Source organism: Sminthopsis crassicaudata, chromosome 1 (genome assembly GCF_048593235.1).
Source record: "Sminthopsis crassicaudata isolate SCR6 chromosome 1, ASM4859323v1, whole genome shotgun sequence".
NCBI classification, from domain to species: domain Eukaryota; kingdom Metazoa; phylum Chordata; class Mammalia; order Dasyuromorphia; family Dasyuridae; genus Sminthopsis; species Sminthopsis crassicaudata.
Window position 1 is genome coordinate 596,876,628 of NC_133617.1, and position 288,358 is coordinate 597,164,985.

Sequence of the window (288,358 nt, forward strand, 5' to 3'; positions counted from 1 at the left end):
GGCAATCCTTTTGGTGAGGAATCAGGTCATTTCCTTGGGTGGTTGTATGTCCCAGGTTTTCTTCTACCACTTCCTGGGCAGTACTGAGTGTCTCCTCTATACTGTCATGGCCTATGACCGATTTGCTGCCATCTGCCACCCATTGCGTTACACCATCATCATGAACCGCCGTGTTTGTGCTGTACTGGCAGCTGGGACCTGGTTCACCAGCTCCTTTCATGCCACTATTCTCACCACATTAACCTTCCAGCTGCCCTACTGTGATTCTAATGTGGTAGACTACTTTTTCTGTGACATCTTTCCTGTAGTCAAGTTGGCTTGTGGTAATACCCTCATCATTGAGACAGTGAGCTTTACTAATATTGGTCTTGTGCCCATGACCTGCTTCCTCCTTATCTTGGCCTCTTACATCCGCATTGTCATCGCTATTCTTAAGATGAATTCGGCTGAGGGACGGCGCAAGGCAGCATCTACCTGTGTGTCTCACATCTCCGTTGTCACTCTGTTTTTTGGGCCCTGTGCTCTCGTTTATACCCAGCCATCTCTGAGTGAAGTTCTAGTGACTGCTGTTCAGATTTTTGGCTATGTTGCCACTCCCATGCTTAATCCCACTATCTATACTCTAAGGAACAAAGATGTCAAGGGAGCCCTTAAGAAGCTGACTGGGAGAAAAGTCACATCAGAGGGAGGTCACTAGTTGATGTAAATTTTTCCTCCCCTAATGGTTTAAAATTGAAATTAAATCAAATGTAGCTATATTAAATATTGGAGAGACTTCTATATCAAAGATAGTTAAGCTATTTCTTATGACACTGTTTTGATACCTTCCAACTTCTCCTTAAAAGATATAGTGGATCTGAGAACCCCCCCCCATTTCCAGTGTTGGCAATTGCTAACAGCAATGCTTATTAATAATAAACCAACATTTTTCCTTAGTGCTTTAAAGTTTGAAAAACATGTTTATATAAATTATCTTTTGATACAAAAATTTGAATTAGGCTAAATGGAAGAGGGAGATGTTCTAAGTATAAGTGGTATTTAGGCAGTATAGCAATACTAAGGAGTATGTAGGCAAATAGAAATAGAACAGATTTTTTTTGGATGTCATAGAAACCAAGATTTAAAGCCATTTCATTCAGTACATACCTGATTGTATTTAACAATTACCATTTCCATTAAAAACCTTCGGTGAGAGGAACTCTTGTTTGAGAAAGCCCATTTCATTTCTGGGTAATTCTAGAAAATGAGAAAATTCTCCTTATATTGAGGTAAAAATTGGCTTCTGAGACTTCTACACTTTAGTCCTCAGATCATCCTAATTGAGCTTCATAAAAAGCCTCCCTATCATGGATTGAAAGCCTCATTAATTTTGCAAAAGGCAGTATATAATGTTGGTAGATAGCACCTTTTCTATATATATATGGCATCAAGAACAATCCATCACCTTACTCTCAAGTTTCAGAATTCAACCTCAAATTCCTTCTCTTAGGGACTGTCCAGCAATAAGTCCACAATAAGCTAGTGTTTGCTATATTCCAAGCACTGTGCTAAGATCTAGAAATGCAAAAAAAAATTATGCTATTCAGGAGCCAATTTTAATGGTGAAAATAAAATGCAGATTGCTTGTACATAGAGTTATACATAAATGTATAGATATAACTATATTTATATATCTTGTATGTACATAAAGATAATCTCAGTAAAAAGGTACTAACAGTGGAGGGGACTAGAATAGATAGATCTTTCACATATAGGAAGGTTTAAGCTGAGTCTTGAAAGAAGACACAATCTCAGATGCACAGATGAAAAGTAATCCAGAAATAGGGAAACAATTAATAAGAAGACATGGAGCTGGTAAATTATGTGTTCTAAGGTAGAAACAGCAAGGAGGTCAGTATAACTAAATCATAGAGTGTATGACAGGAAGGAAAGTATAAGAGTACTAAAAAGGTAGGGAAAAAGTCCAGATCACAAAGTGTTTTACATCTCAGATAACATTTAGAGGTAATATAGAGGCACTAGAATTTGAGCAAGAGGTAATATAGTCAGACTTGCCTTTTAGCAGCTGAGAAGACACATTGGAATGCAGGAAAACTTGAGATAGAGAGAGACCACTTATTGCAATATTCCTAACATGTGATGAGGAAAGCTTGGCTAGGGTGGGAGTCATGCATGGACTGTCATATGTCAGAGAAGTGAGACAAAATAAGATCAATGATTTGAAAGTAGATGGAAAGTTGATGGAAGATTGGATATGTGAGGAACCTAACATGGCACTGGGATTGAGAGCCTGGGTGACTAAAAGAATAGTTATGGAATAAAGGAGAATTTAAGAGGAAAAAATAATAAGATGTTTTGGTCATATTTGAGGTGTCTGTGGGAAAACCAGTTTAGGATATTGAGTGATGTGGGACTTGTGGTGAGGAATCAGGTCCAATCATTACTCCAATTAATTAGGCTAAGTAACACTAAGGTCCTTTTAACTTTAACTAATGAAAGTGGGGAAAACATTACCCCTTACACTTGGAAAGAACATAATTGCTGGTGATTCTCAGAGAACGTAGACACTCCCTTTAAAAGTATCAAAGAATCTCAGAAAAGGCGTAAAAATCAGACCTATATTACCTTCCAGGAAGTAAAGGCCATGAGGTTTCTGTTACACTAGGGCCTCTGGTCATTCCCGGTCTCTTTCTTTCCAAGGTTCCTGAGTTGTCTTTCTGTTAAGTTCTCCCATTTACTACAGAGTAGGAGTAAATGTATATTGATAGATAGCTACGAAAATTGTTATTGCCTGATCCATCCAGGTACTAAAAAAAAAAAAAAAAAAAAAAAAAAAAAAAGACCAGTAAAAATGTCTACAAAGGAAACATGGAGAGTGTAACTTTAGGGTTGTATATCATTAAACTTTGGTGTATCTAAATGTGTCCACTCATAATTTAGTCTGCTTGCATAGAATCCATGCCATTTATGAAAGTGTCAAAGTGCTCTCAAATGAAATACTACTAGTTTCCAGTGAACCACAGAGAAAAGACGACTCTCTGGACATATGCCTCAAGCATCTGAAGACTCAAAAAGTGAGAGCACAAGAAAATATGAGAGCACAAGAAAATTCCTGTCCTTGTTGATAACATAATTCCTAAATTTGCCCATCATGAACTTTGAAGAGATAAGGTTTCTGAAGGTCCCCATACAATTCCATAGGGAACACCCTAAGCAAAGATAAGAATTTGAGGATGAGAGGGGATCAACCAAAAGATTCTTTCCTTCCTATATTTTTGCAGCTTAGTACAGACTGAGAAGACAAGTATAAGGATGAAAATAGAGAGGTAGGGAAAATAGAGTAAGATATAAGGTCTTTCCTGAGATTTTAGCCATTTTTAATAGCTTTTTTAAAAAAAATAATAGTTTTTATTTACCAGATATTTGCATGGGTAATTTTACAACATTGACAATTGCCAAAATTTTTTTTCCCAATTTTTCCCCTCCTTCCCCCCCCCACAGATGGCAGGTTGACCAATACATATCTTAATATCTTAAATATCTTAGAGTATAAATTAAATACAATATATGCATTCACGACCAAACAGTTGTTTTGCTGAACAGAAAGAATCGGACTTTGAAATAGTGTACATTTAGCCTGTGAAGGAAATCTAAAATGCAGGCAGACAAATTTAGAGGGATTGGAAATTCTATGCAGTGCTTCATAGTCATCTCCCAGAGTTCTTTTGCTGGGTGTATCTGGTTTAGTTCATTACTGCTCTATTGGAAATGATTTGCTTCATCTCATTGCTGGAGAGGGCCACCTCCATCAGAATTAATCATCATACAGTATTGTTGTTGAAGTATATAATGATCTCCTGGTCCTGCTCATTTCACTCAGCATCAGTTCATGTAAGTCTCTCCAGGACTTTCTGAAATCATCCTGTTGGTCATTTCTTACAGAACAATAATATTCCATAATATTCATATACCACAATTTATTCAGCCAATCTCCAATTGATGGACATCCACATAGTTTCCAGTTTCTGGCCACTACAAAGAGGGCTGCCACAAACATTCTTGCACATACAGGTCCCTTTCCCTTCTTTAAGATCTCTTTGGGATACAAACCCAGTAGCAACACTGCTGGGTCAAAGAATATGCACAGTTTGATAACTTTTTGAGCATAGTTCCAAATTGCTCTCCAGAATGGCTGGATATATTCACAGTTCTACCAACAATGTATCAGTGTACCTGTTTTCCCACATCCCCTCCAATATTCTGCATTACCTTTCCCTGTCATTCTAGCCAATCTGACAGGTGTGTAGTGGTATCTCAGAGTTGTCTTAATTTTCATTTCTCTGATTAATAATAATTGGGAGCATCTTTTCATATGACTAGACATAGTTTCAATTCCTTTATCCGAGAATTGTCTGTTCATATCCTTTGACCATTTATCAATTGAAGATTGGCTTGATTTCTTATATATTAGAGTCAATTCTCTATATAGTTTGGAAATGAGGCCTTTATCTGAACCTTTGACTGTAAAAATGTTTTCCCAGTTTATTATTTCCCTTCTAATCTTATCTGCATTGATTTTGTTTGTACAAAAACTTTTCAATTTGATATAATCAAAGTTTTCTCCTTTGTGATCAATAATGATCTCTAGTTCTTCTTTGGACACAAATTCATTCCTCTTCCACAGGTCTGAGAGGTAAACTATCCTATGTTCCTCTAATTTATTTGTAATCTCATTCTTTATTCCTAGATCATGAATCCATTTTAACCTGATCTTGGTGTATGGTGTTAAGTGTGGATCAATGCCTAATTTCTGCCATATTAATTTCCAATTTTCCCAGCAATTTTTGTCAAACATTGAGTTCTTATCCCAAAGGCTGGGGTCCTTGGGTTTGTCAAACACTAGGTTATTAGAGTTATTGATTATTTTGTCCTTTGGAACTAACCTATTCCATTGATCAACTAGTCTGTTTCTTAGCCAATACCAATGGTTTTGGTAACCATTGCTTTATAATATAATTTTAGATCTGGTACAGCTAGATTACCTTCATTTTTTTTTTCATTAATTCCCTTGAAATTCTTGACCTTTTGTTTTTCTACATGAACTTTGTTGTTATTTTTTCTAGGTCATTAAAATAGTTTTTTGGGAATGTGATTGGTAAAGCATTAAATAAATAGATTAGTTTAAGAAGTATTGTCATCTTTATTATATTTGCTTGCCCTATCCAATAATATTTAATATTTTTCTAATTGATTAGGTCAGACTTAATTTTTGTGGAAAGTGTTTCATAGTTTTGCTCATATAGTTTCTGATTTTCCCTTGGCAGATAGATTCCTAAATATTTTATACTATTGGTAGTTACTTTAAATGGAATTTCTCTCTGTAACTCTGTTGGATTTTGTTAGTGACATATAAGAATGCTGATGATTTATGTGGATTTATTTTGTATCCTGCAACTTTGCTAAAGGTGTGGATTATTTGTAATAGCTTTTTAGTTGAATCTTTGGAGTTCTCTATGTATACCATCATATCATCAGCAAAGAGTGATAATTTGGTTTCCTCATTACCTACTTTAATTCCTTTAATCTCTTTCTCCACTCTTATTGCCAAAGCTAGCATTTCTAATACAATATTGAATAGTAATGGTGATAGTGGGCAACCTTGTTTCACTCCTGATCTTACTGGGAAAGGTTCCAGTCTATTGCCATTACATATGATGTGTACTGACTGTTTTAAATATATGCTCCTGATTACTTTAAGGAAAAGTCCATTTATTCCTATACTCTCAAGTGTTTTGAATAGAAATGGATGTTGGATTTTATCAAATGCTTTTTCTGCATCTATTGAGATAATCACATGATTTTTGTTAATTTGATTATTAATATGGCCAATTATACTGATAGTTTTCCTAATATTGAACCAGCCCTGCATTCCTACTTGATCATGATGTATTATCCTGGGGATGATTTTCTGGAGTCTTTTTGCTAATATCTTATTTAAGATTTTAGCATCAATATTCATTAGGGAGATTGGTCTATAGTTTTCTTTCTCTGTTTTCAACCTACCTGGTTTGGGTATTAGTACCATGTCTGTGTCATAAAAGGAATTTGGTAGGACTCATTCATTTCCTATTTTTTCAAATAGTTTATATAACATTGGAGCTAATTGTTCTTTGAATGTTTGGTAGAATTCACCTATGAATCCATCTGGTCCTGTAGATTTTTTTTTAGGGAGTTGATTAATAGCTTGCTCTATGTCTTTTTCTGAGATGGGACTATTTAAGCAATTTACTTCCTCCTCTGTTAATCTGGGAAGCCTATATTTTTGTAGGGTAGTCCCATTTATTGGCATAAAGTTGGGCAAAGTAACTCATTATTTATCTAATTTCCTCCTCATTGGTGGAGAGTTCCCCGTTTTCATTTTGAACACTAACAATTTGATTTTCCTCTCTCCTTTTTCTAATCAGGTTTACCAAAGGTTTATCTATTTTATTGGTTTTTGCATAAAACCAACTCTTAGTTTTATTTATTAGTTCAATAGTATTTTTACTTTCAATATTATTAATTTCTCCTTTTAAATTTAGAATTTCAAGTTTACTATTTGATTGGGGGTTTTTAGTTTGGTCTTTTCCTAGCTTTTTAAATTGTAAGCCCAATTCATTGATCTTCTCTTTCTCTACTTTCTTTAAGTAAGCCTCCAAAGATATAAAATTTCCCCTTATTACTGCTTTAGCTGCATCCCACAAATTTTGGTATGATGTCTCATCATTGTCATTATCTTGAGTGAAATTATTAATTGTGTCTATAATTTGCTGTTTCACCCAATTATTCTTTAAGATGAGATTATTTAGTTTCCAATTACTTTTTGATGTATTTACCCATAACTTTTTGTTAAATGTAGTTTTTATTGCATCATGATCTGAAAAGTAAATCTTTACTATTTCTGCCTTCTTGCATTTAATTTTGAGATCTTTATGTCTTAATATATGGTCAATTTTTGTATAGGTTCCATGAACTGCTGAGAAGAAAGTATATCCCTTTCTGTCACCATTCAGTTTTCTCCAAAGATCTTATCATACCTAATTTTCCTAATATTCTATTTACCTCTTTAATTTCTTTCTTATTTGTTTTGTGGTTTGATTTATCTAATTCTGAGAGTGCAAGGTTGAGATCTCCCACTATTATAGTTTTGGTGTCTATTTCTTCTTGCAACTCTCTTAACTTCTCCTTTAGGAAGTTAGATGCTATACCACTTGGCACATATATGTTTAGTATTGATATGGCTTGATTGTCTATGCTACCCTTTAGCAAGATATAGTTTTCTTTTGATTAGATCAATTTTTGCTTTTGCTTGATGTGAGATAAAGATGGCTACCCCTGCTTTTTTGACTTCACTTGAAGCATAATAGATTCTGCTCCAGCCTTTTACCTTTACTCTATATGTATCTCCCTGCTTTAAATGTGTTTCCTGTAAACAATATATTGTAGGGTTCTGACTTTTGATCCAGGCTGCTATCCATCTCCGTTTAATGGGAGAGTTCATCCCTTTCACATTTACAGTTAAAATGACTAATTCTGTATTTTCTGCCATCATAATATCCCCTGATTATGTTTTTCCCCTTACCCCCCCAAACCCTTTTCCCAGTTTAAACTTATGAGCCCCACTTGCATCACATAGCCCTCCCTCTTTAATATCCCTCCCTCCTCCCTTTAAATCCCTTTCCCTTTCTTATTCCCTTTCCCTTTTCCTTTCCCTCTTTTTAATGAGGTGAGAAAGAATTTTTTGTAAAACAAATATGTTAATTATTTTCTCTTTGAGCCAATTCTGATGGGAGTAATGTTCACCCAATGTTCCTTCCCCTCTCTAACTTCCCTCAGATATGATAGGTTTTCTTTGCCTCTTTGTGGGATGCAGTTTCCCTCTTTTTATCTCCCCTTTCCCCTTTTTCTTACACTATCCCTTTTCCATTTCTACTTCCCCCTTTTTTTTTTGGTTATATCCTTAAAATCAAATTATACATGTAGTCTTAATGTATATCCACAATAGAAATACAGTTCTCAAGAGTTCATTTTACCTTTTTCTGCTTCTCTTGAGTCCTATGACTGGAGATCAGTTTTTTTCTTTATATCTGTTTTTTTTCCTTAGAAACATATGAAATTCATCTGTTTTATTAAATGTCCATCTTCTTCCATGGAAAAAAATGTTCAGCTTAGTTGGGTGGTTTATTCTGGGCTGCATTCCAAGTTATTTTGCCTTTCAGAATATCAGATTCCAGGCCCTTCAGTTCTTTAATGTAGAGGCAGCCAGATCTTGAGTAACCCTTATTGTGGCACCTTGGTATTTGAATTATTTTTTTCCTGGCTGCTTGTAATATTTTTCCCTTAGTCTGTTAGTTCTGAAATTTGGCCACATTGTTTTTTTAAGGGTCTTTTTCAGAAGGTGTTCAATGAATTCTTTCAATGTCTATTTTACCTCCTGGTTCTATTATTTCTGGGCAATTTTCTTTGATGATTTCCTGTAAAATAGTATCTAGGCTCTTTTTTTCATCATAATTTTTGGGAAGTCCAATAATCCTCAGATTGTCTCTCCTAGATCTATTTTCCAGGTCTGTCATTTTGGCAAGTAGATAGCTGATATTTTCTCCAGATTTTCGTTTTTTTTGGCTTTGCTTGACTGATTCTTGGTGTCTTAGTGAATTATTCATTTCTATTTGTTCAGATCTGATTTTTAATGAGTTATTTTCTTCATTAGCTTCTTTTTGTATGTGTCCAATTGAGTTTTTAAATGAGTTGTTTTGCTCTATGTAATTTTTTTCCATTTCACTAAATTTGTTTTTTAGTGAGTTATTTTCTTTTTCCAATTCACAAATCCTACTTTCCTGGGAATTCTTTATCTTTTCCAAATAAGAGATCCTATTTTCCTGTGATTTCTTTACCTTTTCCAACTCCTTAATTCTGTTTCCCTTCACTTCCTGTGAATTCTTTACCTTTTCAAATTCACATTTCAGGAAGTTGTTTACCTTTTCTAATTCACATTTTAGGACACTGTTATTCTCTATCATAGCTTCTCTTTCCTTTCCTCATTTTTCTTCTAATTCTCTCTTCAGATTTTTAGTAGTTTCTTCTAGGAGAGCTGTTATTTGGGGTATTGTCTGGAGGCTGTCTGCTATTAGCCTCCTCAGGTTTGGAAGCCAGTTCTTTTTCTGCATAGAAGCTTTCAATCATTTTCTTCATTTTTTTTTTTGCTCATTTTTTTTAAAGCCTTCAGGATCTTCCCTCAGGGCAAGGAGATTACCAGCTTCCTCTGCAGAGTGAGAATGGGTTTGTGGGCAGTATTTGCCCTCTCAATGGACTTCAAGGAACAGCTGAGCTGTGGGAGAGCTCTGGGAAGAGCTCCACTCGGAAGTGACTAGGCCTGGGTATCATAAGCTGGGCTATGTAAGTGCCCTGCCAGGAGCCCTACTGTGCGGATTAGTGATCGCCTTGGGGCTAGAGGTCAAGGAGCAAAGGCATCACTGTTGGTTTTGTTCATTTTGTATTGCTTGCTTAATGGCCTTTAATAAAATTCTAGCCACAAGCACTGGGTAAGGCTTTGTTCTGATTGTGCTGGGAGGTTTACCCACCCTATCACACTGTCTCCTTGATGAAGGACTGCTGTGGGTGCCTCTTGTGTAGCAAAAACTGATATTTCCAAGGGTTTTTGAGTGATTCTTTCAACCACATTGGATAAAGCCAGTTCACCTTGTCTCAAAGCCTCTTAAGCTTCTTTTGTGAGCAGATGTGGTGAATTTAAAGCACTGTCTCCCCTTAAAATGTCATATAATGGTTGCAATTGACAGGTAGTCAAGCCTAGCACCGGATGCATCCATTGGATATCTCCTATCAATTTCTGGACGTCATTTAAGGTGTTTAGCTTCTCTGTTCTTAAGGATAGTTTCTGTACTGTAAGCACCTTAGGAATGTAGTAATTATGCAAAGACATTTTCATAATTATCATTTTGTAAAAGGAGACTCAAAAGAGAAAAGTAAAAGAAAATGAAAAAATAACATACTTCAGTTAATATCTATTCAGAAAATATCTATTCTTTCTCTGGATGATACATACAGAATAAAGGTAAAAGGCTGCAGCAGAATCTACTATGCTTAAGGTGAAGTCAAAAAAGCAGGGGTAGCCATCCTAATCTCAGATCAAGCAAAAGCAAAAATTGATCTAATTAAAAGAGATAAAGAAGGAACCTATATCTTGCTAAAGGGCAGCCTAGATAATGAAGCAATATCAATACTAAAAATATATGCACCAAGTGGTATAGCATCTAAATTCCTAAAGGAGAAGTTAAGAGACCTGCAAGAAGAAATAGACAGCAAAACTATAATAATGGGAGATCACAGCTTTGAATTCTCAGAACTAGATAAATCAAACCACAAAATAAATAAGAAAGAAGTTAAAGAGATAGGTATGATAAAAGTTAGGTATGATAGGTCTTCAGAGAAAACTGAATGGAGACAGAAAGGAGTACACTTTCTTATCTGGAGTTAATGGAATTTATACAAAAATTGACCATATATTACACATAAAGACCTCAAATTCAAATGCAGGAAGGCAGAAATAGTCAGTGCATCCTTTTCAGATCATAGTGTAATAAAAACTACATTCAGTAAAAAGTCAGGGGAAAATAGACCAAAAAGTAATTGGAAACTAAATAATCTCATCCTAAAGAATGAATGGGTGAAACAGCATATCAAAGCCACAATTAATAATTTCACCCAAGAGAATGACAATAATGAGATGACATACCAAAATTTAGACATACCAAAGTGGTAATAAGGGGAAATTTTATATCTCTAGAGGCTTACTTGCATAAAATAGAGAAAGAGAAGATCAATGAATTAGGCTTGCATTTAAAAAAGCTAGGAAAAGAGCAGATTAAAACCCCCCAATCAAACACTAAACTTGACATTCTAAAAATAGAGATTAATAAAATTGAAAGTTAAAAAAACACTTGAATTAACAAATAAAACTAAGAGTTAGTTTATGAAAAAAAACAACAAAATGGATTGCTTAGAAAAAGGAAAGATGAAAATCAAATTGTCAGTCTTAAAAATGAAAAGGGAGAACTTTACACTAATGCAGAAAAAATAGAGCAATAATTAGGGATTACTTTACCCAACTTTATGCCAACAAATTTGATAACCTAAGTGAAATGGATGAATACTTTCAAATATATAAGTTGCCCAGATTAACAGAGGAAGAAATAAATTACTTAAACAGTCCCATTTTAGAAAAAGAAATAGGACAAGCTATTAATCAACTCCATAAGAAAAAGATCCCCAGGATCAGATGGATTTATATGTGAATTCTACCAAACATTTAAAGAATGATTAACTCCAATATATATAAATAATTTGAAAAAAATAGGGAAAGACGTATTCCTACCAAATTCTTTTTATGACACAGATATGGTACTGATACCTAAACCAGGTAGAATGAAAACAGAAGAAAGAAAATTAAAGACCAATCTCCCTAATGAATATTGATATAAAAATTTTGAATAAAATATTAGCAAAAAGATTACAGAAAATAATCCTCAGGATAATACACCATGACCAAGTAGGATTTATACCAGGAATGCAAGGCTACTTCAATATTAGGAAAACTATTAGCATAATTGACTATATCAATAACCAAATTAAGAAAAAACATATGATCCTCTCAATAGATGCAGAAAAAGCATTTGATGAAATCCAACACCCATTCCTATAAAAAACACTAGAGAATATGGGAATAGATAGACTTTTCTTTAAAATAATCAGTAGCATCTATTTAAAACCATCAGTAAGCATCATATATAATGAGGATAAATTGGAACCATTCCCAATAAGATCACGAGTGAAACAAGGTTGCCCACTATCACTGTTACTATCCAATATTGTATTAGAAATGCTAGCTTTGGCAATAAGAGATGAAAAAGAGATTAAAGGAATTAGAGCAGGTAATAAGGAAACCAAATTATCACGCTTTGCAGATGATATGATGGTATACTTAGAGAACCCCAAGGAATCTACTAAAAAGCTATTAGAAATAATCCACAACTTTAACAAAGTTGCAGGATACAAAATAAATCCACATAAGTCATCAGCATTTTTATACCTCACTAACAAAATTCAACAGCAAGAGATACAAAGAGAAATTCCATTTAAAATAACATTGATAGTATAAAATATTTGAGAATCTATCTGCCAAGGTTAAGTCAAGAACAATATGAGCAAAACTCAAAACACTTTACACACAAATAAAGTAAGATCTAAACAATTGGAAAAATATTAAGTGCTCTTGGATAGGTCAAGCAAATATAATAATGATGACAATACTACCTAAACTAAGGTATTTATTTAGTGCTAAACCAATCAAACTCCCAAGAAACTATCTTACTGACCTAGAAAAAAATAACAACAAAATTCATCTGAAAGAACAAAAGGTCAAGAATTTCAAGGGAACAAATGAAAAAAAAAATCAAATGAAGATCCCCTAGCTATATCTGATTTAAAACTGTATTATAAATCAGCAGTCAACAGAACCATTTGGTATTGGCTAAGAAATAGACTAGTTGATCAGTGGAATAGGTTAGGTACACAGGAAAAATAGTCAATAACTATAACAATCGAATGTTTGAGAAACCCAAAGATCCCAGCTCTTGTGATAAGAATTCACCATTTAACAAAAACTACTGGGAAAATTGGAAACTAGTATGGCAGAAACAAGGAATTGACTTACACTTAACACCATACACCAAGATAAGGTCAAAATGGTCTAGATATAAAGGATGAAATTATAAATAAATTAGAGCATAGGGTAGTTTACCTCTCAGACCTAGGAAGGAGGAAGGAATTTGTGATGAAAGAAGAACTAAAGATCAGTATTGATCACAAAATAGAAAATTTTCATTCTATTAAGTTAAAAAGTTTTTGTACAAACAAAACTAATGCAGACAAGATTAGAAGGGAAGCAATAAATTGGGAAAACATTTTTACCGTCAAAGGTTCTGGTAAAGGCCTCATTTCCAAAATATATAGAGAATTGACTCAAATTTATAAGAAATCAAGCCATTCTACAATTGATATGTGGTCAAAGGACAATTTTCAGATGAAGAAATTGGAACTATTTCTAGTCATATGAAAAAGTGCTCCAAATCATTATTGATCAAAGAAATGCAAATTAAGACAACTCTGAGATACCACTACACACCTCTCAGATTGGCTAAGATGACAGGAAAAGATAATGCTGAATGTTGGAGGGAATGTAGGAAAACTGGGACACTGATACATTGTTGTGGAATTGTGAACGGATCCAATCATTCTGGAGAACAATTTGGAACTATGCTCAAAAAGTTATCAAACTGTGCATTCCCTTTGATCCAGCTGTGTTACTACTGGGCTTACATCTCAAAGAGATCTTAAGGAAGAGAAAGGGACCCAGAATGTGAAAAAATATTTGTGGCAGCCCTTTTTGTAGTGGCTAGAAACTGGAAATTGAATGGATGCCCATCAATTGGAGAATAGCTGAATAAATTGTAATTTTAAATAATGAAATAAATAGACAAGCAAATAAATAAATAGATGGATGAATGAATGAAGAAATAAATGAGCAGAACCAGGAGATCATTATACACTTCAACAACAATACTATATGATGATCAGTTCTGATGGACATGGCTTTCTTCAACAATGAGATGATCCAAACCAGTTCCAGCTGTTCAGTAATGAAGAGGATGAGCTACACATAGAGAGAGAACTATGGGAAATAAGTGTGGGCCACATCATAGCATTTCTACTCTGTTTGCTTGCATTTTTGTTTTCTTTCTCAGGTTTTTTTTTAATCTCTTTCTAGATCCTATCTTTCTTGTGAAGCAAGATAACTGTATAAATATGTATACATATATTGTATTTAACATATACTTTAAGATATTTAACATGTATTGGGCTATCTGCTCTTTAGGGCAGGGTGTGGGGGGAAAGAGGGGAAAAGTTGGAAAAGATTGTTTTGCAAGGGTCAGTGTTGAAAAATTACCCATGCATATGTTTTGTAAATAAAAAGCTATAATTAAAAAGGAGTGATAGTTTTTTTAATTATCTATTTTAATTCATTTAATTTCTTTTTCTTCCTTTATTGTTATAGATAACATTACTAGTACAATATTAAATAATAGAGATGAAAATGGGCATCATTGCTTCACCCCTGATTATATTCTTACTTATCCATCTTATAGATAATGTTTGCTCATGGTTCTGGACAAATATTATTTATAATTCTAAGGTAAGATTCATTTATTCTTACATTTTCTTGTGGTTTTAATAGAAATGGTCAAAGACCTTTTTCTGCATCTCTTGAGATAATCACATGATTTCTATTGGTTTTGTTCTTGATATGGTCAATTACGTGACCATTATCAATTTCTATTTTTCCTAATATTGAACCAACCCTGAATTTTTGGTATAAATTTCATCTGGGCAAAGTGTATGCTCCTAATGATATATGACTGTGCTCTCTTTTATTTAAAAATTTTTTAATTTTAAAAATTATTTTATTTAAAAATTTTGCACCAATATACATTGGGGATATTGGTCCATAATTTTCTTTTCCTGTTTTGGCTCTTCCTGATTTAAGTTTCAATATGATATTTGTGTCATAAAAGGAATTTGGATGAATTCTTTCTTCAACTATTTTTCCAAATAATTTATATAGTGATGACATGAATTATTCTTTAAATATTTGGTAGAATTCACTTGTAAATTTATCTGTTCCTGGAGATTCTTTTTTTCCTTTGGAATTTTATTGATGACTTATTCAGTTTCTTTTTCTAAGACTGGGGATATTTAGGTACTATTTTTCTTTGTATATTTTTGCAGATGTTCATTTATTTCATTTAGATCAATACATTTCTTAGCATATAATTGGGCAAAATAGCTTCTAATAATTGTCTTAATTTTTTCTCTTAATTTGTGTGAATTCCCTCTTTCATTTTTGATACTAGTAATTTGGCTTTCTACTTTCCTTTCTTAAATCAAATTAACCAAGGGTTTATTTTATTAGTTTTTGTATACAGTTTCTAGTTTTATTTATTCAATTTTTTAAACTTTTGCTTTTATTAATTTCTCCTTTTACTTGTAGAATTTCTAGTTTGGTGCTTAATTGAGGATATTTTATATGTTCTTTTCCTAGTTTCTTTTTTTAGCTCTACACCCAATGTATTGATATACTCTTTATGTTTTATTGATATAATATATTAGAGTTATAAAATTTCTGCTAAGTACTGCTTTGAATCCCATAAATTTAGATATGTTGTCTCATTGTTATAATTTTCTTTAATGAAATGATTGATTACTTTTATTATTTGTTTTCCAACTAATGTTCTCCAATTATAATACATTTTCCTATCTACTTCTTTTTTATGGTTGAGTTCCTCAAACAACAACAGGAAATTATGGAAATTTGGACAATCTATACATGTCCAATATCATGAGACTTGTCCAGCAATACATATTCATATATTAAGTATATCTGTATGAAGTTATAGGGACATATTGTTTTAAGCACAAGGAATTAAGAATAAAATTATATGTGGCAGTCACATCAAAAGAATTTTCTTTTAAACCATTACAAATATTTTTCTTTCTTTCTGTCTTTCATCAAAGTCCATTGTAACAAATTTTCCAACTTTCTTCAATTGGTAATTCGGAAGGCAATATTTCACTTTGGGGGAAATTAAGAGTTAGAGAAGGGAATAGATTTTTATCAGGGTCAAGGAGGAATACAGAGAGGCTTGGAGAGACTTACATCAACTGATGCTGAGTGAAAGAGCAGAACTAAGGGATCATTATACACTTCAACAATGATACTGTACGAGGATGTATGCTGATGAAAGTGGATATCTTCAACATAGAGAAGAGCTAATCCAATTCCAGTTGATCAATGATGGACAGAATCAGCTACATCCAGAAAAGGAACACTGGGAAATGAGTGTAAACTGTTATTTTTACCTTCTGAATCCAACTCTTCCTGTGCAACAAGAAATTCGGTTCTACACACATATATTGTATCTAGAATATATTGTAATATATTTAACATGTATAAGACTGCCTGCCATCTGGGGGGTGGGGGGGGAAGGGAAAAAATCTGAACAGAAGTAAGTGCAAGGGATAATGCTGTAAAAAAATTACCCATGCATATGTACTGTCAAAAAAAGTTATAATTATAAAATAAAATAAAAATTAAATAAAATAAAATTTAAAAAAATAAATATAGTCCATAGAGCTTTAATAAGTGAATATTAGATGGGGTAGGATCCATTAATTAAAGAGCAAACGTTCCTCAAATGCCAATGCATTTCTCTTCAAGAAAATATTTTTCTTCTTCTAGAGGACAAGAAGTAGATATTTTCATGACTTTGGGAAGCCAGTATTGATATAGTTTCTTCCATGTAGATTATAAACTTTTAATAAGAAAGACCAGTTTCTTTTCTGGTTTTTTTTTTTGGTTGTTATTGTTTTGTGTGTGTGTGTGTGTGTGTGTGTGTGTGTGTGTGTGTGTGTGTGTGTGTGTGTTGCTTCTTGCCTTGAATAGCTTTTTGTACAGGACAAGAATTTCATATGGCTTGAATGAAATGACTAGATTCAACTATTGGTGGAAAAGACATCAACCAAGAGTGAAAATATCACCTGACATTTCTTTGATTTTCAAGTGAAGATAGCCTAAGTGATACATAAAATTTCAAATGGAGGCCATGTGGTTCAGTGGAAAGAGAACTGACCCTAGATTCAGAGGACCTCAGGATAATTTCTATCTTATTATCTATGTATCTTGGGTAAAAAAAAAATACTTTCATTAGGCCTTAATTTCTTCATCTAAAAAACAAAAGAGTTCTTTGAGAGGGCCTTTCCTGCTGCAATTCTAAGAGTTTACTTCCCTTTCATTTGTCTGTATACCTATACCCTGAGCAGGATTCTGCAAAATGGTACTGAGAAAGAGTTTCATCATATTCAACATATTAACTTCTGGTGGAGTGTGATTTATAAACTCTACCACAGCAGGTACCTGATGCACTTTTTATGATTAGTATCACCTACCTGATTAGACAAAGCATGATGCAAGCATTGGGATCCTGGGTAAGTTTCAAGGGACCTAGTTTCTCAATAACAATGATACTATTTAGGCATCTGATGCAAACTCTCTGAAGGCTTTAGAGCCTCTAGAAGGATCTGAGGTTCCATGGGGCACAGTAAAAGTGTGAATATTAGTTGTTAGCTTCCTGATTGTCTTGTGATTATAGAAAAGACATTTTTCCAGTTTGAAGAGTTCCAAGAGTTAATCACTCAGGATCTCTTTCAAAGAGGTGACTCAGAAGATCATCTCCTTGAGCTACATCTAAGAAACAAATTTTTTACTTGATTGGGATTTATTGGACTTATACAAATGAAGGGCGTAAGCATCTAGTTTTTTTTTTTTTTTAATATTTGTTTTAGTTTTTCCTTGTTTTAATCTGTCCCTCTTTTCCTCTTCTCCTTTCTTTGTTAGGTTTCTTTCTTAGCTCCTTAACCAAATAATGATTTTTAGTCTCTGAAAAGAAGAAATTCACATGTCAACAAATTATCTGTCTGGCTCCAACTTTTCCTTTCTTATATTTTCTCCTCACATCCAATCCAAGTGGCATTGTAATTGTTCCTTCTATCTAATATTCCAAGCTCTGCTTCTGTGCCTTTGAAATGTGATCCCTCATGTTGGGAATATAATTCTTTCTTTGCTCTGGTACCTAGAGTTCTGAGCTTTCTTCCAATCATATCTCAGGGAACAACTTTTACATGAGACCTCTTCTATCTCTTTAATCATGAGCATTTTCTCCTTTTGGAAATGATTTCTTATAATAATTAATAGAATAATTTCTTATAATAACAAGAGTAATAAGACTTTTTGTTTACATTTAATCTCCCATCCCAGTACAATATAAGTTCCTTGAGCCCATCAACAATTTTTTTTATTATTTACAACTCTCTCCTATCTCACACTTAGCAAAATGTCTTCTACATGGTAGGTGTTTAATAAATGTTGAATTTATTTGGGTAAGGCTATCTTTTCAAAATTTTGCAAGATGAATCACTTTTTTTGTGATTAATAACCCAATCCATTGAGGAATAGAAAAATTAGAGAATTAATGTATTAAAAATACAAAGTATTTCAGATAAAAATATCATAAACTTTGTACCTAGGGCCACCTAACATAATTTCTGATTCTGCAATGACATTTTACCATGGTTAGGAACAGAGTGGGGACCTGGGAGTTCCCCAGAAGGAGCAACAAATTGGTGAGATAACAGGAAAGTAGTGAGTCCTGGGTCTAGGCATGTAAGTTTTAGCATCTAGAAGGGACCTTAGAGATCATATAATGTAACACTAGTATTTTACTGGAATCAGGGATGTGAAATAAATTATCCTAGTTTAAGTGGAAAATTAATGGAAGAACTTAAACTTGAATTTAAATTTGATCTCAGATTTAGGTCTTCTGACTCTAATCCAGTATTGTTTTCATTGTGAGACCATCTTTCCTTGTCCCACCATATTGTTGTTCAATTATTCAGTCATTTCTAAAACTTGACTTCATGGACCATACTGTCTATAGGATTTTCTTGGCAAAAATATTGGAGTCTCTTGCCATTTCCCTCTCCAAGGGATTAAGACAAATTGAAGTTAAGTGACAAATCCTAAACAACACAATCAATGAATTTTTGAGACAATTTCAATTCAGATCTTCCAGACTCCACTTTATCCCGAGTGACTTAGCTGCCTCCTAGAGAAATAGTGACTTGCCAAGATCACACACCTGTTAAGTGTCTGAGGAAAAGATTTGAACTCAGACCTTTCTGACTCCACCAGGCCTAGTATTCTATTTACTAACGTATCTAACTGTCTCTAGCATGCCAGCATCTTGAAACTTACTGAAAATCAAAATTATGTGATAATTTGATACTGTTTCTCAAGGCATGAAAAGCATGTAATGCTTTTTCCATTTGTTTCTTCATTCAGATTTTCATTGTCCTATTTAAGATCAATTTTAATGCTCTGCCCTAGGCAGGAGGCTGTTTACTTTTGCCACTTTGCAGGGACTGGAGCAGGGACAGGACTTGCAGGGACCCAGAGAATAGTAATAGAGGAATGTATAATTTATACAGCCTTGCTGTGTAATAAGTGATCAATAAATATTGTCATGGAGTCATGAAAACTAAATTATATTTTTATGTAGATTTTTCTAATTTTTGGAGGTATAAATGTTTTATAATTAAATAATGCTTTACTTCTTCCTCACTGCTGAAAAAAGGATGACTATATAATCATGTTTAAAGGAAATATTCATTAATGGCCTGTTCCCTTAAACTTATAACTCAATGATAATATCTTTGGGAGGTCTTATCCACAGAATTATGTGTGACTTATTAAGTTCAACTTATGAGCTAAAAATGTATGTAAACATTTACAACACTAGAACAAAATCAAAGAGGGTTTCCATAAGCTTCTACTAGAAGCTAGGGAGTGAACTGTATTCCAATAAGTGGCTAAATATTCACAAAAACTAAGTAAGTTGGCTACAAACTTAATACCTGTAGGTAGATTTTGTGGTTGGTAGAGAGAGTCAGATCCAGACAAAATGCTAGAGTTCATGAAAGGCAAGATTTTATGGCTTTTTTCTTTAGGAAATTGTCTGCTTTTATTATATAAAGAGAAGCTAGGTTTTATGTTTTTCTCTTCTGTCTGCTTTATGTATAGTAATGGCATATTTATTACCATATATGGTGTGAAAGGATAGGAGGGGCAGGGTTAAACTTTCTTTAGGGTTGGGTCTGTAATTAGAAGATAATTGTTCAGATATTATCACATTTGTACGTCTGATATGAAGACGGTTGTAAAAATCTTTTTTTTTTTTTAAAGGAATGCTTGAGATCTCCAGGTATTACAAATATTTTCATGAATGTTAGAACTAAAAGAAATCATATCTCCCAAACCTATTATTTTATAGGTGAAGAAAGTGAGGAGCAAAGCTAATAAATGGAAAAGCTAATATTCAAATCTGAATCCCTTGACTTCAAGTTCTGTGGAAACCATTGGACTACATATAAATATATATTATATGGAAGTACTAAATTTTAAATTTTCTTCAGTTGGCTAAAACTAGAGTTGTTTGAAAAGCTTTTCTATAACAAACCCTGAATAATAAATTCAAGAGTCCTAACCATTTCCAAACCAAAAACCTTACTTCTCTTCTATATTTGCATCTTTTCATTAAGGAAAATAGTTTCTGTGACTGTTGATGCAGTCCTTCAGCACAATTGAGTGCTATGTAGGCAGAATAAGACTTCTTTTTTTCCTATTGGGTGATTTTTTTCTCCATTTAAAAAAAATTAGGTTATACATGTCCATTCATTTTTTACCTATTTTCATATGAGTCATGTTGGAAGAGAAAACTAAGAATGAAAGGGGAAAATTGGAAGAAAAACAAAACAGAAGAAAAAAAGGTGAAAAATCAATGCTGATGGCATTTTCCATCCAAAATTTATTGGCATTGCCTATGGTACCTTTCAGTAAAATGTAGCTTCTTTCTTTATATCTTTTATTTAGATCTCTTCTTGTTTTTTCTTTGAGATCTGAGTTGCTATCCTAATTTTTTTTCCCTTCAGTGGAAGCATAATGTATTCTGCTCCAGCTTTTTACCTTTACCCTTTATGTATCTCTCTATTTCAAATGTGTTTCTTGTAAACAACATATTGTTGTATTCTGGTTTTTAATCCAATCTGCTATCTGCTTCCATTTTATGGGAGAGCAGAGCAAGACTTCTAAGTGGAATGGTATCATCCTGCTTTTGTAGCCCCATTTCTATTAAAGGAATCAAAAAGGAGAGTTGCAGCAGATTGAAACAGGGATAACTGTTTTTCCAAACTACCAGGTAAGGACTTGAATTTTATCTTCTGGGGACTTTTGAACTAACATAATCTACCACCAGATGGCTCTATTTGCAAAGTAGATTGGACAAATTCCATACTGCCATGCCAATAGTGAGTTTCTGGGTACTCAGGACACTTCTATTTCCTCATTCCTATACATAAGTATTTGAAGAAGTGTCAAAACTAAAAGTGACACGAGGCTCCTCCTTTATCTCTTTTCCTGAGATTAGGCTCAAAGCTTCTTCACCTCTGTGTAAGGTCAGTGGGCTATATCTTTTATTGTAAATTTTCTCCACACATCTCCTAAACTCTTCCAACCCAAATAATAGTAAGAATCCAGGAAGAGGTGACGAGAGAGGAAATTAAGTTTCTAGATTCATTTGTTTATTTTATATGTATTTTTATGTCCCTTCTAAAGGAACAAATCTGATGTCTATGGAGATAAGGAACCACACTGTTGTGACTGAGTTCATCTTGCTTGGCATTCCACATACAGAAGGTCAGGAACAAGTGCTCTTTGGTGTCTTCTTGATCTTCTACCTTTGTACTCTGCTGGGGAACCTTCTTATCCTTGTGGCTGTGATGTCTGATTCCCGCCTTCACACTCCTATGTATTTCTTCTTGTGCAACTTATCTGTGCTAGATATTGGTTTCTCCTCAGTCAGTACCCCCAAGATGCTGGCAATCCTTTTGGTGAGGAATCAGGTCATTTCCTTGGGTGGTTGTATGTCCCAGGTTTTCTTCTACCACTTCCTGGGCAGTACTGAGTGTCTCCTCTATACTGTCATGGCCTATGACCGATTTGCTGCCATCTGCCACCCATTGCGTTACACCATCATCATGAACCGCCGTGTTTGTGCTGTACTGGCAGCTGGGACCTGGTTCACCAGCTCCTTTCATGCCACTATTCTTACCACATTAACCTTCCAGCTGCCCTACTGTGGTTCTAATGTGGTAGACTACTTCTTCTGTGACATCTTTCCTGTAGTCAAGTTGGCTTGTGGCAATACCATCATCATTGAGACAGTGAGCTTTACTAATATTGGTCTTGTGCCCATGACCTGCTTCCTCCTTATCTTGGCCTCTTACATCCGCATTGTCATCGCTATTCTTAAGATGAATTCGGCTGAGGGACGGCGCAAGGCAGCATCTACCTGTGTGTCTCATCTCTCTGTTGTCACTCTGTTTTTTGGGCCCTGTGCTCTCATTTATACCCAGCCATCTCTGAGTGAAGTTCTAGTGACTCCTGTTCAGATTTTTGGCAATGTTGTCACTCCCATGCTTAATCCCACAATCTATACTCTAAGGAACAAGGATGTCAAAGGAGCCCTAAAGAAGCTGACTGGGGGACAAATTACATCAGAGGGGGGTCACTAGTTGACGTAAAATTTTCCTCCCCTAATGGTTTAAAATTAAAATTAAATCAAGTGTAGCTATATTAAATAATTGGAGAAGTTTCCATATCAAAGATAATTAAGAGCTATTCCTTATGACACTGTTTTGATACCTTCCAACTTCTCCTTAAAAGCTATAGTGGGTTTGACAACCCCCCCCACTTCCAGTGTTGGCAATTGCTAACAGCAATGCTTATTAATAATAAACCAACATTTTTCCTTAGTGCTTTAAAGTTTGAAAAATACTTTGTTTATATAAATTGTCTTTTGATTCAAATTTTTGAATTAGGCTAAATGGAAGAGGGAGATGTTCTAAGCATAAGTGATATTTAGTCTAGGCAGTATAGCAATACTAAGGAGTATGTAGGCAAATAGAAATAGGAAAGCTTTTCTTTTTTTTTTTTTTTTTTTGAATGTCATAGAAAGCAACCTTTAAAGCAATTTCATTCAGTAGATACCTGATTGTATTTAACAATAACCATCTCCATTAAAAACCTTCGGTGAGAGGAACTCTTGTTTGAGAAAGCCCATTTCATTTCTGGGTAATTCTAGAAGTTGAGAAAATTCTCCTTATATTGAGGTAAAAATTGGCTTCTGAAACTTCTACACATTAGTTCTCAGGTCATCCTAATTGAGCTTCATAAAAAGCCTCCCTGTCATGTATTGAAAGCCTAATAAATTTTGCAAAAGGCAATATATAATGTTGGTAAATAACACCTTTTCTCTCTATATATGGCATCAAGAATAATCCTTCAACTTGCTCTCAGGTTTCAGAATTCAACCTCAAATTCCTTCTCTTAGGGACTGTCCAGCAATAAGCCCATCAATAAGCTAGTGTTTGCTATATTCTAAGCACTGTGCTAAGATCTAGAAATGTAAAAAAAATTATGTTATTCAGGATCCAATTTTAATGGTGAAAATAAAATGTAGATCGCTTGTACATAGAGTTATACATAGATGTATAGATATAACTATATATATCTTATATGTATATAAAGATAATCTCAGTAAAAAGGTACTAACAGTGGAGGGGACTAGAATAGATCTTTCACATATAGAAAGGTTTAAGCTGAGTCTTGAAAGAAGACACAACTTCAGATGCACAGATGAAAAGTAATCCAGAAATAGGGAAACAATTAATAAGAAGACATGGAGCTGGTAAATTATGTGTTCTAAGGTAGAAACAGCAAGGAGGTCAGTATAACTGAATCATAGAGTGTATGACAGGAAGGAAAGTATAAAAGTACTAAAAAGGCAGGGAAAAAGTCCAAATCACAAAGTGTTTTATATCCCAGATAACATTTAGAGGTAATATAGAGGCACTAGAATTTGAGCAAGAGGTAACATAGTCAGACTTGCCCTTTAGCAGCTGAGAACACACATTGGAATGCAGAGAAACTTGAGATAGAGAGAGACCAAGAGAAATTTATTGCAGTATTCCTGACATGTGATGCTGAAAGTTTGCACTAGGCTGGTGACTGTGTGACTGGAGAGAAGGAAGACAAAATAGGATCAATGATTTGAAAGTAGATCAGATTTGATGGAAGATTGGATATGTGAGGAAAGTACAAGTGAGGAACCAAACATGGCACTAGGATTGAGAGCCTGGGTGACTAAAAGAATAGTTATACATAGTAATATTGAATTTTGGAAGAAAGGAGAATTTAAGAGGAAAAAGTAAGATTTTTTTTTGTCGCATTTACAATGTCTGTGGGACAAGCAGTTTAAGATGTTGAGTGATGTGGGGCTTTTGGTTAGGAATTAGGTCAAATCATTGCTCCTATTAATTAGGCTAAGTAACACTAAGGTCCCTTTAACTTTAACTAATGAAACTGGCGTTAACATCACTCCTTGGAGAGAACATAATTTCTGGAGGCTGGAATGATTCTCAGAGAACCTAGACACCCGCTTTAAAGGTACCAAACAATCCCAGAAAAAGTGTAAAAATCTGACGTACATTATCTTCCAGGAAGTAAAGGCCATGAGGTCTCTGTTACACTAGGAACTCTGGCCATTCCCCATCTCTTCCTTTCCAAGGTTCCTGAAATGCCTTTCTGTTAAGTTCTCCTATTTACTACAGAGTAGGAGTAAATATATATTGATAGATGGCTATGAAAATTGTTATTCCCTGATCTATGTACTAAAAAATACCAGTAAAAATACCTACAAGGGAAACATGGAGAGTGTAACTTTAGAGTTGTATATCATCAGACTTTGGTATATCTAAATATGTTCCCTCATAATTTAGTCTCCTTGTATAGAAATCATGCCATTTATGAAAGTTTCAAAGTGCTCTCAAATTAAAGTACTCTCAAATTAAAGATTACTAGTGTCAGTGAACCACAGAGAAGAGATGACTCTCTGGACACATGCCTCAAGCTCCTGAAGACTCAAAAAGTTTGGCATAAAACATGAGAGCACAAGACAATTCTTGTCCTTGTTGATAACATAACTCCAAAATTTGCCCATCATGAACTTTGAAGTGATGAGGTTTCTGAAGGCCCCCATACAATTTCATAGGGAACACATCTTAAACAAAATAAGAATTTAAGGATGAGAGGGAATCAATCAAAAAATTCTTTCCTTCCTACATTTTTGCAGCTTAGTATAGACTGAGAAGACAAATATAAGAACGAGAACAGAAAGGTAGGGAAAATAGAGTAAGCTATAAGGTCTTTCCTGAGATTTTAGCTATTAATAGGATTCAAGGAGTCTGTTTCTGTTGTCAGAGAGGGCAGATTTTCTTAGATTCTAGTCACTTGAAGCAGGGAAAAACCCTCAATAGAGACATCTATCCTAATACTTTTCAGAGATAACACTGGAAACCAAGGACTCAACTTGACTCTTAAATCTGAGACTCAAGTCCACATTTCTTGTTCTAGATTTCTGACCTTTAGGATTTGCTCTAAATACTCCAGTAAAAGAATTTAGCCACAATATCTTACATGTCAGGGCCTCCTAGGTCCCGGTGCTTGCAGATAAGTGAGGCCCATTCTGACTGGCAGAAACTCAAGGCCTAATAATGAAGAAATAGTGAGTAATGAAAAGACAGGGAGCAGAGGTGGTGCAAACTCTGTTTATTCCAGCTTCTACCAGCAGTCTTAAAGCTTTAGTTACATCAGCATAGCAAGAGCTCTCTAAGCCAATAATACTAAACACACCCATTTTACGCCCATCTCAGACATTCCAGTAGTCAACAGGAACCAGGCTCTTTCTGTTCAATGCCATCTTGTTGTCCACAGGGGTGGGACCCCAGCACCATCTTGTTCAATCCTTATAGCAACACCCTCAGTTTACCTGAATTGCGTTCCGTGTGGTTATCCAAAGTTACCTGAGGGTTGGCAATCTCTTTCAAATACTCCTTTTTTGTTTTTGAAGGCTATGTCTTTGAGCTCCAATGTGGCAAATGTGACAGAATCCCTAAGACTAGTCATAGTACATTTATTAATTTCTCTTTTTTTAAAAGAATTTAGATGCTGCACCACTTGGTACATATATGTTTAATATTGATATTGCTTCATTATCTATGCTACCCTTTATCAAGATATAGTGCCCTTATCTCTTTTAATTAGATCAATTTTTGCTTTTGCTTGATCTGAGATGAGGATGGCTACCCCTGCTTTTTTGGCTTCACCTGAAGCATAGTAGATTCTGCTCCAACCTTTTACCTTTATTCTGTATATAGCACCCTGTTTCAGGTGGGTTTCCTGTAAACAACATATCGTAGGATTCTGGCTTTTAATCCAGTCTGCTAACCGCTTCCTTTTTATTGGGAGTTTACCCCATTCACATTTATGGTTAAAATTACTAACTCTGTATTACTTGCCATCATGTTAACCCCTCTTTATGCTTTTCTCCTTTCCTTCCCCCCTTACCCCATTCCCCAGTATTAAACTTGTGAGCACCACTTGCTTCTCACAGCCCTCCCTTTTTAGTATCCTTCCCCCACTTTAGAATTCCTCCCCCTATTTTACCTTTTTTCCTCACAATTTCTGTATTCTCTTCTGCTTAGCTTACTTCTTCCCTTGTCACTTTTCCCCTCCCACTTTTCAATGAAGTGGAAGGAGTTTCACCATAAATCGAATATGTCTATATTTTTCTCTTTAAGCCAATTCTAAATAGAATATGATATACACTATGTTCATCCCCCTCCATTATTTCTCTCAGATATAATAGGTTACCTTTGCCTCTTTGTGAGATGTAGTACCACTACTTTACTCTTTTTTTCTGGTATAATTTCCTTTCTACCTTTAGTCTCTAGAACAAATTATACATGTTTTCTTTATATATTTTTATGGCAGAAATATAGTTCTCAAGATTTCTTTTTACCTTTTTAGAAATCTCTTGAGTTCTATATTTGGAGATGAAATGTTTTTTGTTTAGATCTAGTTTTTTCATCAAGAATAAATGGAATTCACTTATTTTGTTGAATGTCCATCTTATTCCCTGGAAAAAGATGCTCATTTTGGCTGTGTAAGTTATTCTTGGCTGCAAACCAAGTTCCTTAGCCTTTCAGAATATCATATTTCAGGCCCTTAGATCCTTTAATGTGGACACTGCTAGATCCTGGGTAATCCTTATTGTATCTCCTTCATATTCGAATTGATTTTTTTAGTAGCTTGCAGTATTTTTTCCTTCGTCTGATGGTTCTGGAATTTGGCCACTATATTTCTTGGCATTTTAATTTTAGGGTCTCTTTCAGTAGGTGATTGAAGAATTTTTTCAAGGTCTATTTTACCCTCTGTTTCTATAACATCTGGGCAGTTCTCTTTGATAATTTCCTGGAAAATAGTGTCCAGGCTCTTTTTTCATCATATTTTTCAGGAAATCCAATAATTCTCAGATTGTCTCTCCTGGATCTATTTTCCAAGTCTGTTGTCTTCCCAAGAAGGTACTTGACATTTTTTCCATTGTTTCATTTTTTTAGTTTTGCTTGACTGATTCTTGGTGTCTCCTCAAGTCATTCAATTCTATTTCTTCAATTCTGATTTTCAATGAATTATTTTCTTCACTCACTTTTTTTTATATCTTTTTCTAATTGTCCAAGTGAGTCTTTAAGTGAATTGTTTTGTTCTATGGAATTTTTTTTCCATTTCACCCATTTTATTTTTTAGAGAGCTACTTTCTTTTTCCAACTCATTAATTCTGCTTTTCAGGGTTTTGATTTCTTTATCCATTCTATCTTTAAATGAGTGGGATGACTTATCCAGATTCTCTTGCCAAGCTTCCCTTTCCTTTTCCCATTTTTCTTCTAGCTTTCTTATGAGAGCCTTTTTGATTTCTTCTATAAAGTCTTGTGCACTGAGGGCAAGATCATATCCCCGTTTGGGGATTCATCTGGAGACAGTCTGTTTTTAGTCTCCTCGGGGTTTAAAATCTGCTCTCTATCCATATAGAAGCTATTAGTGGTTAAAGTCCTTTTAAATTTTTACTCATTTTGTCAGAGCAGAATCAAAGAAAACAAACTAATAAGAAAAACAAATGGTCTGCTTTTTTTGGGGTGGGTGGGACTGGATGGTGTTACCAAGCTTGCTCTACAGACTGCAGGGGAAGCAGTGAGGCACTAGCAGGACAGCAATGGATGCACTGCATCTGTGCTCTGAGACTCTGAGGTTCTAAGAACACAGAGTCACTCCAAGTGAGGGTGGCCAGGTCCCAAGAGATGCTAGCTTTTTGGGGTTTTAGTCTTTGCCTCCTGTGTTTACAGCTTCTCTGCTGATCCTGGCTTGCTGGCAAGACAGAATATCAAAACTGTGGTAAAAGTCATTCCACAGAAATGGCAGACTTAGCACCACTCCCCACTCTGGTCTGCACAATGTGAGCTGCCTGCCTTGCTCTCGCTGCTTGCCCTTACCCTGCACCCGATCTGTTCGTCCCTGCCCCCGAAACAAAAAGAGACCTTTTCTGGCGAATTTCCAGGATGTCTTCTGTTGGTAATTATTTGTGTTTTTTTTTCTGGTCAAGAACTAATTCCAAGGCTTGTCATGAAATAAATTCTGAGAGAAAATGAGGATCTTAAGCAGATGTGTGCCTCCTCTCCACCATCTTGGCCGGAAGTCAGTCAGAGTAGATTTCAAAATTAACATAAAAGCAGTTATAACAACTAAACATCCAACAAGACTAGTTGCCATTAGAGTGAGTAAACTTTTCACAGTACCCCAAGGGTCTGCTTTGTGAAAGAAATTCAAGATTTCACCAGCTATCACATCAGGCTTTCAAATCAATATCAGATACCAATCACTAGATAAATTCAAAGTAACATTATCTGGAATGAGCCCATGTAACTGAGCTCTTATCAGTTCCTATTTCATTTGAGTTTCATTATTATTATTATTATTATTATTTGGTGTAAGACAAAAAGTATTATAATGATAGTCACATTGTAATTTTTGTAGTAATTCCAAATATGCCACATCCTCACCCAAAAATTGTGTGGCCTCCTATAAGGTATGAATAGGACCATAAATCTCCTTATCTACTTTCAACTGTATTCATAGTCATTCAGACACATGTTTCATGTGTTTGCCTGACTGAGTTTTGTGTATTAGATACAGCCATAGTTAATACTATGATTGACAGAATGGCTTCAATGAGCAATGTAATTCCCAGTACCACATATGAAATATATCTTTTTGTTCCAACCATTACTTGATCTATATGTTCTTCCAATCTATCAAATATCTCATCCCTAGGAGCTCAAAACCATCTTTTTTCTTTTACCACAGCCATAGTATATTTTGGCCTTGTTAAAAACTTACACAGTAATCTCAGTTCCTATACATTGCCAAACTTTACAATCTAAACAAGTAAAATTGAATATTCCAGTCCTATACACAATTAATTATGATTGGTTCCAAATGTGATACACTAAAAATACATGATCTTTCCCCAAACATGTAAGAGAAATATAATGAACATTTTCATATTCATAGGAATCAGTTACATTGTCTTGTCCCCCTACAGGTAGAATCAATTTATCCAAATCTTTTATTGCTACACCCTTATTGATAACATATAATTAACATGAAAAAGCACTTGGATGAATGAAGCATGGTATTATGACAGGATACAAGTGTTTCAGTGTATTCCTTATCTTTAAGCATAATATGATGATAGTGATGTGTATCACAATCCTGAAACATCAAAAACTCTGGATACTTATGATAAACAATTAGATTGTGTTTTAAACCTACCAAACATCATGAATGGTGTTGTATTTGGCTTGTATAACTAAGAGGGACATATATTCTTTCAAGTTTCCAAGTCCAAAGATGAATAAACGTCTTGTTCATGTTCATTGAAAACTATCTTTGTTGCCATGGTTAAACTGAAAATCTGCACCTTTTTTGAGGAATCATTGTCTTCTCTGTTAAGGAACCTGTGAAATCTTCACCGACATCCACGATCCTGATTTTCCTTATTAGGATACAGTGCCCCTCCATATCTGTGGATACACACACAACCCTTTCCCCAGTTTAACACAGTGTGTGGACTGTGCCATTCTTTATTCTCATACTGCCACATGATCTTTTGAGGGTCCATTATAGTTTCCAATTTATCATCATGATTGATAAGTTGTTTCATGATCTTATTTTTTCGGTCTTTTGTTTCAATTCTAACTTTCATGCCTGAAGACAGCCCTTTATCACCAAATTTCAAATAATTCAGAATATAAATTGCTCTTTGTAATTTATTATCAGGAGAAGTCATAAATTAAACTCCCTCTTTTTGTTTTGCAAATAAGTTTTCAAAGATCAATTAGTCCTTTCCATAATAGCTTGACCCATAGGATTGTGTGGAATTCTTGTAATATGTTTGACACCAAATTCAAAACAAAATTCCTGAAACTCTTTCAAAGTATACAAAGGGTCATTACCAGTTTACAAAATCCTAGGAACACCATCATGGCTAGCAAAGCAATATAACAAATGTGCTCTAACATCTTTTAAAGCCTTGCCATTCCTAGCTATTCCAATAATAAATCTTGAAAAGGTATCAACACATACATGAATATACCTCCGCCTCCCAAGAGTAGGAAAATGAGTGATATCCATTTGCCGGATATCATTAGTACTGTCATCTTTTGGATCATTGGCTTTACATGATGGAGGAGGCATAAAAGGTATACATTGACAACATCTTTTCACTATTCTCCTATCTTCCTGTCTACCTATATCATAAATATGTTTTAAATCTTTTTGATGTTTAACACCTGTTGGTAATCATTTATAATCTTTTGGTATCATATTAGGTGGTGAAAGGCCTGGCTGAAGAGCACCCACAGTGATCATAGATGCATTTACTGCTCTCAAATCTGTAAGCATTCTCCATTTTTCTGATTTTTTTTCTTTATAACATTTTTGGATGAATGAGGGTAAGAACCAGCTATGTATGTACCTGATCTTGGCTATAGTAGTTGCCCAGGTTCTTTTCACTTGCTGACTCATATTATACTTCCTCAAGTGGCCCTCTTTTCCTTCCTCATGCACCCTCTCTACACAGCTGACTCAGCTGTTCAAGGCTCAGAGGGAGGATTGGAGAGGACCAGGTTTCTATTCTTTGGAGATACAAGAAGCAAGAGGAGATAATTCATTGCTCTGGAACAAGAAGCTAGAAAGGTAGGAATGGAATCAGATCATGGAGGGCTTTAAAAGCCAAAGAATTTTATATATGATCTAAAAGTCAATAGAGAATTATTAGAGTTGATTGAATAGGAATATGGCATGATGTGCTTTAGGAAAATTTATATGACAAGTAAATGGAAGATGGAGTACAATGGGGAGAGACTTGAGCCATAACTACTAACCAAGAGATAACTGCATATTCAGTTATTAAATAATTCTTCATGCATCCTGGGGCAGATTTAATGATCTGTGATCTAAGCGGGGGATGGAATAAGGAACATTTGTAAGTACCTCCTACAATAGACATTCTGTATTGATAAGTTTCTCAAGAGTGTGTGTGTGTGTGTGTGTGTGTGTGTGTGTGTGTGTGTGTGTGTGTGTAACCACCATGGTCATGGTGGTTAGTCTATGAAAGCAATCTTAAAACTTTCAACTCAGTCCCATTATATTTGCCAATTTTTAAAAAATCATTTGGTCCCAGATCTAACTCTTTCTAGTCCATGTGGCTATGACACTTTAATGAAATCCCTAGGGATAAATTGTAAAAGGGTAATAGAAAGCATAGATTTGGAATATTGGATTATAGCATCATGTTTTAAGATCTGGGAAGGACATCAGATGTCAGCTAGTTTATTTTTTTTATTTTCAGGTAGGGAAACTGAGCTTCAGGGAGGTTAAGTGATTTGATTACAGTCACACAGGTAATAAGTGACAGCAAAGATTTGAATTCAGAACTTCTGCCACCAAATCTAGCACTCTTTGCATTATGCCATGTTATGGGCCAGAATTCTGTACTTGAAACAAGGATTCTTACAAGGTACTTTAGCTAAGTGGAATTTATAAGAGAATGGTTATCTAGGTTAGCATGGTGATTAATAGTTCTCTAGTTCAGTACATGTGCTTAGTACTTAATATAGTTCAATTAGATTCGCACCTATGATTATGTAATTATAATAGAGTATATAACAGCCAGGAGGAATGCAGAGACACTTTCATTCCATTGTCCACCTTTGTGGTGGCTGGAGGCTGAAGCACAAGCCCTCGGATTCAGAGCCAAATTCATTCATTTCATCTCACACCACTATGGTGGCAGGCTCTCCTCCTTTGCTTCTCCACTGAAACCTAGACTCTGGACTTCCATCTCCTATTCAATTGCTTAGAGAATGGCCTCTTTGGGTTATAGACATTAAGAATTGTTTCTATTCTATCTCTCTAGATAAGGAGGATATGAAAAGATTTGCCTTTTCAGTGCTCAGTATTGATTTAACTGAGCCCTATAAAAGATATGAATGGACAGTTTTGCCACAGGGAATCACAAATAGCCCTACTATGTGCCAAATGTAAGTTGTTGCTCTTCCTCCAGTAAGAAAGGCATTTCATGCAAATTAAGACAACTCTGAGATATCATTACACATCTGTCAGATTGGCTAAGATGACAGGAAAAAATAATGATGAATGTTGGAAGGGTTTTGGGAAAACTGGGATACTAATACATTGTTGGTGGAGTTGTGAAAGAATCCAGCCATTTTGGAGAGCAATCTGGAATTATGCCCCAAAAGTTGTCAAACTGTGCGTACCCTTTGATCCAGCAGTGCTACTACTGGGCTTATATCCCAAAGAGATCCTAAAGGAGGGAAAGGGACCTGTATGTGCCAAAACATTTGTAGCAGCTCTTTTCGTAGTGGCTAGAAACTGGAAGATGAATGGATGTCCATCAATTGGAGAATGGTTGGGTAAATTATGGTATATGAAGGCTATGGAATATTATTCTTCTGTAAGAAATGACCAGCAGAATGAATTCAGAAAGGCTTGGAGAGACTTGCATGAACTGATGCTGAGTGAAATGAGCAGAACCAGAAGATCACTATACACTTCAACAACAATACTGTATGAAGATGTATTCTGATGGAAGTGGATATCTTCAACATAAAGAAGATCCAACACACTTCCAGCCGATCAATGATGGACAGAAACAACTACACCCAGAGAAGGAACACTGGGAATTCAATGTAAAATACTAGCACTACTGTCTATCTACCCAGGTTACTTTTACCTTCAAAATCCAATTCTTAACGTGCAACAAGAAAATTGGATTTACACACATATATTATATCTAGGTTATACTGTAACACATGTAAAATGTATGAGATTGCCTGTCATCAAGAGGAGGGAGTAGAGGGATGGAGGGGAAAATCTGGAAAAATGAATACAAGGGATAATGTTATAAAAAAAATTACTCATGCAAATATACTGTCAAAAATGTATAATTATAAAATTAATAAAAAAAGAAAAGCATTTCAAAAAGTAATGTTGTTACATTATTTGGATGATATCATGGGGTGTGCACCTGAGGAGCAAATGTTAGAAGCATGTTTACAAAAGACCATAGAAACACTAAGGAACTACAAATTGCATATAGCTACAGAAAAAAAATTCAAAGGCATGCTCTTTTTCAATATTTAGTATATGAAATATACCCTAAGGTGCTTACAGTACAAAAGTTTTCTTTAAGAACAGAGAAGTTGAACATCTTAAATGACTTTCAAAAATTAATAGGAGCTATCCATTTGGTGCATCCAGTGTTAGGCTTAACTACCTATCAATTGCAACCATTATATGACATTTCCTTTATCTACTTGTGGTGCCCACATAACAGTGGTAGTAATGACCTTCATTCCTGCACTCTGGATCTATGCTTGGCCTTTTTGGACCCAATCCCAAGACAAGGGTATCTCAGTGCTACACATTGTGCAATTGCCTATGCTCAACCCCTTAGTATATATGTTGAGGAACAAGGAGATGCATGAAGTCATGAAGGGTAGTTTCATGAGGGCTGTCAACAACAGGGTCCAAGTTAGATATAATAGGTTTTCCTTGGATCTTTACTTCTTTTGGCTAGAACCCCAAATGTATTTTCCTCTCTCTATTACCCATCACTACATTGCACTGGTAGAATTGAAAGGAAATTGGTTACAGTAGAAATACTTTATTGTCTTACTAATGGGACAGACTGGAGAAGATGAAGCCACGATGATAGAGTAAGTCAAGACTTTGATCTAAACTCTCTCAAACTGACTTCGAAAAAACTACAAAATAGTATCATATGACATCTCAAGATGTATCATAAAATGACAATCATCAAAACAACCTGGCACTGGCTAAGAAAGAGTATGGCAGATGAGTGGTATAAATTAGGAAGATAGTACAGAGTAATAATACTACAGTAATCTATTGTTTGATAAACACAAAGACCCAAGCTTTGGGGGAAAACTGGAAAGCAGGATGCAGAAACTATATATCAATCAACATTCTTACCATAAACCAAGATAAGGTTAAAATGGGTACATGATTTATTTTTTTTAATTTTTTTTTTTACATATAGCTTTTTATTTACAAGATATATGCATGGGTAATTTTACAGCACTGACAATTGCCAAGCCTTTTGTTCCAATTTTTCCCCAGATGGCAGGTTGACCAATACATGTTACATATGTTAAAGTATAAATTAAATACAATATATGTATACATGTCCAAACTTATTTTGCCTTACAAAAAAAAAATAGGACTTTGAAATAGTGTACAATTAGCCTGTGAAGGAAATCAAAAATGCAGGCGGACAAAAATAGGGGTATTGGGAATTCTATGTAGTAGTTCATAGTCATCTCCCAGAGTTCTTTCACTGGGCATAGTTCATTACTGCTCTATTGGAACTTATTTGGTTCATGTCATATAGTATTGTTGTTGAAGAATATAATGATCTCCTGCTCATTTCACTCAGCATCAGTTTATGTAAGTCTCTCCAGCCCTTTGTGAAATCATCCTATTAATCATTTCTTACAGAACAATAATATTTCATAATATTCATATAATGATTTAGACATAAAAGGTAATACCATGAACAAATTAGGAGAGCAGGGAACAGTTTACTTGTAAATCTGTAGATGAGGGAAGAAATTTATAGCAAAACAAAATAAAGAGAATATTATAAGATATAAAATGGATAATTGCAATTATATCAAATTAGAAAGGTTTTACACAAATAAAACCAATTCAACCAAGATTAGAAGGAAAGCAAAAAGCTGGGAGGGAGTAAAGTTTTAAATTGTGTCTGGTAAAGATTTCATTTCTCAATTGATTCAAAATTGTAAGAATATAAATCATTCCCCAGTCGACAAATAGCTTATTCCTATAAAATACCTATAAAATTAATTAATATAGCAAAGGAAAATGATAAATGTTGGAAGGGATGTGGGGAAAATGTGACTCATGCATAGTTGGTAGAGTTACGATTGATTCACCCATTCTGGAGAGTAGTTTAGAACTATACCCAAAGGGATTTAAAAAAAAAAAAAACAAAAACAACTGCATATCTTTTAATCAGAATACCAATACTAAGTGTGTAATCAAAAAAGATTTTTTTTTTTTAAGGGAAAGGATCTATTTATTTAAAAAAAATTATAACAGTTCTTTTTGTGGCAGCTAGGAATTAGAAATTGAGGTGATACCCATAAATTGAGGAGAGGCTGAAAAAATAGAGATATGTAATTGCAAAGAAATAGTATTTTGCTGTAAGAAATGAGGATTTTTTAAAAACAAAAAAAACAAAAACTAGGAAAGCCATTGTAATGTAAAGTGAAGTGAACAGAACCTAGAGTAAATTGTGCATAAAAATAGCAATATCATATGATGATCAACTTTAAATAACTTAGCTATTTTCAGCAAAACAATGATCCAAGATAATTCCAAAGGACTCATGATGAAAAATACAGTTCACTTCCAGAGAAAGAACTGATGCAGTCTGAATGTTGAGTGAAGCATACTATTTTTTTTAATTTTTTGTTCTTTCTTTTCTTTCACAATGATTAATATGGAAATATATCTTGGATATTTGCACATATTTAATTTATGTCAAATTGTTTACCATTTCAGAAAGGGGAAAATAAGGAAAGGAGGGAGAAATTCGGCACTCAATTTAAAAAAATGAATAAAAAAAGGTGTTTTTATGTGCAATTTGAAAAAATAAAATATTTAATTTCAATAAAAAACTAAGTGGACAAATCTCTCTTTACAAAAATTTTCTATATATATATTAAACATTCTTGGCAGCCTCCTCTCCTACAACAGTGAGCCTATAGTACACAAAGGCTAAGGGGTTATTTGCTCTCAGTTGTGACCTTTTTCTCAACAGATGGCCTCTCACCTTCCTTTGGTAGGAGTATATAGAAACCACAATTTTTGTCATGTAGAAGATATAATAGAAAGGGGGGATAAATTGGGCAAAGCTCAAAAGAATCAGTAATAGATGAAAGCATTACATAACATTATTGGGAAGTTAACACAACTTTAAGACTTGGTCATGGGGTGAGATGAGCTCAGAAGATCCTGGCAGTTCATGTGAAGTGGGTAGGCTACTTCACCCCTTTTCTTTACAGTATAAAATTCTTAATTGATTTTGAACTAAATCTCTCAGTGTAGGAAATTAATTTGCTAGAAAAAAATATAATTTATTTTTTTCTTTCCTTTAATCTGCATAAAATTGCTATTGTCTTTATATTTAATATTATCCTCTAATGTTGCATTATCTTTCCTCCACCAAATTCTTAATACACTATAAGGCTAAGATATTGTTATGAGAAAAATAATAATTCTCTTTTTTGCCACCAAATCTAGAAGTTTCCCCTGGGATATGTGAACAAAGTAGCTAGGAAGAAGCTATTTAATTTCATTTGAATTCACATTGATTTCAAGGTGATGAGCTCCCCTTCTTGATATCATGACTTTTTTCGACTGTGCCATCATTCTCTCAGTCACTCTGAAATCTTCAATTTTCTTTCCTTCTTTAAATTCCTTTATTTCTCAATCTAATAGTCAAATTATCCTTCAGTGATGTCTTTTTTATTTTTTCCTTAAATCATAGATTTAGGTTTGAGATAGAAATTATGCTTCATCTTGTTCAAATCCATCATTTGACAATGAGGAAATTGAATTTAAGGGGCTTGCCCAAGATCACCCAGGTGGAAGATCTGGCTTAGGTCCTTTAACTACAAATCTAGTCCTTATTCTCCTCAACCTTGCTGCCTTCTCAAACTATAAAACACTACAGAAACTTGAACTATCTTCATGAATATCATAATAGATTCATAGGACATAAAATCTGGAAGATATCTCATCAGCCATATAGTTGAAGCCCAAAAGAATCCTCGCTATCATATACTGAGCAAATTGTTATTTTGACTCTTTGTGAGACCTTTTAGGAAGTGCAGGAAGAACTGACAATCTGTCAAATTATCCCATTACATTTTTGACAACTCTAATTTTTAGAAATATCCCTCCTAACATTAATCTTAAAGTTTGCTTCTATGCATTCATTTCTCTGAGTCTGAGACTTTTCTACTCAAAATCTTCAGTAGTTCACCTAATACCTTAGAATAGTACTAAATAACCTCTAGGATCTGACCATATAATATATAGTACAGACAGATAACTAAAAGGTATTTAAAACAGATGTGAAGATCTTTTCTTTTAGATAAACAGAGTAAATTACTGTAAAAGGACAGAAAAAAAATCCATTTCAGATGTAAAAAGGAGAAGTTACAACAACTGTTAAAGTCCATGATATATTGCCACAATAGAAGTAAAAAGTTTAATACTTAAAAATGGTATAATTACTATCTTTATTTGTATGTAACTATGCATATGTATTTTATTGCAGTTCTTTTAAAATCTAAAATTGGAAAGTAAAGTGATACCTACCAATTGGGGACTGAACAAATATTGGTATAGAGCTATGACTCTGCCATAAGAATTATGAAAGAAATGGTTTCAGAGAAACATGGTGAGTTTTGTAGTAACAAATGAAGAAAAACATGATAAGGATCAAGAAAATAATTTCATTTAAAAGCCCAACACTTCTGATAAATGCAATGATGGCCATGATTCCATAGGATCAATAATGAAACATATTGATCAGCTCCTTACAGAGAGATTATGTACTCAGGGTATTGAATAAGAAGAGTATTTTGAATCTGGTCAATGTTGGAATATGTACATTTGTCAGAAGGGCCTCTCCCCCCTCCTCCCTCCCCCTCCACCGCCCTCTCTCTCTCTCTCCCCCTCTCTCCCTCTTTCTCTCTGTCTCCCTATGTCTCTGTCTGTCTCTCTCCCTCTGTCTCTCTCTCTCCCTCTCTGTCTCTGTCTCTATCTCTTTGTGTGTATGTGTGTGTGTGTGTGTGTGTGTGTGTGTGTGTGTGTGTGTGTGTGTGTGTGTGTGTGTGTTTTAATGAGGAACAAGGAGAGAAAATCTAATTTAAATTTATGAAAAAAGAAGTAATACTTTCTAAATGCCATTTTAGGAATGTTTATGATTTGGCAGAGCTTGCAAAATCTATTTTCAAGAACATTTGCTCCTTTATTTCTTATATATGCTCAGTTTGTTAACCTATGATTGGGCATAATATACTTGGATTATTCTTTTATATTTCTTTTGATTTTATTGTTATTTCATTTTGCTTATTTCTATTTTATTTATTTTGTTTTTTGCCCTCTTTAATCAAAATCAGCTTTTAATTTTCTTTAATTTTCCGACATATTTTTCAACTTACCTATTTCTCTTCTAATTTTTATGTCTTCTATTTTAATTACTTAATATTGTTTGTTGGTCTTCTAATTTTTAAAATTCAGATTCATTTTGTGATTTCTCTCAACATTTCATTAATATATATATGGAAATGTGACTCAGTTTAACTTCCAGAGATGTTAATTTCATTTCATCATTATCCTTTTCTTTTGAATACTTATTACCTTTTTCTATGGTTCATTCATTGATCAACTCCTTATTTAAGATTTCATTGTTATGTCTACATTTAGATCTCTGTCATTTGTTTGTAGTTTCTGACCCAATGAATATTTTTATTGTTTCATAGTGTAAGGGATGCCTTAACTTTTTCTGGCTATTTTGAAAATGTAAAAATGAGCATCAATTGAAAGTCCCTTTCCCTCTAAATGGATTTACACTTCTAGGTGCTTCCCCATTCCATATTTGCCTGTCTTTTCCACCACCTGGGCTGGACAAGAAAATGTATGATGGACTATATGTGGCTAAGAGACAGTACTTAGGCAGCACAGATATCTGTTTATTTTCTTCTTTTTTTTGTCTGTGGCAACTTCTATTATTTTATTATTTTCCTTGAATTTTTTATTTCTTAGCAATATACTTACTGTTTGAAATTAGGCAGGAGTGACCATTATGCTGAAATGAAATGTTTTGCTTTGCAGTCATAATGAAAGTCTATTGGTCTGCTAAAAGAAGTGGATTTGTAGTTTTATGGGCAGGAAAGAGAAAGTATTTTATAAATGTTATAAAGAAGTTTGGAAGGAAGCTTTCTTACTCATTATATTTATTTTCTGAGATTACATAATCATAAAATTATGTAATGGGTCCTTACTTTAGTAGGAAATAATTTTTTACTTTTTCAAAATAATACCAATAAAAAGAAATGCTGAAAAACATGTATTCATTATTATAAATTCACTTCCTTATACACAGAACAGAGTAAAACAATTACTAAAAATTACCAACTGTTTTATTTCATTCCCTATGTGCTGAGGAATTGAGATAAGAGCCTTTTAAGCAGCATTTGCATATGAAAGCTTCACTTGGATAGAGGAGTGAGGAATTGAGGACTAATGTGAATGGGATATGTTTTGTTAAAGTATGTAGATAGTGGTGTCTAGGCAGTTTAATCACATATGAGTCCTGGGCAGCCAAGCTGCAAAGGCATGCAAAATCAAATGAGAAGAGGAACAGGACATGAAAATTACAGTTTCCTTTATGTCTATTTTCAAAAAAGAGGCCTTTTGCTGACATAGAATTGGGAAGGAAAATAGAAATTAGTGATAAATTTTAATTTTGTTGGTTACTGCTTCATTCAGGGAAATACCTCACCTTTTGTGACTTTTTTCAATGAGTCTTTCACATCCTTGTTCCTTAGACTGTAGATCAGGGGATTCAGCATTGGGATAACCATAGTATAAATCACTGAAGCCACCTTTTCTTGGATTACATTGTAACTAGAAGCTGGTTTATAATACATGAAAATAATAGACCCATAAAAGATGATAACACCTGCTAAATGGGAGCCACAGGTACTGAAGGCTTTAGATCTCCCCTTTGTAGTACGGATACTGAGGATGCTGGAAAAAATAAAAGCATAAGAGATAAAAATGGGTACTGTAGTCACCAATGAATGGAATCCAACCAGGAACATCAACAGAAATTCATTGATGTAAGTGCTAGAGCAGGAGAGCTTCAGGAGAGGAAGGATGTCACAGAAGTAATTGCTGATAACATTGTCCCCACAGAATAGCAGTCTGGCCAAGTAAGCTGTTTGAATCAGACCTGAAAAAGTGCCCATTGTATATACCCCTGACACCAACAGGAAGCAGACTCTTTGGGACATAGTGTTATAATAAAGCAGGGGGCTACAGATGGCAACATAACGATCATAGGCCATAGCTGTCAGCATGTAGCACTCAGAAACAGCAAAATAACAGTAGAAAAAGAACTGGGTTAAGCACCCTGAGTAGGAGATGATGTTTTTCTCTGATACAAAATTCACCAACATTTTGGGGGTAATGACAGAGGAGGAACAGAGATCTATAAAGGACAAGTTACTAAGAAAATAATACATGGGGGTATGCAGCTGAGAACTAATTCTGATTAATAAAATCAGTACTAAATTCCCAACCATGGAGACAATGTAGATTCCTAAGAACAAGATGAAGAGGGGAAGTTGGAGCTCTGGATGGTCACTTAATCCCGTGATAATAAACTCAGTCACTGTAGAATGATTCTCTGGAGTCATCATCCTTTGAGAGTTGGGGTGATTTTCTGTAGGAATGAAAAAAATATCTTATTATGCAAAATAGAAATTGACCCATATTTGCTGATTTAAGGACACTCTTAGGATTTCAGTCAAAATTTAATCTAGTAATATATGCTCTACTCTGATTTACAAATACTTTAGGGGTTTAAAACCTATATTACTTTCAGACCTAAGTCAAATTCTTCTAAAAGCTACAGAGAAAATGTGTATTCTTGGCAGAGTCATCTTATGAAGCCCATGTAGCCTAAAGTCAGTGTATAGCTCTGGCCTATACATTATAAAAATGTACATGTGTAACCTCTATCAGATTGCTTGCCCTTTCATGGAAGGTAGGCTAGAGGTAGGGAGGCATAGAATTTAGAATATGAAATTTTAGAATGTTAAAATTGTTTTAACATATAATTGAGGAAGAATAGTATTTTTAAAAGAAAAGGAAAATCCTCATATACCAAAATATTAATTGCAATTACAAAAATTACTTTTTGGGGTAACAAAGAACTGAATTGGATTGCTGATTTGTGGTACATAAGCGGGTGACCTAATAAGAAAAAAAATTAAGCTGAATAGAACTCAGATCACATACAAGTCTATAATGTGCATATGAAGCCACAGCATATTGCAAACAAGGAATTACAGAGCAGATTGAGTATAAAAGATACCATCAAATAAGTGTAGGACCAAGACAAAGAATGTTGTCCCTAGAGAGAGAATACAGAAAATGTAGTGATAGTCTATGTGCTGTTTCAGAAACTTGAGACCAAGACAAGTCAAGGAAAGAACCAGCATTTTAGGTGGACTCTTTCTGGTAGAATAATGGGTGGAAGTGAACAGCTGCACAGTTGAACAATCAGGGATGAGTTAAGATCTGCATTATTGCAAGAATTAATCACTTGTGTGAGAGGATATATCCATCCTTATATTACTTTTTAATTAATTTATTAACTAAATTAAAATAATTAAATCATATTAATGTACATTTTACATATAAAGATATACAAAAATCACTAAGTTTAGCTTGCATTTATCAGAGACATCAGGTATCCATTATTTTAAATCTTCATTATTGAGAATTTCAGCATGTAATCTTTTTTTTACTTGTCTACACCCAGACCATAGGTTCATAATGAATTGCATTAAAGGATTTCTACTATTACAAAGGTAACATTTGCATAATTTTCATACTGATTCATTTTTTAGAAATGTCATCCACTGAACTTAAGATCTGATTCCCAAAGCTTGGAACATATCTATATAAGTGTTGGCTATTAATTCTATTATCATTACATGATATCAACACATTCAAGCAGCTTTCTAGACTTTCCTAATTATTCTTATCAATCCTTCTTTTAAGATTTTCTGAGGGGAAAAATCAGATGCTTTTAAAATTATTGATGCCCTTCATCTTTATATTACAATTATTTCCTATCCATCCCCACCCATTTGAACTCCTATGTGACAAAAGAAAAAAAAATATTGAAGCAAAATCATCCAGTACAGAAAACTCATCTGACTCTGCATAAAAATACTCTGTCCTAGTAGTATTTTGCCTCTCTCCTACAAAAGTGATATATTAACTGGATTCTGCTTAGAATTCAATCCACTCAGTAATGGCATCACATTACTTTTTTTCCCCTTTTTTTATTATAGCTTTTTATTTATAAGATATATGCATGGGTAATTTTTCAGCACTGACAATTGCAAAAGCTTTTGTTCCAATTTTTCCCCTCCTTCCCCCCACCCCTTCCCCCAGATGGCAAGTTGACCAATACATGTTAAATATGTTAAAGTATAAATTAAATACAATATATATATATACATGTCAAGTTATTTTGCTATACAAAAAGAATCGAACTTTGAAATATTGTACAATCAGCCTGTCACATTACTTTTAATAAACTTTTCCCTTTGACTAGGAGATGGCTTTGAGCCTGCAAATTCTTTTTTTTTTAATCTAAAAATAAACTTTATTTTGAGAATTTTGTTTTCAAAGAACAGGAGATATGAGAGAAATCAGGTCACTATAAATTGCTTTTAATTTCTTCATCTCAGAATTACCTGTTAATATCCTTTGACCATTTATCAATTGAGGAATGACTTATACTCTTATACATTTTGACGTAATTCTTTTTTTTCCATTTGCTTAATTCTATTTTTTTTAAAATTAATTTTATAATTTTAACATTTTTTGACAATACATATTGACAATACATTTGACAATACATATAAGATAATTTTTCTTTTTAACAACATTATCCCTTGTACTCCCTTCTGTTCTGAATTTTTTCCCCTCCTTCCTTCCACCCCCTCCCCTAGACGGCAGCATTCCCATACATATTAAATATCTTATAGTATATGCTTGGTACAATATATATGTGCAGAATTGAATTTTGGTTGTTGCTGTTGTTGCAAAGGAAGAATTGTATTCAGAAGGTAAAAATAATCTGGGCACAAAAACAAAAAACAAAAAACAAAAACAAAACAAAAAAAAAATGCTCACAGTTTACACTCATTTCCCAGTGTTCTTTTTCTGGGTGTAGCTGATTCTGTCCATCATTGATCAATTGGAATTGGATTAGCTCTTCTCTATGTTGAAGATATCCACTTCCATCAGAATACATCCTCGTACAGTATCATTGTTGAAGTGTATAATGATCCCCTAGTTCTGCTCGTTTCACTCAGCATCAGTTGATGTAAGTCTCTCCAAGCCTCTCTGTATTCCTCCTGTTGGTCATTTCTTACAGAACAATAATATTCCATAACATTCATATACAATAATTTATCCAACCATTCTCCAATTAATGGACATCTGTTCATTTTCCAGTTTCTAGCCACTACAAAAAGGGCTGCCACAAACATTTGACACATACAGGTCCCTTTCCCTTCTTTAGTATTTCCTTGGGATATAAGTCCAGTAGTAGCACTTCTGGGTCAAATGGTATGCACATTTTGATAACTTTTTGGGCATAATTCCAGATTGCTCTCCAGAATGGTTGGATTCTTTCACAACTCCACCAACAATGCATCAGTGTCCCGTTTTTCCCACAGCCCCTCCAACATTCATCATTATTTGTTCCTGTCATTTTAGCCAATCTGACAAGTGTGTAATGATATCTCAGAGTTGTCTTAATTTGCATTTCTCTGATCACTATTCAGTGATTTGGAACACTCTTTCATATGAGTGGATATAGTTTTAATTTCATCATCTGAAAATTGTCTGTTCATATCCTTTGACCATTTTTCAATTGGAGAATGGCTTGATTCCTTATAAAGTAAAGTCAATTCTCTGTATATTTTGGGGATAAGGCCTTTATCAGAACCTTTACCTGTAAAAATGTTTTCCCAATTTGTTACTTCCCTTCCAATCTTGTTTGCATTAGTTTTGTTTGTGCAGAAATTTTTTAATTTGATGTAATCAAAATTTTCTATTTTGTGATCAATAATGATCTCTAGTTCTCCTTTGGACACAAATTCCTTCCTCCTCCACAAGTCTGAGAGGTAAAACTATCCTATGTTCCTCTAATTTATTTATGATCTTGTTCTTTATGCCTAAATCTTGGACCCATTTTGATCTTATCTTGGTAAATGGACTGGGGTTGTCCAGAATGGGAAATTCTTGCAACTTTCAGCAAAGTTACTAGGCAACCTTTGCCATCTTTTTTTTTTTTTACCTTTTTTTGGGATGGCAGAGAAGATGGAAGTGCTATAGGATGGCTTTTGGCAAAATTTCACAGCTTTTTGACAAAAAATGTGACAGTCCTCTTTCATGGTATTCTGTGTGTGTCTGTCTCTGTGTAGAATGTCTTTTCGTTCTATGAGCTAAATTTTTTTATTCTCAAAAGTTGTGAGAACCAAAAATCTTAGCAAATTCTCAAATTTTTGAAAGCAATGATCAAGAATTTTGGCAATTAAATTTTAAAATTGCAAAAAAACAAAAAACAAAAAAAACAAAACAAAACAAAAAAAAACCCTGAACCATCTCAGTTTAATAGGAGAAGCAAAACCATGGGGACCCCACACAACATTGCCCAGATACTCCCAAGCCAGCTTGGGGGAATGGGGATGGAATGGGGGTCAAGCTCCATGGTCAGCATTCTCTGAGCCCTGGAACCAGTCACCCCAGCTTTCAGCAAGTTCTGTCCAAGAACTGCCTGAGAAGAATTTGGATATCCTGGCAGCCCCCAGAATGCTAGTCAGCGTCTGTATTTGGTAAATCTCAATTATGGATATATATTAGCTATGAAATTTATGGAAAATTATTTTATCTCAGTCCAATTTGCCTATTTGTCAAATAATAGATTTTGTTGCAAAGTGCTTAGCATAAAATATGCTATATGAATGTTAACTGCTTTATTGGATATAATTGCTTCATATTAAATAACTATATTTTTTTATTCAATGATTTCTAAGCAATTTCAAAGGAAAGCACACTAAAGGGATCTATTTGCACTGATATGGTTAACAGAAGAGTTTTGCAACTTTAGGAAAAGAGAAAAGCAGTTTTCCACTACTTTAAAACTCTAGTTTCTAGAGTCAGATTTTTGAGGGCCCTGTCAGTTAAAAAACAAACAAACAAAACCTAAGATCTTTTCCTGGCTCATAAAATAGAAATGATTTTCATAAATTTGGAAATAGCCAAATTGCAATTCAGTTTGTCTATAGACTCATTAATTCATTAACTAAAGTTAAGTCAATGTTAAAATCTGTTCTATCTCAATTTTAAGAATTGTCTTGTTTTCTCCCTAAAACAAAAGGGTCATACGGCTAGGAAGTGTTAAGTGTCTGAGACCAGATTTAAACTCGGGTCCTCCTGAATTCAGGGCTGGTGCTCTATCTACTGTGCCACCTAGCTTCCCCCGGAATCTTATTTAAAAGAAAAGAAACTACAACTAAAAAACTTTTGGCTATTACTTAGGAAAATTCTAAAATCATTAATTAAGTTACTTGGAATTATTGTCATCATGTTAACCCTTATCAGTTTACCTGCAAGTATGAGGAGTAAATAGCACAGCCTACAAAAGCACTAAGAATACCCGAGATGGGCAAGTTAGCAAGCTCAGCCCTTCCCTGGTGTGTCAACCCCACTTAATTTGTTAGCTTGCCAGTTTTCTTAAAACCATCAGGACCAGGTCATCAGCCCAGAGAAATAAGCCTGTTTAGGATTAGGGTTTCTAAAGAAGCAATGTTTTTACTAAGAATCTATGAGCCTATATAATGATTGATACTTTGCACCAGGATAAGTTTTGACATGTAAAACATGTTAAACAAAATCTCTTATGGGTTGAAGTCCTGGTAAACTTAAAATAATAAGCTGTGATTTGTAGAATTTGCTATTAGAGATAAAATCACTTGGGACTATAATTGAGATTCTTTTGAGTTCTGAATTTAATTGCCTGATAATTAAATAAGTAGCCCACCCTTTGAGAGAAAAGGGATCACCTTTTAACCTACTCTAATTATGAAAGACCTAGGGAAGTTACCCAAATTGCTGAGAAGATTCTTGCCTTCTTTCAGGGCACCTTGAAGAGGCTTTAAAAAAAATAACACTTATCTGGACCTCAGTTCTCCAGAGAGGACCATTGTCCTCAGTATATGTTTTAATAATCAGTCTGCCCAGATATTGAGAGGAAGGTGCAGAAGTTAGCCTCGGGACCTCAAACTTCCCTAATCAGCTGTTAGAAATAGCTTTTGGATTCTTTAATAATAGGGATCAACTGCTGCAGAAGAGCAGACCAGAGGTCCAGACAAGAAACAAACAAACAGAAAAACAGGCTCAATTTTCAGCTGCTGTCATATCTGGGAACCATAGGAGCTCCTGCTTTAGATGTCACAATAGGATTACTGAGCTCACACCTATCCTTAGAGGAAACTCCCAGGCCCTTGTCCCAAGTGCAATCTGGAAGGGCAGTAGGAGGGGGTTTGCCCACAGGGGACAAGCTGCTCCCAATGCCCTGCCCTCCAGCAGGGGTTTAGGATTTGGTCAGCCCCCTCCCCCCTTACTCTATCATGATGGCTGAACCCAGGGTAACTTTGGATGTGTCAGGTAAGGCCATTGAATTCCCTTTTGATACAGGGCCTCATTTTCTGTCTGGCTCCAACACTTTGGTCTCTCCCCTTCTCCCTCCATGGAGTAATGGGTATTGAAGGGAAACTTAAGAACTGTTTTGAGACCTCTGCCCAGCCAGTTTGGTAGCCTGTTATTCAAACATTCATTTCTTATTATTCCCTCCTGTCCTGTTCCCTTGTTGGGATGTGATTAAATGGTAAAATAGAGGACCCAATTTTCCCTTCTCAGACCTCCAGAGAACTTTTTATAGTTCTCTCAAAGTCTTTCATATTCCCTCTGAAATGTAGGAGAAAATAAAGAATCCCTGGGCAAGCCACTCATGCTGTCCCAGCTTTAGTGGGCCTACAGGGTGCCAGCATGTTCCCTCTTAAAGACCAATACCAAAAAGCCAGAGTCTAGGAAGGGATTACAGCCATTGACTGAGAAATTTCTTAAGCACAAATTCTTAGTTCCCTAAATCTTCCTACAACTATCCCCTCAACAGATCTCAGGGGACACAATGGTTTTCCATTCTAGTTCTAAAAGATGCTTTCATTTGTATACCAAGGCACCCTTACTTCCCCAGCTGGGAAGAAAGTAGGAAACTACCATCTGGGTGGTTTCAAACTTCCTCAGGTCAGTTTCTAATCCCAGCCTAGCTCTTTGCAGAGTGAATAAAACCACTCCTCAAATAATTCAATAACTGACTGAGGCATTTAAGATTAGCTTTCTTTCTTTTTTGTTATTTATGCTTTTGCTCTTAGTATCTTCTCCAGCTCTCTCAAGTGTCACTACCCTGCCTTTGGGGAGATAATTCCTTAGTTTTTAAGTCAGTCTAGGGAACTCCTTGGGCAATGGGGACATTCAGGATTGTTGGGTGTGCCTTCAGTATCCTCAAGGCAGCCCACATAAGTGACCTGATGCATTATATTACATCTAACTCCTTTCCCAGATGTCACCATCCCCAACCCTGGATGTTGCCCTATTTGTACTAGCTATCCCGAAGGGGAATAACTTTAACCCAACTATTCTTTGTCTTCTTTCCAGAAAGATAATAATTGTAGGCTTGTTGTGCCACAGTTCTCTTTTAATGTCCTGACAAAGTTTCCCTAATTGTCCTATTCAGTTACTCTGCCTCAGTTTATAACTATTCCCTCTTAATGTTAGGATAAAGGTCTTATATTTTAGCCCTTAGGCTATAGTCATTCCTTCTTAATGTTTTATGGGATAAAGGTCTTTATCCATTTTAGACATCATTAGAATATCTGGAGCCTCTCCAGTATCTCCCTCCATTATGTCATCCTCACCCTGGGTTCCTCCCCCCATTAGGTCATTCCCATTCAGGTACCTCCCCCATTATGTCATTATTCTTGTTACCCTATAAAAGAATGCTATATCTGACATTCAGGGCTGGATTCTTTGAGACTATGGATCCATTTGGTCCCAGTAAATATTTCCATTTAATAAATTCTATATTGAATACTCTCTAATCTCTATCTTGCTCAGTTTCTCGGGCATTACATTTTAGAGGCCCCAAGTATTCAATTAAATGTAGAGACTTATTAGGACCAAAAAGATCCATGGTTGGTCCCAGGGCTGAACTATTGTCTCAAAGAATCCAGCCCTGAATATGGGATACAGCATTCTTTTATAGGGTATCCTATCCAAAAATGACTTCTCAGAGACCTCTCGAAGTAAAAAGCAGAAAATTTATTTATTTAACAAATTCTCATGAGAATGAGCAATTCTATCGTAAGGAGGGAAAGAAAGAAAGCTCACAGTGGAAGGGCTAAAGAACTAAGGGAAGATATACAGTTTTTATAGATTTAATTGCAAAAGGATTACATCATGATTTTGGGGAACATTAAGGGATAGGTGCCCCCCCTTTCCCCACCAGTTAATTGAATGTTATCATTCATGTCAAAAACAACATATTCTCCAGTTCAGGGAAGAACCATACATTAAACAATTAGTTGCTTAAAAATGGACAGCCTGGACAGACATAAATGTCATCATATATCTCAAAAACTAAACAATTAGTAGCCTAAACATCGGTAGCCTGGACAGACAAAAATATCATCAAAAAATCTAAGCAATTAACTTTGAACATACCTATGCAGGTCACAGAGACCTAGAGAAGATAGAATACAGAAAAGGAATTTAACATTGTGGTAAGTTCTTCACCATATCCTTACTTCATACTTGCTGTCCACAACAAGAACAATAACATAATGGGGGAGGTACCTGGATGGGGATGACCTAATGAGGGGAGGAACCCAGGATGAGGATGACATAATGGAGGCAGGCATAATGGAGGGAGATACTGGAGAGGCTCCAGATATTCTAATGATGTCTAAAATGGATAAAGACCTTTATCCCATAAAACATTAAGAAGGAAAGACTATAACCTAAAGGCTAAGATATAAGACCTTTATCCTAACATTAAGAGGGAATAGTTATAAATTGAGGCAGAGTAACTGAATAGGACAATTAGGGAAACTTTGTCAGGACATTAAAAGAGAACTGTGGCACAATAGGATATCCATTCCAAAATTAATCTGGCAAACTCACTCATATTTCTTCTCTACCACCTTCCTTGAATCTTCTTCATATTCACTGGGAGGAAAAAAAAATGCTCCCCACCCCTTCAAAGAAACAAAAGTGAGGTATTTATATTAGGAAAAGCTGTTTGGACTACCCCCCCCCCCGCCCCCTACCTTCCTCTGGGTGGGGTTCCTGGCTATTATCTCTACTAACTCCACTTTTAATTATTGTTTTTTCTCCTATTTGGCTTCTCCATTTTTAACCTACTTGTGAGATGTTTCCTCCACGCTCCAAGCTATGAACTTCCAACTATTTGTTCACTTCTGAATACCACTGACTAATTTTGACACTCAGCACTCCATTGAATGCTATTGTACTTGCCTCCTCTCTTCAGTCTGGACCCCCATTGGGCCCCTGTCCCTACAGGTCTCTTCCCCTTGTCAGCCTGAAGAAGCTCCATAAGATGAAACCTCTATCCCTTGGTCCCAAATGAATTTGGGGATGACTGCTTGAGGAAGGGGTGATGTAATGTGATTTTGGGGTCCCCTGACCTTAGGGCTTCTGTTCCAAAGAGTCTTTGGTCTTCTAACTTTGGAATTTACCTCAGGAAACTGAGCATATCCAATCTATCTGAAGACAGCCCTTAATTTATCTGGAGATTACTTCCTAGTCTTACCCTCCAGACATAGAATTAACATATCTATGACCAAAAGCTATATAAGTATCTCCTTGCTTAAGTCTCTTTATTGGATTCTACTTAGAATTCAGTCCACTCAGTAATGGCCTCACATTGCTTTTAATAAACTTTGCCCCTTGACTAGGAGATGGGTTTAAAAAAAAATAAAAAGAATGACATTTTTCCTTATCTCTTCTCAAAGACCTTGAATGATTTTTCAGTTACTTGGGGTTTAGCTTCCATTATATATTTTTTAATTACATTGCTATTATTATTTCATATAATGTTTTCATGGGCATGGTACAAAACCTGTCTTTCTCTGAATTTTTATATTTATAATTATTGTGAATTAATAATTACATCCACATATTAACTTTAAATCTATTCCAAAATTGGTAAGAACCTCATTATTACCAAAAAAGATTGTGAACATTTTGTCAGATATTCAATGTTTGTTTCTTTAATTTACTTCTCTGATCATTGGCCCAGTAGTGAGATTGCTAGAAGGATTAGCAGTTTAGTGATTTCCTCCTCACATCCCAATTTGAAATCAGAATGGTTGTACCATTTTATAAGTTTATTAATAATACATCAATGTGTTGATCTTCTCAGAGTCCAACATTGACCATTTTCACCTTTTTTCTTATCTTTCTCGATTTGCATGGAATGAGGTGAAACCTCAGAGGTTTTTGTTCTTTTTTCTTACTATTAGTCATTTTTAATTATATGTATTTATGCAGCCATTTATGATTATGATGTTGTTTTTTTTTTTTTTTAAACAATATACTTATGTCTGATCACTTACTTATTAGGGGACATCTTTTGGTGTAATATATTTATATCAATTCATTGAATATTTTGTATATCAGGCATATTTTGCAAATATTTTTCTAACACTTTTTCTAATTTTTTTCACTTATTTTATGATAATTTTTAAAATTTATATATTTAAAATGGTCTGTTTTTCTTTTATTATTTTTCTATCTTTTTTTTTTTTTAATAATTTCTTATTTCTCTGTTCACCATGTCTTTTAATTCATCATCATTCTCTCTCTCATGAGTAAGTTAAATGGAATAGATAGAGCACTTTGCCTGAAGCCCAGAAGAACTGAATTGAAATCCATTCTCAGACACTTACCAGCTCTATGAGATGACATTTATATAGTACTTGATTACATCCTCAAATAAATCTATTATACTATTAGCTCTATTTAGCACAAAGAAAATTTAGGGCTCACAAAAATGAAAAGACTTGTCCATGGTCACCCAACTATTTCAGGCAGTATTTAGATTTAGAACTTCTTGAGTCCAGATTTAATTGTATAAACACTAAGTAATTCAAGTGCTCTTAAAACATCTATAAGATAGAATCTCCACATAGTAGGGGCTATATAAATGTTAACCTATGATGATATTGATGATGATGATGAGGACGAGGAGGATGGAAGTAGAAAGCAGGAATCATGAAAGCAAAGAGTAACAGTAATTATCCCCCTTCAGTAAAATAGTTCTCTGGTGAAGAAGGGATGGAATTAAGGTATCAAACACATATATCACAGAATAATAAAATAATAGAATCAATCAATTATAAGAAATCTTAGAGGTCATCTCTTTTAATCATTCTCCTCTTCCTTCTTAACATCATGATTGTTTTCAGCTCCACATTCACACAATAAAATTATATTGAGCTTTCAACTTAATAAAACTCCTTATTCTTTACCACACAAATGTATGTCATTACTTTTCATTTGATTTCAAACCTCTTAGGTAAATCAGCAGAACTTTAATTACTTACCAGATATTTGTGGGCATAGTCTGATTGAAGTTTTATCATCCATTTTTTATACTTTAAGAATTATTCACATGGTAATTTCCACAGAATATGTTATTTTGTATTTTATTGGCCCCCCTTTTACAAAATGTGGTTCTTAGCTACATCTATATTAAAGACACTTGAGAATTTTGTTAACTAGCAAAAACATGAATAGCAACATTGTAAGCCATGAATTTCCCAGGATAAGTTAAAGAGGAGTTTTTATTTCTTCTTTCAGAGGTCTTTAGGTCCCAAGGAAATAAATGAAAAACAAATTTCCCTCAGGATCTCTTCATTTAAGAAAAAAATCAATACTTAAGGGGAAGAAGCTGTTAAACATGTGATTATATGAAGGATGATGCCACTAGTATCTCTTGTGATAAGAATAAGAGCCAAACTTTTCTTCCTTGGAGATTGGGATCAGGGATCATGCAAGGAAAGAAAAATAAAAATGCTTCCTTTTCATTAAAATCTCTGATGATGAAGGGATGGAATAAAAGTAACAAACATATACATGATAGAATAATAAATTGATAGAATATTAGAAACAAAGAAATAGAAGAAATATTAGAATCTTTCTAGACCAACCAATTCGTGGTTATGAATTTTATTTACAATATTGCCAAGATGTGATCATCTGGTCTCTACTTGAAGTGATTAAAAAAAAAATTCACAGTAGCAAATTTCACTTTGGATAGTTCTAATGGGAAAAAGTTTTTCTTTGTATTCATTTTTTTTTCTTTTGGTTACTATAAAATATATATATATATATATATATATATATATATATATATATATATATATATATATATATATATATTTTGTGTGTGTGTGTGTGTGTGTGTATGAATTTACCTCATTGAGTCCAAGGAAAGAGATCGATAGAAGAATGTGTAAAAATAACTTAATCAAGTTCTTTGCAACTGTCCATCTTGTTTTCCAAAAGAATTCAATAAATTCATAATCCCATCAACAGTGTATTAGTTTCCTAACTCAAGATAAATAACTTAAGATTCAGCCTGTACATTAAAGCATATTTCTTTTGCTTTATTTTTTAAAAAAAAAATCATGACTAATTGGAGGATTTTTTGCATGAATATATATATATTTTAGCCATCTTTTAAACCTTTTCAATAGCAGAGGAGGGAAGGAGGAACATAGGGAATTCAGAAGTCAAAATTAAGTAAAATTTGAATCTTAAAAAGTATATTAATGTTCCTACCTTTCTGAACCCCTTCAAAAATTAATGATTGTTTTTTAAAAACTTGTAGCAAATTTCAGAATATGAATAATTTTCATTCCTATTATTATTTTATACTTATAATATATAAATATAATCATTTACAATTTGTGATTATCTCTAATAATGTTGTTCATGTACTCTGAACATTGAATTAAATGTTATATATTTCCATAAGTTTTACATATACATAAATATATATCTTTTATTAGATATTCAATGCAATATTCTTATAGTTCAACAGTTTATCATCTATTCTACCATTATTGTTTAGGTTTATGTAAAAGCTTGGAGATCCAACCCAGAATGGATCTTCTCTTGTGAGAGAATGATACAAGGAGACTAAGATGCAGTCTTACCTCTGACCTCTCACCTCTTCCCTCTGCCTCCAATTTATCTTATTTCCATTCTGCAACATCTGTGTCAGCAAAGACTACCTTGCAACTCCTTCAGATGTTATGATCCACATCTATGGAGGCTCTAGGAGAATTGACCTGTCTCTTAAAAACACTTTACTTTTTCTAGAATGATATACAGTCTCTATCTGTATCTCTTTGAAGTTGTCATAATCTTGATCTAATCCATTGTACCATTTCACATATCTTTTCAGCACATGCTTCTATGATCATGCATTTGTACAGGCCACTCTTCCATTCTTGGATTCACCCATGATTCTTGGATTCCCTAGTTTTCTTCAAAGTTTAACTCATGTCACTTCTAATGAATAGATTTTACTGATCTTCTATAGTGATTAATGCTCCTTCCCATGGTGACAATTTGTGCACACACAAATACCTACATACACATTAAGGACAAGGATTTTTAAATTTTTGATTTTCAATTCTCACTTCCAAGCAATATGTTGGCACATAATAGGAACATACTAAATGTTTATTGATTAAACTTAATTGAATCCCTTACTCTTGTTTGACTAACCCCATTTTTTTTCCTAATCCATAAGCTTTTTAGGAAAACAAACAACTTTGTGCCACTTCTTGCATATGCCATCAACAGTTTATTTTCATTTGCTTCAAAAAAGGAAGAAGTAGCAATAATATGCAGAAGGTGCAAAGAAAAAGGGTTAGACTTAGTGTAAAGGTCCATTTTTATAGGATAATTGGATCATAGAAATAGCTTTGGAAGGAATAAGAGATTATCTTGTTCAATCTCTTCATGGTTTTATGAGTAAGAAAAACTAAGAGAAGCTTCATAAAGGATTTTTAAAAGATAATCAAAAGTGGCAAAAATCAGGAATCATGGTGTTCAGTAATATAAAAAGATGATGGATAACATACAATATGGGAACAGGTTGAAGATCAAGGAATGTTTAACATGGAAAAGAGAACTATGGTGGGCTATAATGACTGCCTTCAAAATTTTAAGGTTTTCATGGGGAACTAAAAGGGAATCTCCTAAGAGGTCATTATGTTCCTTACCCTCATTTTAGAAACCAGGAAAGCCAAGAGAAGCTTTGTAAAAGACCTCCTCATAGCCACACAGCTAATATGTAGCAGGCAGCACTTGAAATCTGAGGACACTGATTTTAAATCCAGGTTTTTAGAAAATAAAGACAAGTAGAGGACCATTCATTTTGGAATGGATTGTCACAGAAAATACCTTGGTTACTCCTTAGTGGGAATCTTCAAGTGGAAATGAGCTGATCACTTTGCTGTGTACAAAAATATAGATTTCTTGTTTTGATAAAATTGGTAGAGAACTAAATTACTTTCAAATTTATAATTTATAATTTTGTCATTTTGTGAGATATGTCTTTAATAAATCTTAATTTTCCTCTGCCTCTGAGGGCTGAGTCCCAGCTTATATGCTCTACATTGAGTATAAACCAATCATTATATCACTAGGAAACCATTATTTGTTGTAAGATTAAATCAATCATATTGAACCATGCTAAACTAGATAACCATGTCTCATCATTTCCACTTAGTATCTTGTTTCAAGTTCTGGCCCATAACAAAACACAACAAAAAGAGTGAGAATGCTATGTTTTGATCCACATTCAATTCCCACAGTCCTCTCTCTGAATATAGATGTCTCTCTTCATCACAAGGTCATTGGAAGTGCTCTTAATCATCTCATTGTTGAGAAATGCCACAACATAAGAATTGATCATTTTATAATCTTGCTTTTCCCAGGTACCATGATCTTCTGGTTCTGATCATCTCATTTAGCATCAGTCCTTGTAAGTCTCTCCAGGCCTCTCTATAATCATCCTGTTGATCATTTCTTATATGGGATACTATTGTATCCCATAATAACCATTCTCCAACTAATGGGCATCTACTCAGTTTCCAGTTTCTTGTCACTACAAAAAAGGCTGTAACAAAAATTTTTGTAGATGTGGGTCCCTTTCCCTCCTTTAAGATCTCTTTGGGATATAAGCCCAGTTAGAAATATTGCTAGATCAAAGGGTATGCACAGTTTGATAGTTCTTTGGGCATAGTTCCAAATTGCTCTCCAACATGGTTGAATTCATTCACAACTGCACGTATTAGTTGCATGTATTATTATTAAATGTAATGTATTAAATGCATGTATTAGTGTCCCAGTTTTCCCACATCCCACCAATATTCATCATTGTCTTTTCCTGTCATCTTAGACAATCTGATAGCTGTGTAGTGGTACCTCAGAGTTGTCTTAATTTGCATTTCTCTGTTCTTTAGGGCACCTTTTTACATGACAAGAATAGATTTTAATGGACTTATCTTTTGTGCTGATGAACTTGTGGTAACAAAAGATGGATAGAAAATAAATGCATTAATTTCTAGATGAACAGATGTGTTCAATTTCATGAAACTTACTGGTAACACATCACTGAAAAGTGGAACATGTGGGTAGGTTGAGCAATTTTTATTGATTCCTCACTTTACCTAGGGAAATTTTAATGAGTGCTTATTAATTTAACAGCATAACAAACAGGAAAACTGGTCATTAGACCAGAAAGACATCATTTTCAAACATAATCTGGCCAATTTAAAAGTAAAACTGAGATATTTTTTGTTGAAGGACTATTGCTAAGAATTACAAAGAAACAACCATGATTTTTTAAAAAAATTACCTGGAAGATTGAATTTCTGGATATAAAAAAGATATTTTGTAGTTGATATGATGAGTAGTCTCATTAGAAAAACTTATTTTAAATGATAGTCATTCCAGAAAAATCAAGAGAAAGAAAAATATGTGTATTTCTGAGACATAAGAAATAAAAAAATTATTTTTGATATCTCAGAAAAAAACAAAGAGGGAAAAGACACATTTTTATTTAAGGGAAACAACTTTCAGATTATTCTCATCTTTCCAAAATTGATCTATTTTATAATCTATTTATGTTTTCCAGAGTAAAGTTTTATTTTCTCCTCATCTGCCAGGTCACTTACTTGCTTACCTTTCATTCTTGTTCCTATAACCATTTCCTTTTTCCCCAAAATCTTCCCCTTTCTGGCAGCTTCCAAGAGATTAATGTATGATATCATGTCTTCCCATCTATGCAGTCATTATTTTGCATTTTCCTCCCTAAATTCTGTCCAAAAGGCAAAGTTAACACTTTCTGATCTCAGGTTTTTTTTTTTTTTTTTTTTTTTTTTGAACTTACTAAATCCATCTCATTCCCTTATCTAATATTAAGGAGATTGCCCTACTCCCCATCCTGCCTCATAGGTTGGATTCTTCCTGAGGATTACTACCCCAAGTTAAGGCACCCTGTGGGTTGTCACTCTTAAAGTCATGGCACAAGCCATTAGCAAAAGTCATTATTTGAAATTGTCTAGTTAGAACAAAAACAACACACATTTTTCCTATTACCAGGAATACATACCATGTTTTGGGGAAGAGTGAGACTACATATAGATTATACTATGAGAGTAATATTTACTTAGGGAACCCATATAGCCAAGATAACTTTTGTTTCTGATGCTACAGTCATAATTTCCTGTCTTTTTTCCAGTTGTCCTCACTGCTCTTCCCTCCCCTAGATTCTCTACTGTATGATACTCCCTGAGGGGGTATATCCTATTCCCTTTATGATGCCACAAACAATGCATGGTAAGAAGAGATAAAGCTCTTTCTTCATCAAGAAGTGAAGAGCAAGTTCATTTCAATGGGATATTTTTTCAACTACCAAGGCTCATGTTGTTCATCTTTGTCTCTTGTGTTCATTACATTTTTGAAAGTGTCTTAGTTTTTAAAGGACCACCAGGAGCATAGCCAATGTTTAGTTGCTCCCAAATTCCAACTTAATTTAAATGAAATGCTTCATAAGTGAAAAAAAAAGTGTACTTGTTTTAACACTTTTAACACTTAAACTAAACAGAGTAATTGAAAGAGTGCTTATCTTAAAATAAAGATCTGAATTTGAATCCAGGCTTAGACACTTACTAGCTATGGGACCCTAGGAAAGTTTTTTAGCCTCGGTCTGAATGAATTTACCCATCTATACAATGAGAATAATAATATCAACTTCATTGAGTAGTTTTGAAGCACAAATGAGATATTTTAAAGCCCTGAGCTCAATGCCCCGCATATCAGAGGGACTTAGTGAATGCTATTTTTTCCTTCTTGTTTCTTCCTTTTGTCCATTCTATAATGTAATTTTGGAAGGTAGGGAAGGGTGTGAAGAGGAAAATCATTCAGCAATTGTCTCCTGATTTATCCCCTTTTTGCAAGGACAGAAATCCCCATGGAGGATTAGAATACTTAGTTTCACTTACTTTTCTATCAGTAGAGAAGAAAGGAACTACAGTGAATATTATAAAGTGCGGTTGGTATTTGAATCACCAGACTAACAAACCAGATAACCAAAAAAATAAATAAATAAATAAACGTGATCAAAATAAATAAAAAGGGAAATTACACTATGCTGAAAAGTAGCACAGAAAATTAATTAGTTTCAATATTCAATATATATGAATCAAATGGCATTGCATTTATTTACTTAAATGTAAAGCCAGTTAACAAGAGAACACTTTCTTTACTAATCTTAATTCAATAAAATTATGTTCAAAGTTGTTTACTGAAGAAATGACTAAAACATTAAAAAAAGATTAAAAGATAAGTTTGGAAAACCATACTTTATAAATAAAAAACAAAGTTTGTAAAGCACTTTACAAATATTGTATCTGGCAATATTTGACATTATCTGTCAACATCACCCTGGGAGGTAGGTAAATAACATCCCATTTTCAGTTGAGCAAATTGATGCAAGTAGACAAGTAGGTGATTTGCTCAGGGTCACACAGCTAGTAAGTGTCTGAAGCAGGATTTGAACTTAGGTCTTCTTGATTTCCTGATTATATATCCAGCATTTTATTCACTATCCACTCACCTGTCACCAATTCTAGCTGAGAGAGTATTTGATCGGGCAGGTGGTAGGTGGAGAAGCTAATTTAGCAAAACATGCCCCCTGCCTTACATATAGAGATATTTTCCCATATTTTTATTTTCATTCTAGACATATTTGCCTCTTCTGTAATTCATGGTGTCACAAACAAAACAGTTCCAAATATTCATTTCATAATACACATGCATATATTTGAGTATGTCTTTGTAATTGTGATCCTGTGTGCATGCAGAACTCATGTACAGTGTACATGAGTTTATTGCCAGAAGGAAATCAATCAATTATCAATAGATATTTTTCAATATCTATCATATGCCAAGACTATGCTAAATGCTAGGGATACCAAAAAAGGGAGAGGAAATAGCTCATGCTCCAAAGTAGCTTATCATCCATTAAGGGAAACAACTATATACAGAATAAATAGGAAATAATTGGTAGAGGAAAGGCACTGAAATTAAGAGTTAGGAAAGGGTTCCTTCAGCTATTAATTTTCCCTCAAAGAGGAGGAGCTTTTCCAAGTTGGTATATTTCTTTTCATAATTCTAAACAGGGATTGAATTCTTTCACTTCAGCAGATTCTAGCATTCAGGTGATATCTATTCTATAACACATCAGGGTTTAACTGATAACATAAACAAACAAAAATCTATCCTCTGAATTATAATAATTACTCTGAGCTCTTATACTTTTATAGACTATACTTGGAGAAACAACTGGCATTTTTCCATTTAGAGAATATCTGCAATTTGGATTTGGCACAGAACCTCAGATTTGGAAAGCCATATCAGAAACAATTTTTCTTAACTCATTTACACCAGCCCAAAAACTCCTTTGTATAATACCTTTAAAATCACAAGCAAGAAGGGATCTAGTGACAGACTGAAAGGGAGGATGATATCAGTTCATTAACTCCTGAAACAATCCTTTGCACTTTTTGAAACCTCTAATTATTTGAATTTTTTTTCTTTGCATCAAGTCTAAATCAAATTCTCTGCAACTTCTCATTTCTGATTTTTGAAAGCAGGCAAGTTTACATATAATAAAACTTCACATCCTTGAAGAATGCTGTAAAGTCCCCATTGCATCTTCTCTCATGTCTAAAAATGTATTTGTTTCCTTTATATCAATTAGAAAATCCTTAATTCTCTAAATGACCAAGAATTCATCTAGGAAAGAGCAATGGTTACTTCCAAGGGCCTAGTTGAGAACTATTAAAAGGATCTTTTCATAGCATGGGTGAAAAGGTCAAAAATGAATTGATTTTATCTGCTTCTCAGAAAAAGTATAGTATGTACAGGAACTAGAAATACTGCTCTCATCTTTCATACAGTCTAGGACCTTTAATGAGTAGGAAAACTTACAGCAGAGAACATGTACCCAAAGAATCATTTCAAGATGACTATGCATTTCAATCTACCTCTTCACTGTTACGCAGAACTATTTCAAGTAGGGGGAAAGACACCCTTCAGTCCCTACCTATGTAACATAAGAAATAATTTCCTAACAAATAGAGGTATCTGAAACCACAATGGGCTACTTTAGGGACATGTTGTATTCCCTCTCACTGGCTATTTTTATGCAAAGTGTAAATGGTCACGTATAGAAGTATTTTTTTTCCATGTATAGGTAATATTAAATGGCTAAGTCCCCTTCCAACTTCAAAAGTCTAAGAATCTGTAGTAATGCATCCCACCCCTATCACCCGGGGAGAAGGGGTTGGCTCTGATTCTAATCAACAGAGATTCCAATAGAACCTCAAAATCTGAGAAGCAAAGACATGTAGGCTAATTTCCTCTTCCCTGGAGAGTGTGATCTATGTGAGGATTAAGAGATCCTATTTCCCCTTCAACTCCTTAGGACCTAAGTATTTGCAAATAACAAAAATCCATTTTCACTTGTGCTGAGTCGTTCAACTAGAGAGTCAAAATGAAAAAAAATAATGCAGAAAATCATCAAAATGCAGAGTTGGTAAAGGACTTTAGGATGATTTTCCTTGTTTCCCTCTCATAGGATGAAGGAAGTGAGGAAGATCTTGTTTACTAGTGTCCCTTCAGTACTCTCTAAGCTAGTCTGGGGATTTGTTAGTATTTGCTGAGGAAATAAATGTGTGATGTATTACTTGAAACAAGAGAAAACAAGCTAAGCAGCTATATTTTTTATCCTCAAAAATTCTTAGGTGATTGTCCAAATTGTGCATGTATTTTTTTCATATGATGTTTGAGATGAAATGTAATTGTAGAGTAATAATTATTGTAGAGTAATAATAACAAATCTATCTTCCCATATGAATGTCCCTCCCCTGTTAAGATATGACTGAGCTTTATGAAATTTAGTATGGAACTATTAATTCCATACTAGGTTAACCCTTTGTTCTTTTCCTTATGGTGCATATATTGAACATGGGGAAGTCTTCCTTCTGAGCATCTATAATTTTATTTCTCATAAGTCATATTCTCCCCTCACATAAAGCCAGCCTCTTATGCCACAATGAGTTTTAAACTCCTTTAAAGGTGCACTCACATTCTGTTTCTTTTCTGTAAATCCTTTTCTCTGTGAGCATGTTTCCTGGGAGGCTGAAGCCCTGCGTCTAGCTAAGCCCTGCCTAGAAGCCTAAGCTAGCCTGCCACCCTGCCTCTAGCTAAGCCCTGCCTCTAAATCAAAGCTAACCTGCCACCCTGCATTTAGCTAAGCCCTGCCTCTAAACCTAAGCAAGCCCACCACCCTGCCTCTAGCTAAGCTCTACCTATGAAATTAAGATATCCTGCCACCCTCTATCTAGCTAAGCCCTGCCTATAAAACTCAGCTAGCCTGAAGTCCTACATCTAGCTAAGCCCAGCCTCTAAACTTAAGATAGCCTGCCCCCCTGCGTCTAGCTAAGCCCTGCCTACAAACCTAAGCTAGCCTGAAGCCCTGCATCCAGCTAAGCCGTGCCTATAAAACTAAGCTAGCCTGCCACCCTGCTTCTAGCTAAGCACTGCCTCTAAACCTAAGATAGCTTGAAGCCCTATGTCTAGCTGACCCCTGCCTATAAAGCTAACCTAGCCCACCACCCTGCATCTAGCTAAAACCTGCTTATAAAGCAAAGATAGCCTGAAGCCCTATCTAGCTAAGACTTGCTTCTAAAACTAAGCTAGCCTGCCACCCTGCCTCTAGCTAAGTCCTGCCTCTAAACCTAAGCTAGCCTGCCACCCTGCCTCTAGCTAAGACCTGCCTACAAACCTAAGCTAGCCTGCCACCCTGCCTCTAGCTAAGACCTGCCTATAAACCTAAGCTAGCCTGCCACCCTGCCTCTAGCTAAGTCCTGCCTCTAAACCTAAGCTAGCCTGCCACCCTGCCTCTAGCTAAGACCTGCCTACAAACCTAAGCTGGCCTGAAGGCTTATGTCTAGCAAAGCCCTGCCTATAAACCTTAAGCTAGCCTGAAGCCTTATGTCTAGCAAAGCCCTGCCTATAAACCTAAGCTTGCCTGCCAACCTGCCCCTAGCTAAGTCCTGCCTATAAACCTAAGCTAGCCTGCCAACCTGTGTCTAGCTAAGACCAGCCTATAAACCTAAGCTGGCCTGAAGGCTTATGTCTAGCTAAGACCTGCCTATAAACCTAAGCTAGCCTGCCACCCTGTCTCTAGCTAAGACCTAAATTTTAATGATTACTGATTAAGACACAAATATTAATGATTATTTAAACCTCAATAGACTTGTGTTTATCCTCCCCCCCCTTCCCTTGCCAAGTCCAGATGCAAGGAGCAAGAAAAACACATTTTACTCCTGAGCACGAATGCAGATGTGCACACGTGTGTGTATAAGCATATGCATGTGTGAGTGTATGTGCGTGTGCGTATGCGCATATGCGTGTGTCTCTGTGCTCATATGCGTGTGTGGGTTTGTGTGTATGTGAGTGTCTGTGTGCGCATATGCATGTGTGCGTGTATTTTTGTGTATGTATGTGCATATGTGTGTGCGCACATGCGTGAATTAATAATTTATAATAATTCATAATAATTTATAGATTTTTTTTTACCGCTAAACCCCAATACTCCCCTTACTAAATTTTATCGCTTCCGGCAAACCCCAAAACCGGATGACAGGCCTCTAGTATTGTACAAAATACCATGGAGAAATAGGTTAAACCCATATATAATTGTAGCTACTTACCCTAAACCACTTAAACTACTATTAGATACTTCTAATATAAATTATTACAGAATATAACAGAGTATTACAGAATGTAAAAGCAACATAAAATATTAATAAGTACTACAAAATATGAATTTACTATTACAAATTTTATTTTACTACGCAAACTATATTAAATTGACAATATTTCGCTTTTAAAACAAAACTCTGGTTTCCTTTTTTTTAATGTAAAAAAATAATCAATACTGACATAGCATACAAATTTAAATTTTTATAAAAAAATTTTTTTTTCCTTTATTAGTTTGTGTAGCTTAACCAAAGCATAGCACTGAAAATGCTCAGATGGACTTAAATCAGTTCCACAAGCACAAAGGTTTGGTCCTGGCCTTACTGTTAATTTTTATTAGACCTACACATGCAAGTCTCCTAGAGAGCCTGTTCTATAATCGATAAACCCTGATACACCTCACCCCTTCTTGCCCAACAGTCTATATACCGCCATCGTCAGCTCACCCCAAAAGGGCTCAAAAGTGAGCAAAATGATGAAACCATAAAAATGTTAGGTCAAGGTGTAGCATATGGAGGGAGAAGCAATGGGCTACATTTTCTACTTTAGAACATAACAAAGTGTCTATTGAAATAAAGATATGAAGGAGGATTAGCAGTAAATTAAGAATAGAGAGCTTAATTGAAAATGGCAATAGGGTGCACACACACCGCCTGTCACCCTCCTCAACAAAGTAACCTACTTATACCTAATAAGAATACGTAAAGAAGAGGAGATAAGTCATAACATGGTAAGTATACTGGAAAGTGCACTTGGAATATCAAAATGTAGCTTAACTAAAGCATTTAGCCTACACCTAAAAGATTTCAGCTAATCCTGACCATTTTGAGTCAGACCTAGTCCTAACACACAATAAACCAAATTATCTTACTAAACCTTCAAAACATTAACTAATCCTAGTATAGGTGATAGAACAGATACTTATAGGCACAATAAGGAGAGTACTGTGAGGGAACTTTGAAAGATCCTTTAAATAACCTGAAAGCAATAAAAAGCAAAGATCACACCTTATACCTTTTGCATAATGATTTAGCTAGTCAAACCAGGACAAAAAGAATTTAAGCCCGACTTCCGGAAATTAAGTGAGCTATTGTAAAACAGCTGACAGAATGAACTCGTCTATGTGGCAAAATAGTGAGATGATTTTACAATAGAGGTGAAAAGCCTAATCGAACTTAATGATAGCTGGTTGTCCAAAAAACGAATTTAAGTTCAACTTTAAATTTAATTAAAGTACCTGTAAACCTAAATTAAATTTAAATGATAATCAAAAGGGGGACATCTCTTGACACATAAACAAACTTACTTAGCGGATAATGAAAATTTTACAAAAACATTGTAGGCCTAAAAGCAGCCATCAATTAAGAAAGCATTAAAGCTCAAATTAACATACCACTTAATCCCAAAAATTTATCAAAATCCCTAAAATGAATATTGGATAATTCTATAATTATATAGAAGATATAATGCTAATATCAGTAACATGAACAAATTCTCCTTGCATAAGCTTAATCTAGCCTGGAACAACCACTACTACCGTGTTTCCCCGATAATAAGACACTGTCTTATTATTTTTTTGGGACTAAAAAACACCAGAGGGCTTATTTTCAGGGGAGGGCTTATTTTATCCTCCATCATGCCCATTTTATCCTCCATCATGCCCCTTTTAGCCTCCATCATGCCCCCTGAGTGCTTATTTTATTCTCCATCGCTTACTGAACTTACCGAGTTTTTAGATGGTCCTGTCTCAGCTCTACTCCGCGGCGCTGCTCTCAGTAGCACCAGCAAGCAAATCACCAGGGAAGAAGAGGATGACGCGCTCACTGCTGCAGCTCTGATTGGATGCAGCTCAGAGCGCGACGTGTGTTTCACCCGGGAGGGGAGGGCGGCGCTGCTTACTGAAGGTACCGCTACGCAGCATATAGCGCAGGGGATCACCATGATGACCGTTTTCATAGTAAGTTGGATAGGGCTTATTTTCGGGGGAGGGCTTATTTTAGCGGAATATTAAAGAGTATGTGGGTGTCTTATTTTCAGGATAGGTCTTATTATCGGGGAAACACGGTACTTAAATAAATAGCTGCATTCACACACTAGCACTCTATTACAATTATTGTTAACCCAACTGAGGTATGCATTTAAGGTAAGATTAAAAGGAATAAAAGGAACTCAGCAAACACAAACCCCGCCTGTTTACCAAAAACATCACCTCTAGCATTTACCAGTATTAGAAGCACTGCCTGCCCGGTGAGTTTTTACTTTAACGGCCACGGTATCCTGACCCATGCAAAGGTAGCATAATCACTTGTCTTTTAAATAGGGACTAGTATGAATGGCATCACGAGGGTTTAACTGTCTCTTATTCCCAATCAGTGAAATTGACCTTCCCGTGCAGTGGCGGGAATACCAATACAAGACGAGAAGACCCTGTGGAGCTTAAGACACATAACTCAACGCATAGTCCTACCTAACCTACTGGAACAAAAATGTATAATGCCCTGAGTTGTAGTCTTTGGTTGGGGTGACCTCAGAGCACAAAACAACCTCTGAATGAAATAACCTAGATTAACCTATCTAAATGTATAAATACCAGTAATTGATCCATATTTTGATCAACGGAACACGTTAGCCCAGGGATAACAGCGCAATCCTATTTGAGAGCCCATATGGAAAATTAGGGTTTACGACCTCGATGCTGTATCAGGACATCCAAATGGTGCAGCAGCTGTTAATGGTTCGTTTGTTCAACGATCAAAGTCCTACGTGATCTGAGTTCAGACCGGAGAAATCCAGGTTGGTTTCTATCTGTAAGTAATTTCTCCCAGTACAAAAGGACAAGAGAAATGGGGCCCATGTCCCTAATGAGCCCTAGAACTAACTTATGAATTTATCTCAATATTCTATTTCAACTTTTCTCTTTCCCCAAGAACAAGGTTGTTAAGATGGCAGAGTTGGTAATTGCATCATGCTTAAGCCTTTAATCCCAGAGGTTCAAACCCTCTTCTTAATAAATGTTTATTTTAAACCTACTACTATATATTATCCCAATTCTCCTGGCCGTTGCCTTTCTCACTCTTATTGAACGTAAAGTGTTAGGCTACATACAGTTTCGAAAAGGACCAAACATCATAGGGCCTTATGGCCTTTTACAACCATTTGCAGATGCCGTGAAACTATTTACTAAAGAACCTTTACACCCCCTAACCTCCTCCATTTTAGTATTTATTCTTGCCCCTATTTTAGCCCTCTCCATTGCCCTAACAATCTGAACCCCACTACCCATGCCTAATACACTACTAGACCTGAACCTGGGACTTCTCTTTATTCTATCACTTTCAGGTCTTTCTGTGTACTCAATTTTATGATCTGGATGAGCATCAAATTCAAAACATGCCCTTATCGGAGCTCTACGAGCAGTTGCACAGACCATCTCATAGGAGGTACCTCTTGCTATTATTCTCCTATCCGTAATATTAATCAATGGATCTTTTACCCTAAAAACCCTTTCAACCACCCAAGAAAACTGATGATTAATTATTACGACATGACCTTTGGCTATAATATGGTATATTTCTACACTAGCAGAAACTAACCGAGCACCTTTTGATCTAACCGAAGGAGAATCCGAATTAGTCTCAGGCTTCAACGTAGAATACGCAGCCTGCCCTTTCGCCATATTCTTCCTAGCTGTGTATGCAAATATCATTGCGATAAACGCCATTACAACAACCCTATTTCTAGGATCTTCCATTACCACAAATCTAACTCACATTGACTCCATCACCTTTATATTAAAAACACTACTCCTTAATATAGCCTTCCTCTGAGTACGAGCCTCATACCCACGATTCCGCTATGATCAGCTCATGCACTTTCTATGAAAAAACTTGCTTCCACTAACACTAGCGCTCTGCCTATGATTCATTTCCCTACCTATTGCCTTATCATGTTTTCCCCCCACAACTATAAAAGCAGAAATACGTCTGACAAAAGAGTTATCTTGATAGGATAAAAAATAGAGGTGCAAGCCCTCTTATTTTTAGAATGATAGGATTCGAACCTATATTAAAGAACTCAAAACCCTTTGTGCTCCCATTACACCACATCCTAGTAAGGTCAGCTAAATAAGCTATCGGGCCCATACTCTAAAAATGTTGGTTCACACCCTTCCCATACTAATGTCCCCATATGTATTAATCATTTTATCCCTAAGCCTTTTGATTGGCACATGCCTCACCTTATTCAGCATTCACTGATTCACAGCTTGAATAGGCTTAGAAATCAACACACTAGCAATCATCCCCCTTATAACTCTACCCAATAACCCAATAACAGAAGCCGCAACAAAATATTTCCTTATACAGGCCACCGCTTCAATAGTGATAATGTTCGCTCTTGTGTATTATGCATGGATAACCAACCAATGAACATTATTCTAACTCTCCGATCAATGAGCCAGCACCTCTATAACTCTCACACTCTCTATAAAACTAGGGTTAGCTCCTTTCCACTTCTGAGTACCAGAAGTTACACAAGGAATTTCACTCCTATCGGGAATAATTCTTCTAACATGACAAAAAATTGCTCCTACAGCCATTATTTACCAAATTGCCCCTTGTCTTGACATAAACATTCTCATTACCTTTGCACTTCTATCAACCATTTTAGGAGGATGAGGAGGCCTAAACCAAACCCATATACGAAAAATCCTAGCCTACTCCTCTATCGCACATATAGGCTGAATAGTAGTTATTGTTCACATTAACCCCACAATAACAATCCTCAATCTAACTATCTACATTATTGCCACACTGACCACATTTTTAACCCTTAACATTACTAATACCACTAAAGTAAAATCACTTGGCGGCCTATGAAACAAATCTACCCCAACAACTATTATTATTCTCCTAACACTTTTAACCTTAGGAGGTCTTCCACCTCTCACCGGATTTATGCCCAAATGACTTATTCTTCCAAGAACTAATCTACAATGGAAATATCACCACCACCACTATCATAGCTCTTTCCACCCTACTTAATCTATTCTTTTATATACGAATTATTTACGTATCCAGCCTTACCATATTCCCATCCACTAATAACTCAAAAATACAGTGATTCAATCACTCAACAAAACCCACTACTATTATCCCTACAGCCGCCATCATCTCTTCATTATTACTCCCACTTACCCCCTATATTTATTACCCTAACGTAACTAAGAACTACAAGACTTTATCTTGCACTCAAACGCAAATCAAGCACTTTAATTAAACTAAGTTCTCACCCCTAGACCTTGGCAGCACTTAAGCTACTTTTTTGAATTTGCAATTCAACGTAATATATACTTCAAAGCCAACCTAAAGGCTTAGGTTCAAACTAGACCAAAGGCCTTCAAAGCCTTAAGCAGGTGTTAAATCACCTAGCCTTTGAATATAACCAGAGACTCCCTGACTCGTGGAAAAAAAGACAGGGAGTCCCCGGGGGTAGTCTCAATAATCACCCCTTCACCTCTAAACTGGAGGGTATCTGTCCCACTAACTCTTAGTTAACAGCTAAGCACCTGAACACTTGGCTTCAGTTTAATGGTAAAAAGAGATATTTAATCTCTGTCTTTGAATTTACAGTCCAATGCTTATACTCAGCCATTTCCTATGTTCATTACTCAATGACTATTCTCTACTAATCATAAAGATATTGGTACCCTCTATTTACCGTTTGGTGCTTGAGCAGGCATAATTGGCACAGCCCTAAGCCTTCTCATCCGAGCAGAACTTGAACAACCTGGAACTTTAATCGGTGATGATCAAATCTACAATGTAATTGTTACAGCCCATGCCTTTGATAAAATCTTCTTTATAGTAATACCTATTATAATTGGGGGATTTGGTAACTGACTGGCGCCACTAATAATTGGGGCTCCTGACATAGCATTCCTTCGAATAAATAACATGAGCTTCTGACTTCTACCACCATCTTTCCTACTGCTGCTTTGCATCTTCAACAGTTGAAGCAGGCGCTGGTACAGGATGAACCGTTTACCCGCCTCTGGCAGGAAATCTAGCCCATGCCGGAGCATCAGTGGATCTCGCTATTTTCTCACTCCATCTGGCAGGAGTATCTTCCATTCTAGGGGCTATTAATTTCATCACAACCATTATTAACATAAAACCCCCTGCTATATCTCAATACCAAACACCACTTTTCTTTTGATCAGTGATAATTACAGCAGTTCTTCTTCTTTTATCTCTACCAATTCTAGCTGCTGGAATGACTATACTTCTCACAGATTGCAACTTAAATACAACATTCTTTGACCCAGCTGGAGGAGGCGACCCAATCCTTTATCAGCATCTATACTGATTCTTTGGGCACCCAAAAGTATATATCCTCATCCTACCAGGTTTCGGTATTATTTCACACATTGTAACATATTATGCAGGTAAAAAAGAACCTTTTGGTTATATAGGAATGGTGTGGGCTATAATATCAATTGGCTTCCTTGGGTTTATTGTATGAGCCCACCATACGTTCACCATTGGCCTAGATGTAGACACCCAAGCATATTTTACATCCACTACAATAATTATCGCAATTCCTACCAGTGTTAAAGTATTCAGCTGACTAGCTACCCTTCACAGAGGAAATATTAAATGATCCCCTGCCATACTATGAGCCTTAGGCCTCATTTTCCTGTTTACAATCGGAGGCCTAACAGGAATTGTTCTTGCCCATGGACTCGCCTCCTTAATACTCTTCTGTCTTGCTAATACGAATGTGTTCATAGCCAAACTTTAATCCTAATCCGAGGACTTGGTTCAATGCACTATAGTAATAGTATTAATATTAATTCAATAGTTTTTTTACTTTCAATTTTATTGATCTCACCTTTTATTTTTAGAATTTCAAGTTTCATGTTTGTCTGGGGATTTTTAATTTGTTCCTTTTCTAGCAATTTTAGTTGTAAGTCCAATTCGTTGGCCCTCTCTTTCTCTATTTTATGCAAGTAGGCCTGTAGAGATATAAAACTTCCCCTTATTACTACTTTGGCTGTATCCCACACATTTTGGTATGATGTCTCATTATTGTCATTTTCTTGGGTGAAGTTATTAATTATGTCTATGATTTGCTGTTTTACCCAATCATTCTTTAGTATAAGATTATTTAGTTTACAATTATTTTTTGGTCTATTTTCCCCTGGCTTTTTGTTAAATGTAATTTTGATTTGCATTGTCGTCTGAAAAGGATGCGTTTACTATTTCTGCCTTACTGCATTTGATTTTGAGGTTTTTATGCCCTAGTATATGATCAATTTTTGTATAGGTTCCATGAACTGCTGAGAAGAAAGTATATTCCTTTCCGTCTCCATTTAGCTTTTGCCAAAGATCTATCATATCAAACTTTTCTAGTATTTTATTTACCTCTTTGACTTCTTTCTTATTTATTTTGTGGTTTGATTTATCTAATTCTGAGAGTGCAAGGTTAAGATCTCCCGCTATTCTAGTTTTGCTATATATTTCTTCTTGCAGCTCTCTTAACTTCTCTTTTAAGAATTTAGATGCTGCACCACTTGGTGCATATATGGTTAATATTGATACTGCTTCATTATTGATGCTGCCCTTTAGCAGGATATAATGCCCTTCCTTATCTCTTAATTAAATCAATTTTTGTTTTTGCTTGATCTGAGATGAGGATGGCTACTCCTGCTTTTTTGGTTTTGCCTGAAGCATAGTAGATTCTGCTCCACCTTTTACTTTTAGTTTGAATGTCTCACCCTGTTTCAGGTGTGTTTCCTGTAAACAACATATAGTAGGATTCTGGCTTTTAATCCAGTCTGCTAACTGCTTCCTCTTTATGAGGCAGTTTGCCCCATTCACATTTATGGTTAGAAGGACTAATTCTATATTGCTTGCCATCCTATTAACCCCTGCTTATGCTTTTCCCCTTTCCTTCCCTCTTACCCCCCTACCCAGTATTAAACTGGTGAACACCACTTGCTTTTCACAGCCCTCCCTTTTTAGGATCCCTCCCCCACCTTAAAGATCCTCCCCTTATTTTACCCCTTTTCCTCACAATTTCTGTATTCCCTTCCCCTTAGTTTACTCCTTCCCTTTCACTTTTCAATGAAGTGGAAGAAGTTTCACCATAAATCGAATATGTCTATTGATACACACTATGTTCATCTCCCTCCTTTCTTTCTCTCAGATATAATAGGTTACCTTTGCCTCTTCATGAGATGTAGTACAACCATTTTACACTTTTTTATGATATAATTTCCTTTCCACCTCTAGTTTCTAAGACAAATTGTACATAAGATCTTTACATATTTTTTTTGGCAGAAGTATAGTTCTCAAGATTTCTTTTTACCTTTTTAGAAATCTCTTGAGTTCTGTATATGAAGATCAAACATTTTATGTAGGTCTGGTTTTTTCATCAAAAATAGATGGAATTCATTTATTTCGTTAAATGTCCATCTTCTTCCCTGGAAAACGATACTCATTCTTGCTGGTTAAGTTATTCTTGGCTGCATACCAAGTTGCTTAGCCTTTTGGAATATCATGTTGCAGGCCCTTCGTTCTTTTAATGTGGACGCTGCTAGATCCTGGGTTATCCTTACTGTGGCTCCTCCATATCTGAATTTCTTTTTTCTAGCAGCTTCTAATACCTTTCCTTTGACTGATGGTTCTTGAACTTGGCCACTATATTTCTTGGCGTTTTGATTTTAGGGTCCCTTTCAGTAGGTGATTGATGAATTTTTTCAGTGTCTATTTTACCCTCTGTTTCCAAAATGTCTGGGAAGTTCTCTTTGATAATTTCCTGGAAAATAGTGTCCAAGCTCTTTTTTTCCTCACATTTTTCAGGGAGTCTGATTATTCTCAAATTGTCTCTACTGGATTGTTTTCAAGGTCTGTTGTCTTTCTAATAAAGTACTTGACATTCTTTTCAATTGTTTCATTTCTCTGGTTTTGCTTGACTACTTCTTGGTTTCTCCATAAATCATTAATTTCTGCCACCCTAAATCTAGCTAAGCCCTGCCTCTAAACCTAAGATAGGCTGAAGCCCTATGTCTACTTAAGCCCTGCCTCTAAAGCAAAGCTAGCTTGCTGCCCTACATCTAGCTAAGTAAGCCCTGCCTAAAAACCTAACACAGCCTGAATCCCTAAGTCTAGCTAAGGCTTGGCTCTAAAACTAAGCTAGCCTGCCACATTGCTTCTAGCTAAGTAAGCCTTATGGCCAAATCTAAGCTAGCCTGCTACACTGCATCTACCTAAGACCTGTCTCTAAACCTAAGGTAGCCTGCAGCACTGTGTCTAGCTAATCCCTGGCTTTAAACCTAAGCTAGTCTGCCACCCTGCCTCTAGCTAAGACCTGCCTGTAAACTTAAGGTAGCCTGACACCTTGAATATAGCTAAGCCATGCCTCTAAAACTAAGCTAGCCTACTTCACTGTGTTGAGCTAAGTAAGCCCTGTTTCTAAACATAAGCTAGCCTGCCACCCTGCCTCTACCTAAGCCCTGCCTCTAAACCTAAGCTAGCCTGCCACCCTGAGTCTAGCTAAGCCCTGCCGATAAACCTAAGCTAGTCTGCCACCCTGCCTCTAGCTAAGACCTGTCTCTAACCCTAAGCTAGCCTGCCACCCTGCATCAACCTAAGACCTGACTCTAAACCTAACTTAGCCTGCCACCCTGCCTCTAGCTAAGACCTGCCTCTAAATCTAAGCTAGCCTGCCACCCTGCCTCTAGCTAAGCCCTGCCTCTAAACCTAAGCTAGCCTGCTACCCTGACTCTAGCTAAGTCCTGCCTCTAAATATAAGCTAGCCTGCCACCTTGCCTCTTGCTAAGTCCTGCCTCTAAACCTAAGCTAGCCTGCCACCCTGCCTCTAGCTAAGCCCTGCCTCTAAACCTAAGCTATGCTGCCACCCTGCCTCTAGCTAAGCCTTGTCTCTAACCCTAAGCTAGCCTGCCACCCTGCCTCTAGCTAAGCCTTGTCTCTTAACCTAAGCTAGCCTGCCACCCTGCCTCTAGCTAAGCCTTGTCTCTTAACCTAAGCTAGCCTGCCACCCTGCCTCTAGCTAAGCCTTGTCTCTTAACCTAAGCTAGCCTGCCACCCTGCCTCTAGCTAAGAGCTGCCTCTAACCCTAAGCTAGCCTGCCACCCTTCCTCTAGCTAAGCCCTGTTTCTAAACATAAGCTAGCCTGCCACCCTGCCTCTAGCTAAGCCCTGTTTCTAAACCTAAGCTAGCCTGCCACCCTGCCTCTAGCTAAGCCCTGTTTCTAAACCTAAGCTTGCCTGCCACCCCGCTCTAGCTAAGCCTTGTCCCTTATCCTAAGCTAGCCTGCCACCCTGCCTCTAGCTAAGCCTTGTCTCTTATCCTAAGCTAGCCTGCCACCCTGCCTCTAGCTAAGCCCTGTTTCTAAACCTAAGATAACCTATCACCCTGCCTCTAGCTAAGCCCTGTTTCTAAACCGAAGCTAACCTGCCACCCTGCCTCTAGCTAAGCCTTGACTCTAAACTTAAGCTAGCCTGCCACCCTGCCTCTAGCTAAGCCTTGTCTCTTAACCTAAGCTATCCTGCCACCCTGCCTCTAGCTAAGCCTTGACTCTAAACTTAAGCTAGCCTGCCACCCTGCCTCTAGCTAAGCCTTGTCTCTTAACCTAAGCTATCCTGCCACCCTGCCTCTAGCTAAGCCTTGCCTCTAAACTTAAGCTAGCCTGCCACCCTGCCTCTACCTAAACCCTGCCTCTAAACTTAAGCTAGCCTGTCACCCTGCCTCTAGCTAAGCCTTGTCTCTTATCCTAAGCTAACCTGCCACCCTGCCTCTAGCTAAGCCCTGTTTCTAAACCTAAGCTAGCCTGCCAACCTGCCTCTAGCTAAGCCCTGTTTCTAAACCTAAGCTAGCCTGCCAACCTGCCTCTAGCTAAGCCCTGCCTCTAAACCTAAGCTAGCCTGCCACCCTGCCTCTAGCTAAGCCCTGTTTCTAAACTTAAGCTAGCCTGCCAACCTGCCTCTAGCTAAGCCCTGCCTCTAAACCTAAGCTAGCCTGCCACCCTGCCTCTAGCTAAGCCTTGTCTCTAAACTTAAGCTAGCCTGCCACCCTGCCTCTAGCTAAGCCTTGTCTCTTAACCTAAGCTATCCTGCCACCCTGCCTCTAGCTAAGCCTTGCCTCTAAACTTAAGCTAGCCTGCCACCCTGCCTCTAGCTAAGCCTTGCCTCTAAACTTAAGCTAGCCTGCCACCCTGCCTCTAGCTAAGCCTTGTCTCTAAACTTAAGCTAGCCTGCCACCCTGCCTCTAGCTAAGCCTTGTCTCTAAACTTAAGCTAGCCTGCCACCCTGCCTCTAGCTAAGCCCTGCCTCTAAACCTAAGCTAGCCTGCCACCCTGCCTCTAGCTAAGTCCTGCCTCTAAATATAAGCTAGCCTGCCACCTTGCCTCTTGATAAGTCCTGCCTCTAAACCTAAGCTAGCCTGCCACCCTGCCTCTAGCTAAGCCCTGCCTCTAAACCTAAGCTAGCCTGCCACCCTGCCTCTAGCTAAGCCTTGTCTCTTAACCTAAGCTAGCCTGCCACCCTGCCTCTAGCTAAGCCTTGTCTCTAACCCTAAGCTAGCCTGCCACCCTGCCTCTAGCTAAGCCTTGTCTCTTAACCTAAGCTAGCCTGCCACCCTGCCTCTAGCTAAGCCTTGTCTCTAACCCTAAGCTAGCCTGCCACCCTGCATCTACCTAAGACCTGACTCTAAATATAAGCTAGCCTGCCACCCTGCCTCTAGCTAAGAGCTGCCTCTAACCCTAAGCTAGCCTGCCACCCTTCCTCTAGCTAAGCCCTGTTTCTAAACATAAGCTAGCCTGCCACCCTGCCTCTAGCTAAGCCCTGTTTCTAAACCTAAGCTAGCCTGCCACCCTGCCTCTAGCTAAGCCTTGTCCCTTATCCTAAGCTAGCCTGCCACCCTGCCTCTAGCTAAGCCCTGTTTCTAAACCGAAGCTAACCTGCCACCCTGCCTCTAGCTAAGCCTTGCCTCTAAACTTAAGCTAGCCTGCCACCCTGCCTCTAGCTAAGCCTTGTCTCTAACCCTAAGCTAGCCTGCCACCCTGCATCTACCTAAGACCTGACTCTAAATATAAGCTAGCCTGCCACCCTGCCTCTAGCTAAGAGCTGCCTCTAACCCTAAGCTAGCCTGCCACCCTTCCTCTAGCTAAGCCCTGTTTCTAAACATAAGCTAGCCTGCCACCCTGCCTCTAGCTAAGCCCTGTTTCTAAACCTAAGCTAGCCTGCCACCCTGCCTCTAGCTAAGCCTTGTCCCTTATCCTAAGCTAGCCTGCCACCCTGCCTCTAGCTAAGCCCTGCCTCTAAACCGAAGCTAACCTGCCACCCTGCCTCTAGCTAAGCCTTGTCTCTTAACCTAAGCTATCCTGCCACCCTGCCTCTAGCTAAGCCTTGACTCTAAACTCAAGCTAGCCTGCCACCCTGCCTCTAGCTAAGCCTTGTCTCTTAACCTAAGCTATCCTGCCACCCTGCCTCTAGCTAAGCCTTGCCTCTAAACTTAAGCTAGCCTGCCACCCTGCCTCTACCTAAACCCTGCCTCTAAACTTAAGCTAGCCTGTCACCCTGCCTCTAGCTAAGCCTTGTCTCTTATCCTAAGCTAACCTGCCACCCTGCCTCTAGCTAAGCCCTGTTTCTAAACCTAAACTAGCCTGCCAACCTGCCTCTAGCTAAGCCCTGTTTCTAAACCTAAGCTAGCCTGCCAACCTGCCTCTAGCTAAGCCCTGCCTCTAAACCTAAGCTAGCCTGCCACCCTGCCTCTAGCTAAGCCCTGTTTCTAAACTTAAGCTAGCCTGCCAACCTGCCTCTAGCTAAGCCCTGCCTCTAAACCTAAGCTAGCCTGCCACCCTGCCTCTAGCTAAGCCTTGTCTCTAAACTTAAGCTAGCCTGCCACCCTGCCTCTAGCTAAGCCTTGCCTCTAAACTTAAGCTAGCCTGCCACCCTGCCTCTAGCTAAGCCTTGCCTCTAAACTTAAGCTAGCCTGCCACCCTGCCTCTAGCTAAGCCTTGTCTCTTAACCTAAGCTATCCTGCCACCCTGCCTCTAGCTAAGCCTTGCCTCTAAACTTAAGCTAGCCTGCCACCCTGCCTCTAGCTAAGCCTTGCCTCTAAACTTAAGCTAGCCTGCCACCCTGCCTCTAGCTAAGCCTTGTCTCTAAACTTAAGCTAGCCTGCCACCCTGCCTCTAGCTAAGCCTTGTCTCTAAACTTAAGCTAGCCTGCCACCCTGCCTCTAGCTAAGCCCTGCCTCTAAACCTAAGCTAGCCTGCCACCCTGCCTCTAGCTAAGCCCTGCCTCTAAACCTAAGCTAGCCTGCCACCCTGCCTCTAGCTAAGCCTTGTCTCTTAACCTAAGCTAGCCTGCCACCCTGCCTCTAGCTAAGCCTTGTCTCTTAACCTAAGCTAGCCTGCCACCCTGCCTCTAGCTAAGCCTTGTCTCTAACCCTAAGCTAGCCTGCCACCCTGCATCTACCTAAGACCTGCCTCTAAACCTAAGCTAACCTGCCACCCTGCCTCTAGCTAAGCATTGCCTCTAAACCTAAGCTAACCTGCCACCCTGCCTCTTGATAAGTCCTGCCTCTAAACCTAAGCTAGCCTGCCACCCTGCCTCTAGCTAAGCCCTGCCTCTAAACCTAAGCTATGCTGCCACCCTGCCTCTAGCTAAGCCTTGTCTCTTAACCTAAGCTAGCCTGCCACCCTGCCTCTAGCTAAGCCTTGTCTCTTAACCTAAGCTAGCCTGCCACCCTGCCTCTAGCTAAGCCTTGTCTCTAACCCTAAGCTAGCCTGCCACCCTGCCTCTTGATAAGTCCTGCCTCTAAACCTAAGCTAGCCTGCCACCCTGCCTCTAGCTAAGCCCTGCCTCTAAACCTAAGCTATGCTGCCACCCTGCCTCTAGCTAAGCCTTGTCTCTAACCCTAAGCTAGCCTGCCACCCTGCCTCTAGCTAAGCCTTGTCTCTTAACCTAAGCTAGCCTGCCACCCTGCCTCTAGCTAAGCCTTGTCTCTTAACCTAAGCTAGCCTGCCACCCTGCCTCTAGCTAAGCCTTGTCTCTTAACCTAAGCTAGCCTGCCACCCTGCCTCTAGCTAAGAGCTGCCTCTAACCCTAAGCTAGCCTGCCACCCTTCCTCTAGCTAAGCCCTGTTTCTAAACATAAGCTAGCCTGCCACCCTGCCTCTAGCTAAGCCCTGTTTCTAAACCTAAGCTAGCCTGCCACCCTGCCTCTAGCTAAGCCCTGTTTCTAAACCTAAGCTTGCCTGCCACCCTGCTCTAGCTAAGCCTTGTCCCTTATCCTAAGCTAGCCTGCCACCCTGCCTCTAGCTAAGCCTTGTCTCTTATCCTAAGCTAGCCTGCCACCCTGCCTCTAGCTAAGCCCTGTTTCTAAACCTAAGATAACCTATCACCCTGCCTCTAGCTAAGCCCTGTTTCTAAACCGAAGCTAACCTGCCACCCTGCCTCTAGCTAAGCCTTGCCTCTAAACTTAAGCTAGCCTGCCACCCTGCCTCTAGCTAAGCCCTGCCTCTAAACCGAAGCTAACCTGCCACCCTGCCTCTAGCTAAGCCTTGTCTCTTAACCTAAGCTATCCTGCCACCCTGCCTCTAGCTAAGCCTTGACTCTAAACTTAAGCTAGCCTGCCACCCTGCCTCTAGCTAAGCCTTGTCTCTTAACCTAAGCTATCCTGCCACCCTGCCTCTAGCTAAGCCTTGCCTCTAAACTTAAGCTAGCCTGCCACCCTGCCTCTACCTAAACCCTGCCTCTAAACTTAAGCTAGCCTGTCACCCTGCCTCTAGCTAAGCCTTGTCTCTTATCCTAAGCTAACCTGCCACCCTGCCTCTAGCTAAGCCCTGTTTCTAAACCTAAGCTAGCCTGCCAACCTGCCTCTAGCTAAGCCCTGTTTCTAAACCTAAGCTAGCCTGCCACCCTGCCTCTAGCTAAGCCTTGCCTCTAAACTTAAGCTAGCCTGCCACCCTGCCTCTAGCTAAGCCCTGCCTCTAAACCGAAGCTAACCTGCCACCCTGCCTCTAGCTAAGCCTTGTCTCTTAACCTAAGCTATCCTGCCACCCTGCCTCTAGCTAAGCCTTGACTCTAAACTTAAGCTAGCCTGCCACCCTGCCTCTAGCTAAGCCTTGTCTCTTAACCTAAGCTATCCTGCCACCCTGCCTCTAGCTAAGCCTTGCCTCTAAACTTAAGCTAGCCTGCCACCCTGCCTCTACCTAAACCCTGCCTCTAAACTTAAGCTAGCCTGTCACCCTGCCTCTAGCTAAGCCTTGTCTCTTATCCTAAGCTAACCTGCCACCCTGCCTCTAGCTAAGCCCTGCCTCTAAACCTAAGCTAGCCTGCCAACCTGCCTCTAGCTAAGCCCTGCCTCTAAACCTAAGCTAGCCTGCCACCCTGCCTCTAGCTAAGCCCTGTTTCTAAACTTGAGCTAGCCTGCCAACCTGCCTCTAGCTAAGCCCTGCCTCTAAACCTAAGCTAGCCTGCCACCCTGCCTCTAGCTAAGCCTTGTCTCTAAACTTAAGCTAGCCTGCCACCCTGCCTCTAGCTAAGCCTTGTCTCTTAACCTAAGCTATCCTGCCACCCTGCCTCTAGCTAAGCCTTGCCTCTAAACTTAAGCTAGCCTGCCACCCTGCCTCTAGCTAAGCCTTGCCTCTAAACTTAAGCTAGCCTGCCACCCTGCCTCTAGCTAAGCCTTGTCTCTAAACTTAAGCTAGCCTGCCACCCTGCCTCTAGCTAAGCCCTGCCTCTAAACCTAAGCTAGCCTGCCACCCTGCCTCTAGCTAAGTCCTGCCTCTAAATATAAGCTAGCCTGCCACCTTGCCTCTTGATAAGTCCTGCCTCTAAACCTAAGCTAGCCTGCCACCCTGCCTCTAGCTAAGCCCTGCCTCTAAACCTAAGCTAGCCTGCCACCCTGCCTCTAGCTAAGCCTTGTCTCTTAACCTAAGCTAGCCTGCCACCCTGCCTCTAGCTAAGCCTTGTCTCTAACCCTAAGGTAGCCTGCCATCCTGCCTCTAGCTAAGCCTTGTCTCTTAACCTAAGCTAGCCTGCCACCCTGCCTCTAGCTAAGCCTTGTCTCTAACCCTAAGCTAGCCTGCCACCCTGCCTCTAGCTAAGCCCTGCCTCTAAACCTAAGCTAACCTGCCACCCTGCCTCTAGCTAAGCATTGCCTCTAAACCTAAGCTAGCCTGCCACCCTGCCTCTAGCTAAGCCTTGTCTCTAACCCTAAGCTAGCCTGCCACCCTGCCTCTAGCTAAGCCTTGACTCTAAACTTAAGCTAGCCTGCCACCCTGCCTCTAGCTAAGCCTTGTCTCTTAACCTAAGCTATCCTGCCACCCTGCCTCTAGCTAAGCCTTGACTCTAAACTTAAGCTAGCCTGCCACCCTGCCTCTAGCTAAGCCTTGTCTCTTAACCTAAGCTAGCCTGTCACCCTGCCTCTAGCTAAGCCTTGTCTCTTATCCTAAGCTAACCTGCCACCCTGCCTCTAGCTAAGCCCTGTTTCTAAACCTAAGCTAGCCTGCCAACCTGCCTCTAGCTAAGCCCTGTTTCTAAACCTAAGCTAGCCTGCCAACCTGCCTCTAGCTAAGCCCTGCCTCTAAACCTAAGCTAGCCTGCCACCCTGCCTCTAGCTAAGCCCTGTTTCTAAACTTAAGCTAGCCTGCCAACCTGCCTCTAGCTAAGCCCTGCCTCTAAACCTAAGCTAGCCTGCCACCCTGCCTCTAGCTAAGCCTTGTCTCTAAACTTAAGCTAGCCTGCCACCCTGCCTCTAGCTAAGCCTTGCCTCTAAACTTAAGCTAGCCTGCCACCCTGCCTCTAGCTAAGCCTTGCCTCTAAACTTAAGCTAGCCTGCCACCCTGCCTCTAGCTAAGCCTTGCCTCTAAACTTAAGCTAGCCTGCCACCCTGCCTCTAGCTAAGCCTTGTCTCTAAACTTAAGCTAGCCTGCCACCCTGCCTCTAGCTAAGCCTTGTCTCTAAACTTAAGCTAGCCTGCCACCCTGCCTCTAGCTAAGCCCTGCCTCTAAACCTAAGCTAGCCTGCCACCCTGCCTCTAGCTAAGTCCTGCCTCTAAATATAAGCTAGCCTGCCACCTTGCCTCTTGATAAGTCCTGCCTCTAAACCTAAGCTAGCCTGCCACCCTGCCTCTAGCTAAGCCCTGCCTCTAAACCTAAGCTAGCCTGCCACCCTGCCTCTAGCTAAGCCTTGTCTCTTAACCTAAGCTAGCCTGCCACCCTGCCTCTAGCTAAGCCTTGTCTCTAACCCTAAGCTAGCCTGCCACCCTGCCTCTAGCTAAGCCTTGTCTCTTAACCTAAGCTAGCCTGCCACCCTGCCTCTAGCTAAGCCTTGTCTCTAACCCTAAGCTAGCCTGCCACCCTGCATCTACCTAAGACCTGACTCTAAATATAAGCTAGCCTGCCACCCTGCCTCTAGCTAAGAGCTGCCTCTAACCCTAAGCTAGCCTGCCACCCTTCCTCTAGCTAAGCCCTGTTTCTAAACATAAGCTAGCCTGCCACCCTGCCTCTAGCTAAGCCTTGTCCCTTATCCTAAGCTAGCCTGCCACCCTGCCTCTAGCTAAGCCCTGCCTCTAAACCGAAGCTAACCTGCCACCCTGCCTCTAGCTAAGCCTTGTCTCTTAACCTAAGCTATCCTGCCACCCTGCCTCTAGCTAAGCCCTGTTTCTAAACCTAAGCTAGCCTGCCACCCTGCCTCTAGCTAAGCCTTGTCCCTTATCCTAAGCTAGCCTGCCACCCTGCCTCTAGCTAAGCCCTGCCTCTAAACCGAAGCTAACCTGCCACCCTGCCTCTAGCTAAGCCTTGTCTCTTAACCTAAGCTATCCTGCCACCCTGCCTCTAGCTAAGCCTTGACTCTAAACTTAAGCTAGCCTGCCACCCTGCCTCTAGCTAAGCCTTGTCTCTTAACCTAAGCTATCCTGCCACCCTGCCTCTAGCTAAGCCTTGCCTCTAAACTTAAGCTAGCCTGCCACCCTGCCTCTAGCTAAGCCTTGCCTCTAAACTTAAGCTAGCCTGCCACCCTGCCTCTACCTAAACCCTGCCTCTAAACTTAAGCTAGCCTGTCACCCTGCCTCTAGCTAAGCCCTGCCTCTAAACCGAAGCTAACCTGCCACCCTGCCTCTAGCTAAGCCTTGTCTCTTAACCTAAGCTATCCTGCCACCCTGCCTCTAGCTAAGCCTTGACTCTAAACTTAAGCTAGCCTGCCACCCTGCCACTAGCTAAGCCTTGTCTCTTAACCTAAGCTATCCTGCCACCCTGCCTCTAGCTAAGCCTTGCCTCTAAACTTAAGCTAGCCTGCCACCCTGCCTCTACCTAAACCCTGCCTCTAAACTTAAGCTAGCCTGTCACCCTGCCTCTAGCTAAGCCTTGTCTCTTATCCTAAGCTAACCTGCCACCCTGCCTCTAGCTAAGCCCTGTTTCTAAACCTAAACTAGCCTGCCAACCTGCCTCTAGCTAAGCCCTGTTTCTAAACCTAAGCTAGCCTGCCAACCTGCCTCTAGCTAAGCCCTGCCTCTAAACCTAAGCTAGCCTGCCACCCTGCCTCTAGCTAAGCCCTGTTTCTAAACTTAAGCTAGCCTGCCAACCTGCCTCTAGCTAAGCCCTGCCTCTAAACCTAAGCTAGCCTGCCACCCTGCCTCTAGCTAAGCCTTGTCTCTAAACTTAAGCTAGCCTGCCACCCTGCCTCTAGCTAAGCCTTGTCTCTTAACCTAAGCTATCCTGCCACCCTGCCTCTAGCTAAGCCTTGCCTCTAAACTTAAGCTAGCCTGCCACCCTGCCTCTAGCTAAGCCTTGCCTCTAAACTTAAGCTAGCCTGCCACCCTGCCTCTAGCTAAGCCTTGTCTCTAAACTTAAGCTAGCCTGCCACCCTGCCTCTAGCTAAGCCTTGTCTCTAAACTTAAGCTAGCCTGCCACCCTGCCTCTAGCTAAGCCCTGCCTCTAAACCTAAGCTAGCCTGCCACCCTGCCTCTAGCTAAGTCCTGCCTCTAAACCTAAGCTAGCCTGCCACCTTGCCTCTTGATAAGTCCTGCCTCTAAACCTAAGCTAGCCTGCCACCCTGCCTCTAGCTAAGCCCTGCCTCTAAACCTAAGCTAGCCTGCCACCCTGCCTCTAGCTAAGCCTTGTCTCTTAACCTAAGCTAGCCTGCCACCCTGCCTCTAGCTAAGCCTTGTCTCTAACCCTAAGCTAGCCTGCCACCCTGCCTCTAGCTAAGCCTTGTCTCTAACCCTAAGCTAGCCTGCCACCCTGCATCTACCTAAGACCTGACTCTAAATATAAGCTAGCCTGCCACCCTGCCTCTAGCTAAGAGCTGCCTCTAACCCTAAGCTAGCCTGCCACCCTTCCTCTAGCTAAGCCCTGTTTCTAAACATAAGCTAGCCTGCCAACCTGCCTCTAGCTAAGCCCTGTTTCTAAACATAAGCTAGCCTGCCAACCTGCCTCTAGCTAAGCCTTGTCCCTTATCCTAAGCTAGCCTGCCACCCTGCCTCTAGCTAAGCCTTGTCTCTTATCCTAAGCTAGCCTGCCACCCTGCCTCTAGCTAAGAGCTGCCTCTAACCCTAAGCTAGCCTGCCACCCTTCCTCTAGCTAAGCCCTGTTTCTAAACATAAGCTAGCCTGCCACCCTGCCTCTAGCTAAGCCCTGTTTCTAAACATAAGCTAGCCTGCCAACCTGCCTCTAGCTAAGCCCTGTTTCTAAACCTAAGCTAGCCTGCCACCCTGCCTCTAGCTAAGCCTTGTCCCTTATCCTAAGCTAGCCTGCCACCCTGCCTCTAGCTAAGCCTTGTCTCTTAACCTAAGCTAGCCTGCCACCCTGCCTCTAGCTAAGAGCTGCCTCTAACCCTAAGCTAGCCTGCCACCCTTCCTCTAGCTAAGCCCTGTTTCTAAACATAAGCTAGCCTGCCACCCTGCCTCTAGCTAAGCCCTGTTTCTAAACATAAGCTAGCCTGCCAACCTGCCTCTAGCTAAGCCCTGTTTCTAAACCTAAGCTAGCCTGCCACCCTGCCTCTAGCTAAGCCTTGTCCCTTATCCTAAGCTAGCCTGCCACCCTGCCTCTAGCTAAGCCTTGTCTCTTATCCTAAGCTAGCCTGCCACCCTGCCTCTAGCTAAGCCCTGTTTCTAAACCGAAGCTAACCTGCCACCCTGCCTCTAGCTAAGCCTTGCCTCTAAACTTAAGCTAGCCTGCCACCCTGCCTCTAGCTAAGCCTTGTCCCTTATCCTAAGCTAGCCTGCCACCCTGCCTCTAGCTAAGCCTTGTCTCTTATCCTAAGCTAGCCTGCCACCCTGCCTCTAGCTAAGCCCTGTTTCTAAACCGAAGCTAACCTGCCACCCTGCCTCTAGCTAAGCCCTGCCTCTAAACCGAAGCTAACCTGCCACCCTGCCTCTAGCTAAGCCTTGTCTCTTAACCTAAGCTATCCTGCCACCCTGCCTCTAGCTAAGCCTTGACTCTAAACTTAAGCTAGCCTGCCACCCTGCCTCTAGCTAAGCCTTGTCTCTTAACCTAAGCTATCCTGCCACCCTGCCTCTAGCTAAGCCTTGCCTCTAAACTTAAGCTAGCCTGCCACCCTGCCTCTAGCTAAGCCTTGCCTCTAAACTTAAGCTAGCCTGCCACCCTGCCTCTACCTAAACCCTGCCTCTAAACTTAAGCTAGCCTGTCACCCTGCCTCTAGCTAAGCCTTGCCTCTAAACTTAAGCTAGCCTGCCACCCTGCCTCTACCTAAACCCTGCCTCTAAACTTAAGCTAGCCTGTCACCCTGCCTCTAGCTAAGCCCTGTTTCTAAACCTAAGCTAGCCTGCCACCCTGCCTCTAGCTAAGCCCTGTTTCTAAACCTAAGCTAGCCTGCCAACCTGCCTCTAGCTAAGCCCTGCCTCTAAACCTAAGCTAGCCTGCCACCCTGCCTCTAGCTAAGCCCTGTTTCTAAACCTAAGATAACCTTCCAACCTGCCTCTAGCTAAGCCCTGCCTCTAAACCGAAGCTAACCTGCCACCCTGCCTCTAGCTAAGCCTTGCCTCTAAACCTAAGCTAGCCTGCCACCCTGCCTCTAGCTAAGCCCTGCCTCTAAACCTAAGCTAGCCTGCCACCCTGCCTCTAGCTAAGTCCTGCCTCTAAATATAAGCTAGCATGCCACCCTGCCTCTAGCTAAGCCTTGTCTCTAACCCTAAGCTAGCCTGCCACCCTGCCTCTAGCTAAGCCTTGTCTCTTAACCTAAGCTAGCCTGCCACCCTGCCTCTAGCTAAGCCTTGTCTCTAACCCTAAGCTAGCCTGCCACCCTGCATCTACCTAAGACCTGACTCTAAATATAAGCTAGCCTGCCACCCTGCCTCTAGCTAAGAGCTGCCTCTAACCCTAAGCTAGCCTGCCACCCTGCCTCTAGCTAAGCCCTGTTTCTAAACCTAAGCTAGCCTGCCACCCTGCCTCTAGCTAAGCCCTGTTTCTAAACCTAAGCTTGCCTGCCACCCTGCCTCTAGCTAAGCCTTGTCCCTTATCCTAAGCTAGCCTGCCACCCTGCCTCTAGCTAAGCCTTGTCCCTTATCCTAAGCTAGCCTGCCACCCTGCCTCTAGCTAAGCCCTGTTTCTAAACCTAAGATAACCTGCCACCCTGCCTCTAGCTAAGCCTTGTCTCTTAACCTAAGCTATCCTGCCACCCTGCCTCTAGCTAAGCCCTGCCTCTAAACTTAAGCTAGCCTGCCACCCTGCCTCTAGCTAAGCCCTGCCTCTAAACCGAAGCTAACCTGCCACCCTGCCTCTAGCTAAGCCTTGTCTCTTAACCTAAGCTATCCTGCCACCCTGCCTCTAGCTAAGCCTTGACTCTAAACTTAAGCTAGCCTGCCACCCTGCCTCTAGCTAAGCCTTGTCTCTAAACTTAAGCTAGCCTGCCACCCTGCCTCTAGCTAAGCCCTGCTTTTTAACCTAAGCTAGCCTGCCACCCTGCCTCTAGCTAAGCCTTGTCTCTTAACCTAAGCTATCCTGCCACCCTGCCTCTAGCTAAGCCTTGACTCTAAACTTAAGCTAGCCTGCCACCCTGCCTCTAGCTAAGCCTTGTCTCTTAACCTAAGCTATCCTGCCACCCTGCCTCTAGCTAAGCCTTGACTCTAAACTTAAGCTAGCCTGCCACCCTGCCTCTAGCTAAGCCTTGTCTCTTAACCTAAGCTAGCCTGTCACCCTGCCTCTAGCTAAGCCTTGCCTCTAAACTTAAGCTAGCCTGCCACCCTGCCTCTAGCTAAGCCTTGCCTCTAAACTTAAGCTAGCCTGTCACCCTGCCTCTAGCTAAGCCCTGCCTCTAAACCTAAGCTAGCCTGCCACCCTGCCTCTAGCTAAGCCCTGCCTCTAAACCTAAGCTAACCTGCCACCCTGCCTCTAGCTAAGCATTGCCTCTAAACCTAAGCTAGCCTGCCACCCTGCCTCTAGCTAAGCCTTGTCTCTAACCCTAAGCTAGCCTGCCACCCTGCCTCTTGATAAGTCCTGCCTCTAAACCTAAGCTAGCCTGCCACCCTGCCTCTAGCTAAGCCTTGTCTCTTAACCTAAGCTAGCCTGCCACCCTGCCTCTAGCTAAGCCTTGTCTCTTAACCTAAGCTAGCCTGCCACCCTGCCTCTAGCTAAGCCTTGTCTCTAACCCTAAGCTAGCCTGCCACCCTGCCTCTTGATAAGTCCTGCCTCTAAACCTAAGCTAGCCTGCCACCCTGCCTCTTGATAAGTCCTGCCTCTAAACCTAAGCTAGCCTGCCACCCTGCCTCTAGCTAAGCCTTGTCTCTAACCCTAAGCTAGCCTGCCACCCTGCCTCTAGCTAAGCCTTGCCTCTAAACCTAAGCTAGCCTGCCACCCTACCTCTAGCTAAGCCCTGCCTCTAAACCTAAGCTATGCTGCCACCCTGCCTCTAGCTAAGCCTTGTCTCTTAACCTAAGCTAGCCTGCCACCCTGCCTCTAGCTAAGCCTTGTCTCTAACCCTAAGCTAGCCTGCCACCCTGCCTCTAGCTAAGCCTTGTCTCTTAACCTAAGCTAGCCTGCCACCCTGCCTCTAGCTAAGCCTTGTCTCTAACCCTAAGCTAGCCTGCCACCCTGCCTCTAGCTAAGCCTTGTCTCTTAACCTAAGCTAGCCTGCCACCCTGCCTCTAGCTAAGAGCTGCCTCTAACCCTAAGCTAGCCTGCCACCCTTCCTCTAGCTAAGCCCTGTTTCTAAACATAAGCTAGCCTGCCACCCTGCCTCTAGCTAAGCCCTGTTTCTAAACCTAAGCTAGCCTGCCACCCTGCCTCTAGCTAAGCCCTGTTTCTAAACCTAAGCTTGCCTGCCACCCTGCCTCTAAGCCTTGTCCCTTATCCTAAGCTAGCCTGCCACCCTGCCTCTAGCTAAGCCTTGTCTCTTATCCTAAGCTAGCCTGCCACCCTGCCTCTAGCTAAGCCCTGTTTCTAAACCTAAGATAACCTATCACCCTGCCTCTAGCTAAGCCCTGTTTCTAAACCGAAGCTAACCTGCCACCCTGCCTCTAGCTAAGCCTTGCCTCTAAACTTAAGCTAGCCTGCCACCCTGCCTCTAGCTAAGCCCTGCCTCTAAACCGAAGCTAACCTGCCACCCTGCCTCTAGCTAAGCCTTGTCTCTTAACCTAAGCTATCCTGCCACCCTGCCTCTAGCTAAGCCTTGACTCTAAACTTAAGCTAGCCTGCCACCCTGCCTCTAGCTAAGCCTTGTCTCTTAACCTAAGCTATCCTGCCACCCTGCCTCTAGCTAAGCCTTGCCTCTAAACTTAAGCTAGCCTGCCACCCTGCCTCTACCTAAACCCTGCCTCTAAACTTAAGCTAGCCTGTCACCCTGCCTCTAGCTAAGCCTTGTCTCTTATCCTAAGCTAACCTGCCACCCTGCCTCTAGCTAAGCCCTGTTTCTAAACCTAAGCTAGCCTGCCAACCTGCCTCTAGCTAAGCCCTGTTTCTAAACCTAAGCTAGCCTGCCAACCTGCCTCTAGCTAAGCCCTGCCTCTAAACCTAAGCTAGCCTGCCACCTTGCCTCTAGCTAAGCCCTGTTTCTAAACTTAAGCTAGCCTGCCAACCTGCCTCTAGCTAAGCCCTGCCTCTAAACCTAAGCTAGCCTGCCACCCTGCCTCTAGCTAAGCCTTGTCTCTAAACTTAAGCTAGCCTGCCACCCTGCCTCTAGCTAAGCCTTGTCTCTTAACCTAAGCTATCCTGCCACCCTGCCTCTAGCTAAGCCTTGCCTCTAAACTTAAGCTAGCCTGCCACCCTGCCTCTAGCTAAGCCTTGTCTCTTAACCTAAGCTATCCTGCCACCCTGCCTCTAGCTAAGCCTTGCCTCTAAACTTAAGCTAGCCTGCCACCCTGCCTCTAGCTAAGCCTTGTCTCTTAACCTAAGCTATCCTGCCACCCTGCCTCTAGCTAAGCCTTGCCTCTAAACTTAAGCTAGCCAGCCACCCTGCCTCTAGCTAAGCCTTGCCTCTAAACTTAAGCTAGCCTGCCACCCTGCCTCTAGCTAAGCCTTGTCTCTAAACTTAAGCTAGCCTGCCACCCTGCCTCTAGCTAAGCCTTGTCTCTAAACTTAAGCTAGCCTGCCACCCTGCCTCTAGCTAAGCCTTGTCTCTAAACTTAAGCTAGCCTGCCACCCTGCCTCTAGCTAAGCCTTGTCTCTTATCCTAAGCTAACCTGCCACCCTGCCTCTAGCTAAGCCCTGTTTCTAAACCTAAGCTAGCCTGCCAACCTGCCTCTAGCTAAGCCCTGCCTCTAAACCTAAGCTAGCCTGCCACCCTGCCTCTAGCTAAGCCCTGTTTCTAAACCTAAGCTAGCCTGCCAACCTGCCTCTAGCTAAGCCCTGCCTCTAAACCTAAGCTAGCCTGCCACCCTGCCTCTAGCTAAACCCTGCCTCTAAACCGAAGCTAACCTGCCACCCTGCCTCTAGCTAAGCCCTGCCTCTAAACCTAAGCTAGCCTGCCACCCTGCCTCTAGCTAAGCCCTGTTTCTAAACCTAAGATAACCTGCCACCCTGCCTCTAGCTAAGCCCTGCCTCTAAACCGAAGCTAACCTGCCACCCTGCCTCTAGCTAAGCCCTGCCTCTAAACCTAAGCTAGCCTGCCACCCTGCCTCTAGCTAAGCCCTGTTTCTAAACCTAAGATAACCTGCCACCCTGCCTCTAGCTAAGCCCTGTTTCTAAACCGAAGCTAACCTGCCACCCTGCCTCTAGCTAAGCCCTGCCTCTAAACCGAAGCTAACCTGCCACCCTGCCTCTAGCTAAGCCTTGTCTCTTAACCTAAGCTATCCTGCCACCCTGCCTCTAGCTAAGCCTTGACTCTAAACTTAAGCTAGCCTGCCACCCTGCCTCTAGCTAAGCCTTGTCTCTTAACCTAAGCTAGCCTGCCACCCTGCCTCTACCTAAACCCTGCCTCTAAACTTAAGCTAGCCTGTCACCCTGCCTCTAGCTAAGCCTTGTCTCTTATCCTAAGCTAACCTGCCACCCTGCCTCTAGCTAAGCCCTGCCTCTAAACCTAAGCTAGCCTGCCAACCTGCCTCTAGCTAAGCCCTGTTTCTAAACCTAAGCTAGCTTGCCAACCTGCCTCTAGCTAAGCCCTGCCTCTAAACCTAAGCTAGCCTGCCACCCTGCCTCTAGCTAAGCCCTGTTTCTAAACTTAAGCTAGCCTGCCACCCTGCCTCTAGCTAAACCCTGCCTCTAAACCGAAGCTAACCTGCCACCCTGCCTCTAGCTAAGCCCTGCCTCTAAACCTAAGCTAGCCTGCCACCCTGCCTCTAGCTAAGCCCTGTTTCTAAACCTAAGATAACCTTCCATCCTGCCTCTAGCTAAACCCTGCCTCTAAACCGAAGCTAACCTGCCACCCTGCCTCTAGCTAAGCCCTGCCTCTAAACCTAAGCTAGCCTGCCACCCTGCCTCTAGCTAAGTCCTGCCTCTAAATATAAGCTAGCCTGCCACCCTGCCTCTAGCTAAGCCTTGTCTCTAACCCTAAGCTAGCCTGCCACCCTGCCTCTAGCTAAGTCCTGCCTCTAAATATAAGCTAGCCTGCCACCTTGCCTCTTGATAAGTACTGCCTCTAAACCTAAGCTAGCCTGCCACCCTGCCTCTAGCTAAGCCTTGTCTCTAACCCTAAGCTAGCCTGCCACCCTGCCTCTAGCTAAGCCTTGTCTCTTAACCTAAGCTAGCCTGCCACCCTGCCTCTAGCTAAGCCTTGTCTCTAACTCTAAGCTAGCCTGCCACCCTGCATCTACCTAAGACCTGACTCTAAATATAAGCTAGCCTGCCACCCTGCCTCTAGCTAAGAGCTGCCTCTAACCCTAAGCTAGCCTGCCACCCTGCCTCTAGCTAAGCCCTGTTTCTAAACCTAAGATAACCTGCCACCCTGCCTCTAGCTAAGCCTTGCCTCTAAACTTAAGCTAGCCTGCCACCCTGCCTCTAGCTAAGCCCTGCCTCTAAACTGAAGCTAACCTGCCACCCTGCCTCTAGCTAAGCCCTGTTTCCAAACCGAAGCTAACCTGCCACCCTTCCTCTAGCTAAGCCTTGCCTCTAAACTTAAGCTAGCCTGCCGCCCTGCCTCTAAACCGAAGCTTGCCTGCCACCCTGCCTCTAGCTAAGCCCTGTTTCTAAACCTAAGATAACCTGCCACCCTGCCTCTAGCTAAGCCCTGTTTCCAAACCGAAGCTAACCTGCCACCCTGCCTCTAGCTAAGCCTTGTCTCTTAACCTAAGCTATCCTGCCACCCTGCCTCTAGCTAAGCCTTGACTCTAAACTTAAGCTAGCCTGCCACCCTGCCTCTAGCTAAGCCCTGCCTCTAAACCGAAGCTTGCCTGCCACCCTGCCTCTAGCTAAGCCCTGTTTCTAAACCTAAGATAACCTGCCACCCTGCCTCTAGCTAAGCCCTGTTTCCAAACCGAAGCTAACCTGCCACCCTGCCTCTAGCTAAGCCTTGTCTCTTAACCTAAGCTATCCTGCCACCCTGCCTCTAGCTAAGCCTTGACTCTAAACTTAAGCTAGCCTGCCACCCTGCCTCTAGCTAAGCCTTGTCTCTTAACCTAAGCTATCCTGCCACCCTGCCTCTAGCTAAGCCTTGACTCTAAATATAAGCTAGCCTGCCACCCTGCCTCTAGCTAAGCCCTGTTTCTAAACCTAAGCTTGCCTGCCACCCTGCCTCTAGCTAAGCCTTGTCCCTTATCCTAAGCTAGCCTGCCACCCTGCCTCTAGCTAAGCCTTGTCTCTTATCCTAAGGTAGCCTGCCACCCTGCCTCTAGCTAAGCCCTGTTTCTAAACCTAAGCTTGCCTGCCACCCTGCCTCTAGCTAAGCCTTGTCCCTTATCCTAAGCTAGCCTGCCACCCTGCCTCTAGCTAAGCCTTGTCTCTTATCCTAAGGTAGCCTGCCACCTTGCCTCTAGCTAAGCCCTGTTTCTAAACCTAAGCTAGCCTGCCACCCTGCCTCTAGCTAAGCCCTGTTTCTAAACCGAAGCTAACCTGCCACCCTGCCTCTAGCTAAGCCTTGCCTCTAAACTTAAGCTAGCCTGCCACCCTGCCTCTAGCTAAGCCCTGCCTCTAAACCGAAGCTAACCTGCCACCCTGCCTCTAGCTAAGCCCTGTTTCCAAACCGAAGCTAACCTGCCACCCTGCCTCTAGCTAAGCCTTGCCTCTAAACTTAAGCTAGCCTGCCACCCTGCCTCTAGCTAAGCCCTGCCTCTAAACCGAAGCTTGCCTGCCACCCTGCCTCTAGCTAAGCCCTGTTTCTAAACCTAAGATAACCTGCCACCCTGCCTCTAGCTAAGCCCTGTTTCCAAACCGAAGCTAACCTGCCACCCTGCCTCTAGCTAAGCCTTGTCTCTTAACCTAAGCTATCCTGCCACCCTGCCTCTAGCTAAGCCTTGCCTCTAAACCTAAGCTAGCCTGCCACCCTGCCTCTAGCTAAGCACTGTTTCTAAACCTAAGCTAGCCTGCCACCCTGCCTCTAGCTAAGCACTGTTTCTAAACCTAAGCTAGCCTGCCAACCTGCCTCTAGCTAAGCACTGTTTCTAAACCTAAGCTAGCCTGCGACCCTGCCTCTAGCTAAGTCCTGCCTCTAAATATAAGCAAGCCTGCCACCCTGCCTCTAGCTAAGTCCTGCGTCTAAACCTAAGCTAGCCTGCCACCCTGCCTCTAGCTAAGCACTGTTTCTAAACCTAAGCTAGCCTGCCACCCTGCCTCTAGCTAAGTCCTGCGTCTAAACCTAAGCTAGCCTGCCACCCTGCCTCTAGCTAAGTCCTGCGTCTAAACCTAAGCTAGCCTGCCACCCTGCCTCTAGCTAAGCACTGTTTCTAAACCTAAGCTAACCTGCCACCCTGCCTCTAGCTAAGCCCTGCCTCTAAACCTAAGCTAGCCTGCCACCCTGCCTCTAGCTAAGCCCTGCCTCTAAACCTAAGCTAGCCTGTCACCCTGCCTCTAGCTAAGTCCTGCCTCTAAACCGAAGCTAACCTGCCACCCTGCCTCTAGCTAAGCCCTGCCTCTAAACCTAAGCTAGCCTGCCACCCTGCCTCTAGCTAAGTCCTGCCTCTAAATATAAGCTAGCCTGCCACCTTGCCTCTTGCTAAGTCGGGACTCTAAACCTAAGCTAGCCTGCCACCCTGCCTCTAGCTAAGCACTGTTTCTAAACCTAAGCTAGCCTGCCACCCTGCCTCTAGCTAAGCCTTGTCTCTAACCCTAAGCTAGCCTGCCACCCTGCATCTACCTAAGACCTGACTCTAAATATAAGCTAGCCTGCCACCCTGCCTCTAGCTAAGCCCTGTTTCTAAACCTAAGCTTGCCTGCCACCCTGCCTCTAGCTAAGCCTTGCCTCTAATCCTAAGATAGCCTGCCACCCTGCGTCTAGCTAAGCCCTGCCTCTAAACCTAAGCTAGCCTGCCACCCTGCCTCTAGCTAAGCCTTGCCTCTAATCCTAAGATAGCCTGCCACCCTGCCTCTAGCTAAGCCCTGCCTCTAAACCTAACCTAGCCTTCCACCCTGCCTCTAGCTAAGCCCTGTTTCTAAACCTAAGATAACCTGCCACCCTGCCTCTAGCTAAGCCCTGCCTCTAAACCTAAGCTAGCCTGCCACCCTGCCTCTAGCTAAGCTTTGCCTCTTAACCTAAGCTAGCCTGCCACCATGCCTCTAGCTAAGCCTTGCCTCTTAACCTAAGCTAGCCTGCCACCCTGCCTCTAGCTAAGCCCTGCCTCTAATCCTAAGATAGCCTGCCACCCTGCCTCTAGCTAAGCCCTGTTTCTAAACCTAAGCTAGCCTGCCACCCTGCCTCTAGCTAAGCCTTGCCTCTTAACCTAAGCTAGCCTGCCACCCTGCCTCTAGCTAAGCCCTGCCTCTAAACCTAAGCTAGCCTGCCACCCTGCCTCTAGCTAAGCCCTGTTTCTAAACCTAAGATAACCTGCCACCCTGCCTCTAGCTAAACCCTGCCTCTAAACCGAAGCTAACCTGCCACCCTGCCTCTAGCTAAGCCTTGTCTCTTAACCTAAGATAGCCTGCCACCCTGCCTCTAGCTAAGCCTTGTCTCTTAACCTAAGCTATCCTGCCACCCTGCCTCTAGCTAAGCCCTGCCTCTAAACTTAAGCTAGCCTGCCACCCTGCCTGTACCTAAACCCTGCCTCTACACTTAAGCTAGCCTGTCACCCTGCCTCTAGCTAAGCCTTGCCTCTAGACTTAAGCTAGCCTGCCACCCTGCCTCTAGGTAAGCCTTGCCTCTAGACTTAAGCTAACCTGCCTCCCTGCCTCTAGCTAAGCCTTGTCTCTTAACCTAAGATAGCCTGCCACCCTGCCTCTAGCTAAGCCTTGTCTCTTAACCTAAGATAACCTGCCACCCTGCCTCTAGCTAAGCCCTGCCTCTAAACCTAAGCTAGCCTGCCACCCTGCCTCTACCTAAACCCTGCCTCTAAACTTAAGCTAGCCTGTCATCCTGCCTCTAGCTAAGCCTTGCCTCTAATCCTAAGATAGCCTGCCACCCTGCTTCTAGCTAAGCCTTGCCTCTAAACCTAAGCTAGCCTGCTACCCTGTGTCTAGCTAAGCCCTGCCTCTAAACCTAAACTAGCCTGCCACCCTGCGACTAGCTAAGCCCTGCCTCTAAACCTAAGCTAGCCTGCCACCCTGCCTCTAGCTAAGCCCTGCCTCTAATCCTAACATAGCCTGCCACCCTGCCTCTACCTAAACCCTGCCTCTAAACTTAAGCTAGCCTGCCACCCTGCGACTAGCTAAGCCCTGCCTCTAAACCTAAGCTAGCCTGCCACCCTGCCTCTAGCTAAGCCCTGCCTCTAATCCTAAAATAGCCTGCCACCCTGCCTCTAGCTAAGCCTTGCCTCTAATCCTAAGATAGCCTGCCACCCTGCGACTAGCTAAGCCCTGCCTCTAAACCTAAGCTAGCCTGTCACCCTGCCTCTAGCTAAGCCCTGCCTCTAAACCTAAGATAACCTGCCACCCTGCCTCTAGCTAAGCCCTGCCTCTAATCCTAAGATAGCCTGCCACCCTGCCTCTAGCTAAGCCCTGCCTCTAAACCTAAGCTAGCCTGCCACCCTGCCTCTAGCTAAGCCCTGTTTCTAAACCTAAGATAACCTGCCACCCTGCCTCTAGCAAAGCCTTGCCTCTTAACCTAAGCTAGCCTGCCACCCTGCCTCTAGCTAAGCCTTGTCTCTTAACCTAAGCTAGCCTGCCACCCTGCCTCTAGCAAAGCCTTGCCTCTTAACCTAAGCTAGCCTGCCACCCGTCCTCTAGCTAAGCCTTGTCTCTTAACCTAAGCTAGCCTGCCACCCTGCCTCTAGCTAAGCCTTGCCTCTAAACTTAAGCTAGCCTGCCACCCTGCCTCTAGCTAAGCCCTGCCTCTAAACCTAAGCTAGCCTGCCACCCTGCCTCTACCTAAACCCTGCCTCTAAACTTAAGCTAGCCTGTCATCCTGCCTCTAGCTAAGCCTTGCCTCTAATCCTAAGATAGCCTGCCACCCTGCTTCTAGCTAAGCCTTGCCTCTAAACCTAAGCTAGCCTGCCACCCTGCGTCTACCTAAGCCCTGCCTCTAAACCTAAGCTAGCCTGCCACCCTGCGACTAGCTAAGCCCTGCCTCTAAACCTAAGCTAGCCTGCCACCCTGCGTCTACCTAAGCCCTGCCTCTAAACCTAAGCTAGCCTGCCACCCTGCGTCTACCTAAGCCCTGCCTCTAAACCTAAGCTAGCCTGCCACCCTGCCTCTACCTAAACCCTGCCTCTAAACTTAAGCTAGCCTTCCACCCTGCCTCTAGCTAAGCCCTGTTTCTAAACCTAAGATAACCTGCCACCCTGCCTCTAGCTAAGCCTTGCCTCTAAACCTAAGCTAGCCTGCCACCCTGCTTCTAGCTAAGTCCTGCCTCTAAATATAAGCTAGCTTGCCACCTTGCCTCTTGCTAAGCCCTGCCTCTAAACCTAAGCTAGCCTGCCACCCTGCCTCTAGCTAAGCCTTGTCTCTTAACCTAAGCTAGCCTGCCATCCTGCCTCTAGCTAAGTCCTGCCTCTAAACCTAAGCTAGCCTTCCATCCTGCCTCTAGCTAACCCTTGTCTCTAACCCTAAGCTAGCCTGACAACCTGCCTCTAGCTAAGCCTTGCCTCTAAATATAAGCTAGCTTGCCACCTTGCCTCTTGCTAAGCCCTGCCTCTAAACCTAAGCTAGCCTGCCACCCTGCCTCTAGCTAAGCCTTGCCTCTTAACCTAAGCTAGCCTGCCACCCTGCCTCTAGCTAAGCCTTGTCTCTTAACCTAAGCTAGCCTTCCACCCTGCCTCTTGCTAAGTCCTGCCTCTAAACCTAAGCTAGCCTGCCACCCTGCCTCTAGCTAAGCCCTCTTTCTAAACCTAAGCTAGCCTGCCACCCTGCCTCTAGCTAAGCCCTCTTTCTAAACCTAAGCTAGCCTGCCACCCTGCATCTACCCAAGACCTGACTCTAAATATAAGCTAGCCTGCCACCCTGCCTCTAGCTAAGCCTTGCCTCTAACCCTAAGCTAGCCTGCCAACCTGCCTCTAGCTAAGTCCTGCCTGTAAACCTAAGCCAGCCTGCCATCCTGCCTCTAGCTAAGCCCTGTTCCTAAACCTAAGCTAGCCTGCCACCCTGCGTCTAGCTAAGCCCTGCCTCTAAACCTAAGCTAGCCTGCCACCCTGCCTCTAGCTAATTCCTGCTTCTAAACCTAAGCTAGCCTGCCACCCTGCCTCTAGCTAATTCCTGCTTCTAAACCTAAGCTAGCCTGCCACCCTGCCTCTAGCTAATTCCTGCTTCTAAATCTAAGCTAGCCTGCCACCCTGCCTCTAGCTAATTCCTGCTTCTAAACCTAAGCTAGCCTGCCACCCTGCCTCTAGCTAATTCCTGCTTCTAAACCTAAGCTAGCCTGCCACCCTGCGTCTAGCTAAGCCCTCCTCTAAACCTAAGCTAGCCTGCCACCCTGCCTCTACCTAAGCCCTGCCTGTAAACTTAAGCTAGCCTGCCACCCTGCTTCTAGCTAAGCCTTGCCTCTAATCCTAAGGTACCCTGCCACCCTGCCCCTAGCTAATTCCTTCCTCTAGACCTAAGCTAGCCTGCCACCCTTTTTCTAGCTAAGCCCTGTTTCTAAACCTAAGATAGCCTGCCACCGTGCCTCTAGCTAAGCCCTGCCTCTAAACCTAAGCTAGCCTGCCACCCTGCCTCTAGCTAAGCCCTGTTTCTAAACCTAAGATAACCTGCCACCCTGCCTCTAGCTAAGCCTTGCCTCTAAACCTAAGCTAGCCTGCCACCCTGCTTCTAGCTAAGTCCTGCCTCTAAATATAAGCTAGCTTGCCACCTTGCCTCTTGCTAAGCCCTGCCTCTAAACCTAAGCTAGCCTGCCACCCTGCCTCTAGCTAAGCCTTGTCTCTTAACCTAAGCTAGCCTGCCATCCTGCCTCTAGCTAAGTCCTGCCTCTAAACCTAAGCTAGCCTTCCATCCTGCCTCTAGCTAACCCTTGTCTCTAACCCTAAGCTAGCCTGACAACCTGCCTCTAGCTAAGCCTTGCCTCTAAATATAAGCTAGCTTGCCACCTTGCCTCTTGCTAAGCCCTGCCTCTAAACCTAAGCTAGCCTGCCACCCTGCCTCTAGCTAAGCCTTGCCTCTTAACCTAAGCTAGCCTGCCACCCTGCCTCTAGCTAAGCCTTGTCTCTTAACCTAAGCTAGCCTTCCACCCTGCCTCTTGCTAAGTCCTGCCTCTAAACCTAAGCTAGCCTGCCACCCTGCCTCTAGCTAAGCCCTCTTTCTAAACCTAAGCTAGCCTGCCACCCTGCCTCTAGCTAAGCCCTCTTTCTAAACCTAAGCTAGCCTGCCACCCTGCATCTACCCAAGACCTGACTCTAAATATAAGCTAGCCTGCCACCCTGCCTCTAGCTAAGCCTTGCCTCTAACCCTAAGCTAGCCTGCCAACCTGCCTCTAGCTAAGTCCTGCCTGTAAACCTAAGCCAGCCTGCCATCCTGCCTCTAGCTAAGCCCTGTTCCTAAACCTAAGCTAGCCTGCCACCCTGCGTCTAGCTAAGCCCTGCCTCTAAACCTAAGCTAGCCTGCCACCCTGCCTCTAGCTAATTCCTGCTTCTAAACCTAAGCTAGCCTGCCACCCTGCCTCTAGCTAATTCCTGCTTCTAAACCTAAGCTAGCCTGCCACCCTGCCTCTAGCTAATTCCTGCTTCTAAACCTAAGCTAGCCTGCCACCCTGCGTCTAGCTAAGCCCTCCTCTAAACCTAAGCTAGCCTGCCACCCTGCCTCTACCTAAGCCCTGCCTCTAAACTTAAGCTAGCCTGCCACCCTGCTTCTAGCTAAGCCTTGCCTCTAATCCTAAGGTTGCCTGCCACCCTGCTTCTAGGTAAGCCCTGCCTCTAAACCTAAGCTAGCCTGCCACCCTGCCTCTACCTAAGCCCTGCCTGTAAACTTAAGCTAGCCTGCCACCCTGCTTCTAGCTAAGCCTTGCCTCTAATCCTAAGGTACCCTGCCACCCTGCCCCTAGCTAAGCCCTTCCTCTAGACCTAAGCTAGCCTGCCACCCTTTTTCTAGCTAAGCCCTGTTTCTAAACCTAAGATAGCCTGCCACCGTGCCTCTAGCTAAGCCCTGCCTCTAAACCTAAGCTAGCCTGCCACCCTGCCTCTAGCTAAGCCCTGTTTCTAAACCTAAGCTAGCCTGCCACCCTGCCTCTAGCTAAGCCCTGTTTCTAAACCTAAGCTAGCCTGCCACCCAGTCTCTAGCCAAGTCCTGCTTTTAAACCTAAGCTAGCCTGCTGCCCTATTTCAATCTAAGCCTGACTCTACTCCTCCGCTTACGTCTGTGTCCACCTAAGCCTGAATGTACTCCTCCATCTATGTTTAGCTAAGCCTTTCTCTACTTCTATGCCTACATCTAGCTAAGCCTACTTCTATGTGTATGACTTTTAGCTATGCCTATGTCTCCTTGGCCTAGATTTTGTCCCGATTCCTGCTCATTGTTAAGACATTTTCTTCTCAGTGTTAACTCCTCTGTTTATTTCCTTGCCGGGACCTTGCCACTGAGGAAGTCTATCTCCTAGCAAAGCAATGCCATTAAACTTCTTTTGCCAGTTCGTTAATTTTTTGGGCGTCATGCACCGACCACAAGGGGATTCTCACAACTCCACATTGCTACTAACCTCATCATAAAGTCTTTCCCTCTTCCTTTTTTGTGCTTCTCCCAAGTTAATCAAAGAAGGTTGTGCAATATAGTCTTCCATCAGCAACACCTCCAATCAACAGTGAACCACGTGGCAGTTCCATGAACAAGATGCCATCTTGACTCTCCAATAAGATTCCATAAATGAAGTTTCATCTCTGGGCTCCAATAATTTTTCCTGGATATTCCCAATGCCTGGAATTTCCTCCCTTCTCATCTCTACCTCCTGGATTCCCTGAATTCCTTGAAGTAGCTTCTAGTAATCCATCTTCTATAGAAAATCTTTCCCAACCATTTTAATTCAAGTTTAATTCAATTTTAATTTAATCCTTCTATTAATTTTTTTTTCTAACCTGTTTGTTTCTTCCTATGTTTGCTTGATGCCTTCCCATTAGATCAGAGGCTTCTTGAGGGCAAATACCGTCTTTTGTCCTATGCATAGAAATAAGAATCAGGGAAGGAAAAGTCCAGGAGTCACTAAAAACAGCAACACAACATAGAGGTGAAGTTTGATTTGAGTCCAACGTTGTTTTGCATCTTTGTCTTATAAAGCCTCTCAGAATGCAGAAGTCCTGGTCCCATTAGCTATAGTTCTTCCTAAAAAGTCAGAAGTTTCTAGATTAATTATTTACAAGATTAGAATATTACCAGAATAGTTCTAAAGATATAGTTTTCTGAAACTACATAATTTTGATATATTAATGCCAGGAAGTTATACAAACTACATGGATAGTAATTCATATGGTTTTATGTATAATAGTTTCTACAGCAGAAAGACTAAATAATTCATGATTTCCTAAGAAAGGTAAACATTTATTACTTAAATAAATATACTTGGTAGTTATATTTTTATTAAATAACAATCTTAATAGATAAACATAAGCCATTCCCATCCATGTTTTCTTTTAACAAGGTACCTGAAGTTAAGTGAATATACTAATTCCGATTTTCCAGTGACTTCTCAATCTATTCTTTGTAGAAATCATATTTAAAAAAATATATACTATTACTATAGTGCATTGAACCAAAAATAAGGAAACCAAGTTGAATAATTTTTAGTTGCCTGTAGGTTTTGGATAGATATTTCCTAATATGCTCTTGTTATTTAAATCACAAATTTTAGACAACTTTCTGGCAGGATGCATTTCTTCCTTTCCAGTTAATCAAATAAAGTAACTATTTTAATAGTTCAATTGTATAAATCTTTTTCTCCTACATACATACTATAATCAAAGTTCAAATTGGGCTTTCACAAACACACACATACACATAATTTATATATGTCCAAATCAAAAGTATAATCAGAAATATTAAAGTTATATTTTTCCTTTTTCCTATATATATTTAACTTAATTTTTCAACAAATACAACTTATATCAAAATACTATTACAAGAAATCAGAAAGCGAAATTACAGTTACTTAATCCTTAATTTGCCTCAAAGTCAAAAAATGCACCAATATTCATTTCTAAATGTTTCTTACAAAGTGAAAAGGCTTTCATTCAAATGAAAATACTTTTTCCAAATGTATAATTGCTGTATTATTTGGCAGCTTCCAAATTAGCAGTGTTAAGTGAGAAATTGAATACAACAGAAGAAGGAATTTCTATAGGCATTGATAATCTGTCAAATTCTATATAATCCAAATATTCTCCTACCAGGAATACTTTATAATTGTTTCAGTTTGTCACCTCAGGAAAGCTTACTCACTTTGTGCAACAGAAAACTTCTCAATGAAATTGCAAAGTTGCCAGTGAAAGAGAGCTTTTATCATTTTGTAGACAGTCTTCTAGAAAAAAAATTTATTATTATCTCCTCAGGCAGTATTGGAACACATCGTACCTCTTGATGAATTAATCAGTGAAGTAAAAGGATTGCATACTCCAGAGTTTTTAAAAACATTATCAAAAACTTACTTAATACCCCAAAGGTACCAACAAAAATTAGCTTTTTAATATCAATTTTTTCCCCAAGAATTCACACATTTAGCCTTTGCTGCTCATTCTTCTTAGGTATTTTAAAATTGACACATTACCGACTTCTTTGTTGTATGCCTATGAAACCTGTACAGTCTACCAGCATCATGCCAGAAATCTAAACCAATTCCATTTGAATTTTCTTAGGAAGATTACGAAGATTACTTAGCAAGAAATTGAGGGCCTCTCTCAATCTGAACTGCCAAGCATTCAAACTCTACTGCAGTGAGCACAACTCCAATGGGCTGGCCGAATAACCTGAATGCTAACAAATGTTTACCTAAAAGATTATTTTACAAAGGCAAGTGTTCACACAAAAGTGAAGCTTACAAGGACGCACTCAAGACATCTCAAGTATTTTAGTATCAATTTTGAGACATGGAAGACATGGCACAGAACCACACAGCAAGGAAAATATAGATACACCTGAATATTCAGACTCCATTTTAAATATTGAAATGGACTATTTGTACATGATCTTGGGATAGAGCCTTCAGAACTCATATTGGCCAATTGTCAAATACACTATACCTTGTTCTCAACATCATGGTGTCCTTGCTTTTCTTTGAATACAAAGGAACAAACATCATCCAAAAAGTCAAAACTACATGGTGCCATCCCCATCACTAATCAAGTGAATTAATGCTTGTGACTTAATAAAAAAATATTCTAACTGAAAAAATTCATATTTTAGTGATTTTCTTCCATACCTTTCACATGTGATTGCATCTTTTTAAACTCTTTTTTAAGTCACTGAAAAAGTATTCATTGTTCTATATATTTGTCATCTATAACCACCTTGTTTTAACAGTCTTGGGTCTATCACAAAAGTAGATGACATAACAGTATAGGCTTATTTTAATCCAATTTAGAAATAGAAAATTTTGTTTCTTTTACTTTATTCCCTTCTCTCTTTACTCCCTCCCCCCCTTCCCTCCTGCCACACCACCTCTAATGCCACTAGGAAAAAAACAAACAAACAAACAAAAAACAAAAAAAAACTCTGGTGATCTTGCACATAAGATATGGTAAAGTGCTTAGTAAAAACTTATTGAATAAACTATCAGAAAATGTTATCCTATGTTTTAATAACAATTATTATTTTTATTCATAATCTATCAAATTACATAATGCTTCAATTTACAAAAGGGCTTTCCTTATACAAAAGCACTATGGATTGGATGATAAAAACAGAGTTTTACAAAGAATTTTTCAATTAGTTATTTTTCATTATGAGTGAGAAGACAGCTGAAGCTTGGCCAAATTTATCATAGGCTTAAAGGTTTGGAACAGGAAGGGACCACCTTAGGCAATATATCACCTTACATGCTGCTTGGCCCAGGACCTAAACTTTTAACTACCCAATAACTGCTCAAGTTAGAAAGATAAGAACAGCTGAAAATAAAGAGTGGGAGAAGGATGAGGTTTACGGATAAGGTCCAACTTTCCTTTTTCTATACCGTTTATTGTACCAGAAAATACACAGTAAATACGGTTTTTTATTTTGATTAAAAATCTGAAATATGCTTGTAGAAGTGGCTTAAGGGTTGCAAAGACATTTGTGTTTTGAAAGCAAGTATTAGAATATAACTGATGGTTGTTAGATTTTTTCCTTTTTAGATGTTGTGTTGACATTCTTTTCTATATCACTAACTTTTGAGATTGTTTTGCTTCAAAAGAACTTTTAGATGAATATATATATATATATATATATATATATATATATATATATATAAATATATTTACATGAATATATATTCACATATTTTATAAGAATTAACACAATCAAACTACACAAATTATCACATTGGCCATGTATTAAAATATTTACTTCATTTTATACTTGTAGTCCACCATCTCTCTGCCAAGAGGTATGTTTCACCATCATTTCACTGAAGTTGCAACTGATCACTTGTTTTAGTCACAAGTTCTAAGTTTAGTTCTAAGCTCAACCCTCCCTACCTTTCCAGTCCTTTCTTCCACATACTCTGATCCTGTAGCACTAATTTCCTTGCTATTCCTTGATCAGACTTATCTCCCTGATTATCATTGCTACCCCAATAACTGGAATGTTCTTCTTCAATTCTACCTTCTAGCTTCCTTCAATTCTCAGCTAAAGTTCCATTTTACACAAGAAGCCTTTCAGAATCCTCCTTAATCTAAGTGCCTTCCCTTTGAAATTATTCCCAATTTATCCTATTCTGTTTATATACATAGTGGTTTTACATGTTATCTCTTTCATTAGATTGTAATACAGCTCTTGAGCAGCAGATACTGTCCCAGTGCTTCAGACTGCCCTGGCACATAGCAGATACTTGATTAATGCTAACTGATTTGATCTTTTACATTTATTCTACATTATTATTATGATCATGAGTAAATTGTTCTTTCTTGGTTCTGTTATGTTATCAATTATCAATTGGTAGAGTCTTATCAGTCTAGTCTCATCTCTTGAGTTTTTGGTATTTATCATTTCAAACAGGCAAGAGCATCTCATTACATTAATTATAGTATCAATTTGTTCAGACCACTCCCCCATTGGTAGGGGTGCTCACATCCTCTCTAGTTCAAAAATAGTCATGTTCTTTTATGACTAATATATTGGAGAACACTATTATTCATATTAATTGCAAAAATTCAAATATACATATAAATATACACATACACACAAATGTGTGCATTTAAATATAGTTTCATGGACATTTATCAGAGATTTTCCCCCAATTATCTAGCTACATTGTGTTTATGCCAACAAAATTGTATATTTAAATTTTATGATTCTCTCTCTTTTTAAAAGTTAAGGATTCAGGGCAGCTAGGTGGCACTGTGGATAGAGCACCAGGCTTGAATTCATGAGGACCCGAGTTCAAATTTGCCTCAGACACTTAACATTTCCTAGCTGTGTGACCCTGGGCAAGTCATTTAAGCCCAGCCTCAGGAAAAACAAAACAAAAAACAAAGAACAAAAGTTAAGGATTCTTTCCCTAGCCATATGCAAGATGGGAATAACCATTTGGAGCCTATCATGTTAAACAGCATAAGATATTAGCTTAAAAATAATGTCTGCCATGTATTCTTTCCAGTTTTGGCAGCTGTTTTGCTAATTAGCCCTCAAATATAAAATCTTTACCATTTATGGTTAATATGATTATGTATATAGTTAACATATATGACTAGTATACTTGGGGTTTATGAAATACTAGATTAAGATTTTCTACTACTTTTAGATCTTATTTACTTAGTTTGCTCCATTGATCAATTTTCTATTTTTTAACCAATACTAACTAGTTTTGGATGACTACTGCATGATCATGTAGTTTACAATATGCTAGGCTGCCTTCAATTTTATTTTTTCCATTGTTTGCCTTAAGAACAGAGAAACGGTATCTTTCCAAATGAATTTCATTATTATTTCATTCAGTTCCATAAAGTTCTATAGACTATCCCTTGGTAATTTGATTGGTATGTCAATAAATCCATAAATTAAAAAAGTATCACTATGATTACATTGGTGCAGCCCAACCACTAATTCCTTTCCAATTATCTATCTCCCTTTATTTTTTAAAAAGGTTGAACAGATGTCTTATTTATTCACACTAACTTTTGAATTTACCCCAAATAAGTATTGAGGAAGCTTTCCCTAATAAGAAAAATCGTATTTTGGCAAAATCAACCAACACATTAAATTTGCCTCAAAAATATATAAACATTTCATATATACTGTGGTATATAGTGTAAGATTCTAGTCTAAATAGGTTTTTCCTTTCACCTGTTGCCAGTTTTGCTAAGAATTACTTTTTAATATGAAGAATTCTTAGAGGTTATCCTGTTCTGTGGGTGTGTTCACAGTTTCTGATTTCTTACTACTTTTCCCCTGAGGCAATTGGGGTTGAGTGACTTGCCCAGGGTCACACGGTTAGGAACTTTAAGACTTAATGAAGCTGGCATAGATTTAAAATTCTCTCATGCCTCCAGTCTAAATTCTTACCCTTTTAACAGCACTCTTCACTTATATTCTAGAGAAAACTGCTTAAAGATCAAACTTTTATTTTGTAATTACTTTTATCCTTTATCAAGGTAGCCTCCAGTCCTTTTGAGTCTCAATTCTATTATTTTAATTAGTATCTCCACTACGGTAGTCTCATCCAATACCCATTTAATACAAATTCAAGTTGATTCTAAGTGGAAACAGATTACCTGTTTATTCAGGTCTAAAACTAATCCAATCCATTGAGGGGTTACTCCCATCTCTCAAAGAAGTAATGGGAAGCAGATAAAGTGACTCAACCCATCTCCTTATTAAAATATCTACCAATCCGGATTGTTTTACCTTTGCAAGGAGAGTTAATCAGTAGAAGACACACCTAAAAATAAGATTCTGTCAGCCCTCACTCAGGTCTATTAGAGAGGCCATTAACCCAAATTATTGGTTAAGACTCATAGCATGACACCTCAGTTTACCTGAGTTTTCAAATGTAACAGAGATAAATACTATTTTTCTCAGTTATTAAATGAAGAAACTGAGACTGACTCTCTCACCCACCCACTCACCCAGGTCTCAAAGCTAATAAGTATCCGAGGTCAGGTTTGAGTTCTTCCTGTCCAGCACTCTCTGCACCACCTACTTACTCATTTTCATCAAGTACCTTGCCAATAGACTTGGGCTTTGTTGGTTTCAACCCTTTCATTTCCACAACTTCTGATCTGGAGTCTCATTGTTTTAATCATAGTATCCTTTATTATTCTCTCATTCTAGAACCATATTCAAGTCAACTCTCCTTCAGTGGCCCCTTAACCCCATTCTGCCAAGTTTTCCAGACTAAAAATGTGCTTCCTTAGCCACAATATTGCACAACATGTTATCTCTTCCAATTAGAACAAGTTGCTAGAGAGCAAGAATTGTCTTTGTCTTTCTATCTTTCTAACTCTAGTTCTTACCATTTCAGTTGGCACATAGTAGGAACTTTTTCATTCAGCTCAATGGCAATCAAACCTGCTATATTCATTCGATCTTTTGACAGAATCTTTCTAAGATATATGTACTGATGGACCAGAATGCTTACAACCTCAAAAACAAAGTCTAACTGAAAGGTTTAAGCGTTTCAGTGATTGAGGCTTCATGCTGTGTCTTCCTATCTAGCTATCTACACTATTCAGTTATAAATATATACAAAAGGAAGATAAAAAGATGAATTGGAACATACTTTCCCTGATCCTTCTAGGCAAGTTGAATTTAATAATAAATTATCTGAAATACAAATGCAGTGAAATCTAGCTTCATTCTATTATACAAGAAATCAACAAAAGATAGCCTAGTAAGTAATCCTGCATGTGATCCCATCACACCATTGTATAGCATTTTAGTCATGACTGGTACTGTTGGTAGAACAGCATCTGAAAACAAATAAACAAATAAATAACTCAGTGTGTGTGTGTCTCCCAGAGGGTGTCTCAGAGAGTGTCTCTCTCCCAGAGGGTGTCTCAGAGAGTGTCTCTCTCCCAGAGGGTGTCTCAGAGAGTGTCTCTCTCCCAGAGGGTGTCTCAGAGAGTGTCTCTCTCCCAGAGGGTGTCTCAGAGAGTGTCTCTCTCCCAGAGGGTGTCTCAGAGAGTGTCTCTCTCCCAGAGGGTGTCTCAGAGAGTGTCTCAGAGAGTGTCTCTCTCCCAGAGGGTGTCTCAGAGAGTGTCTCTCTCCCAGAGGGTGTCTCAGAGGGTGTCTCAGAGGGTGTCTCAGAGAGTGTCTCAGAGAGTGTCTCTCTGTGTGTGAGTGTCTCTCTGTGTGTGTGTGTGTCGCTCCGTGAGTGTCGCTCCGTGAGTGTCGCTCCGTGAGTGTCGCTCCGTGAGTGTCTGTATGCGACTGTCTGTATGCGAGTGTCTGTATGCGAGTGTCTGTATGCGAGTGTCTGTATGCGAGTGTCTGTATGCGAGTGTCTGTATGCGAGTGTCTGTATGCGAGTGTCTGTATGCGAGTGTCTGTATGCGAGTGTCTGTATGCGAGTGTCTGTATGCGAGTGTCTGTATGCACATGCGTGTGTGTGCGCGTGTGTGTGCGCATGTGCATGTGTATGTATAATACCATTGGGTCATACTACCCTTTTGCTTCCAAAATAAGGCATTATTTATTCATTATCCATATAGCATGAGCTTTGAAGTCTTTGCAACAATGAGAATAGAGCTTTCACTGATCCAGACACAAATTCTTAGCCTTTGTTCACAATTTCTAAGAGTCAGAGGTATAGTCTGTGTAAAACTGGTTTGCAGAGGAATCAGATCTATGATTTTTATCCTCCTCATTACTATATTCTGACCCACCAAGATAATTTACCAGAGATTCTAGATTATAAACCTGAGAAAAGACTATCAATCCATGTCTCATAAAAATTACAGATATTTATTTAGTTGAAGATTATAAGATGCTTGAAACTCTTCAGTCAGGGAATTAATTACCAGCAATTTCTGGTCAAATAGGATCCCAGAATATTAGAGTTAAAAGGAATCTTAGAAATTACCTAGGCCATAAAAGGTACAGGAGAGAAACAAATGACAAGTCAAGTAGGCAATCAACATCCAAGGGACTGGATTCCCTTCTTCTAGTAAGCCTGTTTATCCTCCTGATGAATAACTCATAGCTTCCTTTATCTGTAATACTGCCATAACCCTCAGTTGCCTGAGCTTTTTGTTCTATCATTCAAGTCATGACTGACTTACTCTATGTGACACTATGGACTTTCCAAGTATGCCATGAGCCGTCTTACAGGATGTAGCTGCAACCTGTTGAGTGAGACTACTATCACTACACCTTTTCTCACTGCTGGGTGCCTTGTGGTGTGCTCCGAGTGGTTTAAAGTGCTACTGAGTGCATACCAAAGGCACAAGCCATCCCTCCTTTAGTGCACTTGCTCCTGACTGTGCAGAACACAGTTAGTAGTAGAAAGAAGATAAAGGTAACTGGGATCAGACAATGACACCTACGCAAGCAACTCCTGATCCACAGATCCAGTAGTCTAAATTAAAATAGGAGCTCTCCCACAGCACATGTAATAGAACCAGGGTTCGTATTTTCCTGCAAATTCATTTTCCCTAAAAAGCAACAAAGTTCTGGGGACCCGATTGGCCCCTGCCTCCCTTGATGAGGCTTCCTCAGAAACCTCAGGCATAAAAACCCATTCACATGGAGTCAGGTTCCCTCCAATTTGGTGATTTCTGAAAACCACTTGAGCCATCATATTCTGTCCTGCTTGGCAGATATGTTTCCATATTGGCTGGAAAGGAGGGGCCACTATAATGTTGTTGTATATTTTTGAAATGGTTAGTATAATTTAAACTTCCTTTTCTTAATTGTGCATGCTTAATTTGTGAATGCTTCATTGAAGCCCAACAGCAAACCTGAATTAACGGGGTTAACTAACAGCAGAACAAAGTACATACCATGCACACCAGCTAAATCCCAAGACCTTCCAACATCCCAGCTGCGTTGCCTTGGTACTCTCTTCCCTCCCATGATAAGGGTTTCCTTCCTCTTCACCCATGAAACTGTGTTGTGACAGTTTTTTTTCTTTTCCCAGTTCTCTTTCACCATTACACCTAAATAAATGTCTCTCTAAGAATTGAATTAAGAATTGAATTAAGGGTTCATTTCCAACATTTTGTGGACACAAGACATGCTAGTTATAGGTATGACAAAGAATTATCTATTAAGTAGTAAACCTCTAATATCAAACTCTATGGAAAGCACTACTATATTTTACATGTAGATAACAAAATTAACCATAACAGAGGCAATAATATAAATTTACAAATAACAGGTACAGCCCACAAAAATGTTCAATTGATTAATCTTCTAGGAATACAGAAGAATATAGGAATATAGAAGTATCTGGTAAAGTTCTTCTGACTACATCAGAAGAATGGAAGTGCTTAATTATAAACCATTAGGTGTCAATTATACATTTAAAACTAGATTATTAAGAAATTAAGTCAATCATTATATTTTTTAGAGAGTAGAAATCTAGCTTCTCAAGATCTCTAAAAAAAAGAGGGAGATAATGAACTGAGGGAAAAATGTGAACTGTGATAGCTGATTAATTGCAGTATTAATCAATTTGATAATGATTCCATAAGGAGAGTGATTATAACACTTCAACAACAGTACTATATGAGGATCAATTCTGATGGACCAGACCCTCAACAATGAGATGAGCCAAATCAGCTCTAATAGAGCAGGAATGAACTGAACCAGCTATACCCAGTGAAAGAACTCTGGGAGATGAGTATGAACCACTACATAGAATTCCCAATCCCTTTACCTTTGTCTGCCTGCATTTTCTATTTCCTTCACAGGCTAATGGTAAAGTCTGATTTTTTTTCAACAGCAAATAACTGTTTGGACGTGTATATGAATATTGTATTTAATTTATGCTTTAACATATTTAACATGTATTGGTCAACCTGCCACCTGGGGGAGGGGGTGGGGGCAAGGAGGGGAAAAGTTGGAACAAATGGTTTTGCAATTCTCAATGCTGTAAAATTACCCATGCATAACGTGTAAATAAAAAGCTATAATAATAATAATAATAATAAAGGATAGTGACTATAAATTCTGTTATTAGACCTAAGATGAACTACAGATTGCAAATTATTTAGCAGATATCTAGAGCACTCCAACCTAGTTTTTCCCTATTATGCTCATCAAACCCAGTATGGCAGTGGTGACTTAATTATATGGAAAATCCCCTATTTTTTGTCATCCTTTGTCATCCCTCAATTGTCCCACAAGGAAAAATAACCATGACCACTTGAACAAGTGGCCCTTATCTGCTTGCTAGCTGTTTATAAACCAATGAGATTCTGTATTTTTAGTTTGCTTTATCTATATTCATGGGGTATCATGCACTATAAAACTAAGGCCCAGGAGGAAAGGGGCATCTCAGATCATGAGATTTTTCCTGAACCCTAAAACTGCTATCATCTTCCTCTTAAAAATTGACTTGTAGATAACTACTTTATATATATTTGCATATGCCTATAATATATATTTGTATTTATTATCTTTATATTTATGTGTACTTGTCTTCCCCTAACAATATTAGTATTTTGTGAATAAGGATTATTTCATTAATGGTACCTATTCCCAAGGCCCAAAAAGTACATGGCACATAGTACTTAAAATATTTGTCCACTGATTAAAATAAAGGCCAATTACATATCAACAGCTTTTTGAACATGTCAAGCTGAATGCATAATAGAAATATCAATATCAATATGTTTCTACCAACCCACCCTCCTTCTGTATGTTCTTATATTGTTGATAACACCACCATCCTTCCAATCACCTACTTTTCATAATCTAATTTCCTTTCTTTATCACGGTTGTGATAAAACTATTGTTCAGTTTCTTAATTCACTAGTTACCTGAACTATTTTAATAACCTCCCAATTGGTTTCCCTACTACTTTCTCTCTTCTCCCATGCATGCTCTACAAAGCAGTCAAATTGACATTCAGCATATGTCTGACTATATTACTCCTCTGTTCAAGAAGTTTCAGGGGTTCTTTATTGCCTTTAAAATCAAATTTAAATTTAGCCTTTTACATTCTGGTTCCAGCTTTATCAACTATATCTGATATTTCCCCTGTGGATAACTATTAGGACATAGACAAAGAATGCATAGGAAGCATACGTCTCCATGATTTATGATCTGTCCCACTTGAGAAAGTAGGGAAAATGAAATGCCACACTCAAAATATGTGGCACATTCTGCACTGACTGAATGGCATTTTTTCTTCATAAAATATTATACAATATAACCAGAAACCATCTTAATTACAATGAATGGTGCTCAAGTTATATTGTGAAGGGGGCTGCTCCTCTGTTTCTCTGACAAAGATTCAGCAATTCAATACCATTTTTAAAATAAGAAAAAATGTTTACTTTTTCTAATGTTCTTCTTGAATTCTACTATGTGTCTAAAACTGCTAATTAAAATGTTCAACATTAACCATTCACTCAAGACATCTTAAGTATTTTAGTATCAATTTTGAGATATGGAAGACATGGCTCAGAACCACACAGCAAGGAAAATATAGATACATACCTGAATATTCAGAATCCATTTTAAATATTGAAATGGACTATTTTTACCTGATCTATGATAGAGCCTTCAGAACTCATATTGGCCAATTGTCAAATACACTATACCTTGTTCTCAACATCATGGTGTCCTTGGTTTTCTGTGAATACAAAGGAACAAACATCATTCCTTGATGGTACCATCCCCATCACTAATCAAGTGAATTAATGCTTGTGACTTAATAAAAAATATTCTAACTGAAAAAAATGCATATTTCAGTGATTTCTTCCATACCTTTCATATGTGATTATATCTTTTTAAACTACTATTTTTTTGAGTAACTGAAAAAGTATTCATTGTTCTATACATTTGTCATCTCTAACAACCTTGTTTTAACAGTCTTGGGTCTATCACAAAAGTAGCTGACATAGCAGTATAGCCGTATTTTAATCCAATTTAGAAATAGAAGATTTTGTTTCTTTTACTTTATTCCCTTCTCTCTTCACTCCCTCCCCTTCCCTCCTGCCATACCACCTCTAATGCCACTAGGGAAAAACAAAACAAAACAAAACAAAAAAACTCTGGTGATCTTTCACATAAGATATAGTAAAGTGCTTAGTAAAAACTTATTGAATAAACTATCAGAAAATGTTATCCTATATTTTAATAACAATTATTATTTTTATTCATAATCTATCAAATTACATAATGCTTCAATTTACAAAAGGGCTTTCCTTATACAAAAGCACCATGGATTGGATGATAAAAACAGTTTCACAAATAATTTTGCAATCAATTATTTTTCATTATGAGTGAGAAGACAGCTGAAGCTTGGCCAAATTTATCATAGGCTTAAAGGTTTGGAACAGGAAGGGACTACCTTAGGCAATATATGACCTTACATGCTGCTTGACCCAGGACCTACACTAGCAAAGTTTTAACTACCCAATATCTGCTCAAGTTAGAAAGATAAGAACAGCTGAAAATAAAGAGTGGGAGAAGGATGAGGTTTATGGATAAGGTCCAACTTTCCTTTGTCTATACTGTTTATTGTACCAGAAATTACACAGTAAATACAGTATTTCATTTTGATTAAAAATCTAAAATATGCTTGTAGAAGTGGCTTAAGGGTTGCAAAGAAATTTGTGTTTTGAAAGCAAGCATTAGAATATAACTGATGGTTGTTAGATTTTTTTTTCCTTTTTAGATGTTGTGTTGACATTCTTTTCTATATCACTAACTCTTAAGATTGCTTTGCTTCAAAAGAACTTTTAGATGAATATATATATATATATAAATATATTTATATGAATATATATCCACATTTTATATGAATAAACACAATCAAACTAAACAAATTATCACATTGGCCATGTATTTCTAAGCTAAAGCATCAAATAATCATGACACATATAAAATTCCCATACATCCATAACAGCAACAATTGCACAATTTAACAATTTCCATCCCAAATCTTAAAACACTCACCTTATCTCTCTATTGCATGCAAACCAAAGCGGGGAAGTCTGGTTTTGTTTCCATCACTCTGACTTCAGGAAAGTTGTAGTCATCTCATTTCTAAATATTTGGAGAAATTTTAATTATGGTTCCAGGAGAAACAAGGTAGAATCTCATCCATTCAATCTCCCAACTGGAAGTGAATAATTTCAGAGGTTAATTGAATAGAAAACCCACACATTTATTTGAAACTACTTAGGACGTCCCTCACTAAAAAAAATGACTTTCTGTTGGAATACATGGGAGCACCTGACAGTGGCTGCTGAAGATCCAACCCAGAATGGATCTCCTCTTGTGAAAGGATGACACAAGGAGACTGAGACAGTTGCTGTTCTCCAACATCTTTGACTGAGACGCCTCCCTCCTCTTCCCTCTGTCTCCAATTTATCTCATTCCGAATCCCCAACACCTGTGTCAGAAAAGTTTGCCCAGCAACTCCTTCAGATGCTATGATCCACAGCTGGAGAGTCTCTCGGGGAATTGACCTGTCCCTTAACAATTCACCTTCTTTTTTGTTTTTTTTTTTGCTGTTATTCCCCCTCTCGCCCGCCACAGCATGGTCCACACACTGAGGAACTCAAGAGGCACTATCACTTCTGGATAATTGTAGCAGATGTTGATCTTGTGAAAATTTACGAACACATATTAACAGGATTAAAACACCCATAATTAAATAGACAAAAGTCAGGGTCACAACAAAGGCTGCCCATTCTTCTTGTCTTTTTTCTTTCATGTTTCTATTACCAGCATATACATCTATAATTCACTATTTAGGAGTAGAAACTTGAAGACAGAAACTGTAGATGTTTCAGACACTGCCTGATAGTTCACCTGTTGCCACCTGTCCCTTTCTTTTCTTTATTTTCTCTGGAGATTTCCTCAAAAATCAACTGCCTTATAAAAAACAGGCAAGACTTCAGTTTCCCATCTGAGTACTTATCTAATAACCACAAAAGAATAAGAACAGTAATAACGATTGGATTTTATGATCTGTCCCACTTGAGAAAGTAGGGAAAATGAAATGGCACACTCAAAAAGAAAATGTGGCACATTCTGCATTGACTAAATTGTTTTTTTCTTCATAAAATATTATACAATATAACCAGAAACTATCTTAATTACAATGAATGGTGCTCAAGTTATATTGTGAAGGGGGCTGCTCCTCTGTTTCTCTGACAAAGATTCAGCAATTCAATACCATTTTTAAAATAAGAAAAAATGTTTAATTTTTCTAATGTTCCTCTTGAATTCTACTATGTGTCTAAAACTGCTAATTAAAATGTTCAACATTAACCATTCACTCAAGACATCTCAAGTATTTTAGTATCAATTTTGAGACATGGAAACATGGCTCAGAACCACACAGCAAGGAAAATATAGATACATACCTGAATATTCAGACTCCATTTTAAAGACTGAAATGGACTATCTCTACATGATCTTGTGATAGAGCCTTCAGAACTCATATTGGCCAATTGTCAACTACACTATACCTTGTTCTCAACATCATGGTGTCCTTGGTTTTCTGTGAATACAAAGGAACAAACATCATTCCTTGATGGTACCATCCCCATCACTAATCAAGTGAATTAATGCTTGTGACTTAATAAAAAAAAAAAGTATTCTAACTGAAAAAAATGTATATTTCAGTGATTTCTTCCATACCTTTCATATGTGATTGCATCTTTTTAAAACTACTATTTTTTTGAGTAACTGAAAAAGTATTCATTGTTCTATACATTTGTCATCTCTAACAACCTTGTTTTAACAGTCTTGGGTCTATCACAAAAGTAGCTGACATAGCAGTATAGCCGTATTTTAATCCAATTTAGAAATAGAAGATTTTGTTCTTTTACTTTATTCCCCTTCTCTCTTTACTCCCTCCCCCCCTTCCCTCCTGCCACACCACTTCTAATGCCACTAGGGAAAAAAAAAAAAAAAAAAAAAAAACAACTCTGGTGATCTTTCACATAAGATATGGTAAAGTGCTTAGTAAAAACTTATTGAATAAACTATCAGAAAATGTTATCCTATATTTTAATAACAATTATTATTTTTATTCATAATCTATCAAATTATATAATGCTTCAATTTACAAAAGGGCTTTCCTTATACAAAAGCACTATGGATTGGATGATAAAAACAGTTTTACAAATAATTTTGCAATCAATTATTTTTCATTATGAGTGAGAAGACAGCTGAAGCTTGGCCAAATTTATCATAGGCTTAAAGGTTTGGAACAGAAGGGACTACCTTAGGCAATATATGACCTTACATGCTGCTTGACCCAGGACCTACACTAGCAAAGTTTTAACTACCCAATATCTGCTCAAGTTAGAAAGATAAGAACAGCTGAAAATAAAGAGTGGGAGAAGGATGAGGTTTATGGATAAGGTCCAACTTTCCTTTGTCTATACTGTTTATTGTACCAGAAATTACACAGTAAATACAGTATTTCATTTTGATTAAAATCTAAAATATGCTTGTAGAAGTGGCTTAAGGGTTGCAAAGAAATTTGTGTTTTGAAAGCAAGCATTAGAATATAACTGATGGTTGTTAGATTTTTTTTTTCCTTTTTAGATGTTTTGTTGATATTCTTTTCTATATCACTAACTGTTAAGATTGCTTTGCTTCAAAAGAACTTTTAGATGAATATATATAAATATATATTTATATTAATATATATCCACATTTTATATGAATAAACACAATCAAACTAAATAATCACATTGGCCATGTATTTCTAAGCTAAAGCATCAAATAATCATGACACATATAAAATTCCCATACATCCATAACAGCAACAATTGCACAATTTAACAATTTCCTTCCCAAATCTTAAAACACTCATCTTATCTCTCTATTGCATGCAAACCAAAGGGGGGAATTCTGATAGGAATAAAAAACCTTATCTGTATGATTCCACTCCAACGTGATGGTTTTGTTTCCATCACTCTCTGACTTCAGGAAAGTTGTAGTCATCTCATTTCTAAATATTTGGAGAAATTTTAATTATGGTTCCAGGAGAAACAAGGTAGAATCTCATCCATTCAATCTCCCAACTGGAAGTGACTAATTTCAGAGGTTAACTGAATAGAAAACCCACACATTTATTTGAAACTACTTAGGACGTCCCTCACTAAAAAAAATGACTTTCTGTTGGAATACATGGGAGCACCTGACAGTGGCTGCTGAAGATCCAACCCAGAATGGATCTCCTCTTGTGAAAGGATGACACAAGGAGACTGAGACAGTTGCTGTTCTCCAACATCTTTGACTGAGACGCCTCCCTCCTCTTCCCTCTGTCTCCAATTTATCTCATTCCGAATCCCCAACACCTGTGTCAGAAAAGTTTGCCCAGCAACTCCTTCAGATGCTATGATCCACAGCTGGGGAGGCTCTCGGGGAATTGACCTGTCCCTTAACAATTCACCTTCTTTTTTGATTTTTTGCTGTTATTCCCCCTCTCGCCCGCCACAGCATGGTCCACACACTGAGGAACTCAAGAAGCACTATCACTTCTGGATAGTTGTAGCAGATGTTGATCTTGTGAAAATTTACAAACACATATTAACAGGATTAAAACACCCATAATTAAATAGACAAAAGTCAGGGTCACAACAAAGGCTGCCCATTCTTCTTGTCTTTTTTCTTTCATGTTTCTACTACAAGCATATACATCTAGAATTCACTATTTAGGAGTAGAAACTTGAAGACAGAAACTGTAGATGTTTCAGACACTGCCTGATAGTTAACTTGTTGCCACCTGTCCCTCTTCTTTTCTTTATTTTCTCTGGAGATTTCCTCAAAAATCAACTGCCTTATAAAAAACAGGCAAGACTTCAGTTTCCCATCTGAGTACTTATCTAATAACCACAAAAGAATAAGAACAGTAATAACAATTGGATTTTATGTAACATTAAGTATATAGCAAGCACTATTCTAAGTACTTTGCAAATATTTTCTCATTTGATTTGGTGTTAGTTTCTTTATTTCCAAATTGGGAAGATGTTTGTAAGTTTTGAGGATCATATGGCCAAAGCCCTGTCTGAGGTTTCTATATAAACCTCATTGAGGCAATTTCTGGCCTCAGATAACTACATTCACATAAGGAATACAAAACATAAAAGAAGCCCAAGAAGAAGAAGTGGAGAGGGTGACCAATGTGAGCCAAACAGTTATGGAGAAAGTGAAAAAAATCTAGAGAGTTAGGTGTGTTGATGAAGAAACTTGACTTCTATAGAAATGGTCACACAGGTCACAAATAACAGAAGGATTTGAACCTAGGTATTCTCATTGTAAACAACACTTTATACCTTCTCACCATGCTTTTATTATGAGCTATCTCAGACAACCTTCTTTTAATAATTTTATAAAAAAATGATATTCATATTTGTTGCCTCAGACAGGATCATGAAATTACTAAGTTTCAGAGTTGGAACTAGTACTTAGTGCTTCCAATTTCAAGAATCTTTGCATTGAAGATTTCTTCATAAAAATTTTGTTATTGTTGGATTGGATCTATTCTTCCCTTCTGCAACTATAATCCATCCCCTTAATTTGCTATAGGTATTCAATAGTTTTTGTGAGTGTATATGTGTGTGTGTGTGTGTGAGAGAGAGAGAGAGAGACAGAGACAGAGACACAGAGGGAAATACAGTGAGAAACAGAGAAAAAGGGAGAGAGAAATAGAGAAAGAGAGAAGAAAGAGAGAGATTGGAAGAGGAAGCTTTGAAAACTTATAAATTTGCTAAGTTGTATGGACCAATGAGAATATAAAACATTTAACAATGTTGTCTTTATGCAGGAAGTCATAATCAGTGATTAAACTAAAGAAATGAATACGAGAAAATATTCTTTTTAGTTAAAATCCGGAACAAAGCTTGAAAATCCAGGCCAGATTAAAAAAAAAAAACAAAAAAACCCCAAAAAACAAACAAACAAAAAAAAACCTCATGGTGTACTCAGCTGCTCTTTCTTATCTCCATCCTCCAAGGATATTGTTTAAATTTCACACCCCTCTATTCTTGGTAACCTGCAAAAGTTTCTCAAGTAGCTCCCAGCTATATTTTTAAAAATTATTTTAATTAATAATCATTATTAATTAGTAATTTTGATAGGTATATCATCACCAATCAATAAAAATAGCAGCTCATATTTTCTACGTGGAATAAATTTCAAGCCTTTGATGACATTCTTGAGATTCCATGAAGTCAACACTACTTGTCTTATTACTGAAATGATAATCACATCACACAAGAGAGAATCTTGAATCTATAACTAACTTATGGTTCCTCTTCTCATATCCATTCTCTAAGTGGCAAATCCCAGCTTTACAGCACAGCAGTAGAATCCAGACTAGTGATTTATGATTCTTCATGATTTTTTATGATTCTTAATCAGGTCCTTAGAGATCAAGTTTCATCTCACTTCCTGGAAGTAAAAAGGGAAGGCACAGGGGGATCAAAATCCTCTTTTCTGCTGCAAATAGGAAAGGCAGGCTGGTATTTTCCATAAGAATTCTAGCTAAGTAATAACTTTCTGATTTGCTACTAGGCCAAGTCCTCTTTGCTGCACTATGGGCTAGTGCAGTGTCCTCAGATTTAATCTTTTTGATTTAAGTAATCCTTAGAACCTTTGCATGCATTTTGTCAGACATCTTCCAAATCCCAACCACCATTTTCATAACCTTTTGTTTCATAAATTCATAGACCACAGGGTCAGGAAGAAATGTTTCTTGTATTCTATTTGTAATTCTTGTTGATTGATAGATAAGAGAGTTGTAAGTGACCCGAGAAGGTCATCTAATTGAATCCTCAGAAGGAGGAAAGAAAAACAAGACAGGTGGCCTCAATTACTTCAGCAAAATTAAATGTAAAATCCTTTCTGTTTTGCAGTTCTTGAGTAGATAGCATCTGCAACAAGTATAAAACTTTCTAGATGTTCAATTTTCCTTTTCTTTCTTTAAACAAAGATTAATGTATTTCCTAGAGGTATTATTTTGCTTTCTGAACACCAAATGGCTGGCTAAAACCTTTCCCCTGCTTTGGTTTTTCCTACTCTGAAAGATATTAGTTTTGGAATAGAATCTTTATATAATACTGCTCATTGGCTATGCATCCTTCTCTGAAAGGGCTGATTATCGGGGCCCAATTTCTACTTAAAGAAAGACATATATTTGATTTATACTTTAACATATTTAACATGTATTGGTCAACCTGACATCTGCAGGGGGGAGAGGAGAAGGAGGGGAAAAATTAGAACAAAAGCTTTGGCAATTGTCAATGTTGTAAATTACCCATGCATATATCTGGTAAATAAAAACTATTAAATTAAAAAAAATTATCAAGCAGAAGACTGCCAATCAAGAAGGATTTCTTATATGTATATATGCATATATGTATGATTGTTTCCTTTCATGCTTTAGCTATCTTGAAGAAACAATATCTCCGTCTTTATAATACAATAATTAATATATAGTCAAAACATATGACTATCACACTATAATATGTTACCAATAGAAATTTATTTCTGTAGCTGATTCCCAAATTAAATAAACAATAATTTATGATAACTGTCAACTATCACCCCTAAGAAGTATCATGAAACCCACAGTCTCTCATTATTAAGGATAGATCTTTCCTCCACATTATTCTGATTTTTACCTGAACTTGTATAATACAGGAATTGGAAAAAAAGGAAGTTAAGTAGAAGTCCTTAGAATAGAAAAGAAATAATATTATTGTTAATTGATTAAGAGAACAGGGTTTAAAATAGAACAGGATTGAGATAACCACATCTGACCACATCATATTAGATAGAGATACTTTGACTTGGGACCCAAGCTGGAGAATGCACAAAGAGGAGAGTTTGCTTGGTGGAACTCTATTATCCATCATCATATTTCATTATGGGTCATCCATAGATCAGACATCAGCATAAGATCTGTTGGGGACTGGACCAGTCTGTCTGAAAACAAAGTCAAGGTCTTTTCATTTGTTGGGCCTTTGGAATGTGGCTTTCAGTGAAATGAATTTCACTCGTTTTCCTAAATATTTTTAATATAGGGGATATATTGGCCGCTCTTGATCATTACTAGAAGACATAAGATGAGAAAGGGAGAGATAAAATTGTATTGCATATGTGTGCATTTGAAAAAAGTAAAGAGGTGAACTTGGTTATTAACATGATACCTTATTATTATCATAAATATGGCTAATAGAACTTGAACAATGCACTACTACTTAGAGTTTCTTAGTTATTCCTTTTAAAATGTTAATTTCTTGAAGGAAAATAATTTTTGGTCTATAATAGGAGGTCATTTCTCTTTACAAATGTATCAGAATTACCTTATGTTTTTAATTTATGAAATAATTCCACAATATAGCATTAGGAAATAAAGATGATTGTACATGAAACTGCAAATCTCCTAAGAATAACTTGTAAATTCATTTAAATATATAATAAATTTAATATAGAAATATATATATATATAAATATATATATATAAATATATAAAAATATATAATAAATTTAAATATATAATAAATTCATTTAAATATATAATAAAGGTCTCAAGCAGAATTTATTTCTTTTTCTTTTTTTTCTTCCCTCCCACTAGACACTACACTGACAATGGATGCAAAGAGATATAAACACATATATACATATACATATATAAAATCTATCTACATATATATCCATATCCATATCCATATATATGTAAATATTTCATTTGGTACAGAAAACATTTTATTTATATGTCCTTTTGGGTTACTTAATAATTAATTATAGTCAAAATTGTTAATTCATGCAAAGAAACTCTTAAAATGCTCCTGTTACTCTCTACAATATTTTCATGGTTTTGCTCATTTTGCTCTGTTATTTGATACAAGGCTTTCCATGTCTGCACCAAGAAACTGCCCAGTCTTTTCTGATTTTTCTCAGTGCGTCCTTCACATCCTTATTCCTCAGACTATAGATCCAGGGGTTTAGCATAGGGATGACTGTGGTGTAGATCACTGAGGACACTTTTTGTTGAGGAATGTAGCTGGTTGATGCAGGCTGACAGTACATAAAAATGATGGAGCTGTACAGGACGCCCACAGATGCTAGATGGTACGCACAAGTGCTGAAGGCCTTGGACCTGCCTTTAGCAGAATGGATGTTTAGGTTATTTGAAAGGATGAAAATATAAGAAATCAAAATAGAGTGGTTAACAATGAGTTAATCACAACCAGAAGCATCACTAAAAGTTCATTGAGGTGGGTGCTAGAACAGGAGAGTTTCAAAAGGGGTGGAATGTCACAAAAATAATGACTAATTACATTGTTTCCACAGAAGGACAGTCTGGTTAAAGCACTTGTATGAGTCATGGCTCCAAAGACCCCCATAGTATATACTCCTACCACTAGTAGGAAGCAGGTTCTCTGAGACATGATGATAGTATAGATAAGGGGGCTACAGATGGCAACATAATGATCATAGGCCATGGCTGACAATATGAATAGATCAGCAATGCCAAAAGTACAGAAGAAAAATAACTGGGTCAAGCACCCTTGGGTAGGTGATGATATTCTTCTCTGATACAAAGCTCACCAGCATTTTAGGAGTAATGACAGAGGAGTAGCAAAGATCAATGAAGGACAAGTTACTAAGAAAATAATACATAGGGATATGAAGATTAGAACTAGTTTTGATAAGTAAGAGTAAGCCCAAATTTCCCATCATGGAAATAATATATATTAGTAGGAAGAGTAAGAAGAGGGGGATCTGGAATTCTGGCTGGTTTGTTAATGCTATAAGAATAAATTCTATCACTGTGGAATGATTTCCTATATCCATAATCCTTTGATAGTTGAAGTGGAAATCTGAGGAGATGGGAAAAAAAAGAATGTCATTAGAGATAACTACTTGTAAATGTCTGGTGACATAAGATCTAAGGAATGATTAGATAATGAATGAATATCTTCTTAAACTGAAAAGTGGCACACACATTTCCACATATATTGATAAACTACTAATATAATATTGAATCATAACATCTAAATCTGAGATTTGAAAACAATTAAAATCTTTTAATATAATAAATACCAGCATATTCAATTTTATTTAAGATAAAAATACATTTCTGAAAGCATTATCTTTAGAAAAAATAATCTTACAACAAGATGACAATAGAACAAACCAATGGTTATAATATAGAGTAAATTTTTCTTTTCCCAAAGTTAGAATGATGAAAATAGTATCATAAGGAAAAACAAGACCTGAAATTTCCTCAAATGGAAATATTTAGAAAGAATGAAATAATTGTGATGTATCTAAAGGGGACATCAAAGAGACAAAACAATGATTATTGAATTTCCTGAAAACTATAAAAAAGAAAAGAATTTAATTTCTACATTTAAGAAAATATTAAGTAATGCTTGTTCCCATTCCATAGAAGATAATCTAGAATTCAGCTCTTTAAGACACAAGAATATTGAACTTCCAGAAAATAATACTTTAAAATGGCAATATAGTGATTAAGATTAATGATACCATGAATATGACAAAATCATAGACTCATAGGAAGAAATAAATTTATGCAAAGTGAAATCAGTCAGAACAAGTAGGAGAATAAAATGCAGCAGTAATTACAACAATGTCTGAAAGACTTATTTACATATGTAAAATAATTGAAATTGTTGAATGTGAAAACATAATGCTCAAATTTGCCCCAAAGAAGAAATCTTGAGAAATCCTTACTCATCTTTGCATATGCTGGAACTAAGGATGTGAAACCAGGGTGGGTTTTTATTTTAATTTTTGGGTTGTCTATTTGAAATCTCTTTCCCTCTTTCTTTCTCTCATTTTTATGACAAGTAATGTTTGTTTTTTTTTTTTTTTTTGGAAGAGGTAGGAAAAAAAGACATTTTGGGAAATTTGGGTGATATGAAGATGAATATTATCCACAAAATATATAAATAAAGGCAATATACTCCACAAAAGCCAATTGCATTTTATAATATTTTTCTAGAAAATATGAAATCACAGAAAAAGTTAAAATGAAATATTTTTAAAGGTCCACTTCATCCCCACCATTCCTGAGAGCATTACGGAAGTTTTAAGTCATTACTGTGAAGGATTGCCAGGGACATCCTTCAACAGCAAATAAGTAATTAATATATAAATTGTTTTACAATTTACAATTTACAAACTTCTTGGATCCATTGTGAAATTGGATAACTTGTCAGTCACAGAGTTAACATGAATTACAGACAGATTTGAACCCAGGTATTTTTGACTCTAAGCTTGGCCCTCTGTGTCACTCTGCACCTTGTCTTGAAGTTCTTATTGTTCCCATAAGAATAAAAGTTGAAATGATGATATTTCTTGACTATTACAAAAACCCAGTACTGCTTTTTCTTCTTGATTCTTTCACCCCTGTAATAAATTCTTCAAAAGATAGCAAGTCTACACCTGGCCAAGTTCATTACTCTTCTTAAAAATCATTAGTGACAGTATACATTAAGCAAATTTTAGATACCAAGATCAATAAAGTTCATTCATAATCTGTAGGCACTGACTTTCCAAGCCAATTTCATGTTCCCTGCTATGCATTCTTAAATTCATTAATGCTCTTTGACAAGAATTTATTGATTGAAGAGCTCCTATTTGCTGAGCACAGGTAACATTACTGAATTTTATATAAAACACAGGATCTTAATCAACCAACAAATTATTATCAAGCACCAAGTGCCAGGCACTATGTGTGTAGTAAATGGAGATGCAAATGACAAAGAATAAAACAATACTTGAAAGGAATCATACTTAAACCTCATAAGATGCCATTCTAGTAAGGATGAAAATTCCTGGGAAAAATTGATATCTTTGAAAGACCTTAAGTGGAAGACCTGGATTTTAATGCTAGTCCTGCTACTTAATATTGTGATATCCAACAAATAATTAGACTATGAGGGTATCACAGTTCTTATATGTAAAAGGTAGGGCTGGAAAAAATGAGCTTACAGTTCCTTTCCGGTTCTAAATTTATGATACAACAATCCAATGGAAAAAATTATAAAATATGTTTCTAAGACTATTCTTTAACTCTGATAATTTCTGATAGACAAAGACTTCTAACAATTAGCATGAATATGTCAGACCTTTCCTGCTTTCTCATCCAGAAAGCAACAATAGAGGAAATCTCCCTTAAAGATTTAGGCAAATCAAAGTCTAATTAGACAGTAAAAGAACTTCTAAGTTTGGTCTAATGTGTGTGTTCCTCCTGGTCATTATGTTTGCACAGGCAAATATATGAGAAATGTTGTTTCTCCCTTTTGTCAAAAAAGTGAGGTGGATATGGATGATTTACCAAGTTTTGGGTGATGTACAAAGACCTTCATTTTAATAAAACATATACCAATGTGTTAACTAGAATTCATTGGTATCCCTTGGGAACACTTTCTTAGAAGATCATATAAACTGAGTCCACCACCATGACTGATGTTTGTTCTGAGATGGCCAAATAACCATCTTTTTCTTAATAAACATGCTGAACTTATTAATAAAAATATTAAATTGGCCAGAAACTGTCTTTCAGAATTTTTTGATAATCATATTGTCTCTTTTGAAGTTAGACCTTTTGAAGTTTTGAAGTTAGAAGTTTGTGGAGGGCAAAAAATTCAACTACATAGAGGGAAACATGCAATGGATCACAAATAGTAGTTTCACCTTTTTTGTTGTTTGCTTGCTTTTTTTTCTTATATTTTTATCTGATTTTTCTTATGAAGCATGATAAATGTGAAACTATCTTTAGAAGAATTTAACATGTTTAACTTCTATTAGATTACTTGCTGTCTAAGGGACAGTGGTGGGAAGGGAAGGACAGAAAATTCAGAACACAAGATTTTGCAAGGGTGGATGTTGAACACTGTCTTTGCACATATTTTGAAAATAAAATGCTATTATTAGAAATAAAATTAAATAAATAAGAAACCAAAAAAGTGAAACATGCAAGGTAGATTTTAAAATCTCTTAATGTTACATTAAAAAAATAAAATATCAACATTTTTATTTGCTAATTTCATTGATTATTTCTTCTAAACTCTTTTGATGGCTTTTGAATATCTTTATTCTTCTAAGTATTGTTAGCCTAGTTTTGATTATGATATTGAGAAGATGTAATTTTTGTTCAAAGATTAGCAAGGAGGCTGCTTACTGAATAAAAGAGCACATAGTAGGATATAAGTATATGAATATTTGAATTGGAGAAGGTTAAGAAATAGTTTGAATACCAAATAGAAAATGTTATATATTGATTCTGGAAGTGATAGGGAACCACAAGAGTTCAATGAAAAGGGATAGAGATATTTGTGACAGGCAAACCAATTAGTAGACTTGCTATAGTTCTGATTTGAGTTAATTCAGACCTACAACAGCATGTTGACAGTGTCAGAGAAGAGGTGATATGTGATAGATACAACAAAGATAAAAACTAAAGACATTGGCAAAATTCTGTCTATAAGAAGAAAAAAAGTGTGAGGAGACATAGATTTTTGTTAATTTATGTGATGAGCATGGGTATCTAGGAAGATAGTGGTGCTCTTGATGGGATATAGCTTCCAGAGAAAATGTGGCAGTATCCCTGAAGTCACTGGGTCTTGGCACTGACTAATTGCACAAACAGTGCTGGCTGTCAGGTAACAATCTGTTGGTCAGTTATAACAAAGTTTCTGAGATAATAATGAGATACATACCAAACCACTCTTCTCCATCTCTAAGACCATTCCTGAATTCTACCTCTAAGCCATAAAATTAGCCTATCAGTGATATGTAGCACCTGATCTCTCTTTTTCATATAAATTTATCTTTTTGCTCCAGATTCTTAGCTAAATCCTTTGGGAACTTAGCCCATTTCAATTGGCATTAAATTAAAATAAATTTTGCTTCTTGACTTGGAGAGGGTTTCAAACCTGCAACTCTTTTTGAGGCACCTTGAGACACCAGTCTGCAGCCCCAATATTTTGGGGTCTCCTTTCTGAAGCTTAACATCCTTAACCAGCATTTTTTTTTTCAGAAAAGTAAGTGGTTTGAACAAAAGGTTATGACTTAAGTGTTGGTCATATTGAGTTATGTATGAATATTAAATATTCAGATGAACATATCTAATAGAGAGAGGAGAATGAATGTCAGCATAAAATTAAGGCTAGGTAAAATAATCTAAGAATCATAACCAAAGAAATAATTGAATTCAAGGAATGATGAGATAACAAAGTAAAACAGTAGGGAAGAATGAAAAGAAAGCAAAGTATTATTTTTTAAAGATATTTATGGAAAACATTTTGGCAAGAGCTTATTATGTGAATAATATTTAATACTTGTGTGACTTATCTTTTATGAACTACCAGACCTATCAAATCTAAGGTTTTCTTGAGAGAATTGCAATGCAGACTATAGTCTGTTGAAGGAATTCTGATATAATAATGTCATAGTAAAGGAAAATAATAATATGTAGATTCTGGCTTTCTAGGGTGTCAAGTCTTGTCAACTTCCTTAAATACATTTAAAAATAGCATCAGAGGAAAATTGTGGGAGGCTCTTTTGTAGAAGGAAGACTATGAACCTAAGAATAGCTGCCAGGAGGAAAATAACCTGGCATAAGGTCATCTCAGACACAGAGTCCTAACTGCATTGCAACACTGGCTTCTTTATATGTGCTGTCTTCCTATGACTGAATGTAAGCCCCTAAAAGGCAAGAACTCTTTTAGCTTTATTTTTGCATCACTAGCGTTTTGTGTACCCCCCCCCAAGCCTTTGTACTCATTCAAAGTATTTGATTAACTATTTTTATTCAACTTTTGAATCCTTGGAACTCACTGTCTGTCACAGATTGAAGAAATAAAAGGCATAACATTTCACTTCTACCATGAAAAAGCCAAAAGACTTTTCCTGAGTCAAATGTGTGTCAAGAACAAAGCATAGACTGGAGAAATTATGGAAGGCAAGTGGTAGTGAGAATGGAGTGACTATGTCTTGTGATTGAATTGTAGAATTAGCTCAATTAACTGTCTTTCTATTCAATGATAGGTATGGTCCAACTTCTTTCTTGTAAGAAAACTATTGAATTGTGAGAACCATGAAAGGACTTTGTAGCATTGTTTAATGCTTACATGGTCGGGCAGCTGGACCACCTCTTCCCATTGCTTCATGACTTTATTTAAAGGCCTAAATTAAGAAAACCAGAAACCCAGTCAGATCCAAACATTGGTATAGAAAGTTTTTTCACTGTTGTACATCTCAACAGCTCATATGTCTTATATGAAAACTGGATCCATATTTATCGATCTATTATAATTTCCTGATCCTTTGGTAATTTACAAATCATTACAGGAGATGGTAGATATTTTTCTATGATTTCAGGGAATGATATCTAATCATTATCCCCTTCTCAATTTGGAAAATCACTTCTCTTTTCTCCAATTAGATATCAGGTTACCAAATTGTGTATACTGTTTTATTGTTTTCTTTTAAGTAATTGATATTATTTGATTCATTTTTAATACATAAAAATCAGTCTTGGTCTGCATTTTGGGTCTAGGGCTAAAGATCAGGAAACTTTATTCCAGTTTGTTGAGCATTTGGCATATATTGCTTAATAAATTGATATATTTGGAAATGTACATGTTTCTTTCCTCAGCAAAGAAGTGATGGGCACAGAGATGTATATCTGCCTGTAATCTTGCCATAGGATTTACTTAGCCTGGTGAAAGGGCAACCAACTCCAGATATACATATATTCTGCAAGGTTTCATTATTTGATCCATCTTTATTTTTGCCTTGTAGTGGTCTTAAATCTTCACAATAACTGATATGGCTTGACAACAAAATAAAAACCAACTTGCCAGGGATAGCTGAAGTTTTATCATTAAAAATTAGACTTTTACAAAAGCTATCATTATAATTTATCCTTCATTGTGCTGATGTCACTCAAAAACCAAAATGATGTAGGTGCTGTAGACACCAGATGTCAAAAGGCACTCAAAGTTGGGATTTGGTCATATGAAGAATTCATAATGGGTATACTCTTTGTCAAAAGGTATTTAGGGAAGAGTATATAGGCAAGATGAAGGGATACAACATGACACCAGGAATAATAAATATGAAATAGAAGGGAGAACATAGAAAAATAAGTTCCTCAGTGAAACTCACAATTACCTAGTGCAAAGGGAAAGGGAGTACCCCATGAAGTCAGGGTCTGCACTTAGCTGACAGGGTAAATCCTGAAAGGGATTTAGCACTCTAAAAGAGCTAGTTAGTTGTAAAGAGGAGAAGTGAGATTGGCAAGCATAGTGGTGTTAGGAAAGATAATATGTGGCATGGGGGAGGGATAAGGAGAAAGACATTAAGAGGATGAGTGCCATGGGTGAGTCTCAGGGGTTTGCCATAACTTGGATTTCAGAATGGAGGACCTCACCAGAGGGTGGGGCCATGGAACTAAAATTATCCCTATTAGTGCTTTCTCCATGCCTACCTCAGGGAATAATTTTTTATCAATTCCTTTGCTAACCATACCTAACATTGGAGATTTCATCAATGCTAACTGCATATTTTTTACAACGTTCTTTCCTTGGATAAAAAGGCGGAGGGAAGAAATAAGAAATAAGAAAGTGGGACTACTCTTTCTCTTCATCATCTAAACATTTACAAGGGAGGGTACAGAAGTGAGCTAGCTTCCAGTGTTATCTCTAAGTTAAAACAAGTCATCAGTGTGTTTCTCAGGCACCACTATTCACTCTTCAGTTCACAACTACTTTATGATTCAAGCATATAAAATTTGGTTACTTGCCTTATTCTTGTCAGGATTCAAAGAGTCAGTAGACTGATGCTGGTTTTTCTCAATTTGTTGTAATGTAAGACTAATTCATAGAGGTTACTACCCTAGCAACTTAATTTTTTACAAAAGTGCTTCTGAAGTGGGGTTGTTGAAAATTTCTAATAAAGTATAAGATAAAATAAACAAAACAAAATTAGGATAATGTTTTCAATACCTGGCAGAAGCATGAGAAACAGATACTTTTATCTGAGCTGTTTAGTGAGAAATGAAGAAGGATATTTATTTGTCCAAAGAATCATCTCAAAGAATATTTCTCCAAGAAAATAAATGAGTACAGTTGATCTTTCAGCATTTCTTCACTCCAGAGGTTGGTCTCTCTGGGAAAGAAGCAATTGCAAGGAATATTTTTATCTCTAATTAAAGACATTCCCATGAGCATTTTTTGTGCTCCTGTTGATATTGGAAGCAGGAGTCTTGGTTAAGTTTGGTGGTGAAGGTAGAGAATAGAATCAGTTAAAAAACAGAAACAAACAGGCAATCCCTTAGACATTTGTATGAGGTCTTCTCATAGCTCAGTGTTCTGATTTCTTCACCTTGGGAAATCAGGATTCCTATTATTAATCATATTTTTACAGAGTATGTTTTCTATTCCTTAAACAGTCTTCATTCTTTTCTTCACAATGAATTTCAACTATTTGTCCTCTTTCCTATTACTATGATAAATATTTGTTTTTAAATAAACTCATTCAATTAAATATAATCCAGCAACTATTTATCAAGCACCAGTCATATACTAAGGCAATAAGATTATAAATAGAGAGGCAAAAAGCATTTTCTAGCACTCATAATATGCTATATACTTTTTACATAAATTGCCTTATTAAATCCTTACAACAATCCTGGGCAATAGGCATTATTATTATTTCCATTACGCAGTTGAAGAAACTATAGCAGGCACAAATAAAGTTATTAAGGACCTAGATCATATAGCAAGTGTCTATATCCAATATCAAAGGCAGATATTCCTGATTTCAGACTGAGCTCTATATACACGGCTCCATCAGCTGCATAATAACAAAAGCATAATAAATTTTATCTTCAAGATTTTTTTTTGAGGAATAATCCCAGTCATAGGTAAATATAAAATAATCCAAGGTGGGTATGGAAGAATACAATAATCTCAAACACTTCATGATTTTGTGTGTCACTCAATTGTGCTTAATTCAACAAACATTTCTTAAGGCTGTGTGAAGTTCAGTAGTAATTACTAGAGGAGCTAATAAATTTCCTCTGACTCCAATTGACTTATTCTAATGATTCTAGTTAAGGGAGAAGAATAGTGAGAATCCTTTAGTTGGTTTATTTTTTTGTCTTTTTAAAAACAAAGTCACACAAGACTTCCAGGAGTGGACGCAAGATGGTGGAGTAAAGCCAAGAAGCTTCTCAAGCTTTCTTAGTTTCTCTCAAAAACCACATGAAACTATGTTGCATCCATTTTACGAGCTTAAAGCTTTGATCTCAGAGGTGAGATGAATGAGATGGGAGACTCAGAGAGTATGAAAAGAACTTCAGTTTATTATGCTGTACAGCCTTATTGACATACATTTTTGCAAGCATGATCAGCATGTGAATAGTAGGCCATTCAGAGAAACAGCTTGTGGGCTTTGCATATGCCTAGTATCTGTTAATGGGAGGAAAGCCAATCCAACAATTTAATTGCTCACAGGCAAGAAAGAGGCATTTATCGAGGCATTCCTGCTCATGAGCTGTGACCCTCAGACCAACATCCATTCCCATGATCACAAATCATTGCTCCTTGCATAACAAGGGCATTTCTGCAATGTGACAAAAAAAATTATTGTGCACCAAAGGTTGAGATGGCCTCTGTACTCCCTCTTGGTAGAGTCGCATAGCCTAGCAATTCCCCCTTTTTTTCTTTTACATAAAAAGTCCTTTCTTGAGCTGCAACCTCTGAAAGGATGGTGGAGAAATATCTATAAAAACATCCTGATATTACAGGGCAACAACAAAGCAATAACAACATCACAACACACAGGGCAATCCATGATTCTAATTTTCACCACCATGAAGATGTATTATGAAACCAATATATGATTTTTCAGCAGTTTTATCTGGATTCAAATCTTCATGAGAAGCTTTCTCTATGTCAGGTCCTAATTTATACAAGCTTTCTATGTCACCTTCAATTGTGTTATTGAGAAATAAACCATTCAAATGCCTCTAGATACTGTGCCAATCATAATCTTGTCCTGTATGATTATACAGCAAAGGGATTACACAAACCTTTGCATATCTGTAGTCACATTGTAATTGAGCCTGGAGTTTCAATAACTCCGCTTCTGATCCTATTTCCAATGATACTTAAATCTTTTATCATCTGATACGATTGTTAATCTATCTTAGTTTGTCAGGCAAAACCCACTGAGACATTCCTAACTATTTCCTCTATATATCTAGCTTGTATTCTGCTATTTTGTACATTAGATATAGACATTGCAAGAGAGACTGATGAAACTATAAGTGAAACCAACATAGTAATACCTCATATGACACAGCTGATACATCTTTTTTCTAATGGGACTTCTTTTCTATTATGGTATTATGGTACCTTCACCACCAAACTTAACCAAGACTCCTTCTCCCAATACCAACAGGAGCACGAGAAATGCTGATGGTAATGTCTTTAATTGGTACAATACCATTTCTCACTTTTGACAGAAAGCATTGATACATGTGCTCTAGTGATCACAAACACAGTCTGATCTTCAATTTCAGTATCCAAGCAATCACTGACTGTACAATTCCAAAAAGTAACATTGTAAAAATCTAATGTTTCTTTGGTAACCGTTACAAAGTCTACCCATATGAATGCATATTTCCCTCCCAGGTAGGCTTTAGTATAGAATTGATTTCCAATTCTCCTGCATTTGTCCAAGATGTTTTTCCATGTGCCAAACTGCTGGCCCAATTCTTGAGTGACAAGAATGAGTTCCATGGAGACTTGTGCTTTCCATAAATCTTTCCAGGCATTGCCTTTGTAAGGTACCCAAACAGGTACTGGAAGACTATCATAAGTCATCTTTTAAACCTGATGCCAAAATCCAATTTGCAATTGTATAACAACACAGCATGTAGATATGAGGGGACTACCTGATGATCCCTTTATGTAGACATACTACTGTAGCCTTCCCACGCATATGAGGGTGTTACTATTACAGGGCATCCCCTCATGCCCAGCATGTGTGTCACATGATACCCCATATCCAAAACTGGCATTTGTAAAGTCATGTTCTTCACTTATGTGAAATAGGTACTATTCCTTCATGACCAGCACAAAGAAAGCCTATTTGCAAGTCCAGCAAAGTTATATTTTATTCTTGCCATAGTTCCATTATATTTCTCAAGGTGAAATTTGTCCCCGATTATTCAGGATGCATTTCCTGTTAGCACTACATCTGGTATGTGTTTCCCCAATAAGATAATCCAAGGTTATCCATCATGATAGCCCACTTTTTGGCCTCTCTTGCCAAAACCCATTGTATGTAACACAAACCATATATATAGAAAATATCTTCCTAGAGGTCTTGGGGGCACATCTTCTCCTCCTTTTAGACAATCACCTCTTCTTACGTCTTTTCCTCTTCAATTCAAAGACAACTTTGAGTTGTCTGGTAGCAATCCACTACTGAAGATTTTCTCCTGTGGAGTTACAAGCATATCCTGGCCCCCACATTAGAACCCTATAGGGTTCCTCCCATCCTTCAAAATCCTTTTTCATTATCATGCTTACATTCTTTGGGTGCCCTCTTAATGAATATGGGGTATTATCTTTGAGTGATTCCCTATGTTCACCAAAGAATATTTCATAGCTGGATTTAAATCATTTGAATCAATTTTTAAGTAATTTATTGTGTACACTGCTTTATCTATATCTTTCTGAGTGACCCTATCTCTATCTCCCTCTTTTTGTTTTTTGATAAATCTCTTGAGGGTCTGATTGGTCCTTTCCACTATGGTCTGACCTGTAAAGTTATAAGGAATCCCAAAAATATGATGTATGGAGAATTGTTTTAAAATTTGTGAGGTGTATGAGGGTCCATAATCAGTCTTGATGGTATGTAAAACACCCATAGAGGCAAAACAGTGAAATAAGTGATTTATTACATGTGAAGCAGCTTCCCTTCATTGAGAGGATGCAGATACAAAACCTGAATAAGTGTCAACTGTAACATGAATGCATTTTTTCCCATATGTGTAAAATCCATTTGCCATATATCATTTGGCCTGGGGTTAGTCCCCAACCCTACAGATCTTTGAGAATATGGCACAGAAGTTACACATCTTTTTACTATACTTGCTATACTATACTATACTATACTACACTATACTATACTATACTATACTATACTATACTATACTATACTTTTTACTATACTTTACTATACTATAATATACTATACTTACTATACTTTTTACTTCTTGCCGGGACACCCCATACACTCTCCAGAGAGATCTGGTACACAAATGCAAATGTTCATGAGCTTTTATTGTTTGTTCTAGAGGGCAGAGAAGAATATATTGTATAAGCAGACCATCCACTATGTAGTTTATATAGTAGTTTAAAAAGATACAATCACATGTGAAAGGTATGGAAGAAATCACTGAAATATGTATATTTTTTTCAGTTAGAATATTTTTTTTATTAAGTCACAAGCATTAATTCACTTGATCAGTGATGGGGATGGTACCATATAGTTTTGACTTTTTGGATGATGTTTGTTCCTTTGTATTCACAGAAAACCAAGGACACCATGATGTTGAGAACAAGGTATAGTGTATTTGACAATTGGCCCAATATGAGTTCTGAAGGCTCTATCATAGATCAAGTACAAATAGTCCATTTCGATATTTTAAATGGAGTCTGAATATTCAGGTACGTATCTATATTTTCCTTGCTGTGTGTTCTGTGCCATGTCTACCATGTCTCAAAATTGATACTAAAATACTTGAGATGTCTTGAGTGAATGGTTAATGTTGAACATTTTAATTAGCAGTTTTAGACACATAGTAGAATTCAAGAGGAACATTAGAAAAAGTAAACATTTTTTCTTATTTTAAAAATGGTGTGAATTGCTGAATCTTTGTCAAATTGAAACAGGAGCAGTGCCCTTCATAATATAATTTTAGCACCATTCATTGCAATTAAGATAGTTTCTGGTTATATTGTATAATATTTTATGAAGAAAAAATGCCATTCAGTCAATGCTGACTGTGCCACATATTTTGAGTGTGGCATTTCATTTTCCCTACTTTCTCAAGTGGGACAGATCATAAATCATGGAGGCTTATGCTTCCTATGCACTCTTTTTCTATGTACTAATAGTTATCCACAGGGGAAATATCAGATATAGTTGATAAAGCTGGAACCAGAATGTAAAAGGCTAAATTTAAATTCCTCTGTTGGGTATTTAAATTTGATTTTAAAGGCAATAAAGAACCCCTGAAACTTCTTGAACAGAGGAGTAATATAGTCAGACATATGCTGAATGTCAATTTGACTGCTATGTAGAGGATGCATGGGAGAAGAGAGAAAGTAGTAGGGAAACCAATTGGGAGGTTATTAAAATAGTTCAGGTAACTAGTGAATTAAGAAACTGAACAATAGTTTTATCACAACCGTGATAAAGAAAGGAAATTAGATTATGAAAAGTAGGTGATTGGAAGGATGGTGGTGTTATCAACAATATAAGAACATACAGAAGGAGGGTGGGTTGGTAGAAACATATTGATATTGATATTTCTATTATGCATTCAGCTTGACATGTTCAAAAAGCTGTTGATATGTAATTGGTATTCATTTTAATCAGTGGACAAATATTTTAAGTACTATGTGCCATGCACTTTTTGGGCCTTGGGAATAGGTACCATTAATGAAATAATCCTTATTCACAAAGTACTAATATTGTTAGGGGAAGACAAGTACACATAAATATAAAGATAATAAATACAAATACATATTATAGGCATATGCAAATATATATAAAGTAGTTAACTACAAGTCAGTTTTTAGGAGGAAGATGATAGCAGTTTTAGGGTTCAGGAAAAATCTCATGATCTGAGATGCCCATTTCCTCCTGGGCCTTAGTTTTATAGTGCTTGATACCCCATGAATACAGATAAAGCAAACTAAAATACAGAATCTCATTGGTTTATAAACAGCTAGCAAGCAGATAAGGGCCACTTGTTCAAGTGGTCATGGTTATTTTTCCTTGTGGGACAATTGAGGGATGACAAAGGATGACAAAAAATAGGGGATTTTCCATATAATTAAGTCACCTCTGCCATACTGGGTTTGATGAGCATAATAGGGAAAAACTAGGTTGGAGTGCTCTAGATATCTCCTAAATAATTTGCAATCTGTACTTCATCTTTCTTAGGTCTAATAACAGAATTTATAGTCACTGTCCTTTATTATTATTATTATTATTATTATTATTATTATTATTATTATTATAGCTTTTTATTTACACGTTATGCATGGGTAATTTTACAGCATTGAGAATTGCAAAACCATTTGTTCCAACTTTTCCCCTCCTTGCCCCCACCCCCTCCCCCAGGTGGCAGGTTGACCAATACATGTTAAATATGTTAAAGCATAAATTAAATACAATATTCATATACACGTCCAAACAGTTATTTGCTGTTTAAAAAGAATCAGACTTTACCATTAGCCTGTGAAAGAAATAGAAAATGCAGGCAGACAAAGGTAAAGGGATTGGGAATTCTATGTAGTGGTTCATACTCATCTCCCAGAGTTATTTCACTGGGTGTAACTGGTTCAGTTCATTACTGCTCTATTGGAGCTGATTTGGCTCATCTCTTTGTTGAGGGTCAGGTCCATCAGAATTGATCATCATGTAGTACTGTTGTTGAAGTGTTATTATCACTCTCCTTATGGAATCATTATCAAATTGATTAATACTTCAATTAATCAGCTATCACAGTTCACATTTTTCCCTCAGTTCATTATCTCCCTTTTTTTTAGAGATCTTGAGAAGCTATACTTCTACTCTCTAAAAATATGATTGACTTGATTTCTTTATAATGTAGTTTTAAATGTATAATTGACACATAATGGTTTATAATTAAGCACTTCCATTCTTCTGATGTAGTCAGAAGAACTTTACCAGATACTTCTATATTCCTATATTCTTCTGTATTCCTAGAAGATTAATTAATTGAACATTTTTGTGGGCTGTACCATTGTCATTTTAACTTTATATTATTGCCTCTGTTATGGTTAATTTTGTTATCTACATGTAAAAAATAATAGTACTTTCCAGAGAGTTTGATATTAGAGGTTTACTACTTAATAGATAATTCTTTGTCATACCTGTAACTAGCATGTCTTGTGTCCAGAAAATGTAGGAAATGAACCCTTAATTCAATTCTTAAAGAGACATTTATTTAGGTGTAATGGTGAAAGAGAACTGGAAAAGAAAAAAAAAACTGTCAAAACACAAAGTTTCATGGGTGAAGAAGAAGGAAACCCTTATCATGGGAGGGAAGAGAGTACCAAGGCAACGCAGCTGGGATGTTGGAAGGTCTTGGGATTTAGCTTGTGTGCATGGTATGTACTTTGTTCTGCTGTTAGTTAACCCTGTTAATTCAGGTTTGCTGTTGGGCTTCAATGAAGCATTCACAAATAATTGCACAATTATGAAAAGGAAGTTTAAATTATACTAACCATTGCAAAAATATACAACAACATTAAAGTGGCCCCTCCTTTCCAGCCAATATGGAAACATATCTGCCAAGCAGGGACTGAGTATGATGACTCAGGTGGTTTTCAGAAATCACCAAATTGGAGGGAACCTGACTCCATGTGAATGGGTTTTTATGCCTGAGGTTTCTGAGGAAACGCAAGGGCATTTAGGCTAGGTCAGGTTCAGAGTCCAGTCAGATGGCAAATAATCCAATATATGTTAAACATGTTTAAAATATATATGTTAAATCAAATACATGTATACACATTTATGCAATTATCATGCTGCACAGGAAAAATTGGATCAAAAAGGAAAAAGAGAAAGAAAACAAAAATATAAGCAAACAAAAACAAAGATAGTGAAAATGTTATCTTGTGATCCCTACTCAGTTCCCACAGTTCTCTGTCTGGGTATAGATGGCTTTTTTTCATCACAAGGTCATTGGAACTGGTCTCAGTCACCTCATTGTTGAAAAGAGTCATATCAATCAGAATTGATCTTCATATAATCTTATTGTTGATGTGTATGATGATCTTTAGGAAAAATTTTGGGCAAAGTTGGCTTTGGTTGGAATTGAGTAGAAAGAGCAATAGTATGTGAATTCCAGACAGAGGTGTTACCTAAGCAAGGAAAGATTTGCTGTAAGAACTCAGAATGAAGGGTGGTTTTTTTTTGTTGTTTGTTTGTTTTTTTCATCCTTCTCTGTGTTTTGCATCAATATATAACATGTAATAGATGCTCAAAAATGTTTGTTAAATTAAAGAATAAGCATAGCATATTTAAGGGACAAGAAAGAGACTGGCTTGGATAGAATGAAATACTAGGGTAGGAGAGTAGTGTTATCCAAATTTGGATGATTAGGGAGGAGCTGTAATATAAATGATTTTCAGTGCTAAGTTGAGGCATTTGAATATTATCAAATGAGATATTTGTTTGAATATTATCAAATGAGATATTTGTTTGAATATTATCAAATGAGATATTTGTTTGAATATTATCAAATGAGATATTTGTTTGAATATTATCAAATGAGATATTTGTAAAGTATTTGTAAAAATGCCAGAAATCCTTTTGCCTTTCCCACATGATCCTGTGGGTCAGAGGTTCTCAATCATTATTGTGTCATGGATTTCTTAAGAGTTTGGTTAAAGTTATAGATCACTTTTCAAAATAATGACTTTATTTGTGTAAAATAAAATAGGATTAAAAAAGGAAACAAATCTTTAAAAAATAGTTATCAAAATAATTCTCCAACAAAATATACAAAATTAGAAAGCCATTAAATGATTAAAGCCTCAGAAATGTGACCTCTCAAAAAGCATTAAAGAAACTAGAATTATCTATCCATGGAAAAGAGAAAGCTAATGGATGATTAAACAATGATCCTTAAATATATTAAGTATAATTACATTAGGTTGTAAACTTCTGGAGGCATAAACTGTCATTCATATATATAATATTTTTCCTGTATATTTCAGTGCTTTATATCTGGCATTTACAAAGTAAATATTTGTTAAATTTTCTATTGTGCATATTCACTAAAGTCAATACAATAGGAAAAGATCTTAAACAGTGCTTTTGAATCCACTTCACAGAATCAGGATTATATTTGGCTAGAAAAAAATTTTTTGACCTCCTTCAAAGTCATTTTACCTACAAACTTAGGTGCCCATGAAAGCCTTCAAAAAAGTAACTGATTAGATAGGTACATTATCTTGCATTTAGCCAATTGCCTCATGTTCTTTGTTTGCTCCATCCTTTCCAGTGTTTTTCTGGGTCTTTTGCATAGGAGAAATTATTTTTTTCCTTCATAGAATCATTATACTTTTAGAGCTGAAAGGCACTTTACAGCTTGTAAAGAACAACCTTCTCTCTCCCCCTCTCCCCTTTTCCCCCCTCCCCCCCTCCCCTCTCCTCCTCTCCCCCTCTCCCCCTCTCCCAAACAAATGAGGAGACTAAGATCAAGGACTCGGGATTGTCATAATCTTTAGAAGAATTTCATGCTGCAACTAATAGAAGTTACTCAAATTATGATCTCACGAATTTAGGAATTTTTTTCAGTCACATGTGACTTATCATGCCTGACTGTCCAACATGTGCCATACTTGTCCATATCTCCCCAAGTGTTTTTTATGAATCTAGTGCCCTTTTTTATTTTCTCCTGACATCACAATATTGGCCCTCACAATTGTATTGTTTCAAGCACAAATCTTCTTATAGATTTAACACAATCCAATGGTTCTTGCCTTCATTTCCTTTAGTGCTACTTTTATCTCTAATAACATTGCAGAGATTGTAAGTGTTAGGGTTCAGGTGTGGTGATTCGTTAAATATCTTTGGAGAAATTTTTTGAAATTTTTTTACAAATCTTTTCCATTTCTATTTTGTTGTCCTTTTTTTTTTTAATTATCCTTAAAATGTCTTTAGCATGCTTTTGCTTAGTTGGTTGTTTTGTCAAGCTTTCTTAAAATTATTTTTTATCTTTTACTTTTTTCTTTTTACTTTATTACACTATCATCTTTCTTCATAAGGTTTTAGAGTAAACTTGTTTGTTCTACTTATATGAATAGTTAAGTTGAATGGGTTTAACTTCTCAATTATATTATAATAGTTGTTGTTAATGTCATTTCTGTTATTCATTCTGGTATCCAAAAGAAGCCCACTTTTAATTTTTGATATCATTTAAGTAATTCAAGGTCATATCTTTCTAATTTTATGCCATGTATTTTTTCCTCATTATTTTTTCTTTTCCTTTTTTAAAATACAAAATCTAATCTTTACTCCCACAAGTTGATGGTATGACTGAAATCAGATAACTGACTCGGGCGTAACTTCCCCATAAATATAATGGCTTTTTTGTTCATTAAGATATAGGGAGTTTGGGGTTTTTAATGCTACTGTTTATTGTTCTTTATGACATATCAACTTTTTTTTGGAAGAAAATGTTCCATGCTAAGGAAGTGTGAGCCTTCTACATAATTTGCAAGTATTTGACCTCTATCATTTCTTTCTTTTAAGCTATAATTTCCCATTTATTTTTCCCCTTACTTACATGTCCTATTTTTACATGAAGTCATCAAATATCAGAGTTAGGTTACAATTGGTGAGAACAATGGAACCCATTAAGGGGTCACATTATTCAAACTTGAACTTTGTTTTTCTTATGCTGGGACCAATGACCTTATTTTGCACAATTATAATCTCAGTTAGTATGAATTTGAATATATGTGGCACATAAATTAATTGTTTGCATTAATTTGATTTGAAGAGTTTTGCCAAGTTAAGGTCTTGATAATATTTCTCTACCATTTTGTCTGCAGGAAATAATATTGGTGAGTAGCATCAATTTTTCCTGGTGGTCTTTTTGCAAATAGTTATATTATTAATTATTATGTTAATAGTTATATTATTACTGTAATTAATATGTGATGAGTAAATATCTCTGGGAGTAATATTTCTTATAACATTTAGATATATGATAAAACCTACTCCTGCCAACTTTTTTGTTTGCCTCTTCACAGAGTGCTTCTGGGCTATCCTTCCATTTCCTTGAAACTTTACTTTTTTATTTAGGTTTATTTTATAATAACATGAATGTTGGACTGATAAAAATTAGTTCCCTGAACAGTATTTCTACTGTAATGTTCATTGTATAAGGAATTTTCATTTAGAGGTTTTGTTTTTTATTTTTTGTTTGTTTGCTATGTAGTTAATTTTCAGTCATGTCTTATTTCATATTGAAGTATTTTGTCATTTTCTTCTCCAGCTCATTATGTAGATGAGGAAATTGAGACAAAAAAGGGTTAAATGATTTACCCACAGTAACACTAGTAAGAGTCTGAAGCTGCATTTGAACTCACAGGGATGATTCTTCCCTTTTCTGGGTCTACTGCTTTTTCTATTGTGTCACTAAGAGACAAATTGGAGCTCATTGATGATGTAAACATTCTGATTCTTCACACTTTCTGCCTCCTTTCCTGCTACTCTGTCTCTATCATTGTAGAAGTAAAAATAGCCTGATGGCCATTTTTCATTTTTCTTTGTTTTATGAGTTGCTGTAGATAGAAAATTTTTTTCATTTATAAATAGTCTACTGATGATGTGCCTGTCTGTGATTACTTAGGTTGATTCTTGGAAAACAGTTTGTTGGCAATACTATATTCAAAGATTTTTTCCTTAACAGTAGGAATCTACCACAGTTTTATAGACTCTATGCCTTGTGGCCTTGCCTTTGAGAAGTCAGTCATTTCCGTGCTCCATGGAGGACTTAGTAACAGTAGAACAGGCTATTGAAGCAAACTATAAAATCTCCTTTTCTGGATGTTGTTTAAAATAGAATTCAATCATTTATTTAAATGCAAGATAACCTTATTTTGCCATGTGATTTCTGTGATTTCATGGTATGGAAAATATGAATTGTCTTTTTCATGTGGCATTTATCAAAATGGGATATTCTTTTAAAAACTGCATCAAGTGAAAAGATTTTTCATTTTCCCTAGCAATTGTATTTTCTTCAGTATCTCAGTAAAACTGTATATGACCAAGAAAAATTAAGAGTATCTGAAAACTACTGATATCTTTTTTTTTAAAGAGATTTTTCAGAAAGACATAAATAGGGCTATTCATTTAAAGTAGATTAAGCTGTAGTCTAATTCTTTTTGTTTCTTTTTAGAGTAGATTTTAAGTTTTCCATGACACGGTCACTAAATTACTGTGTAGTCTTTGATCACTCTCTCTCCCTGTCTGTTCCTCAGTTTCTTCATCTGTAAATGAGGAAGGTAGATTAGCTTATTTTTGAGTTCTTTTCCAGTGTTCACATTCTTATTCTTGACTTATGAACACAGGCAGCTGGCCAACATTGAGTAAGGTTCTATGTTTCTTTATTGTAATCATTTATGCTTATAACATGCTTTTTTTTGGGAGGCATATTTGATATTTTCTTAAGTATTTAACTAGCTTAATTATGCTAATGAAATTATTTTTTTTCCTTTCTTCTTTTTTTTAAACAGGGCCTAGTTGTTCAGACTTGAAGCAGCCTATGTATTCAAGGTTTGAAAAAGATGTCTTTAAAACAATAGCTGATTACTATGGTCACTTGAAGGAACCTCTGCTCACATTTCAGCTTTTTGATGCCTTTGTCAGTGTACTGGGTAAGTTGTAATACGATGAATAGAATGATAGAATAGATGTGGAACCATTTCTTCTTGCATTATCTTAAAGCTTTCATCTGTTATAACTGGCAGAATTTCAGAGAATTAAAATCTGTTGTCCAATGAAGGGTGTTTGATTGAGTTTGAGCTCTTCTGTGAGAATACTCTAAGGTAGGAAGACACTTAAAACATGTAGAAGACCTCAGGCAAAAGGCCTATTGGTTTAAATTTTATGAAGAATAATAATATACTGGAGTGTCATCTTCTTATGAGAAAGTCTAACATCACTGCTGAAGCAGCAAGTGAGTTTGGCATTTACTGTCCTTTATTAAATCTCCTACACAGGATATGACTTTATTAACACCCACGTGTGGGAGCTCTATTTTCATCCAGAAAACTAAACTTTTGTTTTATGAAAGAAATAGATTCTTACATTGACAGCAGCATTTCAATCTTGTGTATTTATATTTCTGGCAAATAATCCCCATCTAAAAAGTCACATAGTAGGGTGAATAAAGTTCACATTTTGACTTTAGGTTCTTCAAAATATATTACTTTCTTTAGGGAAGTACATTCTCAGTCAGCCATTTGGATGTTCTGTTTAGTAACAATTCTTGTTTTGACACTAAGGTATTTTATTAAAAGACTAAATCATTTAAATATCACATGATGTAATATAAAAGTGAGAGAATTAGCATATTCTTTGTCTTGAATGTTCTTGATGTTTAACAAGAGACATAATCTGTCTGCCTGAAGCTGTACTATTAATGGCTAATGCTACAGTGCCTATAAGAAACAGGAGAATTGTCAGCTTCATGAATATAAATTATTATTCTGTGAATGAGAGAGCTGATTTTTTAACATGGTATTTTGGAACCTAGAATATTGTGAAAACTCATAATATTAAGTAACAAGAACTACTAATTATAAAACATGCACCAGGGAGTAGATTTGTGTTTTCAAAACAAGACAACACTGAAGGAAAAAATCCAGAAACAATTGTCTGTTAACTGGATTTTACTGTCTTTCTGCATTGTGCTCATTTAAAAAAAAAAAAAAACAAAAAACTTTGGAGTAAGAAAGGACACTCAAGGATCATTCACTCTACTTCCTATATAGATCATCAGTCCTAAATATAATTTGTCTTATAAGTAGTCATATATCTTATTCTTGAATACCTCCAAAGATAGGGAATTTGCTACTTTATGAAGCAATTAATTTCACTTTTGGACTGTTTTAATTGTTTGGAAGATTTTTCATATGTTGAAACAGAAATCAATCCTATTTCTAATTCCCCTCATAGCATTATCTCACCTTCACCCCAAGCATATTCCATCTCCTGGTATCTAATTGTATTTTAAGAAAGTGGGAACAGAACAAATCACTATATGGCAGCTTGTTACATTTTATTTTTTAAAAATAAGGTTGTATTAATGTTTTCTATTTCTTGAATCACTCTAATATCCCTTGAATCCCTCCTCCCCACACCAGAGGACCAGCCCCTATGACAAATGATATTTTGTGTGGGAAAAGCAAATTCAGCACAACAGATCAATATATTGAAAAAGTCTGAAAACATGTGCAATGGATAACATTTATGGACCTCCCACTTCCACAAAGGAGTAGGTTAGGGATGTCTTCTCATATTCTTCAGTTGAGTCATACTTGGTCTTCATAATTTTGCTACTTTTGATTTTGTACTTTTGATTTATATATATATATATATATATATATATATATTTGTTCTTTTCATTGTTCTTTAATTATTATAGTCTTTGTGTATATTGTTTTCCTAACTCTACTTGCCTCACTGTTTATTAGTTCATATAGATCTTTCCGTGCTTTTCTGTGTTCATGACATCTCGTTTGTTAAAGCACAGGGAAATTCCATTACATTCATATACTACAATTTATTTAACCATTCCCTATTTGACAGGCATTTACTTTGTTTCTAATTCTTAGATAACACAAAAAAAATGCTGCTGTAAAACTTTTGGAGTCTGTGGGGACTTGTTTCTGATTGATTTATAATTTCACAGTTCCATTAACAAAGTATGAGAGCTCCCATCTTTCCATAAGACCACCCAATTTTAATTTTTAATTTTTTTGTCATTTTTATTAACATGCAGTATATGAGGTAAAACCTTGGGGTTGTTCTGATTTGCATTTCTCTTATTATTTGTGATTTTCTCCATGTTATTATTGAAGAACAGGAAGAAATCTCTTAAAGAAGCTTTACAGAAAGGAAAATGGAAGATGAGTAGAGGAGATAAATAAATAGAAATCTGATTTGGAGACTTTACAGAGAAAATTAAAACTGGAGACCTGAATCTAAAGTTTGAAATCTCAATGGTATAAATTCAATCCTTAATCTTGTTATGTTGGGTAAGGTTAGTCACCCAGTTTACATTTTGATAAGAACTATTCATTGGTGATTTTTATTCAGTTTCTTTTTCTTTTTGCCACAGCTAGCCTTTCTAGTATTATTGAATGTAAGTGGAGATAGAGAGCATCTTTGCTTTACTCCTGATGTCATTGATAAAATTCTAGATCATCTCCATTCCAGACAATGCTTGCTCTTGATTTTAGATAGATACCACTTATCATTCTAAGAAAGCTCCATTTATCCTTATGTTTTATTTTGTCAAAAGCTTTTTCCTTCATTTATTGAGATAATCATATGTTTTTGTTGATTGTTATTCATATAGTCAGATAATAGATTTCCTAATATTGAAGCAGGTACTTGTATTCCTGGTATAAATCCTACCTAGTCATAATATATGTTCTTTGTGATATGTTGCTGTAATTTCCTTGATAGTATTTTATTTAAAATTTTCACATCAGTTTTCTTTCTTTTTTATTGTAATACATTTATTTATTTTTAATACACATTGTTTTATGAATAATGTTGGGAGAGAAAAATCAGAGCAAAAGGGAAAAACCATGGGACAGATAAAAACACTGAACATATCCTGTATTGATTTACATTCAGTCTCCTTAGTTCTTTTTCTGGATGCATGTGGCATTTTCTGTCCAAAGTCTATAGGGATTGCTTTGGATCACTGAGTCATTGAGAAGAAATAAGTCTTTGTAGTTGATCATTACACATTCTTGCTGTTATTGTATATGATGTATTGCTGGTTCTGCTTGTTTCCCTCAGCATCAGTTCATGTAAATCTTCTCAGGACTTTCTATAATCAGCCTATAATCCATTGCCTTCATATGACATGACTTCTTCAGCCATTCCCCAATTGATAGGTATCCACTCTTTTTCCAGTTCTTTGCTATTACAAAAACTACTACAAACATTTTTGCACATGTGGGTCCTTTTCCCTATTTTATGATTTCCGTGGGATCCATACCCAGTAATGACACTGCTGGATGTGCACAGTTGTACAGCCCTTTGGACATAGCTCCAGATGGTTCTCCAATATGGTTGAATCATTTCACAATTCCACCAACAATGCATTAGTGTCCCAATATTCCCATATTCCCTCCAACATTTATCATTATCTTTTCATGTCATCTTAGCCAATCTGAGAGATGTGAGGTTATATTTCAGAGTTGTTTTAATTTGTATTCCTCTAATGAATAATGATTTAAAGCATTTTTTCATATAACTATCAATGGATTTAATTTCATCTAAAAATTTCATTTATCAATTGGGGAATGACTTGTATTTTTTTTGACACAGTTCTTTATATATTTTAGAAATGAGACCTTTTATCAGAAACACTGTCTATAAAGATTTTTTTCTCAGCTTTGTATTTTTCTTTTAATCTTGGTTCTGTTGGTTTTGTTTGTGCAAACCCTTCTTAGATTAATGTAATCAAAGTTGTCTATTTTGTCTGTCATAATGTTCTATAGCTCTTCTTTAATCATAAATTCCTTCCTTCTTCAAAGATCTGATAGGTAAATTATCCCTTGTTCTCCTAATTTGTTTATGGTATCATCCTTTTATGCCCAATTCATGTATCCATTTTGACCTTATTTTGGTATGAGGTGTGAATGTAGGTCTATGCTGAATTTCTGATATATTGTTTTCTAATTTTCCCCAGAAATTTTTGTCAAATAGTAAGTTTTTATTTCAAAAGCTGGATTTTGGGAATTTATCAAATACTAGATTGTAATAGGCCCTGATTGTTGTGTCATGTGTATCTAATCTATTCTACTGATCCACCACTCATTTCTTAGCTAGTGACAAATGGTTGTAATGACTACTGCTTTATAATATAGTTTTAGGTCTGGTACTGCTAAGCTAGTTTTTTTTTCCATTAATTCCCTTGATATTCTTGACCTTGTGTTCTTCTAGATAAATTTTGTTATTAATTTTTTCTAGTCCTATAAAATAATGTTTTGGCAGTTTGATTGGTGTGGCACTGAACAAGTAGACCAATTTAGGAAGAATTGTCATTTTTATTATATTAGTTCGGCCTTCCCATGCACAATCAATATTTTTCCAATTATTTAGAACTGATTTTATTTGTGTGAGAAGTATTTTGTAATTATGTTCATATAGTTCTTGGGTTTGTCTTGACAGGTGGATCCCCAAATATTTTATTTTCTCTACAGTAATTTTAAATGGAATTTCTCTATCTCTTGCTGATGGACTTTGTCAGTCATATATAGAAATGGTGATGATTTGTGTGGGTTTATTTTATATCCTGCAACTTTGCTAAAACATTGAATTTTTTCAGTAGGTTTTTTGGATGATATTCTAGGATTCTCTAATTATGTCATATCATTTGCAAAGAGTGATAGTTTTATTTCCTCATTGCCTATCCTAATTTCTCTAACTTCTTTTTTCTTTTCTTATTGCTAAAGCCAACATTTTTAGTACAATGTTGAATATTAATGGTAATAACGGGCATCCTTGTTTCACTCTTCATCTTACTGGGAATGCATCCAGCTTCTCTAGATTACATATAATGCTTGCTGTAGGTTTTAGATAGATACACATCAGTTTTTATTATGGAAATTGGTCCATAGTTTTCTTTTTCTGTTTTTATTCTCCCTGCTTTAGATATCAAAACCATATTTGCATCATAAAAGGAATTTGGTAGGACTCCTTTTACCATTTATTTTTTCCCCAAACAATTTGTACAGTATTAGCTCATTTATGGCTTATTAAATTTCTTTCCTAAAATAGTTTTTTAAACACTCTATTTCCCCTTTTCTTGATCTGGGGAATTTATCTTTTTGTGAATTCATTTTCTTAGATTCTCAGTTTAATTGACATGTAAGTGGGTAAAATCACTCCCAATAATTGTTTTCATTTTCATTGGTTGTTTATTCACCCTTTTAATTTTTAATACTGCTAATTTGGTTTCTTTTTCTAATCAAATTAACCAATTATTTATCTGTTTTACTGGTTTTCTCATCAAAACAATCTCTAGTTTTATTTATTCATTCAATTTTAATTTCTGGTTCTATTAATCTCTCTTTTGATTTTTTCAGGATTTCCATTTTGATGTTTAATTAGGGATTTTTAACTTGTTCTTTTTCTACTATTTCCCCCATTGTTGTTGTTACATGCCTAATTATTTTGTTCTATGTCTGTGTCCATCTTTTTCTATTATGGAAATGTGGTTTGCATGTCTTCATATGTATAATTGATATTATATTGTTTGCCTTCTCAATAGATGAGGGAGCAGCTAGAAGGAAGCAGAGAATTTGGAACTAAAATTTTTTAAAATGATTTTTAAAAATAGATTTAAAAATAGGTTTTAAAAATGAAACCACATCTACTTTATTGAAGATTTCATTGTGTATTTTGGTTAAAACTGACTTTTTAGTCTAGTGAAAGACTTTTTACTTTGTGTTTATAACATAGTTGGACTTAATGCCAAAGATAATAATCCTGGGAATATTTAGTGGCTGTTGAGGTTTTTGAGGTATGAAATAAGATTTCTTTTAATATGTTGTAGTCTTTTAAAATAAAACCACTTAGCTTTACTAAATAAATCTAGGAATAGCCCCCTATTGCTTTTAAAATTTTATAGTCTTTCATTTCCAGAAGCTGTTACTTTTAGTGAAAGTTGATGTCCAAGTTGTGAGAACTTGGACCACCCCAGGCATCTGTGAAGATGGTAGAATAGTATGGGAATATCTCAATTAGCTACAAACTGTCTGTGATTCTGTTGTTTCTCACATTTGATTTAAAACGATACATGCATAAAATAAGCATTTTTAGTGCTTTTTTATATTACAGGTATTTTTTTGGGGGGAGGTTACTCTATGAGAGGTATGAAGTAATAATAGAATACAGGAGAGATCCTTTTAGGCAAGGCTTAGAAGAGAGAAGGTGATAATATTCTGGAGCATGGATGTGACTCTACTACTATGTAAATAGTTCTTCACAGGTTCTTCTGTGGTTCTTTAAGTAAATATGAGGGCTAAATAAGTAATTTAATCAAGTAAAATATTTGTAAAGCACTTAGAATAATGCCTGGAATATAGCAGACACTTAATAAATACTTATTCCATTCCATTCTATTATTGAGTAATTGGATTGAGAAAACCTGGATTCAGATTTTGCTACTTAATTATCTGTGGAATCTTGAGTTGTTGTTGTTGTTGTTGTTGTTTGTGAAATGAGGAAATTGGATTCCTGGTACTCTAAGGCTTTCTTTCAGCTGTAAATATGTGATCTCATGATCTTCATGAGAACAAATTTCAAGTCATTTATATGATATGGAGTATTCAGGTAGTAGCTCCTCTCATTCTTTAGATCTACCCCAAAATGATAAGCTCTTTGTTCATACTTGATATCATTTGACAAGATGAAGAGATAATTATAGGAAGGCATGTAAAAAAGAATAGAATATATGTTGAAGGATAGTGTGACTACAAGATTTTATATATTTATGACATGTTAGAGTGAAACTTTGAATTTCTTTTTTCTTTATTTCTCTGTCCCTATGCCACCATTCCAGTGGTAAGTACAAATCTAACATAGCTTTTAGGGGATGACAGTTTTTCTTACATAACCTCAATGCCTTCTGTTTCATAAAACTAAGGGCATTCTCCAAGACCCAGGTCATTCACTTTTTATGATGAAGAGATAATGGGCAAATGGTAAAGACTATTGGGGATAATTTCTCTGATCTCAGGTTAAAAACTCCTGAATTAAATGGTCTCTAAGATTCTTTCCATCACCCCTTTATGAGGTTCTGATTTGATATGTGATTCTTTGACCTCCCTCCAAGTTAACTTGGAGCTCCATTATTACCTTTTTATTTTCATCATTTACTTTTGAATCCCCCTCTCTTTAAATCATATCATTTTTATATCTCTTAAAATTATTATTTATTTTTAACACTTTTATTTTAAATTTGTGTTCTAAATTCTTTCCCTTCCTCCTATCTCCTACCCATCCACTAATATTTCCAAAAAATTAAGAAAATTATAGTGTTTCAGTTTGCCCTCAATCATCATAGATCCTTTGGAATTGACTTTGTATTGATTAGGGTAGCCAAGTCTTTCTCTATTATAGATTGTATTTCTTCTTCTTGTATGAGAGAGACTTTTGTCAAGTTCCCTTCTCTACTGATCTAGGTACTATTACCAGCCCTCCCCCCCCAAAAATTGAAATGCTACTATTTTTTGTTTTTGATGAGGTTTTTAGTGAGCACTGCTTCTCTTCTTTACAATTGTATTCTAAATCAGGAATAAAATTCAACTCTCAATTCTCCATAATGGTTTGCAGACCCTCATTTTCTTTCTGTAGTTTGGAAAATCAGGATAATGTTTGCCCTTCTGTCTTGCTTAAATGGCATTCCAAGGTCTTTCTCTTTGGCTCATTGCTCACATCTACCACTTCCTTCAGGCTCTGGGGTATAATTCATTATTCAGTTCAGTATTCAAGGAGGGCAATTAAATGCTGCCCAACTTCATCATTTATCTTTGGTTTCTATTCATTGATAATCATTTTTGTTCCACTTCTTTCCCAACTAGAGATCATTTTTCCTAGGAGATAAAACACTGGCCTCTCTCCAACAAGTATCAAGCAACCATACTATCCCTTCTTTGATATTGTTCTTTCCCTATCATAGCTTAAGAATATGTATAGCATTTATTTCCAGCCTCAGTTCATTTAGAATAGTATGGAATTTAAAATTCTTTTGATCATTGCCATTATCAATAAGATATCAGTACCCAGATAATTTAATCTGATTCATAAGGATTTGAAATTTAAAATCTGATAATATTCTGGGAGACTGATATAAATAGAACAAAACCCACTTCTCCATTCAGACCAATCACATACATAGTATGTCTAAGCTGATGTGAAAGTTTTAACAATAAAGTTACACACTACCATTTCTTTTGTTTTTATTCTTGTCTTACATAAGACATTTACTGGAACACTAAATTAGATTGCTTCCTTTCTTAATCCAATTAAATGCAGAAATTTTTCTCCTTTGGAAGATTACCCTGGTGGATTATGTAGTCTACTTTGTTACTCTTTTTTTTTCCCTTTGAATAGTAATAAACTGTTCATATTTCACTGTTGGAAGGAGTGTAGGATCATAGGATTTAGCACTTAAAGCGTCTTAGTGCCTCTTGTCTAATCCCCTCATTTGATAGAAAAGAAAACTCTGAGCTCCGTGGTTAAATGAATTGTTCACTCAAATCATTAACAACACAGCCAGAGTGTGAATTCGGCTATTTCTGAATCTAGATCCACTAGTTTCTGACACATCTCTCTTCCTTAAGTCAAAAGATTTGTTTCTACTACTAATTATGTGACAATAGGGAAATAATCGTCTCTAAGGGTCCCTTTCGGTCCCTTTCAAGTCCAGAAAATTACATAATAAGGTAGTTCTTTGACTTCTCTGGGCTTCAGGTTATCTTCCATATTAGAGAACTTGCTGCAGTCATAAAGATATGAAGTTTGGGTACTGAACTTATTTTCCTTCTGGGAAAAAATAAGACAAACAATTAGTATTATGATTTTGATTTTTAGGATCAAGAGTAAAATATTTAAGATAAGATGTATACTTTGTACTTTATAGAAGGTGGTCTAAAAACCTATGTATTTGTACATACATACATAAGGTTCTATGTATTTAAATTTTTTTGATAAGCTTTTGAAATTTTGATATTTTAATTTTTTGATAATTTGGTAAATTTTGATAATTTTCAAAATTTTTATTTTCAAAATACATGCAAAAACAGTTTTGGTTTACTTTGTAATCCTATGTTTTATTTTATACATTTAAAAGCTATTTTTTCTGATTAGGGAACCACAGATTTCCCTAGTTGCCCAGTAGTACAAGAGGAAGATTAAGAAACTCTTCTTTGTAGTATTATGCCACAGTTCTCTTTTATTGTACTGACTCAGTTTCCCTAATTAGCCTGACTCAGTCCTGACTCAGTTTCCCTGCTTTTCAGTTCTGCAAAACCTCTCCTCCCTCATTATCAGAATACTTGATAAGGATAAAAGATCTTATGTTTTAGAATATCAGAATGGTTCTCCCCATCCCAAGCTATTGGAATATCAGATACTGTCTTATCAAGATGCCTCTCCCTATGTCCCTGGTGCGTCCCCCTGATTATGTCATCCTATCTCCCCAGGCTCACTGCACCCTGTCAGAGTCCTGTTCCCACTCTTAGTACCCTGACTCTGCCCCTGCCTCAGTCTACCCTCTGTGTCTGAGCCACATGTATATATGTCATTGAAAACATTGATTGTTTGCTGGATTCTTGGAGATGATAGTTTCATTCAGCCCTGGGATCAAACGTGGATCCAACTGATAATAAATTATTAAATACTCTCTAATCTCTATCTTGCTCAGTTTCTCTAACATTATGATAGCTTTTTAAAAAATATCCTCAAAATATACAATATGATTTTTAAAAAATGTAAAACTAACAATAATATTGCTCTGAGGGCAAGCAATAAGTTATAAATATACACACATATGTATACATATCCTATATACATCCTAGGGCAGATGAAAGATAAAGTGAATGAGGAAACAAAAGTTTAAGCTGGTTTTATTTCTTATTTAAAATTTTAATAGCATCTTATTTTTCCAAATACACATAAAGATAGTTTTTGACATTCATTTTTATAAGACTTTGTGTTGCAAAATTTTCTCCCTCCTTCCCTTCCCTCCCCCTTTTCCAAGGCAGCAAGCAATCTGATATACGTTAAATTTATGTAATTCTTTTAAACATATTTCCATATCTGTAATGTTGAGCAAGAAAAATTGGACCATAAAGAAAAAAAAAACACTAGAAAGGAAAAGAAAGCAAATAAACAAAAGATTTACATTGAGTCTCCATAGTTTTCTTTCTGATTGCAGTTGGCATTTTTTATCCTAAGTCTAATGGAATTGTCTTGAATTATTGCATTCTTGAGAAGAGTCAGTCCATCATGGTTAAGTTTCACATAATCTTCTTATTGCTGTGTATAATGTTCTCCTGGTTCTCCTCACTTCACTCAGCATCACTTCATATAAGTATTTCCAGGTCTTTCTGAAATCAGATAGCTCATCATTTCTTTTTCTTTTCTTTTGTTTTTTAGCTTTTTTAAAATTAAAGATTTTTAATTTTCAAAAGACATGGATGCATATTTTTTAACATTAACCCTTGCAAAACCTTGTGTTCCAATTTCTGTCCTCCTTCCCATCTCCTCTCCTTTATAGCAAGTAATCCAATATATGTTAAGCATGGTAAAATATATTTATTAAATCCAATATATGCATGCATATTTATATAATTATCTTGCTGCACAAGAAAAATCAGATCAAAAAGGAAAAAAATGAAAAAGAAAATAAATTATAGGTAAACAACAACAAAAAAGTGAAAATACTATTTTGTGATCCACATTCAGTTCCCACAGTTCTCTCTCTGGATGTAGATGGCTCTCTATATCAAAAAACCATTGGACCTGGCCTGAATCATTTTATTGCTGAAAAGCAGCTCATCATTTCTTATAAATCAATAATATTCCATAACATCCATATGCTATAACTTATTCAACTATTCCCCAACTGGTGGGCATCCACTTAGTTTCCAGTTTCTTGTCACTATGAAAAGGGCTACCACAAAATTTTTGCACATGTGGTCCTTTTCCCCTCTTTTTTGATCTCTTTGGGATATAGACTCACTAGTGACACTGCTAGATCAAAGGATATGCACAGTTTTTTTAGACTTTTGGGCACAGTTTCAAATTGCTCTCCAGAGTGGTTGGATCAGTCCATTACTCCACCAACATGCATTAGTGTCCCAGTTTTTACACATCCCCTCCAATGTTCATCATTATCTTTTACTGTCATCTTAGCCAATCTGAGAGATGTGACGTAGTATCTCAGAATTGTCTTAGTTTGTATTTTTCTAGTCAGTAATGATTTAGAACATTTTTTCATATGATTAGAAATGGCTTTAATTTCTTCATCCCCAAAATTGTCTTATCTACCAGATAAGATAAGTCTGGTATTTTTTATCACTTGGGGAATGACTATTTTGCTAAATTTGAGTCAGATTTCTATATATTTTAGAAATGAGGCCTTTATCAGAAACACTGGCTGTAAAATTCCTTCTCCCCTTTCCCCCCAGTTTACTGCTTCCCTTCTAATCTTGGCTGCATTAGTTTTGTTTGTGCAAAACCCTTTTTTCCCTGGTGATTCAGTTGGGGTTAAATGACTTGCCCAGGATCACACAGCTAATAAGTGTTTAGTGTTTGAGACTGTTCAAAACTTTTTAAATTTAATGTAAGCATTTTGATTTCTTAAGCATTGCATCCCTATTGCCTAACAAATCACTCTTTCTTAGCTTAGGGCTAGACCCCAGATACACAAGGAGGCAGATTTTATACATCAAAACCAATCAAATTAGACCAATAAATAAAAGTATTAACCAGCATACAAAATTTAGTAATCTGATTTCTAATTAATTGAAATAAACATTAGAGACTTTCCAAGTTAAGGACTATAAAGCAAATAGGTATAACATTCCCTGAAATCAGAAAATGAGGTTTCTCATTACCCCAATTAGAGCGATTATAGTTTCTCAGTCATATAGGGCTAGGTTCAAACAATGCAGTAAATAGGGTTTTCCCATAATTGAATAAGGTTTTCTCACAGGGACATTGGACTAGATCCATAACTGAATAGGAAGGGCATTAAGCTAGCTTCAGAATCGAGTAATAAGATAAAGTCAGTGTAATTCACTGGACGGTGTTCAATCACATGTGTAAATACATGTGTATATACAAATACATACATGTATATAAACATATACACATCCACATACTTATATGAAAATTACACAGTACAGTTATAAGTGTAAAATACTTCCAATGACACTGCCAAATTTTCACAAGAGCAGGAACAGTATTCTTTTCTTCCTGTTCTGTGGTTTCTGTTTGTAGGGAAACTCCCTAGCAAATAACAGTCGTCTACCAATACAGATGTATGATTAATCTGGCACTTAATGGTCCTAGAGAGTGGCTTGTAGCATTGAGAGAATAAGAGTCCAGAGTCCAAGGATACACAGCTAGTAAAAGTAAGAGGAAGTTTTGAATCCAGATTTTTCTGATTCCAGAGTTGGTACGCAACTCCACCCCATCGTTCTTCAATCATAACCATAACCACTTCTGTTTATATCTTCCTTTACATTTACAAAGCACTTTATAAATATAATGAAAACTGGTATTTGCACATAACTTAAGCTTTTCCTTGAATGCCATTGATGTTATCTCATTTTATCTGTTTCATATTTCCATGAGATATATAATTTAAATATTTTGATACTCTTTTACAATAGAGGAACCTGAAGACCTAGAAAAGTTACATAATTTCTCTAAGATCCCATAGCTAGAAAATGACACAATCTTGGGTGATACACAGTGCAGATATCAGCCCCATTTTACAGATTAGTACACCAAGGCTCAAACAAGTTAATTACTCAAGGTCTCATCTAGTAAATCCAGCTTTTACTCAGATCCAAGTCTTTTGCCTTCAAGCCCAATGCCTGTCTTCCTTTGCTTTTGGAAGTTCTAGCACATTGAAAAGCTGCTTGTATCTTAGACCCCTGTGCTGTTTTTCTTTGTATCATCATTACTTAATGCTTTGTCTGGCACATAGTAGGTGCTTAACAAATGTGGATTCACCAGCTACTGAAGAATTAAATAAAAAAGAATGTAATACCAAGCAATGAAATGGTGATAATGAAATAGCAATAAAATAATTTGTTTTGGAATAGTAATGTCCTTTGAGAGAATGCTAATAAACAAAAGAGTCCTTCAAAAAATACTAATGGACACATGCATGCAAGATACTTTTTATAAAAGCAAGGGACACAGTGGGCAGAGCAATGGGTCTATAATCAAGAAGACTTCAGTTCAAATGTAGCCTCCAACATTTATTAACAGTATAACCCTGGCCAATCCACTTAATTTTAATTTGTTTAAGCTTCTTTTTCTTTAAAATATTGATAATAATAGTACCTATCTCACAAGATTATTGTGAGGATCAAATGAAATAATAATTGTTAAGCATTTATCAAAGTGCCTGGAACAAAGTAAATCCTATATAAATGTTAGTGATGATGATGATGATGTTGACCTTTGTGACCTCAGACACTTCCTGGTTTTCCAGCCCTGGACAAGTCACTTAATCAATTTGCCTCAGTTTCGTCAACCATAAAATGGGGACAGTAATAGAACCTACTTCACAAGGTTCTTGTGAGAATCAAATGAAATACTATTGTTTATTCCTTTCTCCTCCCTTTCCTTCATATAGTTCTGAAGTTAAATTCAGAAGATTTTAAGTCAATTTCTTCACTATTTATTGGTTCAGTCTGCTTTTGACAGGCATTTTTTACCCAATGAAGCAGATAAAATCCTCTCTACTGAGAATCTGCTTACCACTGCAGAAGAGAGTAGAGAAAGACTTCATTAAGAAATGGGAGTTCTGTTGTCAGCCAGTTCACATTGCTGCACATCCCACATAGCCAAAATTCAGCAACAGAAATGTAAACTGATGATGTCATTGATGTAGATTTTGGGTGGATGATGAAACTAGGTCCATGTTTCAAATGTCCTACTGAAAATTACTTTTAGAATGTCCTGGATAAGAATTGACAAACATGCTTTACCCTTCAGTCACTTAGCCCCATTGGCAAATCCTGGACCCTTACTTAGCTTCTTGCTTCACTTTCCTCCTGCAGTAGGTGAAAAAACTCAGTCTCTATTTTGAAAATAAATTAAGTCAAGAAGTATAGATAATGTGTGAAAGGTAAATAAACTTAAGTTAATCCATTAAATTGTTAATTTTTAGAAGTTTGTGAACATAACTTGCTGGATAAAATTTTATGTTGCAAAAGTTATGTTAAATGATTGGTTTTTTTCCCTTTCTGAAAATTAATGCTTTCTTTGGAATTCTATTTTATTGCTGTGGAAAATATTTAATTCACCAAAATGTTCATTTGTTTTACCATGATGTTGATATTTTCTCTGATTTTTAAATTTTTACTTCTCACAAAATGACAGAATTTGAGGCTGCATGATGTAGTGGATAGAGTATAGAGTCAGGATTAAGGAAGACTTCGATTTGAATTCCTCCTAAGGAAAAAAAAATGATGTTTTATCTTGGGCAAGTCACTTAAACAAATTTATTGTATAGATGTCGTTCTCCCCTCTTGCCAAAATTTCAGCTATTGTACCCCCTAAACTATCATTGGAAAAGAAAAGAAAGAAAACAAAAATCAGGAGGAAAGGAAAGAAGCTTTTTGGAATAAAGTTCTTCCCTCTTCTCTCTTACCCATTTAATGTAAAGCAAAATTAAATTTATAACAAAACAAAAATAAATCATTAGATATTAATTTGCATATCCCATTAAATAAATTCCTCTATTAGCAGTGTTCAAAAAATGTCTTTTTCAGCATTTTAAGATTATCTAGGAGCTAAGTGGTATCTTTGATCTCCATTCTTTTGAATGCATGGCTTGTCATTGTGATAAACAGAGTTCTAAAATCTTTCCAAGTTTTTTTTCCTATTATGATGTATAGATTGTTCTAATTTTATCCTGATCATTCTATATTAATTCACAGAAATTTACCCATTTGCCTCTGCATTTGTGTTTTTCACATCATTTCTTCTGACACAAAAATAATCCATTGTATTTATGTACCAGTTTAGCCACTGCTCAATAGGAAACAGCTACTTTCTAATTTTGAAAACCCAGAGAAGAGTTTTCCCAGTGCATTCAATAGTTCTCGAATTTTTTTTTATTTCTACCTATATCACAAGGTGATTCTTGTTCTATGAGTCAACATTTGTGAAAAGTGCCTTAAAGAATATAAAGAAGATAAAAGCATTATGCAGGTGAAGAGTTATGAATTAGTCATCCTGGAAATACTGATGCTACTCAGGATTTATCCTTCAAAAATGGCTTCATAAGAGGATTTATTCACTTCCTTTGCTCAGCTCCACATACTTTGTAGGTCTTTAGAGCCTCCCAGATTCCTTCAAGAGTTGCCAGCTATGAAATCTGCTCTTTCATTTTTAAAGAGAATGAGGAAAACCAGCAGTGTTCATTCCTTGCCTTTCCTTTTTTTTAGGACCTATGTACCACATCTTCACAACTATTCCCTGCTTATATAATTTAAAATACCTAGCTTTCATTGTAGTTGCGAAAATACTGTTCTCTTTCTGCTTTTATTCTTATCCTGAGCCTGCGAGTACAAAATGGTGTTTTGCCCACTCTAATGTGTTCTCATGTAAATCATTTTAATTCCAGGATTATCCTGTTCACCATTTGGGAGAGCTATCACTCTTAGCTAAGATTGCTGTTTGAATAGCTCTTTATTCTTTTCTCATCTTTAAAGAAAAAGCTCCAAGCTCTCCATCAAAACCCCTTTGGCTCTCCTCCACTTTGGTGATAGAATTTCTGTCCAGTTTCTGACAAACTTAGAGCAGAACAGCTCCATCCACAAAACCCTGCCCCATCCAATTTTGCTGCAAATGTAGCTTTCTGTAAAGGTGGTTGTTGGTCTCTATAATCTTTTCCTCTCCTTTTTACCACTGTGAAGATATAATACAAGGCAATAAATTTATTCCCCACATTGACAAAGACTTGAGTCTGTGTAATGACAGAATAGATGAGCCATAAAGAGCAGACAGAATGAGCCATCCCCTTCTGACCCACCTTCTCTCTTTGGTATATGGCATCCAATTTTCTTCTTCACAGAAAGTACTGATGCAGAAATCATTTACTTTTAGAACCTTTTTTTCCTACTTATTTTGGAGTAGTTTCCTGTTGTTTCGTTTGCTCATTCCCAGATTTCAGACCCATCTTTATGTCATGGTTTCAGAATCAGAGGCTAGTTTCATTTCAGAAAATACTTCTTGTTTATTATTTCATACAGTTTTTTATTGCTGTTCAAGTCTCTTCTAGGATACAATTTTCGTGACTAAGCTTTGCAATGTTAAGGTTTTAGTTTCAGCTTCTCATTTGTCTTGCAAATAGACCAATGCATGACAGATAAAATATAATGGTCATTATGGTTGATCATATGAAAAAAGTACTTTACATTTATATAATGCTACTACTCTTTCTAAGTGTCTTAAAGGCATCTTCTTTTATCTTCACAATCCCTTCGTGAGATAGATTGTATTAAATTTTATTCCCCGTTTCATCGATATGGAAATTGAGGCTTAGAAAAGTGACTTGACTTGCTGCTGCTGATACACATAAGAGTCACCTAGTTTTCTCCTGATGGCAAGTCTGGGGCTCTTTCCTTTATTCTGTACTTTTTGCTATCTATTGATTACTGACAGGCCTTCAAACTGTCCATGGGTGTCTATCCCAAGCACATGAAGACTTCTGATGGAATGGATGGATGAGAAACAATTTGTTCCAAAGAATACGAAGGTGATTAAAGCAGGGATTTTGGAGTATTTGGAGCTTGGTTAGACATTGGAGATGCCAAAATCATCCAATACATCCTTGGCCATCACTGGTCACCCTGACATTTGTTTTGCCACTGGATTTTGATGACTCTGGAAGAGGGAGTGAGACTGAAATTGAAATTCAACCTCACTTAAGTATAATCCACTCATAAGACAAAACATTGCTCATGAAATGAGCAGTAGTTATCTTTGGAAATAAAGAACAAACAACTTGGAGGAGTCCCTCAAATATGAGGAACCAACTAGAAAAAAATAACTAAAAATTGAAGCAAAATAAAAATCAAAATAAGGGATAAAATGAGGCAGCTGTATAAGTCAGCTGCCTAAGAAATGATTTATCAATGTATTGCTGACGGGACTAAGCTGTCTCTCAACTCTGGTCATGGAGAATAAAATGTAAGTGATGTTAAGATAAGCTGTGATCTAATTATTTGTAACCTGCTTATCATGAAGTAATATCCTAAGAGAAGAGTTTTGGTGGTTTGTGTGGTCTAGAAAAGAGCCAATAATGAAAAGTTTGATAGTTTGTCCTTGACTAGATAATAGGAATATTCATTGTTGCTTGTCAGATCCCTGTAATTCAGTTCCATGTAAACCCATACACACATAGATAATGGATTGATAGATGATAGACAGAAAGAACTATGTGAAATAGCATTATCAATTAGGAGAGATCAAAAAGAACCTGACTGAGGGTATTTGGGTTAAGCTTTGAAAAGCATAAGGAAGTCTAAGAGGCAGACTTGAGGAGACAGTATTATTCCAGGCTTAAGAGATGAGATAAATGGCTCTATTTTATAGTCTTGAGTAAGAAAGGGGGATGTCCTCTTTAGAGACAGCAACATGTGGAGGATATGTAGATTGGGGGTGGTTAAAATTATATCCATTTTATACTTTTTGAGTTTGAAATACCTTTATGACATGCAGAGAAATCTATTGGGGAATAGGTACTAGATTTTTGGGATACACAGTGGTAGAGCTGAAAGAGAGCTTGTTTTTAGTATTATACTTGTAGTTATGAGACCAGGTTACAAATTATTTTGCTATTTATTATGTGTGTGACCGTAAACAAATACTAAGTTCTCTGATCCTCATTTTTCCTCATCTGTAAAATGAAGGGGTTGCAATTGATAACCTTTATGCTCATTCTTTGCTCTAAATCTATGATACTTTGTGGGATATAAAGGCTGGATATGTAGGTATGTCTAGTGGAGAAGATGTGATCATTCATAACCTGAGGACAGTGACCCTTCCAATTCCATTTGCTTTGATTGCTTGCCCAGTAACCTTCTAGTACTGCTAGCTTTTCTCATGTTGGCTTTCCTGTTGGCTTTCCTACTGAAAAGAGAAAGTGTTGGCTGTCTGATACAAGGATTCTGTACTGCTTGGTAGTCCTATTTCTCAGTTAAACTCTGGCACTCTGCTACAGAAATTAATCTCTTGTGAGTTTTGTTAGCATGAATGAATAATCTGATCAGTTTTGGGAGATTGGATAATACACTGTAGCTAAACCTTTAAAGCTAAGAGCCAGATTGTGGGATACCATTAGGACCTATGAGGATCAGCTTGAGCAGTCAGGCAGCTGTCCTGACCCCCTCTTCTCACTTTTATCAACATTCCAACTGCCATAATCATGTATCATAGACTGCTTATATTCTGTTAATTGAAAATACATAATTGTCACCAAGTCACCAGTGTGAAATAAATGCCAACAGCAAGCCAAGTCTAGTTCAATCAAGGGAGCTTATTAATTGCAAGTAGAGTTGGAAAGATCTTAGATATTTTCAACTTCTTTTACCACATTTTTCACATGAATATAAATGATTAAACTAGTAGTCTCATCTGAAAAATCCTCCCTACCTTCATTCCTGATAAACTAATTCAGTGAACCTTTTCTCTTCTTATCCATTCTCTCTTACTTTCCTGCCTTATCCACTCTCCTGGCCTTGGTAATTATTTAAATGACTGGCAATTCTCTCCCAGGCCTTCTCTCTTATACCTGTAACATCTCTCAAATACTCCTTCTTCTCTCTTCTGATATCATCACTACACTAGTGTGGGCTTTCTTTTACTTCGTGCCTGGATTATTTTAGTAATTTGTTAATAGGTATTTGCCTCAAGTCCCTCCTTTCTCCAATCCATTCTTCATTTAACCATTACAGTGATTTTCCTAAAATGCCAGTCCTATCATGTTATCTTCCTACTTAATAAAGTGCAGTGACTTCCTATTACCTCCAGAAATACTCTCTCATTTAAACCCCGTCATAACTTAGCCTCTTTCTACATTTCCATTCTTCAAAGACTTTACTCCCTACTGTATACAGTCCAATCCAGTGCACCTAACCTCCTGACTATTCCATGGACAAGACATTCCATCTCTTGACTCCCATCAGTTTTCTCTGGCTGTCTCCCATGCCCGAAATGCCCTCCCTCCTCTACACTAACTAGTGACCTCCCTACATTCCTTTAAGCCCCAACTAAAATTATATCCTTTAATGGAAGCCTGTAATTCTATGCTTTCCTTTTACTAATTATTTCATGATTATTTAGCTTGCTTTGTATATATTTGTTTACACATTGTCTCTCCCATTAGATTGTTTGCACCTTGAGGACAGGGGCTGTGTTTTGTCTCTTTTTGTTTCCCAGCACTTGACACAGTGCTTATTACATAACAGGTGCTTAATAAATGTTTATTGATGGAGAGAATGAAATATGCTACATCACTTTGTGCCTTCCTGGAACAGTGAAATTAGGAAGAACTCACACACCAGTGATTTAGATGTACTGTGGGAGACAGAGAATCTGATCTTATAATGATTCTTTGCTACTCATCCATACCACCTAGCTTCCTTAGAGTTCTGGATTTGGTCCTTATTGACCTGACTTCAAATCCTACCTCAGATGATTTTTGACTGTGATCCTGAGCAAGTTACTTAATTTCTGTTTGCCTCAGTTTCTCCTTCTGAATATCTGGGCTACTAATAGTACCTACTTCTTAGAGTTGCGCAAATCAAACTAATATTTATGAAATGTTTTTCAATTATAGAGATGTTATATAAGTTCTAGCTTTTATTGTTATAATAATGCTTATCATTATTATTAGTATTATTCACAGTTGGGAGGGAGAAGATTAACAAGCAACTCTGCCCTATACAAAATTTTTCTTACAACAAACTCTCTAGTCTCATGTTCCAGATTCTCCGTAGCATAAATACCCTCACCTTGGCTTTCCTCTATACTCTCTCCATCACTTCTCTCATCTCAAGTTGCTTTCTTGACTTCCAACTTGACCAACACTAGCTCTGAGTCTATTTCCTGAAGCTTTTACTTTGGAGAATTTGAATACTCCCTCAATCTTTTTTTCCCCTCCTTGCTAGGACCTAGGGCATAATTCCAGGGTCCTGAAAATCATCTGACTAAGAAGTTTGATTCTTCCTTCTCTCTCTCTTTCCTACTCCACTCCAAACCTCTAATCCAACATAGGAGCAAGGACTTTGAAGTTTGGAAAGAAGCACCATGTAGTCCTACCTTTACCCTACCATGAATCCCTACTGCATCTCTGACAAGTGGTCATCCAACATTTGAGTTAAATCACTTCAGTGAGAGAGAACTCACTAAGCAAAGCATCCCCTTCACTTGGGGAAGTATTTTCTGATGTTTAACTCTAGTTTGCTTCTTATAATTCATTCAGTTTTTCTTTGGTTTTGTTCTTTAAGATTAAAACAAAAAAAAAAAAAAACAAGTCTAATCCGTCTTCCAAATGACAGCTCTTAAAATACTTGAATGCTACTATTTTGTCATGTCTGACTTTTCTCTTCCCCACACTTAGCATCTTTAGTCTTCATACCTTTTCTGGACCCTTTATCAGCTCATCAATGTCATTCCTAAACTGTGTCATTCCAGAATTGAACAATACTCTAAATGTGGTTCTCCTAGTACAGAGCAAGTGAGACTCTCACTTCTGTATTCTTTGGAATTTTCTAAATATAGCCTTAATTTAGTGGTTTGTCTGTCATATTATACCAATGACTCATAAGGAACCTGCAGTTCACTACAATCCATGGATAGTTTTTTTTTTTCAGATAATATGTTGTCTAACTATACATTTCCCGTTTTGTATTTTTATATAAAGTTACTTTTTGCTTTAACTAAAATGATGACTTCTGCATCCTGTACTTGAAGGGAAGATTGGGAGGGAAAAAAGAGGAAAACAAAAGATGCCACAAAAAAAGAAGGACAAACAATAACCACCTAATGAGATGTGAGCCTTTCCTAGCTCAGTCATTGGTGATGTATCCTGGGGCCAGAGCAGAGTTTTTGCTCAGATAGAGGTTATACATAGCAGGGCATTTATTGTGGAGAGAGAGGAGTCATTGAAGGTGGTAAAGGGCACAAGAAATGGGAAGTTGAATGTTGGCATAGAAGTGAATGTTGGTAGTATGAGATTTGCAAAATTGATCCAGTTTCCTTTGCTTTCAGTATCAAGACTAATAGGGGAATGAAACTATTCAGCATGAACATTTTGTTAGAACAAAGACTGTAAGTGGGCATGTTAGGACACAGGTGTGCTAGAACTAAAATAAGATGGTAGAAGACCAGGATAATCCATCAACAAGCATTTCCTAAGCATCTGTTATGTGTCAGGCACTGTGTTGAACACTATGGATACAAAAAAAACAAACAGAAAACTCAACCCCAGAATATTCTTGCTTTTACAGGACTATAGTCTAATGGAAGATTTTATACTTTCTTTGGGGATGCTTTGAAGTGTCATATAATTAAATTAATAAATATCTGTTAGAAAAAATAATGTTACAAATAGAAACGAAGCAATATTTGAAAGGTGTTATTTATAAAGAAATTAAAGAAGGTGACAAAGGGAGACAGTAGAACAGTAGTGAATGGATGTCAGTTTTAGAGTCAGGAAAATCTGGGCTTATCCTTTCTGATACGCATTTGCCAGACTACCATGGTACTTAACTTTTTTTCCCATTTATTTTTTTTTATTTTTAATTCATGAAATAAAATAAGCTTTTATATAACATACAATAAGATGATTGCACACAAAACTGTAAATCAGCTTGTTATTCCTTTTAAATATAGAAAAAATTATCTTGTAAATTTCTTTTTCCCTTTCTTCTCAGCCCTAGAGGTGACTACATTAGACACAGATATGTGTGTGTGTGTGTGTGTGTGTGTGTGTGTGTGTGTGTGTAAAACCATTCTATATATACAAGTCTATGTATCAATTCTTTTTTCTGGATGCAATAGCATCATCCTTTGTATGTCTTTTGTAGTTAATATGGGTATTTATTGTAAAGGGCTGGAACTCTGAAAGATGTACTTGAATCCAGAACAGCAGAGTACTTAAGGCTAAGTACCCACTCAATATGAGATAATGGTTCTGTAAACACATACTTAGATGGTATGGTGACTTAATGGCTCTCATCATGATTGGTGTTTTCTGAATGTATTCTGGTGAGGTAATCTGAGGCAAGGATTGGAGGGCTGAGGGAGAGGGTTAGAGTCTCTCTGCCGCAGTACACTCAGGAGAGAAGACTTTAGGTTCCAGACTACAGAGTCCAGGATTCATCTTTGATGAGCTGTCTGGCAGCTTGCCTGTCTCCTTCACTTCTCCTAAAGACCAAGGACTTTGATTGATCCTGACTCTCACTGATCCTGAGGCCCTCCAGAGAGCTAGCATGGACCTTATCAAAATGACCTAATTGCTTAAAGTTGTTTTTAAAACAATATTGCTATTGCTGTATACAATGTTTTCTTGGTTCTGCCTGTTTTGTTCTTCATTATTTCATGCAAGTCTATCCATGTTTTTCTAAAATTAAAAACCTCTACTTGTTTCTTATCATTTCCAAGAACAATTATAAAATTCTATGTTTGATATTGAAAGCCCTTATTAATCTCTTTCTCCATACCCTTTCCATATACCTTAGACCATACCACATACTCTATGATTTAATAAAACTGTCCTCTTTTTTTCTAGAGCAAGAAAATGCACCTCTAGATCCTGAGAATCTTTTCTGGCTGCTGCTGCCTTTGCATCATCTCTTTCTCCATCTCTTCCTTCTGGCTTTCCAGGCTTCCTTCAGTCCCAGCTAACATCCCACTTTCTACAAGCAGCCTTTATGGGTTTCTCCTAAGGCTAGTGTCTTCTCTCTATTGATTATCATCAATTTACCTTGTATTATATCTTGCTTGTATATAGTTGTTTCATATAGATCGTAAGCTGCTTGAGAGGGGATACTACTGCTTTCTTTGTATTCTCAGCATTTAATACAGGGGCTAGCACAAAGTAGGTGATTAATAATGCTTATTGACTGACTGACTGTTAGGGTGCTACCAGGAGATCTTTGAAAACTGGCCATTCTACATTTGCTTTAGTGGAGATTCCATTTAAGTAATTCCCTACATAAAAAAAATTCATGGATCTCAGTCCAAAAAATGTTTTATTGGATGTAGATTAGAAAGGGTGTGGGTTGGAAGCAGAGAGCTTGGCAGGATGTCTGCCATGTTGAGCTTCAGATGACTGTGGGAAATCCAGCTAAATAACAGGGCATGGAGGTTGAAGAAAAAATGTTCTGTGTCATTTTAAACAATATTTCTTATTCTAAACAATTCTTATATGCATACAAATAGCAGAGCCAAGTGGTTCTCAGGTGCTTAAAATTATTATTATTATTTTGAAACTAGGTTTGTTGCAGAAAGAGAAAATTGCTATTGAAGTTTTTCAGATTTGCTGTCTCCTTCTGCCTCCTGAAAATCGGAGAAAGTTGCAACTGTTGATTAGGATGATGGCGAAGATCTGCTTAAACAAGGAGATACTACCACTCTGTGATGGCCTTGGCATGCATACACTGGTATGTTGCACTCTCAGGTTTAACATAATTTGGATATTTTAAATTATTTATAAATGACTAATCATCTATTAGATTAGGCAAGGACATGAAACTACATAGACAAAATTGGCTTGCTTAGAGTACTTTTCACACTCCCTATTTCCCTTTCCTTTTCCTGCAATATATTCCACACTCTCAAGAAGAAATGAATCAGATTATTGTTTTTTGTTTGTTTGTTTTTTTTCCTTTCTGTAAGGGACTCAATTTAGAGAAAGTAGAGTTTAGGAGTAGACAGCTTTTTACTTAGCAGAAACATTTCTTACTTTCATTTGTAAAGACCCTTGGAAAGGCCGAGTGAGCTCCCATATGAAAACATTCTCTCCCTCCCCTAGATCAAAGGAAAGGAGCTGCACAGGGAACTGATAGTGTCCTACCAGATAAAATGGATTTAAGAGATGTGACAAGGAGGCTGGATAAAAGAGAAAGATATAGATACAAGACTAGATTGGCCTACTGGATTGACACTCTTCTCCCCATCCTCACACACAAAAAAAGCATTTTATTAGTTTTATATTTATCAGATTTATCAGATTCTTTACCTACATCAAGGAGACAGAAGCAGACCCAGCTGTCTTCTTTCAGCAGCCACAAAAACATAGCAAGATTATAGAAACAGGAAAGAATCACTTTCTTATTTTTGATAAGAGTATAGTTAGACATTACCTATTAAATCTGATCTTAGCTACTGCATGTAAATTTTACTTTTCTTTTTCTATTCTTAAATAGATATTAAACTTAATCATTTAGATTTTAGAAGTCATTGAGTCCAATTTCTTAATTTTGTTATTTTTTTATATTAAAATTTTTTTCAATTAAAAATAATTTTCTCTTCCTCTCACCAATACCCTCTTTCCCCCTGAAAAAGAAAAAAACACAAAGATCTTGTAACAAATATACATATTCAAGTCTATATTAGCCATGTCCAAAAAATACATTAATTATATAGCCCATATCCTGAGTCCATCATCTCTCTGCAAGGTGATGGGTGGTACATTATATCATCTGACCTAAAAATGCTCACTTAGCAAGTTCATTGATTAGAGTTCTTGAGGATCTCAAAGTTGTTTGTCTTTATGCCTGCTGTTGTTATTATATAAATTATTCAGCATGCTGTCACTTCACTATGTATCAATTCAGTACAAGTCTTCCTTGGTTTCTCTGGGAATGTTCCCTTTTATAATTTCTCATATCACAGTAGCATGCCATTTATTTCATAATTGATGCATCCCCCTTATTTTACATTTTAAAGAAGGGTGACACAGTGGATAGAGTGCCAGTATGGGATGCAGTCCCCTCATTTACATTTTATAGACAGGTGATGCAATGGTTAGTGCAGCAGGCTTGGAGTCGGAAAGACTAATCTTTCCAAGTTCAAATGTGGTCACAGACACTAACCCTTTAATCCTGGACTTGTCCCTTAACTTTGTCTCAGTTTCCTCATCTGAACTAGATAAGGAATTGGGAAACCTTTCTAGTATATCTATCTGCCCAGAAAATCCCAAATGGAATCATGAAGAGATGCACACTACTGAAATGACCGAACAACCTTATTTTACAGATATGAATACTTAGGCCTGGAAATGTGTGCACTATGGCATCATTTAGCCTCTCCTTAGTGAAACATATAGACACTGCAGGTAGTTTATAGAGGCTCTTGAATACTCCTGCTATCCCTCATGAGCATTTGAGGAAATTCTAAAAGTCACATTGGATGATATGGATAGTTGTGGGGCTTTTATGTGGAATTTCAAAAAAAATCATACCCATATGAGTTAATGAATCACATGATCAATAAATATTAAGCACCTATTGTGTGATAGGCATTTTGTTAAGTACTGGTTAGTTTTCTTTTCCTAACTTCTTCCTTTCTTGTACCCAACACACAAAGATACACAACACACACACACACACACACACACACACACACACACACACACACACACACACAGAGCTTTTAATCAACCATCTGTGCCTTCTCAAGGGACCAATGGAAACAAAAGTACCTTAGAAAGGATAGGTTTTTCTGTACAGACCACTGTACTGGTTGGTACTCAGGATTATAGTAATTCTATCTCCTGGCTGAAAGAGATCATTTCATCACCTAGTGTGCTTTCTGTAAGCTGCCCACAGTTACATTTAGCAGGAGTTTATTGAGTGAGAATCCAGAATACATTGCAATGCTCTTAAAGAAAATAAAAAGGGTGGCCAGAAATGTGACTATTGGGGCACTCTGGCCATGCTAAGCAGTGTTCTCCTAATGTCATAAAGGATGCTCTATCATTTCACTAATGTCTCTAAAGCTTGAACTACTCGAGGAAAACTGCCACATAAATACAGGTCATGACAATAGTTGTAATTTCTCAGATTTGTTAACAGGAAACTTAAAACAAATTTATGAGTGGGCTTTAAGGACTGCCTTTTATAAGCTCTGTCTTTTATGAACTATCTTTTTTCCTTCTTGAGGCAAATGAAATGCTCATCTCAGGCAAGCTGGAACATAAGGAGCAGCCCCTCTGGGTTTGAAATATGTCTGGCTAGAAGAGTATAGTGTTTGGGAATATGCTTCTTTTGTTCATGTTTTTACAATTTTAATTTTAATTACAAATTTAACAATCATCAGCAGACACAAAAACATTTTGGTAGATAAGAACAAAAAAGGAGGACTACATATGAAACTATTAACTTTTGTTAAAATATCTATTGTGAATTATTGTGGATTTGGTAAGGTAGACACAAAACCTCTGGATTGTTTCTTCTGAAACATTTAGCTTTGCCTCATCTAGATTAGGTGACAGTGGTTCAGGTTGCAAGTGATACTTTATCTGTTTTTTCCCTTAACCACTTTCTTTTCTTCCCCTTCCAGATGGTTCAGACATTTTCACGTTGCATCCTGTGCTCCAAGGATGAAGTTGATTTGGATGAGTTGTTAGCGGCCAGGCTGTTGACATTTCTGATGCACAATCACCAGGAGATCTTGCAAGCTCCCTCTTCCTTGCAGAATGCAATAGAGGAACATATAGCCTATTTGCGACGTGTCCAGGTAAAACTTACGAATAATGCTAATAGCCAACACTGATGCAGCATTTTATCAAATAGATTTGCCAAATGCTCTATACATTTGATCCTCACAATAGCCCTTTGGGATAGATATTATTATCTTCATTTTACAGATGAGGAAACTGATCCTGAAAGATTAAGTCACTTGTCAAAGATCCCATAGTTAGCAAGCATGTGAGGGCGAATTTGAACAGATCTTACTGACTCCAATTCCAGCAGACCAGTAATAATAGCTAGCATTTTTGTATATTATTGACAATGTGGCAAACATTGCATAAGTGCTTTACAAATATCTTATTTGATCTTCACAACAACCTTAGGAAATAGCTGCTATTATGAGAGGATAATTATCTAAGAAAGAGAAATTAATTAATACTTAATCTGCACCTATTTTGTGGCAGATGCTGGAAATAAACAGTAAAATTCTAATGTAGTCCACTGCTTCTGCAAGATCTTTTATTTCCCTGTAAGGAGAAAGTAGGAAAGCTGGATTTGTTTCAGGGCAAAGAAAATGTCAGATAGATAGAGAACTAGGAGAGGGAAGTGTCATAGAAGTCAAAGTTCTAGAGATGCCTTGGAGTAAGGAATGGTATCAAAAACTGCAAGGGATCAGACAGGATGAAGTCAGAGAAGAGGCCATTGAATATTACAGGTAAGGAATTATTGGTAACTCTGGAAGAATAGCTTGAGCTAAGTGAGGTTGCAAGAAATAAATGAACAGTAGAGATGAGTTTGTTAGTGAAACTTAGGAATAGGAAGTAGGATGATTGCTTTAATGAGACAGCACCATCCAGTGAAGGTTTCTAAAAGATGAGACAAGTCTGAGCTTTTTTGTAGTAATTAAGGAAAGATCTATTAGATAAAGGAGTTTGAAGATGATTGATGGCAAACTCCTACAGGGTATAGGAAAGGAATGAAATCTAAGATAGAAGTATAAGGATTAATCTTGGAAAAGAGAAAGTCCAACTATTGTATTCTACTCAGAGACTGCAATAGAGGAGCAGATGATGGGGAAAGAGGTAGTGGGTTTTTGAGAAGAGGGATCTCATGACTGGTGGTCTTGTATTTTCTCAATAAAGTAGGAGGCAAGAATATCTATTAAAAGGATGGGAAGGCTTTGGAGATTTGAAAAGAGAGGATTTAGCCATTGGTCAAGGTAATAAAAAAAATAAAAATTTTGCTTTGCAGCAGGAAGGGTCTAATTGAGCTTAGATAATGCACTCTGTAATAGATCTGAGCATGATCTTTCAGTGGCTGCTCAGTAGCTCAAGGATAGGAACAGAGAAGGGCCATATTTGGGGTGACCCAAGGTTGAGAACTAGCAGGATAGAAAAGATAGCTCAGTGAGGCTGCAGAGTCATGGAGAGAAGAATCAAGAAAAAAAAAGAAGAAATGAGACCAAAGCAATAGTGATGGAAGGGGAGAAGAACAGATATTTAATTATTAGGAGAACAGGAAGGAATAGAGGGGCTAGAGACTGTGATGAAGATACAGGATAGCTTTAGGAAGAGTGAGGGCAGTGGAGCATAATCTTTAACATGGATTTTATTGAAGAGGTGATTTTTTTTCCTGTATTTGAGTGTAGTACTTTGACTTTCTTGTCACTATAGTCTTACTAGTTTTATCAAAATTTCCATAACTGTTTTGGTGCCAAAAACAAAAAAAAAATATTTTAGTGTGATTGTAGAACAAAATCTAAAATCAAACAATGGGTAATGTAAAAGTGTTAATTCATCTTATACACCATAATTGTAACTCTCTGGGGACCCAGTATAATACATTGACTGTGATAGATCCTTAATCAATGTTTGATACATGTGTGAGTGAATGAATAGATAAATGAATGATGAAATGAGTATAGTCATACCTTGGAGATATTGTGGCTTTGATTCCAGGTCACTACCATAAATGGAATCATGCAAGTTTTGTGGTTTTCCAATGAATATAAAAGGTATATTTATATTATATCGTAGTATATTAAGTGCAATACTCAAGTCTAAAAAAAATGTACCTCTTAATTAAAAAATACTTCATTGTTAAGAAATGCTAACCATCACCCGAGACTTCATTAAGTCATAATCTTTTGGGTGGTGTATAGTCTTGCCTTGAAGCCGATGGCTGCTGACTGATCAGAGTGGTTGTCTAGTTTTCAGTCTATCTCTTCTTTTGAGATGTTTCTATAACTAAGTTTAATCATTTCTAGTTTTTGATTTAAAGTGAGGGATGTGGGAATCTTTTTTGCAGTCAAATATTTAGAGGCCATTGTAAGGTTATTAATTGACCAAATTTCAATATTGTTGTTTCTCAGGGAATAGAGAGGCCCAGAAAAAGGAGAGAGATGGGGGAATGGCTGGCTGGTAGAGTAGTCATAAAGCATACAACATTTATCTGATAAGTTTGTGGTTCTGCAAATAACAATAATAATCAAAAATCACTGATCACAGATGTCTGTAACATATAATAATAATGAAAAAAAATTGAAATATTCAAGAATTGCCAAAATGTTACACAGAGACACAATGTGAACATGTGCTGTTAGAAAAATAGTACCAGCAGACTTGCTTGATATGGGGTTCCCATAAACCCTTCAATTTGTAAAAAAATATTTGTGAAGTGCAATAAAGCAAAGGACAATAGAATGAATTATGCCTGTTTGTTGTCTGCTGAAGCAGGGGAACAGTAAAGAAGAGAAAATCTCATTTTCTTCCACTTAGGTGAGAGATGACAAGACTTGGTTATATTCTAAAGATGAATAAAGAGGAAGGCTTTTTCCCCTACTAACATCAATTTGGGTGGCAGAGCAAAGTTTCCACAGAACAATAATGACTCTTTCCTATTCAGAGTTCCTTGGTTTTGTACTACCGGTAGTTTAAGAACAGCTCCTAGAGATATTAAGTCTATTTTGTTTTTATACTGATGGAACTTTTTATTTTAAACCAAATTTAGGTACAACCCTTGTAGTAACTAAATAACAAAGATAAATTTAAAAAACAAAAACAATCTCAAAGCTTTTTATTCTAACTATATTATACAAATAATTTATTCATGATTGCTCTCCATAAGTGTTTTGTAATGGGTCTCAATATTGGATGAGTTAAGTTCATCTTGTGAGATACTTCACAGCAATTTTCATTTTCATCATTACTTTAATAAGCCAGCATTTGGGGGATTGTTTTAGTTAATTACCTTTCCACCTAAATAAAACCTAAGAGATTTGCTTTGTTTATAAATTTGCTGAGCTTTGTTTATAAATGCTTTTTAAATTTTACTAGAATTACAGAAGACCTTTAAAAAAATTTGATCGCATAATTTACATTGTCTATCAGGATCACTAGAAATGAGACCAAATTAAACACAGCTATCTCCCTCCTTGCCTTTTTTTTCCTGTATTTAGGTTTGGTAATTTAACTTCCTTGTCACTATAGTCTTACTAGTTTTATCAAATTTTCCATAACTGGTTTTGGTTCCCTAAACAAACAAAACAAAACAACAACAACAACAAAAAAAACCAGGATGTGTATCTGTATATAAATGCATACTTGATTATTTTATTTGCATTGTATTTACTAACATAGTTATCTTATATCATTAAGTATGTTCAATGATTGATTCTAGGTCAATAAAAAGCCATCTTTTTCATTTAAATGAAAGCCATGATTTCTCATAGCTTATAATTACTCAACATATACAGTGGACAAAACACATGGCCAAGTGGACAACTAGTTAATTACAGGTGTTTTTCTCTGCCATGACAGCTTCCTTTCTTTACAGCACCACAGAATTTGGTAAAAACAGTTTCAGAAACAATCATAAAGTAGAATCTCCCCACTCCACTTTCATTTGACAAATGAGGAAGCTGAAATCCAGAGAGATGAAGTAATTGGTAGTAATGTTCCACACTGCTTCCTAGAACCCTAGCCTCTTCATTCCCTCTTTCCAAGTACTTTTTGGTAGATATCACTAGTCCTTTTACATGGTGAATTCTATACTGGATCTATGTATAAGTTTCAAATGTTTTGTTCAATGAGTTAATACCATTTTGTTAATACGCAGTTAATATGCAGCAATCTGTGTACAAATGATTCAACTAGCAAACTGAAGATTTGGTATACTTTGGGTACCAGACTAGATGCCAGAGACAGAAAAACACAAGACAGCTTATATTATACTATTGAGGTAAAACAGTGTCTGTGTACACACACACACACACACACACACACACACACACACACACACGAAATATACAGAGAAAATACAAATCAACTGGGGAAGGAGGGAGTAAATAGCATTAATACCTGGGAAGATCAAGAAAGTCCTCTTGTAGTACCTGTAGTTTTGCTTTAATTTTTTTTTTGTTTATGAAATAAAATAAGCATTTCATAACATCATCATCATAATAAAAATTTGATTGCACATGAAACTGTAAATCTTATGACTACTTGCTATGCCTTTCAAATATATAATAAAGCTATATTGTAAATTTCTTTTTGTTTTCCACTTTTCTTCCCTTCTCCTCCCTGAGATGGTTACCATTAAACACAAATATATAAGTACTCACAAAACCACTATACATACTTCTATTTATCAGTTCTTTCTCTGATGCATATAATATCACCCTTCATGTGTCTATTGTAGTTAATGTGAGTATTTATAATAGTCAATATGATTTTTTTTTGTTCAAAGTTGTTCTTAAAACAATCTTGCTATTGGTACTCGAGTTGTGTTTTTAAGGAAGCTAGTGATCTTGAGATTTGTAGTTGAGATGGAGGTGCAATCTAGCTATAGAGGACCACCTATGAAAAACTGATAATTGAAATGTTGTATATAGTACAAGTAAATGGATTTGATTGGAATATAGGGTGCTTAAAAGAAAATAATGTAAGACTATTAAATAACATGTGTACAATTTTACTCTAGTTAAGTCAGTGTCATGGTCACAGATCACCATTTATATATTGCCCTTCCCTGACCTCCAAGTCAAATTTGAGGAAGTTTTGGGGCTTCATTGCTTAGGGTCCCATCTTCCAAATAGATATTTACTAAGGCATCTAAATGTGTTAGTGTGGGTTTTTAAAATATATTCTCTAGACTATAGGGATTGAGTTGGATTACAATATAGTATTTTCATCTTTTTTGTTGTTTGCTTTTTGTACTCTTTTTCATTTTTTCTTTTTGATCTGATTTTTCTTGTGCAGCATGATAATAGTGGGAATATGTATGGAAGAATTACATATGTTTAACATATATTGGATTATTTGTCATCTAAGGAAGGGGTGAGGGAAAGAAAGGGAGAAAAAAATTGGAACACAAGGTTTTGCAAGGGTGAATGTTGAAAATTATCCATATATATATATTTTGAAAAAACAATAATATATCCTCTACTGGCCATCATATTTTCATTTTTAATATGGGTTTCTTGAAGACAGTTCTTTAAATGACTCGGCAGAAGAGATCAGTTAGAAAGACAGCATCATGTAGTAGAATGAATGCTGAATGGGGAATCAGGATCTTGGAACAAATCACAACCTAAGTCTCAGTTTATCTATAAAATGTAGGAATATGAACTGGGAAAGACTTGAGTTTAATCAATGGATTGACCGATCACAATTTTAGAGAGCATTTTGGTGATAGACTCAAGATGCAGAATGAGACATGCATTTTTGAACATGGCCAGAGCAAGAAATTGTATTCTTGATTATGCATATTTATTACATAGGTTTTCTTTTCTTCCTTTTTTTCCCCATTGGGAAGTCAGCTGGAAAAGAGAGAATAGTAATTCTTGCAAAACAAATAAGGTACAAACTTCATTTTGACTATAGTGGAAAGGGACCATTTGCTGAAATTGAACATTGTTAGTGATCCAAGACAATTTCAATAGACTTGGGATTGAAAATGCCATCTGCATACAGAAAAAGAATTATGGAGACGGAATTCAGATTGAAGCATACTATTTTCACCTTTTTTTTTCCTTGTGGTTTTTCCCTTTTATCCTGAGTCCCCCCTTCCCCCCGCCCCAACACACACATAACATAAGTAATATGGAAATATGTTTTAAATGATTGTACATGTATAACCTGTATCACAGATTGCTTGCTAACTAGGGGAGGAGGGACATAAAGAAAGGAGGGAGAAAAAAATTGGAATTCAAAATCTAACAAAAATGAATGCTGAAAACTATCTTTACATATAATTCGAAAAATACTATTAAGTGAAATTGAACATTGTTTCTTAGAATTTAAGCAAGAATTATATGAAACAAATTAATTTCTTCTGAATCAAACTCCAATTTGAAACATTATAGCCAAAAGATAGATTGTTTTAAAATGATAGAAAGCCTTATTCCCTAGGATTTCAAGAGAGCATCTAGATTGTGCAGTGTATATAGAGTGCTGGCCCTGGAATTAGGAAAACCTGAGTACAAATCCAGCCCAAGACACATATGAGGTGTGTGATCCTGCATGATTCACTAAACCCTGTTTGCCTCAGTTTTGCTATATGTAAAATGAGCTGGAGAAGAAAATAACAAACCACTCCAGTATCTTTAATATGGGGTCACAAAGAGTCAGTGACAGCTAAATGACAAAACAACATTAAGGGATTTCAGGACTGATACCTGGTTTACTAATTTAGAGATGTGCAGCTTTTCAAGCTTTGTGAAGGAACATTATTCTTACCATAACTGTGTTTTCTCCTTTTAGATAAAATACCCAGGAGCGGATACAGATGCAACTCTGTCTGCCCCATCATTTTGTCGTCAAATTAGTCCAGAAGAATTCGAATACCAAAAAGTGTGTGGCTCCCAAGAACCTTTAGCAACATTATTAGAGGAAATCATCACAGATAACAAATTGTCAGTCAAGGATAAAAAGAAAAAATTGAAACAGGTAAAGAAGAAAGAGAAGGAAAAGACATTTGTAACCATTCTTTTAAAAACTGATTTTCCTTTAATGACTTGACTTTATATTCTCTAACGTTTGAATTTGATGCTGTGAGTCATGTTGGTTTTGTTAGATATATTTATTCAGTCCATGCTTCAGCTATCCTGTTGATTTGCATAGTTAGAGTCAGTTTCCTGGAATTCTTCTGTCAATGCAAATGTATTTTCTAATACACTCCTTATTTACAGTTTTATTTTTCTAAGTTATGCACTTTGTTCCAGTAGATGTTAAGAGATGAGTGAAAAGAGCATTTGATCATAGTTGTGAAAGGGACATCAAATGAAAACAGATGAATTATTTCTCGCCTCCACAAAATAACAAAATATTTAAGAAATCTTAGAGCAAAGTGAAAAAGCAGGAAAAACAACCACCACCAACCCCCCCAAAACATAAACAAATAAACAAAAAAAAAAACCCAGAGCACTAGGATAGTCCCAGGCTTTATACACATAGGGACACAATCCCTTAATAAAGGGAACAAATCTCCAAAAAACTAAAGTACTTAGGTATGTTCAGATCATTAGGTATGCTGATTACTTTCTCAGGCATGCATCACCCTTGAATCTTCCCCTTCCCTTTAGCAGGGATTCTTAATATGGAGTCTGTGAACTTGTTTCTTTGTTTTTTCAAGGTATTTTGATTTATTTTGTTAGATATTTACCAATTACATGTAGAAAATTTTTAGCATTCTTTTTTTAAAATTTGAGTTCCAAATTTTTTCCCTGCTACCTGTCTTTCACCTACCCCTTGAAAAGGCTAGCAATTTAGTATCAATGATACATGTGAAGTCTTGCAAAACATATTTCCATATTACCTTGTTTCAGATGAAAAACATAAATTGTAGCAGTTCTTTTTGGGGTAGGAAAAATTGGAAATTTAGGGAATGCTCATAAATTAGGGAATGGATGAATATGTTATAGTATATAACTATAATGGAATACTATTATTCTATAAGAAATGAAGAACAGATTGATTTCAGAAAAAGCCTGGAAAGACTTACACTAACTGATGCTGAGTGAAGTAAAGTTAGCAGAATCAGGAAAATATTATACACAGTAACTGCATGATTTGTGCAATGATCAACTATGATAGACTTAACTCTTCTCAGCAATATGATGATCCAAGACAATTCCAATAGACTTGGAATGGAAAATACTATCAGCAATCAGAGAAAGAACTATGGAGACTGAAAGTTGAATCAAAGCATGGTATTTCCACCTTTAAAAAAAAGAAAAGAAAAAAAAAACACACAAAATAAGAAAAATAAAGACTCTCTGACCTCAGAGTTTATCAGTTTTCTCTCCATATGTGGATAGCATTTTCCATCATGGATTCTTTGAAATTGTTTTGATCACAGTAGCTAGTCGATCATTGTTAAGTACTGCTATTCCTGTACACAGTATTCTCATGGTTCTGTTCATTTCACTCTATATCTGTTAATGTTTATCTTCCCAGTCTTTTCTGAACCATACTACTCATTATTTGTTATAGCACAATACTATTCCATAACAGTTCTATGCATCAATTGCTCAACTGCTATGAGATTATATGGCACTGAAAATAAGTAGTCCCAAATGAGAGTTTCTGTATTTCCCTGTTCCTAAGAAACTTTCCAATAATTCCCAGATATATCAACCTAAGCCTACAACAGAAATTCATTCTACTACATTATTTATTCTAAACTTCAGTGATTTCTCAATTGATGAGTATAACCTCAATTTTCAATTCTTTGCCACTCTGAACTTGTTTTATTTTAATTTTAACACCTGTATTACAATAAATGGTATACTTTGTAATCCTATGTATTTAGTGTTATATATTTATAAATATTATTTTGAAAATAGGAGCCCTGGAGCAGCTAGGTGGCATAGTGGATAGAGCACCAGCCTTAAATTCAGGAGGACCCGAGTTCAAATTTGGTCTCAGATACTTAACACTTCCTGGCTGTGTGACCCTGGGCCTCTTAACCCCAGTCTCAGGAAAAAAAAAGGAGTCCTAGGGTTCACCAGACCATAAATGGGGTTTATAATACAAAAACTCACCTCCCTCAGGAGAAGGGCAAATGACAATATGCCTCAGAACATTCTGCCCTATTGGGCTCATAATTTGGAAATGCCTGAGCACTCTCCAAGTATTAAAGTCCTTCTATATCAGCTGCCTTTGGAAACCTCTCTTCTGAGTTGTCATATGCCCAATTATGCCTTGTTGCAGCCTACAATTCTCTCTCACATAGGTCCTTGCCTGACATCTCAAATGCCCCTTGCCCTTGCTGTCCTTCCACATTTGTCATCCATTGGAACTCTGCCTTCTTCACTGGTTCTCTCTGCCTCCCAAGTTTCTCACTTCTCCACCAACTGCTGCTATTACATACTGAGGCTCCCTTCAACTTCTTTAACTGTCACTGCTATGTGCCCCTGCCCTTGTCATTGCTCTGCTATTGCTTCTGAAAAGAGTCATCATTCATTGGAATGAAGAGGACTCTGATGTTCCTTGAAGACAATCAACATATAGATGAATCTGTCTAAAATTTTTTAAATGGATCAGTTAAAATTCAATCTTTGTTGAGATTTAAAAGTCATTTTGTGTTATTTGTGGAAAAAGCCAGTTTCCTATTCTTCCAAGACATGTCATCACTGATACTCTAATAGAGTCATACAATGTTAGAAAGATCTTGGAGAAATCAACTGCCTTTTTTGTGTGTAGAATGGAGCTGAGGTCTAGAGAGAAAAGTCACTTCTCTGAATATCATAACTAAATTGGTGGCAGATTTTTAATGGCTTTTTTCTTAAATATACTAGAGAGAGTCGGATGAAGTGGACTGAGCTCTGGATTTGGAGTTATAAGAAAATGGAAGTAGAAGAAAATGAATCCTGGCTCTGATGTCACTAGTCCTGTAGTAGTGGCCACCTAGGTGATTCAATAGCTAGAGCATCAGACATGGAGTCAGGAATGTTCATCCTACTGAATTCAAATTGAGTCTCAGAAACTTACTAGCTAAGTGACAGCTAGTCAAGTCACTTAAGCCTATTTACCTCAATATCTTCTGTAAAATGAGCTAGAGAAAGAAATTACAAACTGTTCTATTATCTTCACCAAGAAAACCCAAATGGGGTCACAGATATGACTGAAAAAATTGAACAATAACAACAATAATATCAATATCCTGTACTTTCTGGCTAGTTTTTTATTCACTGTGCTTTCTTCTTCCACTGAGGATCATCATACTTTTACCATCTAACTCAGAGGATTGTAGCAAAAAATGGTTTGTAAACTTGAGAGCACTATAACTAAATGAAATGGATTATTGAAATGACTTGGAATAAGTTATTCTGAACAATTTTCTTGTGCTGGCTCAAAATGTTGTTTAAAGGTTGAGTAGGTGTTTTTAGGTTTCATGGCTGATTTTGTTTCTTAAAAAAGCATAAGCAAACTTAAAGTAGTGATTGGATAAATTAAGAACTTCTGAAAAATGCAATTTTCACAGAATTCAGCAGTACCATTTAGTTCTTCAAGCTTTATCCTGTAGTTGCATAGTGTGAACAATCAAAGAAAAACAGTTTAAAAGATTTAGAATGGTGTAATAGAGTGACTGTTCTGGGCTTAGGTTGGTGTGTCTGGGAATTGTTGGAAAGTTGCTTAGGACTAGGAAAATATAGAAACTCTAATTTGGGATCACTTATTTTCAGTGCCATATAAACTCATAGCAATTAAGCAAGTTATTTCCAAACCACATTATCTGTCTTAAAAAGTCAATGTAGTAAAATATCTTTGGAGATTGGAAAATTAGAGGGTCTCTCTTTCCTTCTTTCCTTCTTTTCTTCTTCTCTTTCCTTTCTCTCTTTCCTCCTTCCTTCCTTCCTTCCTTCCTTCCTTCCTTCCTTCCTTCCTTCCTTCCTTCCTTCCTTCCTTCCTTCCTTCCTTCCTTCCTTCCTTCCTTCCTTCCTTCCTTCCTTCCTTTCTTCAGCTGTTTTCAGTCTTTTCCATATGTCTATCCCATTCTTTTAACAAAGCAATAAATTACTTTTTAAAAATAGTAGTTGGGAAGTATAGAAAGGATGGAACAGAGAAACAATCATTGTAGAATTCTATTGACCTTTTCTTTGAATCTTACTATCTGATTTTTTTTTTAAGTTTCAGAAATCCTATCCTGAAGTCTACCAGGAACGATGTCCTACACCCAAGAGTGAAGCTCTGGTGTTTCCAGAAAAATCAAAACCCAAACCACAACTATTGATGTGGGCACTGAAAAAGCCTTTTCAGCCTTTTCAAAGAACTAGAAGTTTTAGAATGTAATTCATTTTAAAATAATTAATGATCTCTTTTTCAAGTGTATGAATTTGGAAGAGAGGGCAATACATTTTGACTACTGAAATGTATAAAAAAATTGATTTTTTTAAAAAAATGTTGAGCCATTATTAGTTTTTTATATCTTGATTTCTATTTTTTAATGTACAGTTGGAGTCACAATTATAGGCGAAATGTTGATTTCTATTTTTTAATGTACAGTTGGATTCACAATTATAGACCAAGTTCTGTATAGTAGAATGAAACTGGAAATTTTAAGAATGATGTGTTTTAGTTCTCTTTAGTCTCTTGTTTTAAATGTTACTTTTTAAATGTCACTATACACTGAATTGTGTATAAGTGTTTGTGTGTGTGTGTGTGTGTTGTGAATGTGTGTAAAAGCTATTAGCTCTTGAGATATTTGTAAACAAGCTGGGAAAAATGATTGTATGTACTTGAATGAAAACAAAACACTGGGTACTGTTACTATGCTGTTATTGCCTCTACAACCATATATGATTTCTTTTTTGCAAATTCTGTGATTTTTTTTTGAGTATACAAAGGTTCTTTAGACTCTGTGTTGGTCCTTAGTTCCTTTACCCTTGATGTATTTATTGAGCATCAACATAGATATCAGTAGCTTTTCCCATGACATATCATTCAGTATTTGTATGTGTGCCTGGAATGGCTGAATTTGGAGTCTGGCCAAAGTTGAAAATTTGGACAAAATAAACTATGCCAGGTGCTCTCAGTATTGTAACTCCTAGTCAAAATCTTTAATGTTTTTCTGTGAAAAACATAGATGGGAGAAGGGCAATGAGAATGTTTCCTTTCACAAATATATTTTTCTGAGCCAATGAAAATTTATTTTGGAATTTGGCAGAGTATGGATGTATATATGGATATGTGAACAATAAAATGCATTTTTTCTATGGAGTTGTTATGCCTTCTTGCATTTACATGTTCACTTCTGTTAAAGCATGCTGTTAGAAATCTCACTGCCCAAGGTGTAAGTCACCATTGTCTACATTTTTTGAACTTGAATGTTTACTTGTTCATTTATGTAATGAAGAAGTAGGAGTTTGCAGAATAATAATTAGAGTAATTGCAAATATTTACATAGCTTAGTATGTGCTAAGCACTGTGAGAAGTGCTTTACAAATACCTCATTTGATCTTCACAACAATGCTGAGAGTTAGGTGCTGCTATTAACCCTATGTTACTAATGAGGAATATGAGACAAACAATTAATACTGTATAGATTTTCATCTACATTATCATAATCTTAAAAACACATATCCCTTAATTTTACTTTGCTGCCAATTCTTAGTGACAAATCTTTGAAATCTTTACATTGTCTCATTACATTTAACCTGTAGAGTAGGATAGGGAGCTATCCCCCTGCATTGGTTAAAACCATTATTTCCACCAAACAAATGAAATAATGGAATAAATGTCCTGCTTCAAGATTTCAGGAGATACTGTATAAGTTTTCAGTCACATTATCATAGTCTTAAAAACACATCTCCCTTAATTTTACTTTGCTATTTCTTGGAGGCAAATCTTTGGAATCCAAAATATAGCACATGAAAAGTTTTATAAGTATCTATAAAGTCTTCTGGATTTTGGATGTTAAAAATATTAGTGAGATCCCAGACACATCCTATTGTTCCATTGTGACACAAGAAAATAGCCCTGCCATCTTGACAATTGCATCATAGAAATAAGTGTTGCCAGATTCCCTCAGTGGTCATGAGTTCCCTTTGGAAATGGAGCAAAAGGCCTTTTTATTCCTATGTTGTTTTTGCCAACGCAGATCAGAAGAAAGATACTTAAATTGTTCAAGCCTCAATTAAATATTTGCTCATTTCTCATGAAAATGAATAACCTTTAGCTTTTGCCCTTTCAAAACAAACTTTTATTTGTTCATGGAGACACACAGAGCTGTCTTTTGTCCCATACTCATGAAGGCTTCTTATTACTGTCAGAAAAGAAGGTTGCCAGCCACAGCTTTGCTTAAGTTTTGTGTCTAAGATCTTCTCCAGTTTTTTCCTTATCCTCCCAAGAAGCCTTTGAATTACTGAGCTTTCTCAGTTTATGACAAGAATTCTTCTGAAGAACTGTGGGGAAAAAGGTAAACTTGGCCAAATCCATAAATTATTCTTATTTTGAAATGGACACAGTTGGTGACATTTCATAGAGAGATCGTAATTGATTCTCAAGATCCTTCATGAATTAAATAGTTCTTTTAGTCATCCTCCAAGGCATGGTCTTTTTAATGTTCTTCTGTAACTGAATAAGAGCATTAAATGATTCTATGAAACTCCCTACTCTGCTAGAGAATCCCATTCAGCCACAAAAAGCTTCATTTTCATTTGACTAGAGCATCACAGTTCATTTAAAGATCTTGATTATATCATGATGGAAAATGATTTTTATCTTCAAGAAAGAGCTTTAGTTTAGTATTTAATTAGCAAGTGAAACTTCAGAAGAGTCCATTACTATGCACAGAGCATGTATATCAGTTGTACTTTCTTGCATAATTAAGAAATTGAAGAATTTCACCTTTGTTGAAAAATCACTTATTTTCAGCTGTATTTTCAAATTTGAGATGAATTAATAGATATCTAAAAATCTTTTTCTCTCTTACAAATTCAGGTCTTAGGTACTATTATTCCCTCTAGGGCAGCTAGGTAGTGCCCAGAACACTGGGCCTGGAGTCAAAAAATCTCATCTTCCTGAGTTCAACTCTAGCCTCAGAAACTTACTAACTGTGTGACCCTGGAAAAGTCACTTAATCCTATTTGCCTTCATTTCCTCATCTGTAAAATGGTCCAGAGAAGGCAATGGCAAATCACTCCAGTATCTCTGCCAAGAAAACCCCAAATGGGTCATGAAAAGGCAGATATGATTTAAACAACTGAACAATCGCCATCACACTGTGTCATGGAGCAAACAATGTCTTCAAGAAGAAAAAATAAGTTACAACTTAAAAAATATAAATGGATGTTGTTCAGAGTCACACAGTATATACAAAGGCATTTGAATTCAAGTCTTTTGGGCTCCCAAGCCACTTGAGGTTAAAAAGGAGACCCCAAAAGATTAGGATCGCAGACTGTCATAGGGTGTCTCAAAAGAATTTGCAGGCTTGAACCCATCTCCAAATCAAGGAGCAAAGTTTGTTGTAATTGTAATGCCAGTTGAAGAGGGCTAAATTCTAAAAGGATTCAGCAAAGAAAAAGGAGCAAAAAGATAAATTTATAGGAGATCAGGTTCTTCATGTCACTGATATGATAATTTAATAATTTAGAGGTAGAACTGAGGAGTGGTCTGGTATGCACTTCACCATTTGTCTCAGAAACTCTGTTGTCATGGACCAACAGATTGTTATCTGGCAAGCAGCAAAGTTTCTAGGACTATACTGTAGTATTCTTAAAGCCAGAAGACTTTGGGATTATTGACCAACAGATTTTTAGAACAATAGCACTCTTAAAATCTGGGGTGGGGTCTCAGGATTACTGCTATATTTCTCCTAAAAGCTGTACCTCCTTCAGCAATATGTTACACTTAATAAAAATGCTTGTTGATTGATTAAAATGAAATCCTAATGTTGAAGATGTTAGAAATACACTCTTGCCACTGAAAATCAGAGGAGAATTTATTAAAGAAGAATTTTTTTTTTTTTTTTTTTTTTTTTGCTGAGGCAATTGGGATTAAGTGATGTGCCCAGGGTCACACATCCAGGAAGTATCAACTGTCTGAGACCAGATTCTGTGGAAACCCAAGTTTTCAGTATTTCTCACAAGGAGAAAGACACCTCAACAAGATTAGCGTCCCCCTGGTCAGTGTCATGGGTTTGGTGAAAGAATTCACACATTCTGCTTCAGTTTCAGATACAAGGTTGTTCTAAGGATCAAAGAAATCAAAGTATAGAAAATACTTAGCATAGTATCTGATAAAAAGTTGGTTGTTATCCTTTGTTCTTGAATAAGACCAAAATAACATCACTGTGTTAGAGTTAAGTAACAGTGTGTCTTGTAAGGATGGAGAAACTGAGGCAAGATAGAGATTAGAGAGCTTTTAATATTTTATTTGAGAGGGAGAGATTATTCTGGGGGCATGTTGCCCCCAGAGCTGATGTCTCAAAGCATCAAGCAGCAAATGTGAGGTTCCTGTGAAATATATATATATATACAAATGGCTCTACGCTTGGGTAGACAAAGGCAGGGGCAGAGTCAGAACACTGAGAATGCAGGAATCTCTAGGCAGGGACCATCAATCCGGTTCTGACAGGTTGGAGATAGGACCCTAAGTTTTTACAATTTGGGAGGAGAAGGTGTCCAACTAGAGCCAGGAAGTCTGAAACTTAGAGATATAGAATGACAACTAGGTATCTGAGATAGAACATCTAGAGTCTTATCTTTTGGAATGTCAAATTTCCACAGGCCTAATTATTTCAGTCCTAATGAGCTGAAAATGGGGGTTGCAATCAGGGGGATTGAAGTACAACAATTCAAGGAACTGAGGCAGGACCATTTAGGGGAATTGAGGCAAGACAATAAGGGAATCTGAATCAGGACAATAAAAGGGAATTATGGCACAACAGTCTATGGCTAATCAGATCAATATAAGCTTGCAATGCTATACTAGAGGTTAGGCATAAAGAGTCCACATGAATATTTGGGGTGGTTTCTCTAAATTTGTGTATCTCATGTTTCTTTTGAGCTACTTCAATTTTGTTTCACTTATAGAACACACCTTCTCTGATTATTTGGTACTGTGCCAGTCTCTCATGTCACACAATCAATTCCAAACTGCTGAAGAAAGATATTGAGTGTCTTTGTATCACTTTTTCGGAACATCATGTGAGCATCTGCCTTATGTGAGTTCCCATAGAACAGTCCTTTAGGCAAGGGTACTTTTGGGATTCAAATTGATGGGGATCCGTTTCAAGGGGAAATATAGCAGTGATCCTGAGGTCTCCTGACTTTAGAGTGCTATTGTTCTAACAATCTATGTTTCAATGATTCTGAAGTCTTCTGGCCTTAGAATAGTCCTACATTGTTGACTGTCAGATAGATAATCTGCTGGTCTGTGATAACCAAGTTGTGGAGACAATAGTGAATAGATCATCCCTCAAAACTACCTGTAAGCACTAAAATTAGCAAATAAGTAACATGAAGTTGGTTTCTCTGAATTTATCTTCTTTCTCCTGGTTCTTTGCTAAATTGGAACTTTTTTTCTTTTTTTCTTTGCTAAATTGGAACTTAGTCTGCTTCAGTTGACATTACAATTACAATAAACTCATTGACTTGGAGATGGATTCAAGTCTGCAAATTATTTTGAGACACTGGTCTGTGACCCCCAACCTTTTAGGGTTTCCTTTTGAACACCAACAAAACAATGTGTCCAGCCCGGTGAAGTTGTGTTTTATACAGTACAGTTGGAATGGTTAGCAGTTTAGTTTGTCTTGTATCTTATCCTGCCAATTGATCTTCAGAATTTTCCTAAGACAATTCATATGGAAGGGATTTAGTTCCCTGGCATGGCACTGGTATACTGTCTGGGTTTCACAGGCATACAACAGTGAGGTCAGCACAATGGCTCTGTAGACCTTCAGTTTAGTAGTTAATCTAATAGCTCTTCTCTCCTACACTTTCCTTAAGAGCCTCCCAAACATTGAGCTAGTTCTGGAAATATGTATGTTAATCTCATTATCAATGTATAGTTTTGGAAAGTATACTGCCAAGGTAAGTGAATTTACTTGCAGCATTCAAAATTCTCCATTTATTGTAACTGATGGTTTCACATTTGAATGGTGTGGTGTTCATACATGGAGGATTTGTGTTTTCTTGATGTTAATTGTTAGGGCAAATTTAGCACAAGCAGCAGAGAATTGGACTATACTTTGTTGCATCTTATCTCCAGAGGCACTGAATACATAATTATCTGCAAATAAAAAAATCATGCATTAACACTCCCTCCACTGACACTTGGTGGGTGCTATATAAATGCTTATTCCTTTCCTTTCCTTATGTAGTATTTCCAAAGTAATGGCTCCATACTGCCTCATGCTAGGAAATGCAAAAACAATTCCAAAATTGCATCATATTTCCTGGTTCTCATTCCTAAGGAAAGTTTGAAAATAAACATGAACTTACTTTTATGCGATAGGAAGAATGTTTTTAGAATTTCATCTCAATCAATCAATAAGCATTTTTATCAAATGTAACCTGTATTGTGTCTTGGGAGCCCCAAATGAAGTGGGTTGTGATCCCTTTAAGAAACTAGTCCTTTCAGATTGATTTATTCCTTTCTGATTCCCAATCCTTTCCTAGCTGATGCATTATCAATTCAAGAAGCTAGGACCTTTGATTCACAAATCCTGGTCAAAAGCATCTTTTTGAATTTCAATAGGAGATCCTGGCTCTCCCAGCCCCCCTGGGATCTGAGCCAACTTGGGCTGTCTTAGCCACCATTCTAATGATCTGCTCAGGTTTCCCAACCCCCACCAAGCAAATGCTAGCCCTTACTGAAACCCAGAGAGGAGCCAATTTGGGACTCCATCCACAGGCCCCTTTAGCTCATTACAAAAGAGCCAAGCTGGAATCCTCTCTTTGCAGAGGTCCCAAACATGGCAGCCTTACACCTGGCATGCCAAGGATCTCTGACCACTGGCACACTGTTTCTGGTGCCCTCTTATCTCTACCTTCACCTTTTATTAACTAGACTTTAATCTTATTTCCAAACCCCAAAATAGACCTCTTTTATCAATCTAGGTTTTTGGATCTGTAAATTCCTTTACAGGGGACTCTTGCATTGCCACTAGATCTCATTTAACTCCCAAGCCTTGCACTGAATCCAAAGGGGTTGCAGGGGAGCTCTGTTTGACTCGCTGTATCCCGAACCTGCCACTAGACCTCAATTAAACCCTAATTTCATTTAGGTACCCCAATTATAAACCTCATCACAAAGACTTGAATTCAAGTGTTTTTTGATGCTTACTAGCTATGTGACTGCAAATCTCGTGTCTCTGTCCCCCTCTACTCCTTACACCCCCCCACCTCCACTTCCTCTAAATTGTAGAGAAAGTACTGACCTAGATTGGTGGAGCGATTTTCCTTTCAGAGAGCTGTCTATGCCAATGAAAACAGGAGTCTAGCCTCTCAATCTCCCATTTCCTATATGCCAGGCAGGAGCTCTGCTAGACTCTGGGAATGATCTCAAGACAAAAGCCAAATGTTCTATTTACTATGAGTTTATCTTCTACCATGTTCATTTGCACCTACATTTGCTGGTGTTGTTATAAAACAACATAATTCTTTTATAGTGCAGATCTTAGTTGACAAAACTGTCTTGTTTGTGTTTATGCTTGCTATCAGATCTAGAGCTGGTTGTGAGCTTCAAGGCCACCTAATATAACTTCTTTATTTTGTGGATGAGGAAACTGAAGCCTAGAGAAGTCAATAGATTTACTCAATTGTGGCATAGACCTGCCTACAGGTAGTTTCAGAAACAAGATTTAAACCCATGTCCTTTGGCTTTACGTCTGGTATACCACACTGTGGTTACCACTATTTTTTTTTCCCCCCTGAGGTTGGGTTTAAGTGACTTGCCCAGGGTCACACAGCTAGGAAGTGTTAAGTGTCTGAGACCAGATTTGAACTCGGGTCCTACTGAATTCAAGGCTGGTGCTCTATCCACTGCACCACCTAGCTGCCCCTGTGGTTACCACTGTTAAATAAGATTTTTACTGTGTGTTGTTATGTTTGGGGTGAGGGAAATAGTTTAACTGAGAGAATATTCACTTCCATTTAATCAGCCCCTTTTGGAGTCCTATTTTTAATAATGATTAACAATGTTTTGTGATATATAGCATATTCTGAATCACTACCTATTCATATGAGCAGTCCAAGACTCATTCTTATGAGATGCCAGTCACCAATTAATTGTAAACTCTAATGCTTTGTATAAAAATGTCTGGGGACCCTATTCTGCAACTAGAATGGGCACCTGGCTGATCTAAATGCTAACTTGTGACCCAGCCATTGTTATATTTGAGTTAGAGTTCAGCCCTGAGATATGGCTTCCCCAAAGGCAGATGCAAGCATATTCAAGTGTATGAAAATGCAGAATGATGAGTGGCTGAATTCCACCATATTGCTCACACATTGAGGTTTCCAGTTCTCCTCTAAGTGGACTCATGCTTCCTTCAGGCAATGGGGTGATGACTTGGCATAAGATCTCTCCTTCTCTGTGAAATAAAGCACTGATCTTTATGCCTGGTGCCCTGCTATTCACCCTGGTGAATATTGGGTGATAGTAAGAATTATGTGAATTGGTATCTTTGCCAAAGAAGCTGGCAAACACAAGTTGGGAACATTTGGTTGCAGAAATTTGCTAGAACATTCCCTTAGTTAATATTCTTCATATAGAATGTTTTCTGAATTCCTGATCTTCGTCCCACATCACAGTATTCCATCCCCATGGCAACATCTCCAGCCTATCAGACTTTTAAAAATAAGCCCCCCCCTAGGGAAGAGGAAGGATATGGAGGTGAATTAGGAAGTACTAAAAAGGGACACGCCTATGTGCCCAACCTTTGGTGAGGCACAGTTGAAAAAATGGACTATATTCCACTTCTTGTGTCTATGACCTTTCCATCTGAACTTTATTGGGGATGGGGGGAAGTCTGTATTTTGAGAGGATTCAAATTGTGGAACCTGAGGCTAATAGAGCAAAGTGGAAAACTTAGAAGAGGGAGGGTTTGAAAATGGTAAAAGTAGGGGAGTGAGTGGAAATTTTGCAGGCCAAATAGGGGAACTTAATCTTTCCAGAAAGCTTTTTGCTAGGCTCACAAAAAAAAGAAAAAAAAAAAGATACAGGCTTAGAAGTACATAACTAGGCAGCATAATATAATGGAGAATGCAGGATTTAGAGTGAGTATTCAGAATCCTGACCCTGATGATAATTATATCCTGTATGGCCCTAGATAAGTCACTTTTCTATTAATTTCTTTCAATTAATTAACAAAAAAGAAGGGAAAAGCTAAGTGGATTCCCTTCAAATTCTAGAACTATGATCCTATAAAAATGTTCCAGCCCAGTTTGATGCTAACTTATTTAAGTAAATATCATACAGCTAGATTTCTAGGGATAGGGACTGGACCTGTGACTTCAATGATATACAGAGCATTGAGATAGATGGGGAAATCCCCCTCTATAAAAGTAGTTCAGCATCTTTTCTACTCTTTGTAATCTTAAAAGACTTGCCAGCTCCATGAAGGGTTAATTGATTTGTCCTGGGTCACCTAGATTTTGTGTATGTATCCGGAGAGAGATTTGCACTCAGGTCCTTGTGATGCTGAGATCAACCCTTTATCTATTATGTAGAGCTGCCTTTTGAGTTTCCAAAATGGCAAAATCAACTACAACGAAATATCAAGTGCAAATAAAAACATGACATAGGATCCAGAATTCTGCTACTAATTAGCTCTGAGACTTGGCATGAATTCCTTAACCACTCTCTGCCTCTATTTCCTCATCTGCCAAATAAAGATGATAATAAAGATTCCAGTTGTCTTTGGACTTTGTTATTAATGTAACCTGCTTTGTGCACTGGTTTTGCTATTTATAAAAATGTGAAAACTACTTACTATACTAACCTTGTAGTATTATCCTTGAGATAATATTAGGCAGCAAAGATAAATGTTTGTTTGAGAAACCAAACTGCTTAGCCAATGGAGCGTTTCCTTCTCTCTTTTTTTAATGCTTTGAGATTGCTCTCCCGGTGGAGCTCCTTTAAGTGAGTATTTGAAAATAATTATAGGATAGCAGCAACATGTTGGTGATACCACCTGCATTTAGAATTCTGCCATTGGAATCAATGCCAACATATAAGAATTGGTCAAAACATAACATGAAACCAGTCTAGTTCTTGGTTTTATTTGGAGGTAGTTTGGTACTGAGTATTTTATTGGAAATCCAGACATCTTGAGTTTAGTTCCTGTTGAGTCATTAGCTAGTTAGGAAATCTTGATCAAATCATTTATCTAATCTTTTTGGACCTAAAAACCTAAGTTTATCTTAGATTCTGTTCTTTCTTTTATTCTCCACTTTCAGTTAGTTCCCTGATTGTTTTCCCCTTCATATCTCTTTTCCATTCTTTACTTCCTATCCCACGACCACCATCCTTGTTCAGATCACTCTTTCTTTTTAATATATTTTATGTCATTAGATATTTCCCAATTATATTTAAATTTTTAAAAAAATATTCATTTTTAAAAATTTTGAATTGCAAATTCTTACTGTCCCATTCTTCCTACACCCCTTGAAAAAGCAATTTGATATCAATTTTACATGTGTAGTCATACAATATATATTTTCATATTGGTCACTGCAAAACATACACAAAAAACAAGAGAAATAATGAGAATGAAAAAAAAAATGCTTCAATCTATACTCAGAGTTCATCAGTTCTCTCTTTAGAGGTATATAACATTTTTCATCCGGGATCCTTTGGAATCGTCTTGAAGATCCTCATTATTTCTTGCCTATACTATTGTTATTGCCTTCTAATTTTTTTTCAGGCCTCCAATATATCCCTAATGCTTTGTTCCATAATTCCTTTACTCTTAAATCTTCAGTGGTTTCCCATTGCTCACCAAATAAAAGATAAGCTCTGTATATGGCTATTCAAGGACTGCCACAGTATGGCTTCAAACTTCTTTTCTAGTCTTAGAATAAAAAATAAATAAATAAATAAATATATATATATATATATATATATATATATATATATATATATATAACTTTGTGGCTCCAAGAAGAGATTGCATGGGAGTGGCCACATCCTACTAAAGCTACTGATGAGGTAAACTAGGTTCAGAGTAATCTAATAATTTATTCCAAAAGCAAAGAAGACAACAAAAACAGGCCCTGTGAAGTACTTATAGCTTGGATAGACATCAAAGATACCAAGGTCATCCACTATATCCTAAGCTATTGCCAGTTGTCTTGACTTTTGTCTTGCTACTGAACTTTGATACTCTGGAAGAGTAAGGCTGATGAATTTGTGCAACTCTTCTTCATTTAAATCCAATTTATGCACAAGTCAAGACATCACTCTGTGATGTCATAGGTCCTCTTCAAAAATGAAGGATGAACAACAACTTGTCAGTCAATCAATACCCTTTTAAGCACTGACTTAGCACACACTGTGAATATATATACAGAAAAAGAAGCCTCTGGCCTCAAGGGGTGTAATGTGAAAGATAATCAATTCCCAAAAGGAAACTAAAAAAGATTGGGAGATAGATGGGATGAAATCCAGCTGAGTGTCAAATGTTGAGCTGCCTGGCCTGTGAGCCATATTTAAAAAGGAGGGTCTTGGAGCATCTTTTCGCCTTCTGCAATTAAAGGGAGGGTAGGGACCTCAGGAATGAAGCATATACCTGAAAAGTGAGTTTTCATGGTAGATGTGAATCTGCAGGAAGAAGAAATTCATGGGGACTTAAAAGTTCCTTACAATAAACCTATCAGGTAGGCACTTCAGATACATCCCCATTTTGAAGATTAGGGTACTGACACAGAATTTAAGGGACTTGCTCAGTCATACAGGTACTAAATGATAAAAACAGATTTGAATCCAGGTATTTGATTTTGAATCCAAATCCAAAATCATTCAAGGACACCACATGTTACCTATTGCCAGCATCATGCCCAATGATATATTGAACCAGATTAAATGCAATTGGGAAATATTTAATAAAACAAATAAAAATACAATAGAACACAGATAACATATTTTAAAAACTAAGTCAATACTCAGTCTTCACAGATCCTTATGTAGGAATGAGTGGGCCCCATTTCCATTTGATTTTGATACCTGAGCACCAACCCATGCTGTCTTAGAAGCTCTAAACTCTACCCTTCCATTTACACCCTATATCAGACAAACTTGGCCCACTCTCTTCCTTTTTCTTTTTCATTCTTTTGCTAATGCTCCTTGTAAATTTTTCTCATCTCTTAACTGTTGAAATAATTTCTTTTCTTTGATATGCAACTCATATGTTACCACCTCTTCAAAATTCCCTCAGCTGAAAATGGTCTCCCCTCAGCCCTGAAGACAGGAGGACCTGAATTCAGATCTTGCCCAGACACTTAATATGTTTTAGCTGTGTGACCCTGGGCAAGTGACTTAACCCCAGTTGACTCAAATTTCTTATTCACTTTGGCTTGCACATCTTTGCATTGCTTACCATCTGTCTAGTTTTCTTATTTGCACACTTTTATATCACCCCTACCCCCCAAAATAACCTTCAAATTTCTTGGGGGCAAGAATTTTATTTTATATTTCATTTTTGTATTCTCAAGACCTAGGACATAGCATGTGTGAAATTCAAATTTACTGAATTGAACTGAAGTAGTGGCTCTTCTATTAAACCATACTCTTGTATTTCCAGGTTTCAGTGCTGTAAACTTGCTGTGGCTTTTATCAAGTAGTCTATATGTACATTAAAAATTGACCAACTCTATAAATAATTCCTCATTTTTTCAATATGGAGTAATTATTGTTTAGATGAGCCATTAGAAGTAGTGGGTTCTTAGTTTAAAGCAAGCCAGCATGATCTGATGACAATTGTAATCTCATATTTCAGAGCTCTGGGTTGACACTGGTCCATTTTATGGCACTGACAATGTAGCAAGTGCATCTGTTGATTTATAATCTTGTATCCTGCAGAGAGATGATTCTAATATTTTTCTACATGTGAACTGAATGTTTTCTTCATATTTCTTCAGTTTCTGTTCTTTTAAGCCTTTTAATTGTAGAGAGAAAAATCCTTATAGCATTTTTTCCCCTTCTACTAGATTTTCAGTAATTTAAGTGGCACATTTAGGAAAGACATTGATAAGCTGAAAAATGTCTAGGAGAGAATGACCAGGAAGATCCATAAAAGACATAATTGGAGGATGTGAGAATAACATAGCACTGGAAGAGATAATACTTAAGGGAAATGTGATGGTTTCTTTAAGTATTTAAAGATGTGACAAGGAAGAAGGAAGATAATTTTTCAGACCTAAATGACCCAAACCAAAGGAACAATAGGTAGAAGTTGCAAAGAAAGACTAAGGCTTGAAGTAGGACAAATTTATTGATATTTCATTATCAAAAAGTGGATTAGCCTACCTTAGGAGGTCATGGGGTCCACATCACTACAAGTCTCAAAGGAAGGTATGGAGATTGCTGGAGATCTTGTAGAGGGCATTCTGGTTCAGGTTGGATCGGAGCACACAGCCTCTGAGATGGCTCCAACAAGGTCCCTTCCAGTCCACTAGGTGACATAGTGTCTAGAATACTGGACTTAGGGTTAAGAAGTTTTTGTTTGTTCAGCTACTTTCAAACAAGTCCATTCATTGTGATCCTGTTTTGGGGTTTTCTTGGCAAAGATACTGGGGTGGTTTGTCCTTTCTCTAACTCATTTCACACGGTAGGAAACTAAGGAAAATGGGGTTGAGTGACTTGCCCAGAGTCACATAACTAGTAAATATCTGAAGTGAAATTTAAATTCAGGAAGACAAGTTTTTCTGATTCCAGCTTGGTATTCTATTCATTGCATCAAGATTAAGAAGACATGAGTTTAGATTTTACCTCAGACACTCCCTACCTGTTTGACCTTGGCAAGTCACCCATTGTTTCTCAAGATCATTTTCCTCATCTGTATGATGATGATGATAATACTGATAATGATAATAATAATAATAATACCTACCTCCCAGGGTTGTTGTGAGGATCAAATGAGATAATACACGTAAAGCACTTGTCCAATAATTCAATAATATTCAACTCTTCTTAAATTCATAAGTTGTCTTTGGGGTTTTCTTGGCAAAGATACTGGAATAGCTTTCCATTTTCTTCTCTACTCTCTCTTTATTTTACAGATAAGCAATTGAGGCAAATAGGGATTAGTTGACTTGCCCAGAGCCACACAGTTATTTGTTGTTCATCCTTTGTCTGGAAAAGGACCAATGAAATTATAAGCAGGATGTCTTGAGTGAAGCAGAGCTGTGCTAAGTCCTCAGTCTTGCTCTTTCCTCCAGATTATTTGGAGTCCAACGGCAAGGCAAAGTCAAGATGTTATCTCAGGGAATTCAATTTCTTCTTCCTCTTCCTCTTTTTCCTCCTCCCTTTCCTTTTCCTCCCCCTTCTTTTGCTTCTCCTCTTCATCTTCCTCTTACTCATCTTCCTCTTTCTTTTCTCCAAGACTGTTACTCTAACCGCTGAGCTATCTAGATGGCTTTGAGAATCAATTTCTTATAAAATCATAGAGGGATCAGTGAACATTCTAGGCGGCACAGTGAATAAAACTGCTGGGTCTGGAATAAGAAAGATCTGTGTTCAAATCCAGTCTCAAACTTGATTGCCTTTGTAATCCTGGGCAAAGCACTTAACCTGTTTGTTTCAGTTTCCTCAATTGTAAAGTGGGAATAGTAATAGCATCTAGCATCCAGACTTGTGAGGATCAATAAGATAATATTTTAAAGTGCTAGCTCTTATTATTGTCCCATTTTCCTCTACAAAATTATTCTTATTTCATTTCAAAAAGCTCTTAAAGTGATGGTCCTTTCACTATTAAAAGATGCAAAATATCCAGATACTCATCAACTCATATAGACATGTATGTGTATTTGTAGGTATAGCAGACAGATAATTAATGGAATGAGATAGTAGATAGATAATTGTATAAAATTCAAAGTCAAATTCTATATACCTGCAAAATTTTAGTGGTTACAAGAGTGAATTATAAATATTTTTGTTGGTAAATATGTCATACTCAGATTCTATTGCTCTATCCTTGTATTATTAATTATAACAAAATGTATAATGACTTTGTTTTGAACTTTCTTTTAACTTTTCTGTTCTTCAATTAAAATCACTGCTAAAAGTGAGTCCCCAGGAAAACATATCAGTGGGTCTAGATTTAGTGCAGTCTGAAGTATGGTTGTCTTTGGGTGAAAGGAAGAGGTTTCTGAATATCTATAAAGAAAACAGACCTTTGTGGTTCACAGAGTATTCCCTTGAAATATTTTTCAATAGTTCATACTTTTCTAAGTTTTAGGAACCTGTAATTAATTCTGCGTCAAGACAGGGCCTGGTGTTTTCTGATTACTAACCACTGAGATTGCCTAACTGCCTAACTATATCCAGTAGTTGGTCTTTCTGTGATTATATCTGTCTAATCTTTCTTCTTAACATCACTGTACACAGAAAGGAATGTATTCCTCTTCTCTTTCCTCATTCTGAGCAGCATAGTTGAGAAGATTAAGTTGGTTCTATATCTTTGAAAAAAAATTTTGTAGTATTTTATTTTTTCCAAATATACATAAAGATAGTTTTCAATATTCACCTTTGCAAAATCTTGTGTTCCAATTTTTTCTCTCTCTATCCCCCTCTCTCTTCCTGAAGACAGCAATTTGATATAAGGTAAACACATACAATTTTCTCAACTTATTTCCGTCTTCATTATGCTGCAGAAAAAAAGTCTGATCAAAAGGGAAAAAACACGATAAAAAAAAAAAAAAACAAGCAACAACTAAAAAGTGAAAATACTATACTTTGACCATATTCAATCTCCATAGTTTTTTTCTCTAGATGAGGGTAACACTTTCCATCACAAGTATATTGGAACTGCATTGAATTATTTAATTGTTGAAAAGAGCCAAGTCTATATCAGAATAAATTATCTTTTATCATTACATTATGGAGGAGAACTAAGTTTATCTAAGTTGATTACCACATAATCTTGTTACTATCTAAGTGTTCTTTTGATTCTGCTCACTTCAATCTGCATCAGTTCATGGAAGACTTTCTAGGCTTTTCTGAAATCATCCTTCTGATTATTTCTTATAGAATAATAATATTCTCTTAAATTTGTATAACAGTAACTTATTCAGCAATTCTCCAACTGATGGACATTCACTCAATTTCCAGTTCCTTGCCCCTATAAAAAAAAGGCTGCTACAAACATTTTTGCACATGTGGATCCTTTTCTCATTCATATATATATATATATATATATATAATTTGTATTTATAATAAATAGATTTTGCCTTGTAACTGCTCAAATCATGGTCCTTTATATCTAAATGGGCATTGACTCAGACAAACCAAGGTCTGGAAAGACTTGAATTTAGAAAGGCCAAGGCTACTGCATCAAGGACCATTACCAATTGACTTGACTTTTGTTTTGTCACTGGACTTTGATGATTCTGGAAGAAAGAGTCAGGCTGATGATTTTGCACAGCTCTGCCTCACTTAAACCAAATTCAGTACAAATCCAGTTATCATATCATGATGTTACTGGTACTTTTCAAGAAGGAAGGACAAACAAAAACAAATACAAGTTTAGAAACTTGATTATCTTGCAATGAATTAAGTTAGAAACCTAGTCCTTATTAAAACACAGTTCTATTTTTGCCTCAATAGGAAATCTGCAATCTTTGGAGTTTGTGAGTATTCATCAGGAAGTTTGGTCTGTATCTTTACAATCCAAACTATCTTTCAATGTCTATTTTTCCATGCAAAGAATTATTTCTTCTCAATCCTCAAGTATTTATTTATTTTAAAATTTATTTATTCATTTTTGACATTTATTTTTATAAGCTTTTAATTTCCTTTTTTTCCTCCCTCCTTTTTTCTCCTCTCTCCAAGATAGCAAGCAATCTGATATAAGTTATACATGTATAGTCACATTAAACATATTTCCACATTAATCTTGTTGTGAAAAAAGAATCAGAACAAAAGGGGAAAAAACATGAGAAAGAAAAAAAAAGTGAAAATAGTGTGCTTAAATCTTCATTTACATACCATAGTTCTTCCTCTTGATGTGGATAGTATTTTCTATTATGAGTCTTTTAGAATTGTCTTAGACTATTGTTTTCCTGAACAGAACAAAATACATAAAAATTGATCATCCACATAATGCTGCTGTTACTTTTGTACAATGTCCTCCTAAATTTTGCTTACTTTACTCAGCATCATTTCATGTAAGTCCAGATTTTTCTGAAATCTGTTTGCTCATCATTTCTTATAGAACAATAGAATTCTAATCATACATCACAATTTGTTCAGCCATTCCCCAATTGATGAACATCTCCACAATTTCTAATTCTTTATATAAAAAATTCTTGTACATTATCCTCAGACTTGAAGATAGATTCGAACAATAAATATTTCTTGATCACAGTAAGGAAGGGAGAAGAGATTGTTACTAACCCCTCATTCCCAACTTCCAACCAATCATATTATCCCCCAAATCAGCTCTGTAATTAATCATATTGATTTCACCATTCATAGTTTCTAGCTTTTGTAACCATCACTTATGAGAAGTTCTGTTCTTTGTTCTGTATTTCCCAAAACCTATAAAAGACAATTATCCTCCTCGTTCAGATCTTAGCTTTGCTATGAAAGCTGAAATTCTATTTACTGGTAAATTTGCGCTTTGCTAATAAATTGATTGTACTTTGTGCTTCAGTTTGCTTTATCTCAATTATATAGCTATGGCTTGAAACATCTCTGGAGCTCCTCTTGGAGTCTTCATTTCTCATTTACAAGATGAAAATGTCATTGATTAAAAGTGGCACATGGTTTGGGACAAAAAGGGCCTTTGTCTCCAACTTTATCTTCTATTTGGCTCTGAATGTCATTTACTTTTTTTCTATGTCTTAAATAGACTATTGAGAGATGAAGACCATTTTCTACCATTGAGAATATTTGTAACAATGTACAGGAAACTGAAAGGAAGTTCAAAAGAGATAGTTCAGAAATATCCTGAATAGTAAAGCACTGAATTACCTTTCTAAAATGACTTTTTGGAAAATAGTAACATTAATTTGTATTTCTAAGTTTTATTTGTTAGAACCATCTATATGACTTTGTTATTACAAGCTTATATGATATATTTTGGTCATAATACTTCATTTAAAATTTTTATTAATGTAATTAATGATCATAGTTATCTAATGTATTGAATTATGTAAGGTACTTTATATTTATAAATATAATATAATGTATGAACATATTATATTGGAGTAGAAGCTAAAATGTCTATATAACAGAATTATAAAATTTTGAGGTAACAATATTAATGAGTATGTTTATGGTCCTTTTTTCCTGTTTTAAAAGTGTTTATCAGTATTATTTGTTTACATTGCCTACATTTCCCAATATATCTCTTCCCATCCCCTCCTAGATCCATCCCTTTTAAGAAAAAAATTAAAAAGGGGGAAATAGGTCAGCAGTACTAAACAACATATGAATCAAGCCTGACAGCTAATACAGTGTTTCATATCCATGTTTCTTTGTCTTTGAGAAATATTAGGTATATTTTCATATCTCTTCTCAAGTCTAAGTTTAGTCTTTATAATTATACTACATTCAAATTTTTATTTGGTTGTTGGCTTTTTCCACTTACATATTTGCTGTCATTGTGTATAATCTTTTCCTGGTTCTGAGTATTTCAGTTTTTCATTAGTTCATATAAATCTTTGCATATTACCCCATATTATTTTTAATTATATAATTATATTTATACTCTTTTATGCTTAGAGTAATATTATTAAAATAGTATAGTAATATTGCTTTCATGCATCACAATCTGTTTAGCTATTCTTCAGTTGGTGAGCTATTTTACTTTATAAATTTTTTGGTATCACAAAAAGTGCTGGTATAAATATTTTGGTGGGTTCCCCCCTTCCTCATTCTTTGATTTGCTGGCAATGTTTGGTTAATGGTAGGCTGTCTAGATCAAAGGGCATAGACATTTACTTTAGTGTCTGTCTTAGCACAATTCCAATTTTCTTTTCAGAATGGCTGAACCAAGTCAAAGTTCCACAGGATAATGGTATTACTGTCTTCATATAACACGTACATTTTGGCTATTGTCATCTTTTTGTCAGCTTTGCCAATTTACTGGATTTGAGGAATAATCTCAGATTTGGTTTTTTGGTGTTAGTTATTTGGAGAAATCTTTCATATGGCTGGTGGTTCTCTTTTGAACTCTTTTAACTATTCATTGGAGAATAGATTTCAGTGTCATGAATTTCTGATAGTGTCTAAATATCTTGGATATCAGATAAAATGGATGTTTTCACAATGAGTGATAAACTAATAGCTTTTTGAAAGAAAGCTTGTTCTGTTGAAAGAACATTTTGAAAACAGAAGTTTGGAAAAATTTCTGTTATTATGTGATTTTGTTGCCAAAAATGATATATCATTTATAAAAGCTTCTGGAATAGCATACTTTAAAAACCCTAGAAACATAATTTTCTAACCTGTTTAAAAATCTTCCAAGTGAAAAATTTCACTCTTGCAGCTATTTATTAAAATATAAAATGCATCATCAATAGCTTATAAAAATAGTTGAATTTCAAAAAAAAATCTTGCATAACTGGTTGAAGGAATGAAGAATTGAATATCATGATTTAATAAATGCTGCCAATGGTGCACTTTTTCCTTTTGGAGCAATTTATTTTTTGGGTGAAATTTTTTTCAGCTACGACAACTATCAAAAGCAAATATCAAAGTAAGTTAAACCTAGAGCCATATAGATATGCATATAATTTATAAATAAGTGTTCATATATTGGTGATACTTGCTCAGTTTTTTTTCTTGATGGGATGGCCACTAAGACATAATTTAAAATTTCTTAGCTTGACATTTAAAGCCTTCTCAAACTGGCTGAAGTCTGTATTTGTGGATTTCTTTCTTATTTTAAAATTTATTTTTTGTTATATTAAATTCCAAAGTGTGTTCCTCCCTTCCTACCTTATTCTAGAGAAGGCCACCATATGATATATATATATATATATATCATATATTTTATATATATTATGTGTCATATATATTTGTATGTTTATATACATATATGCATGTATGTATAAAATCATTCTATTTATACATTTGTGTCAGTTCTTTCTCTGGAGGCAGATAACATCTTTTTTATAGGGTCTTTATAGTTGATTTGAATATTTAAAATGCACAGAATAACTTAGTTATTCATAGTTGTGTATAATGCTCTCTTGGTTCTGCTCATTTCACGGTTTGTTATTTCATGCAAGTCTTTCCACATTTCCAGGTTTATTTCACATATTCTCTCTTTACAGAATCTTATGTTCCTGCCAAACTGACTTACTTGTTCCTCTGGACTCAACATTTCATCATCTCTCTCTTCATTTTTGTTCAGGCTCTCCCCTATTTCCAGAAAATACTTTCTCTTCACTTCTCCCTATTGAAGGTTCCACAAGACTTACTTTACTAATGGAAGCATTTCCTGATGATCCAACTTGTTAGCATTCTCTCTTTCCTCAGATTACCTTACATATACTTATCTCTTCATATTTCATCCTTAGAGTAGAATATAACTACTTGAGGGTTGGAACTTTTTTCATTTTGTCTTTATATTCTTATTACAGTGCCATACACAGGAGAAATACTAAATTAATTCTTGCTGAATCATATGCAACTTGATTATGTGCTGTGAATAAGCTCTTGTTCCCCCTTCTCACTGGTGTTCCATGGTCCTCCCAGCAACTATGTGCATTTTTCCTTTTTCTTGACTCAGTTCTAAAAATTCCATGTTAAGGCTCCAAAATAAGATAATTATCAGTGGTGATACAAAAGAAGCATAAAGCATTTTCTCTATTCTCAAATTATGAGAAAATTCAAGTCTTAGTCTTATTACCTTAACCTAGAATTTAAGGGGTGTTAAACTGAGTAAAATGGGGAACTGGCAATACTGTGAATGCCAGGAATGTATGTAGATTCTTCAGATAGGATCATATCTTGTTCATCTTAAAATAGCTGTCTCTTGTGGTAGGGGAGTAGGGGGAAGAAGGTCAGTAAGATATATGTAGGAAATTGAAATTATCTAAGATTGTACTGGTTTGAAGGCAAACAGGTACAATACTTTTGCTAACTGACTATAGTGAACAAGAAAAACAAAGTGAGTAGATATAATATATATATATATATATATATATATATATATATATATATATATATTATAATGATAAAAGGAAGATGAAGCTTATTTTTAAAAAATATTATGAGCAAAAAAAAATAAAAGAAAAATAATTTTAGACAATGTAGTTTGCTTCCATTCTCACTCCACCCTTTCAGTTTCCTTCCTCTTGCAATCTGGCTTTCACCACTACTTCTCTACCACTCTTTACAAAAAGTCACCAACAACTTGTCTATTACTAAATTCAAAATCATAGACTCAGTGTTGAGGGGTAAGGTGTGCTCAGAGAACACATAGACCAATCTGAAAAAGAAAAAAAAAAATCCTTTACAGCTTTACTGCTCTCCCTCCCCCAAAAAAGTGGTAATACTATTGAAAGTGATGCTGATTCAGTGACTCATTATTTTAGTCCTGCTTTGAATCAATGTTAGAGGAACCTCCCCACCCCACTCTATCTCTAGTCTGCAACTTTTGTATTAATTCTTTCTAATGTAAAGCTTAGGAGATCAAACTAATGATGACTAGACTCTTTGTCAACCCATAGGAATCTATGGATCCTGATAACTGAGATTAGATCATATGGCTCAATATCAAGGTTATTAGAATTCCTCCACTTGATGATTTCCAGTTCACCAGATCTTCCTTCAAATGTGATATCCTGAAACAAATATAGATGTGACTAGAAGTGGTCTGATTGGGGCATAGTACCATGGACTATCATCACCTTCCTAAAAGATATTTTATTTCTGTTAATGTAACCTAAGATTTTTTTTTAAACTACCATATAACTGTTGACATATATTGAATTAAAGCCCCAAACTTTTTTTCAAGTGAATTGCTAACTAGTTATATTTTCACCATTTTATATTTGGGAAATTGATTTGTTTAAGTCAAGTACAGGGCTTTATATTTATCTCTACATAATTTCATTTTACTAAATAGTCTACTGTTCTAGCCCATCAAGATCTTTTTGGATTCTGATTCTGTCATCTACTGTGTTAACTATCCTTCCCAGGTTTGCATCATCTTCAAATCTAATAGGCCTTCCATACATGGTTTTTGTCTAAGTTATTTATCAAACATCTCAAATAGTACAAAGATTCCTGGGCCACTCCATTGGAGATCTCCCTCCAAGTCTTCATCTTTGCCTCTTAGTTTCCCTGCCTCCCTTCACATTCCACCAGAGTGTGGAATAATACATGCCTTCCCTTGTTCTCCCAGCTACCAACTGACTTTCCCCTGAGACTCCCTCCCATTTGCCCTTACATGTAGATTTTTTATATGTTATCTCCTTCATTAGAATGCGAGCTTCCTGAGAGAAGAAGCTACTCTCAAGTTTTTATATCTCTTTATATCTTCACTTCTTAGTACAATGCCTGGCATCTAATTAAGTACTGAATAAATACTTGTCAACTGACTTTCCAGTCTTGTGTTGTATTGTTCCCAAATAATGTCATAAAAACATATTCATATATTCTTTTATCCTAGTAACATTAGACTGGATCTAGACTTAATCTCAGCCTCTAATCTCCTACCTCCATGTAGTTAGAAAACTGTTTTCTTTTTGTCTGAAATGTACTCCAACCCTATTTTTGCCTATTAAAATTCTCATTTGCCTTTAAAACACCTCAGTTGTTCCATTCTCCAGGAAACTTTCCCTGCTTTACCTCAAATGAAAATATTTGCCTCTTCCTTGAATATTCTTCCTCTTCTCTTTGCCTCCTCATACTCTAGATTACATTAAATTTATTTAGATACATATCTTATCTTTGCTTCCTTCTCCTTTGTAGACTTTGACTCCTTGAATATAGGGACTGCTTCATTTTTCATATTTGCAAGAAATGTCTAGCATAATGCTTTGCACATTTATTAAAATTAGTGTTTGCTGAATTGTTGAAATACCACTAAGCTCCTGGGACAGATTTTCCTTTCTCCCCAAACTCCTAGAATGCATTTTGTGGACTTTCAATAGATAATAATTTAATCAACATAGTGCTGGTTTCACTATGACATTCAAAATGCATAGTAACCTAATTTTCTGTTTTAGTTCTTTCAACAACAGTAGTGTGAAAAAAGGGGACAGGGTTGTTTCTGGAGCCTATCATTGAAATATAAGCCTAACATTTAGGAAAATTAGAGATAGCAACACTCTGGAATCTGTAGATATATGTTGGTAGCTCATTTAGGAATTTCTAATTGCTCTATGCAAAAAAAAAGGGGGGGATCTTGATGACAAGAGAAAATGGAAACACACACACACTTCCAGAGAATGAAAATTTTATAATTCAAGTGGAAATATACAACAAATGACATTTTGTAGCACACTGTAAGAAATCACAAGAAATTCAAATGGTAAAAGAGATCAAAAAGATGATATAATTTAGAGATATCAGACTTGGGCTGACCAGAAAATGATGCAAATAGAAACAAAAATGAAAGAGAATATGGCAGACTGACCTTTGAAAGTCACTCAGTTTGAAAATTTTTGTATTAATTTCATTAACAAACACTCTACATTGCCAACTGACTTTGCCTTGGCTGCTTGCCCCAACAGGGCCCTGACTGAGGACCCCCAGCTACTTTCTCCATAATTCATCTGATATATACTTTGCATAAGCATATATCTCTGTGCGATCTCTCCCATAGAATGAAAGATCTTAGAGAATGGGAATCACTTCATGCTTGTCTTTCTATGCCCAGCTATCAGGGAAATGTTTGATACATATCTTTAGTAGGTGCTTAATCAGTACTTGCTATTTTTTTTTTTTTTTTTTTTTTTTTTTTTACTTTCTTAGCTTGAATGGCTCTCTGTCCTTTTTTTAAAGGAATCAAAACAACACAGGGAGACCTAGGTAATTTGTTGGATAAAGTTCTGAGCTTGGGCTCAGGAAAAACTGAGTTTGAATCTTGTCTCATATATTTACTAGTTATATGGCCCTATGCAAAGCACATAACCTCTCAGACTTGAGTTTCCTTTTCTGTGAAATAAAGAGGATAATGGTCCCTACATCAAAGGATGGTGAAGATCAAATTAAATGTGTAAAGACTTTTATAAGTGTTCTAACAAAAAAAGCACCTCCCCCTATTTCCCCAGTCTAGGTTTTTTGTTTTCTGTTTTAAAAGCCAGAGTTGTCATCAGAGCCTTCAATGGGTTTAAGAGCATCAAACCATTTCAGAGCTGGAACCAAGCACTTTTATTTTAGAGCATTTTCATATCTAAAAGAATATACATTGCTCTTGCTATGTCAAACAAGGAATTAACTTAAAGGTACAAAAAAGATCCCTGAAGAAGCTCATGACTTGTTAAGTTGTATGGTAGGAGGTAAATGAAAATTTCAGCACTTAGGCTATTCTCACCTTCTCTTTGCCTTGCTTCTTATCAGCCTCCTTTCTGCCTTTTTAGTTCTATTGTAGAAGCCTGTTGTGAAATGGGCCCTGACAAAGACCAAACAAGGCACTTCCAACCATGTAAGCCCCACTGAAGAAATTATCTGGGGTTGTAACAATTGTCTAATGTTGCCTTTACTGGACCAAAGTTGCTTAACTCAATGTCAAAGAGAAGGAAATTTCTATACTTATAATTACTTTTCAGATCACTTTGGCTCTCATTTGCACTTTCTTCTGAGTTTGTCCCTCTCACACTAGCACATACTCTGAGAATATCAAGACAGATATCTCATCACTTTCCAGGCAGTATGGACTTCCTCCATGGTGGAATGGAATCTTACTCTACCCTTGAAAGTTATAGCTTGGGAGAAAGTTCCCCCCAGTAAACTTAAATTTAAGGAGAGCACATTCCTCTCCAGGAAGCTTCATTCCTCTGGATTTTTTTCTACTCTACCTTGCCACTTCCCTATCTTTGTCTTCCCATCATTAACACTTTTTTCTAGATTCTTTTTACATGTCTTCCTTGAGGGGAAGGAAAACCTTTGTGCTTATAACACTTGTATTTGTATTTCCAGCATTTAGCATGGCACCTGAAAAATAATAAATGCTTAATAAACAATTCTTGACAGAATGAGAGGCATTTGTCTAAACCATAATTCCTAATGTAGCCACTAAAGTGATTTTTCCCAAAACTCTTGTTAGATAATGTTGCTCCTTAGTCAAACTCCAGTGGCTCCCTATCACTTCCAGTTTCAAATATAAGACCCTCTACTTAACATTCAAACTGCCTAAGAATCTAGCCTTCTCCTACCTTTCAAGTCTTCCCATACCTTATTCCCCACCATGACAACTGGCCTCCTGGCTATTTCATGAAAAAATAAAATAAAATCAAACATTTCAGCTCTTGATTCCTATAGTTTTCTATGGCTATCTCCTATGCCTGGAATAGTTTCCTTTTTTTACTTCTGCCTATTGGTTTCCATGTTTGTTGTTCAATTGTTTCATTCACAATCTACTCTTCATGGCCCCATTTTGAGGTTTTCTTGTCAAAGTTACTAGAATGGTTTGCCATTTCCTTTTCATTTTATAGATAGATAAGAAAACTGAGCCAAACAGGATTAAGTTCTTTGCCCAGAGTCAGACAGCTAGTAAGTGTCTGAGACTAAATTTGGTCTCATGAAGATGAGTCTTTCTGATACTGTATTCATAGAATCTTCATCATATGTAGTAATAATATGAACAAATATTTGTATAGTGATTTATATTTTGCCAGATATATATTATCTCCTTTAATGATTCTAGTTAACTAGAAAAATGAGACTTTTCAAAGTGTTTAGCTCAGACCCTTGGAAGCAGCATGATATTATAAAATTAGCAATGGACTTGGTGATGGAAGCTCTGCCACTTTTCTAGCTCTGTGTACTCAGTCATGTCCCTTTACTTATATTGGATCTCATTTTTTTTTTGCATCTATAAAATGAATAGCCAATTAAAAGACTTTATCACCAGAGTACAAGCCTCTTACTCACCCATAGTTGGAAATAGGCTATCCAAGCTTCCACTTTTTAGATTAGAATAGACAAAAGATATTGTACATGTTTTATAGAATCTATTAGGAAGGTCAAATTTGTGTCTGCTATAAAGTCTAGGTCCTTATCGGCTCCCTTCAGTATCTTTACAGAGAAAACCTCAAATAGGAGCAGGAAGAATCAGATGAATTGAAAAATGACTGAATAATAACATTTGAGAAGATGAATGATTTGCCCAGAGTCATTCAATTAAAATGTGTAACAAATGGTGATACTTAACCTCTGGCTCTCCTAACTGCCTACTAATATTTACTAGCCATCTGTTTTACAGATTTGTACTACTGGTTGGCTATAAAGAACAAGTTAAGATATTGTGGATAGATCAGTATAGCTCCTACTAGTAACAGAATTGTATAGGTGCAATCTCTCCCAATGAAAGGTGAGATGAATTGTTTTGGTGCACAAGATTCATGACAGCAAGGCAGTACAATGGAGTAAACCCTTGCTCTGGAAGCAGGAAAACCAAGGATTCAAACCTTACCCCAGATCTCTCTACCTGTCTCACTTTTCTCATCTTTATCCTGAAGATAATAATAGCACCTATTTCCAAGATTTGTTGTGAGGATAAAAATGAGATAATATTTGTAAAACATTTTGTGCTATAATATACTAATTATTGCTTTTTAAAGTAAAGAGATAGATGATGTTATTCATATTAAGATTATCTTAGATTTTTATTCACTGTTAGTAGGAAAAAATAGAGTGAAATTTTAAGGATTGAAATTGTATTTTTTCCTCCAGGTAATAATCAGACTACATTTCATTCAGGTAAATAGAAATTGCTTAGGACAATTTTCAAAGCCTTGATAAAAATGTCTTCACAATGATTTAATACAAGATTAGCTGATGCAAGTAGCAATTAGAATTAAGCTTGACTTTTATATTAAAAGTCTTGATGGAAAGTTCTTATGGGAAAATCACTCGATGCACAGTAAGAAAAAAAAAAACTCTATTAAGGAAAAGTGAGTGGTAGTTTGCCTGTATTTTTCCAGAGCTGCAAAACTCTGAAAGATATTCAAGCAAGGGAAAAAAAGATGATGAGTAATGAGAAAAGAAATCCCTTACCTGCCATAGGTAACCAAATTCAGTATTCAATTGTTAAAAATCTGTCCAATTTCAGCACTTTAAGCATTTATTACCAGCTAGTAACAAATGAGGAAGTTTAGATTTAAAAAATTAAAAATAAAAAGAATGATTAGGCTTTCAGAAGATGGTGGGAGGGATCCTGTTAATGACTGATATTGGAGGCAGTGGTCCCAGAGGAGGAAGGTTGAGATTTGACTTTCATCCTGCTACTGATTTGTTGCTTGACTAGGACTTGCTTAAAATATGGAAATGTTGTCCACCTCTTGGGATACTGCTTACAGGAACATTGTATGCAAATTAATACACATTAAAATGCAAAGATTTAGTAATACCTGCATGTCTTCTTTGCTTCCTACTAAATTTTGTTAGAAACTCGATCACGATTACATTGTTTAAAAAGTTTCTCCCTCCCATTCGGGTTCATTACTACATTAAATATAGACAATAAAAGCTTGTTTTAGGCTCTAGTAAGATGCTGTACTCTCAAACTTCCCTCAAAATGAAAAAGGAAAAGAAACCAGTGGCCATATAAATTCACTTTTTCTGAGGAACCTGGCCTAACTCTAATTAGAAATGTTGCCTTTTTTCCCCTGTAACTTCATCCTAGCTTCTTCTATGCCTCCCAGTTAAGGGGTGGGAGGATGGGAGTGAAGCAACATTTGTCCTCATGGTTTGAATTATAAATATATACCGATTCTTATGGGGAAATATCCTAAGTAAATGTTTTCAGTAGAAAAGAGAATTGCCTTTGGCAAGAGTTCAAACAAACTCTTCCTTTTTCATTAAGTATAGGAAGAGGAACATCTAGGAGTATTTTTATATCATCAGATTCCTAGTGGGGAAAAATAACTTTTATGGAAAAATGTTATCAATAATAATAATGATAATAATTCATATTGGTTCAGTGCTTTAAGATTTATGAAGCACTTTCCTCATAATGACTAAATGATGGAAGGAGAATAAACATGCCCATTCCCATTTTACAGATGAAGAAACAGACTCAGATGGGGGAGTGCTTTGTATGATGTTGAGCACTGCTATTAGTTGTAGGACTCAAATGTAGGGCCCTGATTGTTCTTTCTATCTGGCAAGAGTAAGACTTTTTAAAAAGTTAAAAAGGAAACAAAGGGGGGGAGAATAAAAACCATAGAAACAATGAGACAGAAAGTTGCCTTTTTTTTTAAAAATTATACTTTACTGTCGCCCAATGTTGTTTTGTAATTGTTTTAATGACAAAATTACAATTTTTTAAAAATTTAATAATGGCTTAGAATTTGGGTTCCTTAGTGGGTAATATATTATTTGTTTTCTGATAGAGAAGCTACCAAGCCAGGATAGCTAGGTGGCATAATAGTGCACAGAGTGAGAGGCCTGGGGTCAGGAAGACTCATCTTCCTGATTTCAGATGCAACTCCAGATGTTTACTAGCTGTGAGGCCCTGAACATGTCACTTAATCCTGTTTGCCTTGGTTTTCCCATTTGTAAAATGAGCTGGAGAAGGAAATGGCAAGCCACTACAGTATCTTTGCCAAGTAAACTCCAAATGGGGTCAGAAAGAGTCGGACATGTTTGAAAATGACTGATCAACAAAAATGCAATTAAGGTATTTTGGGATATCTTGCTTACTTCACTTACCCACTAAGTAAACACAAAGCCATATATTAAAAAAAAATCCAACAACTGACCTTATCATAGCCTAAAAGTCAATGACTTTTACAGGTTGGAACCGTTGTACATAGCACTGGCCAATTCAGGGATTAGAATAGTAGTCAGGTGACCTGAATGTCATGCCTGGCTCTGGCATGGATTTGCTCTGTGACCTTCTGTAGAACATTTAGTTTCTCAGTGGTAATCTGTTCATCAGGGTAACAATAAAGGGGAAAAAAGTTTAATAAGTGTCATTAAATGGGCTGTCCACCCATTGTACCTAGTACCCCTATCCATGATGAGGCCATTTTTTTCTTTTCTCTCAGAACTCCAGGACTTGGCAATAGTAGGTTTCTAACTGCCTCTATATCCTCTTTTTTATCGAATTCTGAAAGGGACAATTTGCTCAGTGGGAAAGGACACAGTCCATTTCCCTTCTTCCTAGACATAATACCCTCCTTTTTTTTTTTTTTTCCAGTTATTTGTTTATGGGACCAGCAATTTCTTCCATGTGGTGAACTCCCATGGATAAACTCCTTCTAACAATTCAGATTAGTCCATTATTAAACTTTTTATATTAAAGAGTTGCCTGGGTATACTAAGTGTCTAAGAGACCTATCAAGGGACATTATCAGTATTTGTAAGATGGAACATGAACCCAGTTTTTCCTGATTGTGTCCAGCTCTCTATCCACTATGCCTCATACCTCATATTTCAAACGGGCTTATTACAAAGCACCATAGGGAAATAAAGGTCAGGCATAATAATGAACAATGCAAGAAAGTTTCCAACATCTTTTTTTTTTTTTTTTTAGTCGATCTCCCAGTCCTATCTTTTCCTTTGTAGATTTCAGGAATATTAATTTTTGGTTTCAAGCCAATGGATTTAGTTGGTGAAGCTGTAGGCATCTTAGCCTCCCTAGAATTTACTTCCCCTTAACCTTGGAAGAGAAATTTTCTTTCTACAAGCTGGACAATACAGATACTTCCTCTCTGCCCTTCCTTAGACACTTCCCTTTGGAACATCAAGTTGTCTGCTCCAAATGTCTGCTGTTTGTTTAACTCATTAGTTTTTTGTTTGTTTGTTTGTTTGTTTGTTTTTTCCGGGGGGTCTTGGGAGATCTGGGCTATAAAGAGTGACTTCTCTTTCTCTGAGGTCCATTCTCTCAGTCCTGCTCTGTCTAAAGTGATTTCCATAGATGCTAGCACAGCAGCTCTTGTTTTGAAATTGGTTTTTCTGTCCTAGATTAAGAATTGGGATTCCTCTATCTGGAAGACTTTGAGCCTCTCATACTTCACGGAATGGTCTATATAACCATCTTTCCTTTTTCCATGTTACCATCGATAGAAACTCCTCATAAGATTCCTATTGTTTCCTGCTTAAGATTCTAGCCTCCTTACCAGAAACTCTGTAACAGATATATGTTCTGGGATCCAGTGAGCTTTCTTGAACCTTTGTCTCTGCTTCCTGCCCTGTGTTTAGGGGATGCTGAGCTATGTGTAACCACAAGTAAATCCCAAATTCAGTCATTTGTAGTACATAAGTTCTAGTTGTTTCTCCCTCTTCCCCCAACTCCAATGTATAAGGCAAGGAAATAGATCTACTGGTTTGGGATGTCAATGATGATTGTCTAATTCATGTATGAGTTGGGATAGATGACCTCTTAGATTCCTTCCAAATCTATAAGGTTGTAAAGATATACTTTTGATGTTAGTACTATTGATGAGTGCGGTAATGAGTGGAATCCAATTTGGGAGTCAGTATGTTGTGATAAAATCTGACACTAGTTTTCAGATTATGGGTTTCAGATTCCTCATCTATAAAAAGAGGATAATAATACTTACCTTGAAGGGAAGTTTTAAGAAAAATTCCTTTAAAAATTTAGAGTGCTATAGAAATGTGATTTATTATTGTTTTAGCTTTTTCATCAGCAGGGATTTTTAAAAGTCCTCCAGGAACCTATCAGAGAGTGACCATTGTAATTATTTGCTTAATTACTGAAATAGTTGGTTACTGTTTTTAGTTCCTTCATATTGTGCCAATTTATGATACAGTAAAGACTTTCAGATCACATGAAACATAATTCATATGTAACTGGATTTTATTTGAGGGAAAAAAGGCACCATTATCAGAGTAAGTTATTGTGATTTGTAAGAGAGACTAGACTGTCCTAACAATGAATCTCTGAAATTTCATTGGCCAATTAAGTTACATCAATGATAATTATGGGTTTCATTATCTGTGGTGTGAATGATAATTATAGTAACTTCCTTTTCAACATCTTACTCTTGAACCTTCATCATCTGAATTAAATTAGGAAGAAAGAATAGGCTCTTTTTTTCCCCTTCAAAGTATCAGAAGCTGGATTTTTTTTTGGTAGACTCTAAAAGAGAAACCAAATATAATACAAGCTATGTGCAAGATTGGAAAATTTAAGAACAACTTCAGTATACAGTTTGTTACAGTATTTTGAAGTTAAATGAAAATGCATTGGCCTAAGTTAGGGTGAATAAACCTAGTTTGCATCTCAGTTCTACCACTTACTAGCTTCCATAATTTTTTTAGTAGTTGCTATAAGAAATCAAGAAAGAGAGATAGGATATAACTTCTTTCCTTGGGAAAGGAAAATGGATTGATGTGAAGAAAATGCTTTTTTGTATTTCTGTAAATCTTAAAATGGATGTAAATATAAGCTATTTTTATTATCTGCAAAATACTTATGATGTCTTAGAATGTAAGTTTCTTGAGGGCAGGAATTAGTTTTCTTGCTTCTGTTTTTATCCCCAGATTTTCTTACAGTTCCTGGCACCCTGTAAGCACTTAAGAAATATTCACTCACTATTTAAATATTTATCTATTTTATAAGGCTCAAATGAAAAAATATATAATTAATATCATAGCACCATACGTTTAAAATTAGGATTCTAAAAGACCTTGTAGTCCCACCTTCTTCTCATATTACAAATGAGATATTGACATTGGTGTAGTTAAATTCTTCATCCAATATAACGCAGCTATGTGTCAAAATCTCAATTCATGCCCTATGAACTTTGTGATCTTAAGCAAGCAACTTAGCTTTTGGGCCTCACTTTCTTATACTGTAAAATAAGGGAATTGGACTAGATAGTCTCTAAGATTCTTAGTAGATCTAAATTTAAATTTGATCTTAAAAAGGAAAGAAGGGATACTTGTGAGCTTGGAGAATTGTCTTTTTAAAAATGTCTAGAATAATTGGTCTTGTGAAATTATTAATATATTTCTTCAATATTGAAATTGGTTTTTTCCTTATTGCTTGTAATTATTTTCTTCTTACTCTGGGAATTTTGAAACTAGGTTTGACAGTCTTATTAATTTTCCTCTTGGGATTTCTTTCAAGTGGTGAATGGTAGATTTTTTTTTACTATTTTTACTTTGCTTGCTTGTTCAAGAACTTCAGAGCAATTTTTCTTAATAATTTTTGTACTATTGTATGATTCTTTTTTTGATCATAACATTCAGATAGAATGACAATTCATATATTGTCTCTTCTTTATCTGTTCTCTAATTCAATTGTTTTTCTGTTTCAGATTCTCTTATATTTTTCCTAGTTTTATTTTTTTATTAGTGTCTTATAATGTCATTCAATTCATTTTACCCAATTCTAATTTTTTTATTATAGCTTTTTATTTACAAGATATATGCATGGGTAATTTTTCAGCATTGATCTTTGCAAAACCTTCTGTTCCAATTTTTTCCCTCCTTCCCCCCATTCCCCTCCCCTAGATGGCAGGTAGACCAATACATGTTAAATATGTTAAAGTATATGTAAAATACACTATATATATATATATATATATATACATATATATATATATATATCCATACAGTTGCATTTCTAATTTTTAAAGGGTTATTTTCTTCCTTAAGAGTTTATACTGCTTTTTCCTATTGGTTACCTTTTTTTTTTCACAGTTTTCTTGGATTGCTTTTACTTTTTTCCTAATTTTTCTTCAATCTTTTGTCTGATTTTTAAATTTCTTTTAAAGTTCTTCTAAGAACTCTTTTTGCGCATATGACCATTTGATGTTATTCTGTAAAGAAAGAGTAGCTAGGCATAATTTTTGTTGGCACAGAGTAACATATATCAGACAAGAAAGAATCTTAGAAATCAACTGGGACAAAATATTAATTTTATATCTAACCACTAACTGGTGATTAGACACTAACCAAATCTCATACAATGGGAAGATTCGGAGCTAGGCAAGTCTCATTTTCTCCTTGGAAGTTTTAGAGTGTGACTCCACTAAGCATTAGGTATAAAAAAGTCATCTGATTATATATTGTTTAAGGGATCTCAGAAATCCCTAGAGGAGTTAAGTGATTTATCCAAGGTTACTAAGTTAATAATTGTCAGAAGTAGAATTTGAATCCAGGTTCACTGACTTTGAAAGTGACAGGTTTTTTCTATTGTACCACATACCATGATCTCTGTAGTTCTTAGAAAGTGAGCAACTTTTTGTTCTCTAGCTCTGTCTCCTTATGAGTTTCTCTTGTTGACTTGCTTTTTTAATTTTATATTATATTACCTCTCTTTTGCTGAAGCAGAAGAATACTCTTTTCATGCTAGTCTGAGTATAAGGAGACATTATTCCTGAATGGCTGAGATACCTCTGAGCTCATATTGATGTGTTCACAGTAAATGAGAGAGATGGAACAATACAGTAGGAGAATTTTGAGAGAAACATAGAGGCTTTTGAATCATGGACTGGCCTTCCTTAGTGATGCAGACATGTGGGGAAACCTAACCTTATCATGTCCTTGATTTCCCATGCTTACAACCCAAGAGATTACTTAAGAGAAGATTCTCCTCTTCACACTCCTATCCTTAACCCTTAACCTCCTGTGAATTGTTTCCGACTTGGTTGAGCTGAGTAGTTTCATCTTGCTCTCAAGTTGAAAAGTTCGTTTACTCTGGTGTTTTCTATTATCTAATCTATGCTCCAGGCATTGTACTAGGTTCTGGGGTTACACTTTACTCTGTTGCCCTGTCTAGTTTCAATTGTATGAAACTTTACTTTTTCAAGTAAAAGTAAAGTTTCATGAAACAAGAAACTCCTCCCAGGTTGAGCTCATCACCAACAACAACTCCTTTAGCCTCCTCTTCCCTTTGAACAGAAGATAAGAGTACCAAATTCCCTCCAAAGATTTATTTTAATAGAAGGAAGAAATTGGACTCTCAGTTCACTCCATTTTGGATCTGCTACTATGCTTAGCTTCAACTGTACAGAACAAGAACCCCTATATCTTGTATCCTTGGTGTATCTTCTATCCTTTCTTGCCTGTTGAGCATTGTCTCTTCCTGTAAAAGGTCAACTCCTTGAGGGCAGGGATTGTCTTTTTATTATTGTATCTTTGGTACATCAGCCTGGTTTATAGTGAAGGTTTAGTAGATTATTCTTAGATTGGATTGGATTGACTTTTTGTGTAATCAATATTTGATAGGAAGGAATTATGCTCTAATAATGTGTTACCCTGGACTTGGGAATAATCAGGGTGTTTTTTATCCTGAATTTTTATCATACTATTAAGTATAGATATTTGATAAGTGGATAAATAATTGGATCAAGTAAGTGGCACAGTAGATAGATAGAATGCCAGACCTGATTGGGAAGAATTATCTTCCTGAGTTCAAATCTGACCTCAGACACTTATTAGCTGTGTGACTCTGGGCACATCACTTAACTCTGTTTATCTAAGTTCTTCATTTGTAAAATGATCTGGAAAAAGAAATAGCAAGTAACCCATTTTATTTGCCAAGAATATTGTGAATGGGATCATGAAGAGTAGGATACAACTAAAATGATTCAAAAATTATATAAATATAATTCTAGTCCACTACCTCTCCATTTAGGAGAGTTTGCCTATGTATGGTGTATCTGGATTCTGTTTATTGTATGGATATAGTCCTCCTTTTGCTCCTCCCAAAGACAAGCATTGATGTTTCTCTTAGAATTGTGGTCTGACAAATCCCTGTTCATATATCTGTGCCACACATGGACTAACTATATCTTTTTACTTGGATAGCAAGTATCTATCTGAATATCTGTCTCTATCCATCCAGTGAATTAGTCTAGAACTTTATTAATTTTAATCACCTCTCAAATCCCCACTTCTGAATATATTATATCTCTCTGAAACCTAGTTACATGACCTCATAATGAAATACAATCCCAACAGTGATGAGCATATATGCTTGGACGCAATTCATAATGCTTTATTCTTGGCTTAGAATCAGAAGAAACAAAATGATCCAAAGTATCAAAAATACATTATAAATTTCTACCACTTGATTGGTCCTCATACCCAGAAGTTCTGGGAAATTCTTCACGTGTTTTCTTATTCTCTAGTGTTGCTCCTCATGTGGGTAGACAAAGAAGCACAAGCAATATTGCATACATCATATAACTGATCTTTGACTTGGGCATCTGATAGGGCTAGTCATTAGGTGAAAATTTAGGAACTCTGATGTGCTCTCCCTCACAGCACAGGGCATAGACTTGGGAATCAGTGCAAACTGGAATTTCTAAAGGTCAATGCTTTTTTCCCCCCTAATATCTTGACACCAGCAGGAACCACATATAACTTCTAATTATAGGTAGCTCAACACTTATAGAGAAGGGCTCAACAGAAAGACTGCTGCTTTAATGACCCTTAAAAGAAGCTCTTTAGCCCATTATGTTATGGCTGTTATGTCACATCACCTTCTGTTACTTAGTTTTTATATCCTCAGTAGCAGTCAAACCACAAATGCTTGGAACAATGGGGAGAGGGTCCAGTAAATTGAGAGAAAAGCTACAAACAGATGAAGAAACTAAGCCTCAACTTGAGGTAAATTTCAAGATCACAAAGCTAATAAGTAATAATAATGTATAAAAAACTACTAAAAGGAGATACTTTTGGGCAGAAGAAATAATACATTGTGTTTTTTGGTGCATCTACTTTTCCATGCTTACAGAAAGCTTCAGAGTGGAGGCTCAAGGAAAATGCAAAAGAGTAACCCTTTCTTGAGAGTGAAATGGTACTTTGTTTCCTCCTCCATGCTTTATTGAGGGCTAAAGCAACAGAACTTTTAGTTCAAGGGAAATAGCAGAAAGATGATAGGAACTCTTATGCCTTTCCATTATTGAACTAAAAAACTTTACTATATCTATTGATATTTCATCTTTCTTCTTACACTAAATGCTTTTCTCCTGTAGGTCAACAGTTAGAAATTATATGAACAAAAAAGTAAGGAATGAAAATAACTTGTTTGAATAATTTACAATACAGAAATATTTGCCTTTTTTTTAAACCGAGGCAATTGGGGTTAAGTGACTTACCCAGGGTCACACAGCTAAGAAGTGTTAAGTATTTGAGGCTAGATTTGAACTCATGTCCTCCTGACTTCAGGGATGGTCCTCTATCCACTGCACCAACAAGCTGCCCCAATACTTGCATTTTAAATTAAAACAACAGCAATAATGAGAGACAGAGAAGTAATATCTCAAAATAGAAGACTAAAGACAAAAATGGTCAATAGCAGGAATTCATATCTTGGGACTATATGTCCTTTTAAAAATATTCATTTTATTTAAAAATAGTTTCATTTGTTTCTATTTTATTTTTATGCATTTAAAATATTCTGAGAGGATGTTCCTATGCTTAACTAGATTGCCAAAGAGGTTCATACCATACAAAAAAAGAAGAAAATAAAGGGTAAAAATCCCTGGGCTAGAGGAAAAAAAAAAGAAGTTGACAGATTGGCTCTCAAAATATCACTCTGTATATCTATATGTGAATGTGCATGCATACATGTTCACACAATTGTAAACTCATACAAAATCATTGTTTCCAGTTGAAGTTCCAAAAGTTATTTTGGAGGAATTTAAAAGTTTTAGAAATAGGAAAGAGGTATTTTATTTTATACCCCCAGATTGATGTGATAAATAATAGATAAGAAAAGCAAAGCTTCCTTTAAAGACTGTTTAAGTTAGAGGAAGCAAAAAGGCAAGCTCATTAAACTCTCACATTGACAAGAATCTCTCTTTGAGAAGGGGCCATTCAGTTTTGAAGTAAGGATTACTTATTATGGCTAGAGGCAGAAGATTCCAGTTTAGGACATTCTAATTTTTAGAGGTTCCCCTCATACTAAAAAAAGATTCCTCTCCTACACATCTTCTGGGTCAATAATGAAGAGTAATGGCAAAGGAAGTTTTCATCTGGTTTCCCCAATAGTCACTTGATTTTTAAAACTGTGGAATGCCATAAAGGAATAATATCTTCAATATTCCCATGTTTAATTTTTGTGACTTCAAGCATAGTAACCTCATTTTCATTTTCATGATTATGGGCAATATAGATAGAGTATCAGAGTACTGGAGGTGATGTTGAGAATTTGGAGATTCATATTTTCTGACAGTAAAGATTTAAATCCCAGCAACCTCTTCCTTGATTTTCAGAGATCAACCAATGTAGAGAGACTTAGAGCAGAATGGCATACAATACAATACCACCACTCTGCCATCTGACACAGTGGAAGATAAGATTAAGGTTAAAAATGTTTCAGTTTAGTGTAAGGAATTTTATTTGTTATACAGAATTTATGTTACTATAGATATCATGTATCATGAAAAAAAATGAATAGTGCCTGAAATCGATGTTTTGTTTTAACTGAGATGTTAGCACAAAAGGTTATAGAATTCTAGGGAACTTCTAGTGAGAAAAAATGTTTTGCATGTTACCAATTTTATTCTGTGTACTGTATTTTATGGGTTGATTTATGGTTACTGTCTTAGGAAAAGTGCATATTAACATAATTAATGTTTGTTATAACATTTGCAATACAAACAATTGTATGCAGAAAACTGTATTGGCAGCAGTTTGTAATATAATCTTATAAAACTTTTTAGTGGTTGCATGAACCTAACTCCTATTTCCCATAGGTTCAGTGTATTAACAATCATGTTTTTGACCTTAGCACCATTTTGAGAGAATGTAACATTCAAAAGTTGAAGATTTTTGCAGTAACATTCTTTATGTCATGGGTATTATTGCTTTTTGTATAATGGAAAGCCAAAATGAATTGCTTGTTCTGGAAAGTCAATTTTTTAAAATGTCAGTCCTTCCTTTCAAAGACTTGCCTCTCATTTGAGTACCCATTATTTTTAGCAATTGCTTATTGGTAAAAAAAACAAACAAACAAACAAAAAAACAAACAAACATGTAAGAGGACAGCTAGGTGACACAGTGGATAGAGCATCAGCCCTGAAATCAGGAGGACCTGAGTACAAATGTGGTCTCAGACACTTAACACGCCTTAGCTTTGTGACCTTGGGCAAGTCAATTAACCCTGACTGCCTCAGCAAATATATATAAAACCCCTCTCAAACAAACAAACAAAAAACAACTACCCAGCCAATTCATTTCTTGACCTGAAAAAAAAAAGACTTTGCAAAATTTCTATTTTTGTTTGTTTGTAATATGACTATGACCCAATAGAAACTCTTTATTTTTCATCTTTTTTTTAATCCTTAAATCCTAATACAGTATTCAGCATATAGCAATCACTTACTATATGTAACAGCAGCATGCCTGATGGGCTTTGACAGATTCTCAAATGCCTCCTTTTATAGATTAAGAGACTGAGACCCAAACAAAAGTGACTTTCTCATTGCAACATATATAAAAGTAAAAAAAAAAATAAAATAAATAAAAATAAAAAATTGAGGTTTGAATGCAGGTCTCTTGCCAGAAAATCTATTATTGTTTATAAAACCCATAAAATACATAAAATAAAATAATTTGCTTCCCTCTCCAATGTATATGAGTCATTATGTATAGGAGACACATAAAGTATATGATGAATTGATTTGGCTTTGCTAAATTTGCTAAATTGACCCATCACTAACCAGAAGGAAGCAATCAGACTAGATAGCTGAAATTTGTAATCTGTCTTCCTCTTAACTTTCTACTTTGAGAGCTACATGATGTGCCAGGTAACAGCTATTGATTTCCTCCTGCCATTTAGTGAACCTTGTGTGGAGCAGGGAATTAGCTATGTCAGTTGAGGAGGAGCAGAGGAGGGACAAAATCTCTGTCTCACTGTAATCCTGGCTCCCACTGAGGGGCTTGTCACAGTGAGGGAGACTATATTTTTAGAATTACCACATTCTGTTTCTGTGTGGTGAACATTCATTTTGAACATACTATATTTAGTGAAGGTTTAATTACCCAAGTAGTATAACTAGTTTTAAGCAGTCACCTTTCCTTCCTTCCTTACATCAGAGCAGCCTCCTGTAGCTGAGAGTTACAATTATCACCACACCTGGAGAAGAAAGTTGTCAGGAGAAGTTCTATTGCCTGAGCCTAAGAAGCTGCTCTTAAGAGCTCAAATTTGAAGATGTTATGAAAAGTTTCTCTTTCCTCTATCATTCATTGGTCTATCTGTTCATCCATTCAGCAGTAAATTTCTGAGCCTCAGTCACTTACAAGAAGGAAGACAAACCACTCCAGCACCTCTGCCAAGAAAACCTCAAATGGGTTCACTGTCAGATACAACTGAAAAATGACTGAGCAACAACAAATGTGTGTCACATTTTGCTACGTGTTTTTGAAAAGAGAGAAAAAAAATGACAGTGCCTACTCTCAAATTGTTTACTTTCTAAAATGGATGATGAGACTTATAAACAAATAAGTTCGATACAAACTAAAGTAAATGTAAATGAAACCTAAAAAGGGCCACTGGATCGGATAAATAAGAAGTCATTTCTGGTTTGGGAAGAATCAGGGAAAACTTTATGGAGAAGACAGCATTTATCCAGCATTGAAGAAGAGAAATAATAACAACAAGCAGAGATGGTGGGCAGGAGATTGCAGCCATAAAGTACAGCAACAGTAAAAATAAAAGAATAGGAAAGTATGACATGTGTTTGGGAAATGAAAAGAATGTGAAATATTTGCTAGATCACTGGAAAGTAAGGGCCTTGAGAGAAAGGGCAGTTTTGTATTGTTTTTTGCTTCTAGAGGACTGAGAAATGGAGGACTAAGAAATGGAGAACTGAGAAATGGAAAACTTGAACCAGTTTCTGCAAGGAGAATAAGCACCAAAGAAGGTCATATTGTTTGTATCTGGTTTTGAAGAAGACCAATGACATTATGGGATGATGTCTTGACTTGTGTGTGAATTTGGATTTAAGTGAAGCAGAGTTCCACAAAGTCATTTGCCTGATTCTCTTTCAGAGTCCTGAAAGTCCAGTGGCAAGTTCTGCAAGAAAAGTAAGAGCTAAAAAACTTCATCACTAAAATGTTTAGGCGAAAAGTAATAGATTTAAAGCTAGAATGGTCTTTAGAGGTCACTAAGGTAACCACTCTTATTTTATAATGTAAGAAATTAGACCTATGGAAATGAAGTGATTTGGACTTAAAAATCAGAAAGATCTGAGTTGTTTGGGTCCTGCTTCATTTAGTAGCTGTGTGACTTTTGGCAAGCCTTTTAATGTCATTTAGTCTCAGTTTCCTTATCTGAAAAATGGGGATAATAATGCTTGCCTCACTGAGTTGTTGTAAAGAACACATTAAATAATATAAAATGTTTTTCAAGTTTTAAAACATCACACAAATGCTATTTATTATTATTATTATTATGATTATGATTATGACTCCAAGATAGTAAGTGATAATCAGGGCTTGAAATAAATTCTTCTAACTCAAAATCCAGCCATCTTGCTGCCTTCCCAAAACACTTATATCTTCATTATATTGTTTTTTTTAATCTTAAAGTTTTATTGTTATTTTCAGTAGTACTTTTTCCAGTTATATGTAAAGACAAGTTTTAACACTCACTTAAAAAAAAATCAAGTTCCAAATTTTCTTCCTCTTTCCCTTACTTCCCCCTTCTGTAAAATGGTAAGTAACTCAATGTAGATTATATATGTGCAATCATAAATTACTTTAATTCTTTTTAAAAAATTTCAATAGTATTTTATTTTTCCAAATACACATAAATATATTTTCCAACATTTGTTTTGGTAGACTTTGTGTTCCAAATTTTTCTCCCTCTCTTACTTCCTCCCTCATCAAGATAACAAATTACTTAAATTCATAAGAGAAATGAGGAATGTTTTTTCCCCTTCCTAGATGTTCTTAATGTCTATTTTATTAATTATTATTTTTTCCCTTGCTGCTTTTTCTTTAAAAGGTTAGGCATTAGCACACAGTGTAATTTAATGAAAAGTTAGTGCTGGCTTGTTCACTGGCCTATATTTGGAGAACACATTGGAAACTCCTTAAAAAAATTAAAAGATTCATCTCAAAGCTTCAACATTGCATTTGTCCTTTTAATACAGTTTTTGGCTTGTCACTTCTTTATCTTCCTATTCCTCTCTGTCACTGTCATTCTTCACAGGGAGGTGGAAGCTGAAAATCACTGTTGGCTAGTATAAACGTACAAAAATGATATATTCCCTTACAGTTATAGAAGTCAATTCAAACTTGCTTTTTTTTTTCTTTTGGTTCACAGAACTCTTCCTATTCCTATCAAAGGTCTTTGATAAATAACAAGAAAATGTGGCTAAGCAGAATAAACTTCAATTTCATTTTTTCTTTTCTTTTCTCCTTTGGGCAAATAAGTCTGGCATCAAGCCCAGACATCATGATTTTACTTAGACATTTACAAAGAGCCCAATATGTGTCCAATCCTGGACTAATGCTATGAACTTAGACAGTGTTAGATGGTGGAAGGATGGGAGGGGTGTTTTCAGAAATGGAACTTCCATGGAAAAAATTTATGCTGTTTCCTAAATTACAAACCTAACTCATATGAAGTTTTTAGCTTATCTTCAATTTCAGGAAGCTAGATGGGGCTGTGGATAAAGTGCTAGGTCTGGAGTTAGGAAGACCTGAATTCAAACTTGTCCTCAGACACTTTTGAATTGTCTCTCTTAATTCTCGTTGTCTCAATTTTCTTATTTGTAAAATGAGCTAGAGAAGCAAATGGCCATCCCCTCCTTAATTTTTGTCACAAAAAACCCAAATGGAGTCACAAAGAGCCAGATGTGACTGAAACAATTGAACAACAACAGAACTTAGGGAAAGACCTCCAGGATCAAAACTGCATGACAAACCAAATGTACACGAGAGCCATATGACTGCCTTTTGAGGACACAGTATGACAACTTCTTGTCATTTTATGTTTCAATAGAAATTTCTTATCATTACAGATCCTTAGGCAACAAAGGAGATAGAAAACATTCATGTTTAATTTCTGTTATAAATGTGTTAAAATACTTGATATAGATAGAAAATTTCCACTAAATAAGAAGTAGATTTTTTGATCTGATTGTTCTTGTGCAGCATGATAAATGTGGAAGTATGTGTAGAGAAATCATGCATATTTAACATATATTGGATTGCTTGGCATCTGAAGGAGAAGATGGGGGAAGGGAGGAAGAGAAAAATTTGGACCATGGGGTTTTGCAAGTGTGAATGTTGAAAAGTATTGAAAAGTATGCATATATATTTTTTTTAAATAAAAAGCTTTTTAAAAAGAATCCCTGGTCTACATGGTGATGTTCAGTTGGATGAGCAGCCCATTGGGTTAGTTCACCAGTAGAGATATTATATATTTACAGTGAACTAATCCCCAAACCAAAGAGGGGGAAATTGAGATGAATAGATTCCACTTCAGAAATGGTGAAGCACTTTATAATTCCATCTTTATTCTTGGCAGAGAAACTCATTTTTTCCCCAAAAGCCACAGATTCTTTGATTTTTTTCTTTTTTGTTATGAATTTAATGATCATCAATACACATGAACATTTCAATATACAATTGTATCAACCCCTCTTCCTCCTCTTTTCCCATCTCTTCTTGACTTGTCATAATACTTATGGGTTGTTTGCTTTCTGTCTTCACTCCTAACACTACTAAAGCTCTTTAACCTCCACCAGTGTGTTTTCCGTTAATGATCAGCTAAAGGACTTAGTTATCTCTTAGTAAAGGCAAATAAAAATATAAGTTATAAAACATTCCCTCCATAAACCTGGAGCACTTTCCCCCACAAATACAGACAGAGTCCAGGTGCTGAGTAAATGCCAGATCTGTAAATCTTAATGTTAAACTTAGCTTACTTATTATATAAAATAGTTAAATATAAAAACTAATGTTTTATATAGCTAGGGGAGACAAGGGAAAGACTTTTCAATATGCTATGAAAATTTAAAAGCATGTTTTAAGTGAGCCCAACCTTATGATTGATATAATGGTGGTGAGACAATGACTACTTTGAAGTCCTATCTTTTTTATTACAGTCTTCATGCAATTCTTCTTGGGTGCAACATGTTTCCTGACTGGCTAGTCAGTTGGGTTGGCCAAAGTTTGATCCTCTCCACAGTGACTCTCAATTACTTGAGCTAGTACCTTGAGGCAGTCTCTCTCTATATATATATCTGTCTATTCTTTGCTAGATGCTGTATCTCCTGCCAATCAGAGTAGCTCTCCTTCAAAGCAATATGACTGATTATTAAAAAAGGTCCCTCATACTATGCTCCCTAGGAATAGCTGCTCCATAAGCTACTAGAGGTTTTCAAAATCTCCCATTCTTGAAAAGCCAAGATTACTCTTGGTTTCACTATATGAAGCCCCAGGATATATGGAGCGCTTGGGGAAGACTACCATCTTTGGTGAGAGTGCTGCCTGATTTCTTTTTAGGGTTACTCATCCACATTTGGTGCCCACCTGACCCTCAATCTTAACTGTGGCTCCAAGTAGTAGTAGCATCCATAGTGGCTGCACTGCAGATGGACTAAAGTAGGTTTGGATAGATGAGAATAATTTGTTCCAATGTCCATGAAGAGGTAAGATCTGTGGAGCACTTAGAATTGTTTCCTCCACTATTGTCTTGACTTTTTTTTTTTCTGTCCCTGGATTTTGAGGACTCAAATAGAGTGAGTCTGATGACTATGCAGCTCTCTATTACCTCCCTAATGTCATGGTCTTCTTCCAGAATGAAGGACAAAGAACAAAACAACATGCAAGTTTGCTGCACTTAAATTCAACTCACAGGCAAGATAGGAAATCACTCATCATTTTAATGTGTAGTGACCGCATTAGTACCCTGGATATCTTAGAATCAGCTGAAGTCAGAATAAACCAAAGTCTTTATTCTTGGTCTTTGGGGTCACTGTCAGGGGATTAGATATAGGGATCTCCACACCTCCTTTCTCTTTCTCCACCACCAAAGAATGATCCTACCTCTCCTACTCCACCCTCTGATCTCTCTCTTCCCCTTCTTTGTCCACACCCTCAGATTGGGCCAGCACAGAATTGAGTAGAGTCATCCTTCAAGCATGTTAATAGAGAATTGTTCAATTGGTAATTAGCCTTAAGTGCTTGGTTAAGTTAGTGCATCTGTTCAGTTCTAGCTCTTTAAATCTTCTGCTTTCTTTTGTTTTAGAACACAGGTGGTCATGCCATCCCTGACTTCTCAGGGAGGTGAGAACCCCAAAAAGGAGGTGATCACACCTTCCCTGACTTCTCAGGAATGGAGGTGAAAACACCAAAAAGGAGGTGATCACTCCCCCCTGACTTCTCAAGAAGGGAGATGAAAGCACTAAAAAGGAGATAATCACACCCTCCCTGACATCTTAGAAAGGAAGATGAAAAGCACCAAAGGGAAGTGGGGATTGCTATCTGGTTTCTGGGCTGAAGGGTCTTATTAGAGACAGGTGTGCACAAACCCATTAGCATGGGAGGTATTACACAAGCACATAGCAATAATGCATAGGCTATTAGTGATGACTCCCCACAGTCAGTGAAGGCTCCATGAGGTGTAACAAACATGAATTGTACATGCAAGTAGTGATATAACAAACAATATAAATCAACATGGTCTTGTAAAAGATTTCCAGAAGTTCTAGAAGGAGGGTATATAAACATCAGTCACACATATGCCTTCTTCAGCAGCCAAGAGATAGTCCAAAACCAATCTATTGTCCATTGCTTCATGTGTCAGGGAATCCAATGATCCTACAAGTTTTTGAAGTCCTGCAACCTTCTTTTTATATGTTAGGGAATCCAATGATTCCTACAGGTTTTGAAGTCCTGCAACAGTCTTATGTCTCAGAGAATCCAATGATTACTGAGGGTCCAACAATTTTTGATGTCCATGAGTCAAGTGCCATAACTGCCAGGCTCTTTCAGTGGTGGGCACAGTCAGCAACAGAACCACCTGATGTTTCTTGGGTCTTCTCCTTCATTTCAAGGGTCTCCTCTATCTCTCTCTGAAGGACTAGGCAAATACAGCTTATTGGCACCCATGTGATTCTTTCTCTATCTGTGGAGATACAAGCAAACCCTCTCCCCCAAGCAATTAACCTATTTGGTCCCTTCCATTCACCACTTTCTGGGTCTCTCCACATGCCCTGGAGATTATCTAAGAACAGTGGAGCTGCTTGCACTGGACACTGCCCTTCTGGTGGGTTATAAAACCTGTCTGCCAGAGCCAGTGCATCTTTGTCAAATATTAAAGAAGTTAATAGTATAAAGGGCTAGATTTAGAAGTTCTCTAGGGTTACCTGTGGCTCCTCCTTTCTTTTGTTTTTGGAGCAGTGTCTTAATGTCTCTGTTTCTTCTCTCTACTATTGCTTGACCTTGAGGATTAAAAGATATGCTAGTAGTATGTAAAATCTCATACTGTGCACAAAAGTATGCAAAATGTTTAGAAGTATATGCAGGTCCATTGTCTGTTTTTATTGCTTGTAGCACACCCATAATTGCAAATACTTGGATAAGGAATTAAGTGACCACTCGGGCTGTTTCTTTTGCTGCTGGTATTGCAAAAGTGAATCCTGAAAATGTGTTTACCACAACATGGATAAAAGACAGATGACCACAAATGGGTCACATACATTTGCCAATTTCATTAGGTCTCAAACCACGAGGGTTCTTCCCTGGAGGGAGTGTAGGAGCATGGAAAGGAAGGCAAGCTGTACAGGCTTTTACTATGCTCCTAGCTTCTTCACTTGTTATTCCAAATTGTAAACGTAAAGTTCGGGCAGCCTGATGATATTTAGAATGAGATTCATGGGCTTTTTGAAATAAAGGAGTATTGGCTAACATAGTTAGAAGGCTATCTGCCTTTGTATTATCATCAAAAATAGGACCTGGAAGTCTACTATGAGAGTGGACATACAAGAAATAAATCTTATTTGGATGCTTTCTCACTTGCTCTTGAAGTTCCTTAAAGAGCTGATATATATTGGAGGCTACAAATTTTATTTGGACTGTGGCAATTCTTTGTACCACACCTACTGAATAGGCTGAATCAGATATTATATTTATGTCTCCCGGATAATAAGTAAGAGCTAGAATGGTTGCACACAATTCTGTGCACAATTGCACAATGCTTAGTGGACTGAAAAGGAGTTCTGACTACTCTCTTTATAGTTAAGTCATGAGAGTACACAGCACAAATATTATATTTGGATGCATCTGTAAAGATAGTTAGTCCTTTAAGAGGAACTTTAGAAACCTTTCCTTCAAGAATCCATTGCCAATTATGTAACAGTCTGGTTATCTTTAATGGAGACCTGTGTGTAAAATTTGGGGCCATGGCTAATAAAATTTGCCACTCTGGGATGGTTTCACAGCATACATTAACTTGAGCATTAATATAAAAGGTATATATCTTGTCAGGTCTTATGCCAGATAATTGTACTGCTAGCCTTTAATAAAATTCTAGCCACAAGCACTGGGTAAGGAGTAAGGTTTTGTTCTGGTTGTGCTGGGAGGTTCACTCATTCTATCACACTTCTCCTTGATGAAAGACTGCTGTGGGTGTCTCTTGTATAGCAAAAACTGATGTTTCCAAGGATTTTTGAATGACTCTTTCAACCACATTGGATAAAGCTAGTTCAACTTCTCTCAAAGCTTCTTGAGCTTCTTTTGTAAGCTGGCATGGTGAATTTAAAGCACTGTCTCCCCTTAAATTGTCATGTAATAGTTGCAATTGATAGGTAGTCTGTAAAGGGCTAGAACTAAGCAAACACACTTGGATAATGGAGCATGTGAGACTAATTGCCAATTGGACAATTCTCTATTAACATGTTTGAAAGATGACCCTCCCCAACTATTTGGTGCTGGCTGGATTGGGAGTGTGGACAAAGGAGGGAAAATGACATGTGTGGGTGGAGTAGGAGGAGGAAATTGAGTCATTCTCCTGGAGGTGGAAAGAGAGGAAGAAGGTGTGGAGATTGATAGATCTAATCCCCTGACCATGACCTCAAAAGACCAAGAATAAAGACTTTTGATTATTCTAACTCCAGCTGATTTCTTCGAAGACAAGAGTTCCAGCAGTAGTCAAGCCTAACACGGGATGTATCCATTGGATATCTCCTATCAATTTCTGGAAGTCATTTATGGTGTTTAGCTTCTCTGTTCTTAAGGAGAGTTTCGTACTGTAAGCACCTTAGGTTATATTTCATATCCTAAATATTGATTAAGTCTGGTTTTTTCTTAGAAACATATGGAATTCCTCTATTTCATTGAATGACCATCTTCTTCCGTGGAAAAAGATGCTAAACTTAGCTGGGTAGTTTATTCTTGGTTGCAATCCTTGATCTTTTGCCTTTTGGAATATCAGGTTCCAGGCCCTTCTATCTTTTAATGTGAAGGCAGCCAGATCTTGTGTGACCCTTATTGTGGCACCTTGGTATTTAAATTGTTTTTTTTCTAGCTGCTTGCAGGATTTTCTCCTTTGTGTGGTAATTCTGCAGCTTAGCCACAATATTCCGTGGTGTTCTTTTTTTAGGGTCTATTTCAGAAGGAGTTCGATGAATTCTTTCAACATCTAATTTCCCCTCTGTTTCTATTATCTCTGGACAGTTCTCTTTGATAATTTCCTGTAAAATAGAATCTAGGCTCTTTTTTTGGTCATAGTTTTCGGGAAGTCCAATGATCCGCAAATTATCTCTCCTAGATCTATTTTCCAGGTCTATAGATTTTCCCAGTAAGTATTTGACGCTATTCTCCAGCTTTTCATTTTTTTTTTTTTTGTTTTGTTTGACTGATTCTTGGGTTCTCAATGAATCATTCATTTCTATTTGTTCCATCCTGAATTTTAAGGAGTTATTTTCTTCATTCACAGTTTTTAGTTCTTTTTGTAAATGCCCAATTTCGTTTTTAAATGAATTATTTTGCTCTATTGAATTTTTTTCCATTTCCCTAATTTTTTTTTGAGAATTATTTTCTTTTTCCAATTCAGAAATCCTATTTTCTTGAGACTTTTTTATCTTCTCCAATTCAGAAATCCTATTTTCTTGAGACTTTTTTATCTTCTCCAATTCAGAAATCCTACTTTCCTGTGATTTTTTTTACCTTTTCTAATTCACAATTTTGTTTCCCTGCCTCTCCTGTGAATTCTTTATTTTTTCCAGCTCAAATTTCATAGCTTCTCTTTCCTTTCCCCATTTTTCTTCAAACTCTCTTAACTTTTTAATAGTCTCTTCAAGGAGAGAGTTATGTGATGGGGGGCAGGAATCATTCCCCTTTAGGTTATTATCTGCTGACTCTCTGCTGTTAACTTCCTCGGGGTTGGATACCCGCTCTTTCTCTGTGTAGAAGGAATCTATGTTTTTTTTGGGCTTCTTGCTCATACTTCAAAAATCTTTTGGGGTCTGTCCCTGGGGTAGGAAATTATTTATTTATTTCTTTACCAGCTTCCTCCCAGACCAGATGGATGCAGCGGCCCCTGCGCCTGAGCTAAGAGAGAGTTCTGGGAGTGAGTTCCCCACCCCCTCCCTGGAAGTGCCTCAGAGGTGATCAGCACTGCTGTGCTTTGAGGGCGCTGTGTTCTAGCTGCTTCCCTGAGGTTTGAGACCGAACAGTAAAGCCGACTCAAAGCCTAGCCTATGCGTCCCAGTGGGGCGTGGATGTCAGCAGCAGGCGATGTGAAAAGCCCCTGTGCTCAAACTGGAAGTGTCTGCCAGAAACCGCGGTCCCTAGTTCAAAGGTTCCACTTCTCTGGGACTTCCGTTCCACAGCCTCCAGCTGAGCCAGGCACTATGAGTTACCACCCCACCCACTTTTCAATCTCTTAACTACCCCCAGGTGAAAGCCACACCCACAGTGCCGAGATCTGCTGAGTCACCCCCCAGGATCCGGGAAGATCTAATCTGGTTTTAAATTAAGTTGGCTTGATTTCTCTTCTGAACTGCTGTATTATAAGCAGAGAAGAGCTAACAGCTGGTGCCAGATTCCTCTATCTCAGTGGCTTCTCTGATCCCAGAGCCCTCCCCACCGCGACCGGCGCAGTGTGCCACTACCCCACCGTCTGTGCTGGCCTCTCTTCTTCCTCCCCTGGGAGCTGACCTTTCCTGTTGAAATTTCAGATTCTCTTCAGCTGGTAAATCGTGCTTCCAGTCCTTGTGGATTCTATCAGTCCAGCGCTATTTCTGAGGCTAATTATATCTAGTAGGTTGTGAGGGAAGAAAGGAGCTTACACAGTCGCATGTATCTTCTCCGCCATCTTGGCTCCGCCCCCCATATCCTAAATATTGAAAAGAAGCATGCCTTTGAATTTTTTCTGGAGCTTTGTGCAATTTATAATTCCTTAATTTTTTTATGGGTTTTTGTAGACATGCTTCTAATCTTTGTTACTTAGGTGCACATCCCAATATATCATCCATGTAATGTAATAACATTACTTTTGGAAATGTAATGTAATAACATTACTTTTGGAAATGCTTTTCTTACTGGAGTAAGAGCAGAAGCAACATACATTTGACAGATAGTAGGGCTGTTTTTCATTCCCTGTGGCAAAACTGTCCATTCATATATTTTATAAGGTTCAGCTAAGTTAACACTGGGGACTGAAAAGGCAAATCTTTTCATATTCTCCTTATCTAGAGGGATAGAATAGAAACAATCCTTAATGTCTATAACCCAAAGAGGCCATTCTCTAGGCAATTGAGTGGGAGATGGAAGTCCAGGTTGAAGAGTTCCAATAGTTTCCATCTATTCATTTACCTTTCTTAAATTAGTTAATATTCTCCATTTTCCAGATTCCTTTTTTACAACAAATACTGGGGAATCCCAAGGACTTATAAAAGGTTGTAAATATCCTTGGTCAAGTTGCTCCTGTGCTATATCTAATAAGGCCTGAATTTTATTGCTAAGGGCCACTATTCTATCCACACTGGTGTATCAGTTTTCCCTTGGATAAGAACAGGTGAAAGTGTTGGCAGGCCTTCAACAGCAGCCCTGCCTAAAAAAAAATGAAGTAATCATTTTTTAATCTTAATTGTTGTGAAATGTCTCTTTCCTACAGATTGATGGGGGGGTTTTCAACTATAAAAGGAGTAAAAACTCCTGTTTTTCCTTCAAATATCCATCTCAAAGGGGTAGCACTAATTTCAGGTGCTATTGATCCTCCTACACCAGACATGTAGATGTCTGCCTTAATCTTTGGCCAGTGACTTGGCCAGTTGGTATCTCTAATGACTGTACAATCTGCATCAGTGTCTACCAATCCTTCTAATGGTATGCCATTTATATAGATAGTGAGCATAGGTCGATCAGCTGTCACGGCTGCTGTCCAGTATATTCCTGGGTTTTGCTGCTTGGAGTCAGAATCTGGGCAGCTATCACCAGGTTGCTTATTAGGAATCTATATCAATAGACCTGATGCCACTACTTTTCCTGGTTGATAAGTCACACATTGTCTACCTATATAAGTGACTGGGATATTATCTACACATTCCCCAGTTTCCCACATCAGTGTATGGATGGACACTGTTTTGTAAGTACTCTCAGGAAGTGAAATGGTCAAGCCTATTATGCCTGGAGGCAAGGGATCCATAGGCTGGAGAGGAACAGATTTTACCTCTCCAGGGAGGGGGTATCTCAGTTGTCCCATCTGCATACAACTCTATCCTCCCCAATTGTAATCCCTTTCTCCCATCATGTTGCTTCCTGGCTGACTGATTGTGTAATCCCTTTCTCCCATCAGATGGCTTCCTGGCTGATTGGTCATGTCTGGACATTGGACTTCTAGGCACTCTCTGGGTGTGGCGTCGGCTGTCCTCATGCCCCAAGTGTTTTTTGCCTGGGGCCCTGGAGCTGGGCCCCCATCCCATTTCCCTGAATCAGTCTACACATTGATGCCCAATGGAACCCTCCGTTGTATTTTGGACGTGGGGTATTGGGTCTTGTTCTCCTACCCTGTTTTCTCACTCTAATTCCATGCCAACATTGAGCTTTCTGATGCCCTATTTTACCACATTGAAAGCATTGACTAGTCTCTGTGGAAGTCCCTTGCCACAAGGGACCTTGTCTTCCCATGTTGGGATCTTGGGAAGTCTGCATCATAGCCTGGCTATAAAAGGCATTTGTGCCCACTGTGGCACAGTGTCTTATGATTTCCTCTAAAGGATTATCCTTGTGTAGTCCTAATATAGTTCTTCTGCAAACCTCATTAGCATTTTCTTTATCAAGTTGTCTTATCAAAATGTCTGTTAATGCATTTTTACCATTAGTCCGTGTGATAGCTGTCTGCAAACATCCCACAAAATCAGCAAAAGATTCATTTGATCTTTGTACAATTTTTGTGAAAGTCTCACTCTTGTCGTTTTTACTGAGGAGAGAAGCCCCTGATTTGATAGCAGCAGCAGCAATTTGCTCATATGCTGCTATGGAATAATTAATCTATACTGAAATTTCTGCATAAGAACATACACCTGTTAGTTGATCACAGGTGATTGAAGTATTAACTCCACTTTAACTATTTTGTTGAGCTTGTATCCTACAGAGCTCACTATATTCAGAAAGCTACAACAAGTTTTGTCCAGGTTCTAAGCATGTCCTTGCTATAGATTTCCAGTCCCTAGGGGATTAAGACTACATAAGCCAAATTCTGTAATAACATCTTAACATAAGCTGATGTAGCCCCATAAAGAATGCAAGCCTTTTTCAGGTCTTTGAGAATTTCTATATCAAAAGTAGTGTATCTTCTACTTTCTACTTTATATAGAATGCTTCTGTGGAAATTGAACGAGAGCATCTATTGTTGTAGTATTCTCAAAGTTGTTGTCCCACAAGTTTCCAATTATCTACACTTATTTCTTCTTTCTCTAAGAATCAAGGGGACATGTGTCCTAATGTACCCAAGAGTCTAGCAATCTGTTCCCATGTTATAATTAAACCTTGCCCCTCAATTAATTTAAGCATGCTTTCTATAGTGCCCCTTTGGAATGGGGTTTGGGGTGGGGATGGAGATGGGGGAGAATCTTTTCCTAACATCTGTCCCATTTCAGCTATAAAAGGTTACTAGTTTAGCCCTTAACAAAGTAAGTTCCCTGTCTATTAAAATTTGTCTATTAAAATACCTAATTTTCTGGTCACCAGAGAACTTCTTCAGTGAAAGTAGGGTGCTTGACCCACACGTTGGATGCCAAATTGGTAGTGACCGCATTAGTACCCTGGATATCTTAGAATCAGCCGAAGTCAGGATAAACCAAAGTCTTTATTCTTGGTCTTTTGGGGTTGATGTTAGGGGATTAGATATAAGAATCTCCACAGTTCCTTTCTCTCTCTCAGCACCAAAGAGTGATCCTACCTCTCCTACTCCACCCTCTGATCTCTCTCTTCCCCTTCTTTGTCCACACCCACATATTGAGCCAGTATGGAGTTGAGTAGGGTCATCCTCCAAGCATGTTAATAGAGAATTTTCCAATTGGTAATTAGCCTTTAGTGCTAGGTTATCTTGTTAAGTGCATCTGCTCAGTTCTAGCCCTTTATAGTAATGTTCATTGGTCTTTGAAAAAATGAAGAATGAATAAATGTATGAAGCTGACAGAGGCAGTGCTCATTTGTTTGCTTAGCTAATCCCATTGTTTTTTTCTTGACTGAATTGAGAGATATTTTAGCTCAGATATAGATCATAGGATTAATAAATTATTGTTAATATATTTGCAAAGTTAATCTTTACATTTTATCATGTTAAACTTTATCATATGTGACTATGTACATTCTGTGACTACATCAGCTAGATTAGAAGTAAAGGGAATCCCCCTTTTAGAATGTTTTCAAAGAGGACCAATGACATTACAGAGTGATGTTTTCACTTGTACATGAATTGGACTTAAATATATTGCAGAATGGAAAACAAAAAAATTACTTATGAAATCATGAAATTCTGATACCAAGTTTGATTTTTAAGAGATATAACTTAATTTAACATGATAACAGTTTTTATAATAATGTATACACAAATGAGAGTATCCCTGATGATAGTATTAGTAGGGCACAAGTAATCTTTCACAAGGAATTTTCACACATTTCAACAATGGACCATATCTTTGTCCTAAGTCAAGTTAACTGTATAAAAATGCACAGATTATTAAATCTTATTATGCTTATTTCTTATTCATTGCAAAAAGTATTTGGGTACAACAAAATGCCTCCTTACAAGCTCTTTTACAGAAAGATGTTTCTCATCCACTTTTTAAAATCCTTCAAGATTCCTTGATATAACATAATTCCTTGATAAAAATATAACAGCAATAATATTCTTATTTTATGCCTTATTGATCAGAAAGGCCAAATGAAGTGTAAGACAGGAAGAACAGACACTGTGATAGAGTATATGCATTAAAGAGACCAAGTTGAAAAGGAATTCCCTTTGAATAGTAATTCACTCTTGTTTGTGGGTGGCCTTTTGGTGATTGTATCAAACTCCAGAGAATGGAAGAGACCTGGAATCACTTACTTTTCTCTTCTGTGCAATGAAACTTTTGGAACTGAACCAAGGTCCATTCTAGATTTAGCTCTACAATCCTGTGAACTGCTATATAATGCCTCAGATACTTGTGGACAGCCATTATGTTGTCCCTGAGAAATAATTCCTTCTCCAAGTTCAAAACATCTGACTCCTTCCAATGATCCTGATATGGTGTATTTTCTAATCATCTGACTTCTGGTTACCCTCATCTGCATTGGTCTTATAATGCCTGTCTACTAGATTTTCCAGGATATATTGATAGCCATCTCTCTTGAGTGATAGTAGTCCTCATTGATGAGGAGTAATATAGGGTGGGAAATCTAGAATGTATATATCTTATATGTTTGTATGTTGTTTCCTCCATTAGCATGTGAGTTTCTCATGGGAAGGGACTGTGGAGTTTTTTGTTTGTTGGTTTGTTTGAGGTTTTCTCGTTAATCTTTTCAATACTTAATATAATGCCTGGAACATAGTAGTTATTTAATAAATAAATACTTGTTGATGGCACAGTGGAAAGGGCACCAGCTCTGGAATCAGGAGGACCTGAATTCAAATCTGACCTCAAACGTTTAATACTTTCTAGCTGTGTGATCCTGGGCAAGTCACCTTACCCCAACTGCCCCACAAAATAAACAAATAAACAAATGCTTGTTCACAAAGCTAATAGGGTATGAGTACAAATCCAGATTCTTCTTCCTATCTGTCATTATTCATTTGTTTTTAGTCAAGCCTGATTCTTCATGATCCCTTTGGAGTTTTCTTGGCAAAGATTCTACAATAGTTTTCCATTTTCTTCTCTAGCTCATTTTACAGACAAGAAAACTGAGGCAAACAGAGTGAATTGACTTGTCCAGGGTCACACAGACAGTAAGGTCTGAGATTAGTTTTGAAGTCAGGTGTTCCAGACTCCAGGCTTAGATTTTCTCTCTAAGCATGGGCAATTCATTTAACCTCTCTTGGCTTTGGTTTTCTCATTTATAAAATGAGATGTTTGACTGATCTGTCAAATGTCTTCTATGTCTGGATCTATGAGTCTGATTCTGTATCATATGAAAATAGCTACATATAAAAAACATTACTTTGGATAAGGAATCCCTTTCCTTGTTGGATAGTTTACAAAACTTGAATAAACTGATTAGGCAAGTGTGTTCCTGTTCTATACCTCGCTTCATGATATATAAAGGAAATGGCCAGGAAAACCAGGCTCTGGAAAGGAATACATAAATAATACAAGGCAGCCCAAACTTTCCTAAATAACTTCAGACCTCCCTTGCCTTTTAGGGAAAAGTAGCCTTCTTCAAAGTCCTATAAATGATTTTGGTCTCCTACACTTGCAAATACAAGAAGATAATGTCCAAAAATTGGTTATCCCCTTAAATAATCTGCTGTAGTCCTTTTCTCTCCTGGACACACTGCTGAGCACTTTAACATCCTAAGAGCAATTCTGGGTAGTGACATACGAACTGTGAATTTCTTTTCTTATAAACTCATGTTAATGACTCTAATAAAGATGTTAGAATCATATCCAGCAATGATAAGATCATAGTCCTAGGACTGAGATTTTGTGGTGCTTTAATTCATGTCAAACTGTTCTTAGTGATCTTTGGCCTCCTGCTTCAGATGAATGTTTCACAATTGATGACCTGTCAAGTTCCATTGCTTAATTTTCACAGTGAATCAAGAAGGATATTTATTGATTAAGTTGAGAATTAAAATACATCATTTTGAGAGTACAGACCACATTCCTTCAGATCTTTTGATGATAACTATATTCTAGTTATGAGATTGTCAATTTTGATGATAAAGTATTGGAGTTTTTTGATCACAGAACAGTTGGATGGATTGTAGTGGTTATTTTGTAAAACATGCTGTACATGGAGCAGATTCCAGAGAGGCTTAGATCTTGGGGTTAGATCTAGACAATAAGTTTCAGTTGTAAAATAAACTTCAATTGGTTTAACAGTGTAAATCCTTGTGATAGTACTGATGAAAGTTTCCAATGTACTATTTCTTTCTGAAAGTGGATATGAATATTGTAGTTCCTCAGTTTCAGAGCTATGATAGTTTTTCTGTTAGTGGAGGTTCCTTGCAAGTGGCAAGGAAGGTACCATCAAATCAACTTTTTATTTTCTGAGGCAATTGGGGTTAAGTGACTTGCCTGGGGTCACACAACTTTTTTGTTAAGTGTCTGAGGCCAAATTTGAACTCAAGTCCTCCTGACTTCAGGGCTGGTGCTCTATCCACTATGCCACCTAGATGCTCTCAAATCAAATTTTTTATTTTTATTTTTTTATTGTAATAGTTTTTATTTACTAGATATATGCATGGGTAATTTTACAACATTGACAATTGCCAAACCTTTTGTTCTAATTTTTCCCCTCCTTCCCCTACCCCCAGATGTCAGGTTGACCAATACATGTTAAATATGTTAAAGTATAAATTAAATACAATATATGTATACATGTCCAAACAGTTGTTTTGCTGTACAAAAAGAATAAGACTTTGAAATAGTATACAATTAGCCTGTGAAGAAAATAAAAAAATGAAGGCAGACAAAAATAGAGGCATTGGGAATCCTATGTTATTCATAGTTATCTCCCAGAGTTCTTTCGCTGGGTGCAGCTGGTTCAGTTCATTACTGCTCTATTGGAACTGATTTGATTCATCTCATTGTTGAAAATTGCCACATCCATCAGATTTGATCATCATATAGTATTGTTGTTGAAGTATACAACAATCTCCTGGTCCTGCTCATTTCACTCAGCATCAGTTCATGTAAGTCTCTCCAAGCCTTTCTGAAATCATCCTGTTGGTCATTTCTTACAGAATAATAATATTCCATAATATTCATATACCACAATTTATTCAGCTAATCTCCAATTGATGGGCATCCATGTAGTTTCCAGTTTCTGGCAACCACAAAGAGGGCTACCACAAACATTCTTGCACATACAGGTACCTTTCCTTTCTTTAAGATTTTTTTTGGGGGGATATAAGCCCAATAGTAACACTGCTGGATCAAAGGGTATACACAATTTGATAACTTTTTGAACATAGTTCCAAATTGCTCTCCAGAATGGTTGGATGTATTCACAATTCCACCAACAATGAATTAGTGTCCCTGTTTTCCCATATCCCCTCCAACATTCAGCATTATCTTTACCTGTCATTCTAGCCACTCTGACAGGTGTGTAGTGGTATCTCAGAGCTATCTTAATTTGCATTTCTCTGATTAATAATGGCTTGGAGCATCTTTTTATATGACTAGAAATAGTTTCAAATAGTTTCAAATTTCTTCATCTGAGAATTGTCTGTTCATATTTAAATCAACTTTTAAGGACAAATTCAATTTGGTTCAGCTGAGGGAAGACCTCAGACCTTGGGTCATAGATTACATGTTAGGGATTAGGGAGGGAAATAAACTCCAGGTTATTGTACTGTATAGAAAGATATAGAACAGTTTCATTTAAATTAAAATATAAGTTCTTTTAAAGCTCTTTGGAACTATATGCCCACACTCCTTTTCCCTTCCCTCATCCCATCATAAGCTGTGTAGTGATACACAACTATATGATACTGTGAATTGAGTGTTGGACTTGGAGTCAAGATTTCAATTCAAATACAGCATCATATACTTGCTACTTGTGTGACCCTAAGGAAATCATTTAATCTCTGTCTAACTATAGTTACATCAATTGTAACCCAGGGATAATAATTACATTATAGGGTTCTTGTGAGTATGTAATGGGATAATATTTATACTGTGCTTAGCATAGTGTCTGCAGATGGTAGGTACTTAATGATATCCTTCCTTCCTTCCTTCCTTCCTTCCTTCCTTCCTTCCTTCCTTCCTTCCTTCCTTCCTTCCTTCCTTCCTTCCTTCCTTCCTTCCTTCCTTCCTTCCTTCCTTCCTTCCTTCCTTCCTTCCTTCCTTCCTTCCCTCCTTTACAAGAAATCAAAGAAAGAGCAAACCATATGCACAAAATATTTAAAGAATTTATTTTTTGGTATAGCAAAGAACTGAATTCAAAGGGGTATCCATTATATGGGGAATGGATGAACAAACCGTAGTATGTAAATGTAAAATGTAATAAAATTGCATTATAATAAATGATGGAAGGAATGGTTGTATGAAAACCTGGGATTATATATCAAATGATGAAGGGTGAAGTGAACACAGCCAAGAGAATACTTCATATAGTCACAATAATATTGTAAGCAAAACAGCTGTTAAAGACTTAAGAACTAATAACTACAAATAACTAACTTGTGAGTTAGGAAGACATGATAATGCAAGCTACTCATTTCTTGAAAGCAAAATCATAGACTAAAATGTAGTAGGACACACAATTCTTGTTTGTTGTTGTTGTTGTACTCTTTCTGTTCTTGTTCTTCTTGTTCCCCTCCTCCTCCTCTTCCTCCTCCTTTTCCTCCTCCTCCTCCTTCTCCTCCTCCTCCTCCTCCTCCTCCTCCTCCTCCTCCTCCTCCTCCTCCTCCTCCTTCTCCTCCTCCTCCTCCTTTTCTTCCTCCTCCTCCTCCTCTTCCTCCTCCTCCTTTTTCTTCTTTTTTTCTTCTTGTTTATGGGGTGAGGGCTTAATGATAATGGTTGATTGGTGGTTAAAAGAAATAAAAAAGAGAAGTTCATTGAAGCATTTAAAAGAAAATTCATAGAAGAACACAGAAGGAAATCCAGAACAAACAGATAAAGCAAGATAGTTTTAAATATAAAGCAAGCTTTATGCAATGAAATTTGTACATTCATAGACAAATCACCTTCCTTCCAACTCTGTAGTACTGTTCAAATGAAAATACACATTTTTCTCTTATTGATTGTTAACTACAGAATAAGAACAACAACAAAAAACCTTCTTCTGTTCTCATCATCTATTTCTCAATTCATCCTTCCTCTGCTTCCCCTGCTTTGAAAGTCATGAATCACAGAATTTAAAAAAGTGTAAAATATAATTCAGCAAAATTAACTAACCCATTGAAAAGTCTGGCATGAAAATTGTACTGCCCTTAGGCCTGGGTAAAGGACCCCATTATTGAGGGACCCAAGCAGCTTCTCAGAGTCTCAGTAACTTTTAGAAGATCACCAAATCCTGATTATAGAATTGATCTTAGCTTGGAACCTGGTTCTGCCATGTCTATTATATTTGAAAGGAGCAACCTATGTATCCTAGTGTCCCTGATGCTGTTAGTTTGGTCTTTCAAAGATGGTTGAAGTTGATGGATTTTGAATATGGACTTGGAGGGTTCTAATTCTAGGATCCGGAGAGAGGGGCTTTCTAAATGCACTGAGCCTACTTCCCACTGAGAATGGGCATGAAATAGAATGGGAAGAGGTGTGCATAGGAGACATGTAGCCTTTTTGAACACTACCCATATACCATCACAGATCCCTGCCTAGTCCCTCAAAAATCACTCATCTGCTAATACCCAACTTTCAAAGTTATATAGCAGCTAGCAGACTCTGATCTGTTGAGGTTGTTTTTTTTTTATCAGTAATATTTTATTTTCCCCCAATGCAAAACCTGAGACAGATCTGGGCAACCTCAAAGTAGCACCACTCCAGAGGAGAAGGAAACATAGAATCTCTCAATGGGACTGAGTCACACCCATCCACTGACAGATGGTGTCAACTCCCTGTAATAGCCAACCCAAGAAAATGAAATGGGTGTTCCAATGACTGCCTTCCGAATTCCTTCCCCTTCCATAATTATGTAGAAAATCATCCAACTGCTAAACCCCTGCTCCTCACCTTCAAGAACTTGGACATTAGGATGGCTCTCAGCAGCAACTTCTAGGAACTCCTGAAATCCTGATTTGAAACTGACTAAGCAGTAACATTACCATCAATCTCCAATTTCAGAGTTGGCCCTACTCGATCTTAACTCTGAAGTAGTGGCTATTGGGTGGGAGACAGGACAATTCTAGATATCTAGAATCTCTTGGACTTTTGGCTTGAACCTTGGCATGGGATTCAGAAGCTTTTCAGCTGTACCTCTGAGAATGGAGAGAGGTGGGGGGAATGCCTGAACAACTTGGAGATCTGTCCATGTACTGATATTTTGTTATTATCCTGGGAACACTATTTACAAGTTGAGGCAGCCCTGAGACCAATCAGTCTCTAGTCATGCTACCTCTTACCCTGCTGAGACTGACCTGCACCCATGATACCTAATTATCCCTACCCTGGACCTTAAGAAGATCTTTATTGTACATTGACCGGACAACTAATAAATACATATCTTTTCTCCACTCTATATTCTAAATCTTGATAAATTGATATACATTATGTGAGTCCATGATTTTGTAACATATTTTAAAATAAAATTGCTTACATAAATAAGATCCTTTTTGCTCCCCACCAAATTTGTGAAGTGAAGAGTACCCTATGTGGAGTATGCAAAGAAGTCTGGGGGAAATATACTTTTTCATATCACTTTTCTGGGGTCAGGCTTACTCATTTTACTTTCATAGCATCCAGTTTTGATTTCTGTTGTTGCTGCAGAATGCCTTATATGTACAAACAAGGGAAGGAACAGTATGGTCATATTTCTTCATTAGGGCCACACTTGGTCACAGTATTGTCATATTTCTTCATTAGGGCCACACTTGGTCATTATTCAATTTCATTTAGCTTTAAATTATTTACTCTTGTTAACTAATTCTTTTGCTAGCTAGATGCTGACGCATTGTTTTTTTCTACCTGCTAACAAATTAAAAGTATTGTCAATGATCTCTATGTTTTGGTAAACTAAGCATGAATCACATCATCTCAATTTTGGCTCTGTTTATTATTTTCTTCTCTGTTATAAACAGACTTCCTGAAAAGTAGCTGACACCTAATGCTTTCACTTCATTGCACTTTCCTTAACTCCTTGCAAACTGTCTTCTATTCTTGACATTTTATTTGAATTTTCTCTCTCAAAGTTCACCAGTGATCTATTAATTGTTGAAGCCAATGAGCTTTTCTGTCCTCATCTTCCTTTACTCGACTGACACTGTTTGTCACCTTGAATCCTTTTTTTCCCTTGCCCTCCAAATACCATATTCTTTTCTTCTCTTATCAACATCTAAGTATTTCTCTACTTTCTTTGATTCCTCATTTTCTCTTCAACTTACCTTGTGTAGTCTCAAAGTTCTGCCCTTAGTTGTCCTCTCTTGATCTTTGTAGAATGTAAGCTCCTTGAGGAGATTCCTTTTGTATCCCCAGAACTCACTACAGTCCCTGGGCACACTGTAGGAGCTTAATTAATGGTTATTGACTGACTTTATTCTCTCTCTAAATTCTTTTCTTTCATCAGTGCAATTATTCCTGAAGTTTCAACTATTCTATCTATATGAATGACTTTCAAATGTATACCTCTAGCTTTAACTTCTCTGCTGGGTTTCTCATTCAAATTTCCCACTCCCTTACTATCTGAATATAACCTTAGTGCTGAAGTCCATTGGTAATGTGACTCTTCATTGGTACAGATGAGTGGCAGAGTGGAAATGGTAAGATTGATGAGAACTAGATAAGGGGTACCTAGATGAAATTAGGTTTAATTGAGGTCTAGTGGCAGGTTCAGGGTATGGGGAGTAAAATAGAGCTCCCTTGAAACCCCTTTGGATTTGGCACAAGGATACAGAGTTAAATGAGGTCTAGTAGCAGTGCAAGAGTCCTCTGTAAAGGAATTTACAGACCCGAAAACCTAGATTGATAAAAGAGGTTTATTGTGGGGTTTGGAAGTGAAGTTTAGTTAGTAAAGTTGAGGGTAGAGATAAAAGGTCACCGAAACCACAATTCCAGTGGGCAGAAATCCTGACATGGCCGGCATAAGGATGCCATGTTTGGGATCTCTGCAAAGAGTGGACTCCAGTTTGGTCCTTTTTATAATAGGTGGGCTTTGGATAATCTGAAGGGGCTCTTGGGTGAAGTCCCAGGTTGGCTTCTGGCTTGAGTTCCAGCCAGGGTTAGAATTTGAATAGAATTCAATGGGTTTTTAGATAAGGAGGAAGCTGTGCTTAGGGTGGGGCAGAGTCCCTGAGGCAGAGTCTAAGGAGATTTTAAGAGTTTTGGGGCTTCTTCATCAAGATCACAAGTCTCTGAGTCTCTTTTAAATAGTCTCACAGGAACTCAAACTCAATGTGGCCAGAATAGTGCTTTTCATTTTTCCCTTCCTCAGACATGCTCTTCTATTTGTTCCTATTTCTTTTTGAGTGCATTGGTTTAAGTTCTTATCTTCCAAAACTTGGTGTTATTGTTGGTTCTTTTTTTCCCTACTTGCCTGCCTCATTACCTACCTATTTATTTCATGGGCAGGTTACAATATAAAGAAAGCACTTCATAACACTAGAAGTTCTTTATACATGTGAATTATTCTTTTAGACTGGATCCCTGAATTCATTGGATAGAAAATGCCTAACAGCAATCCCTTTTTCAACTCAGGCTAAAGTGCTCTCCCATGAATAATTTCAATTGCCTAAGGCACTGAGAAATGAGTTTCCCAGGGTCTCACAGCTTTTATTTATCAGAGGTAGGACTTTAGCTCAGAACTTTTTGGTTCCAAATTTGACATTATAGCCAATATATTATGCTTTTTCTGAGATATTATTATAAATTGTTCCTTCTGTTGCCTTTCATCCAATCAGTTACTAACTATTCTCCATTCTATCTTGACAGCATCTCTTATATTTGATCTATCTTCAATTCAATGCAATTAATATTGATGAGACTCCTACTCTGTTCAAGGCACTGTGCTAACTGTTAGGGATACAAAGACAAATAGTTCTAGCTTTCAAGGAACTTTTGTTCTTCTAAATGGAGTCAATACAACATGTTCAAAAATGTGTTAGCTCACAGCAATACAAAGTAATTTCAGATATACATGTGGGTCCTTTTCTGTTTTTTATGATCAATGAGCTACATTTTGAAATGAGATCAGGATTTTTTTAAAAGGTGAGGAAGGGATGCATTTAGAAACGGGATAGAATATTATGTGTAGGTAATAGGAAACTTCAAGATTTGTCCTTAACTCTGTGCTACTAAATATTTTTTCCCAATGAACTGGATAAATATATAACTGACATACTTATTAAATTCAAAAATGACAAAAAATGACAAAAATAGTCAATATATTGGATGAAGACTGTACATGTTAGAACATCTGGACAAATGTTACAAAATGAAACTATATATGTATATATATAAATACATACTATATATTATATATATATATATATATATATATATATACAGGCAGTTCTCACTTTAATGTAAATCACATTATGCAAATTCAACTTTACATAAAGAAATCTGCATTACAAAAAAATATACTTACCTTAACTTTACTGTACAATACTGTATTCTTTCTCTGCTTTTGCTGCTGCACTCTATCCTCTAAGGCCTTCCTGGCCACCCCCCTAAAAAAAAAAAAAAATCTTAAAAAAACAAACCTTTCATTGAAAGCAAAAGAGATTGTAACAGCCTGATGAGGGGTTTGGCTAGAGAGCTCCACCTGATAAAAGAGATCTGCTCTCTGGCTCAAGTGTTCCCTAAGTGTCTATTGTCTGTTCATTCATAAATATGAGTGTCTGGTTTAGCCTGTCCTCTCTTATCTTTTTCCATGTGCATCCCCTATGTGTCTGTCTCTTCCTCCCTTCGTCTAGCAGGAATTCTCAAACTACAGGCCCGCTGGCCAGATGCAGACGATGAGGACGTTTATACAGCCACCAGGTTATGGCAAATGGGCTGAGGGGCAGAGACAGAGTGTGAGTTTTTGTTTTTACTATAATCCGGCCCTCTAACAGTCTGAGGGACAGTGAACTGGCCCCCTATTTAAAAAGTTTGAGGACCACTATAGGTTATAGCCAGGCCCTCATGTAGCTGGTCCCATTCCTAGTATTCTTCTTCCTATTCTCCATTCTCTGTCTCAGCCACTCACTGTCTTTGAACTGTGTGCTAGTTCCGCTTCCCTCAATGGGCCCTCCTTCCCTCCTCCCTCCTTTTCTTCCTCAGGCCTATGGGCAAAATTCGATTTATGTTTGCTTTACATAAAGGTCTGCTGAACATCTACTTAAAGTGAGAACTGTTTTTTTATGTATATATATATATATATATATATATACATTATATATGTACATATACAATATCTATTATATATAGATATTATAGATATACAAATTTTCTCTGTCCCTATGTCTCTACCTTCCTTTCCAAGACCATGGGCAAAATTCAAATTGTTTGCTTTATATAGATATCTGCTGAATATCCATTTAAAGTAAGAACTGTTTGTATATACATATGTATATAAATATACAATAAATATAAATAAAAATGTATATACATTTATAAATATAAACAAAAGTATAAGTATATAAATATTATATACTTAACATATTCTTTTTGTGTATCTCTGTCTCTGTCTTTTTATTTTTCTCTCTTTCTTTCTCTCAATATTTAATCCATCTTTTAGATTTAGGAAATCATTTGTTCAAGAATAAAATAGAGGAGGCAAAGTGCCTACAGTTTGTGTTATAAAGACATAAGAGGATAGAGGGGCTTAGCATACTTCAAGATCAGCATATGATGGGGTAGGTAAGAAGTGCAGAGGAGACAGATTTGAACTTGGACTCCAGGACACAAGAGTTTGCATTCTTCCTGGATACTTAATAGCTGTGTGAACTGGAGCAAATTTATTAATTCTTCCCCATCCCTCATCCCCTTATATTCCTAGCAGCCAGAACAGTGTCTATAATATAGTAGGTACTCCATGATGCTTGATGGTTGATCGACTGATCGAACAGTAAAAGGAGTTAGATATAGGCTATACACTAATAATAGAAGTGCATAGAAAAAAAAAAGCAACAGATATTTATGGAACACTCCATGTAAAACACTGGATTGGGGTGCTGCCCCTGCCTTTGGAGCTGGCAGTCTATTAGGAGAGACAAAATAAGTAGAAAAATAGCTAATAGTGCAGAATTAGGAACTAGAAGAGCAAGATTTAGAAGAAGGAACATCTATTTGGGGGCATTTTGGAAAGATTTTGTGAGGAAAAATGAAATTTGATCTGGTTCTTTAATTATAGATGGGAGTAGGATTTTTGTGTGTTGAAAATGAAGGAGAAGGGAGAAGACATTTCATATAACTCGGCCAGTTTGAGCAAAGATTTGGGTATGGAAAATTTTATTTTATTGATTAAATTGTAACAAACTTGTTTAATACATTTGTTTATCCAGTGCTTAGTACAATGTCTGGAATGTAGTTTAATAAATGGTTGTTGATAAATTAATTGATTGATCAAAACTGAAGCCCAGAGGAGATGATGTAATTCACCTAAAGTCACATAGTTCTCTGTCTAGGACAGTGAATAAATGATATGGATGGACAAGCCATATTGGGGAGTAATGAATGATGGGGTTGCACTGGGGTGAAGATGGGAACAGTTGATGGAATATTTTCAATCCCAGACTGAGCATTTTAAATCAGGTCAGTAAGCAATCAGAAATTAGCAAGAGTTCGTAAGCAAATAAGTGATAAGATATTTTTAAAAAATCCTTTAGAAAGGTTAATCTGGTGGTACCTCATATGAAGGACACGAATAGGGGAAGGGTGCTGGCAAAAAAAAAAAAAAAAGAAAAAGAAAAAAAAAAGAGGTATAAGGTCCCTGTAGGTCTGCAGTGATGAAGATCTAGACCAAGGTGGTGACTGCTGAGGCCAATCCTGAGTAAGATTATTATGGAACAATTGCTTGATTTGGTGAATGATAGGACAAAATGGAGCATTCAAAGATTTTGAGAACAGGACTTCAAGAAAATATTGATACTGTGGTTACTAAAGAAGTTGAGAAGACTTAGCTTGTAAAAAGAGCCTTTTGAAAATCAAATCTTTAAAGGTTTGAATCTGATACAGATTAATAGAAGTAACTGAGATATTATTATTATTATTATTATTATTTGTATAATATTTTGGCTTTGATTGGCTGACATATATAGTAGGTGCTTAATAAATTCTTATTAATTGTTCTGTGGGTACATTTTTGTGGAATCTTTATATATATATATATTTTTTTTTTATTTTAAAATTTTTTTGACAGTATATATGCATGAGTAAATTTTTTTATAGCATTATCCCTTGTATTCATTTTTCCAAATTATCCCCTCCCTCCCTCTACTCCCTCCCCTGGATGACAAGCAATCCCATACATTTTACATGTGTTACAATATAACCTAGATACAATATATGTGTGTAAATCCCATTTTCTTGTTGCACATTAAGTATTAGGGAATCTTTATATTTAACACTATTTTGCTATTCTCCCTTCATCAAGGAAAATATTTTAATTTATTTAATTTCTTTCCAGATTTAGACCATATAGCCAGCACAATGATTGCTATGAGTAAGGTAGTTTACACAGCATGGCATTCCTTAGCCATAATGAGCTCTGTAGTTGATTTGCATTTGGGTAGTTAGGAAAATCAGTTCTTTCAATTTCCTGTTTTCTCTTTCTAGGTCCTGAGTATCACTTCTCACTTGGGGAGGACTTGCCAGCATGCACCAGGTTGGGATCTTCTTCGGGAATCTATTGGGGGAATCAGTTCCTTTGTTACTTAGGAAAAAGAAGTAAGTTCAGATTCTTTCTTGCATCTAAGGTGATGGGTTTTTACTTTACTTTCTTCAAAATCTGTTTCTAAATTTTCCTTGTCTGTTTTATTTTTCTCAGGAAACTAAGTGATGAAAGACATTTGTTTTTTATCTGCGTGGGTGGGGAAAGGTACTATCAATAAAGGTTGTTCATTGGTTGGCTAAACTTTAGACTGGGTTGGGAGATAAAAGCTTCTTCTTAGTAGGCCAACAAGGGACCCTATTCTCTCTTGAAGCCTCAGGCTTCTTTTGGCTTTCTGCCCAGGGCCTTATTTTACTTGGCAATAATGAAAAAGGGAGAAAGTAGGTCTTCACGCATACAAGCTGATTAGGGTCTTTGGTTTATTATTATTATTATTATTTTTCCATTTGCCTTGTGTGGGAATCCAGCTTCTCTTTTTGTTTTTGACATGATTTATGTCAGAGATAGCTTTTTGTGGGGAAGTTGTCCTTGGATTAAGAGGAAAAGATGAGATCTATTTGCTCTTTGATTTCTAACCACAACTGCCAGGAGTATGGCATGAAAGTGATTGGAGTGTTTTTCCACTTAGAAATTTTGCAGAAGAATCATGTTGCCATGGGAATGGGTGGGAACTATCAAGAAAGACCTATGGAAACTGGCTCTCACCACCAGTGTCCTCCATTTTGCCTACTTAAAGGGAAGTGTCCTGAACACATTAAGTACTGGTTTCCTGGTGTGGAAGAAATGCTGAAAAGTCATTTTGTGTCTCTAGTAATTATGGAGTTTAGGGCCTGTCAAGGAGATCTCATAGAGTTTGCCCTTCCAACAGACAAACTGATCTTTTTGAGTTGCACTTGGATTTGTAGGGTATCTTGTGAGCCAGTCTATTAGTCTGGGCAACATCATGACGTTGCTGGGAAGCCTTATCCAGCAAAGCTGGGTGGGTATGGCTCTATCTTCCTGAATTAGCTCTTATCCTTTGCAACAACTTGAAAACAGAAGTGATACTGTTGATAGTGACCCTGGACATTTGGCACAGGACCATGAAACTTTATTTTCCTGTTGCTCCCTGTCTGTGTCTAAATTGTCTAGAAAATTGTAAGATCATAGGTTGAGAATTAGAAGACATTATTAATGTCTTCTAGGTTTATAGCGTCCATGAATTTAAACAACAACAAAACATTGGCTACTGTTCAGGGGTATCTAATTCTGTACCCCATTTGGGGTTTTCTTGGCAGAGATACTAGAGTAGTTTGCCATTTCCTTATCCAGTTTATTTTATAGGTGAAAAACTGATGCAAACAGGATTAAATGACATACCCAGGGTCACCCAGCTGGTATCTAAGGATGGATTTGAATTTAGAATGAGGAATATTCCTGACTCTATCCATTGTACCACCTAGCTGTCCCCTTGGTAACAGTATTATAATTGGTATCCTTTACTATCCTGTATACTTTTTTATGTATTTCATTTTTTTGAAAATGAGTCTCTAGGATTTAACAGATTGCTAGAGATGCTTGTAACACAAAATGGGTTAAGAAGTCCTAATTTAGGCCAATTCCCTCAGATAATAGAAAGCCGAGTTAAGAGAAGTTAATTAATTTACCTATTTTTCAGGTAGAATTTGAATTCTCACTCTTTGATTCTAAGTCCAGCACTTTTTGAAGGGAAGATAATAAGAAATTAAGGCTTGCCATGTGAAGTTATAGTAAAAATTTCACCATGGCATAATGGATATAATACTGTATTTGGGAGTCAGAAAAAACAAAAACAAAAACCTGGGTTCAAATCTTCTTCATGACATTTATCATTTTATGACTTTGGGAGAGCCATTTAACCTCTATATGCCTTATTTTGAGATGGCTAGAGAGCTTAGTGGATAGCAAGCTGAGGCTGAAATTAAGAAGACCTGAGTTCAAAACTAGCCTTAGATACTTACTACTTGCTGTGTGATCTTAAACAAGCCTCTGTTTGCCTTATAAACTGAAGAAAGAAATGGGAAATATCTCCAATATCTTTGCCAAGCAAATCCCACACAGGATTAGGAAAATTAGAACACAATTGAACAACAACAATGCCTCAGTTTCCTCATCTATAAAATGAGGAGGCTGAACTCTGGTGATCTCTGAGATACTGTCCAGCCCTAAATCTGTGATTTTATTCTTTCTGGCAGCTTCAGTGCTAAAAATGGAAGCTTTAAAAATTGTTATAGGATCCTGACATATTGAGTTTAAAGGAAAGTATTATCCAGGAAAGTTCAATTTTCAGTCTGAAGTATTGTGTCTAATGTAAGATATTACTAGCTTAAATGGTATTAAGTGCTGACCAAGGTTGAAGTCTATCTGGGATTAGTAGGGGAAAAGGTCTAGGAGGGATGGGGAGCTAGAGTTGGAGGGTGGGAAAGAACCTGACAATATTATTTACATCAATACATGCTATTACACTTTTTATAATAGTGCAATAGACATGCTATTTTTTGTAAATTTAATTATTTTCAATATAATAAATAAGAGTTCCCATTTTATAGACTATTAACATTTGCAAAATGCTTTGCATTATTTTCTTTGCTATGATGGGACTTTCTATTTTAAAAGACTACTAAAATAAATCACTAGGAAATGCACAGAACCCATTTATAAAAATGAATTATTTACCTTATTTCAGGCTGCAATAGTTCAACTCTTTAGAGGAAATTATTAGCTTTTTCTGCCTCTGTCTCTGTTTCTTTCGTCTTTTTCTATCTGTCTCTCTGCCTTTGTCTGCCTGTCTATCCCTCTCTCCTTCCTCCTTCCCTTCTCTTCCTTTCCCTTTTCTCCATTTTCCTTGCTCCTTCCCTCCTTCTTTCTTTTATACTTACCTCATATTACTTAAGTCAGCCTAGTACAGTAGAAAATCACATTAGATTTTACAAAAAGGACCTACCTGATTTTATATTCTCTTTCTACTCATGTAATTTTGGACAGGTTATTTAACTACCATCTCTGAGCTTCAGATTCATTATCTATAAGGTAATAGGATTGTACTATATTAATAAAAAATAATTTCTTAAGTAGGCACTGGTACATGCTGTGGACAGAAATGAAATAGTGTTTGTTCTCAGGGAACTTACATTCTAATGGACTGTAATATATGACCTCTAAGGTTACTTTTGACTCAAAATCTAGAATCCTGTGATAGGCATACATTTTGCGCTTTATTATTTGTATACATAATTTATTTCCCTCTCCCCCAAAACCCAGTGTAATGTAATAGTCCTTAAGAGCTAAGGTTGCTTTGGTTTTCATTTTTGCTTCCTCAGTGACTACCACAGTACAGGTACATAGCAAATACTCAATGTTTTCTTAAATTGAATTTGTGAATCAGTGGAGAAAGAGTTGAAAATGGAATCAGAAGATTAGGTCTGATGCTCACTATATGTGTGACTTTGGACAAATTACTTAAAACTATCTGGGGTTCAATTCATCTGTAAAATGAGGGGATTGGAATGCTAAATTTAAGATATAAACTGAATTGAAAACAAATCACTTTCTCTTATGCAGATATGATTCTTGATTGACTGGGATGAATGTGCTAGGAATTGAGCTATTTAAGCATATAAACATATTCTATCAGTTAGACACATTGGGACCTAAAAAGTATAAAAGAGGATGAGTTCTACCCACAATACTGAAGCTCCATCTGTTTGCAAGACTCAATAAGATTATTACTATTTCCATTTTATAGTTTAGGAAACTGACTCAGACAAAGGTTAAGTTACTTGCTCAGAATTACACAATTAGTAAGTAGTGTCTGATACTGAACTTGAATTCCTCCTGATTCTAGGCCTGGCATTCTATTTACAGTGAAACTTAGCATCACTCCGTATTGTGCATTCTGGGGGACAAAGGAATAAATTTGTTGTTCTGTCATTTTTCAGTTAAATCTGATTCTCTGTGACTGCATTTGGGGTTTTCTTGGCAGAGACATTGAAGTGGTTTGCCATTTTCTTCTCCAGCTCATTTCACAGATGAAGAAACTGAGGTAAACAGGGTAAATCTTGCTCAAGGTCATATTTGTTTGAGGCCAAAAGAAGAGCCTTCCTGACTCTAGACTCACTGTCCATTGCACCATCTAGCTACCCAAGAAATTAATTTAATGAGGACAAATGCACAACAGTCCCTGTTCAAAATGCCAGAACTTCAGTAATATAAAATAGAGGTTCCAAACTCAAGACCCACCACAAAATTCTCAAATGAGCCTAACCAGATTAAAATGTAATAAGCAAATGTTTAACAAAATGAAAATACAATATAGATAATGTTAATTTGTACCTTTCTAAGTCAATATGTAGCCTGCAGGGATCTCTTTCTTTTAGAATTTGATACAATTGATATAAAAACAAATGGGGGAAAGCTGAAGTACTGGGAATTGAGCTGGTATTTGCAGAGGCAGCTTTGTAGTATGAATGATGGAAAGAACATAAACTCTGAAATCTATAGACTGATGTTTGAATCTTGAATTACTTATTTACCAAGCTTGAGGAAGTTGTTTCACTTCTGGGCCTCAGTTTCTCCATCTGTAAAATGATGATGTTGAACTAAATGGCTTTTGAGCTGTCTTTTAAGATCTATGTTTACTATTCTGTCATCTAAATGATTTCTAAAGAACTTTGAACTTTCTAGCTCTATACTCTTTGATCTAAAAGGCCATTTCTATTCTCTGCCTCTTCGTACTTGCATAGGGTAAAATTACAATCCCCTAACCCAATACTGCTCATACTTAGTAGACCTAGATAGATGGCTTTATACTTTTGGCTCTCATCCTATCCAACCCAAAGAAGTACAGTGATTATTTGTTTTTCAACCATTTTAAATTTTAAATAATATTTCAGGAAATGTGATATTCCAATATCCCACAAGGGTTTTAAAGCAAATCCCAGGGAAATTTTTTTCTGTTTAGACAGTAAAATATATTCTTAGTGAAGAAAAGTCTATTTTCTCAGGAAAATCCTGTGACCAAGATATCCTAGACCTGTATCTTGGATTTTGAGAATGAACATTTATTCTTTTTCTAAATAAGTCTCCTTGAATTCAGTGATATACACTATGAAAATAATTGGTGTGTAAAAATGCTTCTTGTGCCAAATCTCATGCTTGTTGAAATTTGATTGGATTCAAACCAGCATGTTTAAAGGTCAAGTGGTTGTTATTATTCTGTGTGGAATTTTAACTCATCCATCACCAGGAAATCAATTGCCCATTTCAGAGTAAACTATTATATCTTCTGCCTCCCCTCTCTCTCCTTCCCCTTTCACAGTTCAAATCTTGTAAATATGATTGCCTCTTAAAAGACCTTGACATGTTTGAATGTGTATATATTGGGGATATATGTGTGCTTTTAAAAATGCATATTATGTGCCTATGTATACAGAAATGAATTTGGGTAATGCATTTTTAATAGGCAGAACTGGCTCAGATTAGTTTAAATTCTCATGAAATCACTGAATATTAAGAAAGCTCTCTAAGCATATTATTAGAGAAGCACAATCTAGGTTTTAAGTTGAGTTCTTTTTACTCTTTCTCAAATTAATTCCTGTTTGATGGGGTAGCATGTTTCAGCCTTTTCTTTCCTTTTTCTCCTAATGACTTATTAGTTGGCAGAAAACTATAGATCTTTACAAAACTTATGACTGTTATTATTCTGACTTGATAGTGATAATGATCTTATCTACATTTTGTCTGCATGTTTGGCTGTACTCTGTGACTAGTAATTAGCTGAGTGTTTGGGGCACAATGATTTAAAAAAAATTTTGTGCCCTTAGAAAAAACTCTGCATAAAAGTGGCCATGTTTTTGCTTTTACAAGGTCAGAACACATATTAGATCTGAGCACAAGATAGTAAATGAAATAGCCTACCCCTTCAAATGACCAAAAATGGCAACCTGCATGAATATATGGTATTCATTTTCCTTTAGGATGCCATAAACTAATGGAGGAGGGCACATGCAAAGGATATGTATGAACAGGGAATATACATGGTGAACATACATATATAGAATCTGTGCGGCCCAAAAGTTTGCATAAAGGAACAAAGAGATAGGGAAATGTGGCCCGGGTATATAAGTGATAAGGAAAAAAGCACAACTCCCACATTTCAGAGTCATTGTGTAGCGGGCATAGCCCCTTTAGGATTCCTTGTCTGATCTACCTTTGGGACAAGATATTCCTAAGGGAAAAGATCTGTATCTTATCCAGTTTGGGCTGTACCCAGCCCCAAATTGATTTGGGTTTTCAGCCCCCTTTGATACAAGATCTGGTCAGAACTAATTTGGACTGTACCCAGCCCCCCCACCGGATCTGAGCTGGCTTGGATAAAGCCCGCCAAAAATCTGGCCTTCAAGGAATTAACCTGAGCTCCGCCCATTACTTCTTCAAGCAGATAAAAAGAGCAAAGCTAGAATCATCTTTGGTTCAGAGATTTGAAAGATGCCAGCTAAGATGCTTGCATCAGAGATTCTCTGTCCCCACCGCTTTTGGGGTTTATCTTTCTCTATCTAATGCCTTTTACTAAACAGACCTTAACCTTGCTTCCAAACCTGGCAATAAACAGCTTTTACCCATCTAGGTTTTTGGCCTGTAAATTCATTTACAGGGGACTCTCGCCGCCACTAGACCTGATTTAACTTTGTATCCTTATGCCAAATCCTAAGGGGGTTGCAGGGGAGCTCCATGTGACTTCCTGTACCCCGAATCCTGCCACTAGACCTCACTTAATCCTATTGAGGTATATACCTCATTATTAGGTATTTATCTCATGATTTGGTTCAAGTTATCTCATCATTTTGAGGTTCCCTATTACCTCATCAATTGAAGTTGTCTATTTGTTCACTATTGCTTTCTACTGGACATTACATCTATGCTCTCTACTTGAACTTTTTTCTTGAACATGCTATTTCTATTTCCTTTTGGGATTATCTACTGCACTCAAACATGGGAAGATTTGAATTCAAATGCAGCCTCAGACACTTACCAGCTTATTTACACCTTTTTATTTTGACAATAGAGCAACTGGGGTCTCAACAAGTAAAGGATTTCATAATTGCCAAATTTAAAAACCTTTTTTCAGACCTCACTCTTCTTGACATCTCCAATACTTTTAATTAACTTCTCTTTCTTTTAGGCAGCTAGGTGGTCCAGTGGATAGGAAAAATAGGTCTGGAGTCAAGAAAACTCTTCCACCTGAATTCAAATCAGACATCAGACTTTTACTAGCTGTGTGACTCTGGGCAAGTCATTTAACCCTGTTTGCCTCAATTTTCTCGTGTTTAAAGTGAGCTAGAGAAAGAAATGACAAACCACTTTAGTATGTTTGATAAGAAAAAAAACAAAAGGGATTGTGAAGAGTTGGACATGACAGAAAATTGCCAAAACCACAGCAAGAACACTAGAAAGGTAGAAAGGGAACAAGTTGTGAAGGATTTCAAACGCAAATGAGAGCATTTGTATTAGTCCTGAAGGTAATAGGAAGCCATTAGTGTTTATTGAATAGGGTGATGATGTGATCATATCTTTGCTTTAGGAAAATCCCTTTGGCAGCAGAGTAGAGGATGGATTGAAATTGGAAGAGACTTAAATTAGAGAGACCAATTAGAAGGCTATTGCAATAATGCAGGAGAAGTGATGAAGGCCTTTATTAGCATTGTGGCTCTGAGACTAATGAGAAGGGAACAAATAATAGAGATGTTTTAAGACAAAATATCAACTATATAGAACTGAGAACTTGAGAATGACATCTTGGTTGTTAGCTCGGATGATTGGGAGTATCATGATATCCTTGACATTAAGAGGAAGAAGAGTTTTGGGGAGAAGGATAATGAGTCCTGTTTTGGACTCGTTGAGGTATGTAAAAGTTTTAAGGTGATTCAGGACTAATACCTAGCAGAATGATTAATGCTGCATATATAGGTCTGGGAATAATTTCCATGGTGATCATCTCATTCACTAATCAAGACAGAATAGATGAAAATGAGAATAAGGAACCTTGGGGTCACCAATAGTTGGTAAACCAGATCTGGATAAAGATCTATAACAGAAAACTAAGAAGGATTAATTGGATGACCATCAAATGTCATGAAAAGATAGGAGGTTGTGGCTGTTTAACTAATTTTTAGTTGTGTCTGACTCTTGTCGAAGATTCTGGAATAGTTTGCTAATTTTTTTCTTTAACTCCTTTTATGGATAAGGAAACTGAGGCAAATAAGGCTAAGTGACTTGCCCAAGATTGCACAGCTATTATGATTTAAACTCTGAAAAAGGAGTTTTCCTGACTCCAGCTTTTTATCCTATACATTGAGCCACTAGTTGCCTAAAAGAAATAAGGGTCAATTAACAGTGCTGAAGATGTCAGGAAGAGTGAGGACTGAAAAAAAGTTTTTAGATTTTGCCAATTAAGAGATCATTGGTGGGGCAGCTATGTGGCACAGTGGATAGAGCACCAGCCCTGAATTCAGGAGGACCTGAGTTCAAATCTGGTCTCAGACACTTAACACTTCCTAGCTGTGTGACCCTGGGCAAATCACTTAACCCCAGCCTCAGGGAAAAAAAAAAAGAAAAAAAAAGAGAGATCATTGGTAAGAGATCTTTTATATATCAGGTCCTCAGTTTCTTTATTGTTAAAATAAAAGGGTTTAACTAAGCATGATTGCCAAGGTCTCTTCCTCTAAAGCCTATGAACACTTTTTATTCACAGCAAGAGAGTCATAGGTTCATGGCATCATAAAAGAAGTAGTTCTGGAAGGCATTCAGAGATAATGAAATCCATTTCTTTCATTTTACAGAAGAGGGAATTGCAGCTCAGGGAGGTCTAGTTACCTGTCCAAGTTCACACAGCTAATATATGTACATCTAAATTTACCAGCTTACCTGAGAAGAAGGTTCTTCATCACAGCTCTAAATAATCTGTGGATCATAGGACTTTACACTGAGTACTGCTCTCAAATAATTTCTCACTTTCTCTTTACTCAATGTCCTCCAAAAAAAGCAGGATTTATATTTTCTGTAGGGGAAAAGGATGGTAATATCTCATATTTCTGTGTTATTTAAAGTTGATAGAAAACTTTCTAAACCATATTACTGTGAAATAAGTAGTGCCTATAACTATTTTCCCCATTTTACAGATGAAGAAATTGAGTCTCAGAGAGGTTGACTTCTTTTTCATATAGCCAATAAATGTCAAAACTACTAGATACCTTTCATTCACAAATAAAGGAAGAAGATTTAGGTTGGTGTTAGTTTTCTTGAGAACTCAGTGAATTTTTTTTTCCACCAGTTGTTTAGTAATTAAAATATTCAAACCTGTATTTCCTGAGTCCTAGTTCAGAGCTATGCTACTTCTCAATAGGGATAAGAGTATTGGCAATGCTTAAAAAATATAGCTCAGTTGATTTTTCTCATGCCTTAGACTATTTCTAAGTGTCAGCTAATAAAGAAGACTGTGGTGAAGTCAGAGTTATACAAAAACATTTCTATTTTTTACAGTGTTCAGTTTACCAAATTACCTTTTGTGCTATACAAATTCCTATATTTCCACTTTCTAATCCTTTCACAAAAAAATAAGGTTGAAGGCTATTATCACCATATTTTCACAGCCATCATCATTTTTCTGACTTTTCCCCCATAATACAGAAGGATCCATTCCCAACAAAAATGTTTGCACAAGAATGGGTTTTAGTAAAACCTGGAAAGATTTATATGAACTGATGCAGAATGCAGAGAACAGAACAAGGAGCAATATTGTATGATAATCAATTGTGAATGATTTAGCTATTTTCAGCAATATAATGATCCAAAATGATCCCAAAGGATTGATGATAAAAATGATGAAAAATGATATCTATCTCTCCAGAGAAAGAATTGACAGCATCAAAATACAGAGCAAAGCATATTATTTTATACTTTCATTCCTTCTTTCATTTTTGTTCAAATTTTCTTCCACAAAATGATTAATATGGAAATGTTTTACATGATTGCTTATATATAGTCTATATTAAAAAAAAAAACTGTTTAAGAGAGTAGAAAATAAAGGGAGAGAGGGATATAATTTGGAATTCAAAATTAAAAAAAACAAATTTTAAAAATTGTTTTCACATGTAATGAGGTAAAATACTACTTTAAAGTTTGCACAAATAGAGAAAAGTGTCTTCTGTTTTTATAAGAAAACATAACTTTGAAGGATGTGTAAAAATACAGACTCTCTCCCATTGCTTCCTATTCCTTGGGTCTTCTAGAACTGCATCAGAATATGATTCTAGAAATGTGTTTTATAAATAGATTGTTTAATATAAATATACAAAGTTTTGTTTTTCTGATCAAAAATAACTATGTTATAAGTTAAAAGTAACTAAGTAAAAATAATCTAAATGATTCTTAGAGTTAGTGAGGAACAATAATTGGAATATTCTGGCACATTTTCCTTAACTCTAATGAGGACAAAAGCTAAAATGCTTGCAAATCTATATAACTAGAGATAGATAAAGATAATAGGAGAGGTTTAGGGGTTCTTTGTTTTGTCCTAAATACTTATTCTCAACTTTCCTATTTAATTCAGGTTGGCTTCCCAGATATTTCACTTAAATGAAAGGTAATTATAACTTTCATTTATAAGAACAGACAGAAGATTCAGATTGGTGTTAGTTTACATGAGAACTCAGTGAAATTTTTTTATTTTACCAATTGTCTAGTAGGCTATTTTTCACTGGATAGTTTTATTTTTAGGGTACCAATTGTCAAGAAAATAATTTTATAATTTTTTCATCCTGAACATATTGATTCTCTGTTGTGTTGACTTATAATGTGTTGATTTACTGGAAATAAGATTATTTTATTCTTTTTTTCAACTGAATGATTTATGAAACACACTAAACATCAATACAACCAACTAAATTTATACAGGAAAACCACTGATATTGAAGCCAGAGGACCAGTGTTCAAATCTAATGTCTTTCACTTACTATTGTTCTTGGACAATTCACTTAAACATTCTGAGATTTGTTTGCATTTAAATTAACTTCAACACATAAACTAGAAAGAATCCTTAGTTTTCAGGCATACTTTAGGGGCAGGTCTTCATAGAAGTTCTTTATTCATCTTTTTTCTTTTTTTTCTCATTCTTTCCCTCTCCTCTTCTATGTATAAATTATGGCACACTCTCTCATTTCTTCTGATTCTGCTTTTTTTTGGGGGAGCCTTACCTTTATTTCATAAAACATACAATAAGATACATATAGTTAGCATTGATTCTTTTTGTGTCTATTACTTTATTCTTGACTAGTGAGTCACACTTTTAAAAGCCTATAAGAAAGGAAAAAATTTCTCTGAGATTGTTGTATGCCATATGACAATAGAAAATTTCCTTATGGAAGAGGACTCTCTGACAATCATTTACTACTTGACTATAAGTTACTCCCTCAAATTTGGGAAGCATATCTTAATATGTGAACTCCCTAAGATTGGGGGTATTGTTTTCTATTTATTTTCCCAAAATTAATATAGTACATTGTGAGTAATAAATTTCATTCATTCATTCATGTATGTTTCATTAGGTAGTCTATCACAATAATGAATTCTGCATATTTGTTGGACTAGTGTTATGGGAATAAACAATAGAAATGGAAAGTATAAGCCTTTACATTTTTTTATTAAAGCTTTTTATCTACAAAACATATGCATGGGTAATTTTTCAATATTGACTCTTGCAAAGCCTTCTGTTCTAAATTATTCCCTCCTTTTCCCACTTCCTCCCCTAGATGGCAGGTAGTTCAATACGTGTTAATTGTGTTAAAATACATGTTAAATCCAATATATGTATACATATTTATATAGTTATTTTGCTGCACAAGAAAAATCAGACCAATAAGGAAAAAAAAACCTGGGAAAGAAAGAAAACAAAATGCAAGCAAACAACAACAGAAAGAGTGAGAATGCTATGTTGTGGTCCCACACTCAATTCCCAAAGAACTCTCTCTGGGTGTAGATAGCTCTCTTCATCACTGAATAATTGGATCTGTTTTGAATCATCTCATTGTTAAAAAGAGCCACATCCATCATCATATAGTCTTGTTGCTGTGTATAATAATCTCCGGGTTTTGCTCATTTCACTTAGCACCAATTCATGTAGGTTTTTCCAGGCTTCTCTGAAATCATCCTCATAGTTATTCTTACAGAACAATAATATTCCATAACATTCATATGCCATAACTTATTTAGCCATTCTCCAATTGAGGGGCATCCACTCAGTTTCCATTTCCTTGCCACTACAAAAAGGGTGGCTGAAAACACTTTTGTTTTCACATGTGGATCCCTTTCTCTCCTTGGGTCAAAGGATATGCACAGTTAGATGTTTTTTTTGAGCATAGTTCCAGATTGCTCTCCAGAATGGTTGGATCTATTCACAGTTCCACCAACAATGTATTAGTGTTTCAGTTTTCACACATTACCCTCCGACTTTGGTCATTATCTTTTCCTGTCATTTTAGACAATCTGACAGGTATGTAGTGGTATCTCAGAGTTGTCTTAATTTGCATTTCTTTGATCAATAATGATTTGGAGCATCTGGAAAATATAAGCCCTGAGGAATATTCAATGTAATAAAGAGAAAAGAGTGAAGTTGTGATAACATATACAAAAATATAACGAAAATATATTAGCATCTACAAACTTTATCTTTTTCTAAAAAGAGAATTTTAATCTGATTGATTTGGTAATTCTTCCTGAGCTGAAAAGAACTTTAGTTTTATATCACAAAAAGAAAATGTATGTTCAGCAAATGAATGTGTAAAGAATGTGGCCGGGGCCATATTGAATGAGATACTTTGAAAGGCTTTAGCAAATTCCATAGATGAGTAAAATACTGCTAATTATACATTATTATCTACTTAAGAGGAAGTTCTTCTAGGAGGTAGGGTATGAGATAGAGTAGTACTGGATTGGTTAATGGATTTACTAGTTGCAAAAGTCAGTCTTTTTGTGTCTTTTGCTTTATCCTTCACTAATAAGGCACACTTTTAAAAGTCTTATAGGAGAGGAAAAGACTTTGCTTTCACAATGGGTAAATAAATTACTTTAACACCCTTAGTTTCTTTATTCATGAATTGGGAATATAATAATACCTGTTATATCTGAGAGGCATCATAGTGTATAAATAGAGAGTCAGTCTTAGAATTTGAAAGGTTTGGGTTCAAACCCACCTCTGACATACTGGCTATGTGAACTCGGACAAATCACAGTCTTTTAGTAGTCCAGGTAACTCTAAGTTGGGTTAATTGCAAAATTCTTTTGTATTCTGGATTTCCCAAAATTCCCTGTGCCAGTGAAATCATAGATCTTTCCACCGCACAGAGCAATAGTTGATTAAGATAATATACAAATAGTCTTTTGAAACCAAATTCCAGCATATATGTCAGTTACTCATTAAATTAACATTAAATTAAATTTACCCAGAAATTCTAAGGTAGAAACTACAATATGAGATTGCTTTAAAAAAACAATTCTGTAATTCAAAATTATTATTATTATTATTATTATTTTACTAATTAAGTGAAGCAGGTATCTTTTCTATTGAAAATGGTAAGATTTTATTATATGTATATTTATGGATCATGGCAAGCCAAGAAGAATAATTATGTCTCAGGGGGACTAGTTAGGAAAGGTTTCAGGTAGGAAATGAGTCTTAACCAGCAAGAGATTCCAGATAACTTATTAGATATACTCAGCCTCCCAGGCAGTTTTCCCAGGAGCTTCCAACATTAGCAAATTAGGTTCACTTGTATCATACTGGTAATGAATTTTTATCGTGACTTGTAAAGGACTAGAACTGAGCAAATGCATTTGGATAATGGAGCACATGAGACTATTTGCCAATTGGAAGGTTCCCTAGTAATTTGTTTGAAGGTTGACCCTCCCCAGGTATTCTGTGCTGACTTGATTGGTGGGACAAAGAGGGGGAAGTGACCTGTGTGGGAGGAGTAGGAGGAAGAAGAGGAAATTGAGATGCTAACGCTTAGTCAGTCTCCCACAGCATTTGAGGGAGGAAGGTGTGTGTGAGATTGCTAGACCTAACGCCCTGACCTTGACCGTAAAAGATCAAGAATAAAAACATTTAGTGATCCTGACTCTGACTGATTTCTGGGAAGACAGAGTTCCAGCAGTGACTTTTATTTATTGCTTTTGGTTTTAGTGGGAAACAATGAGATTTAGTTTATATGTGCGTATACACAGGTACACACATATATATCCTCTGGATATATGTATACACATAGAAATACCCATATTTTATATGTATACTTATTATACATATGTGTATTTGTATATGTATATGTGTATACACATATTTATATATACACATAAAAACTAAATTCCATTTTCCTCTACTAATATAATTTTAGTATTGCTTACTGTGTTATATAAATGTTATTGTTCAATCATTTTCAGTTGTGTCCAACTTTTTATGATTTGATTTGGGGTTTTCTTGTTAGAGGTATTTGAGTGATTTGCAATTTTCTTCTCTCATTTTACAGATGAGTAAACTGAGGCAGATAGGATAAGGTCACATAACTATTGTATCTGATGCCAGATTTGAACTTAGGTTCTCTTGACTCCAGGTCCACTATACTATCTAATTGCACCTATATTATATATATGTATAAATAGATAAAGTTAATTTATACTAACTGTGTGACTTTGGGCAGGTACTAAACTGAGCTTCAGTTCCCTCTTCAGTAAAATAAAAGGATTGCACTCTGAGATGCTTTCCAGATCTAGTGCTATGATTCTATGAACCTATGATTTTTTTTTTTTTTTTTTTGCTGTGAATTGAAAGTGTTCATAGACTTGAAAAAAAGGGACCTTGGTAATCATGCCTAGCCAAACTCCTTTATTTTGACAACAGGGAAACTGAGACCCTAACATGTAAATGTAAATTCTTACTAGAATGTTACTAGAAAAGTAAATTCTTATTAATAATTTCTTCATTATAAAATTAAATTAAATATTATATGAAGAAAATATGTAATGTTTTAATAATAAATTCCTAGGAAATAACTTAAGAACTTTTAGAGTACTAAAAAAAGGAAAAAAAAGTTTTTAAAGGTAAAGTAGTTAAAGGAGTGAATAAGATTTGGAAAGTCACATGTGATTAAAGGAACTATTAGTTCAGAACTAGTTATAATTTAATAATAGTCCTAAAGAAAAACAAAATAATTTGGAACAATTCAAAATTTAGAAAGTGTTTGTAATGTATAGAGACAATATGAAGGTAGAATGGTATAGTGGATAGAGAGCCAATTTTGGATCTAAGGGGACCTGGATTCAAGTCTTTTCTCAGATGGAATATTTATTGAGCACTTAATGTGTTCCAGGTACTATACCAAGGAATGGAAATACAAATACAAGCAAATTAGTTGCTACCTTCAAAGAACTGCTACATTCAAGGGAGTAAGAAGGAAGGTTACCTGCATACTGATGAAAAGCAAGTCAAGAAGTCCAGAGAGTGAGTTGAGTTGAGTGAGATGAGCATGGCTGGGTCTCTTCATGAACTGGCAGTCTGGCCTAGGGACTCATTGATGGAGTCACTTAATTTCTTGTGTTTCAGGTGGTTTTCTTAAAGGAACAGATGAATTGTTGACCTGCATGTAGAAAGGAAATTTCTTTTTTTTTTTTTAATTAATTTTATAAATATAACTTTTTTTAACAGTACATATGCATAGGTAATTTTTTTTTTTACAACATTATCCCTTGTACTCCCTTCTGTTCTGAATTTTTCCCCTCCTTCCCTCCACTCCCTCCCCTAGATGGCAGGCATTCCCATACATATTAAATATCTTATAGTATGTCCTAGGTACAATATATATGTGCAGAACCGAATTTTGTTGTTAGAAAAACAAAACAAAAAAATGCTCACAGTTTACACTCATTTCCCAGTGTTCCTTTTCTGGGTGTAGCTGATTCTGTCCCATCATTGATCAATTGGAATTGGATTAGCTCTTCTTTATGTTGAAGATATCCACTTCCATCAGAATACATCCTCATACAGTATCATTGTTGAAGTGTATAATGATCTCCTAGTTCTGCTCATTTCATTCAGCATCAGTTGATGCAAGTCTCTCCAAACCTCTCTGTATTCATCCTGTTGGTCATTTCTTACAGAACAATAATATTCCATAGCATTCATATACCATAATTTACCCAACCATTCTCCAATTGATGGGCATCCATTAATTTTCCAGTTTCTAGCCACCACAAAAAGGGCTTCCACAAACATTTTGGCACATATAGGGCCCTTTCCCTTCTTTAGTATTTCCTTGGGATATAAACCCAGTAGTAGCACTGCTAGATCAAAGGATATGCACAGTTTGATAACTTTTGGGGCATAATTCCAGATTGCTCTCCAGAATGGTTGGATTCTTTCACAACTCTGCCAACAAAGCATCAGTGTTCCAGTTTTTCCACAACCCCTCCAACATTCATCATTATTTGTTCCTGTCATCTTAGCCAATCTGACAGGTGTGTAGTAGTATCTCAGAGTTATCTTAATTTGCATTTCTCTGATCAATAGTGATTTGGAACACTCTTTCATATGAGTGGAAATAGTTTCAATTTCATCATCTGAAAATTGTCTGTTCATATCCTTTGACCATTTATCAATTGGAGAATGGCTTGATTTCTCATAAATTCTCTGTATATTTTGGAGATGAGGCCTTTATTAAAACCTTTAACTGTTAAAATGTTTTCCCAATTTACTTCCCTTCTAATCTTGTTTGCATTAGTTTTGTTTGTACAAAAGCTTTTTAATTTGATGTAATCAAAACTTTCTATTTTGTGATCAATAATGATCTCTAGTTCTCCTATGGTCACAAATTCCTTCCTCCTCCACAAGTTTGAGAGGTAAACTATCCTATGTTCCTCTAATTTATTTATGATCTCATTCTTTAGGCCTAAATCATGGACCCATTTTGATCTTATGCTAGTATGTGGTGCTAATGTGGGTCCATGCCTAGTTTCTGCCATCCTAATTTCCAGTTTTCCCAGCAATTTTTGTCAAATAACGAATTCTTATCCCAAAAGTTGGGATCTTTGGGTTTGTCAAACACTAGATTGCTATTTTTATTCACCATCTTGCCCTGTGAACCTAACCTATGCCACTGATCAACTAGTCTATTTCTTAGCCAGTACCAAATGGTTTTGGTGACTGCTGCTTTATAATATAGTTCTAGATCAGGTACACCTAGACCACCTTCATTTGATTTTTTTTCATTACTTCCCTTGAAATACTCGACCTTTTATTGTTCCATATGAATTTTGTGGTTATTTTTTCTGGGTCATTAAAATAGTTTCTTGGGAGTCTGATTGGTATACCACTAAATAAATAGATTAGTTTAGGGAGTGTTGTCATCTTGATTATATTCCCTTGGCCTACCCAAGAGCACTTAATGTCTTTATTTCAATCTGATTTTATTTTTGTGGCAAGTATTTTGTAATTTTGCACATATAATTCCTGACTTTCCTTTGGTAGATATATTCCCAAATATTTTATACTATTGACCGTTATTTTGAATGGAATTTCTCTTTGTATCTCTTGCTGTTAGATTGTTTTGGTAATGTATAAAAATGCTGAGGATTTATGTGGATTTGTTTTGTATCCTGCAACTTTGCCAAAGTTCTGAATTATTTCTAATAGCTTTTTAGTAGAGTCTTTAGGGTTCTCTAAGTATGCCATCATGTCATCTGCAAAGAGTGATAATTTGATTTCCTCTTTTCCTACTCTAATTCCTTGAATCTCTTTCTTGGCTCTTACTGCTGAGGTTAGTGTTTCTAGTACAATATTGAATAGTAATGGTGATAGTGGGCATCATTGTTTCACTCCTGATCTTACTGGGAAAGGTTCCAGTTTATCGCCATTACATATGATGTTTACTGACAGTTTTAAATATATGCTCCTTATTATTTTAAGGAATAGTCCATTTATTCCTATACTCTCAGGTGTTTTTAGTAGGAATTGATGTTGGATTTTATCAAATGCTTTTTCTGCATCTATTGAGATGATCACATGGTTTTTGTTAATTTGGTTATTGATATAGTCGATTATGCTAATAGTTTTCCTAATATTGAACCAGCCCTGCATTCCTGGTATAAATACCCTTGGTCATAGTGTATTATCCTGGGGATGATTTTCTGTAGTCTTTTTGCTAATATTTTATTTAAGATTTTAGCATCAATATTCATTAGGGAGATTGGTCTATAATCTTCTTTCTCAGTTTTCAGCCTACCTGGTTTAGGTATCAATACCATGTCTATGTCATAAAAGGAATTTGGTAGGACTCCTTCAATCCCTATTTTTTCAAATAGTTTATATAGCATTGGAGTTAGTTGTTCTTTAAATGTTTGGTAGAATTCACATGTAAATCCTTCTGGTCCTGGAGATTTTTTCTTAGGGAGTTGGTTAATAGGTTGTTCTATTTCTTTTCTTGAAATGGGACTATTTAGACTATTTACTTCTTCCTCTGTTAATCTGGGCAAGCTATATTTTTGAAGCATTCTTCCATTTCATTTAAGTTATCGAATTTATTGGCATAAAGTTGACCAAAGGTCCTATTATTCTAATTTCCTCTTCATTAGTGGTGAGTTCTCCCTTTTCATTTTTAAGACTAACAATTTGTTTTTCCTCTTTCCTTTTTTTAAAATCAGATTTACTAAGGGTTTGTCTATTTTGTTGGTTTTTTCATAGAACCAACTCTTAGTTTTATTAATTAATTCAGTAGTTTGGTTTTTTTTTTTTTTACTTTCAATTTTATTAATCTCACCTTTTATTTTTTGAATTTCAAATTTTGTGTTTGTCTGGGGTTTTTTAATTTGTTCCTTTTCTAGCAATTTTAGTTGTAAGCTGAATTCGTTGACCCTCTCTTTCTCTATTTTATGCAAGTAGGCCTTTAGAGATATGAAACTTCCCCTTATTACTGCTTGGCTGTATCCCACACATTTTGGTATGATGTCTCATTATTGTCATTTTCTTGAGTGAAGTTATTAATTATGTCTATGATTTGCTGTTTTACCCACTCATTCTTTAGTATAAGATTATTTTGTTTGCAATTATTTTTTGGTCTATTTTCCCCTGGCTTTTTATTAAATGTAATTTTAATTGCATAGTGGTCTGAAAAAGATGCATTTACTATTTCTGCCTTACTGCATTTGATTTTGAGATTTTTATGTCCTAGTATATGATCAATTTTTGTATAGGTTCCATGAACTGCTGAGAAGAAAGTATACTCCTTTCTGTCTCCATTTAGCTTTCACCAAAGATCTATCATATCAAACTTTTCTAGTATTCTATTTACCTCTTTTACTTCTTTCTTATTTGTTTTGTGGTTTGATTTATCTAATTCCGAGAGTTCAAGGTTGAGATCTCCCTCTATTATACTTTTGCTGTCTATTTCTTTTTTCAGCTCTCTTAATTTGAAAGGAAATTTCTTTATTGGGGAATTGTCTGTCACAAATCTAGTCCTTAATCACCATCTGAGGAAATAACAAATAGAGAGGCTGGCCTTGAAAAATGGAAGACAAATTGAAATAGTGCTTCTGACACAAAAAGCTAAGTTGCAAGGCAAAATAAATCTGTAAAACTCTAAGAGTATAATTAAGGCAAAATTGCTAATCTTTTTTTGGAAGAGTTTCCATATTGGAAATTCTTAACACAAATGAAATCACAGGGGGAAATGTTTGGAAGAATAACTCCTGTATCATTTCAATGTTAGTTTACTTTTGACTTTCCTTGATGTATAGATTTTCTGAACAATGTTTTTTTTTTGTTTTGTTTTGTTTTTGTGAGGCAATTAGGGTTAAATGATTTGCCTACAATTACATAGCTATTAAGTGTTAAATATCTGAGGCCATATTTGATTTCAGCATCAGTACTCTATCCACTGTGACATCTAGCTACTCCTCTGAACAAGTTTTAAAAGCAGTAGCATGTATTAAAATATGTCTATTTGTCTATCAATGCTGTGCTCTTGGACTAGTAAGAGCCTTAATCATATTTTGGCAAAGACATTTCTAGATCAAATAATGGTGTTTAAAAAAGTTGTAATGTCCAAAAAATAACTCTATGCTATACTTTCTAATTCTATAAAGAGTCTACCTAATGATGCCACTAAAATTAATCAGAACTCCTATTTGTGTAGTACTTGCATAGTAAAGCACATTCCTTTCAACAACCATTTAAGAGTCGATACTACAGTTATTATTATTATCTTGCACAGATAAGGAAACTGAAGCTTCTTGATATTAAAGATATCTCCTATAATTACATTGCTAGTGATTCTCTGGGGAATATCTAACAAGCATTTAAGTATTCTCTGTGTACCAGACACAGTAGTCAACTGTGGTATTTGCTGGGAATATAGAGAAAAAAATAAAACAACATTCAAGGAGGTCATCTCCTATTGGTTTTGAGCCCAGGTTTCCTAAATTCAAATAAGGCAGCATATTTATGACTATGGTACATTGACTTTCTACATAGTTTCACAAATATTGTGTGAAAAAATGAATTAGTATATCATGGAATTATTTTCTAGAATCTGCAAAATCAAATTTCACATTGTGTTTGATCTGAATGGTGTATGCTTGATCTGAAAGTTACCTTCTCCTGCCTATGCCTCTGATTTCCCTCAGTTATAAGTGTGTTACAGTAGAGAAATAGGGACCAGAATCACAAAATGAGCATTTCAGAGTGGAGGAATCCTAGTAGATTTCTGGTCCAACCTATATGAGAAAAATTATTCCTTTTACAGTATATATGATAAGTGGTCATTTTTACCTCTTCTTGAAGACCTCCAATCAAGGGGAAGCTGTGACTCTCAAGGTGGCCCATTCCACTTTGGATTAGGTTTAATTGTTCTGTAATGTTTCCTCAATAGCAATCCCAAATTTGTCTTTTTGCAGTTTCTGCTCACTGCATTATTTTTCACCCTTTGAGACAGACCAGGACATGTGCAATCTCTGCTTCAAATGAGGTAATAAAGTGATTTATCAGCACTGAATAGCAGCAAAATTCTTCTTACATACCACTGACAGGATAGAAGCCACCTCACCAAAATCTATACATATGATTGCTAACTCTTTAATCAGGCTATGAAAGGCAAAAGCCTGGAGTTGGATTTATAATTCTTTGGACTTTTTTGGTAGCTTAATTGAAAGGTTTTGGTTTGCTTTGTTTTTGCTATGATTTATTTTATTTGAGAGCTGGTTATTTTATTTTTGTTTTTTGTTTTTTGATTATTCATATATTTGAACATATGTATCTGTTGTTGGAAGATAAAATTTGTTGATGGAAAATAATCATTTATTACTTCTCTTCACAGAAAGTTAAACTAGGGAAAAAGCCACTTCATATTTCTTTATTATGGAAATTGTCCTCTTACTTTTTAATTTCAAAACATATGCATGGATAATTTCCCCTTCCTTTCTCCCACTCCCTGCCCCAGATGGCAAATAATTCAATATGTTTTAAACAGATTAAAATATATGTTAAATCCAATATATGCCTATATATATATATATATATATATATATATATATATATTTGTGCAATTATTTTGCTGCACAAGAAAAATGAAATAAAAAATGAAACAAAATGAGAAAGAAAAAAATACAAGCAAACAATAACAAAGAGTCAAAATGCTGTGTTGTGATCCACACTTAATTTCCACAGTCCTCTCTCTGGGTGTAGATGGCTTTCTTTATCACAAGATCATTGGAATTGGTTTCAATCATATCACTGTTAAAAAGGCTCATGTCCATCAGAATTGATCACCATATAATATTAATGTTGTGTACAATGATCTCCTGGTTTTGCTCATTTCACTTAGCATCAGTTCATGTAAGTCTCTCCAGGCCTCTCTGAAATCATCCTGCTGGTCATTTCCATAACATTCATATACATAACTGACTCAGCCAATGTTCTCCAATTGATGGGCATCCACTCAGTTTCCAATTTCTAGTCACTACAAAAAGGGCTGCCACAAACATTTTTGCACATGTGGATCCCTTTCCCTCCTTTAAGATCTCTTTGGTCTATAAGTCCAGTAGAAACACTGCTGGATCAAAGGGTATGCACAGTTTGATAACTTTTTGAGCATAGTTCCAAATTGCTCTCCAGAATAGTTGGATCCATTCACAGTTCCACCAACAACGTATGTGTCCCAGTTGTCCCACATCTCCTCCAATATTTGTCATTATCTTTTCCTATCATCTTAGCCAGTCTGACATATGTGTAGTAGGAACTCAGAGTTGTCTTAATTTGTATTTCTCTGATTTGGAGCACCTTTTCATATGACTAGAAATGGTTTCAATTTCTTTATCTGAAAATTGTCTGTTAATATCCTTTGACCATTTATCAATTAGAGCATGGCTTGAATTCTTAGAAATTTGAGTCAATTCTCTATATATTTTAGAAATGAGACCTTTATCAGAATCCTTAAATGTAAAAATGCTTTCCCAATTTATTGCTTCCTTTCTAATCTTGTCTGCATTAGTTTTGCTTGTACAAAAACTTTTTTAAAGTTAATATAATCAAAATTATCTATTTGTTGTTTAAAAATGAGTTCTAGTTCTTCTCTGGTCGCAAATTTCTTTCTTCCCTATAGATCTGAGAGTCAAACTGTCTTATGTTCTTGTAATTTGTTTATAATATCACTCTATGTCTAAATCATGAGCCCATTTCAAACCTTATCTTGGTATATGGTATTAGGGGTGGTTCAATGCCTAGTTACTGACATAGTAGTTTCCAATTTTCCCATCAGTTTGGTCAAATAGTGAGTTCTTATCGCAAAAGCTGGGATCTTTGTGTTTGTCAAACACTAGATTGCTATAGTTATTGATTATTTTGACCTGTGAACCTAACTTATTCTGCTGATCAACTACTCTATTTCTTAGCCAGTACCAAATGGTTTTGATGATTGCTGCTTTATAAAATAGCTTTAGGTCTAGCACAGCCAGGCCACCTTCATTGATATTTTTTTCATTAATTCTCTTGAAATTCTTGATCTTTTGTTCTTTTAGATAACTTTGTTGTTATTTTTTCTAGATCTGTAAAATGATTTCTTGGGAGTTTGATTGGGATGACACTAAATAAGTAGGTTAATTTAGGTAGGTCATTTTTATTATATTAGCTCAGACTACCCATGAGCACTTGATATTTTTCCAATTGATTAGATCTGACTTCATTTGTGTGGAAAGTGTTTTGTTTTGTAGTTGTATTCATATAGCTCCTGATTTTCCTTTGGCAGATACAGTCCCAGATATTTTGTACTATTGACAATTAATTTGAATGGAATTTCTCTTTGTATCTCTTGTTGCTGGATTTTGTTGTTAATATATGAAAAGGCTGATGATTTGTGGGATGTATTTTGTATCCTGCAACTTTGCTAAAGTTGTGAATTGTTTGTATAGGTTTTTAGCTAAATTTCTAGAGTTCTCTAAGAATACCATCATATCATTTGCAAAGAGTGATAATTTGGTTTCCTCATTACTTACTTTAATTCCTTTAATCTATTTTTCTTCTGTTATTATCAAAGCTAATATTTCTAATACAATATTAAATAATAATGGTGATAGTGGACAACTTTGTTTCAACCCTGATATTATGGTTATGGTTTGTCCCCATTATATATGATGTTTGCTGATGTTTTTAAATAAATACTACTGATCATTTTAAGAAAAAGCCCTCTTATTCCTATACTCTCTAGTGTTTTTAATAACAATATATCTACACTATATATTATATAAAGTATATATAGATATATAAATAAGTATAAAATATAATAGTAAAATGATTTTATCAAATGCTTTTTTCTGCATCTATTGAGATAATCATATGATTTTTCTTAGTTTGGTTATTGATATAATTATACTAATAGTTTTCCTAATATTGAACCAGCCCTGCATTCCTGATATAAATCCTACTTGGTCATAGTATCTTTTCCTGGGGATGACTTTGTGTAACCTCTTTGCTAATATTTTGTTTAAGATTTTTGCATCAATATTCATTAGGGAAATTAGCCTATAATTTTCTTTCTCTTTCTCTCTTAAACCCTACCTGGGTTTAAGCACCATGTCTGTGTCATAAAAGTAATTTGGTAGGAATCCTTCTTTCCCTATTTTTTCAAATAGTTTATATAATATTGAATTAGTTGTTCTTTAAATGTCTGGTAGAATTCACACGTAAATTCATATGCCCTGTAGATTTTTTCTTACAGAGTTGATTAATAGCTTGTTCTGAAACAGTCTTCTTTCTTATGTATCCTATCACTTTATTACCATAGTAATTGTTTTGCATTTGAAAAATTGTGTGGCACTTCAAAGAAAATCAAGTTATTCCTTGATGCAAAACCCATCTTTTTAAAATAATATTCTTTTCCTAGAGATGATATAAATCTGAAAGGAAGACAAAATTGTAGTGATACAAAGGACATGGGAGAGAAGACTTGGCAGACCCAAGTATTTGTAGCATATCACTGAAGGTGACTTGAACAAGGAAGAGATATAGAAAATGTCATACAGAAAATGTATGCATCTTTTCATGTAGTAAGGATGAGGGAATACTAGATGGGTAGAGTAGGTTAGGGCTACATTGGCATCAATAGAACCTTAAAAGACATGGATCAAGATTTGCAATGCATTATGTAGATCCTCTATCTAGGACTGATGTGAAATTATGGACAAGAATTGTAAAGATGAGAAGTCATAGACAAAAGAATCTCCTTGCAATTTTAGATACATTGGAGTACTCTTCTGTTTGATAATATTTGCTATCTATATTTCTTTTTCATAGCCTTCCACAACCTGAGAGAATCTGTCTCAGATATTGGTCTTTGTGAATATCCTCAAGAATTCAATCAAGTAAGGAAATTGTTCACAGAGGAAGGTTAGAAGAGCTGAGTCTGAGATTTTGGTATGGGAGGGATTGCTTCCTCTTCTCCCCTCCTCCCCTCTAGCTATCATCACTCATCATTCTTTGTGGTTTGAGCAATCTTATGGAACTAGTCTTTTTTTTCTTTCTTTCTAATTTTTGGTTGTGTTGGTTATGTTTGTGCAAAAGTTTTTAAATTTAACGTAATCAAAATCATCCACATTACAATCCATAATTCTCTATCTATTCTTTGGTAATAAATTCTTCCCTGATACATAGATCTAACAGGCAAACTATTCCACACTCCTCTAATTTGCTTATATTTCTTATGTTGAACCCATTTTGACCTTAACTGTTGGTCTATATCTAATTTCTGCCAAAGTACTTTCCAGTTTTTTTAGTAGTTTTTGTCAAATAGGAAGTTCTTGCCCCCAAAACTTGGATCTTTGGGTTTATCAAATACAAAATATCTGTGGTTTTTTTCCTACTGTGTGCTATGTACTTAATCTATTTCACTGATCCATAACTCTATTTCTTAGCCAGTACCAGATTGTTTTGATGATTACTGCTGTATAATACAGTTTGAAATCTGGTATGCCTAGGCCACCTTCCTTCAAAGTTTTTTCCCATTAATTCCAAAGGTACCATTATGTACCTTTATGTTATTTCTTTAATTTTTATAACCATAATACTTCCCTGTTGAGTTTACATGACATTGTATTTGTGCTTGTATTTAAAGCTCCTTATATTTTTAGAGCTCTGTTGTCAAATACCTTTAAAAAAAAACTCTACCAACTGACTCCTTCAAAGGGCAGAAGTCATTTATTTTGTGTCCCCCTGTTACACATTATACATTGTGAAAGCTCAAAAAATGTTGACTATCTGCTCTCCCATCTTTTCTCCTGGAAATTTAAGAATTTGAAGTCACTATCTCACTGAGTTTGGGCTGTTGGTTGTTCCTATAATTATATCAGTTGGCACTGGTGTATTTCTCTAGAGAGTAATTGAAAGGCAATACAAATGAAAACAATTCCCCTGCCTATATAGCTAGTAGAAGGCTGTCATCAAGACACATAAAATGACTTTTAATTTTCCAAAGAGGCTGCCAATAAGCTATGCAGTACATTTTAAAAATGAGGTGATTGTAATCAATTTATATATGTGTGAATGAAGAACTTAATTGATTCAAGACTTCAGGGAGGGATCTGATTAGAAAATCAGAAGACTTCATAAGTGAGTTAAAAAAACAAAGTCCTGATTTATTGTTTAGGCATTCATACAGATCATTTGGGATTCAAAGGAGATAGATATAATTGAAGTCTAATGTTGATTTCATTATGACAAACCAGAGGCCTGACTTTGAATCTGCTCCAAGATACATGTATCACTTCTGGGCCTGGGAATTTGTCTCGTAAATTAAACATGCAATAAAAAGAATTGGACCAATAGGACTGACAAACACTGTGTAAATATCCATGACTTCAGGTTTGAGGACTCAGTTGGGCTTACCATAATAGAAGAAAAATATGCATTGACATCTTATTTTTCATTTCTTTCAGGATTAGAGCTTGGGCAAAGTAAAGTAAAGATTAGGAAACAAATGTATTTTGCTTAGCTCTTTTCCTAAAAACAGAAGTCATTTTGATGAGAATTGTAACAGCTCAATTGACCTTGTTAGGAGAAAATGAGAAAAGTTCATATGTGAAAAAGAGTGGGAGCATCTGCTTTGTTGTTCTGTTTAGTTGTTTTAAGTCATGTCTGACTCTTTGTGACTCCATTTGGAGTTTTCTTGGTGAAGATATGAGAGTGGTTTGCCACTTCCTTCTCCAACTTATTTTTATAGGTGAGAAACCTGAAGGAAATAATATTAAATGACTTTCTCAGGATCACACAGCTAGTAAAGGTCTGAGGCTAGATTTTGACTCAAAATCCTGATTCCAGGTTCAGCACTCTATGTCTACTGCACTACCTGTCCAAGGACGTGCAATAGGGCCATATAAAAAAGCATTGTGAGGCCAACCTTTTTTTCTGTAACCTTTCCCCCTCCTCCTATGGTGTTGTTTCCAGCCCCATGCTTTGAAACGTTCTAGTTTCTTCTTTATTAACATCTACTTTTAGAGGAGAAAAAATTATAGTATTCATTTACACATTGTTGTAAATCAGTCTAAATATCTGTTTCTTTGGGTTTTTTACTTCATAAGTAGCTACCTTACTTACCAGAGATAAACTTTATTTTTAATTTTGAAGTAAAATTTTTCATGCCTGTTAACTAATATAAGAAAGTTTTTTTTTTCTTTTATTATTGATGGTATCATCCTCAACTCTTCTCTTCTATTCACTTACATAATCCAGTCTCTTAAGTTATGCTGTTTCTACCTCCCCAGCATGTCTTTATGGATTCCTTTCTCTCCACTCATATCCTGATTCAATCCCTCATTACCTCTATTTTTATAATAATGATAATAGTAGGTACTATTATCATCCCCATTTTACAAATAATAAAAGAGAATTGAGAGAATTCCTGGGTCTCAAAACTAATAAGAGGCTGTAATAGGAAGACAGGTCTTTCTGTTCCAAGTTCAGAACTCTTTTCACTATACCACTTTCTAATTGGTCTCCCTGCCTCATTTCTCTCCACTCCAATCTACCTTCCAAGAATTTTCCAAAATGATATTCTGAAAGAGCAGGTCTGACTTTGTTGCCTCTGCCCTCTTCCTCCTTGAAGGCAGACATTGTTTTTTGCCTTATACTTTTTCTTTTCAATAATTAGTATATAATATGACACATGGCAAGCATTTAATTAAATGATTGTTTACTGACTGACTAATGGCAGTGACCAGAGTATTTTCCTTAACCCCCTGAAATCACAACTTTTATGTGGCTTCCTGTCTATAGCATGGACATTAAGTAAAATGCTATAGTCAGGAACTTTGTTAGCTCTTGTTCTATTGTGGTATTGAGTCATGCATTCTATTGATTTGCTTCCTTATTTCCTGACAAATGTTTTCTCCTTTTAAAGTGAGGCACAATATGGGAAACTTCAATGATGAATGGATTTAGAAAAGCAACTTCATTGAGGTTGGTATGTGCAAAATGATGCTGAAACTTTTAAAACTCAGGTCTTTAGCTGTAATTTCTTTGGCCAGTCAGATCTGTCTCACAGAGTCAGACTATGTGGATAATGTGATTTTGGCTTCCTCATTTCAAGTTTCATGTTGCTCAGTTTTATAACTTACTTTTAGTTTCTGCAGAAAGGACCAAGGTATTTGAAGGAAAACCTAAGGCATCATTGTGAGTGAAATGGACTTAAAGGATCACTGTGTGATATCATTTACTAATAATAGAAAGGAGACTTCTTTTTACATTAGACTAGCTGATCTTTAATCACACTAAATATGCATATGCCCTTAAAAATTCAGGTAGTTATTCTCCCATTTAAGGAAATGGAAGAACTACAAAATGCAGACAAAATTTAATTAAATAAGCATAGGCAAGATAATTTAATATCTTATTGCTTGCCAATGCTTGTTAGGTAAGATCAGTTAAGTGTTTATTTTTTTTTAACTTTTTAAAGCCAAGAGGGAGTACCTGATGGTGTTCTCAGAATAAGAATATTCAACATAATAGAAAACAAAAGTAATGATTTTAAGTAGGAGATTTTGTAAGGCTATAAAAAGGGTATATAATAATAAAAATTATATATATATATATATATATGTATATATATATATATATATATTTCCAAAACTACAATATCCCTTTATCTATCTTCTAAGCATATGTACTTGTCTTCCAAAATTATTCACTTTCAACTTAATTTTTTCAGCACTTGAGCATTGAATTTTAGATATTCTTTTATCTAACATACATTGTTAAAAAAAAGCTGCTGTTTAAAGCTTAATGTTAAGTATTAGAAGAGAAAAACGTTAGTTAAGACATGATCCCTGCTTTCATTGAGTTTACAATTTAGTAAAGGCATGAGTCAAAGAATATAACTATGATATGTAATATTAGGTGGTAGGTTATTAGCAAGTTGTAAAACAAATGAAGTCCAATGGGAAGAGCTATTATTGATTGAAATAGTGTTTATTGTCATTTGTCCTTTTTTCTTATAGAGGATCAATAGCATCATGAAGGTGATATCTTGACTTGCATATGTGTTGGATTTAAGTGAGGCAGAGTTGTGCATTCTCATCTCTTCTCCAGAATCCAGTGTCAAGGAAAAGGAAAGATGATTGGCAATAGCCTGGCAGGATGTTGATGCAGGGATGACTTCATGGAGGAGGTAATATTTGTGTTAGGCTTTAAAGGTTGAGTTGGACTTCCAAAGGGGTGGGGGATATTTTAAGCATGGGAAACAATCTGAGCAAATGATATGAGTCCTCAGTTCATAGACTGAGAAGGAAGCTTGGTAGCTGTACTGGAATATCAGCATGGGATAGGAATTGGGAATACAAGCAGCTACAATTAAGAGTGAAATTTGGGAGGTGTTAATGTGTAATGCAAATGGACAATTACCTTTCAAGCCTTGCACTTTGACTTTGACAGATAGTTCAGACTCCTAGTCTTGAATTTCTGCCATGATTTTTCTGTTTGTTTTTAACCATTTGAAGCTCAGTGTTCTGCAGATATCCTAGCACCAGTCCAAATTGGACTTTCCATTTACATTTACTGTCTTCCCAATTTATATCTTGCCCCTTAAAACATAGTGAGAGTTTATCCTTATCAAAGCCCTTAGGATTGCTTAATTATGGGTATAAGTTATGTCTAGATCAATTCAGTACAGTTGACTTCAATTTACATTCAAGCAAACATTTTTTAATCACTTGTTATCTATAAGACTCTATACTAGGTACTGGTTAATACATAGACAAAAAACAAATAGCCTCTGAATTCAAGGATATTGTATTCTTCTAAAGAGATTCAACATATATACAATATAGGTAGAGGAGATTTTAAGACAGAAAAAGCTTTATGAAATAAATGGCACCTGAACTGAAAATTTTTAAAAAATGAACCTAGTTTTATTTATTAATTTACTTTTAATCTTTTTAATCTCTTAATTAGTTTCAGATTTTTGGTGTTTAAATAGAGGTTTTTCCTTTCTTTTTTTCTAGCTTTTAAAATTTTATGCCTAATTCATTGATCTGTGCTTTCTTTTTTATTGATATAAAGGTTTAGAAAAACATATTTTCCTCTAAGTACTGTTCTGACTGCATTCCAAAAATTTTGGTGTGATCTCTCATTGCTATAATTATATTTAATGAAACTATTGTTTCTATGATTTCTTCTTTGATTGACTTTTTAAAAAAGATTAGGTTATTTGGTTTCTAATTAATTTTAATACATGCTTCACAATCCCTTTATGGATGAAATTTTTTATTGCATTATGATCAGAAAAATATGCTGTTTTTGCTTTTATGCATTTATTTGTGAGATTTTTATGTTCTGATACATTTTGTGAAGATGCTGTACAGAGCTTAGAAGTGAGTATACTTCTTTCTATTCCCATTCAATATTATTGCAGAAATCTATCATATCTAATTATTCTAAAATTCTATTTAACTCTTTAACTTCTTTCTTATTTATTTTATGGTTAGAATTATCTAGGAGTGAGAGAGGTAAATTGAGGTCCTCCACAAGTATAGTTTAATTGTTTCTTCATGCAATTAAGTTAACTTTTCCTTCAAGAATTTGAGTGCTATGCCATTTAGTGTTTATATGTTTAGAACCAATTTTATTCATTGTCTATGGTACCTTTTTACAAAAATGTAGTTTTCAAGATTATCTCTTTTAATTAGTTCTACTTTTGCTTATCTGAAATAATTACTATCTCTGCCTTTTTTATGTCGCCTGAAACACAATAGCTTTTGCACAAGTCCCTTATTTAACTCTAGGTATCTCTTTGTGTTTCAAGTGTCATTTTTTGGTAAACAAAATATTGGATTCTGGTTTCTAATTAATTTTGTTTTCATCTTCCATTTTGTGGATGAGTTCATATTATACGGGTGGGTTCAGAGTTGTGAATTTACCCCCATTGCTTCTTATAGAATAATAGTATTCCATAATATTCATATACCATAATTTAAGCAGCCATTCCCCAACTTATGGACATCCACTCAGTTTCCAGTTACTTGCCACTACAAAAAGGGCTGCCACAAATATTTTTGCACATGTGGATCCCTTTCCCTCCTTTATGATTTCTTTGGGATTTAAGCCCAGTAGTAGCACTGCTGGATCAAAGGGCATGCACAGTTTAATAACCCTTTGGGCATATAGACTAGACTTTGATGAAAGGAAGAGAGAGGCTGACAACTCTGCACAAGTCTGCTTCACTAAATGCAATTCATGCACAAAGAAAGACTTCACCTAATATGATGTTATTGGCCCTCTTCAGTGGGGAAGTCCTGTAGTCAGCTAATGAGGCAACTTTAAAATCCTGAATTATTTTGTAAGTGTTTTTTTTTTAAAATACAAAACTTGACATATTATTCCTAAAGGGAGCTTGCAGGTTGAAGAAATTGCCTCAAGCAATGTAGGTTGGCGGTTTCTCTGCAATTTTTGTTCTAGAGATTTGCTTGGTACAAGAGGTTAAACAACTTACTCATGATCACACAGAGAGTGTATAGCAGAGCTGTGACCTGAAATCAGTTTTTTTCTGACTACAAGGTGATCTCTGCAGCTTCTGTGACATGGTGTTTCTCCTTAAGTAACCTTCTTTCCAGAGTTAGTGTGAAGAACAAATGAAGCAAGATAACACTGACCCTAGAGTTGGGAGAGGGAAAGAAGAAGAGAGAGAGAAAAAGGGAGGGAGAGGGGGAAGAGAAAGAGAGGGAGAGGGAGAGAGAGAGAGAGAGAGAGAGAGAGAGAGAGAGAGAGAGAGAGAGAGAGAGAGAGAGAGAGATAAAGAGAGAGAGAGAGAGAGAGAGAGAGAGAGAGAGAGAAAGAGAGAGAGAGAGAGATAAAGAGAGAGAGAGAGAGAGAGAGAGAGAGAGAGAGAGAGAGAGAGAGAGAGAGAGAGAGAGAGAGAGAGAGAGAGAGAAGGGAAAAGAGAGAGAAGGGAAAAGAGAAAGAAGAAGAGAGGGGAAAGTAAGGGACACTTTACAAATTTCTGTGCTGCTTTATTAATTTACAAACTAAAGGTAATCCCTGAAAGGAAGCTGATTATATAGATGATCTCAGTTGAAAAAGGGAGCCAAAAGTTAAGATGCTCATTCCTTTTTATTCCTGGCATTTTTATGCAGTGCTAGGAAAAAAAAAAAAAACTATTAGTTAGATATGACCAGTTAGGTGGCAGAGAGGATATAGCACTTACCTTAGAGTCAGGAAGATTTGAGTTCAAATCCAGATTCAAATATTTACTAACTGTGGAACCCAGGATAAAGTTACTTAATCCTGTTTACCTCAATTTCCTCATCTGCAAAATGAGCTGAGGAAGGAAATAGCAAACCATTCTAATATCTTTGCCAAAAAATTAGAGTTGGACAGAAATGAAAGAACTGAAAAATAATAAACTGATTAGGTAAGACAAAATTATTTGCATTTACAATGGTGAAGTCACAAAGTATGCTATTTATAATAGACATGATGATATTAATAATAATGTTATGATCTTATATTTATATAGGACCCTATGTTTTCCAAAGAGTTTTCATATCCATTATCTGGTAATGGGCAAAAAATATTAGAAAGAAAAGGAATAGAAACCTGAGACATAAATGTAAGATGGAAAAAGAAAAAAAAGAAAAAAGGCAAATATTTAAGAGAAAGGAAATGGAAGGACAAAACCCTTAATAATACCCTAGAACAATCTTTAGGAATAATAGATCACTAAGAGATGCTAAAATAGGATACTAAGTATAATTTCAAAGGAATAGTTAAAATAAAAATCTAAAAATAAAAATGTGAGCATAACCTTAGTCTCAGTTGCCAATATTTTTTAGGAAAAGAAAGTTGGATAATTTAGTTATAACATCCTTGAAATTGAAATTAGATACTTGATCAAGATGTGAAGAAGAAACTATAGTACAATAAGAGAAATACCTGCTTTTTCTGAGTTTCTATGTTTTTTTCTGGCAGTAACAGGATGTCAGTGGAAGGGAAGATATATATCAGGAGTGGGTTTCCCACTGCTTCTATTATAACTTCTTCATTATAACAAGAAAGCAAATATAACTTTTTCTAAGGTATCCTTTGAAGGGTATTGAAATATGCTAACAAATGCCTGTTATTGCTGGATAAAAATTACTCAATGCCTTTACTTTTGATTTTGAACATTATTTTATACATTCCTCTCCTGGCTCTGCATCATATGACTTCCCCCTAATTATTCTGAAAATGTGCTTTTATCATGTAATTTCTTTAATTATTTCTTTAATTATTCCATTATTAATGTATATTTTTCTAGTTTTTGCTATAACAAAAATATTAATAGTTTTGCACACTAAGATGACAGAAAAGATAATGACGAATATTGGAGGGGATGTGGAAAAACTAGGACACTAATTCACTGTTGGTGGAGTTGTGAACTGATCTAACCATTCTGTAAAGCAATTTGGAATTATGTCCAAAAGACTATCAGACTGTGCATACCCTTTGATCCATAGTATTTCTACTGAGCTTATATCCCAAAGAAATCATAAAGGAGGGAAAAGGAATCACATGTGCCACAAAATATTTGTGGCAGCCCTTTTTGTAGTAATGTCGAGAAACAAGAAACTGAGTGGATGCCCATCAGTTGGAGAATGGCTGAATGTTATGGAATATTATTGTTCTATAAGAAACAATCAGCAGTATGATTTCAGAGAAGTCTGCAGAGACTTATATGAACTGATGCTAAGTGAAATGAGCAGAACCAGGAGATCACTACATTGATATTATATGACAATTAATTCTGATGTACATGAGTCTTTTCAACAATGAGATGATTCAGACCAGTTCCAATGATATTGTGATGAAGAGAGCCATCTGTACCCAGAGAGAAGACTATGGGAACTGAGTGTGGATGACAACATAGATTCTGACTCTTTTTGTTATTGTTTGCTTGCAATTTATTTACTTTCTCATTTTTTCCCCTTTTTGATCTGATTTTTCTTGTGTGCCAAAATAATTGTATAAATATGTATACATATATTGGATTGAACATATATATTTAACATGTTTAACATTTATTGGATTACTTGCCATATGGGGAGGAGGTGGGGGGAAGGAGGAAAAATTTGAAACACAAGGTTTTGCAAGGATCATTGTTGAAAAATTATCCATGCATATGTTTTGAAAATAAAATAGCTTTAATAAAAACAGTATGGTATATATACTTTTCCTTTTTAATCACTTAGGGCTATAGACTTGCTGATGTTATGATAAGATAAAAATATCTATAGCCTAATGATTTTTGGTGCATAATTCCATAGCTGGACCATAGCTGTACTATTATCCAATCTATCATTTTCCTCTTTTATCATCTTTGTTAATATGATGGATGTAACATAGAAACTCAGATTTTATTTTGTTTCCACTTTTCTGATAATTAGTGTTTGGAGCCTTTTTCATATAGTTGTTATATCTTGAGTATCTTCCTTTGAAAATTGCCTATTCTTATCCATTGACCAATTTTTGTTGTGGAGAAATGCTCTTATTCTTATGATTTGACCTAGTTTCTCACATATCTTATAAACGAGAATTTTATGAGAGAAACTTGTTGCAAAGCTATTTTGGGGAATGGCTGAACAAATTGTGGTATATGAATGTGATGGAATACTAATGTGCTATAAGAAATGAGCTCAACAATTTGCATGAAATAACAGAGAGTGAAATGAGCAGAATCAAGAGAATATTGTTTATAGCAATAGCAATATTGTTTTAAGAGTTACTTAGAGGGGATAAGTTATTTTAATATTATAAATATTCAAATTAGCCATAAAAAACAATGAAGAAAGACACTATCTGCATCCAGAGAAGAACTGATAAATAGCAGTATGTATAGAATAATTTTTACTACACACACATATGTATCTAATGACAGCCATCTCTGATGTGGTAGGGGAAGAAGAAAAAAAGGAAAAAAAGAGAAAAAAGAGAAATCTGCACGGTAAATTTGTTTTATATTTGAAAGGAATAACAAGTTCATGTGCAGTCATCTTTTTATTGTATTATGTTCTTGAAATGCTTGTTTTATTTATTTATTTCAAAGATTAAAAAAAATTAAAGAAAAAGCAAAGTTATCATTCCCTACCTCCATATATATACACACTATGTGTATATGTATATGAATATTTTTATATATACATATAATTTTTTTTGAGATTAACTCTTCTATGTCACTTAGGCTGGAAGTGCACGATGGTCAGCATAGATGTTGATTTCAGGCCTGGACTAATTTGCCCCTTTAGCAGTTTGGTGGCCCCATGCTCCTGGAATCTTATAATATGTACTTGGAGCTTATTTCTTGGTCTATGATGAATAATTTTTAGTAACTGAATGAATGCTGCCTCAGTCAAACTGAGATTTATTGTAGATCTTAACTTAAAAAGTCAAGATCTCCCACTACATCCAGGGCCATCTCCTGTCATCTTGACCTATCTCTTGCCACTGGACCTAGATGGCTCTAGGTGTGTGTGTGAGAAAATGAGGCAGGTGACCTTGCACAGCCCTCTCTTACTGAAATCCAATTCACTTGTATGTCATGGCATCACCCTCCCTGATGTCATGGTTCTTTCTCTTTGAGAATGAAGGACAAACAACAACAGACAGATTATGTTCTATTTTCCCAAAAGATTTTGTTGAATATGAATCTTTACCCTTTTATTGAACATCAGACTACTGGATACATTAGCTTCCCTGTGTTGTATATCTAATCTCTTTCACTAAATGATCTCTCTTTTTTATAATATTATTATTTTATATTATATTTATTTTATATTATTATTATATTATTAATATAATAATATTAATATCATTATATATTATTATATTATATATAATCATATAATATAATATATTATTATATTAATATATTATTATATTATTAATATAACAATATTAATATTATTGTATTATTATATTATTATTATATTATTTTATAATATTATTATTTATATTATATTTATTTTATAATATTATTATAATATTATTGTCATTTTTTAGTTAGCTTAGTCTACCCATAGACAGTTACTATTTCTCTAACCATATTAATATTGCTTTATTCATATAAAATACATTTTGCAATTGAATTCATATAATTTCTGTTGTGTTTTGTTAGATTGAAAATTATATACACACAGTTTTTGAATGATATTTGGTGCTATTCAAATTCATTGATGGATTTTGTTTTTCAAATGCTTAAATGCTAATGGTTTACATGATTTATTAGTTTTCAGCTTTTCTGAAGTTATTGTTTTATTTAAGTTTCTAGTATATTTTCTAGCATTCTTTCAGAAAACCATCATATAATCTATAAAATTCATTAAACACTCATATTGAAATACTAGTGGGGCCAACCTCAGACAATTATCCTGCTTCACTTAAAGTGAGAAGATATTAACTAAGGCTTAATGTGATGAGAATACATTTGATCATTAACTAGATGTGTCTATTGTGTGGTTAATCATTGGCTTTAGACAAAGTGGGAAAACTTATAGGCATCTTTGATGGTTATTGAATAAACTGGAGTGATGTTTGTACAAGAAATCTATTGGCTGTTGGAAAAACCTAGTCCCACTCAGCTTGTCTAAAATTATTTAAATTTGTTGTTATCAAAGATTTTAGTATTTAGTACCTTTGTGGTAGAAGCCTGAAATCAAGCCTCTGCAAAGAAATTACTTGGAGGTGAGAAGAGCTTACCTTGATTTCAGTTACCTTTCCTTCTATTCCTCTTTATTAGAGGAGGACTTGATGAGTTCTAGACACCAAAGGACTTTGACTTTTCATTGCAGTCCTAGCAGTGTCCTAAAGACAGTAGTAAATGATAGAAATGAATGCCGCATGAGCTGAGGAAAGCTTGGACATGACAAGAAAAGGTAAAGTTTTATAGAAAGGCCATGTCCTTAAGGAGATATCTTGAAGATTTTAGGAATAACACTTCCAGGAACTATGTTACTTCTTTGTAATTTGTACATTTTAATATTGAGAGCATTTTTCCTTGTCTTCTGTATATCCTGTTGGGAAAATGTCACAGATATTTGGAGGGGGGGAAAGGCATTCTATATTATCTCCATCATATTATAAATTACTGTTCTCTGAAAGAAGTCTGAGAGCATTATGGGAAGAAAGAATGATTGAATGTTTGACCCAGAGAGGCTCTTCCTTAGAAAGCATTTGAGACAACTGGTGGTAGAGGTGGAGCTGTAGGAGGCCAGAGAGGATATTAGGGAGAACATTCTCTATTTGGTGCAATAGAGCACTGGACTTACAGAACCCCAACCTCAAACCTTGCCTCAACATTGATTAACTATGTGATCCTACACAAATCACTCAGTCTCTTTTGGCTCAATTTCCTTGTTCATAAAATGGAAGTAAGAAAAGCTTCTCCTTTCTAAAGTTGTGAAAATGAAAAGAGATGCTTTACTAATACAAAGAGCACTCTGCAAATCTTAAAGCACAATATAAATTCTAGCTATTACTATTACAAGCTAATTAAATCTGGCTAAATAATCCATTTCAACTGATAATCATATGGAAATGAATGTTATTGGGTGTTTATGAGCTACAATGTTAGAAAATCATCACCCCAAACTCCTCAGAGTCCCCTAGAAGCTTAAATAGAGATATAGCCAGACATATTCTGGGAACTCACCCTGCCAGTGCCAATAAAATTTGGGGAAAATAGCTCCAGAACCTGTGATACATACATAGAGATAGATATAGATATAGGAAAATAATTGTTGGCAAAAAAAAGCTCAACAGCCTGTCATATGTATGTATGCATAAATATAAAATTTCATTTCATATGTCCAAAAAACTATCCCTCTTAAAATCCTATCCTTAGCACTAAATGAAACCTTTATGTCCCCTGAAAATATCACCTCTATGACTATCTTCTCTATTGTTGGTTACTTCTCTCTTGGCCCCTCGCCTAATCAATCACCGATGGCTCCTCTGAAGTTCACATTAGTTGATGATATTACTCTGTAAAAATTGTTGTTGTCACCTATCAACCTCAAAACTACTTGTCCATTTTACTCAATAACTTCTGCATATTTCTCAGTTTTTTTCTTTTCTCCAAAACTCTCATGGTGTCATTGATGAATTAGGTAGCTAACTGGTTTAGGAGTAGAATATTGCTTGTTGAGTTAGAAAGGCCTGAGTTTTAATCTTACACCTTACATTTGCTAGCTTGTTTGTCTCTGGATTAGACATTTAATCTCGCTTATATGCAGTATTGCCAAAATTAAATAGGGATAATGATACAATCTACTTCACATTGCTGTTGTGAGGATAAAATGAAACAGCATATGTAAAATGCTTTCAACCCTTAAAAGGTAACATATTATTAGTGACTTCATTTTTCACATTGATTGTCCCTTTCCCATGGTGTCCATCTCCACTCAACTTCGTTGTTGTTCAACCTTTGTTTTTAGAGGAACAATAATATCACAATAGATTATGGCTTAACTTGCCTGTGGATTGGATTTAAGTGAAGCAGAGTTATACGTATTATCAGTCTCACTCTCTTCCAGAGTAATCAAAGTCCAACTGTAAGACAAAACTCAAGACAACTGGTCTTAACTGGTGATATATGGATGACTGGTATCATTGGCGTCTGATCAAGCTCAAAGTGCTCCATAGCACTGCTTCAGACACCTTTATGATCGGAACAAATTATACTCATCCCCATTCCACTGGAGAAATCTCCACATGTTTGGGGTAGACATCGTCCTAACTCATCAATGGATTTCATTAATCTTAGTCATTCATTAAAGCCTTATCACATAAAGCATGGTTTTGTTAATGATAGGTTTGCCTTATTTAAAACTCATTAAATGAGTTTTAAATGAAATGAAATGAAAACAAAGTCTTCTGTGGCTGCTTTCCAATATTTTAATGAGATTACACAACACTATCATTTCAAGTTAAACCTTTGTTGCCCTGTTTTTGTAGATAAGAGACTAAGCCTATTGTTGGACACTTTTCTCCCCTAATATTCCTTTTGATAGAATTTCTATCTCTCCCTCCAAACTTTTAGAATCCTAGAAAAAACTGAACTTTCTCTCTGCCCATTTTCTATTTTCAAAGTAAATATCAATGTGCTTTCTTCATGTCGTCAACCTGGATAATGAAAAATGTTTTGATCTTTGTGTGATGCTCGACTTGAATGGCCTAGATAGTGGTTTTTAGAAACTGGGTTGCCTTCAGTGAGTGCTTTTCTATTTGGGGTTTACTGTAGGAGATCATCTCAGAATTCTGGTTATGGTCTCAGAGTTTCTAAAAATTCCATTTCTTTAGGATGCCTATTTTAAATGTCAATGAGAATGATACCCATAAGTGGTTAGTAGTTTATTGCAAAGGCATTCCAAGGAACAGAAAACACCATAACTATGCTAAAGATCAGGAGAGACCCTTTACTTTTGGAGTCTTCTGCTAATTACTACATAGACATGTTCCTTCATTTATGAGGATAAGTAGAAGTCATAAATTATATTATAACAGTAATAGGTTTATTTGTTGTTTCTAGCAACATTCCAGAAGAGGTCTTATGTTCTTCTTTTCTTTGTTTCTTTTTCTTCCTCCCTCTCTCTTTCCTTCCCTCCTTTCCTCTCTCTCTCCCTTCCTCTCTCCCTCCCTCCTTCATCCTTTCCTCCTTCCCTCCCTCCTTCCCTCCCTTCCTTCTTTCCTTCTTTTCTCCCTCCCTCCCTTCCTCCTTTCCTTCCTCTCTTCCTCCTTTCCTTCCTCATTTCCTCCTTTCCTTCCTTCCTTCCTTCCTTCCTTCCTTCCTTCCTTCCTTCCTTCCTTCCTTCCTTCCTTCCTTCCTTCCTTCCTTCCTTCCTTCCTTCCTTCCTTCCTTCCTTCCTCTTTCTATTTTTCTCCTCATCTTGGTAAAGCTACATTGTCAGTGTAATTACCACCTCTTATGATAGCCTTAGTTATCACACTGAGATCAGCACCTGGATTCTTCATTTCCTAGTCTTAGAAGTCAAACAAAAATTCTTTCTTGGAAATTTTCATTTTCTTCAACATGTCATAGTCTAAGACCAATGACCTTGATGATAGAAACTGTCTTATTCATCTTGTAGCCTTCTGGTGGGGCAGTTCGTATTGCATATGGTAGATAGAGTGACAGACCTGGAGTTAGGAAGACTCATTGTCTTGAGATCAAATATGGCCTGAGACACTTAATTAGTGTTAACCATTGGCAAATTACTTTACCTTATTTTATTTTCTCATCTGTAACATGAACTGGAGAAGAAAAAGACAAACTGCTTCTCCTAACTCTGCCAAGAAAACCCCAAATGTGGTCACAAAGAGTTGGGCATAACTGAAAACAATTGAATAACAAAAGCCCTAAGGCAAGCACAGTATCCTTACACAGAGTAAAGTTAGGGTAATGCACAAGGTGCAAAATGACAGAGATAATCTTTTATGTGAGGGAAGGAAATATTTGATTGTCTTTGGTAATGATTTTCTATGGCAACCAAGTATGACTTGTAGTGAATACTTTTGGGGGACAGCATCAGAAGTAATCAAATTATAATCATTTGTGCTTGTAATTTTGGTGGGGAAACTTCATTGAATTCTGAGGTTTCATTTTATCAGCTATTACATAATAGCTCACTTTTTTTAAAAAAAGGAAAACTGACATTAAAATTGTTTTACATGTCACACAAAGGAATTGTCATTGTATTTGGAAGAAGTGATCTTGAGTATAAAATTTTGGTCATAAAATTAAAAATTGATAGCCAGAAGGAAGCTTAGAGGTTCTCTAGTCCAAAATAATTAATTTTACAGATAATAAAATAATGATGCTTCATTTGTATGGCATTTTAAAGTTTAATCAGTGTTTATATTCATTATCTTATTTGATTCTTGTTACTACTTGATGTGGTGCTGCTATTATCCATTTTTTGTGGATGAGAAAATAGTGGTGTAGAGGGTTAAGTATCTATTATAGGATTTGAGCTTATCTTCCTGATGCCAAGGACAAGCACTAAGTTTCTTCAGATGAAGAGAGTTAGGGGCAGATGATGAGGTGTCCTTTCCAATAATCCAACAGAGAAGAAGCAGGATTCCAACCTAGCTCCATAATATTTTTAATTAAACTGGTTATGGAAGAACTAACTATTGCTTAACAGTTAGAACTATTTGAATGGGATCAAGTTGTAAGAACAAAATGTGAAGTGTAAACATTTATTTTCATGATGGTATAAATATGAGAAAGTCCAGCATAACACTTGGATCCTGTGGTTTTCTGAGTGTCACTAATTATTTTGTATTATATTGTTTTGCTGCAAGGTAGACTAGAATCAATTTGGAAAAGAAAGTTGTTTGAACTTTTTCCCATTTTTTTGTTGACTGCCTTATGATAGAAGACTTTGAATAAGGTTTTGATAATATGGAGGAATGGGAATCTGAATTCAGATGGGCCTTTTTTTATTTAGGGGGAGGTATTGCCTGGATCAGGAGGTTTTGAAGATGGAAGAAAGGTAGTGGAATGTTCCCAGAAAGGCTCTTTCATTTATGATTGGTTGTGTTTGAAGAGATCCTTGTGTGACTGGGGCTGTTTACATGACCTTAATGATATCGCATTGTTTAGTGTCTATTTGTAAGTTTTTCATCCAAGTATGCATTTCACCTGCCACCTATGCAAACATCAATCATCTGAGATGTATGTATTGATAATTTTTCCTACTTCTAACATTGTTTCAGGTGATTAATTATTTTTGGTAAAATACCTTATTAAGTTTCCCTTCAGTCATTCCTGTTGGCTGTATGGAGCATTAGTAGCCCTAAACTTAGCTCTTGCATTCTTTCTTTCTTTTTTTTTTAACCTTTTTTTATTTTCAAGGTATATGCATGGATAGTTTTGAACATGCCTCCCTACAAAAGCTTGCATTCCAATTTTTTTTCTTTCCCTGCTTTCTCTTAACCCCCTCTCTTAGACAGCAAATAATCCTATATATGTTAGCCATATGAAATTCTTCCATACATATTTCCACAATTATCATGGTGTACAAGAAAAATTAGATCAAAAAGGAAAGAAAATCAGAAAGACAACAGCAAGCAAACAACAACAAAAAGATGAAAATACATTCAGTCCCTATAGTCTTCTTTCTGGATCGTGCATTCTCTTTTTCCTAACTCTCTAGAGTTTTGCACCAGAGGTGAATTTATTTGTGGAGGAAGGTAGGGAGAGAATGATACAGAGAAAATCTCACTCAAGGTGGTCACTATGGAAGGGGTTCACCCATCCTTTAGGGAGTCCTGCTCTGTACCCTCTTGGAAGGTAGTTCATGAAAAAGTGTTGCCATGGTGATGGGTCATTGGCAGGGTAAGACATTAGGCTGATAAGGCCCTATCCTTCTAGACAATCGAACACTATGGTATTGGAACAATGATCAGGGGAGGGAAGGGGGAGGGGGAGTGACTAGCCATGAAGAAGTCTTCTCTACCCTATGATGATCCCTTGTATCAAAACCCACTTATTTGCTAGTTTTAGTTCTAATGTTGGTATAAATCATTGTTTTTTTGTTTTTGTTTTTGTTTTTTATTTTTATTTTTAACCTATATTTCTGATTTTGTCTATGTGGCTATCTCTTTTACTAGTATTAATCATAGCCCCTAAAAATTTAATAGATGGACTTTGAGAGTATATGGATTCAAAGAATTCATCTTTTGTTCAACCCTGCAATGAATTTCTCTGAGCAAAAATAGTTATGTTGGTTCTAAGGAAATAGATACAGAAAGCCCATCTTTGGTCTCCAATTAGAGGCTTTTTTAAATTAATAGATCAAGTCAAAGATTTAAATGTGCTGATATTCCCTTTCAGATCCAGGGTCACCTTCACATTATAATGAAGCTTTGGAGTAGGGCCATAGTGGAGGATACCAGGCAGGAATGAAGATCCTGAGTGGAGTTGTAAACAGATAAAACATTAGACTCTTCAAGGTTACTAAAATAAAAGCCTCTGGAAGAATGACAATGTATATGAAGATTTTAAAAAATGACCAGTGGGACATAGCAATGGGATTTGCAAAAGTTTACTGAAAAGAAACATGCTTAGTTTGCATCAAATTTGCATATTAACATTCCCTGTTCATTTCTCTGCCATTTATCTTTCACTTTTAATATCTCATAGGGTTTTGGAAATTTCTCAAAGAGTACTTTATTGCTTAAGAGGCATAAAAACCAAACCAATCAACCAACCAAACAAACAAAAAAAGGTTTTGGCCCAAATACACTTTTATTTATAATAGCACCAATTTTGGGGAAAGATTTTTTCCCTTTGTTGTTAAAAGCTTTGCCAGCACTGAAAAAGCCAGAGGGGGCTTAGGGAGAGCTATCTCTATATGAACATATTTATTATTTAAATCATATTTATTAAAGGATGGAAATATCAGTGCCTTGTAAGATTCTAATCCTGGTCTGGGCATAAGGATCAATTTACCTTTATGATTATTTTTGAAAAAAGTATATTGATTGAATATCCTGTGGATAAACTAACTATCTTTGTTACTCCCAAGACATCTGAATTTTGTTTTCTAACTTATCTTTTGTTAGTTTTCCTTTAGCACTTTAAAGAATCATTATTTCTGTGGTGTCAATTCACCTTAATGGAGAACTCCACCTTGCTTTTTAGTAAATAGTCTTTATAAGTTGCTATGACGTCAGCTTCCCTACCCTACCTCCTACCAGATTAAAGATCTGAGGTAAATCTCTATGAATTTAGGTGGGAAGCTTTTCTCTCTGACATATTGACATAGGTCCATTGCTGGGGCCTTTTGGAAACCTTTCTAGCTTGGCAGCACCTGCTGGAGCTTGTTTTCTGCTGGCATAGTTTTTAAGAACTTAGCATCCCCTTCCTGACATGATGAGATATAGAAACAGGTGTAGGAATGGAGAAAAATATGGACTGTTTCATGAATCTGAATGCCCCTAGTCTTTATTGAACCATTCTATTTAAAGTTACAGTGTAAGTTCTAGTACAATTCAGCCATTGACCAGAAGTTAAGACTAGAAATTAGTTATCTTTCACTAGAATTTCACTAGAATTTAGATTCCTAAATGCTACTTTCCTGAATATGTTCATTAAGGCTCCTCAATCTGAGGCTCCTGGGTTTGCTTTTTGAAAAAAAATGTTTTGATATCTATATTTCAATGTAATTGGTTTCTTTGTAACAGTATGTATTTTACAGGCTTTACCTCTGGATTGCCAAAAATTAAGTCCCTGATAAAAAAAAAAAGACTAAGAACTTCTGTACTCCCTAAATGTATAGTTTTTAAAAGACCAAGGTCATAGAATTTAAAAAAATATTGTATTTTTTCCATTTTACATG

General features: G+C 36.2%; 4 protein-coding genes and 1 pseudogene across 4 annotated transcripts in view; 3 read left to right on the plus strand and 2 right to left on the minus strand.

The window, feature by feature from the left end:
• Positions 1-697, plus strand: part of LOC141550994 (olfactory receptor 10D3-like) — a 948-nt gene extending 251 nt beyond the window's left edge. The window contains exon 1 of the mRNA XM_074282184.1: positions 1-697. This exon is cut by the window's left edge and continues 251 nt beyond it. Within this exon, the coding sequence (XP_074138285.1) occupies positions 1-697 (697 nt within the window).
• A 20,711-nt stretch (positions 698-21,408) lies between these two features.
• Positions 21,409-22,356, plus strand: LOC141551000 (olfactory receptor 10D3-like). The gene has a single exon (XM_074282198.1). It carries the CDS (start codon positions 21,409-21,411, stop codon positions 22,354-22,356), a length of 948 nt encoding a protein of 315 aa, XP_074138299.1.
• Positions 22,357-39,924: 17,568 nt separating this feature from the next.
• On the minus strand, positions 39,925-40,863 carry LOC141551134 (olfactory receptor 8A1-like). Its single transcript, XM_074282445.1, has one exon. It carries the CDS (start codon positions 40,861-40,863, stop codon positions 39,925-39,927), a length of 939 nt encoding a protein of 312 aa, XP_074138546.1.
• A 5,902-nt stretch (positions 40,864-46,765) lies between these two features.
• DEPDC1B (DEP domain containing 1B) lies at positions 46,766-177,957 on the plus strand. Its single transcript, XM_074282447.1, has 7 exons — positions 46,766-46,921; positions 131,587-131,723; positions 139,566-139,706; positions 163,339-163,505; positions 166,408-166,584; positions 173,300-173,485; positions 177,671-177,957. The coding sequence occupies exons 2-7, from the start codon at positions 131,705-131,707 to the stop codon at positions 177,830-177,832; spliced, it is 852 nt and encodes a 283-aa protein (XP_074138548.1). The 5' UTR covers positions 46,766-46,921; positions 131,587-131,704; the 3' UTR covers positions 177,833-177,957.
• On the minus strand, positions 118,834-119,796 carry LOC141551007 (olfactory receptor 8G3-like; annotated as a pseudogene).
• Positions 177,958-288,358: the final 110,401 nt, after the last annotated feature.

Excerpts from the sequence above, each read along its gene's own strand:
- LOC141551134 (XM_074282445.1), bottom strand. The coding sequence starts at position 40,863 with ATGATGACTCCAGAGAATCATTCTACAGTGACTGAGTTTATTATCACG.
- LOC141551000 (XM_074282198.1), top strand. The coding sequence starts at position 21,409 with ATGTCTATGGAGATAAGGAACCACACTGTTGTGACTGAGTTCATCTTG.
- DEPDC1B (XM_074282447.1), top strand. Across the intron at positions 166,585-173,299 it reads CCTATTTGCGACGTGTCCAG|ATAAAATACCCAGGAGCGGA; the intron begins GTAAAACTTACG and ends TTCTCCTTTTAG. Across the intron at positions 173,486-177,670 it reads AAAAGAAAAAATTGAAACAG|TTTCAGAAATCCTATCCTGA; the intron begins GTAAAGAAGAAA and ends TTTTTTTTTAAG.